This window comes from Malaya genurostris, chromosome 1 (assembly GCF_030247185.1).
Source record: "Malaya genurostris strain Urasoe2022 chromosome 1, Malgen_1.1, whole genome shotgun sequence".
Lineage (NCBI taxonomy): Eukaryota > Metazoa > Arthropoda > Insecta > Diptera > Culicidae > Malaya > Malaya genurostris.
Window position 1 is genome coordinate 71,555,269 of NC_080570.1, and position 282,186 is coordinate 71,837,454.

At 37.3% G+C, this 282,186-nt stretch overlaps 13 protein-coding genes and 1 long non-coding RNA gene across 23 annotated transcripts; 5 read left to right on the plus strand and 9 right to left on the minus strand.

Moving 5' to 3' along the window:
• The first annotated feature begins 2,137 nt into the window (after positions 1-2,137).
• Positions 2,138-3,460, plus strand: LOC131440421 (holocytochrome c-type synthase). 2 transcript variants are annotated; one of them, XM_058611690.1, is made up of 3 exons: positions 2,138-2,308; positions 2,400-2,655; positions 2,716-3,460. In XM_058611690.1, the coding sequence occupies exons 2-3, from the start codon at positions 2,419-2,421 to the stop codon at positions 3,307-3,309; spliced, it is 831 nt and encodes a 276-aa protein (XP_058467673.1). In that variant the 5' UTR covers positions 2,138-2,308; positions 2,400-2,418; the 3' UTR covers positions 3,310-3,460. The 2 variants fall into 2 exon arrangements, with proteins under 2 accessions (XP_058467673.1, XP_058467672.1); XM_058611689.1 differs by having other exon boundaries at positions 2,139-2,308; positions 2,417-2,655.
• Positions 3,461-3,589: 129 nt separating this feature from the next.
• Positions 3,590-16,867, minus strand: LOC131440414 (uncharacterized). Its single transcript, XM_058611682.1, has 4 exons — positions 16,102-16,867; positions 5,022-5,438; positions 4,306-4,951; positions 3,590-4,246 (listed from the first exon to the last, which is right to left on the minus strand). Exons 1-4 carry the CDS (start codon positions 16,246-16,248, stop codon positions 3,861-3,863), a joined length of 1,596 nt encoding a protein of 531 aa, XP_058467665.1. The 5' UTR covers positions 16,249-16,867; the 3' UTR covers positions 3,590-3,860.
• An 11,981-nt stretch (positions 16,868-28,848) lies between these two features.
• On the plus strand, positions 28,849-31,304 carry LOC131440417 (protein C12orf4). The gene is made up of 2 exons (XM_058611686.1): positions 28,849-30,345; positions 30,696-31,304. Exons 1-2 carry the CDS (start codon positions 28,987-28,989, stop codon positions 30,903-30,905), a joined length of 1,569 nt encoding a protein of 522 aa, XP_058467669.1. The 5' UTR covers positions 28,849-28,986; the 3' UTR covers positions 30,906-31,304.
• A 4,825-nt stretch (positions 31,305-36,129) lies between these two features.
• On the minus strand, positions 36,130-42,195 carry LOC131440416 (uncharacterized). The gene is made up of 2 exons (XM_058611685.1): positions 41,225-42,195; positions 36,130-37,930 (listed from the first exon to the last, which is right to left on the minus strand). The coding sequence occupies exon 2, from the start codon at positions 37,926-37,928 to the stop codon at positions 36,357-36,359; it is 1,572 nt and encodes a 523-aa protein (XP_058467668.1). The 5' UTR covers positions 37,929-37,930; positions 41,225-42,195; the 3' UTR covers positions 36,130-36,356.
• A 2,795-nt stretch (positions 42,196-44,990) lies between these two features.
• LOC131440411 (uncharacterized) lies at positions 44,991-61,976 on the minus strand. Its single transcript, XM_058611676.1, has 6 exons — positions 61,791-61,976; positions 61,630-61,738; positions 49,184-50,911; positions 48,840-49,109; positions 46,622-47,511; positions 44,991-46,513 (listed from the first exon to the last, which is right to left on the minus strand). The coding sequence occupies exons 1-6, from the start codon at positions 61,865-61,867 to the stop codon at positions 45,163-45,165; spliced, it is 4,425 nt and encodes a 1,474-aa protein (XP_058467659.1). The 5' UTR covers positions 61,868-61,976; the 3' UTR covers positions 44,991-45,162.
• Positions 61,977-73,893: 11,917 nt separating this feature from the next.
• LOC131440423 (uncharacterized) lies at positions 73,894-98,608 on the minus strand. Of its 2 annotated transcripts, none has more exons than XR_009231389.1 (4): positions 98,222-98,608; positions 75,235-75,538; positions 74,179-75,097; positions 73,894-74,121 (listed from the first exon to the last, which is right to left on the minus strand). It is a non-coding gene; the product is annotated as an uncharacterized LOC131440423 (long non-coding RNA). The 2 variants fall into 2 exon arrangements; XR_009231390.1 differs by having other exon boundaries at positions 75,196-75,538.
• On the plus strand, positions 84,711-86,842 carry LOC131440418 (histone RNA hairpin-binding protein). Its single transcript, XM_058611687.1, has 5 exons — positions 84,711-84,990; positions 85,288-85,699; positions 85,892-86,261; positions 86,326-86,448; positions 86,543-86,842. Exons 1-5 carry the CDS (start codon positions 84,982-84,984, stop codon positions 86,559-86,561), a joined length of 933 nt encoding a protein of 310 aa, XP_058467670.1. The 5' UTR covers positions 84,711-84,981; the 3' UTR covers positions 86,562-86,842.
• On the minus strand, positions 86,838-87,942 carry LOC131440419 (uncharacterized). The gene is made up of 2 exons (XM_058611688.1): positions 87,721-87,942; positions 86,838-87,660 (listed from the first exon to the last, which is right to left on the minus strand). The coding sequence occupies exons 1-2, from the start codon at positions 87,822-87,824 to the stop codon at positions 86,853-86,855; spliced, it is 912 nt and encodes a 303-aa protein (XP_058467671.1). The 5' UTR covers positions 87,825-87,942; the 3' UTR covers positions 86,838-86,852.
• Positions 98,609-99,043: 435 nt separating the features above from the next.
• LOC131440413 (protein dispatched) lies at positions 99,044-168,487 on the plus strand. 6 transcript variants are annotated; one of them, XR_009231388.1, is made up of 17 exons: positions 99,044-99,448; positions 99,663-99,994; positions 100,092-100,704; positions 100,765-101,177; positions 101,237-101,328; positions 110,732-111,009; positions 111,076-111,322; positions 111,386-111,618; positions 111,682-111,836; positions 121,214-121,820; positions 167,030-167,133; positions 167,193-167,296; positions 167,356-167,459; positions 167,519-167,622; positions 167,682-167,948; positions 168,008-168,111; positions 168,171-168,487. XR_009231388.1 is itself a non-coding variant. In XM_058611677.1 (10 exons), exons 3-10 carry the CDS (start codon positions 100,095-100,097, stop codon positions 122,678-122,680), a joined length of 3,495 nt encoding a protein of 1,164 aa, XP_058467660.1. In that variant the 5' UTR covers positions 99,044-99,448; positions 99,663-99,994; positions 100,092-100,094; the 3' UTR covers positions 122,681-132,149. The 6 variants fall into 6 exon arrangements, 4 of the variants coding, with proteins under 4 accessions (XP_058467660.1, XP_058467663.1, XP_058467662.1 ...); XR_009231387.1 differs by having other exon boundaries at positions 121,214-121,749; XM_058611677.1 differs by lacking the exons at positions 167,030-167,133; positions 167,193-167,296; positions 167,356-167,459; ... (2 more) ...; positions 168,008-168,111; positions 168,171-168,487 and having other exon boundaries at positions 121,214-132,149.
• Positions 101,296-110,735, minus strand: LOC131440422 (uncharacterized). The gene is made up of 2 exons (XM_058611691.1): positions 110,251-110,735; positions 101,296-101,416 (listed from the first exon to the last, which is right to left on the minus strand). The coding sequence occupies exons 1-2, from the start codon at positions 110,710-110,712 to the stop codon at positions 101,342-101,344; spliced, it is 537 nt and encodes a 178-aa protein (XP_058467674.1). The 5' UTR covers positions 110,713-110,735; the 3' UTR covers positions 101,296-101,341.
• Positions 168,488-170,084: 1,597 nt separating the features above from the next.
• On the minus strand, positions 170,085-170,663 carry LOC131426162 (uncharacterized). The gene has a single exon (XM_058588646.1). It carries the CDS (start codon positions 170,661-170,663, stop codon positions 170,085-170,087), a length of 579 nt encoding a protein of 192 aa, XP_058444629.1.
• Positions 170,664-203,197: 32,534 nt separating this feature from the next.
• Positions 203,198-257,109, minus strand: LOC131440424 (gamma-aminobutyric acid type B receptor subunit 2). 3 transcript variants are annotated; one of them, XM_058611694.1, is made up of 11 exons: positions 256,759-257,109; positions 219,780-221,058; positions 219,506-219,724; positions 219,146-219,441; positions 218,725-219,088; positions 213,836-214,171; positions 213,477-213,780; positions 213,343-213,415; positions 212,949-213,291; positions 212,748-212,892; positions 203,198-212,693 (listed from the first exon to the last, which is right to left on the minus strand). In XM_058611694.1, the coding sequence occupies exons 2-11, from the start codon at positions 220,710-220,712 to the stop codon at positions 211,942-211,944; spliced, it is 3,765 nt and encodes a 1,254-aa protein (XP_058467677.1). In that variant the 5' UTR covers positions 220,713-221,058; positions 256,759-257,109; the 3' UTR covers positions 203,198-211,941. The 3 variants fall into 3 exon arrangements, with proteins under 3 accessions (XP_058467677.1, XP_058467676.1, XP_058467678.1); XM_058611693.1 differs by having other exon boundaries at positions 256,709-257,109; XM_058611695.1 differs by lacking the exon at positions 256,759-257,109 and adding an exon at positions 221,115-224,154.
• Positions 235,549-240,168, plus strand: LOC131440425 (E3 ubiquitin-protein ligase CCNB1IP1-like). Its single transcript, XM_058611696.1, has 2 exons — positions 235,549-237,368; positions 237,423-240,168. The coding sequence occupies exons 1-2, from the start codon at positions 237,141-237,143 to the stop codon at positions 237,741-237,743; spliced, it is 549 nt and encodes a 182-aa protein (XP_058467679.1). The 5' UTR covers positions 235,549-237,140; the 3' UTR covers positions 237,744-240,168.
• A 6,595-nt stretch (positions 257,110-263,704) lies between the features above and the next one.
• Positions 263,705-267,213, minus strand: LOC131437906 (cyclin-dependent kinase 20). The gene is made up of 3 exons (XM_058607611.1): positions 266,885-267,213; positions 265,987-266,646; positions 263,705-264,351 (listed from the first exon to the last, which is right to left on the minus strand). The coding sequence occupies exons 1-3, from the start codon at positions 267,086-267,088 to the stop codon at positions 264,310-264,312; spliced, it is 906 nt and encodes a 301-aa protein (XP_058463594.1). The 5' UTR covers positions 267,089-267,213; the 3' UTR covers positions 263,705-264,309.
• Positions 267,214-282,186: the final 14,973 nt, after the last annotated feature.

The following is a 282,186-nucleotide window of genomic DNA, read 5'->3' on the forward strand; positions in this document are numbered from 1 at the left end:
TGATGATTTGATATGGATTGATACACCATAATAGAATCAATTTTAAATTCTAAACATTAATTGGAATTCCAAACTTATCTTCTGGGTAAACCTCGAAATTTGTAATCGTCATAGAAAATGTTTCATAAAAATTCATTTTGATCTTCAAGACACCAACAATTCCATAGCAATTTGAATACAATCACATACTGGTAAGAGTCAGGTATGATATTTTGTTTTTTACTGTAGCGGTGAAATTCCGGTTTAAATCAGATGTTTCAAGAAATGTTTCCTTTTCTGATCCACCCTACAGAATTTTATTTTTCTGCAGTTAGGAAAATCTTTATTTATGAGCCTTAGAAATTGAACGCAAGTAGCTAGTAAGAAAGTCCACTCAAATCGTTTGCTTGTTGTGCAGTCTTTCTCACCCGTTATCGGTATTTACTTTTTCTATTGTGCTGACTATCAAAAAATTGAAGAGGCAAGGCGAGGTAGCAAAGACCTGCGACTGAAACGTGTTATCGCAAAATAAAGTTGGGTGGATTTGAATTCCAGCCACCACGTTGTTATGCAGGAAACGTGCACAACGTTTTAAGTATGCGAGTACTGTAAACGTGCCAAACAGTCACCAGATACTTAAAACCCCTTCGTTTTGCTCAGCTGATAAGAAAACTAAAGCCTGATGAGAAGGAACAGTGATGGAAACTGATAGAATAGAGAATAACGTTGATCTGCAGGAGAGCGATCGGAAAAAAGAGTAGGAGTGAAAGCTTCGATGGGCAGCAAATATCGAAATCTATATAAAACAATTAGATTTCTATTTGATTCGATTTTTGCCAACTTATATCTTAAACCGATAGTTGTAAAATCTTTGTTTTGCAGCAAGATTACAATTTGAATGCTGTAATTTTCTAATAAGGGATTATCTAGTTTCCGGCTCGATAGAAGAAACCAATCCCGTTTGATTAATTTAGGAGATCTGAAAATGATTTTAAACCGAGTATTGTGGCGTAATATTGCTGATTATGTCTTATCTTGAATGTGATGACGAACAAATAAATGTAATGTGCGTGAGAATATTATTTTTGAAATTACTTTCTACACTTGACGCAGCACATTCACTTAGCTTGTTTTTTTTACAGATTTTCTAGGTGTTGAGATCTTCTTACTTTTTGTCCGCAATGGAACAGAAAAAAAATGTTTGCAGAGAATAATAAATTAAGCTGTCATCTTTTAAAATGACCCGAAGAAATTGTCGAACAATACTGTAATAATATATTCTCTGTAATTAGAACTTTGGTCGTAATGAAAATTCGATACAGAGTTTCACTTTTATTTAAAGTACTTTCAGTATAAGAAAATACCCAAAAAGTTTAAATATATTGTAGAACAAAGTTTTTCCTGAAGTTTTTACGTTTTCTAATTACAATTATAAAAACACGCAAAACAAACCCAAAAAACTTTTCATCTGTTAAACGAAATGGGCCATAGTTTTAGTTAAATTCAGCTAATCGATATTCGATAAAAAATCACTATCGAGCTGTCAAATTTCATCCAAAATTAAAATCATTCGCGAAATGGTTCACAGCCGGAGTAGATATAACCATAAATAAAATACGATTTCCCCGTGTAATAGTGATGTGGTTGTGGTTGTGTTAAATGCGCAGGCAACTTTATGCATGCATTTTAGGAGCATTTACGCACCCATTCTTCACCAGACGGTGCTTTTGCTGTCACGGGTTGCTCATCTACATTACTATTACACTGGGAAATCTATGTTTATTTGATTTATGCTATTACACTGGGAAATCTATGTTTATTTGATTTGTGACAGTAGCTAATGGAAAAAAGTGCACCTGTTTCTCACGCGTGAATCGCTATCAGTGTCGCCGTCCAGTGGAAAATCTAGATTTATTTGATTTATGATATAACTCACCTTTCAATACATTTTTGTCAATGTCTTTGGAAACTGCTTACTGAACGAAACCCCGAATTCAGGTGGAAAGTATTTAAATACCGCAATATTCAATATTCGGATGCGGTCTTCTGAAAAATTCACCGATATGTGTTACGTGGTTCTGTAGCGTTTATTTTTAATAGTGTATATTAGTTACAAATTTCATATCTAGGGGGCACATCGCAGATCTTTAGCATAACCTGGCAACCCTGCACGAATGTGTCAGGCACGATCACACGAGTAAAATGTAAAAGAAAACATCGATTCTATCGCGGAAAACTGGAATTTTTGGGCTAGCTCTTTGACAAAATTTTTCAGATTTTTGGAAACAAATCGTAAAAATTAGCCAGGTTTGCCTGAGCCTAATAGCAGGTACATGTTAATTAAAATAAAACATTGAATTTATTCTTAAACAAAAATTATGTAATATAACGTCTTGCATTTTGAACTTTAAATCTCCAAGTTGTTCTATATTTGCAGCAATGGGCAATACCGTGTCAGCCGCAGAGTTCATGGCATCCAATATAGTACATGCCGAAGCAGGAGTTCTCCCTAAAGGACATCCTCCCATTAGTAGCAATGATAGTAAATCGGTAGGAATTAGTCCCCCACCAGAATGTCCAATGCATCAGAAACAGCTACCACCTAAAGACAAACCGGTTCTAGTATCAGAGTGTCCTGTGAAACATGATGAATCCGATATTAATCCGCTTAATATGGTAGGACCCGTAAACTTCTCTCCAGTGACGTTCTAAACGAAAATCTATTGTTATTTTTAGATGCCACCAATGAATCAGAATCCAGCGCCGGATCAACCATTTCCACTTCCCAAAGAACGTCAAGTCTCAACTATCCCGAAAGTAACTGAAGATGGGCGCCAGGAATTCTGGGTTTACCCCAGCCAGCAGATGTTTTGGAATGCTATGCTTCGTAAGGGTTGGCGTTGGCAAAAAGATGACATTCAACCAAAGGACATGGACGATATCATTAAAATTCACAATGCCAACAATGAACAGGCATGGCAAGAAGTACTGAAATGGGAGGCGTTGCATGCACGTGAATGTGGCAATCCCAAATTGAAAAGTTTTGGTGGTAAAGCAACAGAATACAGTCCTCGAGCGCGCATTCGCAGCTGGATGGGCTATGAATTGCCATTTGATAGGCATGACTGGATAGTGGACCGCTGCGGCAAAGATGTACGCTACATTATCGATTACTACGATGGCGGCATGGTCGATGATAAGTACAAGTTTGCACTACTCGATGTAAGACCTGCGATGGATTCTGTAGATAATGTTTGGGACCGAATGACGGTCGCCTATATGCGGTGGAAATATCAATTCGAAGGTAAGATTAAGGAATTAACCAGTTAAAGAGACACCGGAAAAAACTGTGAAAACGTATCTCGATATCAAATGTTGATCAATTTAAAGCAATTTAGTGATGCCATAATTTGACGATTCGAATTAAAATAAAATTATTATCCTAACAGAACCATACAAAGTTAGCATCATTGAAGTAAAATATGAATAAAAATTTAATCATCCGTAGTTTATCACTGATCCAATCAGTTTGAGCTCAATAGTTCCCTAGAAATGTTGTGCTAGCATCCAACTGATATAAGGTTCTTTCGATTGATGACCAAAAACACTATTATTTATTACTGTTTATTAAGTTTGGCAATTTACACAAAGAGGCCTAAATATACTTACCAATTATGTTTAGCTCATAATGCGCTCCGTCGCCTTAAGTTTATTCATAATCGTAGATCTTACAAGCTAGTCTTCTTGCTTAAAACCCCTAGGATCCTGCGCTCACGTTGCTACACAATTTAAAAATATATATAATATATATTTTAGGGTTGAGAATATCCGCACTGATTTCTTAAACCTAATGTTTCCATTGTTTTGCTGTCATTTTGCTTCTATTCGTTAGTCGAATGGAGAACTACGTGGGGACGAATAATTTCTTCAATGTCCATTGGCATATCGTCCTTGCCTACGTCATCATCGACGACGACACCGCCAACCACGGCCGCATGGTGTACATCAGCATCCACGACGGTTGTTACCAGTTGATCGCTACCGCTACTGTTCTGCTGAACAAAGTCCACAATCTCTGCCGTAGACAAATGATCTAGTGACGAGCTATGACTGACCGCAGTGCTCGTGACGGAGTCGAGATTACCTATTGTGTTACTGGTTCCTACGGACGAGGAAGCGCCACCACCAGTAACGGTAGCCGTGGCTGCATTACCCAGTGTCGCACCGACTACCGAGTGTGTATTGATACTGTTGCTGCTGCTGCCACCTGCAAGATATGTTACTTTTTACAACCTTATCATATTTGAAACTGCACAGGAAACTTACCGACTGCAGCCGTGAGTGTAATTTGCTGCAGTTCAGTGCCAGCATGCAAACTTTCTTCACCATCGGAACCCATGAGAACGCCATCGCTGCCGTTAGTCGGCTTGCCAGATATCATTCGATCGCGCAACGATGGTTCGTGATTGTGCGGATTGCCGACTTCCTTTACTTTTTGATAGTCCTCGGTAATATGCAGAATTGCCTGGCATCCTTTACGCCCATTCCAAGCGCATTTCCATGATGCAATTCCGTTGCGAATCTTCTGCTGTGTACGGAAGCGATAGCCATTGAAAATCAGAAACGTCTGGTAGCCATCCTTCGTAACGAGCTGATAGTGATGACGCTTCTGGCTTTCAACATCGACCAGCCAACCGTCGCCTACAAGGATGTCGTTAGAAATTTTTCTTTTGCTAGGTTGATCCTTTGTTTTGCGCTTCTTGCTAGCACCACTTGATGTGGTGTTTGTGCCGGATGTTCCAGGAGTTTTCGTTGGTTGAGAAACAACTGTTTGTTGTTGCTGTACCTGAGGCTGCTGCTGCGGTTGTTGCTGTTGCGGTGGAGTGGGCATCGGCGGCTTAGTATCTTGCGGTGGATTATCCGTTACTGACACTGGAAGTCCATGGTTGTGTTGTCCGATTTCCGCTACAACCTAGAGAATGAGCATGAAAGAATTCACGTTAACTAACAGGATATCCAATATCGCATGATTCGTTACAAACCTGAACATTTTCGTCAACCTGAATCATTGCCGGGCATTGAATGTCACTGCCGGATGCCACGCAAATCCAAATACCAAGTTGGTCGGGAGAAGCAGTAAACAATTGTTTCTTAAATTCGATAATGTTCCCGTTGAGCGGTGCTCCGCCCTCTATACTGATACGATGTTCGAGTGTCATCTGTTGATCTTCGATTGTGGCTAAATCCTGGGAAGCTCCGTTACTACCATTACTGTTGGATACCTCCTCTTCCGGTTGCATGTTGACCACGTTGTAAATTGCGGTCTGGTCGACCGCTTTTCGCTTCTCGCGTAGTAGTGCGTCGTTTTCCTTGCATTTTTCCTTGTAATCGTAAAACTCCTCCACCGAAGTAACGCACTTGGCGCATATGTACGAGTTGTAGTCATCGTCGAATGTTATCTAGATAATTAAAACGTTACATCAGTCATATGTGAAGCTGAATACAGAACACTACCTTTGGTGTTTATGCAATGTCAAAAATGAACCAAACAAAATCTTCTCTCTGGTTGGCGTCACCTCACGTGAGATGACACAGGAACTAGACTTTATGCAAAGTAGTTTTTCGTTTATAGTAAAAAGGTCTTTCAGGGTTGTTACGAAAAATTTGGAAATCAAAACGCGCGAATAATCTGCATAAGTTTGTCATATAAACACAATTAATAATTCCGCATACAACACGTCACTTTGAGAAACCCCATGAAAACGATTTCATTTTAATTTTCCCATCTTTTTCGATGTCCTTAGTAAATATATATTCTCTGATATACGGAAAATGTAAAAGGGAAAATAAAATTGCCCACAATTTAGTGTTTTTGAAAGAAGTTCAACAGATTTCAGCGAAGACATTTTTTTTCGGTTCAAGATCGGTAAGAAGAATCATAAAGTAGACCACATTAGGATGATCTGATTTAATCTTTATAATTTCAGTTTCATTTATTTATCGCCTCCTGTTTGGCTTTTGTTTTCTAAGTCAGCGCCTTCTCTTGTTGTATGATTTTACTCTGAATGTCAAACTTGCTCTCCAGTAGGTATAAAACCACCTCATCTTTGGCATCAATTACAGTCATTAAAATGGGATATGGGTCAAATTATGAAATTTTCTGTACCGATCGTAGCTCCCATAACAGTTCGAAGAGCATAGGAGGCGGAATGCTCATCGCGGTTCACCGTCGTTTAAAAGCTCAACTGGTTGAGAGCACACCGGGACGTTGCGTCGAGCAGGTGTGGGTTCGTGTTCAGCTGGCTGATTTCTCGCTTTTCATTTGCGTGATTTACATTTCTCCGGATGGTTCTATAACATTTCCCCGAAAACCATTCTCCAGAACATAAAAAACCGAAGCTTTTTCCCCAGAAATTTATTGCCCAGAAAGTACTAATCTCCAGAAATACAAGAAAGTAAGATATCCAGAAAAAAAAATCCCAGAATATACCAAAGTCCAGAAAACCATACACTCGAATGCATTAGTCGCTAAAACAGTATTATTGGTATAATATCGTTTGGCATGATGGTTATGTGGCATAATAGTTATTTGGCATAACAGATCAACATGCCGCTTAATAGAATTTGTTCTAATTTACTGCGATTTTGAAAGGTCTAATGCGGCTACGCCTCATCGTTTTTAATAACCTGCTGTCCGACCTCGCTGCCGCTCGTTCGGACTTAACTGAGGGATAGCCCCTAGCTTTGGGTAATCCGGCAAACGCACGCAACTAGACAGAGGTGATTTCTGCGGGGGCGCTGCCCCCCCCCCGCAGTGGCCGACGCTTCCGTCGGCGGGTCGTCGGCGCACTCGCGGCCTTCGGGCGTCTCGAACTAATCATCTATGACGAACAGAATATTGTGTAAGCATTAAATAAAATAATTATATAAAATGGTAGTGTGCTATTTACTAGCCTTTATCACTAGACCGAATTAACGACGAAAGGTTAGCTTGCTACTATAAACTATATGCAGAAACAAATACCCAATTGAAAACCCTGTTTTAATCCACCTAGTGGTGTAATGATGCCTTTCTCATATCAATCATACTATCATATATAATACTGTGGTATTCTTCAAAATAATTTTCTTTGATTCTTAAAAGAATAACCGAAATCGGTTTGTTTGACCGCCTACTGATAAAAACTATCAGGTCGATTTAGAAAATTGTTTAAGGTTTTCCCCATTTTCAGTGATGGTATACAATTTTTAACCCACTTTACCCTATATTTCCGGATGCGGAAGTCGGATCCGCATGAAATACAGGAATTACGTATGGGACTACAGGATCTTTCATTTAAACCTAAGTTTGTGAAAATCGGTCGCGCCATTTATGAGAACATGAGTTAGAACACATATTTTCTTTTTTTTGCACATTTTACCCCATATCTCCCGAACCGGCAGTCAGATCGAAATAATATTCAGGAAATTTTTATGGGACCTCAAGACCTTTCATTTGAATCTAAGTTTGTGAAATTCGGTTCAGTCATCTCTGAGAAAAGTTAGTGCAACAAAGCATCGTATCGAACGCAGTTTACTCGACCCTCGCCGATGGCCCGCCAACCGAACGGTTCGAAACAGATTGCTTCGCCGAACACCGAGCACAGAACACCTTCGCATTAACCGAGGAAATAATTTTCGAACCTATCGCATGCTTACGCTCGGTGAACCTTTTTGAGTAAATTTGCAGAAGTATCGGCGTTCGATTCGCAATTTACCACCACTGCCTACTGCTAATGACTATCGATTTCTGTAGTTTTGAGTCTAGTTTAGAACATTTTTTATGGTTTTTGTTTCGCCGCTTTAAGGGACGGTGTACAATATTTAACACATTTTACCCTAAAACTCCGGAACCAGAAAACGGATCCGGATGGAATTCCCAAATTCCGTATGGGATCACGAGACCATTTTCATTTTTTCTAAGTTTGTGGAAATTGGTCAAACCACCTGAGAAAAGTGAGTGAGATCCATTTTGGAATATATGACCACTACTTCAGGTGCTTCCGGAACCGGAAACCGTGAACCAGGGTAGGTGAAATTGGTCTGTTTTCTGCTTACTGGTATTAGCTACCGATGGGTTTAAGTTTAGGCCCGTTTAGAATTTTTTTACGGATTTTGTTTCACCGCTATAAGTGACGATGTAAATTTGTTAACACACTTTACACACTAAGATTCAATTCCGTTGTTCGGTAATTTTTTTGACGAAAACTTTCGGTAATCGATAGAAATTACCGATATTTTGGTATATGAACGTCATTTTACAAAAATTACGCAAATTTTTACCGGACGATCAGATTCTGTAAATAGATATACAATTCATACGGTAAATCTGAATAGTCGCCGAGTACGGTAAAACCCATACCGTCCGTATGGTAAAATATTATTCCAATAACCGAACTTCTGTAAATACTGATTGTCGTGAAAACTAACTGTCAAACAGTTGATCAAATTTTCAGTAAATGTCTTTTTATTAATCAAATCAAAATCTTGTAGAGTTCATCGAATGGATTGAGGTACAGGTGCTGAAGTTTTTAAAACATTAGAACCACTAAAAACTTTTTGTTTCCTTATAGGCAAAACATAATTTTGTATCACTTATCCACTTGCTGCCTACACAAATCGTTCAAGGGTAATTTCTGGTGGACTCGACGGATTGTGCAGTGTTTTAGAAGGTGCTCATAATTCCGGTCAGCCGGAACATTTGACCCTTTTTTCGTGGAATAAAACCAAAGCAGGTTGGAATTTTCTCCATTCGTTTTGTGAATATGTGTAGTTTTCTAAAATCCGTTTTACATTGCATGATATGTGTTGAAAATTCGGCAAAAAGTTACCGATTTTAAGTTGATTTTTCAAGTGATTGTATACCCTTTTTAAATGAGAAAGGCAAAATTGCATACTTTGAAAATTCGCATAAAAAATCTCATAATATTCAAAGTTCGCATCAAAACTCCGCATAACTTTGAAAATTCAGATATAAAATCCACACAAAAAATCGCATAAAGAGACTTGAGTGTAGGACAAGCATTTCGGCTTGACGTTCTATTACTGAAGTATTTTTAAACGCCTTAATGTTATTTTAAATTGCCTTTAATTTATTCAGACGTCCGCTTGTGTTGATAAAAACTGTCTGTAACATTCCCTGCATTATTCATAGATTAGCATTTTGCATCTGATCCTTAATTAATTCGACGTATAAAGAAAGATACGTTTTATGTGTAAAAATAAACGGTTTGGGAATACATAATTGTTTAATTCTCATTATTAGTGTATTATGTTGCAACGTCTATAGGAAAAATATTCAAATGTATTCAATATCATGCTATGTCCCAAGAGTGTGATTGGCTGGTTACGAATACTGAATATTTGGATATGAATGATAAGAAATAGGGCATTGGCTGTAAACTATAGTATTGGTAAGATCGGAAAATGTTGAACTGAATACGCGTCGATTAATTAGACATTTACAAGAGACCGAAAGTTCTTATGTAATGTTTGAATCCATCTGATGCAAACATTACATCGAGGCGGGGTCGGTCGATGGAACGATGACTACGGAACACGATTTGCTCTGTATATGAAATGAGTAATCCGAATTCGATGGAGTTAGCACCTCCCTGAGCCCTGGTCTGAAGTTTTTTGCACACACATGGAAACACCTTTTTCTGTAAACCGTTGCCAGACTTGAATGGTGCATGAGATAGGTTAAACACATACACCCATGGATATCTTGTTTGGTAGCTGGAAGAAAAAGTTGCGACAGTATGTCAAAGCTAACTGATCTCCATATGATGACAGTTGAGTAACATTGAATTCTATTTAATTGAAACTGAATGTGGCAGTAAAATTCACACTCTAAAACACACAAAATTCTCTAACGTACCAAATGGACAGCATTCATTTCTTCATTCGCTTATGTTTCAATCGAAACTCAGTTTAACTAAAGATAAACTCAAGATTACAATGTCCCATACGATCCATTGAAAATGTTGGGTCAGTAATCGTGAACCAGTAGGCTCAGTAATAATGTAATTTTATTATCCCTTTGTTATTATGCGCCGACTAACTCCAGCAAAATGCCATGGAAACAATACAAGTTGGAGAGGAAGCAAACATATGCTTACATGCAGAGCATCATTTTTTTAAAAATAACTATTTATTGGAATATGAGTTAAAATTAAATTATTAAGATTTAAATTGAGTGTTCAGACACAAGTGGTGACTTTTCAGCCCTATTATATATATGATTTGGTTGTTATCATGAGGACATCATTTGCTTCCTCAATTCTGAGATTTTTGTGTAGGGAAAATTATAAACCTACCTGTATTGTGTAATGGGGAAAAGGAACTTATATACTAATACAGAGAGCGAATCGATTCAATTGAAGATTGCATCGATTATTGTCGAAATTTGCTTATAATATTATGTGACATTACATCTAATGGTTCTATATTTGTGAGTCTGTGTAACTCATTTGTACTAAACCAGGGAGGACGCTTCAAAATCATTTTCAGAATTTTATTCTGAATCCTTTGAAGCGTTTTCTTCCTGGTGGAACAACAACTTGACCAAATTGGTACTGCATAAAGCATGGCTGGTCTGAAAATTTGTTTATAAATTAACAATTTGTTTTTTTTAGACAGAGCTTAGAATTTCTGTTTATAAGAGGATATAAACATTTAATATATTTATTACACTTCGCCTGGATTCCTTCAATGTGATCCTTGAAAATGAGTTTTTTGTCATACGTTAAACCTAAGTATTTAGCTTGATCAGACCATGTCAATTCCAAGCCATTCAATTTGAGAATGTGATTATTGTTTGGTTTAAGAAAAGAAGCTCTTGGCTTATGAGAAAGATAATTAATTGCGTTTTTGCTGCATTTGGTTTAATTTTCCATTTTGACAGAAAATCACTGAAAATATTTAAACTTCTTTGTAGGCGACTGCAGATCACTCTTAGATTTCTACCTGTGGCTAACAGACTTGTGTCGTCACAGAATAGCGATTTCTGACAACCAACGGGTAGATTTGGAAGATCAGAAGTGAAAATATTATACAAGATTGGAGCTACGCTCGAATCCTACGGAACACCGGCTCGTACGGGTAGCAATTCAGATTTACAATTCTGATAGCTAACCTGAAGAGAACTATCAGTTAAATAAGTTTGAATCATTTTGATCAAATAAATAGGAAACTGGAAATCAGACATTTTTGCTATTAAACCTTTGTGCAAAATACTGTCGAATGCTTTTTCTATGTCTAGAAGAGCAACTCCAGTGGATAGCCCAGAAGATTTATTTGCTTTTATCATGTTCGTTACTCTTACAAGTTGATGAGTAGTTGAATGTTCATGACGAAATCTGAACTGCTCTGGTAAAAAAATTGAATTTTCATTTATATGAAACATCATTCTCAACAAGACAATTTTTTCAAAAAGTTTACTAATAGAAGAAAGTAAGCTAATTGGTCGATAACTTGATGTTTCTGCTGGGTTTTTATCAGGTTTGAGGGTAGGAATTACTTTAGCGTTTTTTCATCTCTTTGGATAGTAAGCTAATGAAAAACACTTGTTGAAAATTTTAACGAGGAGTCTCAAGGCAACATCGGGAAGATTTTTAATAAAAATAATCAAAATTCCATCATTACCAGGAGCATTCATGTTTTTGAGTTTCCTAATAATTGACTTATTTCATCAAAATTCGTCTCAATAATGTCATCTTGTGATAACACTTGGGTTGAAATATGATCATATTTCAGTGAGACTTCATTTTCCATAGGACTCACAACGTTCAAATTAAAATTTTGGACACTCTCGAGCTGCTGAGCAAGTTTTTGGGCTTTTTCGCCATTTGTAAGAAGTATTTGATTTCCTTTGAGAGCAGGAATTGGTTTCTGAGGTTTCTTAAGAACCTTAGAAAGTTTCCAGAAAGGTTTAGAATATGGTTTAATTTGTTGAACTACTTTAGCGAAATTTTCATTTAGCAAAAGAGTAAATCTATGTTTAATTTCTGTTTTGTAAATCCTTAACCATGTTTTTCATAGCAGGATCACGAGAACGTTGATATTGTCGTCGACGAACATTCTTCAACCGAATGAGCAGTTGAAGATTGTCATCGATGATAGGAGAATTTAATTTAGTTTGAGCTTTGGGAACTGAAAGATTTCTAGCTTCGATAATGTAATGATTCAAATTATCAATTGCTGTGTCGATGTCCGCAGAATTTTCTAAAATAGTTTTATGATCCACATGATTTTCAATGTGAGATCTGTAATCCAACCAATTAGCTCTATGATAGTTGAATGTAGAACTAATTGGATTAATTATAGCTTCGTTGGAAAGTCTGAATGTTACAGGAAGATGATCTGAGTCAAAGTCAGCATGTGTAATCGGTTCACTACAAATGTGACTTTGATCTGTTAGAACCAGATCAATTGTCTCACGGAAGAGAAACAAGTCGGATTACTGGGATGAAGAATTGTGAAGTAACAAGCTGAGAGTTGATTATGAAGTATTTTACCATTACTGTTATTTTGCCTACAATTCCACTGGACATGCTTAGCATTTAAGTCCCCTATTACGAAAAATTTCGATCGATATCTTGTGAGTTTTTGCAAATCGCCTTTAAAGAAATTCAATTTTCGCCGGTGCATTGAAATGACAAATATGCTCCAGCGATGAAATAAATTCCATGAATGGTTTCAACTACGATTCCCAAGCTTTCAATAACTTTAGTATTGAAAGAAGGTAAAATTCGATGTTTAATTTGCCGTTGGACAAAAATGGCAACTCCACCACCCATTCCAGTAAACCGGTCAAATCGACGAACCACATAATGTGGATTACTTTTCAATTTGACATTTGATTTAAGAAAAGTTTCTATCACAATAGCAATATGAATTTTGTGAACTTTGATAAAATTATACAAAGATCGAGCATTCCAATTTAAAATATTCAAATAATTATTTAACATCACTGTTAAATTTGAAATTCTCTCTCTCTCTCTCTCTCTCTCTCTCTCTCTCTCTCTATATATATATATATATATATATATATATATATATATATATATATATATATATATATATATATATATATATATATATATATATATATATATATATATATATATATATATATATATAATATTATTTGCAAATTGCCATCCGATTTGAAATGAGACTTTTACTTCCGGGAGAAAAGTAGAAAGCTCAGTACGGAATGCTTTGAAGTCGGAAATCATCACCGTCACTGGTGGCATAGATTGATGTTTCTTCTCAGAACGACAAGCGTCCATTTTGGGAATTTTTGAAGAATTTTCTTCTATGTCGCTACAATCGGATTCAGGAAGAATCTCGTAAATATTGTTAGACGGCATAGAATCAACGGAAGGGAAATCCGTCCGTTGTCTTTTCTTTTTACATTCAGATTCTATAAGAGCAAATTCAGCAGCTGCAAGATTCATATGGGTGGTCTATAATGTAAATGAAACTGAAACAAACGTATCCCCAGCAATCCGTTTTAGTTTTATTTATTCGACCAGTTCTACTGTCAAATTTAAAACTGGTATACATTGCCGTTCTATTTTTTCTATATTTGAAACACAGATAAAACGCTGCTGGGCTGCCAGTTTATTTTGTTATAATTTCTAGATTTAAATTTTAAAACTGACATAAATTATGCATCTAGAACTAGAACACTCCTGAATATGCCCTAAGATCGTGAATGTTATTAGAAAAATGTTGAATAACGGATTGTGATTTATTCTGTATTGAATTATTTTTAGCCTTAGGCTTGTTGCCTTTCCGGTTGGACGCAGGCATTTTTGAAATGAATGAAATTAAATTAACTAGGCTAAATTAGTGTTCGATTAGACTCCTAGTTTGGAAAAGTCTTCATAAAGACTGATTTTGTGGTAGTCTTAATAAAGACTGATTAGTTCGATTTGAATAGCTAGCCGTAAAAAGGCTGATTAATTTCTTAGTCACTCTAATATCACTCTTTGTATAGCCTTGAGAACTGGCTGACTAATTGTTAGTCTTTAAAAAGACTGTTAGTGATTCAGGTAGCCTTGAAAAAGACTGAAGCCTTGAATCAATGAAACTCTAGGTAGCCAGAAAAAATTTCCAGGAGCCAAGAGCTGGAAGCGTGTGGTGCGAACGACTGTTCAACACCGACTACAGAGCATTATGATTTCTTGCTTCAACTGACTAATGCTTTATGGGATGAGACAATAAAAAACTAAAGCAATTCTAAGTAATTTTTATTTTCTTACTTTAAGAATCACTGGATATGCAGCAAAATTGCGTTCTTTCTGTAACATGATACTTTTTCGAACATTGGCGAAGTTGCGACGCATGTAGCGTGTTCCTATTCAAATTATACATGAGAAATCGCAGACCACTCTATCTTGAGTTTATCTTTGGTTTAACCATTGCCAGTTGTTCACTTGAAATGACAATTATTTCTTTCAATTGAATGAGAGAGCGTCTCTCAAATGAGGTTCACGTAAACATTTGAATTGGTTCTAGCCAATAGATAATGAGGTAGACTACTTGGCACTTTAAACTGAGCAAGCAAAACTTCAAATGAGTAGGTACGGTTATGCAACTGACGATGAATTCTGGGAAACTCATTAAGGTATAGCAACAAATGAATGAGATGGAATATGCTGACAGTGAATGGCAATATATTTCATATATTTTCATTTCCGAAAAACTCTATCCGAAAACTGAGGTGTTTCATGAATATTGTTAACATAAGACATAAATTTTGGAACCTATTCCTCACATCCAGTTCGAACCATTGCTTTTGGCATTAACGAACGATGTACGTGTTTAAGAAATATCCATGAATATCATTATATCGAAGTGTTTTTTTGCGAACTACATCCATTTACGATCCTCCGATTCGAGTCCAATATAGACGACCACCGACTACGAAAATCATTAGTTAGAGTGAGGTCTGTGGTCTCTATTCGATCAATTGAATTCAAGAATAATATGAAATTAGGGCCATTCGCTTCGAGTTTTCGTTTCGCTATAACAGTAGTATTGAACAATTTTCGAACTACTTAGAGCCGAAGCTAAGATATTGTTTTCGATTTTATCACAACTCATTGATTGAAATAAAAAATGTCATGGTGACTCCACTAATGAGATGACTATTGGTACAATAGCCCCATTTGACATCTGCACATCCGCACACAGCGCAAAGTCGACTTGTGTAAGGAGGTTCATATTGTTCAGAACGGTGCGGTATTTCTTTCACGTTTGATGTGAAGCCTCCCCGTACCGACAGAAATAGAAGTGTTACTGAATCAATTTCACAGTGCGAACCGACGGTCAAAGCCGTCGTCTGTGTTGGAGAATGAAGTTAGGGATTAGCTAGTGAAATCATGTGCTCATTCAAACTGCTTTTTAATAGAATACTATGGAAACACTTGAACGCTGTTTCATTAGAATATATCACACCTTTTTTGAGAACGGCCAATAAACCATCCATCAACATTCACTTTGAAGAGTAATTTCGAATGACTCGGCACTCGCTGAGAGTAAGTTATAATAGTAAACGGCAGAGAAAAGTTTTCTCTTTCGTCTGGTGTTAAATTTAATACTCTGTCTTTCATAGCTCGCTTGCAATTTTTTTCGAATGTGGAAGTTGACAGGTGGCTTATTGGCCGTTCTAAAAAAAACGCGTGATATAAAACTATCAACAAATCACTGTGTTATAAACACACAAAACTATGATAGACGAATCTAACGCGGCAAGTTTTTTTTATTCGACACCCAGTTCCTTATAGTGACGAGTAAGGCATTTTAATGTTAAAATTTTTTATGTTAATTTTGATCTTCTGCAGAACGGTTATATCGAAATAGAGCTCATAGCTTGCTCGTATATGAAAAATCTCTAACCGAGAACACAGCTCAGCAATTTCGTGTAACTGTTAATGTTGCTAGTATTATACATACATGGAACAAGCCGAAAACTAATGCCTAATCTACTTAGTGCTGAAAGTTATAAATTATTTTCCAGGATGATTCCAACGACGGGTTTAAAGAAAAAATAACAATACATCTACTCACGGCCACGGTAAGACAGTCCATAATCTTGATTAGCAGAGATTCGTTGTCATTTCCAGCTCCCGGGAAGATTTCGTACAGCTCGACGCCTTGTGTGAAGCATAGCCGACAGAATGGTAGTTCTGTCGTTTGCAATTGCAGTTGTTCCATTGTGGTACTTGGTTAGTGTAATTCGCGCTACTGGACCGGGGGCTCTAGGGCGGTCTACTTAACCCATTCAATATCTCGTCGTCGGTCGATGCCCTTTTGCTGAATCCGCGAGTCTAAGCGAATACGCCACCTATATTTGCCAGCACATCGACAGCGTCTGCTATGACGAAGAAGGAATTTGAAGAAACACAAAACTTGCGAGGCTTTTTAGGTAAATCTCTTCTCCAGAAATTCTAGCACAAAATCACGAAACTGATGATGGTGGCCTCGAAAACGAAGCTCCTTCGAATAACAAAAAAAAAGTCACATCTAGTCACTGCACACTATTTTCGTGGCCCACTCACTCTTCCTCCTACAGCAAAACTAGCTGAATGAATAGTTCACGAATTTGCTGCTGGCCAGGCAGGACCCTTTTTTCTTTTTTGAAAATATTATCGATTTTTGGCGTGTTTACAAACACAAATATTCATGTCAAAAATAAACTGCTTCTGCACAGCGCTTCGCTTTCAATTTTTTATTGACTTGGCTGTACAGATCGGAATGGAACGTTCTTTCATTCACTCTTTTTGGCTTGTGTTGGCAGCAGCTTGGGTGCAGATCGTGAAGCCATTCGTGGTTTAGTAATTGACAGACGAACACTGACAGCAAATTTTTGAGCTAACTTTCGAGGGGTCGTGCAGTGTACGAATTTGGTAATTATGTAATAAAACGGATCTAATGATGCACTGCTAAAAATCAACAACTTTTCTCAAAAGTGTTTCTCTACATGAATTTCATATTTCTAGTCGCACTAAACAATCAAGCATGCTCCATTTGTGTTTCAAAAGTTTAACGCATAAATATAAAGTATGTCGTCATATGACATATGCGCATGTCATCTTATTTGAATCTTAAGAGCAAATTCAGCAGGTAGAAGCTTTATATGGAAGATCTATAATAGAACTGAAGCTAGAACAAAGTATCCCCAGCAAGCCGTTTCAGTTTTGTTTATTCGAACAGTTCTTCTGTCAAATTTAAAACAGGCATACGATGCCGTTCTATTTTTTTCTATATTTAAAACAGGAGTAAAACACTGCTGGGGTTGCCAGTTTTTCTTGTTATAAAATCCAGATTTAAATTTTAAAACTGGTATAAATTATGCATCTAGAACTAGAACACTACTGAATATGCCCTAAGTGTGGACATGTTGGTGTCGAATGCTTTGAACATAAGACTAAAGTGTGTAACTTTATGACTTAGATCAATGTCATAACATGTCAGTTTTAAGTGTCGCCGTACCGATGTTTATATGTTTTTTCAATAATCTTTATATTCTCTGACAATTGCGATAATACTAAGTGCAAAAATATGAATAAGAAGTCTAAAATGTCTGCAAAAGTATTCGTGCAACTGATTGCTACTGATGTTTCGATTTGCTTTTACTGGGAAAGTAATGAGAATGTTCGTGATTGCATCAAAACAGTAGGAAAATAAGGTAAATTTGCTTGCTGTTTTATTTTTGTTTCGATGACCCATACGATGTGTTTGTGTTTTCAAACAATGAAATTGTGGATCGTCAAACAACATCACACTGCACGACAAGGATTTTCGTCAGTATTCAAAAACATAAATAACCTATATAGAATATTTCTGTGGAATAAATCATATTTAACGTGTTATTTGCAGCCTAATTTTTAATTGATGACATTCCAACAACAAATCAGCATGTATTTAATAAGAAAATGTATTTTTCATGATACTTAAGCCTAAAATTGTTGAAATCTAAGAAATTTCATCAGTTTAAATGTATTTTTGCTGACAATTAAGTTTCAAGTGACAAGCCAATTGAATCATAAGAGTAAAACATTTGGAATATATCTGCTGTTTAATTTATGGAATTCAAATGTCATATCTATAGGTTTTAATATGATTCCATTTAAATAAGATTTAAAGAGATTTACACTTGCATTTTTAGTGTCGAGCCCAATGTGTCGATTTTTATCAGTGTGAGCGTTTTCACTAATGCATTCTCACTTACTGCATGCTCAGGAGAGTTTTTTAGGGCATATTCAGTAGTGTTCTAGTTCTAGATGCATAATTTATGTCAGTTACAAAATTTAAATCTGAATTTTATAACAAGAAAAACTGGCAGCCCCAGCAGTGTTTTACTAGTTTTTCAAATATACAAAAAAAAAAGAACGGCATCGTAGACCAGTTTTAAAATTGACAGAAGAACTGGTCGAATAAATAAAACTAGAACGGCTTGCTGGGGATACGTTTGTTCCAGTTTATGTTCTATTATAGATCTTCCATATAGAACTTCTAGCAGCTGAATTAGCTCTTGGCTCTACAAACAAAAAAATGTTTCTATTGCGAAAGCTATAAATTTAAAGGGCCACTTTACACGAGACAATATTATTGTCAATACAAGGAGTATTGACATCACTTTTGATCGTGTATGTAAGAAGTGTCGGAATAACAAAAATGAAACACGAGGTTTAACAACGACAAGATATATTTGTTCTTACTCCTTCTACTACTAGTGTGCTAATGAATAAAACTATAGAAAGAAATGGTTAGCTGGCTCAACACTAGTGTTGCCAGTTATTCATAATTGTTACAGTGTAATGGAAACTTCATTGGATTGACGAAAATATTGTCAAAAAATCAAAACTGCTTATCAATCCGACAATATTTTCTCTCCAGAGAGAAACGGTCAAATATGTGCAATAGCGGCCATTACACGAGAATTATTTTTGTCACTGTTAATGATCACTAAGTAATGATGTATTTCAAATTTGATATAAAACTCGTAATTACTGCACCATACACGTTCATTAAAATGATATTATTTTTTAGTAATGACATTTTTAATGACTCGTGTAAGGGCCGCTATGACCTCTTCTCTCAATAAACTCTGACTCAAGTTATCAAACCAATTGAATTTATGGTGTTGACAATACTTTGGATTGACAATAATATTGTCACGTGTAAGGGCCGCTTAAGGCTGCAGACAGAATGAACGTGAGAAGCTGGGCCAAGCAGGTGATTGACATTAGCGGGAAGCATACTAGCAGCAAATCAAAGGGAGCCTGTCAGAGTGAAAGCAAGAAATCTGCTCAGATTTCACTCTACACGCAGAGACAAATATTGTAAATGTAGCCACAGATAACAGATGAACAGGCTCGAACAAAAAATTTCAAATACCTGTGTAAATTTTAAATTTGCTGTACGTTGGGCTCACTACTGCCACCTACTCGACTGTTCGCCACGGTCACAGCCTCAATATTTCAAAACGTTCCTCTACCTTCCAGAACGATAACAAAGGTTATTTTTCTATAGCACAAATTTTCTTGCCACAGCAGTTGGAAAACCGAAAATTGTGAAAAAAGTGTTATGATATTAGTATCAATGCAAACCAGTTCATTTAAACAACTACACACTGATGGAACGTTTTGAAAGATCGCGGCGAACAGTGGAGTAGGTAGCAGTAGTGTTTCCAACGTATAGCAAATTTGAAATTTACACAGGATTTTGAAAAATTTAGTTCGAGCCTGTATATCTGTAATCAGTAGCTGAAGTAATAAAAGTGGTTATTACAACTGTTATTCAGTTATATAATCCCATGAAAACTAGAACAGCTTGATAGAAACTTTGAACGATTTTTTCATTAAGTTAGCTTGCATCAAAGACATCATATTAACAAGATATCCAGCTCTCACATTTTCCGAACAAATCATTGGCAACATCCTTTTTTGCGAGCATGTCGCCACCAGGCGAGTCCGCATCGAATCTCATACATAGAAGTAGGGGAGAGAAATGTCAAATTCGTGCGCGCCAAAATAGTAGGGCTGCGCACTCATACAATTGACATGATATGTTGAATGTGATGCCGTGCGATGGCGTTGCTGAACTGAAGATTAAGATCGCTCCAAGCTGACAGGGTCTGCTTGCATAGATCTTCTTAAATCTGGTCTAGATATGTTGGTGTGAAATAAACAATATATCTATTTACTTTGCCAATTGAATTCACGCAACGTTCTTTCAAATTGAATGTATCGAATAGTATCGTGGAGTGCGATGAAAGACGCAGATTGTAGTGCTGCTATTGGTAATGATTCTTTTTCCACATAATGTCGAATGGCAATAGCACATGATTCGCTTAACGTATGTGTTGCTATAGAAACATTCTTTTTCGAAAACGGTGGAAGTTGAACCACAGACTAACAGACATGACAGTATGAGTAAATTCTTTTAAAAATAATTTTTCGTGATGCACTAGTTCCACCTATATTGTACTGCGCGAACTATTTACTATCGGTACACCCCTTGTGTTATGTGAAAGTTTTTTTACTAGTTGGTTTCCCCTCGTTTGTCAACACCGATCAGCTGCTTGCAGGGATGCCTGACTTCATCAACATATTTGAGAATGAATCGACACAATAAATTATTGGATTACGATGATAATACATTTAACTTTTTCGCGAAGATAACCATTTATTTGACTCAACGTTGTTCATCAAGACTATTTTTTATTGTGTTGGTAGTTTTCACCCGAAATTAAATGGCGGCAGACCAGAAGCAAGTAAATATTGTAACAAAACGGGTTCGATTTTGTATTCCGTTGGAGGATGAGAAGTAGGCACAATTATGTATATAGTTTTGGCAATATGTATTAAACCTGTATCCTGCATGAAATTCGCATGGACGTAAACAAATCAATACATTACAGGTAATTCTGTATGAATGGCAACTCTGTTGGTAAATGAAAAAATAAACACAGTCTAGATGACAGACAGGATGTTTTTGATAGGGTAACGTGGCGCCATCATGACACATGTGAGTACTGTCCCAAATAAAGGAATATTCGAAATGACCGTTAAAATGATTGAAGAATCTAATTTGAGTGTCCTGTCTGTTAGTCTGTGGTTGAACCAAACACAAATAATAATACCCCTAAGTCCCATGCAAACGAACCGCCAATGTTTGGTTCACAGCCTGAACAAGTAAGCCTAGCAAATTACTCCCTTTCATTGCGATAGTTTGAAAATGTGGAAGGAGATCGTTTCTGGAAACGCTTTATGCTAGTTGCTACGGTGCAAAACAAACTTGTTTATCGTTGCTGTATTAAACCGCAACAATCAGTCTAAATATCACAGGCACTAGCACAAAAGATGAAAAATGAACACAAACACCCACGAATCTACAAATATCAATACAGCTAGTAGTATATTCATGGTGGCTTAACCATTCTAGATTATTGTTTAACTTACATTTTGCTTGTGATCTTGATTATCAGATAAAAACGGTTTGTTTATTTATTTTTCACTATAATAAACAGTAACTATGGTGAACTTGTTCTTACCCTTCAGTGTTGCTAGTTTTATAGGAAACTCGTTAAAGTACATTGTCACTCTGACAGTGTATCATGACAGTGTACCGCACGATGCAAAATGTGTCCTTGAAAATTTGTCGAAGTATTCCGTATTATAATTTGTATTTGGTTGAATGGCCTTATAAACACAGACTAACAGACAGGACACTCAAATTAGATTCTTCAATCATTTTAACGGTCATTTCGAATATTCCTTTATTTGGGACAGTACTCACATGTGTCATGATGGCGCCACGTTACCCTGTCAAAAACATACTGTCTGTCATCTAGACTGTTTTTTTTTTCATTTACCAACAGAGTTGCCATTCATACAAAATTACCTGTAATGTATTGATTTGTATACGTCCATGCGAATTTCATGCAAGATACATATTTAATACATATTGCCAAAACTATATACATAATTGTGCCTACTTCTCATCCTCCAACGCAATACAAAATCGAACCCGTTTTGTTACAATATTTACTTGCTTCTGGTCTGCCGCCACTTAATTTCGGGTGCAAACTACAAACACAATAAAAAAATAGTCTAGATGAACAACGTTGAGTCAAACAAATGGTAACCTTTCAACATCGCGAAAAAGTTAAATATATTATCAACGTAATCCAATAGTTTATTGTGACGATTCATTTTCAAATATTATGATGAAATCAGGCATCCCTGCAATCAGCTGATCGGTGTTGACAAACGAGGGGAAACCAACTAGTAAAAAAACTTGTACATAACACAAGGGGTGTACAGATAGTAAATAGTTCGCGCAGTACAATATAGGTGGAACTAGTGCATCACGAAAAATTATTTTTATAAGAAATTAATCATACTGTCATGTCTGTTAGTCTGTGTTATAAACGCAATGTGGATGCCACATCAAATTCAAAAAGAAACCTGATGTGGTGAAATGAGGCTATCTGGTCTTCGAATACAGCGTTGTACTTATCAAGTGCATTTCGTGCATTTTTTAACAAATGGGGTGGATCAAACATAACGACTGTCAACTTGTATTATTGGGTGTTCAGTAGTTACGCCAGCTTCACAAATTATTTTCTGATTTGCTGTAGACTTCTCCATCACCAAAGCTATCGGTATGAGTCCCGTATCACGAATAGCAATAATACTTTTTCTTGTGAGCTTCATTTGAATTTCACTTCCAAGGGTATTGTGAGCAAGAAAATATCCAACAGGCTGAAGATAAAATTCATGGAATTAAAATTAAAACAAAACAATTTGTATAAATGATTATTTTACATACTGTGAACTTTACAACTATTAATCGAAAACGATCTTCTCAATAACACACGTCATAAATCTCCAAACATGCGTATTTTGTAATCTTTTTATCTTTTAATTGACTCTGCCCAACGTCTTCTCTTTGGTCTAAAAAGATAACTATTGATAGTAATTGATAGAGTTAGAAATGAAGTGTTTTTTTGAAATGTGGTGTGTGACTAAAGAGTACCTAACGTATTTAGTCGTATCAATGAAAACGCAAGGAATTAATAGCGTTTGTAGGAGTATTTGGTATCATTGGATGATCTTTTAACGACTCGGATAAAGATAAGAGAACCATAGATTTAATCTTGATTTGCAAAATTAGTAGTATTGTTCTTCAAGATTCAGTAGAATACCTTATTTCACGTTCATTGTTCATTGAAATGTGTTGAACTACTTCTAATCCTTATATTGATGAAAAGAGAAAAATTATATTTATACTAAACCATAGTAACTAATCCCCATAATTGTTTTAGAAATGTCAAGAAAGGCTAGCTGTGAATTTCATCTTAGATGAATGGGATTAACCTCAGCCAATTCCCCGGTGAAGTTATTATACAAACGTTACAAGTGAAATACGTTTGCTTCGATTGATTATTTTTAATCGACGATTATTAGTTTGTATAGATACAAAAAGCTAATGACGAACGGACTTAAGCTTAAACTTAAGGATTTTAATAGTTTTCTTTTAATTTTGTATACGTTTCCATGTTTTAGTTTTATTTCACGATTCGCTGTCATCGTTGAACGTGTTTTTATGGTTCACATTCATCGATATATTTTTCAGCGTGTTGTCATTGGAAACTTGTTGAACCTGGTCATATATATAGAGTAACTTGTAGCCTCAAAACCGTCTGTTTTACTGGTTAATACTTCGGGAAGCTCGTTCTTGATGGTGGTTTTCTGTAATGAAGGTAACTCTGTGGCAATTTGTTCATCATCCTGAATTTCTTCTTTAACAATAATGTCATGAAAACAATCAGATGATAAAAACTGTATTGAGTTTTCAGCTTTGAGATTGATTTTTAATAATATATGATAATTATCGCTATGGCACACTATTGGCAATAAAGAGTCTGTGAGAATCTGATCATTATTGAGTTTCTCATTTTCAGTGTACTTCTGATCCCACAATTTTATTTCAGGGTTTTGTTCCATGTTTTCGAAAATCATTTTTGGTGTAGTATCTTTACTTCTGTTTACAAACCCCTTACAGGTTAGCGGTACCGCACCAAAAGTCAATCTATAATTTATATTATTCTATTAGAATATGTACCGGAACTAACATATTTTTCCTACCAATATTTTTGAATGCAGTTGGTGCAAAATGATTAGAGCAGATTTTTCTCATTCGAAAAGCTTCTACTCCGTTCGATTCAAAAATATGAGTTGCTTCGGGAGAGCAACATGCTTTTACCCACAAGGAACACCTAAGAAATTTTAATAAAATAATTAAATTCAATAGCAGAACAATCACGACGATTTGACATGTGATATTAAGCTACACAAAAACAAATTGACGTGATTGAAATCTGACCCCTGGAACACATAATGGCAAGCAAATTGACGTGATTGAAATCTGACCCCTGGAACACATAATGGCGATCGCGGCGACATCTGCAAGTGTTCGCCGCACTGAAGAGCAAATTTTACACACAGCCCATGTGAGCATGTATATCTGTTTTCTGTGTTTGATAGACGAATCGTTAACTTGCTTTAAACGAACTGGATTTCCTGCGAATGAAAAACTGTCGTTTGCAGATATGACCATTTGAAATGCTCATCAACTGACAGAATCACACTGTTTACTTTCTTTTTCGACTATATCTGCGTTATTATACAAACGTTCGTTACACATCACGCGTTTTTTTTTATAACGGCCAATAAGCCACTTGTCAACTTCCACTTTCGAAAGAAATTTCAGGCGAGCTTTGAAAAATAGAGTATTAAATTTAACACCAGATGAAAGAGAAAACTTTTCTCTGCCGTTCAATATTATAACTTACTCTCAGCGAGTGCCGATTCATTCGAAATTACTTTTCAAAGTGAATGTTGATGGATGGTTTATTGGCCGTTATAAAAAATGCGATATTTGGTACTGCTAGAATCATGGGAATATTGTCTTTCATTCTACACTAATATTTTGCACTCAAAATAATAATCATGTTATAGTTACGTGAAAAGTTATGTGAATATTTTCTACCCTACTTTTCACGTAGGTTTTAATAGACTGGCATTTAAAAGCTGTTTAATGCATAATCCAGTAAAAGTTACGTGTTTCATAGGTAAAATGTAATGTACTGCTCATATCACATTTATCTATCAGTTCATATCAAATTTCAGATTTGATTTGATTTCAGATTTTTATATAAATCTACAAAATGAAAAATAAAACATTTATTCTAGAAAATAAGCATAGAATTTTAAATAAAAATAAAAAGCAAAATGAAAATAAAAAGCAACTAATAACGCCGTGAGATCTCTAATCGACAAGCCTCCAGAAATCGTTATGTTGTCACTTCCATCCAACCGAAGCCGAAGTCGAGATCCGAGAACTCCCACAACACTACCGATGCAGGTTGAGGTCCCATTACATGGGTCCAGTGTCTCTAGTTTCATACCTATTATGTCCGAAACAATTATTATCTGTAAAGAACTTTTCGGGTGTTTCGGTAGTTGTTAAATAAAACATGTTGTTTGCTTGAAGTCCAATCGAAGAAGAGACCGGGTCTTTCTCAGACCATACTTTTATCTTTTATTTTCAGGTAGTCATTGTCGTAAACACACTAATTGAATGTTACATAATATCTAGATAAATAGTTCATAGTAAAGCGCAGTTACACTGAAAGAATTTAATATTCTGAACGCTGATACAACAGCTCTTCCCCCTTAAGGAGATATTACAAAATTCACAATCTGAATACATTTAACCATTATAATCATTGAACTAAGAATTCACAATTACAATTATATATCTGTACCATCTAATGAATTGTTTCCATTTTGATTCTTGCTTCGGTGAGTACACCTTCCTATTTGTTTCCGTCATGGCTGTCCCAATGAACTCCGAAACATCGTTAGCGTTTTGTACAGTCACAGACAGTTGCTGTGTCAAAGGTGAAAGCATCCACCCTCCCTTCAGTCGGCCCCACATACTAGTTAATCTATTAGTTGTTCGAAGAACCATTACCACACTCCTTTCCTCATGAGTTGGGTAATATCTCTTCACTTTTATGTCACCAATATTTGTGACAATCGTTGAACGAAGCCTTGAAAACCTATAAAAGATCCAACCAAGCAAACAAATATTCAATTGAATTAAATTGGAATTGTCCTTAGCCAGTTAGCTGCAATGCTTTGTCATATTCCGAAAAAGCTCGGCAATACTCATCAAAAGAAATCCACTGTCTACACTAAGAAAAAGACGCCACTGAACAAAATGGCGTTCTACATACAAAAAAATCGTCACTTCGGCTTTGTCACTGAATGTTGAGTACTTCCTTTCCTCTGTCGAACAACTATTGAACACTCACCAATTTCCTGATCGGAACTTTTTCCGCTACCAATGGAAAGAAAAATTAAACTAGTGTTTCTGACGTCGCAATAAAAGTGATCGAAGCAATGAAACACTTCCAATTCGAACAATAATTCGTACACTTATTAACTTTCTGGCTGGAACCTTTTCCGTTACCAATAAAAAAAAATTCACAGCCACTGCCGTTGAAAACGAAAACTCATGCCACTATATCCTCTTCTGACACACAGAGTATGGCCGTTTCATAAATATTCCTCACACGTCGAAAATCTTTACTCGCAGCTTACAACCATACACGCGCAATAAAAAACACTTTTTCTCGTCGCCACTTATTATGTCCGAAACAATTATTATCTGTAAAGAACTTTTCGGGTGTTTCGGTAGTTGTTAAATAAAACATGTTGTTTGCTTGAAGTCCAATCGAAGAAGAGACCGGCTCTTTCTCAGACCATACTTTTATCTTTTATTTTCAGGTAGTCATTGTCGTAAACACACTAATTGAATGTTACATAATATCTAGATAAATAGTTCATAGTAAAGCGCAGTTACACTGAAAGAATTTAATATTCTGAACGCTGATACAACAATACCGATTTTGAATTCGTTGTTCGGTGGACCAACGGTCTGTTTGAAGCATTCGGCAGGAGCGGGCACACTTCCGGACCCACGCAGGCACTCGGTCCAGTCGAACACATGGAAACTTTCATACTGGAATGAACCGATCGATGTAGTAAAAAATTGCTATTAAATAACATTTCTCGCAAATATTTACACTACTCACACTTTGAGGGCCACTGTTCGCCATTTTCAAAATCGAGTTTTTCACACTGGAAATTCACGTAGATTGTTTGACGTTTGGTCAATTCACGTAAACCTTATGTGATGACTCTATTCATTTTAGAGGCTGTTCGTATAACATTCATTTTCGTCACTTAAAATATTCAATTTGACATTTGAAACCAGTTTACGTGATTTTTCAAGTGAATCAAACGTGAATTTTTATTTGAGTGTGTAAGTACGCGAAGATTAAATGGCAATCCGTAGTATGCCGACCCGATCGATCCGAACCCTCTGGCATCGACTAGTTTTCTGTGTAGTTCAGCTATAGCCGCAGCAGAAAAAAAGTCAATGCCGGAGAGCTCGGATCTGTCGGGTCGGCGTAATGCGGATAGCCCTCAAGGAGATATTAACAAAAGAGAAAGTAAACAAAGAGAAACTCTCATTGGTTCACGACGTAAAATACACTGGTGGCGTTGTAAGACAGGTTTGGTTGTGTTGGTAATTTTCTCACGAAATTAAGTATGGCGCGCCGGGATTCAAGCATGTAAACATAAACAAATGACCATTTCAGATCGGGATTTCACTTCTAAGTTACTCCAGTTGTCGCGCAGCCTGGCGAATCTTTGGCACTAATTGAAAATCTGGACATTTTTTCTTCAAGGGCTTGCAAGGTAACGTCGAAATATATAAAATTTTACACACATCCGATTCTGTTCATTTCGTTGGAGGAAGGATTTGGCGGATCGCACTGTGGTATCTATTACAGTTGTTATGGATAATGGAGTGATTGTGCTGAGGGTGGCATTTCAAATGCAGGTGATGAAAACGATTGAAACATCCCGGAACAAAACACCGCATTTCACTGTCAATATTTTCGCAAACAGAATCAACTCTAAATATTTTCATAAAAGCAACTCCCGAAACGTCATTTGTTTATGTTTTTCTTATTCACGTCTCTCTGTTATTCCAAAATAAAATGACAACCGCACTAACACATAGAAAAACGTGATCACCAGGTATTTTACATCGTGTCATTGGTTTATGTGAACAGTGTTGCCAGGTCATTTTTCCAAAAATCTGGGTCTGACTCAAAAATTAGTCTGGATTTGTCTGAATGTTACTATATACCAGGGGTTCCTAAACTATTTTGGGTCATGGACCCCTTTACTAAAATTAATTTGGGCCTCAGACCCTCATCAACAAATTCCTTTAAAAATTCAATTTTTTGCTTTTTTAATATTGATGTAAAATTCTTACAAATTTTTGCGAATGGTCAAATAAACACAACTCTTTTAGTGTAAATATTTCAAATAACAACTTATATCAAACAATAGGGGGTCGATTTCTAGACCTCGTCGACCCCAATAGTCAGTTTTCGTTTACGTCGACCCCCGCAAAAAGGATATCGGCCCCAAGGGGTCTATATCGACCACTTTGGGAAACCATGCTATATACAAGGAAATTTTGACCGGGCTTCATTTTCAGTGAGCAAAGAAAAAGATATAGAGGCCATCACCATAAAGATCTGTGGTGAAATCTGACAAAATCTGGGAAAAATTGTAAAATTTGTAAAATCTGGCAAAAGATCTGGTTAGTTAGAGTGTCTGGCTCAGCGAGATAAATCTGGCAACCTGGCAACGCTGTATGTGACTATGAAATGTTGACGTCGAATGATTAGGCCTAGGCGTATATCGGAAGATTCACTGTGTGTTTTAGTTTTAGGCTTGAATTGATTTCTATTGTGGAAATAGTTTATAATATAGTAGATTTGATAAAGCTATGGATCTCGAGCCGACTAAAATGATTGATTTTTGTTATGAGTTTAAAAACTTCGATGACTCTATGGCTAAGCTCGTATACCCTGTGCAAATTCCTTATAAAGGTAGCACCGAAGAGCTAGCTCACCAAATCGTTAACGAACGGATGGATTCAATCATGAAATTTCTACGAGCTGATATAGAACTTAAAATAGCTCTTAAGTGGTTTGTAGAAAACGAAAATCGAATGTTCCATGATGAGCAAGACGAATTATTACTCGGAAAGTTGAAAAGTGGTCACGTTGACGTCGACGCTATGGCAGTCAATTTTGAAAAAGTTTACAAAGACGAAATATTAGAGTATGCAGATCGAGTTGGACCCTCTGATAATGAAATATTTGCTCAAAGCTTTCACCAGCTGGTGCATTCTTCAGTTCTTTCTGAAATTTTATCCAAAGAGCGAGAATGTGCCAAAACTATTACTAATCTAACTGCAGAAATGACACAACAAATCACTACAATGAACACACTGCATCAAGAAGAGATTGATGCAAAAATGAAGCTATTGGATATTTCTGTCACTTCAGAAAATATAAATCACATTTTGGCCAAACAATACAGCATGCAGAACCTGATTCGAAGACGATGCGAATCGGAGCTGGAGTCAACGCGAGGTCACCAGAAATATGAATATCGCTATTGGATTACCACACACATCGATGAAAACTTCCTGGCAGAGTCCGACAGCCCAACGCAAATCGGAAATAGATGGTCAATGATTTCCACGCAAGGTCCATCAATGGAGGAAAGTTTCACTATTCATTTAGGATCTCAGTTAAAGCATATGCATAATATTCGAATTTTAAGCACCAAGACTTCTGATTTGTGCAGTCCACTATACAGAGAAAATAGTTTTGGAGGGCCAAATGTTGCTTTAGGTCTATATTCCAGCTCTCTGTGTGGAATTGTAGTATTAACACCTTCAGGAAATGTCTCCCCAGATTCGGAAATACGACGTAACGCCAACATGTCTACGGAATTTCATTTTGATCAAGTTGATCAGCAGATTGAAAAAATACAAGAAGATCTCAGAAAACTTAGAAATACATCAGATGAGCAAGATTCTGCCAATTCGCATGTTAAACCTAATAAAAATGGGGTTCATCTAAAACCAGGAGATGTGTTCATCACACGCCATTCAAATCTTTCCCACTCACATGTGATTTTTCATCTTATCTCTGATGAAACGTTTCAAAGCCCTAGTGAAATAAATTCACGACATCCTGTTATTTTGGGACTGCGCAACATCCTTAAAATATCTAGCAGACATGATGTAACGACTTTGACCATTCCAGCTTTGTTGAGGCATAAGATGTCAGAGGTAAATAAAGAAACATTTTTGAATGAACCCCCTTTTATGAGTTTAGTGATCAATCTTATTTGTGTTTAGCATATAACCATTCAACTCTTAAAGTTTTATCTATGACTCATCCGTTAATGAATTGACACTTTATAATCTGGGCAAAATTAACTTATACACTAAACAAGTTTTCGCTCGACACGCCCGTAAAGACATTGGGATTCTGCTACCTAATCGTCTGAAGTTTGAACTTTCTGACTGCTTAACGGTTCATGTTGAGCTGCTAAGTGACGTAGCAGTTTAGTATGAAATGTGATGCACTGACCACTCGAAGACAAACCCCTTGGATAATACTATTGTTTTCATTTTAGGATATGACCGTCAGCTGGTGTATACGTCGAGCGGAACTAGTGTTCAAATGCGCTAAAGGCTTCATGATTGAATCGGCTAGTTGGGGAGGAGCCGAGCTGAACACGCTGCAGCTCCTATTACCACACGACATATCCGAGGAATTATTCCGTACGTTAGCTGATATGGTGCCGCATGTGTTTCGGGTGGCAAATCCTAAGATTCTACAGTAAATCAATACACAGTTTCTAAATTTTGTTTAATAATTATAAATTCCTGAAATCTGTGTATTGAATAACGAAATCATAAAAAATAAAAGAAATGTTATATAGTTTTATTCGGTTATTTTATATTTCTGTTCAATAATTGAAGTGTGATCATGATCCATCCGGGTCTTGTGATCTTTATTTAAGGAATTATAATTGTGTATTCAGAAATCGAATCGAATGATTTGATTAATTATGATCTGTTATGTTGTATTGCATTTCGAATGCATACTTATCTGTGTTATGTATGTGCTGAAGAGATCGGGACTCAGAAGAGAGTTTCAATCACAAGAGAGAAAGAATAAGTTTGCTTGCTGTACCGAGAGTTCTGAAATATAAGCTATTCGATTATCTTACTTCAGTTAATCCAGAAGTGTTTCAGTGACGCCGAACTCCATATATTTTATCAGCATATTCTTTTATTCGGTACCGCCTAGCATTGTCAGCCTTTGGGGTTATCACAATCTGGAAATCGCCTGAATGTATGTTATTGTTTTACAGTTCTTGCGAAATATTTCTTCGAGCACTTTTTGCCCTTTGATCGGAGCTCTGATCACCCCCGTGTATTATATAACATTCAATTCAGTTCGACGAGATTGGAAAATGTCTGTTTGCGTATGTTTGTGTGTGCCTGTGTGCACCTTCTTAAAGATTTTTCTCCCCCACCAATTTTCTCGAAGATTGCTGAACCGATCGCAACAAGTTTTGGGACGTTTGGAAGCTACTATTGGGTTGTGAATAAAGTAAAGGAAATATAATGATATAAGTGGCCTAACCGACAAAATGCATTAATCAACAGATTTGTCACTAACAGTTTATGTAATGTATAGATTTGTATGGGTACATACAGATTTCATACGTAATATAATGCTTCTTTGTTTTGTTTTGATTAGAATAAGTGAAAACAATTGTCAGCTTTACTCCTGATAATCACTATGTAGTGATAAATAATGATGATCACATTTTCTTCTGTGCCATTTTCTGCGGATGAGCAGTAGGGGAGACCGGGGCTTGTTGGCCGAATTTCGCTGCCGAAATTTCTATACTCTTTCTGGTTAGACTTTTTAATAAACTGTTTATTCCGTCATAAAAATACACCTTTTGAGTACATATGTAAAATTGTTCATTCCTGATTAAAAATCAAGGAAATAGTTCAGTTAACAATCAAATGCGGAGAAACTTTAGTGAACGTTTTTCAGCTCTCGTTTCTATCCAGTATACGTTTATGTTTGGTTTCATTTTCTCCTCCTTCAATGTTCCTTTTATTGGGGAATCTTTCAAAATTTGTATCAATTTGCGATTAACGACCTTGACGCTCCATTGAATTAATTCGCACACTCAACTTGGGAGAGGTCTGACGTCTTCAGAATAGCAAATCCTAACCATTTGAATATTTGCCCTCATTCTTGTTTACGGCCGTATCGATCATACGACGAACGACTACATTCGAACGAATACGAATTAACCATTCTTGTTTTCACTCGAATGAATTCGAACGCTACTCGTTTGCCACAAAATATATAAATATCAGTAAATTTCTTCAAATAAATGCAGAGCCATGATGAAATCATTCCAATTCATGTGATTACTTCGAACATCCCAGTGAAATTTGTCGACCCGTATAAGTCCGATCATCGGCCCGATTATCGGATCGATTGAGCACGAAATGGGGCCGATCGTAGCGCTTCGATCGGTCCGTCATCGGACAATTCTGCACCATTTGCATCAACAGCGTCGACCTAAAAAAGCTTTATGTTTACATTATGTATCGCTAGAGAAACAGAGCGAAGGAATATCAAACAAGGCATTTTCGAGCCGACGTTTCCCCGATAGGGTGTGAAAGAGTGTTAAACATTCTTTTGATTCGGTCATAGAGGCTTTAACCTTAAGGTCATTCGCCTCTTAGGGCTAGAAAGACTCAGGCCCTATGTTCGGAGTGGGAAATCCAACCCTGACATATCCCATCCCCTGAGCAGAGATGCCAGATATTTTCATAGAAAATCTGTATTGCTTTGTATAAAAAATCTGTATTTATCTGTATTCACTAAAGGAAGGAAATTTCGGAAATAAAATTATGTTTGAAGATGTTATTCCATTAGATTATTGTTATAGAATGGCAGATGCAAGGAGCATTCCTTTATATCGTAAGTCCTTGCCGCACTGACAAGAACATTCAACGACGAAATTTAATTGTTTTTGGTATTAACCACAATTGAATTGTAAATCCATATACTTTTTTCGTTTGAAAATGATGACTTGGAATTCAAACGCCCAATACGCAACGTCAAGTCAGGTCATACAACTTTTCAGTCTGACAATAAAGTTTCATGACGCTGCACGAAAAAATTTTCATTTTAAAATGGTCAATCAAACACGCTCAGACGGAAAAGTTTCATTATTTCTTTCTTACTTTTTGTGGTATCTGTATAAATCTGTATTTAATTTGAGAAATCTGTATAAAATCTGTACTCTGTATTAAATCTGTATACGCATGTAAAAATCTGTATAATACAGATAAATCTGTATAAATGGCATCTCTGCCCCTGAGTATCAGCAAAGACATCATATTAACAAGATATCCAGCTCTCACATTTCTCGAACAAATCATTGGCAACATCCTTTTTTGCGAGCATGTCGCCCTCAGGTGAGTTCGCATCGAATCTCATACATAGAAGTAGGGGAGAGAAATGTCAAATTCGTGCGCGCCAAAATAGCAGGGCTGCACACCCATACAATTGACATGATATGTTGAATGTGATGCCGTGCGATGGCGTTGCTGAACTGAAGATTGATGTCGCTCCAAGCTGACAGGGTCTGGTATCAGACATCCGCTCTCTGCTTTGGTATATCTTCACTCTTTTGTTCTACCGATACACTATGTAAGCTCGTAACGCAATCAAAAGCTTTCGTGCACGATGCGTCCGATGTTCGGATTTACTGGGATCATTCCCAGTGAAATTTGTCGACCCGCATAAGTCCGATCATCGGATCGATTGAGCTCGATATGGGGCCGATCGTAGCGCTTCGATCGGCCCGTCATCGGACAATTCTGCACCATTTGCATCAACCGCGTCGACCTGAAAAAGCTTTATATTTACATTATGTATCGCTATAGAAACAGAGCGAGGGAACATCAAACAAGGCCTTTCGAGCCGACGCCTCCCCGATAGTGTGTGAAATACATTCTTTTGTTTCGATCATAGAGGTTTTAACCTTAAGGTCATTCGCCAGAAAAACTCTGACGCTATGTTCGGGGTTGGAAATCCAACCCCGATATATCCCATCCCCTGAGTATCAGACATCCGCTCTCTGCTTTGGTATTTCTTCACTCTTTTGTTCTACCGATACACTATGTAAGCTCGAAACGCAATCAAAAGCTTTCTTGCACGATGCGTCCGATGTTCGGATTTACTGGGTATTCATCCATTTGCGTTTTATTTTAAGCGAAACGACATGCTCAATCATTCAAGTTTTGCTGTTATTTCCAAAGATTTGCGTCACGATTCTGTATCCGTAAACTTATCTATTTAAAAAATTATTGATTTTATACGACAAGAAAAACAGTTACATGTGTACAAAATTTGTTTCATGGCCGATGGAGCTACATTACAACATAAAAACAAAAAGAACTTTTCCAGTTTTGGCTAATATAAGAATAACTATGATATAGATGCTGAATAGCATTTGATAAGGGACCATGTGATGCCGTAAGAGGAACAATAAAACACATGGCTAAAAGGGTAAGTCTCGCTAAGGAACGTAAACATTCCCTTGAAAATGCAAAGGAATTATTCGATTGTGCTCAAAAGCGAGAGGAGGAGCAACTAACACGAATTTTTTTCCTATGCAGCTACATTAGAGTATAAAAATATCAAGCAACAATATTCAAAAGCAAATACTATTCAAGATTACAAAAATACCATTGATTCATTCCAGTTTCTGTAGATAAAATATAAATTTGCGAAGCCTTGGTCTTACATTCCTGTAGTGGAATTTGACCTTCTGTTTCAAAACAGACTTCGCAGCCAATTCAGAAGTGTACATTGCATGGCTGGTGCTACGATTCTACTGACACTATGAATTTTTCCAGATCGGGGCTTGTCAGCCGTCAGAGCGACTGACTGTTCCCTGTCGCAAATTCTTTTTAATTTGCCTTAAGACTTTACGATTAAAGTTTTCGGATATCCGGGGAGAAGCAAGTAGGGCATAAGAGCGGAAGTACGCTTTTATGCTGGCTACGGTTCTCCAGCGGACTGTACCTGCGAAGGGAAAGGAAGAAATATTTGTTGAAGTAAATTATACTTATACAATTCTCTTCTTAGAGAGAATTACTTCCTGGGCGATGATGCTTCCTTCTAGGGGAGGATGACTTCTTCTGGTGGGGGCTCGTCCGGGAATTTTCTTTCTAGTGATGAATGCGAACGACCGTTTTCTCTGGTAACTGATGACTGATTTATTTTTAATTTCCTTAAACTATATATACATGAATCTTATGGTAAAATATTAAAGATGTTGCACGACATGCAGTGCAACATTTATTACTATCTCCCTTTCTCCTTAGATGCTGACGTTACCATTCGTCAGCACGGTAAACAAATTCCTGGTGCCTCACTACTACATAAAGATTTGATTAGATGGTTGCACTTGCATTTCGTGCTATCCCACTCTATTCCCTAACGGCTGCAAGGGCCCTCCTAGAAGGTTCAAGTTCAAGTTCAAATCTTGCTTAGCCGTCCTATCTAAACATATGCGGCACCTTATCTGTATGCTTGAAGAGCATGTTAATTATTTCACCAGATGTTTCCATGACGGTTACTAGATCGTCGATTTATTGCATCCTTCGTTAGAGATGCATTTATGACTTTATTACCACAACCCTCCGAGAGCAAGTTCTAACCGATATTTGTTATCGTTCCCTTTTGGAGTTTGTTTATGTTTTGTTCCTTCGCATTTCGTCATGGTCCTTGCTAGTTAATTTACATTGCCATCAGCACCAGCTTATCTGGTGTCTCGACCCGAACTTAGGCTTCCGCCGCTATATGAATCAGTGCAATATTAATGCATACGGGATGCGAGATTTGATGGGTAAATAACAGCTCTCATGACTGCGCTGGGAACGAACTATCGGGACAATTACTTCCCATGATAAGTGCTCCTTTAAGCACGTATTTTTTTTTATATTTTCGTTTCTTTTGGTTGATAAATAAAGTCTATTAATGCCATCATCTGATTAATGCGATTGTAGCAAACACTACGCTCGACATTTCTGGCCCCGTAAATCTTCCTGAAGAATTACCTTTATTGATAATCGAGCGACTGTCGTGGAATATTGGTGTTTACTCTTAAATTTTCAAATTGTGTTCGTCCTCTCTGTTAAGTTTATTATTCCTATAAATAATTGCAAAGACTTTATTTTTTTTATAACGAGCTTTCAGCTGTATTTCGCGGAAGTGGAAACAAACACTCCGCCGGTCTTCTGGAATTTCGTGTTGTATTACATTTTTTAACTCGTAGATAAATATATACTACCACATACATAATACCTAACAATCCTACACCCACTAATACATATTCAATAATGGGTTCACCTATATCTTGTTCCTTATAATCATCCGTTGTTATAGTGAAAATTTTGTTGTCAAATGGATTCGCAGGCTTATTTAATTCTGCTAATGCCGTTTCATTCTTCTCTAAATTGAAATTAATCTGAATTCTTTCTTTAAAGAATAAGTTTGTCCGCCTTTCTTCCCTATTCACGAATCCATATATAACACTCTTATTATTTTGGATTTTACAATCGAAATCTAATTTAACTACAGCCACCTTGTATGGTGGCGCTATAATAGAATTCTTGCAGTGAATTATAATACTAGTTGTGTCGCTGGCGAAGTAAAGCACCTGGTTCTCATCCGTGAGTGAAATCATCTCGGCGTATGGTGGCGATAGGTGCGTAATATTGCAGCGGCTTTTCGAAAGTTTGTGTGCCACTAGTCCAGATACGCAGTCAAGCTCCTTATGAACCGGGCTAGGTTCCACGATAAAATGAGTTTGGTTCATCCGTACTGGTTCCGTAGTTGGGTAGAAATATTCCCCGTTATGGTCAATCAGTATGCGTGGTTTTCCTATATCAATGATGGCATGATTTTCCATATGAGGTACAGGAATAATTCGAAACATTTCGTACACTGTTTTGCTGACAACTACAGTGTACATTGCGATTACGATAGTCCCATTGATCTGCTGCGTTTCATATTTTACCAATGAGGATTGTCGAAGAACTGTTAGTCCTGCTGGCAATGTTGACGAGATGTTGTCGAACGTTGCGGTAAGTTCTTCCGTCGAAAGTGGATATGATCTCATCCTTTTGTACTTGTGAAGCACTGCGTCAATAGTCTCTCGAGAAAGCATGATTATCTCGATCAAACGACTTTCCAAGTACTCCGTTTCACCTAGGGCGTACTTTTGCTTCAGGTGGTTTGTTTCCTTCATCAGACCGTAGAATTGATCGTTTAAGGTATTTCCCATCTCAGTGGTCTTTCCATTTAATTGAACTAACGACTCAGATAACTGATGTATTTTTTCATTGTCGTGCATTCTCATTGCTTTTAGTTCAGTTTCGATGTCATTTTCACCGAATAGGAAGCTCCACAAGAATCCAAATATCCCTTTTGAGCGTCGAGATCTTGTTCGCTCATAATCAATTTCGGTAATTGCATCCGAGCATAATTTGTCGAAGACGCTCAAAATTCTATTCATATTTTCATTTTTTATGTCCTTGGTCATGCGCTTCCTTGTTGCTGACATATTACATCTTATGCCTTCGATCAATTCCCGGTCTTCATTCGGCGATATCGACGTATTTATATTCGTCCGCCATATGCCCCGTTTCATAAAAGTAGTTCCTATGTGGTCGAGAAATACCCCATCTTGCTCGACCGGTGTTACTAATAAGGAATTCGCCGTGCTGAGAACTGCTGCTGTAGTTAACATAGCTGCAAGTACAGAACGAGGAGAAAAACGAATAACTGGTCTTTTCTTTTTGCCCGATTGAGAAATATTGTTAATTTCTCGTTTCATTTCAATCCGGTGATCTTCAAACTTAGGATCAGCGGATTCAGTTTCAGATACGTGCATTATTACATGCTCTGATTCTTGTTTACTTTGCGTCGGCTCAGGAGTTAAATCCTTCCTCTCGACGTCCAATATCGCGAGTTTAGCAACTGCGCGCCTAAAAGTACCTTTTCCGGCGATAACTTCAGCTTGTCTAGCTACGCCATCATCAGAAATGATTAATTTGACAACACGTCCTTTCAACCACCGTCCAGGTGGTTCTTCATTATCTACCATTAAGACTATATCATCAGTCTTAATTGGTTTGACATCTCCAGTCCATTTCTCTCTGGTGATAAGTGTTGGAAGATACTCTTTCTTCCATTTATCCCAAAATACCTTCATGGCGTGTTGAATCCTTGCCTGCGAGTTCTTATCGTAAGGTTTTGGATCAATCTCGAAGGGTGGTGCATATTGTCCCGGCCTTCCTAAAATCGCATGGAAGGGGGTTAATAGCTCATCATTCACATCCTTTAAAGCTCTATGTATCAAAGGACGTGAATTAACGAACCACTCCGCTTGAATAAAGGCTGATCGCAGCACTTCACTCGTAGGTGTCCTTTTAGACATATCGTCTATCATGACACCAAGCGCCTTCTTTACTATTCCTATTAACCTCTCCCATACGCCTCCAAAATGTGGAGCCGCTGGAGGGTTAAACACCCATGAAATTTCTAACTTTGCTGCTTCTCCTTGTCTCATTCTTGTGTCGAGTTCTTGTAGGAGGCGTTTCAACTCTCTTTCGGCTCCAACGAAATTAGTTCCGTTGTCGCTGTAAAGCTGAGTTACTTTACCTCTGCGACACTGAAAATTCCTAAAGCATACGAAAAAGGCATCGGTACTCAAATTTTCTGCCATTTCGAAGTGTATTCCACGTGTAACTGAACAAGTGAAAATAACTCCCCTTTTTGACATTTATATCTTTTAAACATAGAAAGGTCCAAAATAATTCATTCCATTATACTAAAATGGAAACGCGTTTACAACAGTCCCTACACGTGAGAGAAGAGCTATCATGACTCTAATCTTGGTGTCAACAAAGGGATATAATTTATCCTTCTTTCTTCTAAATAATGAATGTCTTACCTTAACATGATTTTTATTTCCTTTTAAAATTATTCTATTTCAGCAATTTTGAACATTAACCTTTTTTTTTTGTCTTTCATCGTCCAAGCAGGATCCAAGTTATGTTTGGAAGTAATAAAATTGATATTTTCCATTCAAAATATTAGTCTCTGCATACTTTTCTCCAAACAGAGAATGCCCTGACATCTATAAATTTGATGTTTGAATACTTTGTGCCGTTTTTTTTTTTTTGAAAATATCTTCCAATTCAGTCCAATCATTAACGAGCGAATTCTTCAATCGAACATTTTTCCACAGTCGGAGGTGGTTCGCTACCTGGTTCCTCATTCGACACACAAAGGTAGCTTGGGAACCAGTCCTTATTTCTCTTGATTCAGGAGGGGTTTGCGAATTCGAGCGCAATGAAGGAGTTGTACCTGATCGACTTACGGATGCACATACCAACGACACACATGGCGGTGAACTTGTTTCTTTGAGCAGTTTACCCAAATTGTTGCCTGGTAGTGGTTCTGGTATAGGTAAGGAGTTCAGAGAACGTCGAGGCGTTAATCCATATGATTTGGCACTTCGTATAATTTTTTCATCTGATGATCCACCCACGGAATCTTTCTTAAACGTAAAATTATCCGACGTTAACCCCCCGTGTAGTGGCATGATGATATAATTATTTGTATCTTTACTATTGCCATCCAACTTGGCATAATAAACCAATTCCCTTTTCCATTCATATTCAAAGGGTACACTGAAGGCTTCATCGAGAGCATTGACAGGAGCGGTGACTTTTCTCTTAGTCACCATCGTAGACATAGCTAATACTTTAGCGTTGTTGTCAAATGCATTCCCAGGTGCTGGTGCCATACCAACAACAGATTTCATTTTGTTCTGTTCGTCGGAAGATCCTAATGTGACACTTCTCACCGAGGCAACCACATTTTCCCCATATGCTTCCGTAGACGACCAAAGATTTGCTTCCAGTTCTTGGACTTTTTCAGAATTTGTGAAATCGGAAATCGAACTTGAGGATCTTGGAGAACTTAACATTCCGTTCTCTCTACCAGCGACGTCCTCATCGAATCCGACAAAATCATTTTCATTACTATCACACTCTAACTCTTCAGAATCGCTTGTGTTCTTTTCTGAGCCAGTGGTTATTGTAATTCCAGTTGTTCCACCAGTCGTACTTGGCTGCAGCATATCATATCGGTGCAGCTTTGGTTGCTGCTCCATTCCTCTGGCATTACCGATAATCTTAGGCAAGGTTTCATAATAACTTTTCCATTCAATCGAGTTTCCTGAATTTACTGACATTGCGTCTTCTTTCATGCTCGTATTCTGAATGGAAGTCACGAGGGATAACATGGTCCTCTCGTGTATTCTCATCAGCTCAATAATTGCCCTGCTGCTGCCATTTTTTGCTTGGAGTGCCATATTTGTCACTTCCAAGTCCTTCGTCATTGCAGCGTATTCTTTTTTACGCTGCTGGCATTTCATACAGTACCAGTCCTCTGGTCTTGGTGGCCGTTTATCAAGATTCACACAAGATAAATGGAACCACCTATCGCACTCATCGCAAGTTATCATTTCGACCATTGCACGATCTTTCTTCGTGCAAAGGCGACAATGTCCATTTGGATTAGCCACAAACTCCATTTTAGTACAGAGAATTGCTATGTTAATCTATTTAGAAGTTCCCGCAACTCAAATTATCTACTGCTAATGGCAATGATAATAATATTTTTTTTTTTTTTTCAACAAATATTCTCCAAAATAGTTTAAAGCAACTATTCCAGAGTCTTTTGATAAAGCTTAAGCAAGTTAAAAGAATTTGCGATACGCTCCTCTCTGGAGCCACCAAAATGTCAGCCGTCAGAGCGACTGACTGTTCCCTGTCGCAAATTCTTTTTAATTTGCCTTAAGACTTTACGATTAAAGTTTTCGGATATCCGGGGAGAAGCAAGTAGGGCATAAGAGCGGAAGTACGCTTTTATGCTGGCTACGGTTCTCCAGCGGACTGTACCTGCGAAGGGAAAGGAAGAAATATTTGTTGAAGTAAATTATACTTATACAATTCTCTTCTTAGAGAGAATTACTTCCTGGGCGATGATGCTTCCTTCTAGGGGAGGATGACTTCTTCTGGTGGGGGCTCGTCCGGGAATTTTCTTTCTAGTGATGAATGCGAACGACCGTTTTCTCTGGTAACTGATGACTGATTTATTTTTAATTTCCTTAAACTATATATACATGAATCTTATGGTAAAATATTAAAGATGTTGCACGACATGCAGTGCAACATTTATTACTATCTCCCTTTCTCCTTAGATGCTGACGTTACCATTCGTCAGCACGGTACACAAATTCCTGGTGCCTCACTACTACATAAAGATTTGATTAGATGGTTGCACTTGCATTTCGTGCTATCCCACTCTATTCCCTAACGGCTGCAAGGGCCCTCCTAGAAGGTTCAAGTTCAAGTTCAAATCTTGCTTAGCCGTCCTATCTAAACATATGCGGCACCTTATCTGTATGCTTGAAGAGCATGTTAATTATTTCACCAGATGTTTCCATGACGGTTACTAGATCGTCGATTTATTGCATCCTTCGTTAGAGATGCATTTATGACTTTATTACCACAACCCTCCGAGAGCAAGTTCTAACCGATATTTGTTATCGTTCCCTTTTGGAGTTTGTTTATGTTTTGTTCCTTCGCATTTCGTCATGGTCCTTGCTAGTTAATTTACATTGCCATCAGCACCAGCTTATCTGGTGTCTCGACCCGAACTTAGGCTTCCGCCGCTATATGAATCAGTGCAATATTAATGCATACGGGATGCGAGATTTGATGGGTAAATAACAGCTCTCATGACTGCGCTGGGAACGAACTATCGGGACAATTACTTCCCATGATAAGTGCTCCTTTAAGCACGTATTTTTTTTTATATTTTCGTTTCTTTTGGTTGATAAATAAAGTCTATTAATGCCATCATCTGATTAATGCGATTGTAGCAAACACTACGCTCGACAGGGCTCGAACATACGACAACTGATTTGTAAGACCAGTGCCCCATGCATTGAACCGTCAACCCGGGACGAATATAAATAATAACAAAATATAAATTAGACGATTTTTAAATCGTAATGCTGCTATAAACATTGAAAATATTAATAAACAATAAGAAATCTTTAATAAATTCGACTCTCGAGCATTGTATAAGAACTTCAAATTGACACCACTGTAGAAAAAAAAAAGACCTTTGAAAATAACCACTGTAGAAAAAAAGAGAACCTTTGAAAAAAAAACCGCATTTTTTCATCACAAAATTTTTCATAAAAAAATATTCACAATTTTCAAAAACCCCTACGTACCTTTGTGAAGATAACTATCGAGAATATTCTGTAAAATTTTTGAATCGATTGGTCAAGATTTACTTGACTTATGTTTCCGGCCGTCAAAAATGCAGCACTTTCGCGGAAATGACGCCAAGCCGATATTTTGTTTTTCAATTTTTAAAACCGATCATTTTTTGTACTTAAATATACATATTAAAAAATTCTTGATACAAAATTTATAAAAATTTCCCGATTTTTGTTCAAAACGCTGTATCTTGAGAACGGTAGCATACACTGAAGTCTTTTTTCATGCGAGTTTACGTACCGCATAAATAAATCGCATAAAAAACCGCATAACTCTGAAAATTAGCATAAAAACGCATTACTCTGAAACTTCGCATGAAAATAAACCGCATAACTCTGAAACTTCGCATGAAAAAAAAACCCATAATAGAAAACCGCATAACTCTGAAAATTCGCATAAAAAACCGCATAACTCTGAAACTTTGCATGAAAATAACCGCATAACTCTGAAAATTCGCATCAAAAAATCGCATAAAAAAAGACCTTAGTGTATAGCAAAATTTTGATTAACATCGTTTTTATTGGAAATATAGCTTTCTTTCATGAAAGTTTTGTTGATAAATAAATAATTTTCATTAAATTGTTGTTTTCATGATGTTCAAAAATTTACATTATTTTGATAATATGTAACTATTTCAAATATTTTTCTCCTTCCTAGAAATTTGACAGTATTTTACTTTGGACATCAGTTATAACAAATCAAAAATACACTTTTTTGGAGATATTTCAATTTTTAGTATTCTTTTTAAAATAAAAATCGAACAAAAAAATTTTGTCAACTGTGCTTATTTTTTTAAACAGTCCTTATAATTACCTAAAACATTGCAGAAGACACCAAATCGATCGAGCCCACCGTTTTCGAAACATACATTATTGCAAATTGTCTCTTTTGATCCTAATGCCCCGTTTACACTTCTGCTGGCTGCCAGCATGCCGGTGTCAGTGTGCTGCCCTCTTAGGAAAAAACGTTCAACTGTGGTCCAATGATCCAAAGTATTAGACCAACGAAGGACCACCGTTGAACGTTTTTTTCCTAAGAGGGCAGTACTCTGACACCAGCAATCAGCATGCTGGCAGCCAGCAGAAGTGTAAACGGGGCATAAAGAATGCATATGAAAAATTTGAACCAAATAAAAAAATACAAGAAAACATCGACCTTTGATTTCGTATTTAATTGCTCATGCTACTTGAAATAATTCACTTTAACGGTTCAGGAAGATCATTGCGAAGAACGGATTTTCTTAGACGCTCATTTCATTGCACACAGTATGGTCAGAACAATCCAATGGATGTTTGTTTCAACAGCTTATATCATCTATTTGATTTTAATATTAGCAGACACATTTAAATAAAAAAGAAAACAATGTACGCTGTGAACCATCTACGTACCGGTTTTATTTCGTCTCTTTATATAACAGTTAGGAATTGTTGACACTTATCAACCTGTAATCTCGATGCCGGAAATCGGATCGGGATAAAATAGCACAGCATCCCATAGGTAAATGCGTATGCACGGAATGCATATGAACGCAGGTTCGAATCCTGCCTCTGGGTATATCTTAAAAAATATCTTTTTTGTGAGTTCTTTTTTCATTTGACTTCTCAATTTTTAACTGTCATGCCACCTAGCAGTTCAGCATACACCGCTAAGCGAACGTGAAGTTTCTGTTATTTACAGAACATTTTTGTTATGCACCGCTATTTGCATTTTTTCTACTAACGTGCTGATCGAAAACGGTTTTTTTTTCTTTTACTGTACGATTCTGAATTGGTCATAAGAGGCTAGCCTCAATCTGTTTTCCCGCTTAGTCGTTGCAAAAACGAATGTAAACGTTCTGTACACTGCCTCCTGTTTAACGTTGCGTTAGAAGGTGTGATAAGAAGAACTTACCTTCAACGTTTTTAAGACAACATACACGAGACAAAGAGGTTCAGGGGACGGGTGGTCCTTGATGATATCAGCAAGTAGTAGCATTAAGCAGCTGGAAGAATCAGGCATCGTGCATACCGCGAAATTCGGACGTTCGGTCGAGATGTTTCTTAAGGGTTACCCTATAGGAACAAGAAGACGGTGCACATAGCGAGCACGGAGGAATCAGCAACAAGCAGCAATGAAACAAGTGGAATTGAGACTGCTTCTACAGACAGAAAGAGAGAATAGGGCTCTATAGCCTGACAGGTATGTATGGTAAGTACGTTTCATACTCAATCGGAATTTGATTTAGCGAACACCTAACCGAGTCTGATATCAAATTGTGAATTAAAACACAGAAAAATGATTCTTTTTTTTAATATAGAGGTTTTTAACCATAAAGTCATTCGCCGGGGTTGGGAATCGAACCCAGGTGGGCTTTGTGAAAGGCATCGACTAACCCATCGCGCTATACCCGTCCCCTAAATGATTCTTTTTTTATGTGTACTGTAGCGGTTAATAACAGGTTCAGATTTTTTTCTTTTGTATCCCAGTGATGTTTATTTGTTTGATTAAAGAAAAAATTGAGTAAATTTGAGGCTCTCTATCTCACATTGTTAAGGAAACGCGATCTAGCATAACTGATCAACTAGCCTATTTATTTGATAATATAATTATTTGAAAAATTATATTATGACGATCATTCTAAACCGTCTGTCGCTTTTGTTTTTTCCTATCTCCTTGAATCTTTTTCAACTCGGCACTTTTCGTACTAACAAGTTCCTGACTAATGTCAAAAGGTACATTTTTTCCATCATTTGTTGAATCGCCAACAGGTTTTTCGTGACTGTGAGCGAATCGATTCCTGGCCAAAGAAAGGAAGTCTCCCTCCATTGTCGCTATTGCTTTACAGTTTAAACTTTGTCGTTGTGCACATCGCCAACAGCTGACACCACTATTCGAAATCGTTTGACAGCTGTAAAAGTAACCGTCATCTAAGCGCAGAAGGAACACACTTTTCGGTAGTTTATAAAACGTGTACTGCCAACTAGCTTCCCGGTCCTTATCTGATATCTTTCCTTCTTCTTGATCTGTATGCGCAATGAACATGTCTCGAACGGAAGCCACATGACAATGATTAACTCCACCAACAGATACTTCCATCAAACTGTTGTTGAGATGTATTTTTCCACGACAAGCGTATTGTGGTGAAAGATGACATTTCCAAACGGAAAACGTTTCTTGTATATTATCCAACTGGTAGGTGAAAGCGTTGAAGCGAATTAAGCATGAGTTATCATCCTGTATCAAGATTTCGAAATTTCGATTAGTGTCAACATCCCTCAATTTCTTGTGTAAAGAAATTTCTTGTTTTAAAGCGGCTAATGAGTTAGATTTAAATTTTTTGAAATTCTTCTGTCTGCTGGTTTCACCATTAGACGTTCCTTTCAATAACTCTTCGAAATCTTCATTAGGCAAATCATCCTCTGGCTTAGATTGTTGACTATTGTCATCTATCTCGACATCCTCAGCAACATTTTCTTCTTGGTCAATGTCACCCTTTCGTCTAAACTTGCCTGTTAGGGGATCAAGTATTTCTTCGTCGTCGTCTTCATCTTCGTTACCCAGGAGAATGGCTCTGTTTTGTTTCCGTTTCATATCCATCTTTGACATAAATTGTCCACTCAATGAATCTAACACAACTTCATCATCGTCTGATTGCTCCTCTGCTTTGTCGGGCTGTACTGAATAATTCCCTGGAGCGTTTGCGAATAAATCTTCGACTCCGTCATCTTCAGAATGTCCATCTTTAGATTGTTGGGCATTTGGTGTTGTTAAACCAACTTTTTTAGGTTGTTCGGTTACTTCAATTGACTTTGTTAGTGGTGACGTATGAATTGTATCCTTAGGTGATACCTTCGACCCATCTACATCATTCTTGATCAAATCAACGACAGTTTGCACTGGTTCGTGATTGTGGTTTTCTGCCACTTCTTTAGCGATACTGAACTTCTCATCAGTATCCAATATGCTACTGCATGTGACACATTGCCACCTGGAAGAAAGTAAAACAATTTATTAATATATAAACATAATCGAAGAAATAGAACTACCAGTAAACATTAGGTTATTGATGAAATACTCAAAATTCAGCGGTACTGACCTGAATCCAGGGCTGCCTGGTTCTTTTATATCATAGACGTAATCGATGAAATACAACTTTGGTTTCGAATTTTCCAACCCGATTTTGTATTTAAACAGTTTTCGTTTCCTTAGGTACATCATTTGTCCTTCCTGCTCTTTGATATCTTCTATTTTAACCGTCTGTAGAACAGGTAGTTTCACGTTCATGATTCCTTTGGTCGCACTGAGCATCTGATATCTACCAGCATTTTCCTCATTGGCGACTGGTTTGGGTACCTTGTGATTGTGTAACCCATACTTGGTCCACGATTGCGAATCATTTCCTTTGGTTTCCAAGATAGCTGGACACTGAACCTGTTCTCTCAGCATGCAGTCCCAAAAGTTACTACGTTGGTGACACCACTTAATTTTATACAAATGTCCTTCGAAATTGAGCATCTGTTCGGATTTTTGGAGCTTAACCAGTTGCACAGTTCTGATTGTCTTTTTCACATCGCTAAGTTTCTTCTCTGTGTTAGTGGTTTCTTTTGTCATAAGCGGTTTCAACTGTTCCGTTGGAACAGCAACACCTGGTTGAGACGTGCTTCGATGTGCGTCCTCCAAAATCGGACAAGAACTATTATCGTCGAGATTATTATCATCTTCGCCAGGGTTAGTTGCTGGTTGAATATTTCCTGATTGAACGTCATTTTCAGACATAGAATCTTGTTCTTGATTATTACTATCGCGTCTTACTCCAATCAATTCATGTGGTTCGGTGGGAACAGCAATCGGATCTTCCATAACGGAATCGTCGTTACCATTGTGCTCACCTAATTCAATAGTCTCGTATATATCAATCACTGTGCGCTCTTTCGCACCGGAAGATTTAGTTGAGGTTTTCAATTTCTTGATCGTTGTTCCATGGAACTGAAACAATGTTATATTTTAGATTGTGCATATGGGTTATTGCACCAATTTCCGACCATGTTTTGTACCTGTGCATCTCTGACTTTAATAAAATGTCATAATTTGAATTTTTTGTGTACTTTGGAATGGGCGGGATTAGAACAACACTTTTAATACGGCAATAAAATTAAATGCAAATTGCACAATATACATATTCTTATGTTGAGAAGTCTCAGGTTATTGATAAAAGTTTATCGAAAATTTCAAAAAATAGAATTTATTGTGAATAATTATCATTGCTTTGTTTTACTTCTAAATTCTTTTCTCTAGTTAGATTTCACGTTGCTTCTAAATTTTTGGCAATATCTTTTACTACAAAAATTTTGCCTAGAATTAAATTTTTTCTCATTTGTTTTAGGTTCGAAAAAGTTTTGGAAGACGACGGTCAAATGTTTTACCAAAAAAAACTTGGTGTGGTAGGCGATCTGTGGGTGCGACAAATTCAGCAAGCCGTAGATATCGACCTAGGAGAGGAGATTGAATAAATAAATTTTGCGAAAACGTAGCTGCTATCCTTTTTTCCTAGTGCAGGATGGGGTTAGACTGTCCGATTTTTGAGAAATTGCAGTAATGCCTCCGTAATAATCAAAAGAGAGGTTCTCATTTGCAGATGTGTTAGTATGTGATGCAACCAGCAAAACGCAACTTTTCTAACCATTCAATTTTCTCGGATGATTTTTTTTAAATCAACTACAAAGTCAATTTGATCAAATTCGGAAGGGTTATAGCGATCGTTTCCATTGTGAGTAATATTCTAGGTGGCGTATCCGACAAATTGCAGTGTTTTTCAATACGCTGTTTTCTTCGAGATGCTTAAATTTATTTCAAAAACCTTAGACGCTTTTAAAAGTTATTTTCAGGATATTTAATAAGTTTACAATGCTCATGACGAACACTTTTTGTACTAAAAATATAATCGTGTAAATGTTTTAATGAGACCACTCGAATGGTAATAGAAAGGCAAAGCACTAAGTGAAGAAGTTTTTTAAGTTTTTCTACTGTTCAAAATATTTTAGTAAAATGATGACATATTTTGCATAAGAATACTATTATTTGTATATGAAATTCTTTGCACTCGATTTTACGATTGAAAAAATCAAACTCAAAGTGTTTTTGTTTCAATCGATTGTTAACAAACAGTCGAGTAACACCGTCTGTTTTGAAGTACACACAAATTTTCATATTCTAAAGTTTTGTCGAAATCGGAAATTCACGAGTACAAAACTGTTGGTAGAATGGCCCAAATACAAAGTTATTAGAATGGTGTTATCAATCACGAATTGAAATACCTGTATTTCACTGCCAAATCTTTTTTGTGGTAGCGTTGAAAAGGACCTATTTTTCAAAGGAGACACGATTCTTTTGAAACGATCTACGTTGTAAGTATGCACCGGAGACGGTTCACTCTTAAAAGTACTCTTAGATACCTCCGAAACAACTGATTGCGGCGTAACTGTTCGAGGAGTGGCGACTTGTTTGCCTGTTGAACCAGGACGATTCACATCAATGGGAATAATCGGAGGAACTTCATCATCATCTTGAAGATCCCGAAGACTATCCTGTAGGAAAAAAAATGCATTAGGCAGATGTTATTTTTGTAACTGTTTTTGTTATACAGCTAATTGAAACCAACCTCTTCTTGTTCAGTTGAAAGAGTATTCTCTGTTGTACCAGAATTATTTTCCTGATTGTTCGGTACATTCAAGGATGGGACACGCGAAATGTTTCCATCGAATGTGGAATCAAGCGCAGTTACTTTCAATGTGTTATCCTTGGTAATAGAACCAGAAGCGACCAGCATCATGGGCCTTGGTACGTCCAATGATTGCTCCTCAGACTTATCATTGACAACCGTCTGGCAAAATGTTGGTAAGATCTCATCCGTAATAGTTTCTGGTTCTTCCTCTTCGTCTGCTGTGTCGTATTCATTCTCTGTCTTTATTGTCGATTGAACCAATGGCTGTGGAACGGTCACAGGTGGCAGCGGTCTTCGTATGCGGTTTGAAGCATCTTTGTTGAGAGACATGACATGTAATATTTTGGGTATTCCGACTGGTGTTGGAGTTGGTTGAAGTTGACGGTGAGATTTAAAAGGAATAGGTTTTATGAAATGATTCTGCCGGACATTGAGTTTTCCCCTAGATAACGGTTTTTGTTGTATAGTTTCTACCTTGACTTTTGATTGACTTTCAACGGTACTGTCTGATGAAGGTATTATTTTAGGAATGGATAAATCACTTGTCGTCGTCGATGCACTGTCTGAAATTCTTTTATGTGTGCCAAATGCACTGTTCGAAAATGTGACCGGTTGCTCACTAATGCATACTGAATCTACCAACTTACTGGAATTCGGACTAACACGTCTAGTTTTTTCAATTTTGAACTCTTGGTCAGTTGGCATCGATGATGATGCTCGTTGTATGGAACTATTAGTTTGTGTTGCATGTTGTTTCGAAAAAGCGGAATCATTTTTCAATGTATGTTGTTGTATTGTAGGACCAACTGGAATTGTGACTAGTTTATGATGCGTTTTCGGGACAGATGGAGGATTTATTATTTTCATCAGCACAGGGCTTCTAGGTTCGGTATTCTTTTGCACTTGGAAACCCCATTTCAGCCATACCGGTTGATGAAAATGGCTACCATGAAATTCGACCACTCCATTTGTCATGGTCATCGCACCCAAACAACTAGGACGGATACAGTTCCAGTATGACTCACTGCTTTGTCTAGATACAGTTTCATACCAAAATCCTTGACAGAGAACTAACTCACGCAATGGACCGCGAATCAAGGTAACCGCTTGTTTGTACCCCGTGTCGCAATCTTTGACCGCAGATTCTATTATAGTTTCTCTGGCGTGACTATGCTCTCCCATTGATAATACTTCGCTTCTATCATTTGTTATCAAAATAGCTTTGCATTTCTTCTTTGGGTCATTTAGACTTTTACATTCAAACATAAGTGATCTATTATGAGTGATTAGATCGAAACTAAATCTATATCCATCGTAGACAAATTCCCCATTAGAGTAAACCGATTTCACCTCTTCCATTCTCTGCTTGTGTAAATGATTGGCATTTTTTGTACACACCTTTCCAGAGGGATATGAAACGATGTATGCTGGACAGCAAACTACACTGCAACCCCAGATGACGGAGTGCAAATTCTTGCCCATACACGAATACCAGTACCAGTTATCACCGTATCGTAACAATTGTTTTCGATCTGGATGTAATGATTTTCGCATACTCAGATACGTTGCATATCGCGTGCAACGCAAACGAAACTGATTGTACTGTTCTAAAGATTCGTAGCATTTTTTGCATATCAAAGAATGAGAGAGATCCTCAACGCTTATCTGGAAAAAATATAAGATCAATTGCATTAGTAAACAAGCATAATTTGATATACAAGGTAAATACACAAACGAGTCGTCTGAAATCTAACGAATATTTTAAATTTTTACCTTTGTAGCTTGAAAGATAATAATTAATGAAAAATAACTGGAACTCTTTTACCTACACGCAGAAACATAGAACACATTAGATTCTTATATATTGAATCTTTAAGTTAGCTTCAAATATTCGTTTGAATCAAATAAAACTATTTTTGAATTGAATTTAGTGTGGCAATGCATATATATGCAATATATTTACATTTATTAAATATATTGAGACATGGATTCAAATTCGAAAGTTTTATTAAATTAAATTTAAAATTGATTTGATTCAAGTGCTTGTTACAGTACGTTAAATGTATTTGAATAAAATATGTCGTGGTATAGATTCAAAATAAAAAATATGTTTCAACAAATATTTTTTTCTTTCAATACATATACGAAGTAATACGATATATTGGAATTAAATATGTTGGCTTTTGAATTCAACTGAATCAAATATACTAAGTATTATCTTAAAATTAATGAACGTTTAATAGAATTTTCCGTCCTTGAATCAAGTACTAGAGAATATTGTTTCTAGAATATTGCCAATAATTCCAACGGTGTACGGTCACTTCGCCGACGGTCATTAGGCATACAGTCAATTGTGTTCCAAATTCTCCAATTGGTTCTGTCCAAAATGGATTGTTTCATCTTCTTTATAATCAAATTGGAAATCACAATGAATTCCTAGTCAAATTTCGTACGAGTTTACCGAGTGTACACGGGGAGAGCTATCTCAGTTCTGTCTTGATGCATTTTCTCCTTTTCCTACTCTCTCGCAATGCGAGAATGAAAGTCACATCTTTATACTAGTATAAGGGGCTGTTATACTAGTACGTCACGCTTTTTTGATGATTTTTGACTCCCCATCCCCCCTTTTTCACAAATTGTCACAGAAGCAAAGACACCCCCGCCCCCACTATGTCACATGTCACGAATTCAAAATAAATAAAATTCATATCAATACATTCTCAATATGTATGACAAACCATACAAATATGAAGGAAAATCGATTTATTACATTCATTAGTTAAAAAAATATCCCTAAAGCTACAAAATCATCGGAATTATTTTATTAATATCAATTATATAAATTAACAAAAGTATTTGGTTGGAATTGATGAACCATTCAAATTATCTGTTTTATTCCTCCAAGGGGTACACAGACATATTATTGTTTTAGGTAAAGAATAATATTTCCGTAGTGTTGCATACAGGGCTGAGAAAATAAAGACCAAAACCTCATCAAAACGAGATCACTGCCGGAGAATCTTTCCATGATCAGCTGATCAGTGAATTTTAAATCACATCGATCAATATCGGTACTGATATTCCGTCACACAAAATCGGTAGTGATTTTGAGCTAAAATGATTCTTGATTTATGTAAGTTCAATCATTGGATGATTCGATAAGCTTTGATGTTGGTGGAGGAAAATCACATATGATCAAGATAAGACATGACATGATCTACGTCTGAAATCGTTGATCTCCCACCCTTTTTCAAATGGAGTACAATTGGATAAACTGCATCAGAATCATATAAGAGAAATTCTTATGATATACTATTATCAATGCTAGAAAATCAAATTACTGAAAAAATTGTCAGTGCATAACTTAAGTTAAACCGTTTGAAGGCATCTTTTTCTTCATTACTCATATTAGGCAAAATTTATTAATTTCGCAAATTTACTCGCTCCTCCGTGCACTTTTGCTGATCACAACAGAAATGATTTCCTGCATCATTCATTTCCGAATTTACAAGAAGAAGCTTTCACATCAACAAATACACATTTCCCTATAGAATGTAAACGTTTATTGTGGAGATTTTTTCAGGAAATATGGCAAAGATTCCAAAAACCTCCTCCCCCCCTTCCCCCTGTCACAAAAGGTCACGTTTTATGAAACACTCCCTTCCCCCTTGCGGCGTGACGTCTTTTATGTACAGTCCCTAAGTGTCGTTTCGAAATATGCCGTGCGAAACGGGCTTGCCACATATACAGATTAATATGTATTTTATTTCTCCTGAAAAATACAGATTCAAATGTTGCGAAAGGAAAGAATTTCTTAATACCGCTAAAAATGCACATTTGTTTAACTCGTTCCATCCCTCAAAAATTGTAACACACATTTTCATTTTCCACACCCCTGTGAAGAGAACACCCAAACCAGATTTGCAGGAATTATATGTGTTCGTAAGGTGCTCGTTTCATAGAAAAGCAGATCAATAAGACCTTTGACCCCTCACCCCCCCCCCCCTGTGTGATACACTGCTACATCTTTCCCCTGGAAATACTTCTTGAATCTCCTCTGAGACAAAAGTATTATCTGTACTGGTCAAGAATTTTCGATTCTCGTAAAATTCGATCAGTTCCACCTAAAGTTCCACCCATGCTAGGGACACTTGCTACTCCTTCCACCCACATGAAAATACCCTTATGACTACTTCCCAAGTGCAATAAGTATCTGTACACTGAGGGTAAATTCATCATAGTTGATATGTGCTAATCATATACAATTTTGCAATGAGTGTTTATACTTGCTACATATGAGTTCTGCACATACCAGACTATTTTGGGTTTGATATTGTTCTTATGTTTAACACACATTCATTATATATGCAAATAATAATACACACTATAAAAAATATTAGGATGCGTTATGTTATGTTACTACTCCTTATGTGTAGATAACATAAATTTTAATTGAATGAATATTGATACTCATTATACTATGCATGCAAGGCTCATGTACTTTGAAATTTAGGTCGGGATTCAAATACTTTGTATAATAATTTCTAAAATGTTTAAAAACAGAATACAGAAAAAAATCTTTATTATTCATATTCAATTAGAATTATGCTATATTTAATCTAACGAAAAAAATGCTCGTTTTCTACAAATAACATTTGTGATCAATTTTGTGTAATTCTGTTGGGAAACCATCTATGCCTTGTATTCCTATTATATGTATTTCTTCTAGCTTCGCTACTGCTTCATATGAAAGGTAATGACGGTTATAACCACCTACGTTCCGTAAATCAGAAAAATATTGTTATGAAAACTGGATTAAAATAAAAAAAAAAATTCCAGCTGGTACCCGAACGTTTCTGCGTAGTGACGAAATTGTTTCAAGGCGAACTCAGTATCAAACGGTTTTGGGTTGGACTGACGACAATTGAAACTAACAGACCACTTCTCAAGAGTTGTTGCCCACGGTTTAGTGTTAAGTTTGAGCCAATTCAATGCTTCCTCTCCTGAGGGTCGTGAATGAACCACATCGATTTTGCCTTGCGTTAACGATACTGTTGTATAATATTCCACCGTTATTTCGTGAAACACATTTCCTAAATGAAACAAAATTGTTTAAAGTAACATATCTTGCCACGCAAAAAATCACAAAATTAAGAATATAATTACCGGTTTTTCGTTTTTGAATAGCATTGTAATAGCCTTAGTGTTGGTTTTAAGAATTTCTTCCGTGATTTTTCCATTTGAATTCATATGATATTCCGAGATTATGGAGACTAATTCCGCTTGACTCTTATCGGATAACAGTCCTTGTTGAGCACGACTTATTAGTTGTTGACCGGTAACTGCTGCCTTCAACAATTCACATAACTTGTTAAGTCCAAATATTTCAATCAAATCGGATCTTTCTATACACTACCAAGAAGATGTAATAACAGTGTCACTTGCTACCTCTGATTCCGAAACATGGTCAAGTCCTCGACAATTTTCCTGATAAAAATTTTGAGTATTATGGTTGTGTTCCACAAATCTTTATGCCCTGCCGCTTTCTTTTTGATGGTAGATGAGTGCTGTTTGGAGATGTTTCGAAATTTGCTCGTTCAAATTTTTCGGATTCGATTCAGCAACAGAATTAATGGCTGCAGAGTCAAAAATATTTGTTTTGGCTTGTGTATGAATGTTCTGCAGAAACACGGTATGACTTTGTGTGTCATCGACCACTTGTGGAGAATTGCCTGAGTGAAGTAGATTACAGTACTCTGTAGAATTGAAGTCGTTCGGTATCTTCTGCACTGTCTTGACTACACTTGAACCGTCTGTGTCTTGATGGTGAATGCTGGTCACGATACCGATCTGTTGTACACTGTTCAATGTTGACTCCTCTTCTTGTTGCGACTAAATATTTACTGTAGACACTGGATTTGGAAGCTTGTTTTGGAGCTTGGAAACAGTTTTTAATGCTTCCTGTACTCAACAAACTAGAATCAGAATGCATCAAAGAATTTCATTCAGCGACAATAAAATTTAGTGTAACGTTTAGTAAATAAATCAAATTGTACAGTATATAACAGTTAGCTTGTACTTTATCAAACATTTTATTACTTACTTGTAAATATTTCAACAAATTCAACCGGTAAATTGAGCTCGGCACAAATTTCGTTAGTGGACGCCATCATTTTTTTTTGCAGATATGCCAGGTGCACAGATTCAATGTGGTGCATCTATTTTTAAAAATACACCGATTCCTCCGACAATGCTGATATGATATTTTCTGACTTCTCGTTCGTACTTGGCGGGATTTAAGTTAAATTGCTCACAAAAATAAATTCTTATGGGACTTTATCACCTATTTTGCATATAATGATTTTTTCGGCGAAGATATTTTTGAAAAAATTACCTGGCATCAGTTCGGTTCGTAGGCAAGAGTGGTAAGAGTAATAGACCTGCACATGTTTTTCATGTTTTGTTAGTATTGGTAAAAAGGTATAACGTTATAATATGAACTTTATGTGTGCAACAGATTCGAAACATTAGATACAACATAATGATTGATTTTTTTTGAGTCACATATTAAACAAATGTGTATCGCAAATAAAATAGTTATAATTGAACATTGATATTTTATGTGTATTTTGTGTTACAGAATTCAATCTCGGTTAAGTGCAGTTGGCAAATAAATGTCATCAGCGCATTGCGATCAGTGTACCAAGTTTGGTTGAAATCTGTTCGATTGAACCGGTTTGTAGTGCTGGATCGTATGATCGTTTATTTTTTAAATTTTATTTTGAAGTTGAGATTTGTATCAATTTGATAAGGAGTGTATCGAAAATAAGCTATTCACAAATTTTTCTTTCAAATTATGATAAAAAACGATATTTTATTCAAATTGATCCGTTATTGTACGAAGTTAAACTTGAGTATAATGAAAACCGAATGAAATTTAAGTTATTCCTTCAAGAATTTTCGAACTTTTGATCGAACGCTCTTCATCAAGTTCCGGACAAGTGTTGCATCGCATTTTTTGGACGCGTGAGACCAAATTTTTTTGAACTCCTGCATGTTCCCAGCTGCCTTACCAGTCTTCTTGAAGACCCTCTTCAGTTTATACCCTTTTCCGCAAGCCAATTGAGAGTGGTTTTGGCATAGTGAGCCGACGCTAAATCCTACCAAAACAGTGGAGGTGTACTATGCTTCTTATATAAAGGCAGAAATCTCTCCTGGAGACACTCAGATCGATAGATTTCTGCATTTATAGCTCCGGTAGTGTAAAAAATGTTTGAATTCAAACCACAGGAACATAATGCTTGCCATACTAGTATCTTTCAACCGAGTTTCTCTACTTGAATCGACCTGTCCGCATCGCTCACATCCTCCCCAACAACGACAGTTAAGCATTGTGGACCTGAAAGGATTTTTGAGTCCTCCTTTACATAAGTCCCATCGTCCATCAAAACGCATGCATCCGGACACTGCAAAAGACGCGAATACAATTTCCGGGCCCTTGTTGCTGCTCGCTTCTTCTATTCTACACTTTGTTTCGAGATTTTCTGCTTTTTGTAGGTCTTCAGGTGATTTTGCCTCTTGATATGCTGGATCATTCCGACACTCGTTCCTGCTTTTTTGACCAAATCACGTATTGACATTGATTTTTTCTTCAAGACTAGAGATACCACTTTCTGGACTAGTTTCGGGTTGAAAAACCCGGGTTTTCTGCCTCTTCCTGGTAGCTTATCCAACGAATAGTGTTCTCCAAATATATTAATGATGGTTTTACCACTGGCATGATGAATTCCAAACCGCTTTGTCAATTTTCGCATAGTAATACCCTTCTCACTTAGCCATGTGTCCAGAACCTTAATTTTCACTTCCTTTTCAATATGCGACATTTTGAAAACGCGGAATTTCAACCGCACAAACAAGTAAACATACGAAAACTAACAGCCAAACACACAGCATGCTGTGATCTGAACATAAAAAAAACATCACAAATACATGCGTACAACACGAATGTATGTGGATAGCTTATTTTCGATACATTCCTTACAAATATCCGATTCGGGTTAAAAAGTGTTTTCTAAATATATTTCATGTTTCGAAAGAAATCAAGTACATACGCTCCATTTTTATGTTCTCGTATAAATACGCCAACGATAGTTCTAGAGGATTTCAATGTACATGCTTTAAAACAAAATAATATGAAAGTCATTGATTTCATGAGCAAGTTTATGAAATTGGATATGAAATCTGCTACTTCACAAGCTACTACGCTTGAAGGTTCATATATTGATCTCGTATTTGCTAGGAACGTCAAACAGAAAGCCGTAGATAAATTTAATACTTTTTATATCATAGGACTATTGTAATATTGATCAACCCATCGAATTGATGTTTTCTTCATTGAAAGATTATAATCGGTTATAAACGCTATACCTACGCCAACTATATCAGTATCTTATCCACGAACAACAGTTTAGCTTGTAAATAGACGACGGAAGTCTGCGGCATCCATCGAAATTCGAATTCAACTCGTCACTCTCCATAACGAATGCCTTTATAAAAGGTTTTTTACAAAACCAGCATTAATTATTAAATAATTAAATAATTAATAAGTTATAGAACTATAAAAATTATTTCGTAATATTTAAATTCTGTGTCAGAATGTTTGATGTAACCTATCCGTACTTTAGTGTATAGGTGCATCGTTTCAAATTTTAGTTGTGAAGAAGAGGAATGCTTGCACAATTCACACAATCGATCAACTAACTGATATTTGGAAGTGTGAAGAAAGCGTGCCAATTTTATTCGTATTCGCGACATCCAGTAATGTCTCTGACATTACCCACCCACCTTTTTGTATTTGAGCTTGGATATAAATATATTTTTCCGTGTTTTGCATCGTCGTTGTGTATAATGTGTGTGTATTTTCATTTTTTTGCACATAAAGCAAAGCAAGAAGAAATTCAAGAATTTGTGTGTGGTCCTTAGACCTTAAATTGGAATCCAAGTTTTTGAAAATTGGTTTAAAGATTTCCGCCAAGTCAGTGCCCATATTTTCATTTTTCTTTGCACATATCACTCTGTAATTTGGAAACCGGAAGTACACTGAGATATTTTTTCTTTTTACCTTTTTATATATATATATATATATATATATATATATATATATATATATATATATATATATATATATATATATATATATATATATATATATATATATAAAAAATAGGTATAGAATTCGCTCAAACTTTCGAAAATTTTTCCGAGGCCCGGAGGGCCGAATGACATATACCAATTGATTCAGCTCGACGAACTGAGCAAATGTCTGTGTGTGTATGTGTGTGTGTCTGTATGTGTGTTGTCAACTAAGAGGTCGAGATCTCAGAGATGGCTGGACCGATTTTGATCAAACTAGTCGCAAATGAAAGGTCTCCCCGTCACCCAGAACGCTATTGAATGGTTTTGAGATATGACGTTTACTTTTTAAGTTATTCAAAGTTTTATGTCAAAATTTTCAGTTTTTTTGACAATATCTGTCACAACTGACCTTGAAAACAGTATATGTTTCTAGACTAAGATTCCGCACGGTAATATCTATCCAACAAGCCATAGATCGTCAAAATCGGTCCATTTTTAACGGAGGTATCGAAATTTTTGTGTAAACGACTTTTCTCCCTATTTCAGCAGTAGGAGTTTTGAGCGCTGTATGACAAAGCAATGCTTGGGAGCAACGGAAAACACGATTTTTTATTCTGTTACATACAATTGTTTCTAAGTACCAAAAAGACTGTGTACAGCATCCTTTTTCATGACAATTTGCCTCGGACCTATTTTAGCACGGCTCGTTTTTGGCAACATAATCGTTCGAATATGACATATATAAACCAGATGATTTTTTTTAATTATAATGTTTTAAACTACTTACAGCAATAAATGCTAGAAGCACATAACATTCGTATACCATTCGAATCAGTTCGTCGAGATCAGCAAATGCGAGTGTGACAAATAATTTCACTCAATTTTCTTTGAAAATTTCTTTTCTACAAATACAGATTCATACGAAAATTCGTATGCTCCCAAACAAAGTTCCTGAATTATGTTTGGTTCCGACCTCTGGTTCCGGAACTACAGGATGATATATGAAACGAAATCAAAATTGTGTAACTCATTCTTCTCGTAGATGGCTGAACCGATCTAAGATTCAAATGAAATCTAAGAATCATCTAAGTTGCAATTAAAAAATTTCAAGATTCTTTAAAACATCTTGCTCTTCAGTCAGATCCAACTTCCGGTTTCGGGGATACAGGGTGATTAGTATAAAAATATCTATTCCACATAAATTAATCAGGTTTATCGGGTTAGCAGATTTGGATAGTTGATAAAAAAAATTAACTTTTTTCAGTTTTAGTGGTATTCAGTTGTCGATTCAGAAGGCACCTAAAAATTTAATTCGTGCTATGATTTCTCAAAGATGTCTTCACTGATTTTCAAATATTTTGAAACAAATGTAAACTATACAGCTATTCAGGTGAATTTATCTGACTTCGGCCATACCGATTTTAGAATTCCGGTTCCAGTATAAAATCGTTTCTCAAAGCTCAATCGTTTTCTCAAAAAAGCCTAATCAAATTTCAGAAACAAAAATTCAAATTGAATTAAACTTATATACAAAATTAATTAGTTTTATACATACATACAAAAATTAATGAATTTTATCCAATTAAGCTTCAAAGTTGTACTCAAAACTGTAATTTATTCGTCATATGGCCATACGAATCGGTTTGGGTTATGCTGGTTCCGGCTCTGGAAGTACCTTAAATTACCGTAAACTCTAAAGTGGAACTGACATATCATGGCATGTTTAATCGATTATCACACTTCTAGATTTAAATTCGATTGTATTTGCAGTTTCGACATTACAGAGTAATGAGTGATTACAATCTCAAATTGTCGCTTAAAACGACGGTCATTAAAATAATGTAATGAAAACTTAAACACCGAAGAATATTCATGCAAAAAACACATGCGGATTGATAAAAAAAGGTATCATCTCACTGCTAGGTGGATTAATCACGTTTTACACTGTGATTTTGCTCAGATTTCCGAAGTTACGCGGTTTTTTAAACCCGGATATCTGAAGCTAAGCGAATTTCCGAGTTTATGCGTTTTGTGCGATTTTCGAAGTTACGCGTTTTTTAGTAAGTAAATAATATTCATGAATTTCGTATGAGACTACAAGACGTGCAGCCAAAAGTAAGTGCGCAAACATTCTACTCTCTCTCTCTCCCCCCCTACACACACAGGCCTCGTTTGAAGTCTGTTTTCATAGTGATTGTACCAAACAAAAATTTTACAAACCGTCTATAAGCGAAATGTAAAAATTTATCATTTCACTGCTAGGTGGATTAAGCACGTTTGTTTAACTGTTTACCTGAGCATATGGCACGTTTTATTTCACACGAAAGAAAAACGCCAAAGCATCTACCAATGCAGCTTTATTCATCGAATCTCGTCTTGTAACAATTAAACGAAAACTAGTTTATTTCATTTTTATCATGTTGAAACTTGAAAACTCGAAAATACCACATAGTACCTTAGCAATAAAATGTGTTGTTACGAGGTTTACAATTTTACTACATTTCTGAAGAAAACTACCCATGCAATAAAAATTGGCTAATGTGGCTACCAGTTCATTTTACAACATGCATACAATTTACATAGTGCATCAACAATTTGTTTGAATACATGTTGGTATATCGACGAAATTATTACTTTTTTGTAATAAAGCACGGCTTTAGTCAACGAAGCAACACTTTAGTTAAATGTAACAAAGCTTTATTCAATGGAGAAACAAAAAATATCTGTCCAAATAGTGTACATACAAAGAAAAGAACTACATCATTTGCCGGAAAAATCAGCCTCCAATCAAATGATCATGATTTGAATAACCGTTTGTTGAAAACAAATTCAATCTGAATGTGATAGTTGGTATTATAACAAATTGTTATGATACAAGCTATCTGAATCAGACTTAAATTTTGTATCAATTCTCAGTCAAAATCAACGATTGAAAAAATAGAACCGGATTCTGGATTTTAATAAAATTTGTATTTTGTGTTTCGACCGGGCTTGAATTTTCCATACAAAAAAAGACTCCACCGAAGTAGACAACATAATTTTCACATTCGATTTAATTATGTAGACTCAACTAAAATACTGAAGCAACTAGTTGAGCGTAAATCGCAGTTATATGCGAAGGAGAAACAAAACTAACATTCAATCCTTTAGTCGTTTCAGTCATTTAGCTTGATATAATGCCACTAGGCGGCTCTGTTTGAACAAATCCATTTAATGCATTATGAGAAAAATAAATGAGAAACACTTACGGCCAGCTGTAAACAATCTTTGATTTTTCCAGTAAGGTGAGTAAACGCCTTATTATCCTTTGGTGTAACCATCTGTACATTTTCTGCCAAGCATAATCGGCAATAGTCCCTTTGAAAAGAGAAATAATAAGATATGTTCGTCCACTAAATGAGAAACTTACGGTAGTTGACTCTCTTCATCCAATTTATGTACTGATTGTAATTCAGTATATGAACCAACTGAAGTCCGGCGAGCCATGTTAATTTTTGTAAATTAATGCTTCACTTTACACAAAAAACTATTTTCAGTATAAAAGTATCATTCTAAACCAAAAACAACACATTGATTTTTTCATTTACTGTGAAAGTTTCCCATTCACCCACCAGATGTCACGTATCTTTGACAGTGTTGTCAAATGTTTATTTGACATTTAGATGTCAAAAAAGTAGTAGCGAGGTTGATAGATCAATGATGGGATTTCAGGCGATTACGATGAAAGTGTTAATAGTATGTTCACATTAGCGCTGATATCAAGTGACGAAACCTAATGTGAATGATATCAAGGACCCTCTTCAGTGATGATATCAAGGACGAAACCAGAACGTACATACGAAACCTCTGGATTCGAACTAAAAAAGTAAGGAGCGATCATCGCGCAAAAGGAACGTTTTATGAATTTTTGACTGAATTTCCAGTGGTTGCAGCGTTCAATGGCATGTTGGTAGGTGCAACACATTTCATTGCTCAATATTATGTAACTTGTTCATTTTTAAAGATATTGATAGAATACGAAATGCTTCAACCAAATGCGCCAATCTTCGAAGAAGCGTGGAACCACTTGCAAGTAAAAATATTGAATAAATATAGTGACATGTTTCGCTTTATAAAAAGCGACTTTATCAGAGCACTCGCGATCATAAGGGAAAAACACCCAACTCGGGGCTCAAAGCGTCCTAGAGACAAAACTTTGGGGGATATGCGAAAAAATAACCCAATGCATGGAATAATTCAATGGATCAAAGTAAGTATATTTGAACAATACCGAATTTTTGTAAGCCCAAAATCTATATATATATATATATATATATATATATATATATATATATATATATATATATATATATATATATATATATATATATATATATATTTATTTATTTATTTATTTATTTTTATTTTCATAATTCCAGCTCGACTCAAGGTGGCCGCATCCGGAAACGCCGCTGTTGGTAGTGTTGTCAGAGGAATTTGGCGAAGGAGACTGCTCATTAGTTTGGAGAGATGTAATAATTCCCATAGGATCCGAAATACTGTCAGCTTTTAAAACTCTGCATGGTTTTTACAGTATTCGGTATCAAATGCGAGCCTTCCGACAAACTTTTTTTTATTTTTTTTTATGCTGCATGTTTTCAGGTAGAGGCTTTAAGCACTACTGGCAACAAATTTGTAAGCCTCCTTTAAATATTAATGAAATAAATTATTGATCCTGAATGGCGTGTTTATAATGTTGAGAAATCACAAACAAAATAAATCGACTAGATTTTTGATTACTGATGATTCGGTAATTTATTTTTTCATTTTTTCGTTTCATTGGATTGCCGAATATTCAGTGAACGTTTCACTGAGCAAACAGTAAATCTTATGCTGGCGATTTCGGCAATATTTGACGTTTGTCAAATTTTAGTGTGCCGAGACGCTCAGTAATTTTATTTTTGCCGAGATGATTGCTGATTACTCGGCTGTGCGAATCTCGGCATTTTTTTGCCGAGACTCAGCTAAAAAATTTAAGTGTGTACGGATATACTTGATATCCGATGATATCATATGCGATATCACTTGATATCCCATACAATTTGATGTCAATGCGTATTATCATTTTGACATGATATCCGGGATATCATGTACGATATCATGTCGAGTTGTCAAAAATCGCAACTAGCAACACGGACAATGGCATTGAACGCACTCATTTATGAACGTCACTTCGAGAGTGACAATAAACAATCATTATAATTTCGAATTTTTCAACGAATACTGGCGTTCCGAGACCATAAAATGCAAGACTTTAATTATTGATTTAATTTCAATAGAGAAAGGTAATATTATTGATATTATTTCTAATGAGAACATTCAATATAACAACTTGATTGTCAAACGATATCATTTCGATCATATGTGAACACTTCGACATGATATGCATATCATCTCGGTGTATCAAGTGATATCAGCGCTAATGTGAACATGGTATAAGGCTGTCAACCATTTCGCGGTTAATTTTAACTTTTGGTTAAAATCTGACACTCGAGCGGTTAATTTGATGTAATCAAAAATAACTCTGCTAGAGAGCATGGTTATTTTTGACAGATCGATGATTATTTTCCGACACTGAAAAAAATCTTGCAATGAAAATTCTACTATTGATTCTTTAGTTGAAAATATTTCCAGTGGAAAATAAACCCAAATAACTTTCCGTTCGTTAAATTTTGAAATGGGCCGCAGTTTTGGTTAAATTTAACTACTCGACACAAAATAACCACTCAAGTGTCAGATTTAAACCAAAAGTTAAAATTAACCGCGAAATTTTCCACAGCCTTAGAAGTTTTTCTTAGACTTCACCTAGTTATGCTCGTTTTGTATTTATTTTTTCTCTCACATGTATTTGAGTCTAACTAGAGATTTCCGGAGAAAAATTAGTTGGCAATACGGCCTATGTTGCTGTGCCATCAATCGGTGTCATCTCAAGTGAGGTGACGCCAACCAGAAGAAGAGTCTAAATCATTGCATATTCTAATGATATACAACTTTCTCGTTTATATCAGGTATTAAATATTAACTAATTGAAAAAGGAAATAAACTTTGTGCTGATCATTAATGAAAAAAATGTGATAAGTTTAGTCTAATTGATTTTGCATGATTCCTTATTAATAACATTGCACAATGGTTCGGATCTACAATTCAAGGGTTCAAAAATAAACATCATACTTTAAAGCTATTATGTCTTCAAGATGCAAGAGCAGTATAATAAATGAGCGGTTTTCGGATATAGGTGATATTAGGGTCAAGCACGTAGCACGTAGTGGCAACGGGTCCTTGGCCCCTCCCGAAATAAATGGAAACAAAATAAGTAATGGTATAGCATTCATTACTGTTGATCCTGCAGATTACACCGAAATGTATTGGTTTTAAGAGTTTCATGATGATCAAAACTCCACTACCACTGGGCAAAAATATGACAATAATACATAAAATTGAACCGGATGAAAGATTCTGCAAATGAAAAAGATATCCCGTACCTATTTAAAACTAGAAAAACGAACGCAAACCCACTTCGAATACATCTCTGGCTGGATTCATTCATAAATCAAATAAACATAGATTTCCCAGTGTAATAGTAATGTGGTTGAGAAACCCGTGACACCAAAAGCATCGTCTGGTGGAGAATTGGTGCGTAAATGCTCCTAAAATGCATGCAAAAAGTTGCCTGCGCATTTAACACAACCACAGTAGCTAATGGAAAAAAGTACACCCGTTTGTCACTAGAGGTGCGGTTAGTGTCACCGTACAGTGAGAAATCTATGTGTTTATTTGATTTATGATTCATTGTTATACACCAGAGTAGGGATGTCAGGTTTACAGATTAATCTGTATTTCAAAAATTTTTAACTCTACGCAGATTTTGAAAATGACACAGATGTTCACAGATTTCTGAAATCGATCACTCATTTACTGATGAAAGTTTTTCGTTCGCCGACCAGATGTCAGGTATCCTTGACAGTGTTGTCAACTGTTAACTTGGCATTTACATGTCAAAAAAAAGTAGCGAGGTTGATAGATTGATGATGGGATTTTAAGCGATTAAGCTGAAAGTGCTTAGAAGATTTTCTTAGACTTCACCTAGCTATGCTCGTTTTGTATATTTTTTCTCTTACATGGATTTGAGTCTAAATCAATGCAATTCAATGCATATTGAATTCTAATGATATACATCTTTCTCGCTTATAGCGAGCACAAAACATGAACTAATTGAATAAGTAAATAATCTTTGTGCTGATCATTTCTGGAGAAAATGTGATAAATCTTGTGGAATTGATTTTGCATGATTCTTTATTAATAACATTGCACAATGGTTCGGATCTAACATTCAGGGCCTCAGAAATGAACATTATACATTATCATAGCTCTCAATATGATGTCTTCAATAGAGATGGGCAAAGCAGTTCACTTCAACGAATCGTTCAGAACTAGTTCTTTTGAACCGTTCATTCGTTCTTCAGAAATTTTGCATGTTTCTTCGTACGAGAACACATGATTATATTCCGATGGTAACAAACTCTTTAAAAGTGAATGGAGTGACTTTTTTGCAAGTATTGACAATAGCAATCGCTCGCTTTTGTACACGTTTTTTGAAGTCGCTAAAATATAGTACTTTGTTCGATATGAGATAAAACTGATGGTTTCGTTGAAGAGGGTGCTTCATTGTTGTTGATGATATACTAAGGTTATTTGGGATGAACAGCTTTTTGGCAATATTGATTTACATCCACATCACATACATGTGACTTATTTGATTTTCAGCAATATCCTGGCCGAAAATCAAATAAGTTTAGCCTTCCTCAAGTGTATGCGTAACAAATGTACGTCATTTTGAATATCGGGGAAAAAGTTCTTCTACACTTCCTTTTCTAGTTTTGCGAATATAATGATCAGCTACGCATTAGGGTAGATCATGCACACGCACTTCTATAGCATTATCTTCCATATACACTGGTACACGAAGAGAAAAATATTGTTAAGGAAATTAAAGCTTGATTTCACGCAACGATTTATTTTATTGAAATAGTGACAAAAGAAAGTTTGTTTTGAAACAGTCAATATTGTTGCTTTAAACTAAAAAACTAGATATTTGATTTTTCTCGGTGGATTAGTTTGCTTAAATATATATTTTGATAAAAATAACAAATGTTTTACTTTTGCGTTCCTGTCAATTTCTTAACAAACAATTTCATAGTAAATTTTACGCGAAAAATCATTTTAAAATAAACTAACTTTAGGTAAAAATAATATTTATAGTGCTTTGGATTTATAAATTTGCCAGTTGAAATAAATGAGAGGAATTTTACCTAAAATAATTATTATTGCTACTTACGCTTCTGTTTATTAAAATCTCATATTTTGGTATATTTTCAAGAGTATAATGGTTTCTTTCGAAATAATTTGGTGGATTCGTTTTAATACATGTTTGGTTCGATTTATATAATTAGCAATTTCAATTATTCACATTCGCAATAATTCGTCCTTTGCTGTATCAAGCATACGTCTCTACATAACTCGGTCCATGGCTGCTCGTCGCCAGCCACTCAAGGCACGGATGCTTTTGAGATCACCCTCCACTTGATCGATCCACCTTGCTCGCTGCGCTCCTCTTCTGTTTGTACCAGTCGGATTAGATCCAAGAACTATTTTCACTGGGCTGTCATCCGACATCCTTATGACATGCCTAGCCCATCGTAGACGTCCGATTTAAGCTGTCCGTACGATGGGTGGTTCTCCTACCAGCTGTTGCAATTCGTGATTCATACGCCGTCTCCACGTTCCGTCTTCCATCTGCACTCCGCCATAGATGGTCCTCAGTACCTTTCTTTTGAAAACACTGAGGGCGCGTTGGTCCTCTGCCAGCATAGTCCATGTCTCGTGGCTATAGAGAACAACCGGTCTAATGAGTGCTTTGTAGATGGTCAATTTCGTCTCTGTATTTCTCTGCTGGTGTCATTGTCGGCGGTCACCAGTGAGCCCAAATACACAAACTCGTAAACCACCTCGATATCGTCACCGTCTATCAATATTCGTGATGGGAGGTGTAGTGTTTCTTCTCTAGAGCCTCTTCCTAACATGTATTTTGTTTTCGACGCATTTATGGCCAGTCCGATACGCCTGGCTTCAGCTTTCAGTCCGATGTAGGTTTCCATCATCTTCTCAAGGTTACGTGTCACAATATCAATATCGTCAGCGAAGCCAAAAAGTTGTACGGACTTTCGGAAGATCGTGCCACTCGTGTCGATCCTCGCTCTTCGAATCGCACCTTCCAGGGCAATATTGAACAAGATACAAGAAAGTCCATCATCTTGACGTAGCCCTCTCCGAGATTCGAAGGGACTCGAGAGCGTCTCAGATACTCGGACGTAGCACATCACTCTATCCATCGTTGCTTTGACCAATCGCGTCAGTTTATCCGGGAAACCGTATTCGTGCATTATCTGCCATAGCTGTTCTCGATCGATTGTGTCGTATGCCACTTTGAAGTCAATGAATAGGTGATGCGTGGGTGCGTTGTATTCACGACACTTCTGGAGTACTTGTCTTATCACAAAAATATATGATCCGTAGTGGCGCGGGCTCCAGTAAATCCCGCTTGGTACTGCCCTACGAATTCCTTAGCTATTGGTGATAGACGACGGCAAAGGATACGGGAGAGTATCTTGTAGGCGGCGTTCAGCAATGTGATTGCGCGGTAATTGCAACAGTCTAGCTTATCGCCCTTTTTGTAGACGGAACATACCACCCCATCCATCCATTCCTGCGGTAGAATCTCCTCCTCCCAAATCCTAGTAATCATTCAGTGCAGCGCTCTAACCAGTGCCTCTCCTCCATGTTTGAGCAGCTCGCCTGGCAACTGGTCATTGCCCGCGGCTTTGTTGTTCCTCAGCTTGCCGATCTCCTCACTTATCTCCGACAGATCAGGGGCTGGGAATCTGTCGTCGGCTGAACGTGCACCCAGATTGATTCCTGTATCTTGTGCTTCGCCATTCAGATGCTCGTCATAGCACTGCTTCCACCTGTCGATCACCTCACGTTCGTTCGTGAGAAGATTACCATTGGTATCTCTGCACATTTCAAATCTTGGTATATTACTTTTATAGTGTCCAATGATTCGGTGCCATTGCAGTCTAGTAATGATAAAGATATCCTGCATCAAAAATTTATTACATTAAATATGATTCATTATCAATATTTACGCTTGAATTGATGAAAAGCCTTATGACAAAGCAATAAGCAGATGAAATTTCACTCTTTGAAACGCGCATAAACTTTTCTGTTTATTCGCGGATAAATAATTTTCTCTGGTTTATAAGAAATAAAACTGATACGGTTCATTTCAACAATAACTTTTGTTGTATCATTATATAGCATTATAATAATGTCATAGATAAAATGAACAAAACTTTTTCTTATCATATTACTTAAAAACTACAAGGATCAGCCTCATGGGGTTGTTCGAGCCATTGATGTGGAAATAGGCAACAAAACTTCTAATCATCTACAATAAAAAAAGTTCAATCAATCGAACCACTTTTGAATCCGCAATTGCATGAGAGTTTGCTTAGATTGATTGTGATTAGGAACCAACACCGAACATCGTTTGTCTTGATTTGTATTTATTCTATAGCCGACAAAATTACACCAATATCCCAAATGTATGCAATTATATCTTTGTACATACTTGCGATTTTGATATTTAAGCTTCTCTTCCCCTAGCTTGCGTTCAAGTTTTGTATGCACGCAGTTATTTTTATAGGGTTAAGTTTCTCGACCATTCTGCGATTTCAGTTGAAACGATAAAATTTTTCTCCTTATCTATCGAGTTCATTTTATATAAATTAGAAAGTAATCTTAAGCACTCAAAATTTAACCTACTTAACCTAACCTTAACCTGAAACGTTAGCTATAATTTCGCTTCTATTTATAGATTCGCGTGCTCCCAACAGCTTCTGCATCGATTGACCAATCAGAGCGATGCTTTTCCTTTGATATATCGCTTACTCCTTCTAAACCGTCATCTATGGTAGGGAAATCTGGTATGACGGAGATATTTAGCAGACAAATAGGACACTGCTCGCCACTAATCGAAATTTCAATAATATATAATTGATAATACGTGGCTTGATACATTCAAATCGAAACTTAGAAATATTTCCAATCAAATGATGAAATAATATTAATAATTGATACAAAATAGACTGAGCTGTTAGTATTTAAAACCTGACCACATTCTACAGTAATTTTTTATAGTATTTTCAACAGCTAAACAATCAACAGCAATCAATTTGGTGGTTGAATTGATTGCTGATTATTCGGTAATTGCTGAATTGTCAAACAACTACCATAAACTGTAAACCAAATGGATCTAACGAATGGTTCGGTTAATTTTCAGATTAAAAAAAAACAACTCCATCATCGGTTATTTCTACACACAAAAAAATAACGTTGGTTAATTTAAGAAGATCGTTGATAAATTTGAAAGCTTTCGTTGGTTCTTTTTTGCAGAGTAAAAACTATCAACTTAAAAACTGGAACCGTAAACCTGGTGGGTAAAAAACCAGTCGTGATGGCAGGAGAATTCAACGGATGGGCAACGGTGTGGGGTAGTCGCCACACTAACCCATGGGGTGATGCCTACAGGATGGTTATGGCCAAAACGAGAAGGGCATTAGCACCCCCTGAACGTAGTCCGGCGAAGCTGAAGAAGATCATAAGATCATCTTTCCTCACTACGACACGTCTCCGTGGCCGCAAGCACCGCTATCAACAAACGATGCTGGCAGAGTAACGAATGATGACTTATTGTCAGCGGCGAGATTGTTCGACACTAAGAAAGCCAGATAGTATCCCGAACGCGGCTCTAAAGGTTGCTATAATCTCAAAACTGAACATGTTCAGGGTCATGCAGAGATATCTGAACGAGCGCACGTTCCCGGATATTTGGAAAAGGCAGAGATTGGTACTGTTACCGAAACCTGGGAAACATCCTGGGAACCGTCGGCATATAGACCAATCTGCCTGATCGATACCATAGGATATCTCCTGGAGATAATCATCCTGAACAGGCTATCCCCGTTCATAGAGGAGACTGTCTAACGAACAGTACGGGTCCCGTGAAAGCAGGTCTACGGCGGATGCCTTAACTCGGCGGTAGCCACCGCGGAGGTCGCTATTCAATCCAATCGGCGTGGAATTCGTTACTGCGTGGTAGAAACACTTCACGTCAAAAACGCGTTCAATAGTGTTTGTTGGGTCTGCCGACTGACTCCCTCCTTCGACTGGGAGTACCAGAAGGGCTGTACAAGATTCGGGAAGGCTTCTTTCCGAACCGGGTATTGCTCTACGAGACCGAGGAAGGCTTACGTAGCACTCCTATCACGGCCGCAGGGATCCATCTTGGGCCCACTCCTGTGGAATATAATGTTCGCGGTTCGCGAACGATGTCACGCTAATCCATCTTAGGGGTCGAACTGAGCGCATCATACTCGATCAGCATGGTGGAAGACTGATTGCGTAGCAGGAAACTGCAACTAGCGCATCATGAAAAAGATATGATTGTGATAAACAACATAAAATCAGAGCAAGAGGCGTCGGCACATGCTGGTGATTGCATGATCCCCTCCAAGAGATTACTGAAGCAATTGGGAGTGATGCTTGACGTCAAGCTCAGTTTCGGCAAGCATGTTGAATATGCCTGTAAAAGTGCTTCAATGGCGAATGATGGACAACAGCTTGCCGGTGTGTTCCAGCAAACGCAGGTTACTGGCAGGTGTGGCAGTTTCGATCCTCAGATACGCAGCCCGGTATGGGCGTCGGCACTCCGGGTGGAACACAACGCAAAATTGCGTACGATATCTGGAGACATAGCCTGCGTGGTGGCGTGCATGATGCCTATTGGACTGCATATCAAGGAGAACGTGGAGTGCTACGATATGCGGAGGGATAGGAACGCCCAAAGGATTGCCAACACAACCTCCCTACGCGAGTGACAAAAAAATGGGGCAGCTCAACCAAGGACAGGTGGACACATCGGCTCATTCAAAAAATCTCCGGATGGATCGACACGGCGAAGTAAATTTTGGCCTGACGCAGTTCCTCACAGGTCACGGTTGTTCTAGGTGGTATCTACACAGGTCGGCCACGAGACATCTCCTGCTTGCCCTGGCTGTCCAAATGAGCTTGAGATGGTGACACAAAGGAATGGCCTATTGGAAGTATGTGGCAGAGGAACTACACCAGCGAACCTAGTCAAGAAGATGTGTCACAGTGAGGAGAACTGGAACGCAGTGTCGACCGCGCCCTCCCAGATCGCGGGCATCGTGCAGCGGAATTGGAGCGCAAAACAACAGGCAGCCGCGACCGCCGGCCGCTAAAGAGCGATCAGCGAACAAGCGTCGGCTCGGGAGTTTTTCCGTTGTCGGGAAACTCTTCGTCGGTGTAGTCTAAATCCTTCGCCGGGGATTAGACGAGTATATGGCAACGTATCCCCAGTACGGATCGTCGGGGCGCCAGTGAACCGGAAGCCATCCTCCAACCAGCATCATTGCAGCGTCCCAGGCATCCTGCCGATCGATTCGTTCACAGGTATCGGAATCGAGTGTCCCGGTGGCATAACATGAATCGTCTGTGTCGGGAGAACTTCCTTCACCGGAGAACTTTCTTCGGTGTAGGCTAGATCCTTCGCCGGGGACTAGCCGAGTAGAAGCCACAGCATCGAAGTTGAGTCCTTGTGGCGCCAGTGAACTGGAAGCCACGCTCCAACCGGAATCACAGGATCAACCTTGGTACTCACTTCAGTGTCTCGTGTGGCGAAACATGCGATTCGTTGTCCGGAGAAACTCTTTCGTCGGGGAGCGTCGGCGTAGTCTGGATCCTTCAACGGGGATTAGATGAGTAGATTGCAACGTAGCTCCGGTATGGATCGTCAGGGTGCCAGTAAACCGGAAGTCATCCTCCAACCCGAATCACTGGACCGACCCAGGCATCCTGCCGTTCGAACCGTTCACGGATTTCGGGAGCGTCGGTCTCGGGTAAACTACCATCGTCGGGGAACTTTTCCGTCAGTGTAGGCTAGATCCATCGTCGGGAGTAACTCGTAATGTCAAAACGAAATCGCTTGGAAAAATATCCAAACTGGCAACACAAGTTGAATATTATTGATTTTGAGTAACAGTTACCATAACTTTGGTTACTGTATATTGAAGACTTGAGAAATGTAAACAAAACAAACTGCAAAACGGGTATATTATTACAAAAAAATAGAATGGATTTAACGGTTGCCTCGAGTGAAAGATCTATTATATGCAGTTACGAGTTATCCAGCATCATTACCTGTTAGAGCAGTGGATCAATTAGTCGCTCTTGGTGTAATAATTGTAGATGGTGTGTGCATGAAGTGATGCACCATTTTGTGTGTTGCCTCAATCTAGTCACAGACTAACAGACATGACAGTATGAGTAAATTCTTATAAAAATAATTTTTCGTGATGCACTAGTTCCACCTATATTGTACTGCGCGAACTATTTACTATCTGTACACCCCTTGTGTTATGTACAAGTTTTTTTACTAGTTGGTTTCCCCTCGTTTGTCAACACCGATCAGCTGCTTGCAGGGATGCCTGATTTCATCAACATATACGAGAATGAATCGACACAATAAATTATTGGATTATTATCTACATTTAACTTTTTCGCGAAGATAACCATTTATTTGACTCAACGTTGTTCATCAAGACAATTTTTTATTGTGTTGGTAGTTTTCACCCGAAATTAAGTGGCGGCACACCAGAAGCAAGTAAATATTGTAACAAAACGGGTTCGATTTTGTATTCCGTTGGAGGATGAGAAGTAGGCACAATTATGTATATAGTTTTGGCAATATGTATTAAATCTGTATCCTGCATGAAATTCGCATGGACGTAAACAAATCAATACATTACAGGTAATTCTGTATGAATGGCAACTCTGTTGGTAAATGAAAAAATAAACACAGTCTAGATGACAGACAGGATGTTTTTGATAGGGTAACGTGGCGCCATCATGACACATGTGAGTACTGTCCCAAATAAAGGAATATTCGAAATGACCGTTAAAATGATTGAAGAATCTAATTTGAGTGTCCTGTCTGTTAGTCTGTGATCTAGTTACATTTGTGGCTTGAAATTAGCCTATGGGTACGACTACAAAGTACTTCTGTGTTTGAAAAGAAAACACGGATTTGGCACTCAAAATTATTATGCCATGCTACTAACGATAAATAATAATACCTGAAATCTATTTGTAGGTAACGGATATACAAAAAACTAAACTGATCTTAAAATACTCGAATGTACTGCAGAAGCTTGGACTCACTAGGGAAAATCCTTTTGTTTTTATTCGTCACTGTATTTGTCGTTCTCCTCAGATAGTTTAGGGTATGTCATCGTATGAAATAAAATTAGTGAATAATTTCTAATCGTTTCCTTCAATTCTCGTTTATTCATTGTATTGAAATAAGTTAGTTTTTGAAATTTAATAAAATGTACAATGTAACAAAACACCAGTTAACGTTCGAAAACGAATCAAACGGATAAAAAAACATAAAACCGTGTCCATTGAACAATGGATACAGAGTCGTAAAGGAACGTTAACGACTTCACCGGATACTTCAGTGAGGTGTTTTCTATTTGGGTTTGTGCTGCAGCAAGATAACGAACCTAAAAATACGTCACAATGTTGAAGAAAAATAAACATTCAAAATCAGCTGAAGTTACCTTGCCCACGTGCGCCGAGTATCCACGTGACGCAGATGGCTTACGTTACCTGTCGATTCCCGGAGTACTAACGATACTACCTAGGTCTAGGGAAGACTTCAGGCGTGATTGGATTTAGACTTGTTGCTGTTGTTACAGCATAAACGAGCAGGAGCAACATTTGGTACCACACGCTTCATAATGATATGGCTTTTTTGGTTCAGTGTATATGAAGTGCTTAGAAGTATTATTTTTTCGCTCGGCTATATTTCAGTTTTTACCGGTATAATTAACCATAATCTATCTACTTTGCGGTGTATCTAGTGATTTGAAGTGAATTCTACAACGTAGTCTATTTACGGTTACTCTTCATTACAATTCAGTGGTAAAACTTGCATTGATTCGCTTTGGTTTGTGCTACGTTTATCAAGCCATTAGCACTCACGTCGCTCTCGCACTCACGTTCCTGTCTAAATCGTTCTATGAACATGACGAGTAGTAAATGCAATGCTGAACCTTGTTTTGGTTCATCTGGATCGAGAAGTGGCAAAATAACCTGCGAATCTTGCTCCGGTAGTTATCATATTAAATGCGCAAATGTGAACAGCACTCTTTCTAAAACCATTCGGGACTGTCCTGAAGTGTGCTTGTTTTGCCCTAAATGCCGTGGGTCTGCAAATAAAAACGCATCATCCACTGATACGATGAGCTTGATTCTCCAACGCACCACTTCTTCATTAAAACTGGTTGATGCCTTGACTGATTCAATGCAAACTTTCTGCCGTATGTATACCCAGCCCTGTGCCAAGGTTTGCTGTAACAACCAATTTCGAGATAGATTGGAACGCTCCGTAAATAACGGTACTACTTTTTTCGAACGCCTTGATAATTTACCGTTGCAGGCATGTTCAACTCTAAGATCATTTCCAAATACGGTGAACTGCAAAGAGTAAAATCTGTGTTAGTTGAATGAAAATGTTGTAATCTTAAGATACTATTTGGAACGTAATCATGGTATATTTATATACCACAACATACCTATATTCAAAGCTCATAAATAAAATTCCATGCACTCACTTTTATTACAGCTTGCACTGATGATGCCTGTAACATTTGCATGTTCTACTTTCTTAAGTTACTCTTAGAAAGTGGTAATGAGGGCACACAAGTTAAATAATTTTAACTGTTCCACAACTTTATCAACTAGTTTTGTTTATTTATTCGGGGTTCCTAGGTAACTAGCTAGTAGCAACTTTATCATTATCAAGGGATCGCTATATTTGTGGTAGTAAATCGCTAGCAGACACGTTTTATTTCGATTTTTCTTAGGAGTGCCTGGTCGTGTCGTCGGTCCTACACTCTGAACGTAAATGCATTTCACCTTGAAAGAAAAAAAAAGAAAGTAGAGGTGACATAACTAGTAATTCATGTGTACGTGAAATAGCTTAGAATTCACTGCGGCAATACCCATTTACTGACAAAACGTTTGTGCAAAAGAAGCCACAGTTGAAATTGTTCTAAAAGCGGAAACAACGCTCGCCCGCATTGGCTTCCAGACGGCTGACTAACGGCAGCCAGCGGGCACAATATGGCTGGCAGCCATTCTGGTGTCCGGCTGCCTCGCCGTTACCAGACATACACCTTAAAAGATACAACCGTATACACCAGGATTTCTGAGGTAGATGTGGCTGCCAGCCGTTTGTCATACCGAGGGAAATCTTTGACATTTTTAGCGAAGATGAAAAGATGAAAACCCTCGGTTAACTAATGTCGTTTTCGTTTTTAAACTGCACTACACCGGTGGAGTGCTACACCATGGCATGAATAAACGAACAAAAATGATGAAAACATAAACAGTAACCATTGACTACAATAAACGATTCCATTGCACAGAGCTACACCAAACTTTTGATGAGTGCTACACCAGTGGTATCGGTGCAGAAAAAGTGTAGCACTGGTGTAGTGCAATTGGTAAAAACGAACGGTTTCAGTGCAGCTTTCGCTACACCTGTGTAGTGCAATTTAAAAACGAAAACGACATAAGGTACAGACGACTATGTTTTGCCAAATTGGATTTGACAGCCGTCGCTGAAACAATTTTGATAGCCGTCTAGTGCCCATGGCTGCCCAGGTAGCCAAAAGGCCGTGCGGGCCGTTATATCGACTCAAAAAAAATATATAGTCCTTTAAGTCCTTTGCGCTTGAAATATGTTAGCTAAAAAAGCAGTTTATTTTTGGGATACCGGAAAAACAAAAATACAACATAGTGAATTTGTCCCCGATGAAATGGCGACGCAATTAGTCTCTAAACGCTAAATTTGGTACGGCTCACAATATAAGCATTATGACATTATGCTTGGATCGAGGAGCCATCTGTTCTAAAGAAAAACATTACTTCAACAATGAGAGGTAACATCGAGTCGTCCATGTTCATGTCGATGTCATTCGCTTCACTACAGGTCCCGGAATTTACTCCAGCGGACAGCGAGGATGATCTAGATAGAAGATCCTTCGAGCAGTGGCGCGATATCCTCGAGGCATCCATGGCATTCTCTGGAATCATAGATGAATCCATACAGATTACTGGATTTCGTCTGAAATCGGGAAGAAAACTGATAGAAGTTCTGGAAAGTACTGTATCAAGCAAGAATGCACCGGATGAAAAAAACGCATCCGCACTCAAATGTGATGTATAGGCTGAAAGAATTTTGCGGTTCTCGTGATTACGTGCTATTACAACGCCAAAAGTTGTGATCGATTACTCAAACCCGGGTGAGGGTGATGTTAAATTTGTAAAACAAGTCGTCTCTATGGCCTAGCTTTGTGATTATCCCCATGAACGGACGATGGAGGCAGTAGCCGATGTAGTACAATTACATTCCTCGAACATCAAGTTGCGTAAAGGCAGTTCAATAAGTAAATTATTAGAGAAGGTTAGATCGGCAGAAATCGAACGTTAAAGCGAGGAATTATATGCTAAAAATCATCAGCACTCCGATATAGAAGTTGCAGGCGTTTCATACGGAACTGAGCATCAATTCGAATCAGTGGCCACCGAAGAAAATAACGCATCAATAGGAGAAGAGTCATCCGACAAACCAATGCCTGCAAGACCCAGAAGATAAATTCGTAAACCTTCGAAATTAAGCAACATGTATTGGTATAACATTTTTGAATAAGAGTGAAAAAAGAAAACGATGTAGGGATTGTGGGTTGCTAGAGAGAGAGAGAGAGAGAGAGAGAGAGAGAGAGTAAGAAACGAGAAAGAGAAAAGTAGAAACTTATGGAACTAAATAAAATCTGGCAGTATGGTAATTGACTTAGAATAACAATGTTGTGTTTGATAATCTGTGTTCCGAAGAAGGGCTCCTTGAGATACGACAGATGAGACTACCATTCTTCGGGAGGCTTCAAAGTTCACGCATTGTTAGCCGTTGTCGTTTGTTGCCGCGTACAGGCTCTCCAGTCCGATTACATGCATGTAGATTGCTCACAACCTACCTGAGCGTTCATGTCGCCGAAGACGAGTTTTACATCGCGCCGAGGGTTCTTTCCAGCTGCGCGTAAAATGCTTCCTTCTCGTCATCGGGTCCCGTCTCATGTGGACAGTGCACGATGATGATACTGTAATTGAAGAAGCGGCTCACGATCTTCAATACGCACATCCTTTTTCACATCTTCTGCCTCGTCCAACAAAGTTTTTTGCAGTGCTACGACATCGAAATCGCGAATTTGAAGCTGGGAAGCCAACCGATTCGCAGTTCCATGTGCCAATCGTAGTACTTTGTCTATCGCTTAGGTCTTTGCCGATTATTCCGAGTCGTATTTCTATCTTGATCGTACGTAACATGTTTTTTCCGGGCGGCTTGTTAGGCCTGCACCAACCTCCTGCTTCGCCGGAGGGCCATCGTGTCAGCCTTGTTTAGAGTCCCACGCTGACACAAGAACGGTAATCAGCCGCTCCTAACATGCAGAACAGACGCTGTTTCGACACTCCTAACATGGAGAACAGACATGAGGAACAGACGCTCGGATAGGCTCCCTTCCCTGTCAGCGTACGACCAAGGTCCCACCGGGATTGGCTACCCAATCTTTTCTATGGTTAATCGGGATAGGAGTTACTAGACAAGAGGCTAAGATCCATTTTAGGGCCTGAATTGCTAATAAAAATAAACTAACTATTTATAAACTGAAAATACTAACTAACATGTCAACCAAAGTATTTTTGATGTTATCGGCAATGTTAATATTGATTCAATTCCGCTCTACATTTCCATCTTGAAAGATTTGGTTCAATTTATCTTTGGTCTTATTTGTTCAACGATCAGAGCCTTTTTTCCCGCGGATAAAGTTTGTGCGCATTGAATAAGTCAAATTATATCTGTTTTTTCATTTATAAGAGAGTTTTCAACAATTCAAGTGTATGTATTGATAATTAATAATATTTTTGAAAATTGCATGCATTACAGATATTCTTTACAAAAATATTTTATGCAGAGATCTTGACCGGACTGATGTAGTGCCATACTTGGCGCCAAATCATTGGATAGTAATTAAAATACCAGAGCTTGATTGTGGTATGTGCATATTTCGATCACCTCGCGACAAAAGGGCAAAATGTCTTGGGAATTAAAAAATTCAATCAAAACCTTGGTTTTTAAGGATTAACAAACATAAATCAAAATAAAAGTAGCTTCAAAAATTACCTTGCAAATTAGTTTGAAAAAAATCATTTCATATTTAAAAATCAGCAAAAAAAATTATAACAAACAAAAGTGTTAGTTGTGAAAACTAAATTTTAGTTCATTTATTTCAACTAAAAAAAATTAAATTTAAAGGGCTACAATTATCCACTTTAACTAGAGTTCATTCATTTAAAAAAAATTTTTTGTCAAAATGAATTTACTGTGAAATTATTTGTCAAAAAATTGACAGAAACGCACAACTAAAATATTTGTTATTTTTGTTGAAATATTGATTGAAACAAACTAATCCACTGAGAAAAATAATTATTTATTTGATAAATCACAATTAATTTGCGTACGTTATATCAAGTTGCATTTGTTCCTTAAGGTGAAATGTAGCGTCATAAAATGCGCGCAAAATTTTATCCGCTCAGTTGAACGAATCGTCGCACAAAGCATAACAAGAAAAACCGACACTTTGAAACCAGAGCTTTTTTCAGTGATTGAGCACAGTGGGCTTCCCTTTCGTTTTGTAGGCTTGTAAAAAAGGCTGGACGTAATGGATTTTTGAATCCTTCACACTTTAAATATATGCTAATTCAATCGTTATTGTTAGTGATTACTCTTACGATAGAGCTATGAATCATGAGTAATTATGAATGACTAATATGAGGTTATATGTATTGACTAATATGCTAACCATGTATATGCCTGAGTTTAGTAGCAAGCATGGATTCTTCTTCAAAAGAACGATTGAAGACAAGAGAACATTCAAGTATTTTCGATATCTTTGCCAGTAGTTCACCAGGCCACATTGTTTGTATAACAGGTTATATAAAAGTTATATTTTCAAATATTCCACATAAACGATAATACTTGGCTTGTATTCATTTCATTCAGTAGTCTGTCAAGGTTGAAATTTTAGTTTTGCTATAAAAATTGCTACAATCTAAAATTATACCTATTATATGATGACACAGCCAAGCATTATTGCTTTAAAAACATCAATGCATTGAGCTCAACAGAGTTGGACATTTTTAGCATTATAAATGACAGTTACTTAGAAAATAAACGATTTCTTACAATACCCATTTTATTGTATTCAACTCGTTTTCATTTCATCACAAAACCCAATACTGCATTAATTCGCGTCATTATTTGATATGTAACTTTTACTCACGATATAATGGGCCGTATGAATGAAATGTAGTAAAGTCTGTTGTTTGTAGTATCTTCTCAAAAACATAGTCCACAGAGTAAAACAAGTTTGGTTTGATTTTAATTTCTCTACTTCACTTCATCAGCAAACACACGAGTAGCAACCTCTGGAGCTACCTACCGAAAAATTGTAGTAAATACTACATGTTCGAACGTTGTTGTGTAGTAAAGTCTCTGCTTTTGACAGGAACGTGATCCACATGTAGCATTTACTACCGAAATTCAAGCATGCTACGTTTTATTCATACGGCCCCGAAACAGCAGCGCGCAAGCAATAAACAAAATGCGGAAAAGTTTATGTAAACTTGTTCAAATTTCGGTTGTTTGGGCCAAAATTTTATCATTTTGAGTTGAGTTTTCAGATTTTTTATGAAATTCTGCTACAAACACTATTTTTCAGTTCCAAAACCTTACGGCTCGGCAAAGCAAAATTCAAAGTTCTAAGAATACTTAGTTGTGATAAATTTGATTTCGAAAACTTAAGTGTTTTTGATTTTTCGAAAATCGGTCTTGTTTTTGAATAATTGATCAAAGACGCGATTCGCGCATTCCGCTACATTTCACCTTAGGCAAACCTCCAAATTCTCGTATCAAAGGTCGAATTTCCTTAAAGTCAACAATAATTGAACTCTTTCGTATTGACGAAAGTAGCGTTTGTTCACTCTTTTCAAAATCGTTCTATTGTTTACTACACAATACTATGTTTGGTTTCTGGTGTCCCGAACGTAAGCGGCTTTGTTTTATCGACTGACTTGGATGGGATGTGAAACAAATACAAATAATAATACCCCTAAGTCCCATATAAACGAATCGCCAATGTTTGGTTCACAGCATGAACAAGTAAGCCTAGCAAATATCTCCCTTTCGTTGCGATAGTGTGAAAATGTGAAAGGAGATCGTTTCTGGCAACGCTTTATGCTAGTTGCTACGGTGCAAAACAAACTTGTTTGTTTATCGTTGCTGTATTAAACTGCAACAATCAGTCTAAATATCGCCGTCTAATAAACCGAGAAGCTTTCGAAATGGTGAGAAGTTGCTTAGTAGAGGGATGTGACTTACGAACAGGGTCGTCCGAAATTTCGCTCCATAGTTTTCCTAAGGATCAAAATATGTAAGTAATATGTTTACATATTTTTCACTATAATAAACAGTAACTATAGTGAACTTGTTCTTACCCTTCAGTGTTGCTAGTTTTATAGGAAATTCGTTAAAGTACATTGTCACTCTGACAGTGTATCGTGACAATGTACCGCACGATGCAAAATGTGTCCTTGAAAATTTGTCGGAGTACTCCGTATTATAATTTATATTTGTGTGAAAGCTAACTGATTAAGCACCTCCTAAGTTATGTCAAGTTATCCCCCCGTTTTTTTAATGATTCGGACAACCGGTAGTAGACTGGGTGGATTTCGGCTGCTGTCAAAATTGCGCAGGCAGAGCTGCGGCATTCTCTCACCACCCGTGTCTAAGGGTGAAGCCAGAGAAAAAGCGACACGCGACGCGGAGCGAAGCGATGCGAAACTTGACAGATCGCACGGAGTCGCGACGCAGAGCTTCAGACAAGCTGAATCAGATGCAAATTTGAGTATTTAGATTTATAGAAATGAATACAGAGTGCAATCCGAAAGTATTCGAACTTCCTCCGTATCACGCCTCACAGGCATCTGAAAAGTATTTGAGGAGAGGGAGAAGATTCGCGAAACCTTACTCCATCCAGTTCAGCGTTACAATGTTAAAAGAAGCCTTCGAGCAAGATGTTACTACCTACTGCATCCAATGCCGCTTCATGCAATTAGGTTTTGCGTGTAACTGAAAAAAGTCGTTTACCATGTTAAAGGAAGTGTGCGAGGAAGTTGTTATGTCACGTACGCAAATTTTCGAGTGGCACAAGGTTTTCAGGGAAGGCGTGGAAAAGTTCGACCGAGTTCGAAAGTTTTTAAACCTGGACCTTCGAGAGATCAGCGAAGAACTGAACTGTGCCGGGAGAATTTTACTTTCGCAAGGTATGCGCCAAACTAGTGTCCAAAGTGTTGATTGAAGAGAGTAAATTTGCGTACGTGACATAACATCACATACTAACAGACATGACTCTGCGAACTGCGCGAACTATTTACTATGGGCACATCTCTTGTGTTATGTAAATCTTTTCCTAGTTTGTCAACACATTGACTTTTCTGACAGCTCACTTATAACTACAAATCTCGGTTGATTTTTCATTAGGGCGTATAAGCAAGTGACAGTTTCTCTTTAATCACTCTCTCTTTCGATTATTGTGATGTGATTGAAACGATTTTCTTCGATATCACTATTCTGTTTGAAAGTCGAAAGTTTCGGGTATCATTTCATGCAAAGAGTTGAATGATAAACGTGGAAGCCGCTTGGTTATTAATAGAGAAGAAAGTAAACAAAGAGAAACTGTCACTTGCTTATACACCCTTTTGAAAAATTAACCGAGAAAAGCAAATGAGATTGGTTTGTTTTCATCTTAAGACTTTCAACTAAAGAATCGATGGTTTGTTTTCATCTTAAGACTTTCAACTAAAGAATCGATCTGTCAAAAATAACCATGCTCTCGAGCAGGATTATTTTTGACAACATTAAACTAACCGCTCGAGTGTCAGATTTTAACCAAAAAATAAAATTAACCGCGAAATGGTTCACAGTCTCAGTATAAAATATCTGAGTTTATCTGTATTTACTAATCATATGAAATTTTTACAATGAAATGATGATTCATCCAATGAGTTATGGTTCAAACGGGCAAAAGGAAAATGCAATTGCATAATGATTTCGAATGGTTTTGGCCACAAGAATATTGTATGCGAATCATACGTAATCATCATCGCCTCACGAAAATTGGAACTGTGGAATTCATAAGTTGTTCGAATGAAAACTATATTATAATTTCAGTGTCATAAACATTATAATATAGGTATATTTTTCATATTAATCTTTAGAAATTGTGATTTTGATGACTTTTGATGCATCATAAGATTCGCCCTATGATTTCCACTACATACTCATTTTGTCTGAGTGTTATAGAATGGTAGATTCAATGAGTTGACCTCATTATGGTAGAATAATACAGCCACAGGAGAGAGCAATTAATAAAAAATATATATGTCGTGAAATAAATATTATAATAAATGAATTGTTTAGTAATCCTGATACAACTCAAATTATTCAAATAAAAAAATAAAATTCAAAGTAGTCTTAGCATATTCATAGATTGTAGTCTAAATTCTATGAAACAACGGTAATTATTGTTATACAAACTTCAATCTTAGTAATCTGAAAGCAGAAAGAAAAAAATGACAGGATTGATTCAACGAATTCCATGAGGAACAGGTACATTTTCCTCCTGCTAATTGAAATGATAAACAGAGATAGCAGAAATCCAAGAAAAAATCACGGCAATGGCGCAGCACCGTAAACTCCCGAAATGTAAGTATAACGATGACAAATTGATTACTAAACAGGTAGACTGCCCATACTCGCATATCAGTCCCATATCGATTTTTGCCAATTTTGAGTTAGCTTGAGGAATGAAATCTATGCTCAATATACTCTCAGAAATTGCAATAAGAGTTTTGGATTTGTTCAATGAAATGTGGAAAATATCAACTCATGTCTGTCCCATATGCAAAGTACCCGCATATCAGTCCCATTCAGTGCAAATTTTAATAATTTCATTTGTTGCAATATTGGAATAGCAAAGGTGTATTACCGATATTCCATGTAATAATACCATGATTTAGCATTAGGTAGCACAATAATTCAAAACATTTGGAAATAAAATTTTGATCGTCTTCTTCTCGACATGCCGATTTTCCATATGGGACTTATATGCAAGTATGGGCAGTAGAGTATGCTGTAAAAAAAAGTCCAAAGTAAGATTTCAAGAAATTAAGCCGATGACAGGTTTTTGGACCGGTAAAAGAGAAAAGTTTTCGACAGGTTAAACTATTTCAAGTATCAGCCATACCAATAAGTAGAGATAAAGTCTCGTGCGACAGGTGACGGTGACGGAAGTAGACGGATCGTCTGAATCGTACATAATTCGATTTTTCGAAATAGATATTGTACAATGATTCGATAGTCCAACGACAAAAGGGCCTAACAGCAAATAAGAGCCTCTCTTTGTTTACTTTCTCCAATATAAACAATATAAATCCAAAACTTATAGTTTTGACTTGAAAGTTTTACGAAGAGTAAGTCATCAAATATAAAATCAATCCGGTAAATAGCGAAAGAAAAAGTAAACAAATAGAAACTGTCATTTGCAGTTAGGCCCTTTTGTCGTGGGACTGTCGGATTTTGCCGCCAAATACAGAATATAAAAAAGTTGGCAGCTCTGAACTGGGATGAAAATTCTCGGTTAATTTTTCAAAAGGGCGTATAAGCAAGTGACAGTCTCTCTTTGTTTACTTTCTTTTCTATTAATTACCAATCGGTTTCCACGTTTATCACTCAACTCTTTGCATGAAATGATACCCGACACTTTCGACTTTCAAACAGATAGTGATATCAAAGAAAATCACAATAATCGAAAAAGGGAGTGATTAAAGACAAACTGTCACTTGCTTATACGCCCTTTTGAAAAAGTAACCGACAATTATGTTTACATTTTTTACTTTCCCGCCAATTTAGTAAGTAACTCGAAGTCTTCATTGTTTCCATTCGTAATATCAGCATGCCAGCTGGTGGCGTAGAGAACTGACGAGCGGGAAGTTGATCCTGTGTATTTGCAATTTTAGTTAAAAAAAAGACTATTTCACACCAGTTCTGAAAGCAAAGTTATACGTAATTTTTTAAAAACGTATTTGAAGTTTGTAGTTGTTATTCTATTCATGCACAATTTATCAGAGTGAACTTGACAAGTTTTTAAATATATTTTATAAATATATTAGAACGATCAACAATGATGTCGGTAGGTATATAAAAATTTCCGTACAAGCTTTTGTTTACAGCACATAAATTTTATTTTCATTCCCTGATGTGATTTTTTCAACTACAATCTGAGCAGCTTTTAAAATTAGTGATTGATGTTTTTATACTCCAAAAATAGATTTATTAGATTTCCAGATTTTTTATCGTTTTTTTTTACTTTGGCTAAGTCCATGGTTTGGTTCATCTCGCCTAAAAGTTATTTAAAAATAAATTAGTTTTATTAACAGTTCAGTTTATTTACAAACAAGTTTTCTTGTTCTCGTTTGGCGCCATCCAGCTTGCGTTCGAAGATACTCGCATGTCATTGGACAATGAGCTGTCAAATCTGTCGCCTTGCAAATCTGTTGCGAATACAACAATAAACCTGCTTTCGTCTTTGGAGCCTGTTTCTATATCAGCCAGTGTCAAGGAAGAAGATACTATACATATAATTAACATAAGCGGAAAATGTCCTGATGAAAAGCAGCGTTCCGATCAACAGAAAGCTGGAAGAAAAGAGACTATTCCCCGTCAAAGTTGGGCTGATATGATCGAAGAGGAAGAGAACGCCAAACTGAAATCGGAAGCTCTAATAGCTCATTCCAATATGGAGTTAGCGGCCTCTGATAGTAAGATGTCCATCGAAGAAATCAGTAGCAGTAGCAGCATCAGTGGTCGATCCACTAGACATATTGAAATTGATATAATAGGTGAGACATGGAAGTCGGTTTGAGGTTATGAGCTACCGTATCATTTCTTGTATCATATACGTGATTAGAAAGACATAATTTATTTTGCCTTTTGTTAGTTTACATGATGTGTTTCTTATTGAATCTTATTCAAAATCTAAGACAAGGCATTATCATGTATATCCTGCATTCAATTGATTTATTATTTTTCAGATTCAGCCAATGTGGAAAAATATGAAAAATTAGTTCGAAATGAGATGATAAAGTCACCATTTAAACGTCGTCTATCGGGCGGTTGTGAGGAAGGTGACGGGCACGCAAATTTCAGCGAGGAGGGAATTGATGGTGACGAACTAACAAACAACCAGCACAAGAAAACTAAAATGCACGAGGATGACCACGGTCGGGAACGCTTTCGGCGGGACAGTACCAGTTCAGGCGAAGCCAGTAGTAATGGTAGTCAGAGTAGTCGTAAGCCATTGGAGTATGAAAAAGATACGTCAATTTTGGTTCGTCGTCAAAAACAGATCGACTATGGCAAGAATACGCTTGGATATGAAAATTATATGAAACAGGTTCCAAGGTAAGAGAGTTTTTCACAAGCTTTAACTTGGTTTAAATTCGGATTTTTTTTTGTTTTATTGTAGAGATCAACGAACCAAAGATCATCCGAAAACTCCTCCGAAACACTTCAAGTACAGCCGTCGTGCTTGGGATGGTCTAATCAAAGTGTGGCGCAAGAAGTTGCATTGTTTTGATCCAAATGCTATGTAAGTTTTCTATTGTAGTAAAATCTTAAGTGTAACTGTTTTGTTGGGTTTAAAGGCGTGTTGTACTAATTCTTAAAAATTTTCCACTTTTCAGAAACGGAACTGAGAACTAAGACTTCGGTATTTATTGTTGAAAAAGCGTTGAATATTAGCTTAAGCAAAGACGCGATAAACCTATGAAAGATTTTCAAATTCCTGAGAAATATTCATTCGAAATCAATTCACTAGCAAGATGGTGTATTATGGAAATTCAGGAAGCTCGAGAAATCTTAAAATTACTACTCGATATGAGAAAAAATGGAACCTTTATTATTATGTGTTAGTTGGATACGATAACAGTAATGTTACGAACTTGTAAAATTTTGTAATAAAACAAAATCAATATGTTCTTCAATTTAAAGTAACTATTCTTTATTGCTTATACATTCGAGTAAAGATAAAATATTGTCTAATTTTTTATTCTGTCGGAACTCCATGGCTTGTAGTTTAGCATCGAGTGCAGCTTCTAACTCTAACATTTTGGTATCTATGTACTCTTTGATCAAAGCTTCACTAAAAGGTGGGAATTGTGGAAATTGAAAAATATGGTTTGTTGTCCCCGGATCGCCAGGGTTTTGAGGTTGAATTTGTAATGTTTCTTTACTAGAGCTTGGTGCGTCCGATACTGAACTACTTTTCAAAGTAGCAACATTATTATTGAATATGTTTTCAAATTCAATATTTTTCTGTCGGGTGCTTTTTTCCATGGAAGCCAACACGTACTCTTTACATTTGATCGCCTTCTCAGACATTTTTGAATCATTCAATCTACATTCCAGCATAGCTTGATCAATTGTTGTTGCTTTTTTCGCTAACATGTTCACTACGTTAGCGTTTCTCGTCAAATTTATATGTAAGCCATATATGCACAAAGAATGTTCTGCAGATAAGACATAACGAAGTGTTAATTCAGATGCATTGCATGGTTTGAGACTGATGTCAAAACGGTAGAGTTTTGTATCATTGTCAAAAATAAGATCGCCGTGATGAGTCTGGTTGTATTCACGTATTCTACCAACGTAGGATTCGATAGTAGCACATTCTACTATGAGAGCTAGTCTACTTATCAGGTGGGCGGGATGAATTGTTATCGTCTGCTCACAAAATTTTTCATTCATGTCAGCACCTAGCACTAAACAGGCATCCGGATTCAGCAGATCATCTTGTGAAATTCTATCATTTGTATGGAGGATTGGGTTACATAAAATACAATTAGAGAATATGTCAACTTACGGTATTGTACATTCACTAGACTGAATACTATAAGATATCAATCGCTTGGGATCACCTTCCAACGTTTGCCAGCTGAATTGTGACCGGTAGGGTAGGTCGTTCATATCAGTATATTGATAGAAACAAATGCATTAATAAACCAGTAATTATTCATGACCAAATCGTCCACCAAAGCAAATACTGTTATTTTCTTCTTCATTTTGGAGCGAACTTTCAAAGCGACGTAAATGACACCGAAACGGTATTCTTTGTTAAAACTCAATTTCGTTAAATTATATATCTTTATTTAATCCCGGGTTCAACTCTGAAATGGTCGTTCGCCGGGGGTGAATATCGATTGGTATGAGCAAAATATAGACAGTTTCATAACGCAAATATTGTCAGAAAAGGTAAATGTAAACATATATCATCAATTATTTTTGTTTACGTCTTATTACAAATTTATTCCAGAGTTTATGTACCCGCTTGATGGAAATTATGCTGTCAGCCAGTCATACCCACACCCACTCGCACACGGTGGGCAGATTTTCCCCCGGATAACTTTGTCTGCCAGAATTTTTCGCCGGCATTCTGCCAGAACTCCAGCAACAACCGTTTTCTGTAGAGAATTTCTATGTAAACTATGTTTTTGTATGATTTCCTATGTAAACTATGTTTTTGTTTGCATCTTCGGTAAAGTTATTGGATTTGAGTTTTTGTAAAATATTGTAAAAGATTCCAAAAGCCTATTTCTTCAAATTAAAAGGCTACACATTATTGTGTCTTTACAGTGAGTTTTGGAACATGGCTTGTCTTTTAAAAAATCTTAATACTAAGCTGAGTTTTTTTGTGAAGAAATAAAACAACTTAGATCAACCGTTATAGCATAATAAAACAAAACAAAATCATATTACCACCACTAACAGCAGTGTTGCTAGATATATTAAGGAATGCACCACTGCTCAAACCTAATATCGGTTTTCCTTTAACTACTTTTTCTACAAATGTCGGCTTTTTTTGCGGAATTCGAATGTTTCCTCCCTCGATAAATTTCCCAAAAAAAAAAAAAAAAATAACACACGTGCACTGATTTTTGGAGTTCATAGGTTGACCTCCAGTCGAGTTTTTTTGTGTAAAAAGTGATTTTCTCCATATTATATCCCATAGAAACTTTAAATCTCGGACACGAAAATACAGTTTCTCCGATCGAGCTAAAATTTTGCATGGTGCTTATGGGGCCCAAAAGGAACACGAAAAGTTTGGTGGAGCTGAAATCAATATTTGCTCTCACTCTAATGTACGTGTAGGATTGACGTCTATCAAATGAAGTCGAACAAAAAAAAGAAGGAAAGGCGAATAAGCAAGACACGTCGTGACGCAATTTCGTTTGGGCAATTTTGATGTAACCGGAATGCAGCCAGGTTTCTGCCGGTTGCCAGAATTCCTCACATGCGTAGAATTTCCTGTTCGAGAACAATTCCTCACATGCGTAGAATTTCCTGTTCGGGAAAAAATTCCTGTTCGAGAACAATTCCGAATAAAATTCGAATATTTCATGTGAAATTCACGATTGCAATAAAAATATCTTTTTAATTATACCATTGATCAAATAGTCAATATTTTTCAAATGTAAAGTGACACAGATAACATTGCATAACATAACGTTGATGTTTCAGCAAAGATAAATAATAAAGACATGTACGTGCATATAAATCTCGGTTGATTTTTCATTAGGGCGTATAAGCAAGTGACAGTTTCTCTTTAATCACCCTCTCTTTCGATTATTGTGATGTGATTAAAAAGATTTTCTTTGATATCACTATTCTGTTTGAAAGTCGAAAGTTTCGGGTATCATTTCATACAAAGAGTTGAGTGATAAACGTGGAAACCGCTTGGTAATTAATAAAAGAGAAAGTAAACAAAGAGAAACTGTCACTTGCTTATACGCCCTCTTGAAAAATTAACCGAGAAATATTTTTAAAAAATCGACGTGAACATTTCAAAAGGGCCTTAAACAATTGACTGATTCTCTGTTTACTTTCTCTTTCGATTATATCTGCGTTATTACGCAATTGTTGGTTACATGTATGATACTATTACAAAGCTGGAGATTTTTTCTTTCATTCTATATGCAAATTTGGTAAGTGAACTTGAAAATTTAGGTTTTATTGACAGAAGAGAAAGTAAACAAAGAGAATCTCTCATTGGTTTATGTGCCCTTATGAAATGTTCGCGTCGAAATGTGGTTCATTCCCAGTACCTTCTGAAATGACCGCACTCACCGCTCGGTGGAGCGCGAGATTAATTGCATTGTTATCATTTCAACCAAAGTGTGCCATAAAATCTCAATGTATACAAATGAGCTACCGAATCGAAAGGGCTCTCACGGTTTGACATTTGCATCAGAAATGTATGATGGGAACTCAGCAGTGCAACCAATTTATCACCATTGGTGCCAGTTTCACGGAGGACCGTAGATGTGCGCCAAAAAAATATCGTGACTGTCATGTCTGGAAATTCGTTTGTGGTTTCAGTATGAGGTAAGCCGATAAAATTTACTTATTAACATTTTATAACAAATTTCAATGTTCAAATTTTAAAGCGTTTCCTACATAATTCACGATCGGTACCCCTTCTAGCTTCATAACCACTCAACCCATTCTTTTTGAAATTTTGAATAGCATTTTTATACATAGTTTACGAGATAACGCTGGAGAGTCTTTTCAAATTTGTTATAATATTTATTCTACAATAACAAATTGACCAATTTTTAACGTAAGGAATTCAAAGGCCACGACAAATCCAGATCCAGAGACTGTTAGTGACAGTGTAGCCGACGACACGACCAGACACTTCGAAGAAAAATCGGAATAAAAAGTGTTCGTGAGCGATTTACCATCAGTTACCACAAATATAGTGACCCCTTGATGCAGATAAAAATAATCTTTTCGAGCAACACTGTTTAAGTTGCTACGAACTCGTTACCAAGGAACACTAAGAGCTTAAATAAACAAACAAACTGAAAAAAATCATCTGCGTTCGGAAATTGCCCCGCTTGGAGTAAGTTGAAAGTATGTTTTATTTTTTTCCGAATAGGGCTTATTACTTTTTAAACCTAGCATATCTCTGCATAAGTGAAAATAAATTACAATTGCAGATAACATTACAAACAGATCCCGGTGAACGACCAAAAGGTTAAAGCCGGGGTAAAATAAATGATATTAATAATAATAATAATAATTACAAACAGTTCTTGGAAGCTTCCAACTCCTTCAACTTTGGTAAGATACCTTGCAGCTATTATTCTTTTCAATGATTTTTGATACGAGTATACATTTTGCAGAACTGCTGGTACTCGAATTATTATGACCACAGCTACAATTCGATTACTATCCGAAGAAATGGAATTTGAACAAAAACTCTCGTATTCTGAAAATTTGTAATCAATGATCGAGGCCAAAAATGCAATTAGAACAGTAGAAGTGACGCAACTAAAAAACGCATTTTTTTATCTGCTCTGTTCTTCGATTTCTTAAAATCCGTCGGCAGAGTAAATTTCGAAATAAAGGTTAAAGATTTCAATAGAAAACTAGCTTAATAAATGCTTCGGAAGGAATATATGTAATTTATTTCTTATGTATTAGTTTATTGAATGATGGTAGTGAAAATTTAGCGAAGAGTTACCCTGAAAGGACTTCCGCAAATGCACTAATGTGGATCTTTTGAAAGCGTGCAAAGTACAGAAAGTATAAAACAAGTAGAGCTTTCAGTTGTTTCTCGAACTACGATTAGTTGAGTTTCATACTTCTCCAGAGTCACCTAACATCTTTCGGAGATACATACAATTAAAACACAACTTTGAGACAAATTTAGGTTTCTCTAAGTATGATATCTTCTTGTTTTTATGTATTTGACTGCATGCACTTGAATCAAATGTTTTTATTTCTCCATATAAACAAATTCCAAAAAAAATTCAGATCACATGTTTCTTGTTTCCATTGTTAAATGGAACCAAATGCGTAACCAAGGTTATGATAACTGTTTCTTGACAAACAACATTTTAACGACTTGTGTTGCCAGTTTCGAACATTTTTCAAATGATATCATTTTGACATTTCGAGTTACTGAGGGGTAGTTAAATTTGTGATACAGTTTTCAAACACGAGTGGCAGGTCGTGTCGTCGGTGTAGCTTCATGAAATAGTAATGAAACTTGTACCACTGGAAATACCTGCTTAACCGTGGATACAGTTTATTTTGTTGTGGATAAAATTTATTTTGCTAGCAAAAGTTTGTCTATTGATTTCCACCGAAATTTGGAATAATATATGATTTATTTGAATGATACAAGAAAATAATTTATTCTAGATTAGCTGCTTAGCAAACGACTAAGTGGTTAACGTTTCTCTCCATTATTTGTCTGATTACTTAACCTACAATCAACGGAATTTGACACATATTTGCTTTAGCCCGAAAAGAAATACCACAAAAAATTAATGTGAATAAGTGAAATACTTCCGTTATCAAAAATCGAGCAAATGCACAGATTTTCATCTCTAATTAATGAGCTTCTCTTCTAGAGTTGTTCATTCGGTAGAGTAGGATATATTTTCAATACAAGCAGCATACAAAGCATTCTGAACAGTCCGTTTTTAAGGAATTGCTTATACTTGAATGTTCACCCGATGCAAAAGAACAAACTTTAAAGCAGTTCCTAGTACAGTTTTAAGCAGCGAGAAAGTATCCTCAGAACTTTTGCTGTGCGTTCAAGTTGCTAAAAAGTGCTGTGCGTATTTTAGGGCTCTAACAAAGTGGATATTTTTCAGGTACTGTGGAACTTTTGATTGCTTGGAGAGACGATGCTTAAATTTTAATTTGATATTGATCTTACCAATTCGAAAAAAACTTCACAGAACATAAAACATGAAATGGCAGTCTAAATATATTATTGTAATTATCTTGAACATTGATCTAATTGCCACTTATGTGCGCTTAGTGTAATATAATACATTCGAAAGCAAAATGCAAGGAAAATCTTGTAGTTTAACCTTAGCGCTGCTACAGCATAATCTTTTCATTGATTCATTCAAAAAATTTCAGCTATCGACCGTCCCGCAACAAAAGGGCCTAACTGCAAATGACAGTTTCTCTTTGTTTACTTTTTCTTCCACGATTTACCGAGTTAATTTTATATTTGACGCTTTACTCTTCGCAAATCTTTCAAGGTAAAACTAAAAGCTTTCGATTTATATTGAAAACTTTAGAGAATTTGCAATAATGGCTCCGTAATAATCAAAAGAGAAAGTAAACAAAGAGAGGCTCTCATTTGCGATTAGGTCCCTTTTTTGTGGGACTATCGATATGTTAAAGTCACGCTAACAATGGCCAAAATTATTCATCTGACTCCATCACACACAATCCATTAATTGGTAAACAATATCAGAATTTTTTCTTTTGCCTACAGTGGTCATACAGTCATATGCATATTCGCCATTAACACATTTATGTCGTTTTCGCTTGATTCTAAACTTAACTCAGAGTTTCCACCCCAACTACTGTCAAACCGTTTGTTTAAAATCAGTTTCGGACCTAGTTTCAACGCTATTGAACTGAAAATCAAGTCAGTTTCGAACCTGATTTTTATATCAGATTTGCTCAAACCCGCGTTGCTAAGTGCGGACCCAACACAGTTTCGTGAAAAGTGTCTGTTTGATAAAACAACCCTGGGTCAGTTAGAACAGCCATGTGCGTGCCGCCATCCAGTAATTTTTCAAGCAATCATTTTGATACCCGCTTAAGCACGTGGCTCGAAACGACGAATCACATGGATCAAGCATGCATGTGAAATCTCCACGCAAAACAACTCGTTGAGCGCCAAAACGATTTGTTCGACGATCTAGTATTCTTTTCTTCGACGACCAAATACTTGCAAATATTTATGCGCCAAACACCGTCGATGATCTATAGTAAGCATGGGCGACTTTTTCAACGGAAGATTCCTTTTTAATACAAAACAACTTTATGAATTTTTTCCACTTTTACGGTGAATTTTTATGTATGATCCCAGTGGGGATGGAAACTGATCAAACAAAAAAGAATTATGTAAATCCGTCCGACGACACGACCAGACACTCTGAAGAAAATTCGGAATAAAAAGTGTTCGTGAAAGATTTACCGCCAGTTACCACGAATATAGCGGCCCCTTGAAAATGATAAAAATAATCTTCTTGTGCAACACTGTTTAAGTTGCTATGAACTAGTTACCAAGGAGGCCCCATAATAAATAAACAAACCATAATGTCGAATAAAACCACAACGGTTATATATATTAGTGAATGACTTTTAGCGGTTTCTTAAAATGAACATTTATTCATTGTATTGAAATATATTATTTGTGAAATTATCCTGAGTGTAAACTAGATCTTGCTGGATTACTCTTCGGGGGACGCTTCAACATGGCAGAATTTGTATTGGAAGGTTAAAAAGTCTTATGTCGTTTTCGTTTTTAAATTACACTACACTGGTGTAGCGAAAGCTGCACTGAAATCGTTCGTTTTTACCAATTGCACTACACCAGTGCTACACTTTTTCTGCACCGATACCACTGGTGTAGCACTCATCAAAAGTTTGGTGTAGCTCTGTGCAATGGAATCGTTTATTGTAGTCAATGGTTACTGTTTATGTTTTCGTCATTTTTGTTCGTTTATTCATGCCTCAGTGTAGCACTGCACCGGTGTAGTGCAAATTAAAAACGAAAACGCCATTAATGTTACTTCGGGGTTTTATTATGATGGATCGTTTCAGGACATCAAATATGACACCTAGACTACTCGTCATGATAATAAGTATCAGGACATAATGAAAATTATCGGTGAAATAAGCTCAATGCATCTTCAAGCTCTCGTGAGGGTATTCGCAAAAACCATATCTTCGAAAATCTTGTACCCGGTAAAACATGTTGGGAAGAAATAAGGCTCTTTGAGGATGTGATCAAAATTTGGCGGTTCGATCAATAGCTGTAATTTCGAATGACACGCATTTTATGATTTTTGAAGGTGTTTGGCAATATTGGCCGTCTGAAGATTTTGATTTAGAAATGATGGTTTGATCTAACGTTTCCAGAAGCTTAGAGTTTTTTGACTCTGTAAGTAGTGAAAATAACCCTCTCGATCGTATTGAACATTTTTATTTATTCGCAATTACAGGGTTCAACAATCGATCATGCAGGGTAGAGATGGGCAAAACATTTCATTTCAAAGAGGCGTTAAGTGATGCAGAGTTATTAGAAGAACTAGTTCTGTTTGCTTGTTGGATAACTAACCTGTTTTCTACCGTTCTCGAAAAAGATTGAGCGAGCAAAAAAAAAATAATGTCCACGACTATAAACTGAAGAACTACCGTTCTAAAAAAAAGAACTATTGGTAATTAATACTTTCAAAAGAACTAGTTCCTTTGAACCGATCGCGAACGAATCGCCCATCTCTAATGCAGGGTAACGGAGATATTTTAGCCACTAATATTTTTTGGTCCAGCGTACATATTTCTGAAAATAAACAAAATGAAGTACATCGTGACCCAAAATTTTAAAGATATTTCCATTCGTAAACATGTTAGCTATGAATATGTACTTCATTTTGATTACAACCAAAAATATGAGCGCCAGTCCATATTATATTAGAGTAACCAAAATATTTCCATTAGCCTATTTCCTAGTTTAGGGAGTCTTTTACCGCTACCGCGAAAGATCAAGATTATATATTGGCCCCATGATTTTTTTCGTAACCATGAACCATTCAAAATTTGTTCCGTATGATTGTTTTCTTTGATTAGAATCTACGTATTAGATCGGAGTTTTCACTTGAAGATACCGCAAAGTACAATTCAGTATCTGTTAAAAACACCCAGAAACAGGTCAGGGTAGGTTCGATTGTGAAATTTGGTATGGTATCAATAGATCTAATAAGCTATGCACAATTCCGCTAACGAAGATCAATCCTATGAATATTTCCTAACACGTTCCGTTGTCAACTCTGATTTCTTCCTTATACGAATAACTCATGTCAGACTTCTTTAAAAAATATAACAGTGTGGCTTCGAATACCGGTGCAAGGAAACCGTAGAAACCCCAAATGAATGGTTTCTCTGTAAAAATGGTAGAGCTGCTCCGTAGCGGAACAACCTTCGCAGTTAAAAATATCTGTATTTAAATCCCCTCTTTCGACTGTTGTGAAAATATTTTGGTAAATAAATGTAACTAAGGCAACAATAGCTGTTATTCCAAAAACCACATTTTTACAGGCTTAGTTGCCAGTTTCAAACGATTTTCAAGCGTTTCCATTTTGACATTACGAGTTACTGAGGGGTAGTTAAATTTGTGATACAGTTTTGAATAGCGAGTGGCAGGTCGTGTCGTCGATCCGTCCATCCGTTCGTATGTGATGCGATTACAAAGAATGACCTCTGCATTCTTATATAGATAGATAGGTAGATTGATAGATAGATAGATAGATAAATAGATAGATATGATACAGCTGAATAAAACAGCTGCTACTTGTTTGCGACCAATCAGTCGAATTTTCAGACAAAATTCAAGTGGTATAAGTTAACCGAGGAGCTACGATGTATTCGTTGTTTCGCAGTCGCTATGCATCGATTGTAGAGTTTATGGTATTGAGCTTCAATAATCACATCGGGCCATTCTGACGAAATGGATCTATCAATAAATTTGATTAGACGTAAATTGAACCTTCGGATGAGATGCCGAGAAGATATTGAAAGGAAAATTGTGACTGGAGACTCATTAAATAGTTATCTGAAAAGGTACGCAAATTTATCCGCATTCCTTCTATATCAACTGAATAAATCAACATAAAAAAAATTTTGCCCTTTCTCGAATTGATTATTTCCATTATTTCAATGCCTCCCACTTGTACGTGGCTGGCAGATTGTCCATTAGACGACAGGCTATGTCTGCCAGTGTAATTTTTGCCGGCATTCTCAGAACTCCAAGAGTCTGACCACAATGCAACAACCTTTTCCGAAAGGGAACTGCGGTTATTAACAATTCTGTTTCTGTCGAGTTTTTGGCATAAAGGACTGGCAGAATCGTTTTGAATCGGTTCTACATTTCTAGCGCCTTTGATTTTATTTTCTTTAAGAATATATTTATATATATATATATATATATATATATATATATATATATATATATATATATATATATATATATATATATATATATATATATATATATATATATATATATATATATATATATATATATATATATATATATATATTTATATATATATATATATATATATATATATATATATATATATATATATATATATATATATATATATATATATATATATATATATATATATATATATATATATATATATATATATATATATATATATATATATATATATATATATAAGAAGGCAATATGTTATTTGCCTTCCTATGAAATATATTTTATCAATATTGCTTTCTCAATACCAAATGTTTCAATCTCTTTTACATGCAGTACATGCAGGATTAACGAATTTCAAATGAATACAAACAAAAGAAAGAAGGAATGGCGAAATAAGCAAGATACGTACGGCGAGAGAACCTCTTAGAAAAAAAAACCGTTCAACGGTGGTCCTTCGTTGGTCCAATACGTTGGATCATTGGTCCAATGAAAGTCCAATCAATCGTTCAACGGTAAGCCAACACGAGACCTTCGTTTGCCGATTTTGAAACAGACCGTTGAACCGAATGCCATTTTTTTCGTTCAACAAACCCGGCAGACAGAGGTTCATTGCTGAGCCATTTTTAATATGAGGAATTGGAGCCCCGTTGGACTAGTTTTACTGGAGAATTTCTGAAGTTTTTCTAATTATTTGTTTAAACTAACACTACATACCTGCACAATACATCTACTTCGCGTAGAATAACAACAATTTTTTTTTCTATATGAAGGTAACACCTAATTTTCACGTCCCGGGTTGGCGGTTCAACCCACTTAGAAAAAAACGTTCAACGGTGATCCTTCATTGGTCCAATACGTTGGATCATTGGTCCAATGAAAGTCCAATCAATCGTTCAACGGGAGGCCAACACGGGACCTTCGTTTGCCGATTTTGAAACAGACCGTTGAACCGAATGCCATTTTTTCGTTCAACAAACCCGGCAGACAAAGGTCCATTGTTGATCCATTTTTAACATGAGAAGTTGGAGCCCCGTTGGACTAGTTTTTTCTGCAGAATTTCTGAAGTTTTTTCCACTTATTTGTTTAAACTAACAATACATACCTGCACAATACTTCTACTTCACGTATAATAACAACAAATTTTCTTTCTATGTAAAGGTAACACTTAATTTCCACACTATTTTTGCAAGAGAAAAAACAACAACAAACCGTTCCAGCAAATTAAACGAATATTTCGTGCAATATGTCGTTCAACAAGCGCTCAAAGACCAACAAAATTGAACGGCCTGCTGAGAGGGAATGCATAGGACGCTGGTCTTACCTGGAAGGCTTCTTAGTGTCAGTAGGATCCATAGTACTAGCCATGCAATGATTCTGTACACTAAGAATCGGCTGCGAAGTCTGTTGAAACACTTTGCTTTTACATAATTTTCACACTATTTTTGCAAGAGAAAAAACAACAACAAACCATTCCATCAAACTTAACGAATATTTCGTGCAGTATATCGTTCAACAAGCGCTCAGCGATCAACAAAACAGAACCGCTTGCTGAGATGGGAATGACTCGATTTGACCTTTTGACAGCAGCCGGAATATAGCCAGGCTTCTACCGTTTACCAGAACTCATCACAAGCGGATTTCTGTGCAAAATTGAAAAATTTTAAAGCATTTGTTCGTAGAAAAAAGAAACTCGACGTGTTTACTTATGTAAGAAAGGCTCTTATTTGAAAACAGCTGACATGATAAACAGAGACTAATTGTCAACTGCTCATAGGACCTTTTTTAATGTTCATCGCGATTTATTTTATCGTTTTATAATTCGGTACTAACATATGATTAGGGCATATCATGCGATATGCCCTTTTGAAAGTTACGAAAAATAATGCTCATTACTCAAGTTTTAAACATGAAATTCAAGCATATTGCTCACAATTTCGTAGATTGGGCTTCTATCTACGAGATTATATTGATTCTGTAAATGAAGGTCGTAGAACCGAGCAATGAGCATTATATTTTGTAACATTCGCAAGGGCCTATCGTGCGATATGCCCTAATCACATGTTACTACCGAATTTAGGTTATATCGAAAACATGTGTTTGCATTTGGCAACTCTGATCCTAATTATCCGCTGTCAGCTGTCAACATTCTTGTTAATCATCAATAAGGTCTTTTTTTTCCGAATGTTTGCACAAAATACTATCTGAATCCTATGGAAAACTGTAGTTTTTAATGCATAGTGGATTTGCGTTTTTGCTGTCTTCCAGGGAATAGTGCTATTCAGTTGAATAGATTGAGTATATTGTCCAAAAATTTTATTACTATGCAACTGTTTAATGATCCGGATGTGAAGTGAACTGGCGAATTGCTATGCAGTGTTTGCATTAAAGGAAGAGATTTCTGTGATCAGGTGCAGATTCTTCAACGAAGAATCACGAAATATGTGCAAATAGTGTGGAGTGTTGCAATGTACACGTTTTTGTAATAGAATATGGCAATGTAAAATGTAAACAAGAAATCTGCACCCCAAGATAAGTCTTAATATTGAAGGTATGCATAATAGTTATGTTCGCTTGTATTTGTGACAAATGAAAAATAAAAATATTATTTTTATTTGATGTGTCACTAACGTGACAGACTAAGGCCAGTTATGGTCCACCTTTCCCGTTTATTGTTAGTTTATATTTTTGATAATAACAATACTATTTTCCATTATTTTGTTATTTTCGATTGAAATTGCTTTTACAATGACTCCCGATGATAGTTTCGCGGCGTCGCCGGTGTTAGGTTGACACAGCAAAGAAAAAAAAATATAATTATCATACATTGGTCTCATAAGGCAGATATCGCACTTCCGATGGAGCTCTCAACGTGTGAACACGTTGGTTTGTGGACAGTGCTTTAGAAGTTCGAGTAATTCGCGAGAAGGAAAGAAAACTTGTTTGCACTGTAGTGACTCGGTAGTGCGACGCGGTATTTAAAAAAATAGTTATGTGTTTACCCAAAATATAGATAGCTATAGTTTCTATGATTTTGATAGAAGATGAAGCAATTTGGCATTAGCACAGCATCTACTGCGGTGGCTTTAACACAAAGGTACCGACATATCTAATATAAGTTATATTCAGTTTTTGAAGTTGAAGTCTCTCACCCACACACACATTTTTTTAATTGATATCGAATATACTCATAGGTCATGAATTGGTACTACAACTTGTTAGCGCGACGGCCTCTTTTCGTTGTCGTATCGGTTGGTGTTTTCTCCGTCGCCTGTATCATGGTATCTCTAATCACTCGAAATCTCCCTGATTTCGATGATCCAACGCTAGGCTTTGAAGCTCGTGGCACTTCGATCAGTAAACGATGGACAGCGTGGCGTAATCTGTTAGAAGAAACTAGTGCTTCCGGTAGGTTAATTGCCAACCCTAAAGAGTTAGTGGAACAAACGAGAACCGACTTCAGTTACGGTTTCAAAAATCCTAAACGTAAAAAGAACAAAAAGAAAGCAAAGGCTAACGTAGAAAAGCATAAATTAAACAAGAGTATTCGAATTCTCAAAGATTTAACCATCAACAAATCTTCGAATGGAGAACTAGTCAATTTTGAGGAATATGATAACGAAACTTTTAGTAGTAGACACAATAATTGGGAGTATGGCAAAAATATGTCATTTTACACGGAGGAAAGTGGCAACAAAACGATGGAGAAAAAGCGTGCAAAATGGGACTCGTTGAGAAACCTAAAACCTCCTCCTGACCAGACCGATGTACATATACCATCTGACGGATTCTTCTGTGAATCCCCTAGTGAGTACTATACCTAACAACAAAAATAGAACAAATAAAAAAATAAAAGTTTCTTTGCAGATAAAGAATTTGCTCATTTTGTTATACAGCGAGTAAAGCATAATTTGAATGACACCTTGTTCGAGCTCAATGCCTTTCTGGCTATGTGCGATTTGGAGCAGCAAATCGTCAATATTGAAAATTACGCCAATCTGTGCCAAAAGGAACTCACCACTGACAACTGTTGTCGTCCATGGTCGATCGTGAACTACGTCACGTATTTATCAAACAAAACATCCTGCTTCGATCTCAACGAGGAGGATATTGCTATGGTGAAAACTTTACTGTTTGATTGCTATCAGTATTACCACTATATGAAGCTCAGCAACGACTGCGTTCGATCGAACTGCGTGGTTCCGAATGAGTGCAAACAACACAACGCTGTATATAACATTTTGCACTATTTAGCAGATGCAGATTTTATTAGGATAAATGTATGTAGTAATTTCAAATATGATGTATAACAAACAGCAAAACATTTCTAATTTTTCAGGATTCTTCAGAGTTCCTAAACGCCACAATGATATTTTTTCCGATTGCCAGGAGTACTAAGTCTCTTCCGTTTTATCACAGTTTACGGCATAAGTAAGTATTCATGTCAAACTTGAATATGTTTCATTGCATTCGCTGCTTTTGCCAATGCCGCCAGCTCTTCCCAGCTTCGATGTGCATTCTGAAGTAACAGAGATAACGTTAGGAGCAATTTTAAATATATTCATTCTGTATAAACATTGACTTTTGTTTAATGTAATGCTGAAAGTGTTTATTATTTCGTTGAGTTAATCAACCGTTTTTTTCCTTTATAACCTACTCTAGCCGAGGGTGGCGGTTACAAGGCTCCACACTAGGCTATTGTGCCCAAATGAACACTAATGAAGAAGGATGAAGCATGTAATCCAAGCGACCGATTCCTTTACGGTAACCAATTTGCAAAGAAAGATACGAGTATTTTCTATTGCAAATTCGCCAGAGAATTTGTAACCTAAGCAGAAAATGTGCTTCACCCGGTAACCAGCCAATCATTCGGTGATGCGTCTGTATTGTATCGTTATTTTGTCATCCTACCAACTGCTTCGGTGTTCTTAATGCCTTCGTTGATGAAACTCCGGAGAATTTCGTATTGTATCCGCTTCGGTATTGGCCCTGCTTTCCTACATAGTATTTTATGTCTGAAGTGGTACATACGATTATTACTTTGATTATCTAGAAAAGATATCGAAATGATTGGTCTTCTAACACGAACTTTTCTAATCTGCTTTGATTGTTTCTATCTTTATACGTATATCAGAACAATCCTAACAAAATGCAATAAAAATTCGGTTTCACTTTTGTTATTAAGGGCGTAATGAACATTTCATACAGAAATTTTTATACAGATAGAAGCAAAACTTTTAATTATATATATTTCAATTACATACAATCCTAAACTTAAGCTATCGATGTTACGAAAATAATTTCATTATATCTATCATAGATCAGCATACATGAGTTAAACACAACCTACCTTAACATTCGAATGGATAAACATTATAAATACATTCAAAAAACTATCATAATGAATATATCAATAATTTATGTCTAGATACACAATCTTTTGTAAAAAATTATATGACGCGTGGTGGATGCATTATACCCGCGTTACGGCAACAATGTAGTGGCACCCATTCCTACCGACAACAGTTGTTTATGCTGACTAGCAATGCGATGACAAACAGTTGTTTATGCTGAGCTAATGCGCAAGAAGAATTGCGCCAACCAAATTCATGACAAATGAAAATTATGCCAAACAAATGCCCTAATGCGCTTATGAATATCATAACTCAAGTCGTATGATTGTAACGATTTTCATTGCTGTCGTATGCGTTCATAACAATGAAATCAATTTCATTTAATAGCTTTATGACCAGTATACGACACACGTGTACATTTCATATGTTAGCACAATGAAATTCAAAGCTGCATCTTGTGTGCAAAAAATCATAGCTGACGCGTATGAAACTCGAGCAAATAGTGAAAACAAGGCTTCCGCTGATGGTTTGCTTCAAGATATTTCGATTCTGGCTAGTGCATTGCAAGCGTTTAGCGGTTCGTTGAACCAGTCTATTTATTGCTTTGTTAACTTAATGCATATGAAATATCAGAATGCGGAGTGGATAAAGCCGCTCCAATTTACTGGACGGAAACCAAAATAATCGATGTTATTTCTGCTGCCAAAGTAAACTGAATTTTATTTGGAAATGGATTTAAAACAGGTAGAGCTCAATGTTATTTTCGCTTGATGTTGAACTGAGTTCGAGTAAGTTTCGAACCTGATTTTTATATTGGGTTTGCTCGCACCCCCGTTACCAAGTGCGAACTCAACTAAGTTTCGTGAAAACTGTTTGTTTGATGAAACTATCCAGGGTCAGTTTTAGTTTCCTCAAGCGAAAACGACTTAAGTAATTGAAATGTAAAAAAGAAATCATTGTTATGTGGGAATGGAACTCTTTTGACAATAAATTCCATTTTTTACTATTATATTAGCTGATTTACCCCACGTTGCTCGGAAATGTATCGTGAAGGCAAGGCCGAAAAAAATTCTAGAAATTGTCCTCCCTATTGATACTCTGATTGCAATGAAACACAACTTAGACGACCACTCGATTGAACAATACTTCGTTCATGTTCAGATTGCATATGATCAATGTCCCATCTCAGATCTCACAATAATCATAATTTCCATGATATTCTCGACAAATTGGGTCCGTTTTATATTTGAACCCTTTTGGTAGAAACATTTAAAACGCCTTTCTGTCTATATTGCTCAAAGTTTTCCATCTGATAATGATTTTTTTTATAGCTATTTATTGGAATATGAGTTAAAATTAAATTATTAAGATTTAAATTGGGTGTTCAGCCACAAGTGGTGACTTTTCAGCCCTATTATGTATATGATTTGGTTATTACCATGAGGACAACATTTGCTTCCGCAATTCTGAGATTTTTGTGTAGAGAAAATTCTAAACCTACTTGTATTGTGTAATGGGGAAAAGGAACTTATATACTAACTTACTAACTAATACAGAGAGCGAATCGATTCAATTGAAGATTGCATCGATTTTTGTCGGAATTTGCTTATAATATTATGTGACATTACATCTAATGGTTCTATATTTGTGAGTTATTAGTATATTAGTTTGTACTAAACCAGGGAGGACGCTTCAAAATCATTTTCAGAATTTTATTCTGAATCCTTTGAAGCGTTTTCTTCCTGGTGGAACAACAACTTGACCAAATTGGTACTGCATAAAGCATGGTTGGTCTGAAAATTTGTTTATAAATTAACAATTTGTTTTTTAGACAGAGCTTAGAATTTCTGTTTATAAGAGGATATAAACATTTAATATATTTATTACATTTTACCTGGATTCCTTCAATGTGATCCTTGAAAGTGAGTTTTTTGTCATACGTTAAACCTAAGTATTTAGCTTGATCAGACCATGTCAATTCCAAACCATTCAATTTGAGAGTGTGATTATTGTTTGGTTTAAGAAAAGAAGCTCTTGGCTTATGAGGAAAGATAATTAATTGCATTTGGTTTAATTTTCCGTTTTGACAGATAATCACTGAAAATATTTAAACTTCTTTGTAGGCGACTGCAAATCACTCTTAGATTCCTACCTGTGGCTAACAGACTTGTGTCGTCACAGAATAGCGATTTCTGACAACCAACGGGTAGATTTGGAAGATCAGAAGTGAAAATATTATACAAGATTGGAGCTACGCTCGAACCCTGCAGAACACCGGCTCGTACGGGTCGCAATTCAGATTTACAATTCTGATAGCTAACCTGAAGAGTACGATCAATTAAATAATTTTGAATTATTTTGATCAAATAAATAGGAAAGTGGAAATCAGACATTTTTGCTATTAAATCTTTGTGCCAAACACTGTCGAATGCTTTTTCTATGTCTAGAAGAGCAACTCCAGTGGATAACCCAGAAGATTTATTTGCTTTTATCATGTTCGTTACTCTGACAAGTTGATGACTAGTTGAATGTTCATGACGAAATCCAAACTGTTCTGGTAAAAAAGTTGAATTCTCATTTATATGAGACATCATTCTCAACAAGATAATTTTTTCAAAAAGTTTACTGATAGAAGAAAGTAAGCTAATTGGTCGATAACTTGATGTTTCTGCTGGGTTTTTATCAGGTTTCAGGAAAGGAATTACTTTAGCGTTTTTCCATCTTTTTGGGAAGTAAGCTAATGAAAAACACTTGTTGAAAATTTTAACCAGGAGTCTCAAGGCAACATCGGGAAGATTTTTAATAAGAATATTAAAAATTCCATCATTACCAGGAGCCTTCATGTTTTTGAGTTTCCTAATAATTGATTTAATTTCATCAAAATTCGTCTCAATAATGTCAACTTGTGATAACACTTGGGTTGAAATATGATCATATTTCAGTAAGACTTCATTTTAAATAGGACTCACTGCTGAGCAAGTTTTTGAGCTTTTCGCCATTTGTTAGAAGTATTTGATTTCCTTCCTTGAGAGCAGAAATTGGTTTATGAGGTTTCTTAAGAACCTTAGAAAGTTTCCAGAAAGGTTTGGAATATGGTTTAATTTGTTCAACTTCTTTAGCGAAATTTTCATTTAGCAAAAGAGTAAATCTATGTTTAATTTCTTTTTGTAAATCCTTAACTATGTTTTTCATAGCAGGATCACGAGAACGTTGATATTGTCGTCGACGAACATTCTTCAACCGAATGAGCAGTTGAAGATTGTCATCGATGATAGGAGAATTTAATTTAGTTTGAGCTTTGGGAACTGAAAGATTTCTAGCTTCGATAATATAATGATTCAAATTATCAATTGCTGTGTCGATGTCCGCAGAATTTTCTAAAATAGTTTCATGATCCACATGATTTTCAATGTGAGATCTGTAATCCAACCAATTAGCTCTATGATAGTTGAATATAGAACTAATTGGATTAATTATAGCTTCGTTGGAAAGTCTGAATGTTACTGGAAGATGATCTGAGTCAAAGTCAGCATGTGTAATCGGTTCACTACAAATGTGACTTTGATCTGTTAGAACCAGATCAATTGTAGACGGGTTTTTCACGGAAGAGAAACAAGTCGGATTACTAGGATGAAGAATTGTGAAGTAACCAGCTGAGAGTTGATTATGAAGTATTTTACCATTAGTGTTGTTTTGCCTACAATTCCACTGGACATGCTAGCATTTAAGTCCCCTATTACGAAAAATTTCGGTCGATATCTTGTGATTTTTTGCAAATCGCCTTCAATGAAATTTAATTGTTCGCCGGTGCGTTGGAATGGCAAATATGCTCCAGCGATGAAATAAATTCCATGAATGGTTTCAACTTCGATTCCCAAGCTTTCAATAACTTCAGTATTGAAAGAAGGTAAAATTCGATGTTTAATTTGCCGTTGGACAAAAATGGCAACTCCACCACCCATTCCAGTATATCTGTCAAATCGATGAACCACATAATGTGGATTACTTTTCTATTTGACATTTGGTCTGAGAAAAGTTTCTGTCACAATGGCGATATGAATTCAAAAAGTGATGAAGTCGAATTCATTCGGATGATCATTTGAAAAAGTTGATCTTGTAGGCAGATCATTTTATTTTCAGTTATATCGCCTAAATCAACTTCATTTAAAGAAGCGAATGGCATTGAAGGAAAATTTGTAGGTAGACTGCCATTAGAACTGCCATTAGAAGAAGACGATTTGGCCAATCTACCTATTAATAAATTGTTTTCGTTAGAAGATGAACTGCAAGGCGGTCCTGTGTTTTGATTATTTACATTAGAAGAATTAAGTGGTAGATTTCTACCTGTTATACTAGCATAAGTGACATTAGAAGAAGATGATGACGAGGTAGATCTATCTGTCAATAAATTGTTTTCGTTAGAAGACGAATTGGCAGGCGTACCTGTTTTTTGTTTTAAATTCGAAGAAATAAGTGCCTTAGAAGAATTAGGCGTGGCATTTGTAACATTTGATTTTCAGGTATGTTCTGTAAATTTAAGGTCGTTGATTTGACTTGTTGTCTAAGCGAACGAGCGTTTAAAAATTTTTCCCTGACAGGACATTTGAAATAATTGGATTTATGATTTCCATCGCAATTTGAACATGAAAATTTATCAGTGGTTTCATTCATTGGACAAACGTCTTTCGAATGCGATTTACCACAATTCAAACACCGTATATCCATATGACAATTTTTGGTTCCATGGCCGAAGCCTTGGCAACGACGACATTGCGTTAAGTTTGCAATACCATTATGCCGTTTATAATGTTCCCAATGAATTTTAATGTGGGAAATGAAACGTACTTTTTCTAAAGTTTTCAAATTGTTTACATCACTTCGATTGAAGTGTATTAGGTGAAGTTCATGGGAAATTCTAGAGCGTGGTTTAGAAGTATATTTTCCTTTTTTTTTTCATAAGTATTACTTGGGAAGGGGCAAAACCAAGCAATTCTTTTAGTTCATTTTCAATTTCATCAGTACTTTGATCATTTGATAAGCCTTTCAAGACAGCCTTGAAGGGTCTGTCTGATTTTATATCATATGAATAAAATTTATGAAGTTTTTCGGACAAATATCGAATAAGACGTTCGTAATCTTCCAATCCATCAACCAAGACTCGACATTCTCCTCTTCGTCCGATTTGAAATGAGACTTTTACTTCCGGGAAAAAAGTAGAAAGTTCAGTACGGAATGCTTTGAAGTCGGAAATCATCACCGTCACTGGTGGCATAGATTGATGTTTCTTCCCAGAACGACAAACGTCCATTTTGGGAATTTTTGAAGAATTTTCTTCTATGTCGCTACAATCGGACTCAGGAAGAATCTCGTAAATATTGTAAGACGGCATAGGATCAACGGAAGGGAAATCCGTCCGTTGTCTTTTATGTTTACATTCAGATTCTATAAGATCGGGATTGTTATTAGAAAAATGTTGAATAACGGATTGTGATTTATTCCGTATTGAATTATTTTTAGCCGTAGGCTTGTTGCCTTTCCGGTTGGACGCAGGCATTTTTTAAATGAATGAAATTTTAAATTAAATTAACTAGGCTAAATTAGTCTTCGACTCCTAGTTTGGAAGCGCTGCACTGGATGATTTCTAAGATTTGGGAGGAGGATATTCTACCGCAGGAATGGATGGATGGAGTGGTATGCCCCGTCTACAAAAAGGGCGATAAGCTGGATTGTTGCAATTACCGCGCAATCATATTGCTGAACGCCTCCTACAAGACACTCTTCTAAATCCTTTACCGTCGTCTATCACCAATAGCTAATGAATTCGTAGGGCCGTACCAAGCGAAATTTATTGGAGCCCGCGCCACTACGGATCACTTATTCGCGATAAGACAAGTACTCCAGAAGTGTGAATACAACGTACCCACGCATCACCTATTCATTGACTTCAAAGCGGCATACGACACAATCGATCGAGAACAGTTATGGCAGATCATGCACGAATACGGTTTCCCGGATAAACTGACGCGATTGGTCAAAGCAACGATGGATAGAGTGATGTGCTGCGTCCGAGTACCTGGGACGCTCTCGAGTCCCTTCGAATCTCGGAGAGGGCTACGACAAGGTGATGGACTCTCTTGTACCTTGTTCAATATTGCCTTGGAAGGTGTGATTCGAAGAGCGAGGATCGACACGAGTGACACGATCTTCCGAAAGTCCGTATAACTTTTTGGCTTCGCTGACGATATTGATATTGTGACACGTAACCTTGAGAAAATGACTGAATCCTACATCGGACTGAAAGCTGAAGCTAGTCGTATCGGACTGGCCAGAAACGCGTCAAAAACAAAATACATGAGAGGAAGAGGTTCTAGAGAAGAAACACTACGCCTCCCACCACGAATATTGATAGACGGTGACGACATCGAGGTGGTTGACGAGTTCGTGTGTTTGGGCTCACTGGTGACCGCCGATAATGACACCAGCAGAGAAATACAGAGACGTATTTTGGCAGGGAATCGTGCGTACTTTGGACTCAGAAAAAACCTTCGATCGAGAAAAGTACGCCACCGCACGAAATTGACCATCTACAATCGCTTATTAGACCGGTTGTTCTCTACGGCCACGAGACCTGGACTATGTTGGCAGAGGACCATCGCGCCCTCAGTGTTTTTGAAAGAAAGATACTGAGAACCATCTATGGCGGAGTGCAGATGGAAGACGGCGTGTGAATCAAGAATTACAACAGCTGCTAGGAGAACCACCCATCGTACGGACTGCTAAAATCGGACGTCTACAATGGGCTGGGCATGTGATAAGGATGTCGGACGACAGCCCAGTTGAATGGTTCTTGAATCTAATCCGACTGGTACAAGAAGAAGAGGAGCGCAGCGAGCAAGGTGGATCGATCAAGTGGAGGGTGATCTCAGAAGCGTCCGTGCCTTGAGTGGCTGGCGACGAGCTGCCATGGACCGAGTTATGTGGAGACGTATGCTTGATACAGCAAAGGACACCCCAGGCCTATAGCTGATAGGTAAGGTAAGTATGAAATGTTGTTGAAAATATTAAAAAAATATTTGTCATGATTTCCGAAAATTACACTGTTTTGAAAATATGTAATTTTTTCAAATATTTTTTCTCAATTCTAAAAATTTGACAGTATTTTTTTGGACTTCAGCTACAACATATAAAAAAATAACGAAAATCGGAAACACACTTTTATGAGATATTTGAATTTTAAGCGTCCTTTTAAAATAAAAATCAAACAAAAAAATTTATTCAACAGTATTAAATTTTTTTTGCATAGTTCTTTACCTAAAACATTACAGAAGTCACCAAATCGATTGGACCCACCGTTTCTGAAATATATGTTATTGAAAATTTTCAAAGGATTTTTTCTTATGATGCAAATTGTTTCGTTTGGCCATGAATAACGCTTATGCAAAATTCGAGCCAAATCATAAAAATACAAAAAATTTCCAAAAAAATGTCATTTGCGGTGGAATTGCTCATATATATATATATATATATATATATATATATATATATATATATATATATATATATATATATATATATATATATATATATATATATATGTATATATATATATATATATATATATATATATATATATATATATATATATATATATATATATATATATATATATATATATATATATATATATATATATATATATATATATATATATATATATATATATATATATATATATATATATATATATATACTTATTTTTATGCGCTGAGCTATTAGTACTTGAAAGTTCTAACTTCCTAAAATCCAAAAATGACAGTCCCTGGCTTGTTATTTTCTTCCAAATCACGTGATTTCTAGTATTTTCTGCTTTAGTTTTAGAATTCTAAATAATGTCCTTCTATCTATTACCTATAGATGAGAGTGTTTGAAAAATGCATTTTTAATGCCATCGTGATCGGCGTAACTCGCACAGAATTTTTTTTATTGCAAAAGAACTTACCGCTGATGACGTAGGTTTGAATAACCATCCATCCGGCAAGGGTACGCCCATCTTACAGGCTCGTATGTTCATCCTTTTTACCTTCATCGAATTAAGCTCTCTCATTGATTGACAGTAGTGTCTACGATATGTTGAATTTCTCAAATCATATTGATCCTTCAACAATGTAGGTATTTTTAGATCTTTTCCTTCGAAGTATTGTCGATAAATACTATTGTGTAGATTGTTGAGACGTGAAACGAATTGTTCATAACCTTCTGCATTCGTTCGATTCCAAACGGGCAACTCAGCTGGTGCTTGAAGGAAAATATTGGTAAAGTTGTAGCCATCGAGCAGATGAGGATCGCTTGAATCCATGGACGATCGGATTGGTGTTGCTCTGTAGAGGTGTGGTTTCCAAACACCAGGATGTTCCGGAACTTTAGAATAGAGCTTTTTTTCAAAACTGGTAAGAGGATTCATTTTCTGTTTTTCTTTCCAGAAATCTTGGTAACGAATTGGTTGCTGTGATGGCAATCGATATGGGCCTCAAGAATGCTCTCTTTGATGAGTGCTTACTCAAGGATGGCTGGCTTGTGGGACTTGGTGGAATTTTTGTCATAATCTCCATGTGGATCTACACGAAATCGTTATTTGTCACGTTAATGACCGTGGTTGCTGTGATCTTTTCGCTAGGAATTGCCTACTTCATTTACACGTTGATTTTCGAGCTAACCTTTTTCCCATTCATGAACATGTTGACGGTGGTGGTGATCGTAGGTAAAGTTTTCTCCTTTATCTTATAACTAGTCGAATTGTAATATGCTACTCTTGACTGATTTTCAGGAATTGGGGCCGATGATGCATTCATTTTCTTGAAAATATGGCAATGTGTCATAGCAGATCGAATGAAAATCGGTGCTGCTGTGATAGGATCGTTAGATGCTGCCGCGACTCGATCGGATACTCTGGTGGGGATCATGGGTAGTACCCTCAAACATGCAGCACTGTCGATGTTAGTAACTTCACTGACAACAGCAGCGGCATTCTATGCTTCATATGTTAGCTCGATAACAGCTGTCCGGTGCTTTGGGTATGTTTGTAAAATTCCCAAAATAAACATATTATTATTAAGCCTTTTTTTCGTACATTGCAGTATATTTTCCGGTACGGCTGTAATGGCCAATTATTTGTTAATGGTAACGTGGCTGCCAGCAACAGTATCAATTGCAGAACGCATCACCTGTTTCTCGCTGGTCAAGCCGGTGGATAAGTTTATCGATAAACTTACGTTTCCCTTAAAGACAATTAGTCGAATAGGTAGGAAAATAGAGGACATCATAATATCATTAGTAATTAGTGTTCCATTGTTGTGGATAGTGGTACTAGGTGAGTTAAAAACTATTTTAATATTATTTTTTCAAACAGCAAATTGTTTACCTTGTCTAACAGGTGTAATAGGTGTTTTAAGTGGTGTTATGGTGTTGCATTGGCCAAAATTGACACTGCCGGACTCGCCGAATTTTAAATTGTTCATCAGTAGCCATCCGTTTGAGCGTTATGATAGCGACTATAAGGATCTTTTTTGGTTTGAGAAAGTATACATAGTAAGTATGATCAACAAGAATTGATTCTTTCTATCTACTGAACTAGACGTAGGGTAGGGTGATCTGAAACCGACCCCCTAATGGACGTTGACGTAGAAATCATTTCAAATTATTTTCATGTGAATACTCTAAAAATAACAGTTATCTTCATTTGAAGACGCTAAACGTTCGGATTGTAATTGTTGATGGTAACGTGACTGTTAAAGTGTTTTAAGTAAAACACAGAAGTTGTAGAATAATTTCACATACATAGTTTTGACTGCATTTGTTTGTTTTTCTTTTCCTTTCTGAGTGGTACTTTGAAACTCTGCGTCGGAAGGCATTTTTACCTTTCTCATGTAGAAAGAATATGAAACCGACTTTTGAACTGAGCGCTAAATGGTCGAGTGTTAAATGTGATTCGAATCGGTTCGTAGAGATCGAAAATGCCGGTACCAGCTTCCAGTGCCCGGTTCTGGAAGTACCGGAAATAGTTGCCAAAGGGGTTAAGGGGTTTGTAGTCCCATAAGTTGCAACTAATTTTTAACCGAATACAACTTCCGGTTCTGGAAAAGAGAGTGAAGTGTGGATAAAATGAAGTTTATTAAAATTAACTAGCTGACCCGTCGAACTTCGTCTCGCCTGAAATTATTTTTTTAAATTTGTGTTTTCGAACAGCAGAGTTGCCAAACGTTAATGTTTCTTTCCATTATTTTACTGATTACTTGGCTTACAATAAACGAATTACGACAAATTCATATCCAACACAATAACTTCGTCTCGAAGAAGAAATATCATCAAGAATTATTGTGGATATGTTCAATGCTTTTGTTACGCAAAAACTAAACAAATGCACCGATTGCCATCTCATCCTTCGAGTCATTGTATTGAACAGAAATTGTAGATCTCTCTCAAACTAAAGATTTGACATGTGGGATGATGGATTGGGTTGAATCATATCTGACTGGTCGTAGTATGATTGTGAAAATTGGCGACTGCGTTACTCCATCATTCATCGTGAGCTCTGGCGTTCCTCAGGGAAGCCATCTAGGACCATTCATATTTCTGCTATATCTAAATGATCTGAATTTCGCATTGCAATGCATGAAGCTATCATTCGCCGACGATTTCAAACTGTTTCAACTCATCAAATATCTGAAAGACTCAAACTTCTTGCAGTCACAGTTGGATATATTTTCTAACTGGAGCAACGTCAACAGAATGGTTATTAACGCCTTCAAATGCTTCGTTATCTCCTTCTCTCGTAAACGAACCACGATCATGTATGATTACACTATTTCGCAAGCTGTACTAAAACGGGAGACATCAATTAAGGATCTAGGAGTGTTATTGGATTCAAAACTTAGTTTCAAAGATCACATAGAATATACCCTCTCTAAAGCATTAAAGATGCTAGGATTCATCTTTCGCATCTCAAAAAATTTCAATAACATATACTGCCTGAAATCGTTATATTGCGCTCTAGTTCGCGAGTATGCTGTTGTTGTTTGGGCACCATATTATCAAACAGATAAGCTGCGCATTGAAGCTGTCCAGCGCAAGTTCATTCGTTTTGCTTTGCGTCGCCTGCCCTGGAGAGATCCATTTAATCTTCCAAGCTACGAAAATCGTTGTAGGCTCATACACTTCGATTTGCTATCTGTCCGCCGTGATACACAAAAAGCTGTTTTCGTCGCGGACCACATCCAATGTCGAATTGATAGTGCAGATCTCCTACAACAGCTAAGTTTTGACATTCTTCGGCGTAATTTGCGGTTTAATCCCTTTCTCAGAATTCCTCGTGCTAGAACTAACTATGGCTTCAATGAACCGTTTTCGAGTATGTGCCGCGTATACGCAATACTTGCTCTGATGAATTTGATTTCAATTTATCTCGTAACACCATTAAAACCCGTTATCTCCGAATCTTTTCCCACTAGTTTTATTTACATAAGTTAGACGATATGAATAGTTGTTAGTTAGCTTTGTAGTTTAAATAAGGGTAATTTAAGATTTCGTTATGTATCATTTGGTCAAATGTTATCTGTTGATACAAAAGATGAGAAGGTTTTATGCCGGCTGGAGAAGGAGAACCAAAATCTCAGCTCCTGCAGGCTTTTCCCTTGCTCCTAAATAAACAAATAAACAAATTAACAGATGGATGAAAAAGAGATGACCAAGATAAATACTTTAAATTGACCCCACAATACTTTCCAAAAGCAGCCCTCGGGGATGGTTGTTTGTCATTGAATGTTTAGACTTATTTGTACTGAAGACGTTTAAAAATTTAATAGCAAATCCTTAGGGATTATCGAAAGTAATAAACTAATTTTGAACGGTTGTCCATAACTTGCTTCACCGCTAGTGATAGTGATTTAGTCGTGTTTGATGAATGTTCGTAGCAGGATAATGACAGGATCAATTTTCGATTAACGAATTAGCGATAAAATGAAAAATACTTGGACATTCGAAAGTTCAAATTAGCCTTTTATTAAATATTGTGTCCATTAACTTTGACATGAACGCTGGATTCGTTCAAGAATTGTATCAAAAGGTCTCTCATTCGTCGAGCCACAACATCGTTTTTCTTAGTATTCAGTCCTGAGAATCAATATTCTGTTCTAACGGAGTGAACATGAGGAGTGATTATACCAGTATTCTTCTTATCGTTAAAGCCAATGTATAAAACAGCAGATCTCACAAATAATGGTTCTTACATGCCACGATTTCTCCTTCAGATATGATATTCACGATTCCCATATGGTAATTCGTCAAATAATCCGGAAGTTCGGAAAATGAAATGATTTGACTTAAGCAGCTTACAAATGTCATGAATACCATCCGTTTTGAAGTAAACCACTCTTGAAAACTCACCCGAATCGGCTGAACAAACTTCAGCATGCTAAATGCAAGGAACATATATTTTCATCTGAACTCATTATTTCAACAGCAGAATCCTATCATTGATACGTAAAAAAATCGTTACATAATTTTATTTGTTCAACTCACGCCCACGATGGCCAACATAATCGTCATCTAACTACATCTACTGGTAAATGACATTAGAACTTGTGCCTCTGTTTACGGTATAGCTAAAACAGTAATTTGGCAAGTAATGATTTTGATACCCACGATAAGCACGTGTTTCCAAATGACGAATCAATCATGCATGTAAAATCTCCACCCAAATCTACTCGTTGCGCGCCAAAAGATTCTTTCAACGATCTAGTATTCCTTTCTTCGACGGCCAAACACTTATGCAAATCGTTATGCGCCAAACACCTATCGATGATCTAGCAATCATTGGCGACTTTTTTAGTGGAAAATTCCATTGTCCATACAAAATAACTTTATTGGTTTTTCCCACTTTTCCGGTAAGTTTTTCTAATTTTTTTGATGTACGAACCCGGTGGGGTTAAAAACTGATCAAACAAAAAAAAAAGCATCTCAATACGTCCAGCCGTTCTCACGTGATGCGATTACAAAGAATGATCTCTGCATTTTTATATATATAGATAGATTAAACTTTATTATCTATCTATCTATCTATCTATCTATATATATATATATATATATATATATATATATATATATATATATATATATATATATATATATATATATATATATATATATATATATATATATATATATATATATATATATATATATATATATATATATATATATATATATATATATATATATATATATATATATATATATAAATGCAGAGATCATTCTTTGTAATCGCATCACGTAAGAACGGATGGACGAATTTACATGATTCTTTTTTTGTTTGTTTGTTTTTATCGCCACCGGGTTCGAACTTCAAAAAAATTAGGAAAACTTGCCGGAAAAGTGGGAAAATCCATAAAGTTGTTTTGTATGGATAATGGAATTTTCCGTTGAAAAAGTTGTCTATGCTTGCTAGATCATCGATAGGTGTTTGGCGCATAACGAGTTGCATAAGTGCTGGGCCGCTGAAGAAAGGAATACTAGATCGTTGAAAGAATCTTGGCGCGCAACGAGTTGTTTTGTGTGAAGTTTTCACATGCATATTTGATCGATGTGATTCGTCATTTCGAACCACGTGCTTGAATGGGTATCAAAATTATTGCTTACTAATGTCGTTTTCGCTTGAGAAAACTGAAACTGACCCAGGAGAGTTTCATCAAACAAACACTTTTCACAAAACTGTGTCGATTTTGCACTCAGCAACTGGGGTTTGAGCAAACCTGATGTAACAACCAGGTTCAAAACTGACACGATTTTCAGTTCAACATCGTTAAAACTAGGTTCGAAACTAGCTTCAAACAAACGGTTTGACAGCAGTTAGGGTGAAACTGGGTTAGATTTGGTATCAAGCGAAAACGACATAAATGACCATAATGAATTAAGACTGTCATTTCATATTGCATATTTTGCGAAGAATGTTCAAACTGGTAAGATCAATATCAAATTAAAATTCAAGCGTCGTCTCCAAGCAATCAAAAGTTCCGCAGTGCCTGAAAATATCCACTTTTTTTTAACTCCAAAGTACGCATGTTACGCTTTTTGATAACTTGAACGTACAGAACTGGTTCTGAGAAAACCTGTTTTAATCCACCTAGTGGTGTAATGATGCCTTTCTCATGTACATATAATATTGTGGTATTCTATTCAAACATTTTCTCTTCGATTTTTGAAAAAAACCAAGTGATTGTTTATGCATAACATACAGAATAAAACAGTGCTTTGATTACGTAAGCCATCCTTAAAAGAACGAAATGGGTTCACTATTATATGCACTTCCGGCACCGGAACCCGAGAACCGGTATAATCGAAGTCGGTTCGTACGGCCACCAACTAACATGACACACAAACTCTTCTAGTACGCACCCTATAACTCCGGATTCGGAAGTAGGATCCGGACGAAATTCAGGAATTTCGTATAAGATCGGAAGACCCTTCATTTGAATCTAAGTTTGTGGAAATCGGTCAAACCATCGCTGAGAAAAGTGAGTGAGATCCATTTTGGTATATATGACCACTATTTCCGGTACTTCCGGAACCGGATACCGGGAACCAAAATAGCCGGAATCGGTTTGTTTAGTTGCCTACTGATAATGACTATCGATTTGTGTAGTTTTTGGACCAGTTTAGAAAAATTTTCACGTTTTTTGCTTCGCCGGTTTAAGTGACGGTGTACAATATTGAACACACTTTACCCTATAATTCCGGAACCGGAAGTCGTATCCCGATGAAATTCAGGAATTCCGTATGGGACCACGAGACCTTTCATTTGAATCTAAGTTTGTAAAAATCGGTCAAACCATTGCTGAGAAAAGTGAGTGAGATCCATTTTGGTATATATGACCACTATTTCCGGTACTTCCGGAACCGGATACCGGGAACCAGGATAGCCGGAATCGGTTTGTTTAGTTGCCTACTGATAATGACTATCGATTTGTGTAGTTTTAGGACCAGTTTAGAAAAATTTTCACGTTTTTTGCTTCGCCGGTTTAAGTGACGGTGTACAATATTGAACACACTTTACCCTATAATTCCGGAACCGGAAGTCGGATCCGGGTGAAATTCAGGAATTCCGGATGGGACCGGAAGACCTTTCATTTGAATCTAAGTTTGTGGAAATCGGTCAAACCATTGCTGAGAAAAGTGAGTGAGATCCATTTTGGTATATATGACCACTATTTTCGGTACTTCCGGAACCGGATACCGGGAACCAGGATAGCCGGAATCGGTTTGTTTAGTTGCCTACTGATAATGACTATCGATTTGTGTAGTTTTGAGACCAGTTTAGAAAAATTTCACGTTTTTTGTTTCGCCGGTTTATGTGACGGTGTACAATATTGAACACACTTTACCCTATAATTCCGGAACCGGAAGTCGGATCCGGGTGAAATTCAGGAATTCCGGATGGGACCGGAAGACCTTTCATTTGAATCTAAGTTTGTGGAAATCGGTCAAACCATTGCTGAGAAAAGTGAGTGAGATCCATTTTGGTATATATGACCACTATTTTCCGGTACTTCCGGAACCGGATACCGGGAACCAGGATAGCCGGAATCGGTTTGTTTAGTTGCCTACTGATAATGACTATCGATTTGTGTAGTTTTAGGACCAGTTTAGAAAAAATTTCACTTTTTTTGTTTCGCCGGTTTAAGTGACGGTGTTAAATATTGAACACACTTTACCCTATAATTCCGGAACCGGAAGTCGAATCCGGATGAAATTCAGGAATTCCGTATGGGACCACGAGACCTTTCATTTGAATCTAAGTTTGTGGAAATCGGTCAAACCATTGCTGAGAAAAGTGAGTGAGATCCATTTTGGTATATATGACCACTATTTTCGGTACTTCCGGAACCGGATACCGGGAACCAGGATAGCCGGAATTGGTTTGTTTAGTTGCCTACTGATAATGACTATCGATTTGTGTAGTTTTAGGACCAGTTTAGAAAAAATTTCACGTTTTTTGTTTCGCCGGTTCAAGTGACGGTGTACATTATTGAGCACACTTTACCCTATAATTCCGGAACCGGAAGTCAAATCCGGATGAAATTCAGGAATTCCGTATGGGACCACGAGACCTTTCATTTGAATCCTAGTTTGTCAAAATCGGTTCAGCCATCTCCGAGAAAACCTAGTGAGATTATTTAACACATACACACACACATACATACACACACACACACACACACACACACACACACACACACACACACACACACACACACACACACACACACACACACACACAGACATTGCTCAGCTCGATGAACTGAGTCGAATGGTATATGACACGGAAAGGCCAATTTTCACTAGTCGGTTTTTCAAGTGATTGCATAACCTTTCTATATGAGAAAGGCAAAAACTTAAAAACTGTACACATCGAATTATTTTTACGGATGTGGGTACAGTTTTACTGACTTTCAAGCAGCTGAACATTCGGTAATCCGTTCAGTAAAAGTTTTATTTGCTGAATGATTGGTAGAGTTCCACTGAACTTCGATCTGTCATAATTCTAATGACTTCTTCATCATTCAATACCGACGTTCGGCGAAATTTACAAAGCAATTCTAATAATATGTAAACGTCTTGACCCGTAAAGTATTACTGTTTTATTGTAAATTTAGTTTTGTAGATCTGTGAAAGGAAGGAGCAATTTTGTTTTCAAAACACATTTCCATCCGATTAATTAATTTATATGCGTGTGATGAATGAATTGAATTACATTTGCTCTCCTGAAATAATTTATACAAATAAAATGATCAAATATCTTTCGGATGCAATTCAGTAGAATATGGGATCACCCAGGACCGTAAGTTGGATAAATTTTACGTATCTTTCAGTAAAAATAATATTTCGACCGTCCCACGACAAAAGAGCATAACTGCAAATGACCGTTTCTCTTTGTTTACTTTTTATTCACGATTTACCAAACTGATTTTATATTCGACGAGTTTGTTGTTCTGTCGGGTGAACAATCACGTATGAGTACCTTTTCCTTAAAACGGACTGTTCAGAATAGAAATCTGTGAATTTGTTCAATTTTTGCTTTAGAGAAGAATTTCACACTTTTTTTTTAGATATGTGTGCCGAATTTCGTTGATAGTAGGTTAAGTAATTAGAAAAATAATGTAGAAAAACGTTAACCACATAGTCAATGGGTTGACAATTCTGCTATCCAAAACCATAAATTCGAACAATTAGTCTTTGGACGAGACGAAGTTCGACGGGTCAGCTAGTTTAGTTTAAAATTGTAAACCGTGCAAAGCTGACAAACGAGAATTTTTTCCTAATTCGGTGTAATATTTTTTTCTGGTTTTTATTCAAGTTTCAAATAATTTTTTTGCAACAATCTTCTGATAATATTTATGAAAATATAAGTAACATGAGAAAGACATCATCATTACACCATCATCAGGTGAATTGAGATAGGTTTTGATATTGACTTCATTCCAAGAAGCGGTGGAGCTCGGAGCACTGTTTCAATCACACATAACCCACATGTCGGTACTGTTCAGGCTCCAATTAGACACTTGTTACTCATAAATGGCACACTTCAGCACACTCGATCCCATTCAGAAACACAATATGTAGCTCTGTGCCGCATTTGTTTTCACTGAAAATCATTTTTACCTATTTTTCCATAAATACATGGTCAATATCGCCATAGCCTTCACCACAAGCACAATGATTGGTTTCGGAAAGTCCGAAGAAGGTGTGCATCTAACGTGTAGTGATTGGACATGAGTTTGGACATCACACGAATGAAATCCCTACTCACATCCAGTCCCTTGAACCATACCTTTGTCGATATTTTAGGATTAATTGAGTGCATCCACCTACCCAGATTATCTCTATCCTAAGAAGCTTGCCAGCTGACAAGTGTTCTTTGGCGAGTCGCGCTATAGAATTCGTTGAAAGCAATCGGTTTCTCATAAATTTCACCCTCAATAGCACCACGTTCGGCAAAACTATCGGCTCTTTTATTGTCTGGAATGGAGCAATGAGCCGGGACCCAAACTATTGTGATTTGATAATTATTATTCAATATGTCGTTCAGACAATGTTTTATTTTGCCCAAGAAAAGCAATTCATTTTTGCCAGCAGCGTTTGAGCGAATGGTTTCAATTGCACTCAGACTATCTGTGAAGAGAAAATAATGGTTTGGAGATAATGTGACGATTACACTCAAACTATAATGAACTGCTGCTAACTTTGCTATATAAACAGATGCAGGTTCTTGAAGCCTAAATGAAACCGAAACATTATTGTTGAATATACCAACTGGGTTTGGTATATTGGCCTCTTCAATTCGTGATCCGTCCGCATTTTTACCTATTGTTTGAGGAGAAATCACTCATTGTCGAGCTCTTCTATAAGCTATTCAAAATTAGGTCAAACTTTGACTTGATCGTAAAAAAAATGGTAGCGTGCTTTGTTATGGCATAACACTTTGACTGAACTTACATTTATCTAAATTTTGAGGTCATCACTCGTTACCTAAAGCTGGAGAGATGCACTTTAGTTAATTTTGGGTAGGTTTTGACGGCTGGTAAGAGTGTTCATACTGATGCAAAATAACTGCGACAAGAGCACAGTTTATCATTTCGATTTTGACAACATGTGTAGAAACGACTAAACTTACTCCATTCGCACTCAGCTCTAAGGGCCCGTGATGTCATTGAATTTAGTGATGCTTTCAATATTTTTTTTAGTAGTTGAGCTTCTACTTTCTGTTCCGTTTTTGACGTAGGACTACAACTTTGTTCTCTATATAGGGGTACGAATTCAAAATACGGAAACTAAAATCATTGGAATGGAACCACCCTACCTTACTTTACAGTTTGCCATAATAAATGCGTCAGATAACAAAATTTTTTTTTCAGGCTACTGATACCTTCAAGCTGCCACTCCGGTTTGTATGGGGAGTCCAACCGGTCGATAGTGGAAACTTCTTGGATCCGGAAAGTAGAGGATCGCTATATTTTGATGATAGTTTTAATATGAGTGCACCAGAGTCGCAACAGTGGTTGCTCAGTTTTTGTAAGAATCTGAAAAAGCAGACTTTCTACCAGATGAGTTACGGACTTCTTCTGCCAAATTGTTTCATCGAGAACTTCATTAACTGGATGTCTAGGCGGTGCAACGATTTTATGGATGAAATAGATCGAACTCCTTGCTGTGAAGTGTCATCTTTTCCGTTTGCTCCGGATGTTTTCGAGCAGTGTTTACCGGAGTCTATTTCCAGTTTGTATGAGACTCCTAGGCAGTTTTTCATTCCCGGAGTGGCGGGGCCCAAGTTTGCAAGACGACCATTCAACAATGACAGCAGCTCTCCGGTGCCCGTTAAAGCTGTTGTAATCGAGTACGAGAGCAACCAGATCTTCACGATGTCATATACGGAAATTGACAGCTTCGTCAGGTCGGTAGAAGATTGGTTGGTGCGAATGTTGGAAGATGCTCCTCAAGGAATGAAGAATGCTTGGTTCATAAGTGAGTTGGAATTTTTCGATCTACAAGACACTTTGTCCACCGGGACCATGGTGGCTATCTGTATGGCAATGGGGGTAGCTTTGTTAGTTTTGCTGTTAGTGACATTAAATGTGTTAATTAGTTTGTATGCTATAGTGACCGTCACATTCACGATTTTGACGACAGTGGCCGTTCTAGTGCTACTGGGATGGAAATTAAATGTACTTGAAAGTGTAGCGGTTAGTACAGCGATAGGTTTAGCGGTTGATTTTAGCTTACATTATGGAGTACACTATAGATTATCGACCGATTCTGACCGTAAATCATCGACATATTTCTCTTTGTCTAGAATGATTGGGCCTACGGCGATGGCAGCGATAACCACCGCTGTCGCTGGAGCATTGATGTTACCCTCGAGTGTACTCGCTTATATTCAAATTGGTGTGTTTTTAGTGATTGTTATGTCTACCAGTTGGGTCTATGCAACTTTTTTTTTGATGAGTCTTCTTAGAATGATCGGACCGCAGTATGGATTTGGTCAGTTCCGCTACCCGAAACTGCGCACTGGGTTCCGTGAAAACAACAAAAGCCAAATGGATGCCAATAACCGGCAGGATATTGATCATCAAAACACTGTTTCAGAGCAACTATTGTCTAATTCGAGCTCAGCGGCCGGTGAGCTGGTTGGATCCGAATCTCATGAATTGGACTCTTTGACGTCTAATTCAATTGTCAAGCCTATCAATCTGGACATTTTGAGACCCATCAATTTCGATAGGGCCTTCAAGAAAAAATACTCATTTCCTCGAGAACAAAGTCCGTCAACGGCCAGTGCAATCACTGTGGTTTTGCCTGACGATGTAGACTATCGTAATGGGTAAATGTGATTGGTGATACAAAGAAATATTTTGCTTTTAAGATTTATGGTGTAGTTTAATGTTACGATGTTGGTATCGTAAAGATCTGTACTGAATTTATCATGTTGATAACTGTATTTAAGCTGAAGTATCAGTCATATATCAAAAATAACGTCTGCGATCTTTAATATTTACAATTTTAAAATATTTTTTATATTCTTTCGATTCTACTCTGGAAAAGAGCAAAATATCTGTGTTTTTCGTACGAAAATAAATAGGTAGAATTTATTTAGGATTATTATTCTCTAAAATGGACCCTGAATAATCGTTGTCTAAGGTTTTGGAATCTGACTTCCTAGGGAGTTGGATAAGGAATTTATTTATTTATTTATTTGTCAAACAAATGTAGACTACTTACAAAAAAAAGTTACAATGGTTTCTTATATGCTATACATTATTTCTAAAATTTGGTTTCAATTTTTCTTTTATTTGTTTCCTGGACATAGTTAGATCGATTTTTTGGCAGTTTTCGTTATAAAAGCACATCATTTGATTAACAGGATTATTTTTGGCATAATTTGTTTTATTTTTTTTTCCGAGAATATTTGACGACTTCTGAGATGGCGACTAGGAGCATAAAATTTTAGTTGTGAAAGCAATGATTCAGATTGTACTCGTGGAGAAAGAATGTCGTTGATAAAATAAACCATTGCAGTTTTGCGGCGTTCTTCGAGTGTTTGTAAGTTTATGAGCATACAACGCGTTCTACTTAGGTACACGGGTTCCATACTATGCTGCAGTAATCCAAAATTGGCCTGACGTAAGTTGTATATAATAATTTTATTGTGTAAGGGTCCTGACAATTATTACTGAAACGTTTAATGAAGCCTAACATACTATTTGCTTTATTGACAATTGTATTATAATGCTCCACGAAAGTAAGTCTTGAGTCTAAAATTACGCCTAGGTCTCTAATAATTTTACATTTTTCTACAGATTTGCTGTTGTAGTTAAAGTTGTTATTTTTACTGCGTGTACTGTAATATTTGTTTCTGTTATTGTTGTTGTTGAAAGTTGTATTATTTTGTTGTTTCCGAGTCAGGGGATTTTTCTTTCTAAAAGACTTTTTCAAAATCACTTGCTTCACTACTCACAATGTATTGCCGTTTTAACGCTACAAACTGCAATCCAAGAGAGAGGTAGAGCCTCGTGTGCTCTACCGTTTTATGAAACAAATATGCCTGTAAAAGTGTCCTCAGCTTTCGTGTTTTCTTTTGTTTTGGGATAAATTTTGGATCTGATGGAGAGATCCGTGTAGTTGACCGATGCTTGTCCTGAAGTGTGTGTTCCTGTAGGTTCCTCAATGTTGATGGTTTCTTGTCGAATTTGTTCGGATTGCCTGTGGTGTTTGGTGATGGTGAGTGATATAGTTTTTGTTTAAACGCGAGCTTTCGCACCTCCGCATTTTTGTTAATAATGACGGCTTGGAAAGCGTCTCCTAAAATCTTTGGTTTAGAATTTCTTATGATGGACGCGAGCGGCTCGCTGATTCCATCTAAGAATTTTGTAATTGTTATATAGAAATTATATCATCTGGGATGGCAACATTGGGTGTAGCTGAAGGTTAGCTCTCAGTTTAGTATTCAGTTCTTTAATGTGCATAGCCTATTTACCCGCGCAGTCCGACCGGCGTGCGTCGAGGATTGGAGGGATGTTTTCTTTTTCACGGTCAGAAAATAATAGATTTTTTTTCTTCTGTTATTTTTTAAACTTTTATTTACTTCTGTTTCTTTACAATTAACAGCACGGTTCTATTCTCATGCCCATGGGCAGCAAACTCTTAAAAAAACCGTTATTATTCGTTATCTTTTTTCGGTAACACTAAAGTGGATCTACGCTTCTAGTGCCGTATGTTTTGTTCATGGAAAATAGCTAGAATCCCTCAGTGCATAGTTCTTCTTCCACTTGCAACCATCAGGCTATGTGCTGACAAATCTGTTTTTTCGTGCCTTTTTATCGGCCACATTTACCGGATTATTTTCTTATTACTATTCAACACTGTTTCAGGCTTCTCTGTCAGCCATATTTAGCGAATTCTCTTCTTCCTACCACGACTATTAACACGAGAACGATATTTTTCCTTTTATTGTTCACCGCACAATGACTAAGATTTTCATCTCGTCCTCAAAAATTTCACTTTCAGTCATGTATTGCTACGGCAACTGCGACTTGCGACTTTTCTGAAAAACTGATTGCACTTGAACTCACGTGAACTGACTGTCCGACTAACGGTTATCTACCGCTCACTCTTTGGAACCGACTAACTTGTGTTTTGTTGTTACTCGTCGCGTTTACGCTGACGTGAAGGCTTGCCTGAAAGGTGATGAGTTTTTCCTTCACGGCTTCCTACCTTTTCTACGATACTAGCAAATTCAAAGGAAAATTTGCTAAGGGCGCTGCATGTCCCCTTACTTACTGAGCTTGATGTTACCTGAAGGGTTAACATCAAGTCGAATGCGTTGGCTTATAACATTGAGGTTTGTAGCTGGATCACAAATTTCTGTGTTTCTAATTACTGTTGCCCAACTTATTTACACATGGGATTTTTTTTCTTCTTGTTTTCGTTTTTTGCTATACGTGAACTAAATTTCCTAACCTTACGGTGGTCCTTGTGTGTGTGTTCTCCTTTGACGTCATCCTGTTCCATGGTATGCTTCTATCGTTGCTTTATCTGTGGAGTGATCGAACGGTTGCTAGTCTCGGACTCTGGGTACCAAGTCGGTTTTCATTCCTAATAGCTCGTTGGCTTCTCGTTGATTAGTCATGTATTGGTATTTTGTATTGTTGCTTCTCATCAAGGCTTCTCGTTGGTTAGTCACTCGCTTCATTGAGTATAGTTACGAATTAATCGTTGTCTCATTTGAGTTTTGGGCATCATCGTTCCGAAAGAGGAGATGAAACTTCTTCGTTGGGTACAATATGTTGAGGCTCCTAGCAGCTTTTATGTATTTCATTTGATTTCGTGGTTATTTTCTTCGTAGTGTTTTTAGTTTTCCACGTATTGATAAACTTTGATTTTCATATGTTTGTTTATGGTATTCAGTTGAGCTTTGGCGATGCTCACTGACTAAATGTGGGGTAGCAATTTGTAACGTTGTGGCATACCCACGCAAGTCATCTTCAACTGTGTTGACTGCGTTTACTTCCTTCTTGTTTTGTTATTAGTTGTACTTGTTGATGTAGCAATTTGTAGCATTGCCATTACTTCGATTTGTTATCACGTCTTCCATATTAAGCTTTTTTCGTGAATTTGCTGCCTCGATTTTTTTTTCAACTCGTAATTGCATCGATTTTTCAGCTCTGCTGTTCTTTCTTCTGACATCTTGGTGATTCCCCGGTTCCCTTTGTCTCCAACTTGCCACCGCCTCCGATCACGTCCTCTCGTTCTCTTAGGTAGCTTGGCTAAGCTACCGACATCCTTCCTTCTGCGACGACTATTTTTCGAGCACACACACATTTTGGGACTCCAAAAAAAATTTTGTATGATTCTGTGCCTTTAATGTAATTAAAAATGATGTTATTATTTGTATATACTTTTTTTATAATCGCATTGTGCATCATATTCTCTTATTTTTTTTCATTATCATATCTTTGTGCACCGTAAAATTTTTTTTTGTGTTTTCGTTATCATATTTGTTCTATCTTATTAGTGAGAACTATGTTGATGCAGGTCGAAAACCCGTCTGTTGCCAATACGTCTGTCTGTGGAAATAAAATTGTTATTGAAGTTGCGGCATGCGAATGCTTGTTGCAGGTTATAATGAATCTTTTCTAAACTGTCCCGCAACTAGCTTCTATGCCATGTTCATTTTAATGGTGTCTTACCATCCTTGCCTCCATAGCTTCAAAAGTCGTCCTTCCGTTCAATTATCGGAATCGCTTCTAAACTGGTCGGTTGTGTAGTGTCCATGCCGCAGCTTCTCTCTCCCACTATCTGAGCTGGTTCTTTCAGTGCGTGTTCCTTTTTTTTTCTTTCTAAAAATAAACTCCAATCTTAATACCTACCTGGTCAAAAGGAAACATGTTAATACCCCATACAAGGTGGAACAAGCGGCTGATGCGAAGCGGAGAAAAAGATGTCATCAACGCTAAAAGAACATAACTAAAAACGACGCAGTAAATTGTTTTTAGAATAAATTAGAATATTCGAAAAAAAGAAATCCAGATACAACAAAAGAAGCCTTCACTCCCACACCGCATCGGGTAAAGTATATATCTTGCCCGGTCCAAGAATATCCACTAGCAGCCTCATCTCGTCTGGGGTGGCGGGCCCAGGCATCCGCGAATACGCCCAACGACGGCGAACCCAGGCCATGATTTCCAATTGTAGTTCCCCCACCGCCATTCTATCGACCGAAGTCGGTACGGAATACCACGCATGTGTCATTTTGCCGGGCACACTACACTCAGAACGCGAAGAAAAAAAAAAAAACTGACGATAACCCATGCGAAACGGCAGGCTTAAATATCAAAAGCCGCGCAAAGTTACGCGAACGCGCGGCGGTCAGTTTTTGCAAAATCGGCAGAAGCGCGAACCAAACCAGCAGCCTCGCTATCCAGCCGCGAAGCTGGATTACAAACGCATGAAATTAATGTCTCTAATACGAAATATTACATATTTCGCTGATATTTTTCCATTCTTGGTATATTTTCCATGATTTTATCTTATCCATTGTTTTCTTTACACTTTGGTTTTAAGTTTTTCGTTGAATTCTTATGTCCACGTATCATTGCATTTCAGTTTATTACTGTATATTACTTTTCTAATGTCTCTTTGATACTTTTTTTTAATTATCTTGGTATTCAGTGCTAACGCTCGGTTCCTCAATCCGTATACTTTTTAAATCGGTTATTGTGAACAATTTCTGGTCTATTCCCATTTTTTATAGTTGTTGTTTGCTTGTGAGGTATGAATCGTCCATAGAAATTTACTGTTTCTAAGAAGGACCGAACACCTTTGACTGTTTTTGGTGCCGCCATCTCTTTTATTGTTTTCATATTGTCTTCCATAGGACGAATTCCTTCTCTGTCAATTACATGTCCCAAATACTTCATTTCAATTTCATTTTTCAAAATTTGGCATTTACCTGGCTCGACTTTTAGATTATGTCGGCGGAGAGCCTCTAAAACTTTGCGTAAGTTTTCATTGTGTTCTTCGATGGTAACACCGAAAACAATTATATCATCCAGATATACGATTGCTTTAACTCCTTCTATCTCATAAAGGCCCATAGGCATTCTTGTGTATTCAAAGTGGCCTTTTGGAGTCGAAAACGCTGTCTTGGCTGCATCTTCTGAGTTAATTGGTACTTGGGATATTCACTTTTTGTTATATCAGTATAGCTTATAGCTTTTTCCAGTCATCACTGTGACTTTTACTGACCCAATCGCCTGTGATTGAGTTCCATCAAAGCCTGCAATGTTTAAATTATCCTTATAGTTTATGTTCTCTGATCCTATTTTCGCGACAGTATCCCATCTCATTACGTTATAAAATGCTCCAGTATCGAGCAAATATTTAATTTTTTCGTTAGGTCTATTTGTTGCAGCAACTTTTACAAATAACTTATTGTTTTTAGCACACTCTATTTTTTACATTTCGTGAGGCGGCATACCTTCTTGCCATTGCCCCGTGTAATTTTTTTGTCGTTTCTGTACACAGCCTACCCTGTGGACTAAGCTTGTTTTGATCATCTGCTTGGTATTTTTCCTGAATTTTGACATTGTTATCTGCCTCGTATTTTGAGACTCTGTTCTCCTGTTTCTGATGAGCTTCATATGATTCTGTTTTTGGTTCATAGGTGATGAGTATTTTTCGTAAGCATATCCAACCTTGGTCATTGTGTATGCTAGTCACATACTTATTCATAAATGTCATTCCCAAAATACCCCCTGGAGTCAAATTCTCCTCTACGTCAAACTTCGTTTGAAAAATTCTTCCTGCGATGATGAAGTTTAGTTCTACGGTACCTAATGTTTTTCTAACAGTACCTGTTACCCCGGAATATTCTATGACTTCGTTTTCATTAATTATTCAAAGCTCCAGAAACTCCTTCAGCGGTCGCTATGCCGTAAAGTAACTTGCCTATCGAGGTTTCTCGAGAATCCGGAAACCCTGCCCAGGCCCTCAGGGCATATTCCTTGATTTCAAATGGTACAATGTTATTTAATCCGTTAATATAAGCCAACCAAGCTCTTGGTTTTTTCTCTCTGGGAGCTGCATCTACATCAACTTCATCAGACACTCCGATGGTCTTTAAAGGTGTACAAGTAGGATTAAATTGTTCCTCTAATGATGCAATGTTGCCAAATACATAATGGACGACATAAGCATTAGCCAGGACGTTGTTTTGCTCGGGTGTCCCTACTAAGACAGCATTGGCGGATCGTTTAAGCCCACTGGCCATCCCTATAGCATGTAAGAATAGATTCAGATCAGGGTTTTCGACAGCTGAGTAAGGAGACCGTGGTGACAGACTTAGATCTCTAAAGTACATAGCGTACGAATCAATTTGGTCCATCTCTTCTCCTATTTTGACCACTCTCATAAATTGATCACCCAAATTGCGGGTCCAGATCCACGGTGCAAATGCTGTAAATGTCAACCCAAGTAGCTTAGTTAACATATAAGTACTTATCAGAGCAGAACAATCCCGGAATCGGCAAACTACAGTCCCGATGCGGGCTGGGGAATATTGATGCATCGGGAATTTAGATAAGTACATATCTAACCCTGCCATTAATTTCACATAATTCGGATCTCCCTTCCATGAGTCAAAATATAGGTTAACCTCATTCAAATTAACTATTTCACCTTCCTCGCCCCCTATCAGTGAACGAATCGCTGTTTTCAGCTTATCTCTATACTCTTCCACGACTGCCCCCTCCAATCGGTTATAAGCAGTGATGGCGACTATGTATTTTTTAATGTCTTGATCCGGTATTGTCTTTGTTCCATTAATCAACTCTGCTGTCGCTCCCTCCGTAATGTCAAATAGATCATCTAGCTTACACTGGTTGCCCTTCTTACAAATATTAAGTCCAAAGCTCGACCAATCTTTTTCACACAAGAATGGTTTTCTCGCCATTTCAATCCTAATAAACAGTAGGGCCACTGTAGAGGTTAAAGTTCCCATCGACAACCCTTGTATAACAGTCTCGTGGAGATTACTTCGATTGACATTAGACAGGGGAGCGAGGTTTATAGGAGGTTTCTTGCCGGGGTTGGCCGCCAACCAGGCGGAAGGGTAAGCAATTGGTGGAGTAGAAGCAACAACAAAGTTGTTAACAGGGGTCCGAAGATCAGGATTTTCAGAAACACGGAGCATAGACGCATCATCATTTACAGGAGTATCAGTCATTTTAAGAAAGCAAGGAACTACAGTTATCTCTTCCTATATTTTGCGATTTGTGTTGATTGTATATACTCCCATGTACTCTGCGTTTCGTCTACTTATCAAGTTGCCAGGTGCTCCAGTGTCTACCAGCAACTGCATCTCGTTATTTGGTTCATTTGCCGTTCTCAAAAACATTCTAAATTCGTTGTCTTTCGTCTTATGTAATTTGATCCATATCCCATCTTTACGTTTTTTGCTATCTTTTTCTTCACTGTGATTGTTCGCATCACTCTTCATTGGTTTTCTATTATCGTCATTTTCAAATGTCACTGTAGAACTTTTGATTACATTTCGTTTCATATGAAACAATTGATTTAGGTTAGTGGAAAAATCGTGCTGGTCTCCGAAATTTTCTCTGAGTGTTTGTATTAGCAGGGAAATCGTGTTTGAGTATCCGCTAGTGCATACTGCAGTACGCTCTTCCGCTTTCAGTTTATTTTTTGTCGCTCTGAAATAGTGCGAATTGAAAGTGTTGGGAGCGCCCCGCTCACCCTTTATTTTGAACTCTTCATAAAGTTCATATACACCGATCGTTCCCTGAATTAAGTTTCAAAATTGAGCGATTTGCTCTTTCAATTGCTCGATCTCAAAATTACGCGTCTCTGATATTTTTATACACGTGAAAAATGGGATTCAACTACTTACAGTAAGGTTTGTAACATTGATCCCTATTGGAGTGAGCGGATTGGTCGTTGTCGTCTTGTAGGCTCGCTGTCGCTGCGGTGCTCGAAGGATCCAGTTGGTCTCGTGCTGATGCTGAACGTGAACGGCTTCCAAGGAATCGTTGTCGTTGCGGTGCTCGAAGGTTTCGGTCGGTCTCGGGCTAATGCTGAACGTGAACGGCTTACTAGAGCTGTCACGCCAATCACTTCTATTTTCATACTCACTACTATCCCATCTCTGACACCAGTCAGGGGATTTTTCTTTCTAAATGACTTTGTAAAAATCACTTACTTCACTACTCACAATGTATTGCCGTTTTAACGCTACTAACTGTAATCCAAGAAAGAGGTAGAGCCTCGTGTGCTCTACCGTTTTATAAAACAAATATGCTGATGCGACAAATAGAGCTACCTGTCTTGCTATTGGTGTACCTACGTTTCGCGCCTTACCTACAATGAAATGAAAATCTTTTTTATAATCATTAGATTTGTCATATGAATCAAATGCAGAATATAATTTATAGAAGTTTCATGGAAACTTATAATCTTTATTCAAAGTGTACGTTAAATCTAAATAGACGATACCATAATGAAAGTTATGAGAATATTCCATATAATGTATATGGAAATCCGATGAAACCTAACTCGTTACATAATTTATATTCATTGGATATGTCTTATGAATCGTACACAGATGGTATTTCACAAAAGACATATGACAACTTATGACCTTTAATGGAACTCTACATAAAATCTTAATGATGTTTAATAAATTTTATATCTTCATAATCTTTATGATATTGATAAAAATACCATATACAAGTTGAAGCTGAAGAAGGAGTTGTGTCCTCGATATTCATCAACTGCTTCAGACAGTTTTTTTTAGGAAGTTCCGTTATTTTAGATCGCTGACAAGACAGCTCATACAATTTCGTTCAAGAATATGCCCTAACGGATTATGAAATAATTACCCGGTACATCTCATCATTCTTTCTGTCTAATAAGAGGATTTAAATTATTTATTTATAGTTTCGGGATCCTACTTCTCCTTCGCAAATATAACGACTAGTATAGCTCAAATCCTCAATAAAAGAAGTAGTTTCCGATTCGTCTGGTAACTGTAAATATCCGATGAAATCAGCCAGTTCCAAAGAAGTAAGTGTAGCTGAAATATTAAAATAAACTTTCATTATGAAACTCTTAACATACGAAAAATATAACAAGTTTTTAATAAGACAATTATATTTATTGTTTTAGATTCCCTTATGCACCATTATCCCAGTATTTTAATTAATTTGTATCTTATATGTATCACTTATTCAATCAAATAGCAATAATTTGATCTATATATAACTGGTATATAGAACTGGGATGACCTCCATCAAAAGTTATATATAAATTTTATGAAACTAGTCATATGGTATAGATAAACCTATCTATATCAATTCGAAATGAATATAATATGCGCTTCATAAATTGTTTCCTTGTATGTTGTGTGGATATCTAGTAATGTTTATAGGGGCGCGCCAATAAATTTGACTCGGACTGGAAATTTCATTCGTTATATGAAAATCTTATAAAAATAACGTTACGAAGAGTTTTATGTTTCATAAGATTATCTTATATATTTGACATGATGTTGAATACACTTTGTAGCTATCAATGGAAATGCTAATAGTCAAAAATCATTAGAATATCATATAATGTGAAAATAAGAATTTAGCTCAGTGTATTCTAATTGGCTAATTCACTCATCAGTGTTTTCCTAACGCCGCTTCCGATGTTTCCGTCTGAGGTTTGCTTTTTCTGCTTGTTTTTCTTGCAGCCGTCGAGTGCGCTGTTTCTTGTCATACTCACTCCAGTCTCGTAACCAGATTTTTTTACTTCCAATGAAGCGCCAGCCACTGTCGCATGCTTGAATTTCCTTCTCTGTTTCTAAAGTTTTGCTGTCTAGTTCAGGAGTACAGTCCAATATTTCTTCTTGTAGGCTTGGATGGGCGAATTTCTTTTCTGGCCTTGGGTTAGAAAATTCTGACGTTTCTATGTTGAGACTACTAGCGTCAGCATCGATTCCTGTTTCGAATTCGTCAAATTTGTGAAGTAGAACTACAGTGCATTTTGCGATTGCCGACTGCGCATTAATTGCCAGTGTATTACTTGATTTACCCAAATCTTCAGCAAGAGATTCAGGCATACTTATGGTTTCTGAAAGCTTAGAAAATTCCAGTGATATTTTTTTTTCGGTTGCAGTATTAATGTTGTTTATTTTGAATCCGTTTGAATATCGGTCAATAATGACTCGATATGATTGAATGATTCATTCGAGTCTGACTGGACCTTAATACTGTCCGTTAATTTTTTCTGCTGGCGTATGAGTTCCTTCAAATTGAATTGTTCGTAATAGTCCTCCTGACATTCGATGAATAGAGGAAGCATGAATGTACGCAGCAGTTCTTCATTATTTCGCTGAACGCCAATACAGGCGGAATAAAATTTCCTGCAATTCCAAAGAGAATGATTATCGTTCAGTGCACAATTGACGACACCACACTTTGCCATACTGCACTACGCAAAACGATTAAAAAAATATACACGCTGTCGGAAGAAAATAAAAGTATATGTGCAATTTAAGCACTACGCGACGCGGGTCGAGAAATGTAAAAGAAATAATAAATAATTTAAGCGCGCGGGCTTGTGGCACAATGCCCTAAAAGCACCCGTTCTCTCGGGCGGTTGAAATGACAATGTACTTTACTGATATATAATAAAAAGATCACACGCGGTGGTCTTTAAAAAAAACTTTTTATTCCTTTAATTAAATTTACATTTAACACTATGCTATGCTAACTGAACTCGTCGCGCGATTGAAACTGAATGAATGCCCTACCTATCGAGGTTCTACTTAATGGTTCTAATTGCTGATCATGCTATATTGGCCTGGGGGTGAAGTCCACCGGGCTGGAATGCTTGCAGCGGCGTGTTCGAACGAGTTGGCAAAGTCCACCGGACTGTACTGCTGATGTCTGCACTTCTGCAGTGGCGTGGTCGAACGAGTTGGGCCGTTGGTGATTGATCAGTATGTAACTCCTCCGGGGGGTAAAAAAGCGTGACCTCACGCGTCCTGATTTGGTTGATCTCCAGGTGATGGGGTCTTGGGTTTACTTTTCCTAGTAAGTTTTGATAATATTGTGCATAATGACTTTCTGTAGAGTAAAAAAGCAAAAACAGATACTGTTATGGTTAATGCCGTAGAGATGGAGATTCCTCCTAGTAGGCTCCAATCCCAAAGTTTGTTATTGTACTGCATTAGGTAGACATGGTCGATCTTCTTCCTGTTGGTTATTGTAAAGTTGTTGATTAATTTCAGTACGTCGTCCTCTGGTTGCAGTTCCATTACAAGGTTGTGCATTGCTCCATGTAAAATATTTGTTGTTATTTCCTTCGTACTCGATGTAAACGATTCGTTTCTGTAGGAAATGCTACAGTTTGAAAATGATATTAGGAAATTTCCGGTCAAATTGCGGTCATCTGGTCCACAATTGGTTTGTATTAAATCGTTCCGGGCATTATTAATAAGTATCATGCCGTCTGTAAGGAGAGAACTTTTTGTCTCCAACGATTCTTTTGTTGAGCATTTGCTCGTCTTTCCTTCTATCAAAGGTTGTATACAACTATCAGAATACTCACGAATGAAGGCGCTGCGTTGAATATACGCGGTCGGTTGGTTCGTGGAGTACAATGTTTTTCCAATTTTTAACAGATAATCTGGAAACTGTGTGGTTATCTGTCCATCTTTCGTCGTTGGAATTATTCGAATGATGGATCCTTCTTCTTTTTCCAGCTGTGGGACCTTTATGATGTACAAAAGGGTTTGATCGTTCACAGCTACGCTGGGTTGCACGAGGTTTAGTGCTTCGTCCGGGAGGTCCGTCTGAATTCCCTGATCTTCTAAGATTTTCCTGATGATGAATATCTCATTCAATGAGAGTATTTTGTTGCTGGTTATTGCCAATTTGGAAAGAATAACGGCGTCTGCTATGTCCTCTAGCAGCTTGTTGATAACGTCTATTTTTATCATGGTGACGATGGTCTCCATTTCGTCCAGTATTATTCTGTTTTTTGCTTTGTTCTCGATGATTGCGTTGATACTCCTGGTAATTGAATTCAGTCGGTTATTGAGCTGTTCGTTTACCTGGTATTGTTGGTTGTTGTTGGCGATCAACTCGTTCATTGTCTTGTTGATGATCCTCAGGTCTTCTGCATCTGGGCTGCCTCCTATCCATTTCCATGCCGTTCCGAAAGATTCCAGACTTCTGCGTCCCCTGTGGTTCCTAGGCTTGATCTCTACAAAATTTGAATATAATTCTTTTATTTTGAATTTTGCTATTTCTGTTAAATGATTGTTAGTTTTTTCGTGAACAACGTTGGTTAAAAGATTAACTGTGGCTTCTATATTTGTCAAATTGATAGGATGTATAATTTTTATATTCCCTGTTTGAATTCTACATTTGCCTGTAATCAATGTTAAGAGAGGTTGCTCATTTATGTTAGCTATTTCTAATTTCTGGGCCCTAACGTCAATTATTGCGACGAGCATGAATATTTTAAACCCTATCATTATTGGAATTTGATTAATTATTGATTATTCAACTAAACTTATACTATTAAGTGCGTAATAACGCGCTGGAAAGAGAGGAAAAGATTGGTGTTGTCTTGTCGTTCTGTCTGTCGATAGCGTCTTCTCACGTATCCATGTAACATCAATCGCAACTGTGGCCTAAAAAGAAAAAGAAGATTATGATAACTTTGGTTCTAATTTTTTTTTTGTGTGCTGCAAAGAAAAATTTTTTTATTTGTTTTTTTTTTGTCGTGATTCCTGGAGGAGGGTACCGGAACCTGTAACGAGAAAGAAATGAATTAGTAAAGTTGAAATTTTCATCTTCTTAAACGTTTAATTTTGCTCTTGTTACGTTTTACATTCCTCGGTATTTTAACTGTTTTGATACCATTTTCGATACATTGAGCGATTGTAAAGCGGGGGTCTAACTTTTTTCGAGTACCCTTTTTCACAAAAACGTCTTTGCCAACATCGACTACGGGTGGATCTTCCTTGTTAGCGTTGTACTTTTGCATGTTCTTTTTGGCTTTGTTTAAGTGAATTATGGCGTTATCGAAAATTTTTTGTGAAGCTTCTGCAATTTCGAGAGGGTTTACCAAATTTCTCTGGTTAAATATGATCTCGTTTGGAGTAAACGAGGTGGCAGAATGGACCGTCTCATTGTAGAGTGAAGATATTACGTTCAACATTTCTGGTGAATGTAACTCTGGGTATTTATGTTTGTTTGTGTTGAAAAGTTCTATTATTGTGCTGTGGGTTTTTTCTATTTGACCGTTGGATTCGGATGAAGATGCGAATTCTATTTGAACTCCTAAATCTGCTAGGAATCCTTTAAGTTGAATACTAGTAAAGGAGGCTTCGTGGTCACAGACTATAGTACGTGGTGTTCTGAAGTTAGCAAAATAAGTTGTAAGAGCATTTTGAATGTCTAGAGTATTTCTCGTTGCAATTGGAATTAACTGAAGGTGTTTGGAGAACGCGCAGATGAGGGATAGGTAGTTGTGGTTGTCTATCCCGAAAATATCCATATGTACTCTCTGGAATGGAGTTTTTTCTATTGGTCTGGGGGTAATTTTTATATTGTATGGTTTTCGCTCATACTTGTGTTGGAAACAGATGCGACAAGAATTGTTATACCTTTTGATTTTTTTTCAACATTTTTGGAAAATAGTAAGAGCGTTTGAGTTGTTTCTCAACTTCTTGAATGCCACGGTGTGCTCTTTCATGTTCTTTTTTTACTATCGAATCTTGCCTGTGCTCGGAAGTAACATCATTTACCATATTTTGCGTTATGACGAAGTGTGAAGGGGAGTCCGAAAAATGTTCACGGTACGCTTCTTGGATTAATTGAAGTGTATCTTCTGGAGCATGAATTGCAGTTTGTTTGCCGTTGTGGTAATTTTTGAGTGTTTCAATGATTAGGTTCTTATCCAAATTGTTACTGCAAACTGTTGTGCGAGTGTGGTGAGGGAAAATGGTTTCCTGTGTTGTGGTGTTTATTCTGGCATGTTTGAAAATAATTTGATTCTTATATGAATTGATGGGACGTTCAGTGAAATGAAGAAAGAAATCGTCTGATGTGTCAGCAGAATGGACGGTGTCTACGTCAGATTCAGCGGCATTGTTTTGTACTATTTCTTTGGTTCGTCTAAAATATTTGTGGATGTTCATATCCTCATTTTGTTTGTTGGACCAAAGTTGAGCTTTGTATGTTGCCAGCTCTTGCCGATCGCCGAATGAATCTAATAAGATGATTTTTACATCATCGAAATTAAGCGGATTACCCGCGAGGCAAACCGCGTCTTTTGCGATGCCTGTGATTTTATTGAGCACCGCTTGCTCATAAATTTGAAATGTTTGGTCGTTCACGAGGTTTTTGAAAACGTTTAGGGTATTTTCCGTAGAGGTAATCCAAGATTGGAGTTGTTTGCGGTTGCCATCGAAAGTGGGAATTCCTTTAATCGGATCAGGAATTCTAAAAATGTCACCTGCCAACTGGGTTTGTGGTGCGGTGTTGCTTCTTGAGGAGCCAGGGGGGCTTGCCATATTCTGTAGCACTGTATCGTGCGCTTGCTGTTTCGATGTTATTTGTTGAATCGTCACATTTAAACTTGTAACTTGATCTACTAACTGCGCGAGCACTTGTTCTGCTGTTGGCGTTTGCTGCTGCTGTTGTTCGTTGAGGGACATTTCTTCTAAATTGATGTCGAGATTTGCAATTGGTATGTGCGCTAAATCTCCTGAATCGTTTGAACACTCACTATTGCTATCACTGTGTTCGTCGTCGCTTTTGGGTGTGCGTATCGCGAACAGGATTTCTTGCAATTGGCTCATAGGGTTTTGAAAAAAAAATTCAAAAGAAAAGGGTTTCCAACTTGTCGTCTATCTGGTAGTGCGTCAAGTCGGGACAGAGAAATCGTCTATCTGGTAGTGCGATTTTCTGTAGAGGTATTGCGTCTATCTGGTAGTGCGCGAAACCTCCTCGTAAATAACACTGCTCTTAGTTAAAAGGTCGGATAAGCCGAAAAGACACCACAAATTGTCGCCTATCTGGTAGTACGTCAACGGGACAGAAAACTCGTCTATCTGGTAGTGCGAATTTTCTGTAGGAGTTTGCAAAATCTCCTTGCTAAAGACTCACTGATCACTTAAAAAAAAGGTTTGTGTTACTCACGGTTTTGCTGTCGTGTCCTGTGTAGGCCGGGCTGACGATGCTGGTTACTCCAGGTGTTGCTTGCGGGGGGATCCTCAACTCTGTGGCGATGAAATCATCTACGTGCCACCGATGCTTTGTTCTCTTCGTATGAACGCGGCGGAATCACTGTAACTACGTTTTCGTGTTCGTAATTTTTCCACTTAATCACAAGCAATCACTTGCGCCAATAAAAAGATCACACGCGGTGGTCTTTAAAAAAAACTTTTTATTCCTTTAATTAAATTTACATTTAACACTATGCTATGCTAACTGAACTCGTCGCGCGATTGAAACTGAATGAATGCCCTACCTATCGAGGTTCTACTTAATGGTTCTAATTGCTGATCATGCTATATTGGCCTGGGGGTGAAGTCCACCGGGCTGGAATGCTTGCAGCGGCGTGTTCGAACGAGTTGGCAAAGTCCACCGGACTGTACTGCTGATGTCTGCACTTCTGCAGTGGCGTGGTCGAACGAGTTGGGCCGTTGGTGATTGATCAGTATGTAACTATATATGCTAGGTCTCCTGGGCCAGAAGAGGCAGAGCTTTCTTCTGAATCGGACGATACACACGCACTATCTCTAATATGATTCCTCAAATGGTAGATTCGATTATAATTTTGTTTCTCTTTTGGCAAGTGTTGCAAAAAGAGTGTTTCGAGCGCACACGTTTGCTTAGAGCTCGTGTGGATACTGAAATTGTGATTCTCTTAGAACTCCACAATTTCAATGAACGTGAATTTCACTGAGAACACTTCTTACTTTCAGCAGTGGGTCTGGTAGTGTAGTACTTTCGGTATAAGAACCAGAGTGTTTGACTGGTTTTCCAATAATGAATGTTTATTTTCATTTCTACTTATCTCTAGCCATACAATTATTCTTACCGTAACTTATTGTTTCCTACCGGACGTACCTGGAGCGGGAGAAATCGGAAAAACCATAGAGAGGGAGAGAATGTCATGCTAATGGAGAAGGACTGATAAAAACGTTCACAGCTGTGGCCCAGCTGTGATGTCATAGATTTGGTTATCGACAATGGGTGGGCAAGCAATCACGAAATATATTGCTAGCTGCATGCGCGGTGGACTTAGGTCGAGGTAAATGCGATACGCGAATTTCTGTAAGGTTTATGATCGGGATATCCAAATACGTGGAAATGTCGTATTTGGTTTGGGATTGAATGTAAACTGTACTTAGAATTGATCATGCTAGGATGGGATAATTTGTTATATTACAGTAGTACACTTATACGCAAGAGAAAAACAAACTCACCTTAGCAAACGTGTTGTGCGAGGTTCTAGGTTCTTCTAGTTATAGCGTAGGGTGCACGGTAGAGCTTCAATTCTTTCAAGATGCTAGCACTCACTAAAGTTCGTTATTTTGTGTTTCGCAGACTCACTCTAGTTGGATTTGCAAATTCTATCTTTTACACTGTTTATTACATCCACTACTTTTTTCATCATTTCACTGAAACCGCACGGCTTCGCTAATTTTGAATTGGACCCCGTGGTTGATGTTTAAAAAAATATTTACAAGAACTTTACTTAATCTAACACTCCACGAGGCCACACTGTCGTTGTTAAGCTGATGCTGAACACCTGTCCCTGGGTCCAGGGTGGTTTTGATGAAATTTTTGCTGGCATAGCTATAAAATTCCGATATGGATTGAGTAGTTGTCACGTAATTATGTATTGGAGGGTTCCATTCTCTCCCACCACTATTTATTGGAATGCTTTCATTCTCAGAGTCTGGGAAGAAGTCAATGTCACGTTGATTGAAGTCATCTGGTTTTCATTTCATTTCATAAATTTTCGACGCACTTTTCATTCTATAAAAATTTCGGCCAAAAATTATGACCTCTAATGATGACTTATTTGATTGTGCAGCATTTGGAAGATAAGCATCGGGTTGCTTCCTAGCGATAGTCATCGGGTTGCTTCGTAGCGTCGATCGTCGTGAGTCGTTTGCTGAATATGGATTCTAAATCTCACCTCTTTGGAACTGAATGGTTGGTCTATAATTTGCTAATGGTCTCTATCTGGTGGCAGGGTGCTGTTGGATTTCCTTTTTATAAGATTATAATAATCATAATGATAGTAGTAGTAGTAGTTGTTGTTAATATTTTGGTTGATTTTTTTTTTGCTTTTTACGACTTTTAGTTTTTGCCGTTTGTTTATGCTAATGTAATCTTTTCGATTCCTGCGTGTAGTACTCGCTCCAGTCCGATTTACATACTTTTTAGTACCAAGAAAGCACCATTCAGACTTATCTTTTTTGCATGATTCTGCCGCCAAATTGAGGTCTGAGTCATTGGACACTCAAACTTACACAGTTTCCTCCGCGGTTACTAAAATGTACTGACAAAGACTTTATCAAGAATGTCAATTGCCAATGTCGAACTTACAATGCCGCAATATCAAGAGATAGCTGGTTGGTCTAGTTTAGCTCGTTATTTATGTCACGTAAGTCAGATTCTTTAAGTCTTTATAAAAATTTTCTTTCGTTGCTGACATGGGTGTATCGAACAATGAGGCGATATGGTATTTTATGGCAACAACACTGCCGGTCAAGTTGCTGTTTTTTTATTCATGAAACTAATTCATTTTTTATGGTCGAAAGCAATATTTCTTGGGCATCAATAGTCTCATGAAATAAGCTAGACTTTTCTTGCTAAATTGTAAGTTTATGCACAACTTTCGTGTTTGAATCTGTTTGAATCGAGTTTATGTTCAAAAAGTTTTTGGTGTTCAACTAGTTTGTTGAAGTCCATTTCTGCGTGCAAAAGCTCTTGACAGGACTTACAGCACGGTAGTATATAAAAGTTTACGTCTATAACTCTATTATCTATTCCCTGCAGTGAACCCCGCTGAATAGATACTCCAACACAGATGGCGTGAAAAATTCGTGGGTATCCAACACATGTCAACATAACCGAGTCGGCGGTGGTATCCAAAGCATTTATTTCGCATTTAATTTTGTTTGTGAATGCCAGTTTATCTGATTCCGAGTGCGGTATTTCTTTATTAAGTTTAATGACGTGTTTTAGTGATTATCTTTCCTCGTCGCTTAAATGATGTTCCCAAAAATTGTACTTTTGGCTTATTTCGTGTTTGTTTGGTTCTTGAATCACTTGAAATTTGTCTGTCTTATTTTTGATTTCTATTAAATTTATTTCCAACGAAATGTCGGATAGATTTTGTATTGCTGTATTGTAATGTTTGGTATTAAGTTCGTCATCCGAATCCAAGACTGTTTCTTCTAACTGATTGGTTTCGTTTTCTGTCTCTACTTCACCCTTGTGCGTATTAACATGTTTTGACCTTACCGTATGCATGGATACGTCGTCTGTAGCTTGTTTTGGTGGTCTTAATTTTCATTATTATAGTCGTGCTGAACATAACTATATTATGGAAAGAAATCTGAATAGGTATAGTTGTAATAAGGGTAATAGGGATCATGATTTTTGTACGTATTGCTTGAAGCCATACTTCATGAAATGGTGAATCCTTCATAGTATTTAAAAAGGGAACAGGATTGTCTACCGATCGAAGGAAGGAATGCAATTTCACGGGATATTCGTCAAACGACGGGAGGTCCCGAATTGCTTGGGGAGTTTGAAGTGATTTAATTATTTAATCGACTGCATTCTTAAGCCGTTCGGTAGCATTAGCTTCTATGCTGGAAATTCGCACTTTTACTGCTTCTAAAACATCATCCTACCGACTTCGCCAGTTAGCTCATGGGTTTCAGATATGAGCTTTTTAAAAAAAACTAACTCATAACTTACTCCGCTGACAACTCAAATCAGATTACTTCAGTTGATCAGTACTGATAAGTTTTGATGATATCCAAATGATGTCTGTTTTCTATATGTAAATGAAGCTGCGAAATGTTGTAATGTTTTTCCAGGTGGGTTTCTTCAATTTGTGATAATTCGAGAGGTAGAATGTTGCGATGATCGAATCGTGTTGCAATGACTTTTGAAGTAATTTACATCCATACAAAGCCGAGTGAGGTTCAGATATGACCTTACTTTGCTTCTCCATAAACTGTTACTATTAAAACAGCAGAACTCCGAACGCAAACGAATTCTTCTTCATAAGAGATTCGACATTTTACGTTCCAAAAATCTTTCAGACCTTCCCCCAAAACTTCCAGTACATTTTTTGGAGGATTTTCTTGTAAATCGTTCATCTCAAAATTTTACCAATGAACAATCTTCTAAATCTTGGTTTAAATTATGCAATTTCTTCAAAAGTTAATCTCGAAAAAGTTTTTATAGACATAGAAACAGGTTTAAATAACTGTGATCTTTCCTTTCCTCAAATTAATGACGCCAGAACTATTGTATCTGACGTCATTAAAAGTACTTCTTTGAATAATCAGCAAACCATAGATGAAAAAGAACTAGTGAAACAATTGCGAGAAAAGCCTGTTTTTTATGTAATTGCTGACAAGGGAAATAAAGTAATTATTATGGACAAACAAGATTATGACAATTTGATAACCCAAAAAAATAATGATGGTCCTTATAGGAAACAAAGAACCGACCCCCTTCCTGAAATTATCAAAAAAGTGGATAAAACTCTTCTTGAATGTAATCCAAACTTCGATATCAACCTCAATTACCTCAAAGTTCCTAACCTTTCTTTACCCAAAATCAAAGGACTACCAAAGGTTCACAAACCTGGTAACGAACTAAGGGAAATTATTTCTTCAGTGGGAGCCCCTACCCAAAAAATCGCCAAATAGCTAGTAAAAAAATTCCATTTTATGCCAAAAATTTTTTTCAATAGATCAGTCCCCAACACACAAGAATTTACGACTCAACTTCAAAACTCTGGTGAAATCGAAGAAGACGAAATAATGGTGTCATTCGATGTAACCGCCTTATTCCCAAGTGTCCCGGTGAAGGACTCAATCAATCTATTGGAAGATTGGTTACTTTAACAACATAGTAACATATTATGGAAAAGCAAAGTAAGCTCATATCTGAACCTAACTCGGCTTTGTATGGATGTAAATTACTTCAAATTCAGAGGCGGATTTTATAAACAGTTACAAGGGGCACCAATGGGTAATCCGCTCTCCCCGTTGTTATGCGAATTGTTTATGGAAAATCTTGAAGAACATTTGAAAATCCAGGGATTATTACCTAATCTGGTGGAGATACGTTGATGATATATTCTGTATCATCAAACGCAATGATTTATCAACTTTCTTACAATTGATTAATAACTTACATAAAAACATTAAATTCACCTATGAGGAGGAGAAAGACAACAGTTTACCTTTCTTAGATATCCTTATTGTCAGAGAGGCAAAAATCTTAACTTTCGAGATATACAGGAAGCCAACCAACACAGATCGGGTCATACCAAATACTTCTAATCATTCCCACCAACACAAAATGGCAGCTTTCCACCATATGATTCACAGAATGCTGACCTTACGCCTTAAGAGAGATGCTGAATAAAAGAGAAAAACTTTATTTTCGAAATTGGAAAGCTCAATGGATATCCGGAGCGTTCAATCCAAACAATCCTCGACAAAAAATTAAGATTGTTGAAAAAACAATCACTTACAACTCTGCCTCCCCTATCGGAAAATTTAAAAAGAATATCGGTGGACTTTAATCCAAACATTGCACATCCTTTGAAATCAAAACTAAATAAATTTGGTTTAGATTTAGTATTCAGCAGCATGAACTGTCAATTGAAAAATTTACTAGGTTCTACAAAAGATCCTACGGATAATTTGAAAAAATCTGGGATATACAAAATCTCGTGTTCTCATTGTGATAAAATATATATTGGACAAACGAAGAGAACTCTAGACATCCGTTTCAAAGAGCTCGTCACTGAAATAGCGAAAGCCTCTAAAGAATTAGAGAAAGGACTACCACATCATTTCAAGTCAAAAGTAGCTGAACATGCCTTTTCTGAAGATCATGAACTCACTACCAACGACATAAAAATCAAAAGACAAATTTCCAACCCATGGAAATTAGACACAGCCGAAAGTTTAGAAATCCTCAAAAATAACTCCACTTCTCTATTGAATCGTGACCAAGGAAATAAGCCCTCCTGGCTATTCAAGTTATTACCGACACATAAGATACAAATAGATTTAGGAAATACTTAATCTCCCACTTCTTCAGTTTGTTACCCTCCGCTGACAATCAAACTACCGTCCTACCCGTTTGTTACTATCTGTTTCTTCCCGTTTTTACCCGTTGCCAATAACACATTTCGTAAAAAAGGAGCAGCATTACAGCATTCTTTCAAACAAACTTATAAAACCGATACACTGAAGAAGGATGTAAATAACATTCCGAAATACGCGTATCTGTATTGTAACGTTTGTTATGCTTCATTAAAGTATAGTGACTTTGTGAAAGTGTAATAACGTGACAGTGAAATAGTGGAATTAAATGGTATATAAATAGTGCAACTATTGAATATATTCCGCCAGGTATAAATAGGATTTATTCTAGTTTGTTGATTGTTCTGCGATACTAGGTCAACCAGTGTAGTATTGATGATTCTCAGGTCCCCGGCGTCCGGTGATCCGGCCATCTACTTCCATGCGGCTCCTATCTGGTCCCATCGTTTGGCTATCCTGGATTTCAACGGTTTCAGTTGTTGCAAGTTGCTGGCCAGTTCCCTACTTTTCTGTAGAATGAAATTTGAAATTGGGAGATTCCTATCTATCTGTCTAGCAAATTTTTAAAATATATAAACGTTGTTTTCTAAATTTGTTAGATTGATTGGGTGGATAATTTTAGTGAATCCTGTTGGAATTTTACATTCTTTTAGTTTTAATAAAAGTATTGGATCATTTTGCAAGTGTTTAATTTCTAAAAACTTTCGTGAGTGTAAAAGATATCAATATTAACCATATTAATGAATGTGAGTGCATCTGGAATGGAAGATATAGAGAACGGCAAATCATTATTAGTAACAATACATTTTCCTTAACCTCTTAATTTTAGCTTTATGTCGCTTAACTTTTTTATTGTTTTTAAATATCCTATTCGTTTCTCGTTTGTTTTAGTTGGCCTGGTTCTAGGATCGAGTTTCTTCCTGATGATCGGTTTCACGTATACTTCTTTTTCGTTTTCTAGTTCGGGTGGGTCTTTTTTGTTATTATTGCGGTTCTCTTGGTTTGCCTGGTAATTTAGAGTGTTTCAGCGGTAATTTTTTTGAAAAGTCAGTACTAACCAATATCCGTCATTGTCAGTGATAATCTGAATATTGTGAGCATATAGCTTCTTTGCTGGGAAGTATTTTTCATAGGGTATTTTAATGCCCGCTATTTCAACCATTTCACTCTCATAGTCAACATTTCTTTTATGTTTCGCCAGGTATTCTGATTCTAAAATACCATCAAAGAAATCATGGAAATGAAGTTCGTAGAATGTCTGGGCAGAAAGGCTGTGGCCGATTAGGTTCGCCTTTCCTTTCCTGTTAATGGTATGATTGCCAGAAATGTTTACTGATGTGTTTTTGCTAGTACTAGGGTTTGTTAAAACTCCGGATCTAGTAATGTTTTTGTTGGCACCTGTGTCTATTAAGTTTCGTATGGTTTGTTTTGTTATGCTGTTAGTGCTGCAAATAAATGGAAGGTAGTTTAAATTCCTTGTTTGACCCCAGCAAAACTTTAGATCGATGTGTGCTCTTTCTCTGCTGCCAGTGCATCCTCGTCTATAAACGCATTAATCGCGTCCGAATTCTGCTTGTATGTATTGTTTTGCCTGGCAAGCCTTTTTATACTTTGAACTTTTTTTATTGCATCGGTTGTAGTGTTTGTGCATCGATGTGATTTTACTCATTTCCTGTCTGTCGCCTAGAGCATTTGTCAGGATATCGCTTACTTCCTTGAAACTTTGAGGATTCCCAGCGAGACAAATGATGTTTTTCGCTTCGCTCTCGATTTTGTTGATGACTGCTGTTACAAATATTTCATATTGATCTTGTCTAACTAGGTTTTGAAATCTACCTTGCGTGTTCTCAGCTGTGGTTATAACCATGCTGAAAGATGTTTTCTGTTCCCATCGAATTTGGAGATCGACTTTATCGGATCCGGTATCTTGAAAAGAGATTCGATGTTAAATACTGAGTTCGCATCACGTTGCACCTGCACGTGTGTATGCCATTGCGGTAAAGCGTCAATGAGCAGTTGCTGTTGTTGTTGTTGGCCCCGCATGGCTTCCAGCATTTGCGAGAGGTTATTGATCTGAGTAATCAGTTGATCCGCGTCCATATTGGGTTTTTCACTATCACTCAAGAATAAATTATGTAAATTTGGGACGTTGTCCACAGGTACGTGCGTGAGAAAATTTTGCACTATTTTCACTTGACGCTTCCGATTCGGAGTTGCTATCAATAATATTAATTTACACAGAGTTTAGCAGGCGTCTTGTTCTTTTTATAGCGTTAAGGGACCTTGTAACTTTTGGCATCTAAAATTGCCTAAATATCCGTCATGAATATTTTGAAAAGGGTGAGAGGGAAAATCGTCTATCTGGTAGTGCGATTTTATGTTTTAAGCACACTAAGAGTGTTGATTCGCTTCTGGAAGCACACGAAAACTGTGTTTATTCGCTTCCCTACCTTAAATTTCACTTATTAAATTCTAGTAGTACGCAGACGATTCACGTTGATTCGCAAATGGACAAAGAGGAAATAACTAACGTTCTTTTTATTATGCTGTCGTGGTGTCACGTAGGTCGGCTGACGTTGCTGGTGCTCCAGGTGGTATTCACGGGGGGATTGTCAACTCTTTGACGACTGGGATGTCTGCTTGCATCAGATGCGTTGATCACTAATTTCACTCGTAATCTCGGCAGGATCACTTTAATCCCGTTGGTATATCGTGTCTCTTCCACTGTTTTCGCGAATGTCCACTCAATTGACTCCGGACGGCTGCCGCATTTATGGGTCTTACGACCAAGTTCTCGAAAAAAAACAATTAACCTAAAAGTAATTACATTCGATTTGATGCACTCGTTATTAAAATAAAACTGAACACTTTGAACTCACTACTTCATTGATTGGTGATTAAACTCTAATTAAAACATAATCTTGTCTACGCTACAACCTCTGTGCAGCGTGGTTAGGCTCCTCCAGAAGTGCTGACGACACTTGGTGACAACGGTGGCTCGGCGGCGTTATGGCCTCGTGTACTTTGGACACTTTGGAGCACAAACAGGATGACTCAGCATAAACAGTTACGTCTTACGCTAAATAAAAAGTGTTTTTAAAAAATATGAAAGAGTCATATCACGATCCAAACTGTACTAACGTCCGATGTAGACTGCTTTTATTGCTACCTTTTTGGTTGTACAGAGGCCTGGCTACTCTATCAAAAGTACCTACTAAGCAAATACCATGATCCAGACGGTTCCCACGTCGATCCATGTGACGAGGTGCAATACGGGTCCTGTTACTGCTCACGTTTCCAGACGGGTGAGCGCTTGTTCTAGTTCTACCTGTTGGTTGGCTAACTGTTGCGTCTGCAATCGGATTTGTGCAGGACGGTAAATAACTACTCCCTCATATATGTCCGAATCGTCCCTTTTCAGTTTGGTATGATAATCGAATTTTGTAAAACTGCATTTTTTGTTCCTGATTAGCAGGAAAATGATGGCTATTACAAGAGTCTAGCAAAGGCCTGAAATGCCTGTGCTAGTATATGTTTGCGTTTTCAGATCACGAAGATTCTCCAAATGGAATCTGTTGGTTCGGTGAAGCTCCTCTAGCGTCGAATGATTATCGATACTCTGTTGAGTTTTCTTAGCACTTAACGGTATGATCATTGGTGACTATGCTCTGATGATCTCTGTATTGGCAAACTCAGTGCCTTTGATATAAAGGGTGCAGTTATGATATAAAATCAAAATGTTACCTGTGAGGTTTCTCGTTGGTAGCTCACAAGACTATTCAACGGTGATATTTCTTGCGACCTTAATGACTCTCGACACTCGAAGTGACAGTTTCCTGTAAACCTCTCAGCAATTTGAAGAAGCAAGCGTTTAATAGTTTATTTGACACGGTGTCGAGATGAAGAAGGTCTTCTTGTTGTCGATCATTGCTTGTGTAGCGGGTATTTTTATAGAAGTGTTCCCTACTGGTGAATAGTCTATATACCCGAATAGCCTATATTGCCGCGCAGTCCGAGCGGTGTGCGTCGAGGATTATGGGGGTGTTTTCTTTTTCATAATTAGAAAATAATAGGTTTTTTTCTTCTGTTCTTCTCTAAACTTTTATTTATTTCTTAATTAGCAATTAAGACTTTTGCGTTGAAATTCCGAGCGGCGGCGGGAGGAAATAACGAAAGGGGATGTTTCTTTCTGTTCTGTACGGAAAATCGTAACTTTCTTTGTCAATAAACCGATTTATTTCTTCACTTCTATGTGAGTACACTCTTGCATGATTCTTTAGATCAATTTAGCACCTGAACTTTTAACCTTTTCGTTCAGTTTTTTCCTTATAAGTGTGAGATTTGTTTTCCTGGTGAAATGAGAACACAGGTAGCAAAACAACACTGCAAGCCTGAACTTCAGAACACTCGCGCGCGATTACTATGAGATTGACTAACTTCTAACTCTTCCCAACTATGGGTTTTTAAGCTCCTAACATTTACTTTCGGGTAAAGCCCGAAGATTTTAGTACAAGCCGAGCTTGTGATTCTAAGTAGAAAGTTCATCCGACTTTCTCCCGAAGTTCTACCGAAAGACGAGACTACTGTCACTATGCCAGAGGCGGTGACCAGTGTCCGTGAAAAAAATTCTTAAACTTCGTTGCGATGACTAATACTCAAAAATGTGCACGCTTCTATAACAAAGTTTATACATGAAGGTTGCGGTTACGCTGATATGAGAGTTTCCTTCACAATTTCCTATAATACTAGAAACTTCAAAGGAAAATTTGCTAAGGGCGCTGCATGCCCCCTTACTTACTGAGCTTACCTGAAGTTTACCTGAAGGGTAAACATCAAGTCGAATGCGTTGGCTTATAACATAGAGGTTTGTAGCTGGATCACAAAATTTCCGTATTTATAATTACTATTGCCGGGTTTGTTTTTGTTGTTTTGTTTTCGTTTTGGCTATACGCAAATTAAATTTCCTAACCTTACGGTGGTCCTCATATGTGTGTTATCCTCTGACGCCATCCTGTTCCATGGTATGCTTCTATTGTTACTTTATCTGTGGGGGTGATCGAACGGTTGCTAGTCTCGGACTTGTTTTCTTCATAGTGTTTTCAGTTTCTACGTATTAATAAACATCGATTTTCATATGTTTGGTTATAGTAATCAGTTGAGCTTGGCGATGCTCACTGACTTACATGTGGGGTAGCAATTTGTAGCGTTGTGGCATACCCACGCAAGTCATCTTCAACTGTGTTGACTGCGTTTACTTCCTTCTTGTTTTGTTATTAGTTGTACTTGTTGATGTAGCAATTTGTAGCATTGCCATTACTTCGATTTGTTATCACGTCTTCCATATTAAGCTTTTTTCGTGAATTTTCTGTCTCGATATTTTTTCAACTCGTAATTGCCACGATTTTTCAGCTCTGCTGTTCTTCCTTCTGACATCTTGGTGATTCCCCGGTTCCTTTTGTCTTCAACTTGCCACCGCATCCGATCACGCCCTCTCGTTCTCTTAGGTAGCTTGGCTAAGCTACCGACATCCTTCCTTCTGCGACGACTATTTTTCGAGCACACACACAGTTTGGGACTCAAAAAAAATTTTTTTTGTATGATTCTGTGCCTTTAATGTAATTAAAAATAATGTTATTATTTGTATATACATTTTTGTTTTATAATCGCATTGTGCATCATATTCTCTTATTTTTTTCTTCATTATCATATCTTTGAGCGCCGTATTTTTTTTTGTCTTTTCGTTATCATATTTGTTCTATCTTATTAGTTAGAACTATGTTGATGCAGGTCGACAACCCGTCTGTATGTGGAAATAAAATTGTTATTAAAGTTGCGGCATGCGAATGCTTGTTGCAGGTTATAATGAATCTGTTTTCTAAACTGTCCCGCAACTAGCTTCTATGCCGTGTTCATTTTAATGGTGTCTTACCATCCTTGCTTCCATAGCTTCAAAAGTCGTCCTTCCGTTCAATTATCGGAATCGCTTCTAAACTGGTCGGTTGTGTAGTGTCCATGCCGCAGCTTCTCTCTCCCACTATCTGAGCTGGTTCTTTCAGTGTTTCAGTTTCCTTTTTTTTCTTTCTAAAAATAAACTCCAATCTTAATACCTACCTGATCAAAAGGAAACATGTTAATACCCCATAGGTGGAACAAGCGGCTGAGGCGAAGCGGAGAAAAGGATGTCATCAACGCTGAAAGAACATAACTAAAAACGACGCAGTAAATTGTTTTTAGAAAAATATATTCGAAAATAAAAGAAATCAAGATACAACAATAGAAGCCTTCACTCCCACACCTCATCGCGAAGACGGGAGCGTAGGTCGCCTAGCGATATACCCGGGACCCGTAGGTCCCGAGTCCATGATTTCCCTCGTCGCAGGAAGCGACGAGAGGCCTGGAGAACGGAGATCGAGTCGGGTAAAGTATATGTCTTGCCCGGTCCAAGAATATCCACTAGCAGCCTCATCTCGTCTGGGGTGGCGGGCCCAGGCGTCCGCGAATACGCCCAACGACGGCGAACCCAGGCCATGATTTCCAATTGTAGTTCCCCCACCGCCATTCTATCGACCGAAGTCGGTACGGAATACCACGCATGTGTCTTTTTGCCGGGCACACTACACTCAGAACGCGAAGAAAAAAAAGAACTGACGATAACCCATGCGAAACGGCAGGCTTAAATATCAAAAGCCGCGCAAAGGTACGCGAACGCGCGGCGGTCAGTTTTTGCAAAATCGGCAAAAGCGCGAACCAAACCAGCAGCCTCGCTATCCAGCCGCGGAACTGGATTACAAACGCATGAAATTAATGTCTCTAATACGAAATATTACATATTTCGCTGATATTTTTCCATTCTTGGTATATTTTCCATGATTTTATCTTATCCATTGTTTTCTTTACACTTTGGTTTTAAGCTTTTCGTTGAATTCTTATGTCATTGTATCATTGGATTTCAGTTTATTACTTTATATTACTTTTCTAATGTCTCTTTGATACTTTTTTTTAAATTATCTTGGTATTCGGTGCTAACGCTCGGTTCCTCAATCCGTATACTTTTTAAATTGGTTATTGTGAACAATTTCTGGTCTATTCCCATTTTTTATAGTTGTTGTTTGCTTGTGAGGTATGAATCTTCCATAGAAATTTACTGTTCCTAAGAAGGACCGAACACCTTTGACTGTTTTTGGTGCCGCCATCTCTTTTATTGCTTTCATATTGTCCTCCATAGGACGAATTCCTTCTCTGTTAATTACATGTCCCAAATACTTCATTTCAAGTTCATTTTTCAAAATTTGGCGTTTACCTGGCCCGACTTTTAGATTATGTCGGCGGAGAGCCTCTAAAACTTTGCGTAAGTTTTCATTGTGTTCTTCGATGGTAACACCGAAAACAATTATATCATCCAGATAGACGATTGCTTTAACCCCTTCTATCTCATAAAGTACCGTATTCATTAATCTTTGGAACGTCGACGGGCTGTTACGCAGGCCCATAGGCATTCTTGTGAATTCAAAGTGACCTTTTGGAGTTGAAAACGCTGTCTTGGCTGCATCTTTTGAGTTAATTGGTACTTGGGATATTCCCTTTTTGTTATATCAATATAGCTCGCCCTTTTTGTTATATCAATATAGCTTATAGCTTTTTCCAATCATCAATGTGACTTTTACTGACCCAATAGTCTGTGATTGAGTTCCATCAAAGCCTGTAATGTATAAATATTTATCGTTATAAAATGCTCCAGTATCGAGCAAATATTTAATTTTTTCGTTAGACCTATTAGCTGCAGCAACTTTTACAAATAACTGATTGTTTTTAGCACAATCTATTTTTAACATTTCGTGAGGCGGCATACCTTCTTGCCATTGCCCCGTATAATTTTTTGTCGTTTCTGTACACTGCGTACCCTGTGGACTAAGCTTGGTATTTTTCCTGTATTTTGACATTGTTATCTGCCTCGTATTTTGCGACTCTCTTCTCCTGTTTCTGATGAGCTTCATATGATTCTGGTTTTGGTTCATAGGTGAGAGGTATTTTTCGTAAGCATATCCACCCTTGGTCATTGTGTATGCTAGTCACATACTTATTCATAAATGTCATTCCCAAAATACCCCCTGGAGTCAAATTCTCCTCTACGTCAAACTTCGTTTGGAAAATTCTTTCTGCGATGATGAAGTTTAGTTCTACGGTACCAAATGTTTTTTAACAGTACCTGTTACCCCGGAATATTCTATGACTTCGTTTTCATTAATTGTATATGCTCCCATGTACTCTGCGTTTCGTCTACTTATCAAGTTGCCAGGTGCTCCAGTGTCTACCAGCAACTGCATCTCGTTATTTGGCTCGTTTGCCGATCTCAACAACATCATAAGTTCGTTGTCTTTCGTCTTATCTAATTTGACCCATATCCCATCTTTACGTTTTTTGCTATCTTTTTCTTCACTGTGATTGTTCACATCACTCTTCATTATATTTTTATTCTCCCCGAATCGATCCCAATTTTGCTTTTGACGTGTTTGCTTGACTAAATTTGCATTCGGATTTCTTGACGCTCCATACCTCATTTGATCAGGCATATTTCTGGTCCTGATATTATGATCATATCTTCGAAATATTTTACTGTTACTGTATGCCATGCAGTTTACCCATAGTTGTTTCGTATTGTTGTTGAAATGTTTATTATCAAGATTGTTATCTTCGATTAAGCACCCGTTGTTGCGATAATAATCGTTGCGTAAGCTTCGGTTGTATTTATGAGAATTTTCGATTTGCTCCCCTGGATAACATATATATTTATTGCTTGTCCAGAGTTTTGGTTTATCAATTGCATGGTAGGATAGCAGCCGATTTTCAATATTTGGTAATAAATAGCTGAACTCCGCCTCCTCTTTTAGGAATCCTATTAATTCTTGAAACTTAAGCTGCCTATGATTTTTGGCTAAATGTTTTAAGCTTTCATTCGACAATCCTGCTATAAAATTAATCGTTAATCCTCTTTCTGCGAAGGATTTCTGTACTCTTTCTTGGCCTTGATTCCCTTGCTGAGTGTCAATATATTCTATTATTCGTAGCGCTCTTTCAGCGTACTTTTCAAAAAGTTCTCCATAATGTTGTTCGAGTGTTTCGGTCCTCATGAAAATCTCTTCTACTGTGATTTTCAAACCGAATACGTCTCTTAAATTCCTGAACATATCCTTTACTGTGTCGGCTCTTATTCTTATTAATAAAGGTTGCCGCTTTACTTTTTAATTTCATTAGTACTACATTTAGTAGTGGTTTCTGGTTTTCCCCTACCGGGATGTCTTCTGCAAAATACTCTATTTGCACAATAAATGGCTCTAATTCGTCCACTGACCCGGGACATTGTATTGCCTTTACCATTGGAAATTTATATTCTCTGTTTACGCCCTGCATTTTGTCTTCTTTATCTTTGTTATTTCCGCTTTCGCTACTACTGTTTCCTTGCTCGGTTTGCAATTTCTCACTCCCACCACATGACTGAGTTCTCCGCCGTTCTATTAGCGTCTCTCTCTTGCTAATTTCCCCAGATATGCTTCCTCTGCGTGTTGCTGGGCGGTCTGGATTTGGGTCTATTACTATATCTTTATCGAGGAGTTATACTTCTCCTTTATAATACTATATCGATCTGAAAATTGTTAAGCGAAATTCGCAACGCTCCACTAGATTGGTATATTCCTCGAAGGCTTCTTTCAGCGCTTGAGGTTTTCCTAACACGCCTTGTAAATATCTCGGTCGTGTTTTGTTTTTATACACATTATCGTGTTCTCTTTTTATGTACTCTTCGATTTCACTCAGTCTGTACATTTGCGAGGACACCTTAAAATTTCTCACGAGTCCTTGCTATACGCCCACATTTTCTTCATCAAAATTCCCAAACAGAAAAAAAGAAAAAAAGAAAACAAAACACACATACACACCTGGCGAAAAGTGTAGTGGTTCTCTATACTTGTTTACTTGACCTGAATGAAATAGCTTTCTTAATAACTTTAATAATAATTAAATCCAGTTGCGCAATCAGTATACTGTCATATATACGTCCGAGAGAAAAGAATAGCACGTTGGTTTATTGATTGCCGACTTGGCGTCTATGAAGTCAAACAATGCCGATACTTGTTGTCTTTTCAGATACCCTTCACATAGGTTAGATAAGGCAGATACAGGCTCGATGGAGCCGTTTGATTTCTGTAGTGGTATGCTTGCAACTTGTATTAGTGACGATACCTCACGTGTACTTTTCCTTACAAAATTGCGAACTATTCTCCGAAACCCCAATATATGAGTGCGATCCACTTTTATTAGTACCACTGTACCAATGCTCTTGATTTCACTGCAATATCATATCTAGGCAAGAATAATTCTGCTATAATGGTTGACGGCATATGCTGCAACGAAACATCATACCATACTCGTGGTTGACCGTTATTGTTTACCTTACGCGACTCAAAGTCAATGTCGGCTTATTATTATTATTGTCTTGTACCGCTTCTTTTCCCCGTGCTCTGTTCTTATTTCGGTTGCCCGACTTTTAGCCGCAAATATAGCCGCATTTTTCCGTAGGCTCCGCCCATACGGGTTGGTTTACCACCTTTTTTAAATATCTACTTCGTGGCATGCACTCCTGGTGCCTAACTCGTTGACTTGCTTTGTTATGTCAGACGGCTACCTTTGCTTATTCGCAAAATGATGCGTCAGATTACCGATTCCTTCGCTCATACGCGTGAGGTTCGGTGGGTCACCTTGACCTTATAATCATTACACCAGTGCTAACTGTTCAGCTGGTCGTGGTTTTCTTGTCTCTTCAACGAAGGCGACAACAAAAAAAACTTCTTAGGCCTTCATGCTAGTATGGCCACTTTTGTAAATATTATCGCGATTTTTTTTCTCTCTTTAACACATGTGCCTCTAGTACATGTGCTCCGTACTGACCGTAGTCAAAACGTAAACAAATCAAATGTGAACGTAATCTATACGTCCGCAGTTTTCAAGGAAACTTGAACCTCGATCGGGCTCATACCAACTCCGATCTGCTACCGTATTGACCAACAACAGTGCCCTGGCGGAATCAATTTCGTTCCGTTAGCGAGCCACTTTGTCTCATACTTGAATGTAAAACAAGGAAAAGGAAAATGTACGTAGACTCACCATACTAATACTGCTCCGCCAAACATCCTCAATTTCGAATTCCTCTCCCGTACTCCTGGCGTATCCTTGCCACTTCCGGCCAGCACCGCTGTCACCACTGCGTTGAAATTCCGAGCGGCGGCGGGAGGAAATAACGAAAGGGGATGTTTCTTTCTGTTCTGTACGGAAAATCGTAACTTTCTTTGTCAATAAACCGATTTATTTCTTCACTTCTATGTGAGTACACTCTTGCATGATTCTTCAGATCAATTTAGCATCTGAACTTTTAACCTTTTCGTTCAATTTTTTCCTTAATATGTCTGACTTGTTTTCTTGGTGAAATGAGAACACAGGTAAGTTTCGACCGTTCGAACCGACTAACGACTAACTTGTCTACGGGCCGACGCTCGAGACTAACGGATATTTCCCGCGCACACTCTGAGATTGACTAACTTCTAACTCTTCCCAACTATGGGTTTTTAAGCTCCTAACATTTACTTTCGGGTAAAGCCCGAAGATTTTAGTACAAGCCGAGCTTGTGATTCTAAGTAGAAAGTTCATCCGACTTTCTCCCGAAGTTCTACCGAAGCCGAGACTACTGTCACTATGCCAGAGGCGGTGACCAGTGTCCGTGAAAAAATAGCTTTGGTTTTACAACATTGCTGCGCTGACTAATGCCCGGAACTGTCTATAAGAAAGTTTATACATGAAGGTTGCGGCTACGCTGATATGAGAGTTTCCTTCACAATTTCCTACTTTTTCCTATAATACTAGCAAATTCAAAGGAAAATTTACTAAGGGCGCTGCACTTTCACACCGTGGTAGCAGAATGCATAGTATTCGCCTCGATATATAGCAAAAAAATTATTTGTTAGGTGGTTTCCCAAGTAGCAATCCGCAACTAGTTGTGATACGACTAAGTCCAAACTATGTTGCAACAAGAGCACGAATATGTTTTTTTATGTTATACTGGTTAAATTAAGGTGGCAGGCACGAGAAAATTTAATTAAGTCAAAAGAAAAACGTAAGGAGTTGTATGACAAAAACTCGAACGAATGGCAACCAATGTGGGGAGACTTAGTGCTAGTAAAAGCTAATCCCACAGGGGCAGGACAAAAGTTACAATCACTTTGGAGAGGACCGTATGAAGTAGTCGCTTTTCCTAGTGAGCAAACAACAACTATAAAAAATAGGAATAGACTAGAAAAGGTTCACAATAATCGATTGAAAAAGTATACGGATTGAGAAGCTGAATCTTACCACAGAATATTGAGATAATTAAGAAATTATCCAAGAAACATTAGAAAAGTAATAAAAGGATTCAAAATGTATACAAAGTGTCATCAACGCCAACTGAAAACGACGTGGTATATGGTCTGAGATAATTATATTTGAGAAAAAAAATCAAGAAATAACAATGAAACCCTCAATCCCACACTTCGTCGCGAAGACGAGAGCGTAGGTCAGCTAATTCTATACCCGGGACCCGTAGGTCCCGAGTCCAGGATTTCCCTCGTCGCAGGAAGCGACGAGAGGCTTCAAGAACGGAGATTGAACCGGGTGCAGAAACCGCACCGGGCGGAGCGGGTGGCAGAATGTGATATATTCAATTAAAACACGCGATCTCTTTGTATGTCACTTTATTCCGCCAATCTCGATCTTCTTCGTATGTCACTTTACCTGGCTAAAATCGATCTTCTTCGTATGTCACTAATTCGCGACCGACTTCGACCTACTACTAACTACTGTCAACAGGATGGCACCCGTGACTTTTGGCTTACTAATTAAAACTCGACTGCCTCCTAATTCCTTGTAAGAAGGCTTTTTATAAATCCTCTATTACTTATTCTTCGGGTGAAGCCCGAAAGTTTTAGTACATTGCGGATGCAGAAGTTCATCCGACTTTCTTCCGAAGTCTTCTCTTGCGAGCTTTCGTTCGGTTGTTTTCACTAACTGTTCGGCCTAAACCCGAGACCATCGTTACCGTGGTTGTCCGTGAAATTTCTTTGCTTCGGTGGTCCCTGAAATTTCTTTGCTTACGCAGGGCACCTCAGTGTCGCGCAAACAAAAACATCTCAGCAACCCCGAGCGCATTCCAAGAGCGTGTAAACAAAAACTGCTGCGCCAATGCAAACTAGCAATGCAGCAAATTCGTTAAGGGCGCTGCATGCCCCCTTACTTACTGAGCTTGATGATACCTTAAGGGTTAGCATCAAGTCGATTGTGATGGTATCGGACTTAGGTACGAGGATATGGGTACAAAAAAAAATTTGTATAGTTTTCATTACCTTTTTTTTTTTCATTCTCTTCTGCGGCTTTATACAATGAAATTTTCATAACTTAATGATAATCTTTTTATGTCCCTAATTTTACGTTGGTCCTAGCGTGCGCATTCCTTCTGCCGTTGCCTGCTGCTTCATCTCGTCGTCATCTTTTGCCCCGGGTCTGTTTCCCATCCTTCGTGGTTACTGATCTGCCTGGGTGTGCTCTCGTGGTTTCAGACCGTGGATGTCAGGTTCCGCCTCCTTCTTTACTGTACTCTCTGGATCTCGGAATACGGAGTATTATCGCCTATCGTAGGACGTCTCTGGCGAGTACTGATATTTCGCCTTTTATGGTTAAGCTTTGTGATTTCAATTCCTTTTCTATTGTTGCGGTCCAGCTGTGACTGAATTGTACGGTTTTCCGTTGCAGAAATTGTATTAGTTCGATTGCTGGTTTCGGAGACACGACTCCTGTTACTCTAACTTTCCATATGTTAATCCATGTCAATTCGGATTATCGATGCCCTTCTAGTACCTCCATGGCTGCTTTACTTGTAACTTCCATTCCCTTGTTTTCGGAAGTTCGAATGTACATTTCTCTGGATTTCGTCAATTGAAGATACTCTCTCGTTGCCCTTTGACATGTTCAGCACATATTTATATGTCGCAGGTTAGGAGCATCCTTACTCTCTGATCAGCGTAAAATGTGGCAAACTTCATTGTGTGTACTGTCGCCCGGTCGCTGAATTATCAATAGGGTTCGAATTACCCGGACCAAGGTAGCTTAAGTCTCCCTTATACGCATAACGTGTAAATTTGAGTCCTCTGTCTTCCTTCATTTGATCGATTGTTCTCGATGTACGTTTCGTCTTCGTCTCCGCTCCAAGATATCTGCTAGTGGTAAAGGTGGTCCCCTCCATCCTTGGCCTGCTGCCACGATTGCACACCTTTCGTATCGCCTTTACATAGGTAGCATTGGGTTTACTACCGACATCCTGTCTTCAGCCCGTTCTCAAACATTACTGTGATCACACGCTATTGGAACTTTTCCAGAAAAACTCCTATAACTTTGCCTATGATTTAGCTTTCCGATGGCCTGAATATCTGTGTTCGATGCATTTTTATCCTATTTATAGTGTTCTAGTATTTACTGGTATATTGCTTCTATTTATATTTAATTTCATCATTTGAATGCGTTCTTTATATTTACACCCTTTTGATCATTATCCTTAGTTCCTTCCTCAGAATCTATCAATTGATACATTTTTTTCATTTTCTTCGGCCTGTGATGATTTCTAAAATATCTCGGTAGTCATCAAAACTTCCCATTGTATCGCATCATTGTATTTTATTCAATATTTATTGTAGATTTCCTTTTGGCAATATTGATATATTTTATTCGTTTTTTTTCGTAATGACAATTGTAATAATATATTTTATTCACCTTTTCTTTCTTTTCTCTTTTTTGTAATGACAATTGTAATAATATATTTTATTCACCTTTTCTTTCTTTTCTCTTTTTTGTAATGACAATTGTAATAATATATGTTATTCACCTTTTCTTTCTTTTCTCTTTTTGTAAAAATGGGGTGAAAGAGAACAATGTTAGAGTTGCGGCATGCGAAGGTCGTTGCTGGCTATTATTAATAAAATTAGTCCCTTTCTGTCTTTTGTGTCCATGCTACAACTCGCTTTCATGCCGCTGTAAACTATTTTCGTCTTACCCTTACGCCTGTCTATTGCTTTACTCCTCCCCAAAATTGTTTGGTTTGGTTCCTGCATCCAGGCCGCAACTCCTCCCATCGGCTTATTGAGGTTGACAACGGGGTGCTTTATTAATCTAAAAAAAATACTTAGATTTTTATCTTTTAGTAAAAATGGGACAAATCAATTGTGAATTGTCATTTGAGTCCATCATTTCTCGTTTTTTTTTCTCAAGTCGCATTCATTCTGGTCATGATCCCCTTGTCCGGTCATACTATCGTATAATCATACGTACAATCGTAGTGAAGTGCAAAATTTCCATTTCTTTTCGTAATTTCGCAATTCCTCGTTTTTTTTTTTCGTTTTGTTCGTCGTATCGTTGGTTTGTGTTGTTTTTTTCATTTTCCCCAAGTGTTATATTTATTTATATATTATTATTATTTTTTTTTGTGCTTTAGCTGCCATTCTTTAAATAACGGATATGTTGCGGGTACTATTTTTAAATTTCGTTGCTATGACTTTGGGCTTCTTATTTTCCTGTCCATTTTCTGTCGTCAATGTCTCTAGGTATATGGGCTCTTCATATGTACTTATATTTACTTTCTCAACGGCGATCGTCGGTGGTGTCATTGGTGTGTCTCTTATATTTTCGTTTGTTTCCGCGGCCTCCATCGGTTGCTTCTGTATTTGAGCGTCTTCGTTGTTTGCTATTGATCCCGATATCATGGCTTTGGTTAATAATTTTCTTCTCCCTCTCTCTATGTTACTGACATTTGATATATCGCCCAATTCGATTCCTGTGCCCATTTGATTTTTTCGCAGTCCACTTCCCGTCACTACGCTTTTTCTACTGCAACATGATATCTTTCCTTTACGACAGAATGCACATACCGACATCATTGTTGTACATATTATGATCATAGTTCCCGTGCTTAACCATGGATGTTCCAAAGGTGCGTAAATTATGTTTTGTAGCTCTACTCCCTCTCCTTTTAGCTTTTTCACGTCTACTCCTAAGTTAAAGAGTCTCTTATTATCAATGAATGTGTATATCTTGTTTTTCTTATTTAATATACCTCTTTGTGTTTTAACAATCTCATGTTTTCTATCGGACCTTCTGTTACTTTGGTCAGGTACAATGTCTCGTTTGCTTTTTCGTTATACTGATGTTCGATAGTCACCTCGTATGTTGACAGCGTCATTCCTGGCTGTAATTCTATGGTTCCTATTCCGTGAATATCTGTCCTCGCATCTCTACTGCCGTCCTTCCTTGTTATATTTATTCTTGTATGATGTGGAGCCACATAAATCCACTTGTTTTTCCGTTCCCCTTCAAGCCAAATTGTGTGGTTTACTTTAAAGACGCGTGCCTCGCAGGTTACGGCTGATCCCTTATACATCAAATTCGCGAGACACTCGCTGATTGCTTCCAGATTTCTGTCCACGCTTTTGAAATCGCATATTCTGGAATACTTATACTCGGCACATCTGCTGTACGTAATGGGGTCTACTACATATCCCCATCTTCTATTTTGTTCGACTACTATAATGTTCCTTTTTATGTAGACCAAGGTTACCAGGTTGTCCTGTAAACGTGGCATGACTAGTCCTTGAAAGGTTGCGAACTTATTTTTCTTTACTAGTGGTAACGTGAGCTTCAGGTGTAGTACGCCTTTCTCGTCTATTTCATACGAGTTCTTGGTAGCGGCAAATATCTCTAAACTTATATACCCATCTTTGGTACGAGGGAAATCCATGGTATCCGTTCCTTGTACCTGTTGTTCCATTTGAAATAGAAGTTTCTTGGGCTCTGCGAGTTCCATTATTATGTCCAATGCCCGAGCTTCACCTGCTAAAATTTTTATTATTACTGCTTGTCGCCGCTGTATTCTTCTTATGATACTCTGTATTTCTAGTCCCTTGTTTAACAATCTTGTTTCTGTTATTAGCATTTCCTTAGTAAAAGTGGTGCCATTTATATCTTTGATAATTGCTTCTTGCATCTTTTCGTTTTCCCTGTATGATTCTGCCAGTTTCTGGTCTATCTGAAGCAGTGATTGATTTACTAGGTCATAAATCGAGTCGATGACCGTCGTCTGCTGGTATGTCGCTCCTTTTAATCTCTCTTCGTTCCCGCGAACCCTATTCATATCTTCGTCTAGTCTGCTTCTATCTTCAGAGTCCATTAATCCTATGACACTCCACAGACTTCTGCGCTTTCGTCTTCCCGCATGTGCCTATTACTCCCCCTAGTTCCTGCATAATTTCATAGTCCCGTTGTAACAATTCCTTCAGAGAGTTGCATGGGCTCATGTTCAGTACTTCTGTTATAGTCGAGCATGAGTCCGAAAAGGTTCCTATGTCCCTTGTGATTCTAATCCTATCAGTTACTAATTCTTCTAAACTTACACTCACCCCCAAGTTATATGAGCCGCTTACTATCCATGTTATTCCAAGGTCTTTTAATATTAGATTGCCCGAATTCCCATGGGTCTCCCCTCGTGTAACGGCTGCGATTGCCAGGACACTGGAATGTAAGAGAAAAAAAAACACATTCCAGATACTTTTGGTTGGCTTCGTAATATCTGTTAATAAGCGGAGGGGGTGGCAGAATGTGATATATTCAATTAAAACACGCGATCTCTTCGTATGTCACTTTATTCCGCCAATCTCGATCTTCTTCGTATGTCACTTTACCTGGCTAAAATCGATCTTCTTCGTATGTCACTAATTCGCGACCGACTTCGACCTACTACTAACTACTGTCAACAGAATGGCACCCGTGACTTTTGGCTTACTAATTAAAACTCGACTGCCTCCTAATTCCTTGTAAGAAGGCTTTTTATAAATCCTCTATTACTTATTCTTCGGGTGAAGCCCGAAAGTTTTAGTACATTGCGGATGCAGAAGTTCATCCGACTTTCTTCCGAAGTCTTCTCTTGCGAGCTTTCGTTCGGTTGTTTTCACTAACTGTTCGGCCTAAACCCGAGACCATCGTTACCGTGGTTGTCCGTGAAATTTCTTTGCTTCGGTGGTCCCTGAAATTTCTTTGCTTACGCAGGGCACCTCAGTGTCGCGCAAACAAAAACATCTCAGCAACCCCGAGCGCATTCCAAGAGCGTGTAAACAAAAACTGCTGCGTCAATGCAAACTAGCAATGCAGCAAATTCGCTAAGGGCGCTGCACGGGCAAAGAATACAACTTGCCCGGTACAAGAATATCAATTAGAAAGTCCAGCTCGTCCGGAGTGGCGGGCCCAGGTGTCCGGGAATATGTCCAACGACGTCGAACCCAAGCCAGAACCTCCAGTAGCAACTCCTTACCGGACACAGAGCGATACTCGCCGAGAGCGATCCTCCCGGCCAGTACCCACCAATAGCTGATGGTGTACATGAGCGATGGTGTCACCCATCGATTCAACAGGAGCGCCTGAAAAAAAATAATGGAGACTCACCATACTAATACAACTTCGCCCAACATCCTCAATTCCGAAATCCTCGCTCGTAGTCCTGGCGTGTCCTTGCTGCTATAGATCCCACCGCTGTCACCACTTGCAATCTCAGAAGGAATTTTTTTTTCGAGATCCTTATAACTATTTCTAAGAATGACCTATGGGTCCGGGCGGCGGCGCAAGGAGATTTGGAACGGGGTTTCCTTCGGCGAAATAATAATTTCCTTTTTCTTCTTCAAACTTTTTGGTTTTATTACTGTACACTTAGCAGCGCGGTTCTAGTTTCAAACTTTTTCCAATACAGAAGTAAACGCGAATACACCGTTCTAGATCAAGCTCTTCTTCCCTTTTACACTAGTAGCAAACCTGATCGCACATTCAAATCCACTTCTTTTTCTTATCATATTATTTTATTTTTGACTACACGGCTCTATGATAAGATTTAGACGTCTCTGTTATTTCACTAACTATTCTTCAGTATTACCTTCTCGTTATAGTATACTGCACTACTTGATTACCTTTTTCGTCATAGTATATTGCACTACTGCAGGAAAATATTTCATTAGAACGATTCTTAAACTCCGCCTTCACGGCATCCGCGGCTTGCGTTTAACTTTCGCGAACTCTCTGAAACTGACTGACTGACTCTTCCCAACTATGGGTTTTTAAGCTCCTAACATTTTCTTTCGGGTGAAGCCCGAAGATTTTAGTACAAGCCGAGCTTGTGATTTTAAGTAGAAAGTTCATCCGACTTTCTCCCGAAGTTCTACCGAAAGCCGAAACCACTGTCACTATGCCAGAGGCAGTGACCAGTGTCCGTGAAAATAACTTTGTTTTTACAACATTGCTGCGCTGATTAATGCTGCACGCTTCTGTAACAAAGTTTATAAATGAAGGTTGCGGCTACGCTGATATGAGAGTTTCCTTCACATTTTCTTATTTTTTCTACAATACTAGCAAATTCGAAGGAAAATTAACTAAGGGCGCTGCAAATGTTTCATCATAACATAACTAGTTACGAAATAATTATTTAGGTTTTTAATCACCACATCTTTTTGTCATATTGAAATAATCATAAATTATAAGCTATGGTTACTTAATCCAAACATATCTTAAAAACGGGAGCGGGTCATATCGCCGAAAGCCATTTCGCCGAAAGTCGTTTCGCCGAATATGTCATTTCGCCGAAAGGGTCATTTCACCGAAAGGGTCATCTCGCCGAAAGGGTCATTTTGCCGAAAGGGTAATTTTGCCGTAAGGGTCATATCTCCTGCATGTTATGTCTCCTGTATAACTGATGTGGCGCAGCCACATAACCGAAGCCAAGATGGCTCGGCGGCACAAAGCCGCCGAGCCGACGCCAGCTGAGTCGGAAGCGGCGGCCTCTTGCATACAAACCTGTAACCGCCTCGTTTGCCCGGTCTACTCAAAGCTAGGTTTCTTTGCTTTAGTTAGGTCCGAACGAGCGGTAGCGAGGTCGGACAGCACATGAACTAAAATGATGTGGCGTACACTCTCCATTTGATACCGATTTTTGTTGGTACCGGATATTTTGAAACAAACACTTCGACTTTGGTTGTCCTCATGTATTGAGTCATTGATCCATTTAATACTCAAGGGGGATGTTGGTCCTTCTAGACCTAATTCATTAGCAATCTTATCCAGAATGAGACTGTTCGAAGATCCATGATCCAGAAAAGCGAATGTATCTAACTGTTTGCCTTGTGCGTGAATAGTTATAGGAAGGATTTGGTAATAGACCTTGTTTCTCCTGACGGTATGTATATTCGTGCATGTGGTTTCTTTATCTTGGTTATTTGAAGTATCTGGTGAGGTGGATGCTGCACTTGTTTCCTCAACGTCCTTCTTTTCAATGGTTTTCTTGGGATCTTTGGGGTTATTAAACGATTCATTCTTAGTTTTTATTTTGGTGTCATTTTTCTGGGAGGTTGCGCTCTCGTTGCTATTTCTTGTACGTAAATAGAGAAATGTATGATGGCGTGCCATGCATCCTTGTGTTCTACAGTTTGGCTGAGTCTCACAATTTTTGGATAAGTGTCTTAGTCGTAGACAATTAAAACATATGCGTTTCTCAAGAGCTAATGCGCGTCTCTTATCTGTATTCAAGTTTCTGAATTCCTGACATGATGTTAGCCAATGATGTTGATTACAACAGAGGCATTTTACTGGGGGTTTGCATTTACCTTCAGTATGTAGATTTATCCTTGATTTTTCGTTTTTTGGATATACCTTTTGTGATAGACAATCCCTTTGTGCGACAAGGAGTGTCGCTCTCTTTTGTTGTGGTTTATGGAATTCGTGGACATCCTTCAGCGTTAGTTTTTGTCTTGGCTGTTCGTTCGCAGGAGTCATGGCTTCAACTTCCTTGTCCGCCCATTGCTCTCTTAGGTTGAGCGGCAGACGACATATGATTTCTGCTATTTGTAATGGATTAGCAAGATAATCTTCACACTGTATTATCGACATATTTGAAACTAAGTTGCCGAGTGTTACTACAAAGTCTACCATTGCACAGTGGGGAAAAAACGATCAAAAACGCGACTTTGCTTAATAATTTCATAAAAACATAAGCAAATATTTTCAAAATGAGTATTTCTGATGCAAATTTTTCTGTAGAATCGATTTATGATAGTTAGAAGATCCGCAAAATTCACTATCATGCCCGTTTTGCTCCAATTCCTCTTTTTTCTGACTTTACTTTGAAAACTAACTGTGAAACTCAGGAAAAAATTCAATTCAACCAATCTGAAGGTATTCCTGACATGCTCATAAGTTAGATAAATGGATTGTTTTTAATAAGATTGACCGCAAACAACTGTATTCTGTTTTACCCCCAGTCATCTTTTTCCATGAATTTACAGAAAAAAATGTTTTACTGATCGGTGTTTGGACCAATTTTGGTTCAACAAGACAGTTCTATGTTTCGCATATAACCTCAAATAATAATTCACAGATGATGTTCATGATCGCATGCTACGTGCTAACTCGTTTTACCCCAATTTTCCCACTAATATAATTTTATGTTGAATTCAGATTTAAAATCCCGAAGCCGATCCAATATGACCTACCAATATTGGTTCATATTACGTGCAAAACATCTGTTATCCAATTCAACACAAAGGAAAGACAGTACTAGCCTGTTTAACCCGTTTTACCCCAATTTATTTCATAAGTCGTATTTCTGGTTAAACTTTCTTTCGCATACCGAAAGCAGGTTGATTGCGGTTGATGAAAATCAATTGATATTACGAAAAAAGCCCTAAAAATAGGATTACAAATTAATTAAATGACAGCACGAATCTTGCTATACCGTTTTACCCCAATTTATTTCATAAGTCGTATTTCTGGTTAAACTTTCTTTCGCATACCGAAAGCAGGATGATTGCGGTTGATGTAAATCGATTGATATTACGAAGAAAGACCTGAAAATAGGATTACAAATGAATTCAATGGCCGCACGAATCTTGCTATACCGTTTTACCCCAATTTATTTCATAAGTCGTATTTCTGGTTAAACTTTCTTTCGCATACCGAAAGCAGGCTGATTGCGGTTGATGAAAATCAATTGATATTACGAAAAAAGCCCTAAAAATAGGATTACAAATTAATTAAATGACAGCACGAATCTTGCTATACCGTTTTACCCCAATTTATTTCATAAGTCGTATTTCTGGTTAAACTTTCTTTCGCATACCGAAAGCAGGATGATTGCGGTTGATGTAAATCGATTGATATTACGAAGAAAGACCTGAAAATAGGATTACAAATGAATTCAATGGCCGCACGAATCTTGCTATACCGTTTTACCCCAATTTATTTCATAAGTCGTATTTCTGGTTAAACTTTCTTTCGCATACCGAAAGCAGGATGATTGCGGTTGATGTAAATCGATTGATATTACGAAGAAAGACCTGAAAATAGGATTACAAATGAATTCAATGGCCGCACGAATCTTGCTATACCGTTTTACCCCAATTTATTTCATAAGTCGTATTTCTGATTAAACTTTTTTCGCATACCGAAAGCAGGCTGATTGCGGTTGATGAAAATCGATTGATATTACGAACAAAGACCTTTCGAAAGAAGCTTTCGGTATGCGAAAGAAAGTTTAACCAGAAATACGACTTATGAAATAAATTGGGGTAAAACGGTATAGCAAGATTCGTGCGGTCATTGAATTCATTTGTAATCCTATTTTCAGGTCTTTCTTCGTAATACCAATTGATTTTCATCAACCGCAATCAGCCTGCTTTCGGTATGCGAAAGAAAGTTTAACCAGAAATACGACTTATGAAATAAATTGGGGTAAAACGGTATAGCAAGATTCGTGCGGTCATTGAATTCATTTGTAATCCTATTTTCAGGTCTTTCTTCGTAATATCAATTGATTTTCATCAACCGCAATCAGCCTGCTTTCGGTATGCGAAAGAAAGTTTAACCAGAAATACGACTTATGAAATAAATTGGGGTAAAACGGTATAGCAAGATTCGTGCGGTCATTGAATTCATTTGTAATCCTATTTTCAGGTCTTTCTTCGTAATATCAATTGATTTTCATCAACCGCAATCAGCCTGCTTTCGGTATGCGAAAGAAAGTTTAACCAGAAATACGACTTATGAAATAAATTGGGGTAAAACGGTATAGCAAGACTCGTGCGGTCATTGAATTCATTTGTAATCCTATTTTCAGGTCTTTCTTCGTAATATCAATTGATTTTCATCAACCGCAATCAGCCTGCTTTCGGTATGCGAAAGAAAGTTTAACAAGAAATACGACTTATGAAATAAATTGGGGTAAAACGGTATAGCAAGATTCGTGCGGTCATTGAATTCATTTGTAATCCTATTTTCAGGTCTTTCTTCGTAATATCAATTGATTTTCATCAACCGCAATCAGCCTGCTTTCGGTATGCGAAAGAAAGTTTAACCAGAAATACGACTTATGAAATAAATTGGGGTAAAACGGTATAGCAAGATTCGTGCGGTCATTGAATTCATTTGTAATCCTATTTTCAGGTCTTTCTTCGTAATATCAATCGATTTTCATCAACCGCAATCAGCCTGCTTTCGGTATGCGAAAGAAAGTTTAACCAGAAATACGACTTATAAAATAAATTGGGGTAAAGCGGTATAGCAAGATTCGTGCGGTCATTGAATTCATTTGTAATCCTATTTTCAGGTCTTTCTTCGTAATATCAATCGATTTTCATCAACCGCAATCAGCCTGCTTTCGGTATGCGAAAGAAAGTTTAACCAGAAATACGACTTATGAAATAAATTGGGGTAAAACGGTATAGCAAGATTCGTGCGGTCATTGAATTCATTTGTAATCCTATTTTCAGGTCTTTCTTCGTAATATCAATCGATTTACATCAACCGCAATCATACTGCTTTCGGTATGCGAAAGAAAGTTTAACCAGAAATACGACTTATGAAATAAATTGGGGTAAAACGGGTTAAACGGACTAGTACTGTCATTCCCATTGTGTTTTATTGGATCACAGATGTTTTGCACGTATTATGAACCAATATTGATAGATCGCATTGGATCTGCTTTTGGATTGTAGATCATAATTCAACTGAATATTATAACTAGAAAAGAAATGGGGTAAAACGGTGCAACGAGTTTTCTGCTGTCAATAAAACTATATGCAATCGATTTGTTAGACTTTTTTACATCGGAAACTCTCTATTCGCTCTTCTGCAAGTTCTTCGGTTTCATGTTATATAGTTAAGCTTGAATACAATGCAGTATCAAAAGGGAACTTGGAGTAAAATGAACATGATAGCGTTTCGTGCGGTCCTTCTAAATACATGGAATCGATTTTACTGACCATTTTACACCAAAAAAGTGCTTTGTGGTCAGCTGTATCATGCCTCCAAAAAAATCGTCGCGTTTTTGGTCCATTTTTCCCCACTGTGCATTGTTTGAGGGTTTTCCATACGTGGGTTCCGTAATTTTGTCAGATCCTTCCACAGTTCGTTGAATATCGCTAGTGGCTGTCCAATGTTTCTTTTTTTTATATAACACAAAGACCAGCCCTATATTATAAATAAAAAATTTGAATTTTGAAAAATAAATATAACTAGGCTAGTCTTTGACTTGATCCGAATTATCTCTTAATCAATGTATTTCTGAATTGCAAATGACATAACATCAGAATTACATGAATGAAACTGTCTCATTGGGTAATTTGGAATTGAACGATGCCACTGCCGGTGTGATAGTGCCTGATACACCCTTCTCATCCAATAGACCCAGATCTTTGCAGAATCCAAGGAATAGAGCTGCAGCAATCACTGTCTGCATTGCTTTTGAAAATTCTGTTCCAAACTTCTCTGCAGGCAGTGACACTGCTCTTGGTATTACAGCACCAGAATGAGAGAGCAGCTTCAAAGTAAGCACCGGCATAACGGAGGCAACTCTGGATAGCGTCACTACGTTGCTACCTCCTGACCCGACATTATTTGCAATCTCGTAGATTTGTTTTAGACTTGTAATCCAATTTTTTCCGGAATCACTGGTGCGTAAGATCATTTTGTCAATGTTGTTACCTCTACTGATGAAAAGAATGATTAATGAATTATATCCTTTTGAATCACCTCTTTTGATTTCCCAACTGCACGGCCTCTTGAGTAGAGTTTATTCATAATACCTAGAACATTCAGACCCTGGTATTCAAAGTTTTGAAGTGTGTTCCGCAGCTCTTCAGTAAATTCAGCTTCATCAATCTTGCTCGCCATCAAGTTAGCTTCTTCTCTAATTTCAGCTAGCGAAGAGAATTGAGTCATTTCAACCATCATTAGAATTTGTGTTGTAAAGAATCTATTCCAAGAATAAGTTGTCTTAAAATAATAACTGTTGCTTTCTAATTCTCAAGCTTGATTTAACTTAAATTTATTCTATTAAAACGCTGGAAGTTCTATTCTTTAAATGCTAATATTCTCTAAAGATCTAATGATAGGGTTAAGGTTAATGTTAAGTGGTTAAAAACAAATACAAAACTATTCGCTGTTATAATCTTTATGCTAACTAAACTGCACAGGGGACTAAAATCAGGTTCCAAAAACAATTAAACAATTACTCTCGCAATAACTCTAATCTGAATAGTAAATGATTGTTAATTAAATAAAAGGGCTGACTCTGTGTCGAACAAGAACTTGGGATTGTTTCGATAACTTGTGTCCCGTTTCCCGGGTCCATTAACAATGCATTAATGTGTACTTTAACCGATTTGCCGATACTCGCCATAAGTCTATTCCATATAACTGAATTGTCCTTCTTGTTTACTTTGTTCATAAAGTCGTTTAAAATTTGACCAATACTTATAATTACCGTTGAATTGTGGAAGCTGCGTTGATGTTTGTCTTCTTAGTAGGTTTGTAATTTCATCTGGTAGTTTTATTGTGGAAGCCGTAGAAGTGCTAACAATTTCGGGATCGTTTTTAATTTGATGAATTTTGTTTGCCATTTCAAGCATGGTTTTTTGGAAAGCCTCGTCACGTATCTTTTGGCTTTCCAGCTGCGCCTCAAATTGACGCCGTAGCAGTTCAACCGTATCAACTTGGCTGCGTTCTTTGGACTTACTTCTCGTGGTTGTCCGTTTATATTCTTCCAGCTCCTTCTTCAGAAGCTGGATTTCCTTTATTTCTTCCGTACACTTTGGACAGTGCCAAGATTCCTTTACCGTTGATCTTTTTTCAAGTTTGGCGCATGCCATGTGGAACCAATTCCAACATTTCGTGCATTCGACCATCCATTCGTCCGCACTGTCTTTGTCCTGGCACAGGCGGCAGTTCCCGTTGGGATTGTTCACGTACGATGTGGAGGCCATATTTACGATGCTTCCTTCTGGTACGAATTGCGTGATATATCACCTGGTTGTGATATTGTACTGACAGACGTCAAACACTCACTCACTTGTGTATAATCCGTTATTAGCTATGGATACACTCTTTTTCGTTACAACACGTTTATTTGTCCGCTATGAGCTACGGACATGCTTGAACTTTTATTTCGTTCCTTTTAACGTCGCGAAACTTTGAGGATAAATCCTCTCTGGAGCCACCATATATCGCCCGCCGGTTGGGCGATCTTACGACGTTCGAGCAAGGTTCTAGTTAGAAATGTCCTGCGGTACAAGCCACGTATAAGTCTAGATTGATTCTATAGTTTGTAGCGCCTGCGTAACAAACGCTACACGCTATAGACTTTGGAATGGAGTCCTTCGTCCAGTTAGTACCGTCCTGCGTAACAAACCGATACTAAGTCTGGTCGTGTGGTTAATATGATTCCCAGCCTGCGTTACAAACAAGGAAGTAGATCGACCAAGGGATGCAAAGTGGAAAAGCAACGAAGAGCTCCGGTGTTTCGGAAACGAATGTTTGCTGAATGAGGTTTGGATTTTGACTGTGTGTTTATTGATAATTGTTGGGTTATTATATCTAAATTTCTTAATGCCAATTATTTACAAATATATATATATATATATATATATATATATATATATATATATATATATATATATATATATATATATATATATATATATATATATATATATATATATATATATATATACATACATATATATATATATATATATATATATATATATATATATATATATATATATATATATATATATATATATATATATATATATATATATATATATATATATATATATATATATATAAGTACATTGAATATTTGAATGATTCTTTATGTTCCTACATCGCGGTGCGACAATAGCATCGAGAATGTTGACTTTGCATAATTTGTTTGTTTTATGCTGTGACCGACCAGACTCAACGCCGAGTTCAAGCTTAAGGCTAAATCAAGACTGACTTTATTCCGAAAAATCAAACTAACAATACCCTAGCTAACGTGCGTTCTGCACACGTTGTCACAATTAGCAACGTGCCGAAATGTATAGCGTGTTCTGCGTCAGCACATAATGTGCTCTGCTGCCTGGTTACTGCTGAGGTGTCGTCGGGTGCAAGTCCGGGTAGCAAGGTCGTTAACTGGCCCCCCTTTAGACATGAGGCTCCGTACGAATCAGCTTCATCAATGTCCGATTCTTGAACTTCGATTGTGTGTTGGTTGACAGGCTCGATTCTTCTTTTTGATGGCTTATCAAAAAAAAAAAATATGCCAAGACCAATAATTATAGGTATAGCAAATGTGCTTCCAAAGATGGACCAATGTGGCCATTGAATGCTATTGCTCTCCAGTCTGATGAACTCCAGATCCTTCCTAGTTTGCATCTGCAAGCTGTGGAGGTGTTCTAAGCTCAGATTTAGAACTTCTTGCTGTTTTGTAATGGGTACTCCATCCAGGGGTAGTTTAATCGGTGCTCCTGTGAGATATTGCACTCTGTTGGAAAAACTATAACTGGTTACATTTATGGAGCAGCTGGTGTAGGTTATCAAATATGACCCGGTGAGATTCCTTTCGAATTCTCCGCAGGTTGTCTTGATAGTTAGGTTATCCATCTGGTTTATTAATATGTGTTGGCTGTCGATGGAGGTTATTTCGCTGATTCTTGGATTTGTGGTGTAATTGCACCTGGCTGGTTTTCCTCTTAGAAGCATTGGGATACAGTCTAGGTTTACTGGCATTATTTCATGTTTGTTGAAAATGGTAGGATCCAATGATTTTATGGCGAAGCATTCGTTCTTAGAGATGAGATAATTTCGTTGGGGCAAATGAATTTGGCTATGATTTGTAATGATAGGGTGAATGTGGACTTTATGGAAGATTCCGTTGTCTAATTTGGGTACTTTTACCAATAATACGACCTCCTGATGATTCGTGGCGATTGATGCGGTGACGTAGGAGATGATTTCGGCAGTTGTGTGTGTGATCAAGTGTTCCCTAGCCAGATCTTCTGACAGGATTTTTAGTTCTCTTTCGGTTAATATTTGAATGTTCAAAACTCGTAGCTTAGCTAAAACTATTGTTTCTATAATTTGTTGTAGTTTTGATTGCAAGTATTCAAGATTCATTAGAATATTTATGGTATGAGATTCAGAGGATTTTGCATTAAACAGCTTAAGTGCGTCTCTAATTTTAAAGATAGTCTCTTTTATCTGAAGTGTTAATTCTCTATTGATTTTTATCTGAAGGTTATTATTGGTGACAAGATTGTTTATGGAAGAATTTATTAATTTTAGATCGTCAGCGTCTGGGCTGCCAGCGATGAATTTCCTAATCTATCCCATCGTTTCTGCCTATTTGTTATGGATATTTTCCTAAGAGTTTGAACTATCTCCTCAAATTGTTGTATAATGAGTGGTGTAAATTGATTAGCAGTTAGTTCCTTGTATGCATATTTCAAATCATTTATATGCGTTTTGATAGCCGTTTCATTAAAGTGGTGAATATATTAGTAATTACTAGTCTGTATTCGTCCATGTCGTGGTCAAGTATTATGATTGGTTGGTTGTCCAGTTTTGTTAGGTGTATCGTCTGTCCCCATGACGGTTGAATTATTAGTAATCTGTAAATGAAGGTCAGTTTGAGTCTGAGAAAGATAGAATCTATCCGTCTGGTTGTTGGTTATATTTTGCGAATTTTTATATCGTCTTTGTGAACACGTCTGCCGTCAGCTGTCTTCACTGTACTGTTGTTTACTTGTTGTATTTTAATTTTTTTTTGTAGCGAGGAGTCGTTTTAACTCTACGTCTAGTTTTTTCGTATGCGTCAGTACCGTTTTCAATGGTTTTGTGTCTCTTTTTCCGGTTGTGGTATTTCATGTCTTTTTTCTGTTTTGTGAGTAAATTTTTGTGGACAGTCTCAATAATATGGGAAATTTGGGAGTTTGGTATGACTATTTCATATGGAGTGTATTTGGTGAAAGAGTGGACTGTATGATTATATTTGATTATGGAAATGTTCATTATTTCTGCGGGACTTTTTCCTGGATTTTCGGATTTCGTGATTCGATAAATTTCCAACAATGTTGAATGGAAGCGTTCTTCTGTACCATTCATTTCGCTTCGACCTGTAGCCACAATATATGGTGTGATTTTGTTGGTATTGTAAAAATTCACCAGTTCTCCGGTCATAAATGACTTTTCTTGGTCCATGACCAATGTTTCGGGAAACCTGAACTTTGACAAAACCTCCTTCACCGCTGGGATAAGGTCGACTGCGGCTCTGGACTCAATTAAGTGAGCCTCTGCGTACTTTGAAAATTTATCGATGTATGTTAAGTATTGGAGATTAACTATAAAAAGGATATCTATGTGTGCTGTTTGGAAAGGTTAGGAGTTTTTTGTATTGGGAAGTTAATTGGGCTCTGATCGTTTTTATTTTCGTGACAGGTTTGACAATTTTTCACGAAATCATGCAGTTTTTGAGAAAGTTTTGGAAAGTAAAACTTCCTCAAAAATGGCCATTTGTTTTCCTCGGCGCCTCGATGCGCACGATAGTGCTCCTTGTAGATGACGTCCCACTGTTCATTTTCGTCTCTGATATCCTGTAATTGTTTTGTGTAAAGCGGATTTTTACAACCTTTTACTTCCGAAATGTTCTTTGTATACTTCTTGCAGCTTTCCCATTATTTCTTCGGTTGTTAAAAGTCCGTTTAATTCACTTACGTCGAAATTATCCCGGGTAGGTGTGAATAGCAAACAAAGGTCAAAATAATAACAAATTTTACCATCATATCTTGGCTTGATGTTTCTGTGTTGTCAGAGCGATACTTGATATTTTCGTGATATTTCATCAAGGGATCAAGGCATTGTACAATATCTGTTCAACATCAAAATTAGTTATAATATCTTATTTCTTTATTGATGAGCTATTTCAATTTCATTAAGTATATTGACCCAGTAGTTTTATCTTCAAATAAAATACCATTGAATGAACTGCATCAGAATCAGATAAGAGAAATACTTAAGATATTACTCTGTTCTAAATGCTAGAATATAAAATAATTATTAAATTCATCTTCTGTAAATATTTTGTTCTTGGTTTGATATTACAATGACCTAATTTTTTATTTTGTTGCTATTTTCTAATGCAAGCTTTGTTATGATTTTTGATATTTTAACTCTTATTTCAAACTAAATAATGTCAATTTCTACCATTAAGATGTTTGATTTTAATGACAGAATTTGGCATTGGTTTGCAAATCACTTCTACCCGGGATTCTTGAGGACCTGTAATAGTGATTGATCATTAATTTCTTGGATACAAACGTGTACTCCAGTATATTTGTCGAAGGGGTGCTCGGTGGTAACGTTGTTCGGGCCTTGTTTCAAAATAAACTGGTGTCTAAATACATTTAATGGGGCTTCCGTTGATTTTATATAAAAATCGTCACTGGTCTCCGCTGAATGTTGAGTACCGGTCAGAGAGCATGCTATTCGACTCAGGGCATCTGCAACTACATTGCTTTTACCTGGCTTATACTCTATGGAATAGTCATGTTCTTCCAGGTATGCTTTCCAGCTTTTTAATTTAGCGTTGGTGTTTTTTGCTGATAGTAAGAAAGTTAAGGGCTGATGGTCTGTTAAAATTTTGAATTTCGCGCAGTATAAGTAATTTCGAAACGTCTGTAAAGCCCAGAATATTGCTAACATTTCTTTTTCCGGGACAGAGAACCCTTCTTCTGATTTGGAAAGAGTTCTAGAAGCAAAATGGATAGGTTTATCCTTGCCTGTCTCGCCTTGTGACAGAACGGCTCCGATGGCATAGTCCGATGCGTCTGTCGTGAGTAAGAATGGTTTACTATAATCAGGGTAAATCAGTATATCGGAAGAAGACAAGATACTCTTCATTTTTCTGAAACAAGTTTTTTCGCTTTCATTTAATTTTATTTTCTTATTTGATGTACATCCTTCCCCTCGTAGAAGGTTTGTAAGAGGTTTTGCGATTTTCGCAAAATCCTTTACGAACCGTCTGTAGTAGCCCATCATTCCTAGGAATGATCTAAGCTTTTTGATTGTGGAAGGTTCTGGGTAATTCTCGATCACTTCTATTTTTTTGCATTCGGTTTTATACCGTCTGATGCAATTATATATTCAAGGAATTCAATTTCCTTGTGCAAAAATTCTGATTTATCCAGTTGAACCTTCAAATTGGCGTCGTTCAAGGCTTTCAGAATTGTCTCGAGATTTGATAGTACTTCTTGAAGGGTGCTGCCAAATATAATAACGTCATCAATGTAGACGTAACAAATTTTTCCAATGTGCTCCCTCAATACGTCGTCGATCGCTCGCTGAAATATGGCGGGTGCATTTTTTGAGCCAAATGGCATACGAGTGAATTCGTATTTGCCGTTATTGATCGAGAAAGCAGTTTTCTCGATTTTCGATAGTCCACTAACATTCTAAATTTTTTCACTCTGGAGGCGTCGGATTTTTTTGGCACAATCCAAACTGGAGATGTCCAGGCTGAACGTGATGGCCTTATTATTCCGTCGCGAAGGAATTTATCTACTTGTTTGTTTACCTCTTCGGCATATGCTGCAGGATATGGATAAACTTTCTGGTGGATAGGCATTTCATCCACTGTGTCTATAGCACATTCGACGACTGAGCTGCAGGTCAAATTGTCATTAGGTTTATGAAATAACTGATGGTGTCGCTCGAGCACCTCGAGTAGTTTAACTTTTTCATCATACGCTAGATGAGAGGTCCTAAACATTTTTTCGTTAGGAATTGAGTGTAAAATGGGTTGGTGTAGTACTGCGTTTGAAGAATTTGTTTTATTTTCTGTTGAGTATTTCAAGAGAGGGATGGTTAAGTCTTCGTTTCCTTTAGATAATTGCAAAGTGTTGTTACCAAGGTCAATTTTTGCATTTAATGCAGTTAAAATGCCGATTCCGATAATACCACGGAAAAACGGATGAAAATCGTGAAGTAAAAACTGTTCGTAATGATTGATTTTAAGGTTGAAAAAGTTGATATCTATTGCTGTATTAGCGTTAAATCTTCCGTTTGCACTCCTATGTTTCTTGCTGAAAAAAGATACGATCTTGATAGTGAATAGTTTTTTGCCAAGAGTGGGTGGATCAAATTGATGTTGGCTCCCGTATCTACTAGAAAGGGAAACTCTCCGATGGTAGTTTTTAAGTTTATGTATGGCATAGTTGGTCTCACCAACTAAAAATTAGCTTGCAGTTCGGGTTTTGTTTCTGTCTCTAGGTTAGACGATTCGAGTTCGACGTTCGTCTGATCATCCTGGTTACTTGGCTCATACTCCTGTTGGTAATATGGTTGGTAGTCTGTGTAGGAATCGGAGTATTCGTAAGGACTACATTCATATTGTTGGTCGTATGGGAAATATGTGTCAGATAAATTATCGTTGTTGAACGAATATGAGCTCTCCAGTGGGTGAGCTTGTCGTTTAGGGTTGAACGTCTGAGAGGATGGCGGAAACGTTCTCTTTTGTGGAAATATCGGTCTGCTTGGAAATAATGGTCTGTTTACTGGCCGATCACCATAATTGATATTGCGGCTTCGGATACTATGATCTACTTCCATTGGTTCGGGTTTTGGAAGTGACGGACCTGGCTCAGGAGGAAACATATGATTTCCTTGAAAATTAGTTGGGATTGTCCGTAAGGGTGAGTGAACAGGTGGAAATATTCTATTGGGTTGTTGAGTAAATGGTCCATAAGGTGAGTGAACAGGTGATCGTCGCGGTGGAACTGGGGGCGGTAGCTTTTGTGAATTAAAATCCCTCGGTTTTGGTAATGGATGATTAGAATATTGGTTTTTGAATTTTGCATTTCTCGCATCCATATTGTAATAGTCTATACAGAAGTGATACGCTTTGCTTAGTGTTTGCACGTCCGCTGTCTTCAGTAGTATACTTAAAGGTTTATCTAGACCTCTTGTAAATGAGTCAAGAGATTTCTCTCTGAAATACGCTATGTGCGTTTCAGCATTGGTGCTAAGTACTGGATCTGTTTGGACCTGAACTACCATAGCTGCCAATAAATCAATAACTCGGCTGAAATAACTACTTAGACTCTCATTGCTACCTTTGCAAATTGTCGTTAGTTCGTAGTCAAGAGTTTAGAGATCACGCTTATCTCTGTAGAAGAGTAATAAGGTGTCTTTCATATTTTGCCAACTGTATAGAACATTATTGGAGTTGAGAACGTCAGAGGCCTCACCAACGACCTTTCTTCTGATTGTTCATTGTAATAGTTCGAATTCGGTCGAGTCGGATGGAAGATCTCGATAGAGATCAAATATGCCCTCGACATCACTAATCCAACTTATTAATTCCGTTGGTTTGCTATCAAATTTTACTAAATCTCGGACAAAGTCCGATAATTTTCCCACATTAGAAAAATTGGCGATAGCGAGCTGCTGTCGGCGAGCGAGCTCGGCTTCTGGTGAAGATTCCGGTTGCGGTTGCATTATTTTTCCGAAATAGTAAACTAATCGACTCTTTTTACCTTTTTTATATATATAAAAAATAGGTATAGAATTCGCTCAAACTTTCGAAAATTTTTCCGAGGCCCGGAGGGCCGAATGACATATACCAATCGATTCAGCTCGACGAAGTGAGCAAATGTCTGTGTGTGTGTGTGTATGTGTGTGTCTGTATGTGTGTTGTCAACTAAGAGGTCGAGATCTCAGAGATGGCTGGGCCGATTTTGATCAAACTAGTCTCAAATGAAAGGTCTCCCCGTCACCCAAAACGCTATTGAATGGTTTTGAAATCGGATGTTTACTTTTTGAGTTATACGAAGTTTTATGTCAAAATTTTCAGTTTTTTGACAGTATCTGTCACAATTGACCTTGAAAACAGAATATGTTTTCAGATTTAGATTTCGCACGATAATACCTATCCAACAAGCCATAGATTGTTAAAATCCGTCCATTTTTAACGGAGATATCGAAATTTTTGTGTAAACGACTTTTCCCCCTATTCCAGCAGTAGGAGTTTTGAGCGCTGCATGACAAAGCAATGCTTGGGAGCAACGGAAAACACGATTTTTTATTCTGTTACATACAATTGTTTCTAAGTACCAAAAAGACTGTGTACAGCATCCTTTTCCATGACATTTAGCCTCGGACCGATTTTAGCACGGCTCGTTTTTGGCAACATAATCGTTCGAATATGACATATATAAACCAGATGATGGCAGATTTTTTTTTAATTATATTGTTTTAAACTACTTACAGCAATAAATGCTGGAAGAACATAACATCCATATACCATTCGAATCAGTTCGTCGAGATCGGCAAATGCGTGTGTGACAAATAATTTCACTCAATTTTCTCGGAAAATTTCTTTTCTACAAATTCAGATTCATACGAAAAGTCGTATGCTCCCAAACAAAGTTCCTGAATTATGTTTGGTTCCGACCTCTGGTTCCGGAACTACAGGATGATATATGAAACGAAATCAAAATTGTGTAACTCATTCTACTCGTAGATGGCTGAACCGATCTAAGATTCAAATGAATTCTAAGAAGCATCTAAGATTCAAATGAAAAGTTTCAAGATTTATAAAACATTTTGCTCTTCAGCCAGATCCAACATCCGGTTTCGGGGATACAGGGTGATTGGTATAAAAATGTCTATTCCACATAAATTAATCAGGTTTATCGGGTTAGCAAATTTGGATAGCCGATAAAAAAAATTAACTTTTTGTCGATTCAGAAGGCACCTAGAAATTTAATTCGTGCTATGATTTCTCAAAGATGTCTTCACTGATTTTCAAATATTTTGAAACAAATGTAAACAGCTATTCAGGTGAATTTATCTGACTTCGGCTATACCGATTTTAGAATTCCGGTTCCAGTATAAAATCGTTTCTCAAAGCTCAATCGTTTTCTCAAAAAAGCCTAATCAAATATCAGAAACAAAAATTCAAATTAAAATAAACTTATATACAAAATTAATTAATTTTATCCAATTATGACTTCCGGTTCTCGAATTACGTGATGATGAATTTTTAAAATTCAAACCGATATAGAAGATGGGATTGAGCTTCAAAGTTGGACTCAAAACTGTTGTAATTTATTCGTCATATGGCCATACGAATCGGTTTGGGTTATGCTGGTTCCTGAATACCGGCTCTGGAAGTACCTTAAATTACCGTAAACTCTAAAGTGGAACTTACATATCATGGCATCTTTAATCGATTATCACACTTCTAGATTTAAATTCGATCCGATTTGCAGTTTCGACATTACAGAGTAATGAGTGATTAAAATCTCAAACTGTCGCTTAAAACGACGGTCATTAAAATAATGTCATGAAAACTTAAACACCGAAGAATATTCATGCAAAAAAAACACATGCAGATTGGTAAAAAAAGGTATCATCTCACTGCTAGGTGGATTAAACACGTTTTTCTCTCTATTTTGACAAAACAATTTTTTTTCACTGATGTCACTAATGAGTAATCTAATCTAATTTTATATCTACTTACATTAATGCCACCATTTCCAAAACTGGACTTTTTTATGTGCCACCTCTTCTTATGGGGGAAACGTGGGCAGGCACGTCGGGGTGTCCTTTTTGCTGAGCAGCTACTAAGGGTCCTAATGCCGATCGGGTTGATTCCTCGGTGTCTCACGTCTCGCTTCGTTTATTATCAGTGATGGCTCTTTGAACCAGATTCTACAGTTACGAAATCGAGTTCTAGGATTTATTTAAAAAAAAATTAGTTCAAGCTTAAGGCTAAACCAAGACTGGCTTTATTCCGAAAAATCAAACTAATGTACATTGGTTTTCGTATCTCTGCGTTCTGGTTTATAACGACAGCTTGATACGCGTCTTCTAAGGTTTTAGGTTTAGAATTCCAAATAATTGATGCAAGTGGTTCGTTTATTCCGTCTAAGAATTTGGTGATAGTTATCATATCCAAAATTTGAGATGACGTATAGTGGTGTAAATGAAGGTCTGCTTTAAGTCTCGTGTTCATCTCCTTTATATCATTATAAAATCTCTGGTTGTTTCGGTCGCCTCTTCGGAGGTGAAACAAAGTGTGTAAGTTGGTAGTTGGCCTATCCGAGCTTTACTGTTTCCCTGACGCAAAAACAATGGAAACTGAGATGAAACGAAAACTAAACACAGCCGAGAAGAAGCAAGCTAACGATGAAAGCAACCGAAGTAAACTGAAAAACTATTTTGTTTTGATGTAATCGTCAGGTTGGTATTTACCTAACGGAAAATTTAGGTTATTTCTACTCAACATATATGTTGATTCATAGTGATATTTTAGATTGAACTGAATTGATCATCTAACAAGCTGAATTTTGATTGGTACAACTTTGAATATGATTTAAAATTACCAATTTTTTTGTGTAATCAAACACTTTTAATCTTACAACAATGATATTAAATGATTGGTAACTTATCGAATTAATAATTTGGATTAATATAAATCATTGGTTTGAAACAGACAATTTTCAATTTTGATTCAATAAATATTTGACTTTGAATTTCAACAATACAATTAGTTGTTTCAAACTAGGCCAATTCCTCTCTGTGTAGCTACATCGTCAAGAGCCTCCCAAGAGTACAATCTGGCGATTAAGGATGATGCTATGGAGATGTCAATTGCTGATGTTGAGTTCCCGCGGACGAACGTGGTTCTCCCGTCGTTTATTGTTACTGCGTTATGGTCTTCGATAATTTCCAGGGGAATTTGGTCTATTAGCTTGCGTAGTTGGTGGTTTAAGTTGGGGATGTTTTGTGGCAGGTATATCGAGACCACAGTTATTTTAATAGGGTACGTGATCTGTCGGCGATCAGATCAGTCTGTATGTGCGTGGTGGTGGAAGGGATGTCCTTTCGGACTCCGAGTCCAACTGTTTGGTAGATGTTCTCTCCGGTCTTGGCTTCCCAGGTGTAACTATGTCCAAGCCATGCAGTGGGGTCAGAAGAGTTAGGTAGGTGTGTTTCTTGTAAGGCCAAGCATAAAGGGTTATTATTGTTGATTATTATTTGTAGGTCGCCTAACGAGTTTCGCAGCCCATTAATGTTCCTTTGCTATGCAAGTGTTGTTCGGTTTTTGTCATTTCTCCGTATTGGATTGTTGTTGATGGTGCTTTGTTGGTTGGGAGTATTTGATTGACTGGCCATTTGCGTGTGTTTTTGGTGTCGCTACTTAGTCGGAGAATTCGGCGTCTCCGATGACGACTTCTTCGACGATTTCCGTTGTCGTTTGTTCATGTTCCGTTGTCATTGGTTCTTCTTCGGGTTCTGACAGGAGGGATAGATCTAGGTAGTTGGTGGTCTGTCTTTTTGATACCGGTGAGGATGTAGGAGATTTATTAATTGGTGCTTGATTTCTTTTTGGGGGTTTGTCGGATTCTCTTTTGGTGGGGGTGATTCCGGATAGATTAAGCTTTTCGGTATTGTTCTTGGCTTTGTCAGACTTGGAGCTGGAGGGCCCGTTGGGTCCGGGTGGTTTGTTGGTGTGGGAATGAGCATTGGCGGGTCCGACATGTGTCCGAAGCCCATGCACTTGAAGCATCGCAAACCCCGTTTGCTGTCACTCTACTACTCGGGCGGCGACTCTCAGCGGGCACACCGAACAGCCAACTCGTACCTTGCCTATCTTTAGCAATTTGCTGGCCGCAGGCAACGATAGTCGAATCATCGCTGTTTGTGTGCCGGATCGTTAGAACCTCTTCTCCCAATTCGCATTGCGTCTTCAGTACACTACCAAGCTCCTCTACTGTTGTGATCTCGTCCAGGTATCGGCATTCGATCGTTGCTTCTTGGCACAAAGCCTTCACGTTCCCGCCATCCCCGACGAGGCCGCCCAAAGACTTGGCGAACTGCTCTCGGTAGGCAGAACTTTTAATCGCTGGATCCTTCTTCAGTTCAAACAGCATATCTCCTTGCTGAGTGCGCCTGGTTCTCACCACGTTCTCACCCAGTTCCTTCAACTCCGGATCTTCTCGGACTTTCTTGAGGATTGCTGCGTACGACTGTTTGTCGTTTGCCTTGACCAGCAGGGCGTCTCCCATGTGTCTCTCTGGATGGGGTAGACGGCGTTCTATCCAGCTCTCTTTGGATCTCCTTTTATCACGAACCGGCATTCTTTCCTTTTCGATCCGATTATTCCCTTTCGTTTTTTCCTTTTTGGACTGAAGGTAATGTCGAACTCCTTCTCCTTGCGATTTTTGGCGACGTTCCAATCGCCCTTGGCTCTCTCGTCGCGCGACTCCTCACTACCTTGAACATTCTTTGTCTTCTTCGGGTCTTCTTCCTCGCCTGGTGTTTCTCGACTCCGCTTGTTCGAGCTCTTATTTCTGCGTCCTTTCGGGGTCTCCTGGATTGCGGTTGACGCTTCCACCGCCGCCACCTGCTCCAAGGCCAGCTTCAAAGCCTTTTCAGCAGACTCTGCTCTCTTCTGCAGCGCTGTGTGCTCGCGGTCAGCTTCCATCACGGCATATCTGAGGCTCGACACCCTTTGCTTAATCTCGGTGTGCACGTTGTTACAGCCCTTTACGTATTCGTGCAGCTCGATGACCTTCCTGTTCAACTTCATCATTGACACCTTGGGCCTCGCAAGTTGTAGGCCTTCTTGAGTGGTGCTGCTGCTCGGTGTAGGCACCGAAGGCTCTCCTTTAGTGCTGCCGCTAGGTGTGGACATTTGGTTCGTTACCCCTTTTGCTCCAAAGAGTCCATGTTGCCCACCTCGTGGCGTGCCGCTGCTATCCGTTGCCGTAATACTGAAAGTTTCTACCGGCGAACGTGTCAACCTACTGCTCCTTAAGAATGCGCTCGCATCCATATCATCTGCTACCTCCGTTGTGTTGTTATTTTGCTTCTTCTCCATCTGGTTGGGTCCCCCCTCCAAGCCGCTATCTTCGCCCGTCATAAGTAGTTGCCGTTGTGATCCCATGGTGACCTTTGCAAGCAGTGAGGCCATGCTATGGTTGACACGGTCCTTTATGGGGAGCCGTGTTTAGAGCCGGATAGGCACTAGTCAGAAATGTTCAACTGAGCCTACTTCCACCGGCTAGGGTGGCGGGTTCGAAACGTACTTGGAGGCCTGCCAAGGTTCTAACGGGACGGGGGAAACCGTACCATTAGCCCACTCGCCGTTTCAGAGAGATGTCACCCATTCTTACTAGGGTAGTGGAATAGCACGGCTGTCAGCTCTGTAGCGTCATGTAGTATATACGTATTCCTTGCTCGTGTCCACGTCCATGAGCTGCCAGTTTGCCATAATTAGGGTCTTACTGGCGTCGATCCTAATGTGCTGGTTGGCACTCCGGTTGTTTGGGCTAAGGTACTTTGGAAGCGGTACCAGATCGCTTGTACGGAGTTGCTTGCAGATGCAAGGATTTTTTTTTGGAAATCCAACAGAGCCCACTGTTGAACCCCCGCCATATCCTAGGCTTCCTCCTCTTGAGCTGTCTGGAGACCAGAAGCCCGGTCACCTCCAGAAGGAAGTGCCAATGGTGGTAATCCACACGGGTGTGTGAACAGTTTTCGCTTAGGAAAGACTCCCAAGCTACCACCCGACTCGCACAAGGGGGGGTTCGTCAAGCCCCTTGACTCCCGTCCCTTCTGCCCTGGTTAGAGTCGCTGGTAGCGCGCATTAACAGGGTTTGGGTATCGATTTCGTCCCCGCTCTGCATAAAGCGGGGGAGTGAGCTGCTTGGGAGTGGGGGGTCATTGGGAGGACCCTCTTTCATTTTACTTATTACTCTCCACCCTACTTCGCCTTGCTGGGTGAGTTTACGCTCGTCGATTTCGGTGCAGTCACGCGCTTCCCTGGTTAGCGCTTGGTCTTTGTTTCGGTAATTTGACACTTAAGTTGTTTTGCTTCCTGCGCAAGTCTCGATTAGCACAAATAGTTCTGTTCGCACTAATAAATCACTAGGCCGCGCTGGGTCAATTACCACAGCACAGCAGAAAGCACTTAGGGTGAAATACACGTTCGGGACCGACAGAAAAACACGACCGGTCAGAACGAGTGTTCGACACGATATGATTGGGTAGTTGTTTATCTATATATTTTTATACTTCCGTTTGCCCTTTTTTTTATTTAGTCCTCTATTGGAAAGCTTGAATTGTAAGTACGCCAAAGCAGACTTTCATGATTGTGCCGGTGTTCTCCTCGAAGAACAGTTTGGTTTAAGAAAATGTTTAATGGCATCCTTGTGCATTCTATATACTATTCTGATTCATCGACAACGCCTGAATGAATAGAGCTTCTATTTCAATTCAACAACTTTACGTATTCCCGATTCTGTTGGCCTATTATGTTGACCAAAACTAACGCAAAGTTTGCAAAATGTATTCTTCACGAAACGCTCTAATCTAAATCTAATAATTGAAATGCGTTCCTTTGTTGTTCAAAAAATGCATAGTTTGATTTGCTAAACCTTTGACAATGCAATGTGTAAACGAACTGACAGCTCTCATATGTGGTGAATATAATATAGTCAGCTTAAATAAATAAAAGATAGACCACCCAGTACATTTCTGATTTTGTTTATGACACATAATTGATGGTTAAAACGAATCGAATGGTACAAACAGCATCTTAGAACAAAATGAATAAATGAATTCGGAATATTTAGCAGAGAAATGAGACATTCAACAAGTCAGAATCGGTTTTTGCACCTGGTTTGGTATCCATAATCTAGAGGAATTCAAAATCAAATTTCAGATGCTTCAATTACGCTAAAAAAATAGATCGTTAAATATTTTCCTGTACTTGATATTAAAATTGCTACTAATTAACAGTCTGATTGGACGCACAGTGTACATTACAATAAACCCGAGACGCTGAAATAGTAGACAATTACTGTTAGTTGGTCAAATAATTATTCTACATTTGCTGTCGTATCAAATTTTTCGTATTATCATACTCCGTTGGGGTCAATTAAGCATCAATGACAATATTTATTAGATTATACTATATACTTCTAGGAAAGAAAAAGTAATAGAATCTAAATATGAGAACTGTCGTTAGAAATAAAATAAAAATGGATTTTATTAGGTATACGCGTATTATTTGAAAAATATTTGAAAGCATTTATTCAATGCCAATAGTACTGTATATACATGTCTGTTAGTATATTTGTAGAGTTAGTAAGTCGATCGGTAACCTCATCAACTGTCCGATTTTACCCAGATGTAAGCATTGTAAGTTCTGCATTGTAGCGACATGAGCTGTTGATTGGCTATGGTGGAAATGTTGACTCTTATATCAATTCTTCTTCGACATGTACGATCAAACCATGACAATTGAACTGTAACGCTCAAATGTATTGTGAAACAATCTAATTGAACGTTTTGTGATATATACCTAATATTAAAATAAGGCAGACTAAGGATTTATTGTGCCAACAATAGTCATAAGATATATTGATAAATATAGAAAATATATAAACAATTTGAACTAGTTTCATTTATTTATTTTTTCATTAGGAAAGAAATTATTCTCTAGCCCTTATTTATTATGTTTTCGAAATGCTTCCGTTTGTCGATTTATGGAAAATATAACATCTGTTGTTTTCAAACTACAGAGACTCCAGAAATCAAAATGTTACATCAACCGGTGACGCAGTCCAAAGTACAGCTCGAATTTGTCGGTCTCAGAAAACATAAATTTATACAATTTTTTCTAGCTGTGTAGGTCGAGAATCGATCTGACTTTTTTTTAAATAACTATTTATTGGAATATGAGTTAAAATTAAATTATTAAGATTTAAATTGGGTGTTCAGCCACACGGGGTGACTTTTCAGCCCTATTACATATATGATTTGGGTGTTACCATGAGGACATCATATGCCTCCGCAATTCTGAGATTTTTGTGTAGGGAAAATTCTAAACCTACTTGTATTGTGTAATGGGGAAAAGGAACTTATTACTAACTTACTAACTAATACAGAGAGCGAATCGATTCAATTGAAGATTGCATCGATTTTTGTCGGAATTTGCTTATAGTATTATGTGACATTACATCTAATGGTTCTATATTTGTGAGTTATTAGTATATTAGTTTGTACTAAACCAGGGAGGACGCTTCAAAATCATTTTCAGAATTTTATTCTGAATCCTTTGAAGCGTTTTCTTCCTGGTGGAACAACAACTTGACCAAATTGGTACCGCATAAAGCATGGCTGGTCTGAAAATTTGTTTATAAATTAACAATTTGAATTTCTGTTTATAAGAGGATATAAACATTTAATATATTTATTACACTTTGCCTGGATTCCTTCAATGTGATCCTTGAAAGTGAGTTTTTTGTCATACGGTAAACCTAAGTATTTAGCTTGATCAGACCATGTCAATTCCAATCCATTCAATGTGAGAATGTGATTATTGTTTGGTTTATGAAAAGACGCTCTTGGCTTATGAGGAAAGATAATTAATTGCGTTTTTGCTGCATTTGGTTTAATTTTCCATTATGACAGATAATCACTGAAAATATTTAAACTTCTTTGTAGGCGACTGCAGATCACTCTTAGATTTCTACCTGTGGCTAACAGACTTGTGTCGTCACAGAATATCTATTTCTGACAACCAACGGGTAGATTTGGAAGATCAGAAGTGAAAATTATACAAGATTGGACCCTGTGAAGTGAAAATATTATACAAGATTGACCCTGCGGAACACCGGCTCGTACGGGTAGCAATTCAGATTTATAATTCTGATAGTTAACCAGAAGAGTACGATCAGTTAAATAATTTTGAATCATTTTGATCAAATAAATAGGAAACTGGAAATCAGACATTTTTGCTATTAAACCTTTGTGCCAAACACTGTCGAAACCTTTTTCTATGTCTAGAAGAGCAACTCCAGTGGATAACCCAGATGATTTATTTGATTTCATCATGTTCGTTACTCTGACAAGTTCATGAGTAGTTGAATGTTCATGACGAAATCCAAACCGCTCTAGTAAAAAATTGAATTTTCATTTATATGAGACATCATTCTCAACAAGATAATTTTTTCAAAAAGTTTTTTACTGATAGAAGAAAGTAAGCTAATTGGTCGATAACTTGATGTTTCTGTTGGGTTTTTATCAGGCTTGAGGATAGGAATTACTTTACCGTTTTTCCATCTTTTTGGGAAGTAAGCTAATGAAAAACACTTGTTGAAAATTTTAACCAGGAGTCTCAAGGTAGCATCGGGAAGATTTTTAATAAGAATATTAAAAATTCCATCATTACCAGGAGCCTTCATGTTTTTAAGTTTCCTAATAATTGATTTAATTTCATCAAAATTCGTCTTAATAATGTCATCTTGTGAAATATGATCATATTTCAGTGAGACTTCATTTTCAATAGGACTCACAACGTTCAAATTAAAATTGTGGACACTCTCGAACTGCTGAGCAAGTTTTTGAGCTTTTTCGCCTGAGCAAGTTTTTTTTTTTTTTGAGTATTTGATTTCCTTCCTTGAGAGCAGGAATTGGTTTCTGAGGTTTCTTAAGAACCTTAGAAAGTTTCCAGAAAGGTTTAGAATATGGTTTAATTTGTTCAACTTCTTTATCGAAATTTTCATTTCGCAAACGAGTAAATCTATGTTTAATATCTTTTTGTAAATCCTTAACTATGTTTTTCATAGCAGGATCACGAGAACGTTGATATTGACGTCGACGAATATTCTTCAACCGAATGAGCATTTTGAAGATTGTCATCGATGATAGGAGAATTTAATTTAGTTGGAGCTTTGGGAACTGAAAGATTTCTAGCTTCGATAATGTAATGATTCAAATTATCAATTGCTGTGTCGATGCCCGCACAATTTTCTAAAATAGTTTCATGATCCACATGATTTTCAATGTGAGATCTGTAATCCAACCAATTAGCTCTATGATAGTTGAATGTAGAACTAATTGGATTAATTATAGCTTCGTTGGAAAGTCTGAATGTTACTGGAAGATGATCTGAGTCAAAATCAGCATGTGTAATTGGTTCACAACAAATGTGACTTTGATCTGTTAGAACCAGATCAATTGTAAACGGGAAGAGAAACAAGTCGGATTACTGGGATGAAGAACTGTGAAGTAACAGGCTGAGAGTTGATTATGAAGTATTTTACCATTACTGTAGGCAAAATTACAATTCCACTGGACATGCTTAGCATTTAAGTCCCCTATTACGAAAAATTTCGATCGATATCTTGTAAGTTTTTGCAAATCGCCTTTAAAGAAATTTAATTGTTCGCCGGTGCATTGGAATGGCAAATATGCTCCAGCGAAGAAATAAATTCCATGAATGGTTTCAATTTCGATTCCCAAGCTTTCAATAACTTTAGTATTGAAAGAAGGTAAAATTCGATGTTTAATTTGCCGTTGGACAAAAATGGCAACTCCACCACCCATTCCAGTAAACCTGTCAAATCGATGAACCACATAATGTGGATTACTTTTCAATTTGACATTTGGTTTAAGAAAAGTTTCTGTCACAATGGCAATATGGATTTTGTGAACTTCGAGAAAATTATAAAATTCATCTTCACTCGATTTCAAAGATCGAGCATTCCAATTTAAAATATTCAAATAATTATTTAACATCACTGTTAAATTTTAAATTCATTATAATATTATTTGCAAATTTCCATCCGATTTGAAATGCTTCAAAAAGTGATGAAGTCGAATTCATTCGGATGATCATTTAAAAAAGTTGATCCTGTAGGTAGATCATTTTATTTTCAGTTATATCACCTAAATCAACTTCATTTAAAGAAGCGAATGGCATTGAGGAGTATTTGTAGGTAGACTGCCATTAGAAAAAGATGATATGACCGATCTACCTGTCAATAAATTGTTTTCGTTAGAAGACGAATTGCCAGGCGTACCTGTTTTTTGTTTTAAATTCGAAGAAATCAGTGCCTTAGAAGAATTAGGCGTTGCATTTGTAACGGTTTTTTGATTTTCAGGTATGTTCTGTAAATTTAAGGTCGTTGATTTGACTTGTTGTCTAAGCGAACGAGCGTTTAAAATTTTTTCCCTGAAAGGACATTTCAAATAATTGGATTTATGATTTCCATCGCAATTTGAACATGAAAATTTATCAGTGGTTTCATTCATTGGACAAATGTCTTTCGAATGCGATTTACCACAATTCAAACACCGTATATCCATATGACAATTTTTGATTCCATGGCCGAAGCCTTGGCAACGACGACATTGCGTTAAGTTTGCCATACGATTATGCCGTTTATAATGTTCTCAATGAATTTTAATGTGGGAAATGAAATGTACTTTTTCTAAAGTTTACAAATTGTTTACATCACTTCGATTGAAGTGTATTAGGTAAAGTTCATGGGAAATTCCAGAGCGTGGTTTAGAAGTACCATTCGCCCTTTTTTTCGTAAGTATTACTTGGGAAGGGGCAAAACCAAGCAATTCTTTTAGTTCATTTTTAATTTCATCAGTACTTTAATCATTTGGTAAACCTTTCAAGACAGCCTTGTAGGGTCTGTCTGATTTTATATAATATGAATAAAATTTATGAAGTTTCTCGGACAAATATCGAATAAGACGTTCGAAATCTTCCATTCCATCAACCAAGACTCGACATTCTCCTCTTCGTCCGATTTGAAATGAGACTTTTACTTCCGGGAGAAAAGATAGTGGTGGCATAGATTGTTGTTTCTTCTCAGAACGACAAGCGTCCATTTTGGGAATTTTTGAAGAATTTCCTTCTATGTCGCTACAATCGGATTCAGGAAGAATCTCATAAATATTGTTAGACGGCATAGAATCAACGGAAGGGAAATCCGTCCGTTGTCTTTTATTTTTACATTCAGATTCTATAAGATCGTGAATGTTGTTAGAAAAATGTTGAATAACGGATTGTGATTTATTCCGTATTGAATTATTTTTAGCCTTAGGCTTGTTGCCTTTCCGGTTGGACGCAGGCATTTTTGAAATGAATGAAATTTTAAATTAAATTAACTAGGCTAAATTAGTCTTCGATTAGACTTCTAGTTTGGAAAAGTCTTGATAAAGACTGATTTTGTGGTAGTCTTAATAAAGACTGATTAGTTCGAAGAATAGTTTTTTGAATAGATACCCTTAAGAAAGGCTGATTAATTTCTTAGTCACTCAAATATCACTCTTTGTATAGCCTTGAGAAAGGCTGACTAATTATTAGTCTTTAAAAAGACTGTTATTGATTCAGGTAGCCTTGAAAAAGACTGAAGCCTTGAATCAATGAAACTCTAACGTTACAACGAGAATACCATTTAGTTTCCTAGCGCTCTCAACGCTACCACTTTACTATCTGGAATCTGATACTTCACATCTTCTGAGCTTGCATCTCATTCGCACTAAACCAGAAGCATGTCTTCAAGATCATTTTCAGTTTATTCGTGGGTTTTATTGCGTTTGGTTAAAGATATGTATTTCTTGTGCATTTTTCTATTTATAAACGTTTCAATGCAGCGTCGGATGAATTTTAAAAAGAATATTAAAAATTCCATCCTTGTCACGATGTTTCATATTTTCGATTTTCCTCGTCATTGGCGTCATGATCACACAGGTAAGCTGGGAGGTAATATTCAGGCCTGTAAGGGGCTGTCCATAAAAGACGTCACGCTTTTTTTGACGATTTTTGACTCCCCATCCCCCCTTTGTCACAAATTGTCACAGAAGCAAAGACCCCCCACCCCTCCTATGTCACATGTCACGAATTCAAAATAAATAAAATTCATCTCAATACATTCTCAATATGTATGACAAACCATACAAATATGAGGAAAAATCGATTTATTACATGCTGTCATTAGATTAAAAAATATCCCTAAAACTACGAAATCATCGGAATTATTTTATTAATATCAATTATATAAATTAACAAAAGTATTTGGTTGGAATTGATGAAACATTTAAATCATCTGTTTTATTCCTCCTAGGGGTACACAGATATATTATTGTTTTAGGTAAAGAATAATAACAGTTCGGCTGAAAAGTTCGTATCGTTTAATAGAAACACACATTTTTTAGCCAAAATTCGTTTTTATTATTCAACATAATTGCCATCAGAGGCGATACAGCGATTATAGCGATCTTCCAACTTTTCGATACCATTTTTGTAGTACGATTTGTCCTTTGCCTTAAAATAGGCCTCAGTTTCAGCGATCACCTCTTCATTGCTTCTAAATTTTTTACCAGCGAGCATTCTCTTGAGGTCTGAGAACAGGAAAAGTCACTGGGGACAAATCTGGAGAATACGGTGGATGAGGGAGCAATTCGAAGCCCAATTCGTTCAATTTCAGCATGGTTTTCATCGACTTGTGACACGGTGCATTGTCTTGATGAAACAAAACTTTATTCTTCTTCAAATGAGGCCGTTTTTTTTTAAAATTTCGTCCTTCAAACTCTCTAATAACGCTATATAATAGTCACTGTTTTTCCCTTTTCAAGGTAGTCGATGAAAATTATACCATGCGAATCCCAAAATACAGACGCCATAACCTTACCGGCCGATTGTTGAGTCTTTCCACGCTTTGGGTTCGGTTCATCGCGTGCAGTCCACTCAGCTGACTGTCGATTGGACTCCGGAGTGAAGTGATGGAGCCATGTTTCGTCCATTGTTATATATCAACGAAAAAAATCGGTTTTATTTCGATATAACAGCTCCAAACACTGCTCAGAATCATCAATTCGTTGTTATTTTTGATCGATTGTGAGCTCACGCGGCACCCATTTTGCACAAAGCTTTCTCATATCCAAATATTCGTGAATAATATGTCCAACACGTTCCTTTGATATCTTTAGGGTGTCAGCTATCTCTGAGACCAACACCTCATCAAAACGAGATCACTGCCGATGAATCTTTTCAAGATCAGTTGATCAGTGAATTTTAAATCAGTTCAATCATTGGATGATTCGATAAGCTTTGATGTTGGTGGAGGAAAATCACGTATGATCAAGATAAGACATGACATGATCTACGTCTGAAATCGTTGATCTCCCGCCCTTTTTCAAATGGAGTACAATTAAACAAACTGCATCAGAATAAGATAAGAGAAATTCTTATGATATACTATTATCAATGCTAGAAAATCAAATTACTGAAAAAATTGTCAGTGCATAACTTAAGTTAAATCGTTTGAAGGCATCATTTTCTTTTTTACTCATATCAGGTAAAATTTATTAATTTTGCTAATTTACTCGCTCCTCCGTGTACTTTTGCTGATCACAACAGAAATGATTTCCTGCATCATTCATTTCCTAATTTACAAGAAGAAGCTTTTACATCAACAAATACACATTTCCCTATGTTATGAGAACGTTTATTGTGGAAATTTTTTCAGGAAATAGGGCAAAGCAGTAATATAATTAGGTATTTCAAAAATGCGCTCATTGAAAATATTGGACGTCACATTCCGAAAACCTCCCCCCTTTCCCCCTGTCACAAAAGGTCACGTTTTCTGAAACACCCCCCTACCCCTTGCGGCGTGACGTCTTTTATGGACAGCCCCTAATCGGGTTGGGTAACCTGCGCACGGTCTCAAACGACAAATGCAAGCAATGCGTGAACTTTTCTGGTTCCCGTAGAATGGTAGTCCAAAGCACCTCTCTTCCCCGAAAGATAGCCACAACCCAATCTGGACATGACAATTACACCGAAAACTAAATTGACCACGTTCTTATCAACCTTACCTTACTACGTACAAGTACTTCAAATCGACGAAATTACTGGTTTGACGGCGAATGTCCGCAGATTAGCAACGAGGAGAATGCAGCAAGGGTGAACGAAGAACTTTACAGAATAGACAAGACACAGTTTTTCGGAAGTAAAAACGCCTCCAGGAAGATCAGGACCGCGCAGCGATGGAATAGCTACACTACGTAATTGACAAGGAAGTTTTATGAAAATAAGAATAGTTAACGAAGAGGCATCATTCCACAGACATGCATATGCAGAGATGCCAGTGGTAACATTCTAGCGAACGAATGATAGGTGATCGACAAATGGAAACAATAAAGACTGCCCTAGAAAGTATGGACGCAACCAAAACCCGCTGCCATTTCGCAATGGTTCAGAATCTGTCAATTTTTATGGCTGCGTCCTGTTGTTTACAGTCTTCTCTAACCACTTGTTCAGTTGTTTATTCGTTTTCATTAGTTTGTTTCGAAATGTGTGGATTTTCAGCAGAACAACGTCGAAAAATTGTGTACAAATGGTGCACAGAATGCGGATTGTCACTGAGAAAGATAGAAGAAATGGAAGGAGTAAGTGAAAAAGCCGTGGGAAATGCAATCAGGAAGTTCGGTGATTATAACACCTTTGAGGATAAACCGAAAACGGGTCGACAAAAAGGTCCTGCTAACCCTCAGTTGGATAAACGTATACTGAAGGCGTTCGAGCAAAAGAAGGATGTTTCAGTTCGGGATGTGGCCAAAAAAGTGGGCACTTGGAAGTCAAATGTTCTTCGTGCTAAAGAACGTTTGAATCTTCGAACCTATAAGAAGCAGAAACAACCAAAACGTAGTCCGAAACAAGAAGCATCGATCAGGCCGAGGGTTCGACAGCTGTACAATACGATTCTTGCTGGAAATTTGAACTGCATAATCATGGACGACGAAACCTACGTGAAACTCGATTACAAACCCTTGCCGGGACCACAATATTATGCGGTGCGAGAAGGGCAAGTGTTAAACCAGTCCGAGACATCGATTGAAGTCGAAAAATTTGGCAAGAAAGCTATGGTCTGGCAAGTAATTTGTAGCTGCGGTAAGATTTCGAAACCCTTCATCACCACTGCTTCAATGAACAGCGAAATATACATCAAGGAATGTTTACAAAAACGACTTCTACCCATGATTCGAAGCCACAAGGATCCTGTTGTTTTCTGGCCAGATCTTGCTTCTTGCCACTACTCGAAATCAACGGTAGAATGGTATGCTACCAAAAATGTCACTTTCGTCCCAAAAGACATGAATCCACCAAATTGCCCACAATTTCGACCAATTGAGGAATTTTGAGCATCAACGAAGGCACATCTTAGGAAACATGTCTCGGCAGCCGAAACCATTCAACAGTTCGAAAAACATTGGAAAAAAGGGTCAAAACTTGTCGCCAAGAAGTCGGTACGGAATTTAATGAGGAACGTTCGCAAGAAGGTGCGCCAGCTAGTCTACAATGGCTAAGTAGCAAATGTTGAGAATAATATTCTGTTGTTGTAGTCTAATATTATCAGTATATCGAATAATATTTGAATATCTAACACTTGTGAATTATTTACAGCGAAATCAAAGTGCGTCCATACTTTCTGGGACAGTCTTTAGGTACTACGACGAGCATCTGAATGGCGACACACATATTGTAGTAGAATGGCTCAGGAATCAATATGGGTGCACGCTGAGCCGACGGTAAATTCTCAGCAGTGATGGTAAGTGAGGAGATCGGCAAGCTGAGGAACAACAAAGCCACTGGCAATGAGCAATTGCCAGAAAAGCTGCTCAAATATGAAGAAGAGGTATTGGCTAGAGCGCTACACATATGAAAAGGGTGATAAGTTTGACCGCGCTAAAAAATGTATGAGAGACAAAATGGCGAAGGAAGCCAAACAGAAGTTATGATATGATATCATGAGTCTAGTGATCCATTATATTACACCGTGAAAGTCTGGTTTCGAGAGTTTCATGGTGATTGAGATGAAGCCCCCAGCGACAGGTCCTTCTTTGCGCTTACAAAGGACAATGTCAAAACTACACGAGGTGGTGCTGGATTACTAGAAATAGAAGGTTCGCGAGCTAACAGGAATAGTACTGAACGCATTTACTATAGTTTGAGTATGATTCTGCAGATGAAAAAGATATCCGTTAGACGTCGCGGATGCCTATTCATGACTAAAAACGTGCTTAATCCACCTAGCAGTGAGATGATACCTTTTTTTTATCAATCCGCATGTGTTTTTTGCATTAATATTCTTCGGTGTTTCAGTTTTCTTGACATTATTCTAATGTCCGTCGTTTTAAGTGGCAATTTGAGATTTTAATCACTCATTACTCTGTAATGTCGAAACTGCAAATCGGATCGAATTTGAATATAAAAGTTTAACAATCGATTAAAAATTCCATGACATGTCGAAGTAATTTCCACTTTAGAGTTTAGAGTAATTTAAGTTACTTCCAGAGCCGGTATTCAGGAACCAGCATAACACAAACCGATTCGTATGGCCATGTGACGAATAAATTGCAATATTTTTGAGTCCAAGCTTTTCGGGATTGTCATCTTCTATATCGCATTGAATTTTAAAAATTCATCATCCTACAATTTCAGAATCGAAAGTCAGAATTGGATAAAATTGGATTTATTTTAATTTGAACTTTTGTTTCTGAAATTCGATTTGGCTTTTTTTGAGAAAACGATTGAGCTTTGAGAAACGATTCGATACTGGAACCGGAATTCGAAATTCGGTGTAGCCGAAGTCAGACAAATTCACCTGAGTAGCTGTAATGTTTACATTTGTTTCAAAATATTTGAAAATCAATGTTGACATTTTTGAGAAATCGTAGTGCGAATTAAATTTTTGGGTACCTTCCGAATCGAAAACTGAATACCACTAAAACTAAAATAAGTTTATTTGGTTATCGACTATCCAAATCTGCTAACCCGATAAACCTGATTAATGTATGTGAAATAGACATTTTTATACTATCACCCTGTATCCCCGAAACCGGAAGTTGGATCTGACTGAAAAACAAGATGTTTTATAGAATCTTAAAACTTTTCATTTGAATCTTAGATGGTTCTTAGATTTCATTCGAATCTTAGATCGGTTCAGCCATCTACGAGAAAAATGAGTTACGCAGTTTTAATTTCGTTTCACATGTCATCCTGTAGCTCTGGAACCAAACATAATTCAGGAACCTTGTTTAGGAGTATACGACTTTTCATATGAATCTGAGTTTGTAGAAAACGGTTGAGTCATATCCGAAAAAAATGAGTGAAATTATTTGTCACACACGTATTAGCTGATCTCGACGAACTGATTCGAATGGTATGTGAGTGTTATGTTCTCCCAGCATTTATTGCTGTAAGTAGTTTAAAACAATATAATTATGGAATTGCTTTCAACTCGAAAATTTTCCATCATCTGGTTCAAATTTGTCATATTCGAACGATTATGTGGCCAAAAACGAACCGTGCTAAAATCGGTCCTATGCAAAATATTATGCTGTACACAGTCTTTTGGGTACTTGGAAACAAATGTATGTAACAGTATAAAAAATCGTGTTTCATGTTGCTCCCAAGCAGTTCTTTGCCAGACAGCGCTTAAAACTTCTACTGCTGGAATAGGCGAAAAAGTCGCTTACACAAAAATTTCGATATCTCCGTTAAAAACGGACGGATTTTAACAATCTACGGCTTGTTGGATAGGTATTACCGTGCGGAATCTAAGTCTGAAAATATATTCTGTTTTCAAGGTCAATTGTGACAGGTACTGTCTAAAACCTGAAAATTTTGACATAAAACTTCGTATAACTTAAAAAGTAAAGATCCGATCGTTGAGGGTGACGGGAGACCTTTCATTTGCGACTAGTTTGATCAAAATCGGTCCAGCCATCTCTGAGATCTCGACCTCTTAGTTGACAACACACATAAAACTTCGTATAACAGACACACACACGGACATTTGCTCAATTCGTCGAGCTGAATCGATTGGTATATGACATTCGGCCCTCCGGGCCTCGGAAAATTTTTCTAAAATTTAAGCGAATTCTATACCTATTTTTTATATTTATAAAAAAGGTAAAAAAAAGAACGCGAGGGCACTTTGGAAACATGTAAGGCTATGCTGATACAGATTCTGTTAGAGTTTTTGTGTACGTTGATAACTGTTGACAAAACCTGGATCCATTATTACACACCGTTGACATGACGTCGATTATCTAGCATGGTTATAGTATACTAACATATTCATGAACTGCCTAGAAAAAGGAAAATGAACCATCGACAGTGTACATTATCAGAGCGATTAAATACAATGTGCCTGTACATAAGAGCAACTCTAGCATCAACGATTTAGGGTTCCAATTGCTTCCTCATCCACATTATTCAGCCAACTTGGTTTGCACTTATTCGTTTCAAACTATAAAGAAATCGATGTGAGTTTCATTTTTGGAGTTTTCGTCCGCTACTTTCTGAACATTGTAAAAGTTCGTTAAGTTTGAGTTTGTTTACCATTGTTGAGCGCAAAAAGTAATTCAAAATTATCATTGTTAAACTCTCGTTTCGGAACCGAGAGCCCGTGAATCATTATTGGAAGACTCTTCGGAACGGAATCCTAGCGTGAAATGCCACCTGGTTGTGTTGTATCTTTAAGATTTATACTCACTTTTAAATAGGAAACTTTCTTTTAGTTCAATTTACTTAAAAAACGTCCACTTGGATAGCTAGTCAGGATCGAAGTGCCTGATCAAATATATTTCCGAATTCAGCCTAACTCATATCTATTATGTACACAACTGACATATTTACATAGAGGGGAAATAGGGTTCGAGGTTTTACGCCGATATAACATCGATTCCGCCAATTACACACAAATTTCATTCAATTCATAAATTTAGTTCATTACAGTATCTAGCCAGGAATTCCAGTGTCATTTTTGATAAACTGCCTGGTTATTTGTTTTCGTTTATGCGCCAAGCAAACTTCATTGTTATCATCTGTATCTGGCTTCGTTAAGTTCTTACTGTCTCGCTATCTATCATCCGTGAATCACGAAGCAGTGGAGACAACAAGATGGATAAAAAACAATGCGGCGAGTGTAAACTCGATGTGAACGACATTGAACCAATGCGCTGCGGCTTCTGTGATGCCTACTTGCACATCAGCCAAAACTGTTGTGGCATAAACACTAGAGGTTTCCGAGATGCCTTTACCCAAGGTAATCTTATTCTCTTGTGCACCGCATGCGGAGAAGAGTTAAATGGTCGAAGCATTCGCACCTATATTACTGAGACTCTACAAGCGCCAACCGTGTCGCCGGACTCGCATAGCGATTTAGGTCAATTGCCTGCGCATTTTCAGCAGCTTTCAGAAGCCGTAATTGCATTAAATAAAAAAATTGACGGTATGTCGTCTGCTCAGCCTAGATGGCCAACGCTAAACTCAACAACACCAAAGGGTGCAAAGCGTCGCCGAACAGAAGAAAATAATGCCGTTCAAGCTCCTACCGATTGTGGTACCAATCAGATCGATTTAAGCGATCTGTCGGTACGTAGAGTTGCAAAAAATGCCGATAGGTTTTGGCTTTACCTTTCTGGCCTCAATCCATTGATCACGGACGACGACGTACGGAAAAATATTTCTTGCTGCTTGGATGTAACAGAACCAGTGGATCTAGTTCGGCTTGTGCCAAAAGGGCAGGATGTTACCAGCTTTTCGTTTATTTCATTTAAAATTAGATTGGAGCCTGGCTTAGGGCATATTCAGGAGTGTTCTAGTTCTAGATGTGTAATTTATGTCAGTTACAAAATTTAAATCTGGATTTTATAACAAGAAAAACTGGCAGCCCCAGAAGTGTTTTACTCGTGCTTCAAATATACAAAAAATAGAACGGCATCGTAGACCTGTTTTAAATTTGACAGGAGAACTGGTCGAATAAATAAAACTAGAACGGCTTGCTGGGGATACGTTTGTTCCAGTTTCTGCTCTATTATAGATCTTCCATATAGAACTTCTAGCTGCTGAATTTGCTCTTAAAAACTAAAGCATTGGGCCCATCATCTTGGCCCGTCGGAATCTTGTTCCGGGAATTTGTGCATCTGCCAAAAAACTCAGATCGCCGTGTGCTTCCCACCAGTTCAGAGAGTTCCTAAATAAATCTATTTCCGTGCGCTGTACTGTGGATGGTGGAAACCTCCGGGTTTCCACCAGAGGCGAGTATTTTCCAACTGATTTTTCTTTCACTACACTAAATGACCCCGCGTTGCAGCATGAGGAACAAGACGAGGCACAAATATGGGTGTACTACCAAAATGTTCGTGGCTTGAGGACTAAAATCGACGAAATTTTCTTGACAACAGCTGATTGTAATTTTGACATAATCATTTTAACCTGAGAACTTAGTACACATCGACACTTTCGATATTACTTCTGAAATGGTTGTTGCAGCGGCAAAGAAATTGAAACGTTCATTCTCTATCGGGCCTGATGGTATACCAGCAGCAGTCTACAGCCATTGTGCAACTGTTTTAGCCGTTCCTCTCTGCTTGATATTCAACAGATGATTTGAGGAAGGAATCTTCCCGATAATTTGGAAGCAGTCTTATATGTTTCATGTGTACAAAACCGGTGATCTAACAATGTAAGGAACTACCGCTATGAGTTGTTCTCTCGTACAAAACATTACATCTCAGTTGATCACCACGGCTTTATGCCCGGGCGTTCGGTCAGCACTGATCTCCTGGATTTTACCTCGACCTGTATTTCGCGTTTGGACGAAAAAATACAAATTTATGCCGTATATACTGATCTAAAAGCGGCGTTCGACCGATTTGATCACCGAATTCTTTTGTGCAAGTTATCGCGTCTGGGCACAACACAAAAGTTCATTGACTGGCTTTGCTTTTACTTAAGTGGTAGAGTCTTATGAGTCAAGCTTGATTCCTGTATGTCATCCTCGTTCTCGAACATATCAGGTGTACCTCAAGGCAGCAACATGGGTCCACTTATGTTCTCGCTGTTTTTTAATGACGCTATTTTGCTGCTCGATAGTGGCTGCAAATTAGTTTACGCCGACGATTTGAAACTTTACCTTGAGGTACGCTCTATTGACGACTGCGTGCGTCTTCAAAAGCAGCTTCTGGATGAATTCGTTACCTGGTGTCGAAGGAACTGGCTTATCGTCAGCATAGCAAAATGTCAGGTCATAACGTTCCACCGAATTTTGAATCCATTACTTTTTTACTATAAAATTGACGGACAAACGCTTCAAAGAGTTGATCGTGTTAATGACCTTGGTGATATGTTGGATTCCAAACTAACTTTTGATTTACATCGTTCCACATTAATTACAAAAGCGACTCGACAATTAGGATTTATTGCTAAGATCGGACGTGATTTTAAGGATCCACATTGTTTGAAGGCATTATACTGCTCGCTAGTTCGGCCTATACTTGAAAATGCTAGCATAGTTTGAAGTACGTATCAACTAGCTTGGAGTTTACGAATTGAACGTGTGCAGAAAAGATTTGTTCGATTCGCTCTAAGGAATCTTCCCTGGCAAAATTCGCTAGATCTTCCACCGAATCCCGATCGCTGCCGTCTGATTGGTTTGGACACACTGGAACGGCGCAGAAAAATTCAGCAATATAGGCGATATTGACTATTCGAAGCTTTTAACGAGTCTTGATTTCCGTGCATCACAACGGTCGCTACGTTCTACTAGTTTACTTCAACCGAGATTCCACCGAACAACGTTTGGATTCTATGAACCGATAACAGCATGCATCCGAACATTTGGGACTGTTGAACATCTCTTCGATTTCGGCGAACCTACACATAAATTTGCGCAGAAAGTGTTTTGTTCCACTATTTTACAACTTGACTACATTATATTCATTAAGATCTTTTATTGTCGGATGAATTAGAGAAAAAATAAATAAATAAATAAATAAACATGAAATTGGGAACCGTCGAAGTAAGTTTGTATGGCTATCAAGTAATATGACTCAAATTGGACTCATACTCATATCAAGTAATATGACACAAATTGGAGCAACCTCGGACCAATCATTTTCATGCTATTCATGGATGATCTTTGCAATGAATTCTAAGAATATATCGCATCATCGCAAGCATTGTGGATTGAGATGGTTTACAAACAGACATGTGCAAAATTATATATTATACATGTGTAATCGAAACAGTTTTTGTTGCTGCAATTTTGGTACTCATCAAACTCCACACACAAAATTTCAATTATGTGTATTTTATCTATAATGTTTACATCGGACTAGTAAGTAGTATTCTGGATACGCCTTGTATCACAATGTTCACATCGAACGGATCGAAAGCGTACGAAAATCAAAAGTATTTCGGCCTGTTTGCTCTTTGAAGACTACCTTGGCTGAATTGACTTCAATGGCTACGCGTTACGAGAATCGTTGAGCTCTCATGAACCTACACATTATGTCAAATAGATGAATACTTCTTCAGCGACTCTTCGTTTTCGATATAAAAACGGTTATGTGCCCTATACACAAAAATTGGTTAACACCTGAATAACCATTCACCATCATGTTTTTTTAAATATCATTTATTTTACCTCGGCTTTAACTACTTTGGTAGTTCACCCCGGCGATTATCCTGGTTTTTCCGGCACCAGAAGTCAGATTTGGCTGAATTTCTATAGAAATCATAGAAACCATTATTTCGCAAATCGTCCAAGTTCTCTTTAAGAAATTCTCGTGGCGTTTGTTCGTTTTGCATGTGGTTTAAGAAGACTATACCTTCTTAGGTGACTTTTAGCCAGGATTCAAGAATTCCATGAAAATCGTTTGTCACCTACGATCATTATCTAGCTACTTGTCAATGTTGTCAGTAAGCTGCTCCCTATGGTAATTCCTGCAAGAAATATGACAAGAAGGCATCTACTCTCAAGAACAATCAAGCTACTTTTACAGCACCAAAAGCAACCCTAGTTCCTCGGAGACAACAATTCACTACAACACAACACTTTCATCAACTGAAACATAATCTGCATCAAATGTACAAGGTACATCTGTTTCAGCTAGCAACGAATTCAATACCTGAAAAAAACAAAGACGGCAATAACACAGGAAAACTTCATTACGATCAATGACTCGGTTCTGCTGTAGAACTGTGGCGTTGATGGTAAGACGCATATGCACGGAATGCATAAGAACGCACTTTAACACTTTAATTTACCTTTTCTGTGAGTTGTTCATTCATTTGACTATTCTATCTATCTCTCTATATTTCTATGTTTCTACTCAGCCATTGCAAAACTGAAGTTAGTTATGGCGGCTATTTAAGAAAGCTGTGCATTAATTCTTTTAGAAGAACACTTTTGAACCGTTCACGAATGGATTGTTAATCTCTAATCGTAGCACTAGCCATGTAGCTTACCGGTACACTTACGGATCGACTGCGTAGTCTGTTGAAAAACGAAGTTCACATCACTTCGACATATGCTTCAGTCTCGACGAACTGAATCGAATGGTATATGGTAATCACCTCCAGTAATGCATATAATGCTTTATTTATGCGAAAGCAAATAAATAAAAAAAATCTACAAAATTCTTTATTTTGGGATTTGAACTTGGGCAAGGTTTGGTTTCTTTGCCAAAACGAAAAGAAAATGCCGAAACTGTTTTATTCGGTGCTCTTGAATCGCGCTCGCCGGCGCTTCCGGGATTTCTTCTCAGGCAACATGTGGAGGGTCATCATTTGTGATAGTACAAATAATAAAATTTACATACGTTTTATTTTGAAACTAAATTTTCATTTCGAACCTTTCCAACAATTTGACTATATAACATTTTACAGACAAACAGATACAATCCTTAGATACAACTTGAGCGCTATTCTGAGAAGTTATTGTTCGTTTTCGTGAACTCATCTGATTATATACACAAACTTTTATCTGAATTGATAATTGTTTTCAATACAAATTGCATCAACCGTTACTATTTTATCTTCCTAGCGACTGCGTAGCTTTTGGTGGGGTTTCTTTATACTAGTGAAATTCACTTCCTATAAGTGATAGAAATGAATCAAGTTTTATTTCTGCTGATCTGTAATGCGTCACATATTCAGTCCTGGGGCGGGACTCGCAAAAGAAAAAGATTGTAATATCTAGAAATCGCATCCAGTGCATTCAATGCAGGTATTTTACCAAAACAATAGAAGCACAATCCATTTTTCAATGATTATAAGTAATTCAATTGGCCTTTCGAAAAATTATTACAAAGTTGCAATTAGCGTATGAAGACACTTTGAGCGAACCATAAATCGTAATTTCAATTTTAACATTGTAATCGAACCTGCATAGTATTTCATTCTCGCAAAATCTTAGGCAAGGGTGATATGTATTCTATGTAGAAAACATCGTGCATGTTGAAAAACTCACAAGCGTCATAAATACACAGTCTTAATAAGGTCCTGAGGCTCAATAATGTGATGAAAGAAATAGAAAACTAAGAAAGAGCGATCACTCACACAGATATAAATAAAAGCGAATTGGAATGACTGCTGTTGTGTCAAATGTGATTTTGCCCACTTGTTACAAGTACGTGGTTTTGTCCTGTTTATAAAATTGTATCACCCAGATTTTTGTACCCAAAAAACTCGTGAATAATTATTTTAGATCACATTAATCTGATCAAATTGACCAAGAATCTCAAAATTCACCTCGATGATTGTAAGATCGATGGCAAAACTAGCGGTTTCAAATAATTAAAATAAGTTTTAATGTATCAATTTCGAATTATTCGTCACAAAGAAAAAAAAAATGTAATTCCTGAATAAATCCAAACCTTATATATTTTCAAAACTAAAATCGATTGAAGTTCGCATTGACCCTTAATGTATTTATTCGAGATCCTTATTTCAGAGTCTTCTGCAAATCCACGTATTTTACTTGTTTCTGATTAGATAATATACCGTAGGTAATCTACGTAGGAAACGTGTGGAAAATTCGGCAGGGTTTTCTACATGGCATCAGTGTCCTTCCTTTTTTGTTTATTATTATTTTGGGTAAGTTTCAAATCACAGAGAAAGGGAGACTTTACATTTTTAATTAGACTGATTGAGTTGAATCATCACAAGTTTTAAAAACTGTGGGAAGTACCAACATTCCCATCTTAATTTTTTTTCTGATTTCAAAACTCTGTTATTTAACTTGGTACATGTATTTGAATTTAGAGCATTTCTAACATGCCATGAAACAAAACAGAAGAATGTCTCAGTATAAGGCAAAGGCAAAACATGACCGTTTAGAGAATGACAAAATGCTGCCAAAATTATTTTGACAGTGGTCGAAGTTTGGCTTCCACTGAATCCAAATTTAAATGTTACCTTCACATTTATGAGTTTTTTATCAATGAATGTAAAATGGATTACCAGAATTTGGCTGACAGGTCGTTTTGAGTAGCTATTTAGTGAGAAATGGACTTGTAGGTTAGATTTTTAGATTTTATAATCACTCCGAATTAATCGTAACTAGACCAAAAAGATATTTTTTGCGATTCGCTTACAGTTTGCGACTTCTAGAGTCTATAATCTCTCTTGCCCTTGTGGCTTAAACGAAACTAATGTCACTTAAGTCAAAACATTTTTATTGTAAACAATACAAACAGTTATTTTGAATGTTTTTTTCTTTCAATTTTCAACAAATAATTTCAACAATAACGATTTGTTAATTTAATTTAATGGTAATAATAATTCTTGTGGAATGAATAAATAATTATAAGTATAGCCTTTGTGAATTGAATTACTATAATGAACTTCTTTTTTCATATAAAACTGATGTTGTGCATGTCACTTAAAACATGAAAGCAGATACTAAAAATAAAAATTAAAAGAACGTAGCGAATCCCAACCGAGACAGACTTTTATTTGTCCTAGTTTTAGTTTGTTATACTTCTACGGATTTCAGCTTCATGTGCGTTAGCCCTTTTGAGACGAACATGCTTTTTTGTGGTTCAATGATTCCTTCCGCGGAGCGCTTTGTCTTAAATATTGACATAATTTTAATCGATGAAAACGAGGATTAACTAATAGCTATTCACGTATAGTTAGATTTGCAAGTTTTACCACTCGTGGCTTGGCGATCAGTTTTCACGCATTCATCCTGTCTATCGCATTAAAAAAGTCAAGTTATCAATGTATGGTTGTTAATTTTTATCGTCTACTTCGATGAACAATGGCTATTCATTTTTATTGCGACTGGTTTTGATAAAAATGTGCAGATATTTACAGTTTTACGTTTCTTATATTCGAATATAAAATATCCAACTAACGTTGAAATACATGCCTTACAATGTGCATACGGGCTAATTTGCTGTTTCAGCATTATTGTTGAGCTTCCTTCAACAGAAAGTAACTGAGTTTGACAAACGTGCTTGTCGAACAAGGTCGTGTATTTACTATTATTATGACATGAGCTTTGTGCATTTATGTTCAGCTTATGCTGTGCTGTGTGCTTGAAATGTTTCATGCTTGTCGGTAGGAAGACGGTTTTAAATTGTTTTTTTATTTCCTTCTAGACTATATATTAGAACTATTCTGTTGGTTGTTGTAGTGCGAACGCAAAATATGTCGGGAACGTTTCAAATTTAGGTAATCATAAATTATTCCCACATTCGCTTTATTGCTTCAGTGGATTGCCAATGAGGTTAGGAATTGATTGCCATTGACATTAGACGGTGAGTTTACAGTGCAATTGCTACTGAAATTGTAAAGCTCTTGAACACTATTCAGTAATTTAGTCGAAAAAATAGTCAAAAACAGAAAAACGAGACTATATAATAGTTATACAAGGTATATTTGAAAAGTAAGGGCCGTTTTCTCATAAACGAAATTATATGTAAAAGGTTTGATTAGCACATTTGGTTTCCTACAAATCTATTCCACTTTTTCCACACAATCGCCAATTCCACACTTTTAAGCAATTTTCATACCGTTAAACCAGCTTTTTTGAACTTCTCTGCATAGAACCTCACCACCTGCAAGTTGAACCAGTTTTCAACGGCGTGTAAACTGCAGTTTGTCCAACGTGAGAAAAATCATCAACCAGGACACTGATTGTCCCCTGATCTAATATCGCTGGTTTGTTCCATCAGAGAAACAATGCCGTAGTGACCAGGTACAGCGCAGCATGCCTGGTTTCTGCCTAGTCAATTGGACTTTCTCTTCACGTGTGTTCATATGCAGGGTAGTGTAATTGGTAAAACAATTTCCCCGATTAGGAGTTTGGTAACCGGTTCGAGTCCCGTCTCTGCGGTCACATTTTAGCGGTGTTCATTACATAATTGAATTCGACTGTCAGTTTTCCAATTTGCTTCCCCGTTAGATGCTGATCATATTGACCTAATCGTGTTTTCACATGTGCCAGAGTAGCTTAGTTGGTGTAGCTCCTCCAAGGTGATAGTGATGAAAACTAAAATCTTTTAGAATGTTTACCTTAAAAATAGATTGTATTCATAATTTCAGCCAAGCAGAACAACAACCGTGAGTGTGTGAGCGTTCTCTAGTTGAGCGTACGTGTCGGGCATGGTTTGTTGCACGGTTTAGAAGTGTCAATTTTGATTTCGATTACGAAGAACGAGCCAACGATTTGTCAATGTTTAAAAGCAAGAGGAATAACGGGTGGCAACTAAAATTTTGGAATTTTTTCGAGGCCTGTATGCTCAACAACAAACGAGCTCAGAAAGAACTAAGAGTGTGTATGTGTTAGCTCTCTTTCTCCTTTTTCTGCTAGTATTTTCTGTTTTGTTCATGCTTGCTCAGTTTGGCTCAAAATGCCGTCGAAACAAGAAGTATTTCACGAGTGCATTGTACAGTTCTACGAACTGCACAGAAATCTCGGCAAATATCAGGTGTACAACTTTGCTTCCGCCGTTTTTTTCCAAAGTTAGAAGCTTCATTGCGAAAAAGTGCTTACAGATGTTTTATTCAAAGTATTGTCCGTCACTAGCGACAACTTTCTCCCATCTTTCCGGCAATTTTCGGATCCCGGATCGAAAAAAGGAGTCCTCTTTTGACGCTATCCATGAATCAATCCATTTTTCCAACTCTTCGAAGGATTGAAAATGTTGATCTGCCAGGCCGTGTGCCATCGAACGGAATGGGTGGAAGTCAGAAGAGGCGACATCTGAGGAATACGGCGGGTGGGCAAGACTTCCCATTTCAGCGTTTCCAGGTACTTTTTGACCACTTTTGCGACGTGAGGCCGATCATTGTCGTGTTGAAGGATGACTTCGTCATGTCGCTCTTGATATTGTGGCCGCTTTTCTTTTAGCGCACGACTAAAGCGCATCAGTTGCGTTCGGTAGCGATCTCCTGTGATGGTTTCACCCGGTTTTAAGAGCTCGTAGTAAATTACACCGAGCTGATCCCACCAAAATACAAATCAACATCTTGCGTGAATATTTGGTTTTGCCTTCGACGAAGTAGCATGCCCGGGCTTTCCCCATGATTTTCTGCGTTTAGGATTATCGTATCGAACCACCGGTTACGATACGATGTAAAAACCCCTTACGACTTTGTCTTTGAAGCAGTTAAAGCAAAGTAAAGTCTTGGCATTACATTCCTTCCGTGGAATTTGGCCTTTCTGTTTCAACAGACTTCGCAGCCAATTCTTAGCGTACAGAATCATTGCATGGCTAGTACTATGGATCCTACTGACACAAAGAATCCTTCCAGGTCGGGGCTCGAACATACGACAGCTGGCTTGTAAGACCAGCGTCCTATGCATTGAACCGTCAACCCGGTTGCTTACATACAAATGGACGGCGCTCGATGTCCCTCGGTTTCAACTCGTACTGCACCCTGTTTCCTTCTTTCTGAATCATACCCAGGGCCTTGAGACGTTTTGAAATGGCTTGCTGACTCACTCCCAATGATTCGGCAAGCTCTTCTTGAATTTGGCACGAGTCTTCATCAAGCAATGCTTCTAGTTGTTCATCTTTGAAAAGAAAAAAACTCTTCCACCACCATGTTTGTCTTCGACATCGAAATCACCATTTTTAAAACGTTGAAACCACTCCCGACACGTTCTTTCAATAAGAGCAGCATCACCGAAAGTTTCTGAGAGCATTCGATGCGCTTCAGCTGCATTTTTTTCGAATTGTAACATAAAAGTAAAACTTCCCGCAAATGGCGAGAATTGGGCACATGAACAGACATTTTCGAGCGTGAATAATACGAAAACAAAAACAACTATCACTGAAACGGCGATGACAATTCGTTAGGCACTGTACACACTCACTTTAAAGGCATTATCATCTATGTATTTTGACCGAACTCAGCCGGTATAGCCACCTATCGGAAAACGGCGGAAGCAAAATACACCTGATAGTATACGATACAACATTTTAAAAGCAAAAATGTTGCGGCTTCGACAGTTTACAATATTCTAAGATGCTCAACAACTGCTCGTAACGAAGGTAGTGGAAGACCAGCCAAAATTATGGACGCAAAAGGACTTCGTTCTCTTTTTCGTGCCTTCAACAACAAGGATTCACTGAGTCAAAGGGATGCCGCAAAAAAGTTCAACTGTTCTCACCAGTACATCTGTAAAACATTGAAAAGACTCGGAATAAAGTACCGAAAGAAGACACGTGCCCCGGAATTTACTGACGCACAGATTTCAACGTTGAATTCCCAATGCCGCTGGTTGATTAAAAATTTTTCCGGAAAAAGTTTTGTTTTGGACGACGAAAGTTACTTCCCTCTTTCGAAGACGCAGATTCCCGCAAACGATCGATACTATTCAACGGAAAGTTCTACTGTACATCCGAACATAAAGTATTAGTTTAAGTTTGAACATAAGTTTGAACAGAAAATGATGCTGTACATTGTCGCATTGCGCCAAAAAACACAATCGTTCCTGAATCAGTGTCGCCTAATCAGTGTCGCCTAATCGAAGATTTCTTCGGGGTTTTGAACTCCTTGGTTCTTAGGAAATATAACTGGAGAGCCACGAATTGCTAACAGTTGATTGGTACAATCAAGAGATGCATTCGCAAAGTTGACATGAAGGCCGTACAACGCTCCTGTTCCGACATCAAACGGAAGCTTCGCCGAACATCCGATTACGGACTGTTTTCAAATGTTCACTATTTTTTTCAACAATGAACAATGTATCTTTAATTTCAATAAATCAGATCTTCTCCAATTATGTTTGTCTTTTTTTGACAGCTTGAGAAAGAAATTCCAAAATTTTAGTTGCCACCCGTTAATCCGAATCGGGTGCCGTATTAATTGAAACCAAGAGACGTCGAAAATTGGTCGAAATTCAATCATTTCTTGTTGTGCATAAGACGGGAAAAGAGCAGCGATTTAACACAATTAGTCGCTAGCAGGTGTAGCAGGATTGTTACCCGCTAGTGGTAGTCATACTGGAGATGAAATATTGGTTGCTATAAGATCATAGCGCAACTGAAGCCGGCCATGCACAATAAGTGACTGAAAACTACAATATTCCAAACCTCGGCAAAAGATGATTAAAATCAAGGTTAAATATAAGTTTATTATTTATTATTTCACTGGTTCTTCTCTGTGGCTTATTGACCAATCTGCTTTCACACCAGTGGCAATATTTAGTCGCAGAAGCTTTATTTTAGAGGTGAATGCGAGAAAACTTGTTTAACACGAAAGAAATTTTATCGTTTAGTTTTTCTAAGAACCAAAAAACCGTTTCCAAAAACTTTTTGATATCTTTTCCATTGAAATGGAAATATTACTAGTTTAATTCGTACCGTGTGCAGCTCTGCGGCTGGGATTTGTTTTCGTGACTCGTGAGTCCCGTCTTATTAACTGTAAGTGTGTAATAACGCAGTATTTAAATAAGGCTTTTTCATTTAGTCTGTGATCGAGATATCAATGAAACAATCAGTAGGAAGGTTTCCTTCGTACTCCATTCGCATTGGAAATATGATAATTATTTGCAACGACATTAAGTAGCAGAGGCCTTGCATTTTGTTTAGATCATCTGAGAACCTAAAATAGATCCCAAATAACGATTTTATATGTTTTTTTCCATTGAAGAAAATTCACTCCATTTACAGTTCCTCGGTTAAGCAATTTGAACTCTCTTGTCCCAATTGTGTGTTAGAATATGTTGGACGTGAATAACTCCTTAGAATGAATCGCTACATTTCTAGAAACGAAGTGAAAATTTGCCTAAATCATACAATCAATCAGCTAATGGGAACGACTATCGATATTCGAAGGTGTGAAGGAAGCATGTCAGTTTTGTTAGTATTCTTGTCAGCCAGTTATGTCTCTGGCATTAACCACGCGCCTTTTCCAAAATATCGTTTAAAACAAAAGTTCACTTGAGAAAGTTTCACATTTGATATTCTGTTTGAAATCCTGCCATTTTATTTACACAGACTATAAATGCATGGTTCTATTGCCACTATGAATCGTTCCTTCTCGGGGCACGAACATACGACAACTGGCTTGTAAGCGTCCTATGCATTGAACCGCCAACCCGGGCCTCAACAATAGTTATACACGTTTTTGGTTTTGTAGTTTTCTATGCTTATTATCAGTCATTTTTTTTAATAACTAATCTTGTGAAGATTAGCAGATAACTATGAATCCCCAAAATGTAGTTGAAACAGTCCGGGCAAGAAACAAACACATTCTGTCACGTCAGATACGAATTTTCACTGGCCCTTACTACCGGTGTCACTACACGGTGAAAACCAAGTGAAGTGACTGTGACCCTTATTATCGGTATCACTTCACGGTGAAAATCGAGTGAAGTGAGTTTAGGTCCTCAGTACGGAAGTCGCTTCAAAGGCAAAAGTAATTATTTGGATGAACTTGATGTCATTATGAACATCACGCCACCAACATTTCGTTGAAAAAATGAGTTTTTTCCACTACAGTGATCACTTCACTATGCGTGATACTGGTAATAGGGAAAATCAAGTTAAGTGACATGTAAGTGAAGTGAATGTGAAAGTGGAAGTGAGAACGGTAATAAAGGCCTTGATGTCATTATGAACATCACGCCACCAACATTTTGTTGAAAAAAAAATAGTTTTTCCACCAAAGTGATCACTTCACTATGCGTGATACCGGCAATAGGTAAAATCAAGTGAAGTAACATGTAAGTGAAGTGAATGTGAAAGTGGAGAGAGAACGGTAATAAGGGCCACTATCAGTAGAATTGTAGTACTAGTTATGAAATCATACTGTAAGGTAATAGTCGACGGCGAAACCTGGTGAAACGGAAGACCAAATGTATCAACGAATTAGAAACAATGATCAACATTTTTAGTCGTGTTTGATTCTAATCAAAAGAAAGTTAAAATAGTTACTAGTAATATTTCGAGCCATACTTTAGGTTGGCAATCGTCAAATTTCAATGGCAATCGAACTTTTAAATAGAGTATATTACAAACTCTGATTTTACTTACTAGAACAAATTTACCCTCATGTAGAAATGTAGCAGACTAACGAGAAACTATTCTTTACAGATACTCAACAATATCACATTTAATCGATATATTAGGGCAGCTAGCTCCTACCATATTTCTAGTCCTATACTTAGAGTCCTTTTCGTTAAGCAATTTCCTAAAGATTGGCAAAATAGCCGTATCGCCATCGAGCAGCTCCGATTCGGAGCAAGCGCCGTACAAGTTTGGCTTAGAACTGGATTCTTTTTTGCGATGTCTGATGTGAGTGCTTCCACCGGATCCGAAACCAGCTTTTTTCTCCGGTGCCACATTTGGAGTGGAGTGATGATGCGAGTGTTGAGATTTCGATAGCTTCCGAGAAGATATCTTAGTCGGTGTAACGTAGCCTCCAGGAGTGGAAGCTGCTGCGGTTGTACTGCCAGTCGAGCACACAGATGACGAGAAGTTTTGATAGTCACGTTGTTCACGCTCGCTATCGGTTTCGCTTTGACATGCAGTGGATTTCTGTTTATGACGGTGTTTGGTTCGATTCTTCTCCGATACACTCCGCTGAATAGGACCGGGTGATGATGCCGTACTATTTTCACGTTCGTGGTCGTATTGTGCAGGTTGCTGCGGTGGTTGTTGCTGCTGTGGCGGTGGGTGACCGTGATCTGGACAGCGTGATTGTCCTCTTGGGGATTGGCGTTGTTTGGCGTGCGACAATGTATGTGTGTCCCAGAGATCACTCTGAGATACGACAAAGTTACCTTTCAAGGAGGATGACGTCTGTACGCTGACTCTCCGCGCTGGCTCGTGACCTTGTTCTTATAAAATACAAAACTGAATGCATGATTCCGTTGAAATTGTAAAAATATTACCTCTAGTTTTACTACTCGGCTTACTATGATGACACACCTGATTAAGCTCGTTGTTCGAATGGTTTAATGATGTAGCAGACGTTCCGTTTACTTGAGTATTCACTTTTACTGTATTCTGATAGCTACGTTCATCTTCATTTCGATCCTAGAATTTTAAACAAATAGTCATTAGTTCGATGGATGCGATATTTAGTAACTTACTTTTATGTGCCCTGGTGACCACTTCGAACTGGATACTGAATCCCTGCGAACATCGTTAAACATTGGTTTGTTCGGATCTTGTGGAACGCTAGTCGAGCTTCCGATGCTATTTGCAGCGGACGGAATTGGTTTAGCCATTGCTGATTGAGCAGTTACTACAGTTTGCGCCGCAGCAGAAATCGCTGTCATCAATGATGATGCGGTAGTCATCGTTGCATTTGCTATTGGAACATTGGATGCTGTGCTAACCAAACTACTTTTAGATACAGAGCCGGTAACGATCGAAACTGTTGGTTTGGGAGGAATTTCTTCACCTGGTAATAGAACTGTAGTTTTCTTTTTCCTACGAACGAATTTATGTTAATGAGAAATCGCATACTTTATTATCTTATACCTTTCTGGAGCAACAGAATCCAACGTATCATTGCTCGAGACTAGACTACCAATCGATGTGAATTCAGTTCCTTCTATAAAAATAATTTTCAACTATTAGTACAGCACTAAACGTCGATAGTAACTACAGCTTACCGCTAGCATAATCTTTTTTCACTTGAATTTTGACGGATTCCTTGTTAACATCTGGTTCGGAAGAACTTGTTTCTAGACCTATCCAAGCACGTGCATCAGGGCCTAGACGTTTGATGAGTGTTTGAAGTTCTGCTTCTTTCTCCATCAGTACTTTTCGGAAACGACAATTAGTTTGTTTCACGTCTCGCATTCGTTGTTCAAGTTCGCAAACTGATGAATCCCGTCGATTCTTAGACATTGGTCGCAATGTTGCACGTACTTTTTTGTCCACCACTCCGCTTGGATTGCGTTTCAGTTCTACCAACTGCACAGAGTATTATTAGTTTTTTTTAATGACTGCTGTCCACATTTAACCTTACCTTCGGGACAAATACTAAACATAATGTGGCTGTTGTACAAAAAATTATAAAGAGAGATATCAGTATGAACACTGCATCCTTGCGGTCAGACAGAACTAAAGCTATAGCGGCTCCCATCACACACATGATCACACAGTTGTAAACTGATAATCCGACATGTTTTGAATCATTTAGCGCTGGAATTGACACGTGTCGAGTTTCCCAAGCCAAAAAAGCGCCAAAGATTAGTAATAGTCCTTTGTATGCGTAAATAACACCAATAAAGATTGTCATTCTGTTGGACTGGCAGTATTCATTCTCTTGAACTATGATAACATCCTCCAATGTGGGATGTTCCTGAAAGGATAAAACGAAATATTTTAAATCTGTTGGTAACTTTGTAGGGAAGTTTTCATATGAAAATGAATTTATTGCAAATATGGCAAAGATGAAGAGTTGCATAAAAAGCAGACCAAAAACTCCAAAAACGAACTTACTTACTTTTCTCAAGGATGTCTTCACCGATTTACCAAAACTAAGATTCAAATGAAAGTTAATTTTGTCCGGATTCGAAACTACGGAGTGATGAATATTTGAAATTTCACTCCGTTTAGAACGACGATGCGAAAACGAGAAAAGATCGTATAGATTGGGCTCGAAATTATTTAATTTGTAGGACAAATTCCTCGATGATCCTTTGAATCGATTTCGGCTATGATCCTATGAATCGATTTCGGCTATATCGGGCTATATCTCTATAGTTGTCATAAACTTCAAAAAGCAAATCACAGATTTTTATCCGGGATGGCTTAACCGATTTGCATGGACTTAGATTCAAAGGAAAAGCCTTACATTCCCATACGGACTCTCTGAATTTGCCGGATCTGACTTCCGGCCCGTGAATCACAGAGTAATGCGTGTTTAAAATTTTAAACCGATATTTTTATAAGCTTAGATTAGATGAAAGGTCTCATCCGACCTCCGGTTCCGGAATCAACGGGTGATGAGTAATTGAAATTTCCAATTCGTCGTTAAAAGAAGAAATGCAAAATAGGGGAAAAAATCTTCTAAACTGGTATCAAAGCTGTTCCAATTCGTAGGTCAAACGTGTCGACTTTAGCTATTCATTTTTCTTCTAGATGGCTCAACCGATTTTCCTAAATTCAAGTTTTAATACGAAACTCCTAAATTTTATTCTTATCCGACTTCCAGGTTCAGAATCACAGAGTTATGAGTACTCGCAATTTCAAAAACTCATTTAAAGCGACAATGCAAAAAAGAGAAAAAATATTCTGAATTGAGCTCAGAACCTTTTCAACCGTCATTAGTTGCTGGTCACACAAGTAGACTTGAGCTCTGATATAGTAACCGAAAACTTTTTCTTTTTTTTTAACGACTAAGTCCGTGTTGTTTTTTTTTTTTTTTTTACAAGGTGAAATATACTTATGTACTTTCCCAGTTCACGCGCTCAGTAGTTGTCAAGCTACCGCTATTGTGAACCAGCGAGTGGGACTGGCTGAACCTTACCCACTAAAACACCTTGGACATCTTGCCTTGATCCCCCCGGAACTAAGCTAAGCTCAATACTTCGGGGGAGGCTGTGCTCATGCACTTCTTCGTTTGGGAGAAAATGAGCTCCTGCTCTCTATATACATCTCGGCTGTGCTCATGCACTTCTTCGTTTGGGAGAAAATGAGCTCCTGAGTTTCTATCTTTATCCCTCTCGATCCACCTTTGGCGCCTCGACAACCCAATGCCTCTACGTCGCGCCGCACTACTCGCCTGATCCCCGACGATGGATCTAGCCTACACCGACTGAGAGTTTCCCCTTTTACGCCACGCGGGACACCCGAAGGAGTGCCGAGGTCTGCTCTGCGATTCCGGTTGGAGCATGGCGTCCGGTTCGCTGATGCCCCGACGACTCGAATCGGTGTTGTGGCGTCTGACTAAGTCCGTGTGTGTATGTGTGTGGGTCTGTATGTGTATTGTCAACTAAGAGGTCGAGATCTCAGAGATGGCTGGACCGATTTTGATCAAACTAGTCGCAAATGAAAGGTCTCCCCGTCACCCAGAACGCTATTGAATGGTTTTGAGATCGGATGTTTACTTTTTTAAGTTATACAAAGTTTTATGTCAAAATTTTCAGTTTTTTGAAAGTTTCTGTCACAATTGACCTTGAAAACAGAATATATTTTCAGACTTAGATTCTGCACGGTAATACCTATCCAACAAGCCATAGATTGTTAAAATCCATCCATTTTTAACGGAGATATCGAAATTTTTGTGTAAATGACTTTTTCCCCTATTCCAGCAGTAGAAGTTTTGAGCGCTGTTTGGCAAAGAAATGCTTGGGAGCAACATAAAACACGATTTTTTATACTGTTACATACATTTGTTTCTAAGTACCCAATATTTTGCCTTGTTTTAAACAACTTACAGTAATAAATGCTGGAAGAACATAACAGTCATATACCATTCGAATCAGTTCGTCGAGATCAGCAAATGCGTGTGTGACAAATAATTTCACTCAATTTTCTCGGAAATTTTTTTTTTACAAATTCAGATTCATACGAAAAGTCGTATGCTCCCAAACAAAGTTCCTGAATTATGTTTGGTTCCGACCTCTGGTTCCGGAACTACAGGATGATATGTGAAACGAAATCAAAATTGTGTAACTCATTCTTCTCGTAGATGGCTGATCCGATCTAAGATTCAAATGAAATCTAAGAATCATCTAAGATTCAAATGAAAAGTTTCAAGATTCTATAAAACATCTTGCTCTTCAGTCAGATCCAACTTCCGGTTTCGGGGATACAGGCTGATTGGTATAAAAATGTCTATTCCACATAAATTAATCAGGTTTATCGGGTTAGCAGATTTGGATAGTCGATAAAAAAATTAAGTTTTTTTCAGTTTTAGTGGTATTCAGTTTTCGAGGCACCTAAAAATTTAATTCGTGCTATGATTTCTCAAAGATGTCTTCCCTGATTTAGTGAAATTAATATTTTGAATCAAATGTAAACTATACAGCTACTCAGGTGAATTTATCTAACTTCGGCCATACCGATTTTAGAATTCCGGTTCCAGTATAAAATCGTTTCTCAAAGCTCAATCGTTTTCTCAAATTAAAATAAACTTATATACAAAATAATTAATTTTATACATACATACAAAAATTAATTAATTTTATCCAATTATGACTTACGGTTCTCGAATTACATGATGATGAATTTTTAAAATTCAAACCGATATAAAAGATGACAATCCCGAAAAGCTTCAAAGTTGAACTCAAAACTGTTGTAATTTATTCGTCATATGGCCATACGAATCGGTTTGGGTTATGCTGGTTCCTGAATACAGGCTCTGGAAGTGCCTTAAATTACCGTAAACTCTAAAGTGGGGGGACTCTACTTTGGGGGAGCATCAAGAATGTACCAAAACTCAAAATTTAATCAATTTTATTTTGATTGAGACGAAAATTTACCTACTAATATATTACAAAATGATTGTCATAAAACGTAACCAAATAAATTCATTCAAACGTTTTTGTGAATTTCATAAGACTGTATTATGAATATCTGAAGTAAAATATTAAATAATTCCCACACTATAAGACAAACGTATGGAATACATTCATCATCTTTATATCTCAATCAAGTCTTAATTTGTTTTTATAAATTTCGAAGATCCTTTTGTCTGAGCGAATAGTTACCTAAAACATTGCTGTAGACACCGATTCAATTGGTCCAATCGATATGTTTATACACACTAAGAATCAATTCCGTTGTTCGGTAATTTTTTTGACGAAAACTTTCTGTAATCAATAGAAATTACCGATATTTTGGTACATGAACTTCATTTTACAAAAACTATGCAAATTTTTACCGGACGATCAGTTTTACGCAAATTTTTGAATTACAGAATTCTGTAAATAGATATACAATACACACGGTAAATCTGAATAGTCGAATACGGTAAAAATCATACTGTCCGTATAGTAAACTAATCTTCCAATAACCGAACTTCTGTAAATACAGATTGTCGTGAAAAATTACTGTCAAACAGTTAATAAAATTTTCGGTAAGTGTCTTTTTATTAACCAAACGAAAAATATCTTGATATCTCAAAGCTTTTTTTTTACTTATAGGCAGAAAATAATTTCTTATCACTATGTCCACTTGCTGCCAATACATTTCGTTCGAGAGTTATTTCTGGTGAACTTGACGGGTTGTGTAATGCTCCGAAAGGTGCTCATAATTCCGGTCAATCGGGAAGTGAAGTTACATCTTTCTAGACATTTTTAATATTTTTTCGTGGATATATAGTGCACCGTAATCATGACTTGTTCGAACTTTCTTCACTCGTTTCTAAGAAAAACATCCAAATCCGAAAAACCTCATCGTACCTTCAGAATTCAACCAAAAGTAAACGAACAGGAAAAATTACCGAAACATTCGTTAGATCCATTTGGTTTACAGTTTACGCTAGTTGTTTGACAATTCAGCAATAACCGAACGATCGGTATTCAATTCAATTACCGAACGTTCAGCTGTTGAAAATTCGGTAAAAAATTACCGAGTTCTGCGAAATTTTCTAAGTATGTATGCTTTTGAAGGTTTCCAAGGATTTTTTCCCATAGTGAAAAATAAAGATAGATAAAATTGCGAGAACAACCCGTAATATTCGGTGGATCCGCTCAGTGTTATTAGTCAGTTTGAAGTCACGGAATGGGAATTGAATGTGAATTACCACTCAGCTGCATTCAGAACCATTTCAGTTTTCCATTGTGCATGCTGCATAGTAAGAATTTGTTGCTGATGCAATACTATTGAAAACTCAAATATAGTAATATAACAAACTTAACTAAAATCAATGAAAGTCAAATCCAAGGGTAAACTACAGAAACTTACTGAAGGCTCAATATATTTCGTCTCCCTGTAAAAGGGGTCCGCAATCTGCCACGTAGTCATAATCGCCAGATCTATCGCCAGCAGCACCCCGACAACGATGAACAGTTGATAGTCTTTAATCACCTTTTTGTTGAGTTTCAGATCGGTAAAAATGGAATGCACACGCCACGTTTTGGAGAACATGGCACCGAATGCCAAACTGAAACCGGCCATTAACAACCAGGCACGGGCCGTACAGATATACGGAAATGCAGCCACACTACTCAATCCACTATCCAATCCAAGAAAGATCACACTTAAGTACGTAAGAATACATCCGATGATGATCAGATTATTCAGATGGGGGCTGGACATTTTTATATATCTGTTTTGGAAGATAGGAAATCATTACTGTGATCTTGAGACTTAGAACATGACATACCTTTGGTTCCGATATTTGATGTTAACGATCAGAAACACAGTTGCCATAACGATACCAACGCATGAAAAACTTGCCAACACGACATATATCGTTATGTTAACCTGACTATGTTCGATGATTCGCAGGGTTCGGTCCTTCGGAGGGGATCGACCAACCCATTTCATCGGATGACCGAGTGACAAATCCAATCGATTGGTCAGCGAACTATACTCCCCAATCTTAACCTCCTCTCCGTTTTGAAATTGCTTTAGTAGGAAGCTAGCTTTTCTTTCGTTGTTGTAAAATCGCACTGGGCCCTGAATTAGAAAAAAAAAAACCTCTTACACTTAGACATCGTTTACGTGAATGAAATGATTTTACCGTAACTCCTTCAAAACTGGTATTTTTAAGTGCCTCGAGGAAAATATTTTCCCATTCCTTAACACGATACTCGAAATGAGTCAATGAGTGTTCTTTACGCTGCGATACGTACTGTATGGCACATGCTACAGCCCAGATGCCATCATAAGTGTAACCGTGAAACCGCGAGTACTCGCTCCCTCGCCGACTATTGTACTCACTCAGGTACTCATCCGCGGTCTGTAAGAATAAGCGAACTGAAGTATGCAAACAAAAGTTCGAATTTCAAACTTACAATGCCGGAAATGGTTATGTCCCCACTGGTAGATAGAGGCAGTAGGTCAACCAGCATCGACGATTCCAGTGCCAGCCGTACCTGGTCAACCATGCAGTCGGTATCATTTTCCGCCCACCATTCGTTGGTGTAGGTTCCCATGATTAACCATTGGTAAGAACGACCGAACATGTCCAATTTGTACGCCTCACAGAAAACCTTTCTAGCCCAGTATTCATTGAAGTTACCCAGAATGATGCGAACGTCCTTTTCTCGTAGCTTTCGTAGTGATTCTTCGACATCGTAGACGAAACTTTGTGTTTCTACGACGTCCAACCCCATAGCATCTAAATCTGCCACCATGTGATTGTGGGGCAGCGAATACCTTGGTTCGTTCTGATAAATTGTTCCGATTCTGGTCCAATTGAACTCTTTCAACAGAGCAAGTCGAGGAGCATTAAATGCGTTTTCAGATGGCACCACGCGGAAAAAGTTCGGAAACGAGTCCTTGGTAAACATTGGATGTGTGTCCGCATATGATAACTGCGTCAGATGCCAATGTTTACTCGCTTTCGCTATTGGATCGGTCACATGAGTGCATGCAGCACCGAACAGCATCAGTTTATGGGGACCAGAGTGCATCATATCAAAAAACGACTTGACCCCGACAGCCGCATTACACTCCGTATCATTCCACCACATGTGCAAGCGATAATTTCGCAGAATGGTCGAGTGCTCGTTTACGTGATCCAACGCGAGCTTCACACTTGGCATCACTCCACGGCCTGTATCACTATTCTCCACTCCTTCTCCGTACGGGAAAAAACCGGCAATGTAAACATCCAACCGGTGGCCTGATCCTGGTCTAGACCCGTCGACCCAATTTTGAAAGAGATACAGCACTACTACCTGCATGACGATAGTGCTCATCATGTTTCCGCTGTTAGCTTTCATTTCTTTCAATTTTTTCTGCCTATTTGCGACTGGCAGGCGATAAATGTGACTCCACGAATGTCTGCCTTAGCGCCTATGCTTCCTAGGTTTGATTTAATTATGCGATAGCAGGTCCAGGGAGCAATTTTCGGTGATGAAGGCTGCTTCCGTTGTTTTATGTGGGTTGTTAGATTATCCTGCTGGCTGTCACAGACCTGGCAACGTGTGTGAAATTTACTTGAATTTGTGGCTGCGGCTCAACGTTTGCCTCCATTATTAGCAGCGGTTGTAATGTCGGTTACTGTGGGACGCTCGGATCGTCATAATGTGCCCAAATTTGCATTCATTACTGTGTACACTCCTTACCCTGGAACGATAGTTTTAGCCATAGAAAGAAAGCAACAAGAAGACATGTTTTAGTACCTGCGTAGAAATTAGCATATTAGGGATATCATTTCAAATTGACTATCTGATGTACGTGACGGAAATGGCGCGAAGAAAGAGACTCGGAAGTAGAAATTTGATTCGGGACACCCGCCGGAGGGTGCTTTTTCACCGTAAATGTCATCAAACGGGGTTAGATTTAGCGATAAACGGATTTACAGCTTGTAATACAGACGTGCTGTGCAAAATTTAAATATATCAATATAATTCTACAATGTTGCAGGTAAGTTGGATGAGAGTTTGAATGTTTTTTTTTAATTTCCTATATTAACACAAACAGCAGTAATAACAACATGTTTCCTTTCATATATTGTTGAATCAAACATATTGACGAAACGTCAAGTATCAAACAAAATAATGCGTTTCAATGATGAGACAAGTGGTGCAATTTTCGCATATAACATATTATCCATTAACCATGCGTTTCCATACAGTGATTAACTAATGGAAACTTGCTGTGCTTATTGGACAGATGTATAGAACGTAATACGTCAGCAGCATTTACTCAGAACATGTTTCAAACCAATTTTTGGAGATAATCTCATGATGTTTTAAATAAAGTATACGAACAAGATAATCTGGATAAAGAAGAGCTTACATTAAAACATTACTTCATAGGTTATTCCTATGAACCGGCCATTCATTTTCATCAAAATATTATTATTCAGACTTTAGTATTAGTTAGTTAGTGTTTGGCCTTCTATGAATTACATCGCCCAGACACTTGAGTGCTAATTCTCTAAATACATTTTTAAATGGCAACATACATTCAGTGGCAGGGCCGGTGAAACATGTTAAACCCAGGTGGGTAATTTTTCATACTGCGGAGAACGACCCACGATTTTGAAGTATTTCTCTATTCTAATGGAAATTATATTCATCCCTATATTTATCACTCTGCACTTTAGTCGTTTTTTTTAAAATAAAATATTGATTATATAAAACATTTCATGAAACGCGTAAATTAGATATTTGAAGAGTTTTCGTTACTAAGTTTTAAAACAAAATTTCGCATCTAAGCTTTAACATGGTTTCAAACTCACTGCCAATATTTGTTTTCAATTCAAAGTACCAACCTTCAAAGAACATTTAACATCAATAGCTACGAACACTGAATCTATCGACATATAAGTGACTTTACTATTTCATTTATAAAAAATGGAAATAACGGATTCCGTGTGTTGCTAAAACATTGCTTTTTAAAGGGAAAAACGCGCAAACCCAGCTATAGCTTGAGAAGTGCTTTCCCCACTAGGATCCATGAAAAATGATGGTTTATGGTATTCTGATTTTGAACGTGGCTAAATGAAGCAGTCAACCGGAAAAAATAAGCAACTTTTGATGAACGTGAACGCAAATCAACGTATGAACGCAAAATCAAATTTATTTGATGCGGATGCGACCAGTTAATGTTGTTTCAAATAAAATAATTCGAATTGAAATTTCTAAACAAATTGCATTCGTATGTCTCGTTTTTGTGTTTTAGAGTAGAGTAGCCGTTTTTCAACCAACTATTATAAATGTTACACCATACTTGACGAAAAATATTTGTAGTCGTTGTGAGTACATTTTGTAAAATTATTGTATTTTGTGAAGAAATTTTTGTGACTAAATAATACATAAAATTACAGTTGCCCTGAAGATGAAGGTATGTATGCATTTGTTAGAAGAAACCATGACAAAGATTTTCGTTACTAACTGAAGTTTCGATCACCAATTATCTGAAATATGATTTTATAGATATAGATTCATCAACTCCAATCGAAGTGTAGAAATTTTTTTCATGCAGTTTATGTAATCATATGGAAAACTAATTAAAAAATGATTTAGTTATAGATGTTCAAAACCTGAGCACTGTTTGTACGGTTCTCAGTATTTTGAATTCGCACACCGGCATAGAAAACAAAAACGTTGTCATCCGCCCGATTCTCTCGATCTTCGTCCCTGTCCACCATCTTTATTGGAACTAACAAGATCTTTTTTTGTCACTAACTTTTTCATTCTCCTTTCCCCCGTCTCTTCACCATCTCGATGGCAACTAATTAGATCTCTGTCGTATTTAGACATGTTGTTCCCACACCCCCTTTTTACCTCGTTTTCCACAATATTTACTTCCCTTTCATTCTCTTCCGTAACATCACCATCACCGACAACGGAAGACCGCTCCAGTCGATAACCAGGCCGCCGGGTCTTCGTAGGGGGTATTTCCCGCGGACCACAGGTCTTCTACTATTGACTATTCCGGCAAAACTACCAAAAGTTGTTACTTTCTACTTGCTACTGCATTCTTCTTTTACCGGTTCGGAATGTAAATTGTAAAAGACCTTTGTAGGTATTTTCCGGTATCTCAGAGACCCGAGTGATTCGCATTGATGAGATGCTTAAGCTCGGCTTCTTTGCCGGAAGGGAAAATTTAGGTTACTAAAAGATTTCTGCCTGCTCAAATGACCCTTGTCACGTCTCACCACGCAATCTTCACATCCTTACTCTACCTTGAGAACTAGCATTCTATAATTTTGATTTTATTTATTATTCCGAATTACAATAAAAATATTCCTATTATTATGGATAATGATAATATTTTCATTGTTTTTTGTTTGAAATTTCAGGTGGGATATTGGATTCGATGAGTTGGTAATCGGAGAGTTCCTCCCGCCGAGTTTGTCTCAATCGAGCATATAACTGTGGTTTGCCCAGAAGATTATGAAGATTCTTAACAGTCTATGATATTGCATGATATGTCGAATATTACAAAACACTGCAAGGTTGTTCTTCTGTTTTCCAGTCTCTGAGAAAATCGAGTGCACCTTTTTAATTTTTTTGCCCATTTTATCCCGTTACTGCCGAACCGAAAGATGGGACTAATAGACCTTTCAGTTGAATCTAAGTTTGTGACAATCGGTCCAGGCATCTCCGAGAAAATCGAGTACACATGAATTAAATGAATTAAAATTAAAAATAGTTTTATTTCATAAAATCTTCTAAATTTCTCTTCTAAATAGAGAATTTTAATCAAAGCAAAAATATTACCGAGCTGTTAGACGATACTACAGAATTTACTAAACGTCATTACCAAACTCGTAGTAATCAATTCTTCTATCAAACAGATTAACAAACATTCAGCTATTGAAATTTCGGTAAAAAATGAGCGAATTCGGCTAAATTTTCTATGTATGTAGGCTGAAGAACGCTGCATATAAATTCATACAGTTTAATTTGCTAGTCGAAAGCAAATTACAATCGGATCCAGCAAAATTCTTTATAATAAGGTCATTACAAATTAAATTTCCCGTCAATAGACCTTCACGACTTGCATCGTATGTGGGATAAGGTTACCAGTGAAATTTGTTTGATAATCCTAGTAAGTTAGTAGAACAACCATTATGCCAGACGGTATTCTACCTATAATATTCTAGCGACTAATATCTTCGGATGTATGGTTTTCTGGACTTTGGTACATTCAGGTAATTTTTTCTGGATTTTCTTATGTTCTATAGTTTGTGTTTCTGGAGATCACTACTTTCTGGGCAATGAATTTCTGGGAAAAAAGCTTCGTTTTTTATGTTCACTTTGCTCGGAAATGGCATAACCGATTTTGACAAACTTAGATTCAAATGAAAGGTCCTAAGATACCATAAGAACATCCCCATTTTCATTTGGTTTAAACCCTGCTTCTGGAGGTTGCGGGCTTAGTGTAAAAATGTCAGTTTCAAATTTTTTTTTCATAAGATACCTCTTTATATTGGCTAGTTGATTTCTCTAGCTTACAAACCACGAGAGTCTGTAACCAAACAAACTATTGATTGTCCCATGATTGATCTACTGAATTTTATCCAAGTCCTACTACCGGTACATTTTTTCCAAGATTCAAATCTTCATAGAGAATCGTAAATAAATTTGTAGGTCATATTAGTGTATGGTTAAATGAACCGAATATCACTATGCTGTTATCAATGTATTATGCAACAGAAATCTTCAAACCTATTTTCTAAACGTTTTAAATTGTAGTGTTTCGAAGAATTTCTGCTGTAATATACAGGCGAATGAAAATGAGAAAGGCATCATTACACCACTAGGTGGATTATAACATTTTACATGGTTTCTGCCGTCCCGAATGTAAGTGGTTTTGTTTTATCGACTGACTTGTATAAGATGTGAAAGTGAACTCGTCCGCATACCTTATTCTAAGACAATGCTAAGTTCGATAGTTTTCAGTATATTCAATGCACGGTATGGCATTTGCTGGCGAGGTAATATAAAAAGTTTAGAACACCTAATATTATTTTCCATGTTTCATGTCTTGTCTGTTATTCCTTCTAAGAACAATAAACTATGTTTACCGCTCATTCCCACAATCTGACATGATTCATCCGCATTAAACTATTTAAAAGCCAATTTTATATTCTCGCCTGTTTGCACATCAGTTGGTCCGCATTGTCATGTGTATGCAGGCAAACAATTAAAAAAAATAATTCGCTTTGAATCATGCCTTTCCCCTAACAAAATGAGCAAAAGTTTTCCGCACGGGTGAAAATGATACTGTGGTAACTTAAATTTTGTGCTGTGGTTTCGCAACGCTGTCTTCACCGTAGTCATGGAATTATGGTTAGAAAATCGATGTTTTCGTTTTATTTTGATTTTCCAAAAATAAATTCGTTTTGTAAATTGAACACTTTTAAAATCAGGTCTAAATATTCTATGAAAAAAATTATATCCAATGATATTTATATTCGGTGTCTAAAAGCGCTGATTATAAGTATTGTTGTTTACATGATTTTTTTGCTTATTTTTATAGAAAATTTCATTTTTGACTGTCTCTATAGAAAGGTAAAAGAATTGCTGAAAACCGACTTCCGAACGGAGCCTCAGAGACCCATAGTGTTATATACCATTCGACTCAGCTCGACGAGATCGAAAAATGTCTGTGTGTGCACCTTTGAAAGAATTTTTTTCGCGCTCAATTTTCTCACTACATTTGACTTCTGGATCCGAAGATACAATGATATAAGTGACGTGACGGACAAAACGCGTTGTTTTCTTAACGCCCAATTTTATCGAGGATTCTAAAGATATAACGGTATAAGTTACGTAACCGACAAAACGCGTTGTATTTTTTTCGCACTCAGATACGACTAAGCCGATTTCAAAAAACTTTGTTCGAAAGCTACTTTTGGGTCATTGATCAAGTTCGTTTGAAAGTATTATTGCTGATACGCTTGGTGAGAAATGTTTCAGGATATGTGACGCAAGCGCTGAAGCATGCGAATCAATCTTAATAAATTGGTGTCAAAAAAGAATCAGAACTTATCTCAATAAAAAAACAAAAAATACTCAAATGAGACTGTATCGATGAAAGACAAAACATTATTCTTCGGCAAAGTTTTTTCTCGTTGGAAGTTCTAAAACTTTGTAGAAGACATCTCTTAAGGGAAAAAATTTGTTGAAATTAACTTTTATCATTTGCGCACTTTTTTATTGAGATCAAATCATGAGGTATATTTATATGGGTGAGTTCTAAATTACGTTGTACCAAACAAATTTAATTGCGTTTAACATAAAACTACGTTATTAAAAATGACTTTTTTTTCTAAAGTTATTGATAGGTTATATTTAACAAGTTTTCATTATTGTTGAATTTGATTAATTGTAATTTTTGAATAGTGACTATCCAACTCTAGGCTACAATTATGAAATCTTGTATCATTATATACTTCTGCATTTCATATTTATGCAACTTTTCTCGGAGATGGCTGAATCGATTTTCGTTCCAGGTTCGCGGTTCTATGCATTGGACGCTGGTCTTATAAGCCAATTATCGTATGTTCGAGCCCCGACCTGGAAGGATTCTTAGTGTCAGTAGGATCCATAGTAGGGGAAAGTCTTATAAAGCGCCCCTGCTAGCCAAAATGCCCCCTTTCTTTTCTTAAGCATTGAATGCTTTTCTGAACCAAAGTTTTATCACTAACACTATCTTTTCGTAGGATCTTTCTGCTATGCAAATTTGGTGGTTGTCGTTTGCAGGAAAGTATGAAAAAACTAAAAATTTCATTTGGCAGCTTTTCGATGTAAGATTTTGCATCGACTAAATAGATGTTTTATCCGCCATTGATTTGACATACTGATTATCTCAAAACAGTAACTTTATGGATATTTCAAGAAGCATAATGCATCATTGTTGTGGGATAAAATGTCTTTTGTTGTGTGTCATGCCACTGATTTGTTGTGAGACATATTTTACGGTTGCTGGGGCATTATGTCTGAGGCGAGCGAAAAAAACTAAGAATGTGGCCATTTTGGAAAATGTGTGTATATCAATCAATTCTCTTCTTTTCTATTAGAGTTATTGAAAATTATGTTCCTCATCCGTATTGCAATGGAATACTTACATTCTCGAGGAAAATATATCAATACACTTGGAAATATCTCAATGTTTTCTTAAGGGGGCATATTATAACACCTTACCCTACTAGCCCTGTAATGATTCTGTACACTAAGAATCGGCTGCGAAGTCTGTTGAAACAGAAAGGCCAAATTCCACAAAAGGAATGTAATACCAAGACTTTGCTTTGATTCGATTGTCACAAACTTATATTCAAATTAAATGTCTTGTTGTTCCATACAAAATACCTGAATTTTGTTTAAATCCGGCTTCCGGTTCCGGGTTTATGGAGCAAAATGAGTGAAAAAGAATAGAATTATATGTAGGGGAGAGTATTCGGTTACCGGCACCTTTTTCCTTCTGAGCTTATAACTTCTGACTAAGTGCATATTAGGCGAACATATATGCATCAATGGAAAGCTAAATTCCCTAGCCAACAACTGAATAAGAAACTAAGTTGATTCAATCTATTGAAAAAACTTTATTATCAATTAAATAAGGTGATCAATTTTGGCCATGTCAAAAAAGGTGTTCGGTTACAGGCACCCCAAGAAATTTCGTTAAAAATGGAAAAATATAAGTAAAGACTACAATTATTCAAATAAAAAACGGAATTTATTCTTTTCGGAGGTGTTTTGGACAAAAGTCTTCATTGTCTGATGGTGACATCGCCTTGGCTCTCTTGGCCAATGATTTGGATGGTGGCGCTTCGCGGGATTGAATACGTTGCTACAGTCGAAATTATTGGCTACTTATCCACTAAGCAACGTTTAATGGCATCAGTCAGTGCATTAAAGCTCATTTTCCTTGACTTGGACGGCTTGTTTGAACTCGCCATGGCTAACAGAACCAGAGAACCAAAGTTTTTACTTATAGGACGGATGTATTGAAGCCGTCAAGTTGTCCACGTGTTGCATATCAACCGAGATGCCAGGTAATGCACTAATTTTAGCTTGCAAACACGAAAAGATCGCGCTAATTTTTAAAAGTCAAAGTTTTAAAAGTCTGTAAAAAGTATTTAGACGAAAAAAGGTTTATATATTAACTAAGAAATTTGATAATTTTCAGACAAATTTGCAGACTTCGCATATCTGCATATCATTGACAATTTTTAGCGATTTGTCTAAAAACATAGGGTACCGGTAACCGAAAACCTTGGGGTGCAACTTTTCTCGGAAATGGCTGAATCGATTTTCGTTCCGGATTGGCGGTTCAATGTATAGGACGCTGGTCTTATAAGCCAATTATCGTATGTTCGAGCCCTGACCTTTAAGGATTCTTAGTGTCAGTAGGATCCATAGTACTAGCCATGCAGTGATTCTGTACACTAAGAATCGGCTGCGAAGTCTGTTGAAACAGAAAGGCCAAATTCCACAAAAGGAATGTAATGCCAAGAATTAGCTTTGATTCGATTTTCACAAACTTATATTCAAATTAAATGTCTTGTTGTTGCATACAAAAAACCTGAGTTTTGTTTAAATTCTGCTCCCGGTTCCGGAGTTATGGAGTAAAATGAGTAAAAAAGAATAGAATTATATGTAGGGAAGAGTATTCGGTTACCGGCAGCGTTTTTCTTTTAAGCTTATAACTTCTGACTAAGTGCATATTAGGCGAACATACATACATCAATGGAAAGCTAAATTCCCTAGCCAACAACTGAATTAGAAACTAAGTTGATTCAATCTAAGGTTTACATATTAACTAAGAAATTTGATAATTTTGAGACAAATTTGCAGACTTTGCATATCTGCATATCATTGACAATTTTTAGCGATTTGTCGAAAAAAATGGGGTACCGGTAACCGAAAACCTAGGGGTGCCGGTAACCGAAATCGGTACACATTCTGAAAATGACAAAAAAAACTTTGGTTGCGAAAATTTTAATAGCATTCGGTATTAAATCACGAAATAGATCGATTTCACCTCATAAATATTCAATCCACTCACTTTTTCGATTGATGCTTTTCAATTTATGATACTATAAAAAATTCATAAAAAACTTTTGTGTTGATTTTCACGCAATTAAAATTTGTTTTGAGCGCAACAAAAAGTACAAACGTCTGTTTGCTTAGGTATTCGGCACAAAAAGAACGTGCTGCTATTACACACACATGACATTTGTCGAAACGACGCTATTTGCTTTCTGTCGAAAGTTACGACAACCGAACACTGCCGGCAACCGAATATCTCTCCCTACTACTTGTACTCTCAGAGATGGCGTGAACAAATTTGTACAAACTTAGATTCAAATGAATGTTCTTATAGTCTTTTACAAAACTTGGGTCTGACTTCCTGTTTCGGAATTATAGAGTGATTAATGTAAAAAATCCAATTTCAAATTATTTACTCACTTTTCTCATAGATGGAGTAAAAAGTCTAAACTGACCTCAAAACTACTCCATTCGATAGTTATTATCAGTAGGCGGCAAAAAAAACGATTCCGGCTATCCTGGTTCCCGGTTTCCGATTCCGAATGCACTGGAAATAGTGGTCATATTTCAAAAACTTAAGTTCAAATGAAAGGTTCTGTGATGAAATCAGCAATTCCTGAATTTCATCTTATTTCGTTTTATAATATTCAAATATTACATCTCAAGAAACAAAGTTTCCATCCATCAATCAAGTTTGAGTTTTGTGTAATATAAATTCATTTATACTCTTAACTTTGCCCTCGGTATCTTAAAGCTAAAACATTGTGCCTTAATAAAACAAATATTGTAAAACTAAAAATAAAGAAATAAATATTAACGTAATCTACGCGTGTCATTTTTGGGGTGTTGCTGAAAGCTCTGTCCAATTTGTCCGGTAAACTCGTGTCTGAGATTTCATTACCCGAAAAATCATTCATTTATTCCTGGTTAAGTTCCAGTTGGCACCGTGTACCACTTTTCTTTCTGTTCTTCGTCTAGTCATTCACACTAGACAACTGATGCTGAGCATTCCTTTTCCACACAAGCATCCGCTAAAACTGGGCATTGAATATAAATGATACGGAAAATTGATTTGATGATTCGTGGGGTTGAAGTTACGCTTCTCTGCCGTATCTCTATGAGGTGTAAAGTGAATGAGCAAATGAAATGGCCTGTGTCAGAAAACGAACTGCGTTTCTGTGAACGATGGAAAATATTTTATGGGAAGAAGGACATAGGGTCAAGGCTTCAGTATTTATCTCAGCACCAGTAGCCATCTCATATACGGAAACCATTAGTTTGAGTGAGATCTGCTGCTGTATCTGTTCGATAGATTGTCTTTCAGGGTAAGATGGAAATAGGTGCATTCACTTCGAGTTTTCACGTCGCTATAGCAGTAGTATTGACCAACTTTCGAACTTTTTTTCTGCGGTATTGCTTCTTAAAGCTGAAGCAAAGATATTGTAACCGATTTTATCACAATTCGTTGATTGAAAGTCGAGTGTTTAGCAAATTAATATGGCAAGTCTACTAATGAGATAATATAATAGTACGATAGCCCAATATTAAACTGAAATGAAAATATGAAATTATACTTCATGATGAAATTATACTTAATTAAATGTTGGTACTGTAGCACGCGATATTTCCGGAATTGTAAGCCCAAGTATTTTGATGATACTTCAACGTAATTTGCACTGAATGAAACTAGTATACAGGTACATACTTCTCTCGCAGAATAGTGCACGATTGATTGGTGAATCGTGGAAATCATTTTAACAACCAATTTGGGAGTATTAATTTGAAATACCATTGAATTCCATTAATATTACACAGGTCACTATACAGTATAACAGGCGTAATAATACATATACGTATTTCGGATCTATGTATCTGTATTATTGCGTCTGTAATACTTCGTATAGTGACGTGTAAAGTATTAATGAAATTTAACGATATTTCAAATTAGTACTCTCATTTAACATTCCATTAACAGTTCCAGTTACAATTAGTAAACCTATTTGGGTAAAAATCAATCGTCAGTGTTGTAAGAATTAAAGCATTGAATTGAATTTAGCTAGAACCTAAGGGGTAGGTGAACATGAGCACGAATTTTCTACTATTTAAAAAAAACCATTTCGCCTACATATAGCATTTTGCTGTTTTCGAAGGGATCAATATTCTTGTTGATGGAAATGAGAAAATATGTGGTAAGACGGATGTAAAAAGGTAATGGATACCTGTGTTGGGGATAAAGAAATCGGATTTATAATTCAAAATATCTCTATACAATATGGGATGGGTTTCATAGATTCAAATGTTCTTTGAGCCTTACTTGCGTTGTCAATAAGGGTACTTGCTCTCGTACCGCCTATCTACATTGACTATGATAATCGTGTATTATCAGAAAAATAAATATAAGATTCACAAATTCCGAATAATTCCAATATATATTGTAATTATCTAATGGCGTTTTCGTTTTTAAATTGCACTACACCGGTGTAGCTAAGGTTGAACTGAAACCAACCGTTCATTTTTGCCAATTGCACTATACAAGCGCTACACTTTTTCTGCACTCATCAAAAGTCAAGTGTAGCTCGATGCAATGGAATCGTTTATTGTAGTCAATGGTTACTGTTTATGTTTTCGTAATTTTTGTTCGTTTATTCATGCCTCCGGGTAGCACTGCACCGGTATAGTGCAAATTAAAAACGAAAACGACATAACTAAATACATATATCGTAAGTTTCAGTTTTCTCAAGTGAAAACGACATAAGCAAGCATAAGCTAAAATAGATATGCTGCAAATTGGGCCGGAATATAGAACATACACTGCGATTGCATTAGATTGTGACAGGCAGCTGTGAGTAATTGGATATTACATATTCTCTGGAGAAAGTTGTCTGTTTCGACTAACATGTTACTCCCGCGTTTACTCCCCATGGTTCGAAAATATAGCAATCCCGTTATGTATTAGTAGATTTGGCATTAGTGCATTACACGAAGTACATGGTAGGCTAGTACAAAGCCAGTGGTGATGAAGTCGTACCCAAGAAGAGAAATCATCTTGTCCCCAAGGCAGACCAAGTGCAAGTTTTGGGCCCTATTTGGTATATTTGCAGAAACATGTCATGATTGGAAAAAGTATCCAACATTGCTATCAAACCAAATGGCAAACAGTTTGTGCTGAAGCTAATGATAAGCGTAAGATCCAAAGTCCGATCCTTGATGTACAATTGAATCTATCTCAGAAATGTCGCGTCAAACTGTAGTAGAGTATAATAGAGGACAAAACAATAAAGTAAAAATTTGATTTGCTCAAAAGTACCATATATTGCTACCTTTCATCTTTAGCACCATACAACCATATGGGTGATACCATAAATCAAATAAACATAGATTTCCCAGTGTAATAGTAATGTAGTTGAGCAACCCGTGACACCAAAAGCACCGTCTGGTGGAGAATGGGTGCGTAAATGCTCCTAAAATGCATGCAAAAAGTTGCCTGCGCGTTTAACACAACCACAGTAGCTAATGGAAAAAAGTACACCCGTTTGTCACTACAGGTGCTGTTAGTGTCACCGTACAGTGAGAAATCTATGTTTACTTGATTTATGGTGATACGTAATGCTTGTATATTTTTTTACGAAAAACAATACATTTTTCGTGAAAATCACAAAAATACAGTACATTTTGCAGTACGCATTTCATCTAACAATAGTGAATAAAAGACAAAAGAGAATAATTATCAGATGATTAATTCTCATAATCTCAATAATTGTTTTTATTTCTCTTTATAAGGCATTTCAATTCAATAAAAACTAAAAAAAACGTGTTTAATCTACCTAGCAGTGAGATGATACCTATTTTTATCAATCCGCATGTGTTTTTTGCATGAATATTCTTCGGTGTTTAAGTTTTCATGACATTATTTTAATGACCGTCGTTTTAAGCGACAATTTGAGATTTTAATCACTCATTACTCTGTAATGTCGAAACTGCAAATCGGATCGAATTTGAATCTAGAAGTGTGATCGATTAAACATGCCATGATATGTAAGTTCCACTCTAGAGTTTACGGTAATTTAAGGTACTTCCAGAGCCGGTATTCAGGAACCAGCATAACCCAAACCGATTCGTATGGCCATATGACGAATAAATTACAACAGTTTTGAGTCCAACTTTGAAGCTTTTCGGGATTGTCATCTTCTATATCGGTTTGAATTTCAAAAATTCATCATCATGTAATTCGAGAACCGGAAGTCATAATTGGATAAAATTAATTAATTTTTGTAATTAAGTTTGTTTTAATTTGAATTTTTGTTTCTGAAATTTGATTAAGCTTTTTATACTGGAACCGGAATTCTAAAAGCGGTATGGCCGAAGTCAGATAAATTCACCTGAGTAGCTGTACAGTTTACATTTGTTTCAAAATATTTGCAAATCAGTTAAGACATCTTTGAGAGATCACGAATTAAATTTTTAAGTGCATTCTGATCGACAACTGAATACCACTAAAACTGAAAAAAGTTAATTTTTTATCGACTATCCAAATCTGCTAACCCGATAAACCTGATTAATTTATGTGGAGTAGACATTTTTATACTATCCCCGAAACCGGAAGTTGGATCTGACTGAAAAGCAAGATGTTTTATAGAACCTTGAACCATTTGAATCTTAGATGATTCTTAGATTTCATTTGAATCTTAGATCGGTTTAGCCATCTACGAGAAAAATGAGTTACACAATTTTGATTTCGTTTCACATATCATCCTGTAGTTCCAGAACCAGAGGTCGGAACCAAACATAATTCAGGAACTTTGTTTGGGAGCATACGATTTTTCGTATGAATCTGAATTTGTAGAAAAAAATTTTCCGAGAAAATTTAGTGAAATTATTTGTCACACACGCATTTGCTGATCTCGACGAACTGATTCGAATGGTATATGGATGTTATGTTGTTCCAGCATTTTTTGCTGTAAGTAGTTTAAAACAAAATAATTAAAAAAAATTCTGCCATCATCTGGTTTATATATGTCATATTCGAACGACTATGTTGCCAAAAACGAGCCGTGCCAAAATCGGTCCGAGGCTAAATGTCATGAAAAAGGAAGCTGTACACAATCCTTTTGGTACTTAGAAACAATTGTATGTAACAGTATAAAAATCGTGTTTTCCGTTGCTCCCAAGCATTTCTTTGTCATACAGCGCTGGAATAGGGGGAAAAGTCGTTTACACAAAAATTTCGATATCTCCGTTAAAAATGGACGGATTTTAACAATCTATGGCTTGTTGGATAGGTATTACCGTGCGGAATCTAAGTCTGAAAACATATTCTGTTTTCAAGGTCAATTGTGACAGATACTGTCAAAAAACTGAAAATTTTGACATAAAACTTTGTATAACTCAAAAAGTAAACATCCGATCTCAAAACCATTCAATAGCGTTTTGGGTGACGGGGAGACCTTTCATTTGCGACTAGTTTGATCAAAATCGGTTCAGCCATCTCTGAGATCTCGACCTCTTAGTTGACAACACACATACAGACACACACACAGACATTTGCTCAGTTCGTCGAGCTGAATCGATTGGTATATGTCATTCGGCCCTCCGGGCCTCGGCAAAATTTTCTAAAGTTTGAGCGAATTCTATACCTATTTTTATATATATAAAAATAGGTAAAAAGCTCGAGTTTATCATCATACATTTTTTGCACTGAACTTCTTTTTTTAAAAAGAAAATAATGAATAAAGAAAAAACCGGATAGGTAATATCACAGACATATCTGGAGGATGTGAATACGAATAAAACTGACATGCTTCTTTCACACCTCCGAATATCAATAAGCGTTTGCATTAGTTGATTGATTGTGAAAATTTTACAACTTTTACTGCTTCGGTTCCGGTATTGTAACGACTTATTGACGAAAAACATATTCTATCACACAAATAAACCTGAACAAATGAGAGTAATGTCATGCAATAAACAACACTCCAGTTGTTTTTATAGATTTACATACTAAGTGGAAAAAAACTTTTCATATTTGAATGGTTCTAAAAACAATGATTTGCGGAATTTATCCGAACTGTTAAGCATTTTTCATCAAAATTCTAGACCAGGACTCAAGAACTAGAACTGAATTCAAAAACCAAATTCGAATTCTGGGATAGGCTCAGTATGCAATTATTAAATTTAGTTCTAGAATTATGGAACTGAACTCATTTGCAAAATCCAGGCTCCGAATTTCGAAAGTAAATTCTGAAGCCAATTTCAGGAGTTATTCTGATTCAGAAGTCAGTTCTAAAATTGAAGTTCGAAATTCAGATCTAATATTCCGTTCCAGAATCCAGATCTAAAATTGCATCTGATATGTTTTGGAAACGTCAATTCAATACAATTTTTGCCATGAATCGCTTCACACCCAAACAATGCGTTGAAATAGTGACACTTTACATCCCAAACAGTCGTTCCATTGTGTTAACTCAACGTACATATCGGAAAAAATATCGCGGCAAAAAGGCACCATTATCTAAAAAGTAAAGTTTACGCCAACCAGCCTCAAACTATTGACGAGAAATTGGTTGTTTTTTCTCAAAGTTTTTAAATGTTTATATACCGACCAAAAAGATGGAGCACCCTGTACATCTACAGGAGATTCGCCGTGAAGTATATACATTCATAGACCCGGCTGTAACAGTTTCTTAAAGAGCTATTAGGGTTCTACTTACTAGTTTAGGAAAACAACTATTGTTGAAAATAGTAAAAGCAGTTTTCTCCGCTTTTGCTACACTGATAATAATTTGCACACTAGCATCATGTGTAAAGCATTTGAACTATCACTACTTGTAGAACACATGAAATTCATGAAAACATACACTTAACTAATCAAATGAGTGTAACACCTATTGATATTTAGTGGAAATCATGTTACATTTATCTGAAATGCACATAAAAATGATAAAATATATCGTTACCTCTAGATTCCATATGAATGTCACATTGTTTTTCATATAGATTTCAATTGAAGCACAGTTGACCGAATCAAGTGTTTTGCACATACATTTGTGCTGGACTCATTTCCACTTGAAAATGAACTGTTTAACATATGTAGTTCGATTCAATAGCAAAACACATCACATTCAAAAGAAAAACACATCACAGCTAAGTGAAAAATAATCTCATCTTGCATCTTAGTGAATTTGTACATGACATCTTAAAACAAAGCGCTTGGGTTATGTATTGAAATGAAAAAGCACATTAAATTGAAGTACTGTTTACATATGAATCAATCCTACACATTTTTATCAGTGTAGGTATTGGCATAAATCAAGGTTTTGAATGTTCCCGTTGTTGCGGCCAAAACAATTCTTAGCTCACTTTGATTTCTCGAATAAAATATCCGAGCCCAAATATCCGAAATGGAACTCACATCGATTTCTCTGAGAAGATTTTGATTCGAATGAAATAATCTGAACCGAAATTGATTTTTGAACTAACAGAGTTTTTTGTAATAATTGAATACAAATGTAATAGCGTTTTATTTACGTATGAAATATATTAACTGCTAATCTGCAAAGCTCGAAATATTGCCGACAATTGATACCTAATAATTCCTTACGTTGTTCTGTCTGATCGTGTATGAGATCATAGTATGCGATCGATTCACTGTACCCATCACTCCTACAGTTTACCTAGAATCGAAAGGCAATAATCGGAATGTCATCACAGCGCGATCAACTGGTTTGTAATGCACGCGATTGCTTCAAAAAGATTGAAGATGTAGCGTGGATTACGTTCTGCTCACATGTGTTTTGTGCTCAACATGGCAAAGAAATCAAATTGCAACAAATTGGGTCTAGATCCTGTCCGGCATGTGGTTCCCATTTCCGAGATGATTTGAGCATAGTGGAACGTAAACTTAACCGGTCGATGCAATATCGCGCGGTAAACAACATAACCTCACATTTATATCAATTTTAATTAGCAATTCAATTTCAGCTTTTATTGTGCGGTTACTGTCCAGAGACAATAATGGAGATTGCGAACAATGGAATCACATTCTGGAATTTCCAAAAGCAACAAGTTTGTTTGAATTTGGAACGTAAAGTAGAATACTACAGGGAAACTGTGACTCGATTGAAAAAAGATTTAGCACAAGATAAAAGTGAAGCCGCGTCCAAGATACACCGCTTAGAGCAACAGTTGGAACTTGTGCAATCTAAATTAAACGAAGCAAACGAAGAAAAAGCTGCCTTGAGAGCCACTAGCGGTGAACATGCCAGGAACCATCATCAAGTGAAAAAAAGAAGAAATATATAATCTTTCTAGTACAATAAACATCCGGAAAAAACATATTTCATTCTATCAACGAAGCTTTGAAAATAAATGGATGAAGAGCATGCATCTATTTTGTATTCCAGACAATTCACGCAATCCTAGTTTTATAGCTTTTCAATAGCGACTTTCCGATTGCATCAACAGGGTAATAAAATTCCCCCAAGTTCCAAGGCAGTAAACAACATAAATAGGGTACACGGGATACGCTTTTTATTCGTGAAAACATAGCCGCCGAAACAATATGACAGCACACAAACCGAATGTAGGTATCCAGCTCGTAAGCTCGTTTGAATTTGTCTTTGGGATATCCTTCATTGCTTGTTATTGTTATTTTCCCTACTTTACTCTGATTGAGTTCGAGTTTCAGCAGCGTATGCTGTCTAACCGAACTGCTTTGGTCTGCTTCTCGACTAACACTTTTCGCAGTGTCAAATAAACGAATTATGTAATAAGTACCTTTTAAAAAATTGTGTGCATTGTGTATCATACAAATTTATTTAAACAATGTTCTACGGGCAACCTCCAAGTCTGTCATACCGACTAGTTAACCGGATTCATTGGATTAGTGAATTGTAAGTGAAAAATTCTTGATACACCAATTTTGCTAGAGAAGCTGTAATAGGTAGGAAGTTACTGAGTTGGATGGTTGATTCTGGTAAACAGTTTGGTTCTCTTTTATCTCGTAATCGATGAAAATTAAAACTAATTTTGTCGATCTCATCAATTTAATGTTAAACTATGGCAATTATACTACTGTATGTGTAATGGTGCGATAGAAGTACGTGAGCATTTTATTTGAAGAACCAAATCGAAATACGAAGAGATCTTTTCTTCGAAAAGAAAGTGTGGAATTTTTTGCCTTTCTTATATAGAAAGGTTATGCAATCATTGTGAAAACCGACTTTTGAACCGAGGCCCGGAGGACCGAGTGTCATATAGCATTCGACGCAGTTCGTGTGTCTGTGTGTGTATGTGCGTATGTGTGTATGTAAATTTTTTTGGCACTAACTTTTCTCGGAAATGGCTGAATCGATTTTTACAAACTTGGATTCAAATGAAAGGTCCTGTGGTCCCATACGTAATTCCTGAATTTCATCTGGATCCGACTTCCGGATCCGGAAATATAATGTAAAGTGTGTTAAAAATTGTATACCATCACTGAAAAGGGCGAAAAACCGTGAAAAGTTTTCTAAATCGACCTCAAATCTTCTCCAATTAATAGTTTTCATCAGTAGACGGTCAAACAAACCGATTTCGGTTATTCTTTTTAGGAATCGAAGAAAATTATTCTAAAAAAAACCACAGTATTATATATGATGGTATGAATGATATGAGAAAGGCATCATTACACCACTAGGTGGATTTAAACAGGTTTTTCATGGTAACATCACTCAATTACTCGTGTGACTGACACGCAGATGGCACTATAATTGTCAAATTTCTATGACGTTTATTAATCACCAGCTTACAAAAGACTATATGTGTAATTTCATGGCATTGCGATTAGTCAGAAAAAAAGTGACATCCATTTGAGTGAGGCTACTTTTGTCGTTTTCAAAATAATTTTAAACAATTTCGTGTGTCATTGCTTCTCGATGAAAAATATACTGAGCAAGCTAAGTAATGGCTTCAAAAGCTATCCGGACTCTGCTCCATCGAAAAGAACCATTGGTTTAGTTTGTGGAAATTAAACGTGATCATACAGACACCAATGATGATAAACATTCTGGTCGTCGAATTGAGGTGATTACTCAAGAAAATATCCTAAAAGTCCCCAAATCGGTTATATCTAATCGTAAATTGAAATTGCACCAGATAGCTGAGGCCGTAAAGATATCAGAAGGAAGTGTGCTTACAGTTATTACGTATTTTTATGTAAGTAAAATTAATGGAATACAAAGGTATTTTGAATTATTTCTCTCAGTCGATGGCAACGATGGTTAAATTGAACGAATTGCTTTCTCATCCACCGTATAGTACAGATTTAGCCCCCAGTGACTACAGTCTAGTCTATTATTCAGAAGCTAAATTCAAATGAAGAAGCAAATGCTGAATGTGAAGCCTGTTCTGAGGCAAAAGACAAATCCATCACACAATTTATTGAGTGATGTGTTGCATTTACTATTGCATTTAAAGAAGTTTTTTACTTCTTATGAGAATGTCGGACTAATAGAGGTAACTAATTCATTAGATGAATTGGGCTTCTGAGACAGCAACCAAAATAAATCATACACTCTCGTCAAAGACACCTTCAACTGCTAACACTACTCAACAAGACGAAAATATGACAAGAAGAACCACGCATCGGGGGGGAACGGGTATAGCGTGATGGATAAGTCGATGCCTTTCACGCAGCCCACCTGGGTTCGATTCCCAACCCCGCACATAGGATCAGAAACATTTTCTGGTCCGAAGAGGTGAATGACAACAATGTTAAAACCTCTATAATGGAAACAAAAAAAAAAAAAAAAACCACGCATCGATGCTTACAACAGAAATATTCTACTGTCAATCAGATATAGAATGGCTAAAAGATCATTACTCATCTTGAAGTTGTAGAGCTACCCAGAGGGACTGGTGTTTAATACAATTCAATTCAATTCGTTGTTCTTTGTTATTCCCCATAATTCGAGTTTCGGCTGTAGATAAGCAACATTCGTAAACCAATTACTACATTACTTTATTTCTAGCATGTTTCCAATGCAAATCGATTGCTCAAATGTCAGACATTTGAAATACCAGTTTGAGTGCACGACATGTTTTTATAAATAATCGAGATCCACCGATATTTTGTCTTACTTCACCTGCAACCCGTTTAGGATACTATCTGCAGCGAGAATAGCATAAGCCCACTGAAATATCCATTGCTTGAGTCTCTGAACGCTTCAAACATCTTGAAATTTTGGAGAGTAAGTCGTTTTTGTCTTTTACTCTCAATTCACCAGTCCAGATATTCAAGCGTTTGTTATTATAATACCGGTGTAGTAATATGGTTAAGTTTAATCATCCGTGTTATGCACAACCGGTACGAACATGAATGTTTAAGTAAAATAATAACGCAATGTGTAATCACAATAGACACGCATTTCGATACCCACCGGTAGGCGTGGTCTAAATAAAAGATTTCCACATATTACAATAGATTACACAGTTCGAAAAAATCCTGTGGTTTTTCATCTTATAAGATGCACATACATGTAGCGTCATATTTCACCCAAACTTATATTCAAGAACATGTAAAATTGTGTGATGATCGGTAGCTACAGCGCGGCTTGAACCGAGAAACGTTAGATCACAAAGCACGCCGCTTATCAACTAAACCACAAAAGCACATATCTGCTATATGAATAGTTGATACACATAAATCTATACATCGGCACTTGGTAGAAAATATATATAAATTCAGTAAATCGGAATCAGTAAAATTCTGTACGAAGGGAATATTGCGTAACTTGACAAGTTAAGTAGTTATGAATTGTATCGTTTGTAGAATTATGTTACCTGAAAAATTCATAATTTTTTTCTGTGTATCACCTAAATTCAGATCAAAGAATATAATTTTTTGTTTAGATCACAAGTCATGGTTGTTCATTTAAGTTATAAGTGAATAATTAATTATTAGTGAACAAATACATTGCCAAGGTTTTCTAACTGGCTCATCATGAATTTCAAAATTTGTATTATTTTTTTATCGATAAATTTATACAGAAAAAAATTTTGCATTTTACTGGTGACATAATTCTACAAATGATACAATTTATAACTAGTTAACGTATCAAATGACGCAATATTCCATTCGTACAGAATTTTATAGGCTTCGAGTGTGATTTGCACTCGGCTACCAAGTGCCACTGTATGAATTTATATGTATCAATTATTCATCATGCAGACCTGTGCTTCTGTGGGTCAGCTGGACGTGCTTTGTGATCTAATGTTTCTCGGTTCAAGTCGCGCTGTTGCTAACGATCTTTTTCAAATCACACAATTTCACTTGTTCCTGTATATAAATTTGTGTGAAATACGACGCTCCATTTATGTGCATCTTATAAGATTTAAAATCACAATGAGGAATACGGCGGGTGGGGTAAGACTTCCCATTTCAGCGTTTCTAGGTACTTTTTGACCACTTTTGCGACGTGAGGCCGAGCATTGTCGTGTTGGAGGATGACTTTGTCATGTCGCTCTTGATATTGTGGCCGCTTTTCTTTTAGCGCGCGACTAAGGCGCATCAGTTGCGTTCGGTAGCGATCTCCTGTGATGGTTTCACCCGGTTTTAAGAGCTCATAGTAAATCACACCGAGCTGATCCCACCAAATACAAACCATAACCTTGGGGCCGTGAATATTCGGTTTTGCCTCCGACGAAGTAGTATGCCCGGGCTTTCCCCATGATTTTCTGCGTTTAGGATTATCGTATTGAACCCACTTTTCATCACCGGTTACAATTCGATGTATAAACCCCTTAGGATTTTGTCTTTGAAGCAGTTGCTCACATGCACTCGATGTCCCTCGGTTTCAACTCGTACGGCACCCAGTATCCTTCTCTCTGAATTATGCCAAGGGCCTTGAGACGTTTTGAAATAACTTGCTGACTCACTACCAACGATTTGGCAAGCTCTTTTGGGTTTGGCACGAATCTTCATCAAGCAATGCTTCTAGTTGTTCATCTTTGACGGTTTTTTCTCTTCCGCCACCATGTTTGTCTTCGAAATCACCATTTTTAAAACGTTGAAACCACTCCCGACGCGTTCTTTTACTCAGAGCAGCATCACCGTAAGTTTCTGAGAGCATTCGATGCGCTTCAGCTGCATTTTTTCGAATTATAACAGAAAAGTAAAACTTCCCGCAAATGGCGAGAATTGGACACATAAACAGACATTTTCGAGCGTGAATAATACGAAAACAAGAACAACTGTCACTGAAACGGCGATGACAATTCGTTAGGTACTGTACTTCAAAGGCTTTATCATCTATGTATTGTGACCAGCCTCAGCCGGTGTTGGCTTTTTTGCTTTTAATTTTTTTGTGAAATATATGTTGTGTAAAATCTGTATAAATAACATTTCTACTATACACTCAGGACAGAATAGTAATAATATACAAATCCCGAGCACATGAAAAATGTTTTAGTTTGAAGTTATCGCTTTCGCGTTTAACTCTGTTTATAACTACAACTATGGTACTGTTGATTTAATTCTGATTGATTTAAACTTCTTTAAATTTCTTCCAGTCTAATATTTTCTCGCTAGCTAATCGTTTACTTTCCTGATGGATAATCCGGTTGCACTTTGCTAATCGATTTCCTACATCTAAAGCTTTTCGTTTATTAATTCGTTTTATCTCCCCCTTCACGGCTATAATCACCGTTGCTTGGTGAGGCTTGTTGAGCAGCGTTCCATTAAATGGGATTATTTTTTTTTGTTCATTCCACAACTAACATTAGTGGTCCAACCGCTTTACTCGTTGCTTGTACACGTTGTCGCTAACACATCCCGCTCATTGTTTCCGGTCGTTGTGACTGCAAAGAGCATATCCGTATCCTTACCAGTTGTCTCGTAAAGCGCACAACGCTCTAAGATTACACGTCGTGCTTTTTGATGAGTTTGTATTTTCCGCCCTCTAGCAAAGGGACGGCACAGTAGGGATTTGTCGCAATGGAAAATATGAACGGAACGAGAATTTTCTGGTCGACTGTCCACTGGGATCGTTTTGTAAGTGATGGATTCTTGTCACAGACAAATCGAGTTTGGTTAAAAGAACAAAAAAGTTAATGGATTCACTTTTTGGATTCAATATTATTTCTCGTTGGAATATGACGGTCATCGGCGACAAACTCCAAGTAAACAAGTAGCAATCGGATAGAACAGAATGATTTGGCTCAGTTTGTGCGTTTTCAATTACTTTGAAAACGTATTCACCTCTCAACAACTTCACTTTTACACTTTATGTGCACTTGAAAGTGAATTTTTTAGATGCAATTGTGCTGATCATTATCATTCATCACTTATTGATCGAATTCATATTGCGTTTTCTTTGAATACGAAGAAACAGCTTCTTTCGATGAAAATGTTTCTCGTGGAAGATTAGACTGCGAACAAAACGAATCTACGACGGTTCACCCGAAAATATGCATAGCAGCCATCTCAGCGGTATTAAAGATCCACACAGAATGCAAATCGTTTCGATACTGATTCTTGTTGTGTACAGAGACTGCATAAACACACTCATTGAAGAGCGGAATTCTAATGAAAACCGTGAACTTATGACAAGTTAAACTATACAAATAATAGATATAAATAAGACTAGTCGATTGAGTATGAATCAGTCTCGTTTAAAATTCGTGAACGTATTAAATTTTGATGTGATCGTAGGAATGTATTCGATAGAAATAAAACTACAGTTGAAAACAATATATTACTCATTTCGATCGAAAACGAAAGTCGAAATAGCTTTACATCAATATTTTATCTTTTGTTTCACCACATTTACCATATCCAAAGTTTGTTTATTTCAAACTGATTCGATAAATTTTCATCTGTATTCGGCATTAAAAATATAATGAAAAGATTGACAAATGCAATTGCGAAATGATACTTCCGGCAGGGACATCTTAACCGTATATGAAACACACGAAGGAACAACCTGATTGAATGAATAGAAGAAACCGAACATGTTCAGCTGTGCTCGGGAGCCGCTCAGTTCAATTAATAGCCATGTGACTACGGTGATAGCTATTTCGAAAATTTGCATTTGTTTATTTCATTCGCTCTACTATTTCCAATCTGTTTCTTTTGTTAAAAACTGACAAAAACTCAAAACAGTTTCAAGGTGGAACTAAGTCTTAACAAGACTGAATTCAAATCGTTGATTAGAAAAATTGATTTTACCACAAAATTGTTTGACCGAAAATTATAGTTTTAAGCGCAAAACACATTAAAGAATGAAAATCGCATGAAAAAAAACTACAAGGATCAGCCCCATGGGATTGTTCGAGCCATTGATGTCAAACAAGGCAATCAAAATTTCAAATGATCGATATTTTCAATTAATTGTCACACTTTTGAATCCGCAAATGCACGAGAGTCTTCTTAGATTGATCTTTATTAGGAACCAACACCGAACACGCGAACCAGCGATGCCAGATAGCAGAAGTGTCATTTCCGTAGATTGGCATTTTTCTCGGAAGTTTTTTTTTGCTCGCCAGAAAAAAACTAGTTTCCGTAGTTCTCCGTTGATAAATTTAAATTTCTGTAGATTTCCGTAGAAAAAATCCAATTTCCGTAGATTTTGTCTACGGATTCGTAGATTTTGTCTACGGATCCGTAGATCCGTTGAAAATGTTCGAATCCGTAGATCTACGGAAATTTCCGTAGATCTGACATTGCTGACGCGAACCCAGAATACAGACTCTAATTGTCGTGATTTGTATTTGTTTTGTAACCGACGAAATTACATCAATAGCCCAAATGTATGCAATTATATGTTTGTACATGCTTGTGATGCGGATATCGATATTTAAGCTTCTCTTCGCCAAGCTTGTGTTCAAGTTTTGTATGCAAGCAGTTATTTTTATAGCGTTTCTCTACTATTTATTACTATCCTTCTGCGATTTCGGTTGAAGCGATAAACTTTATCTCATCATCAATCGAGTTCATCTTATATAAATTAGAAATTAATCTTATGCACTCAAAATTTACCCTTGGGTTTGTTTGTTTTCCTTTGGTGAAAATTCTGGATTTTCGGATTTCAAAAAACTACACAAATTCACAAAAACGAATGAAGGTAATTACAACCTGTTGTGGCTATGGTTTTATTCCACAAAAAAGGGTCAAATGTTCCAGCTAACCGGAATTATGAGCGCCTTCCAAAACACTGCACAATCCGTCGACTCCACTAGAAATAACCCTCGAACGATTTGTGTAGGCAGCAAGTGGACAAGTGATACAAAATTATTTTCTGCCTATAACTAAACAAAAAGCTTTTAGTGGTTCAAATGTTTTAAAAACCTTTTGCACCTGTACCTCAATCCATTCGATGAACTCTTCAAGACACAAGACTAAAACTGTTTGACAGTTAGTTTCATGACAATCAGTTTTCACAGAAGTTCGGTTATTGGAAGATAATTTTACCATACGGGCAGTATGGTTTTTACCGCACTCGGCGACTATTCAGATTTACCGTATGAATTGTATATCTATTTACAAAATTCTGTAATGAAAATTCACGTAAAACTGATCGTCCGGTAAAAATTTGCATAATTATTGTAAAAGAAAACTCATGTACCGAAATACCGGTCATTTCTATAGATTACCGAAATTTCTCGTCAAAAATATTACCGAACAAAGGAATTAAATCTTAGTGTGTAGTTGCGGAACCGGAAGTCCTAATAACATTCAATAGCAACTAAATTTAGAAGAGTTCTTCCCATTTTTGCATCGTTGCTCCAAATACCGGGTTTTACGACGGATAAGTTTAAAATTTTTTTTAGAGAGTATGTATGTTAGATTTACATCATCTGAGACCGACATATTCGAGCGTCCAAATTGACACATTTTTACAGTTAATTTGTTTATGAGAAATACTGGTCCTTATTACCGTTCTCACTTCCACTTCCACTTTCATATCACTCACATATCACTTCACTTGATTTTACCTATTATCAGTATCACGCATAGTGAAATGATCACTGTAGTGAAAAAACTCATTTTCAACCAAATTTTGGTGACGTGATGTTCATAATGACCTTAAGTTCTTCCAAGTAATTACTTTTGTGTCTGAAGCGACTTCCGTAGTAAGGACCAAAATTCACTTCACTCGATTTTCACCGTGAAGTGACACCGATAATAAGAGTCACAATCACTTCACTTGGCTTTGATCGTGTAGTGACACCGGTAATAAGGGCCACTGTTGTGTAGCAATCAAAATTTTCTACACAACAGTATCTGTTACTCATTCTTTCAGTTGTTTGCTGCTCAAAAGTGCAGCTTAGATGTTACATACCTTCCGGCTCGAAAAAAGAAGACAAATCGTTTGATTCAGGAATCAGGAATCAGAACAAATTGGTTCAAATGGCACGTTCCCCTTGATATTTGGAGATTTGTGCCTTGCCATCAATTTGTTTTTAGCATCATTTTCCCGATATATAAGAGGGAAGGATTGAAAGGAAATGGTAAGGGTTGGACTAGGAGGATGGGAAAAATTGACGACACAAAAACACATAAAAGCAAAAGTAAATTCTGCACCCCTAAGGGATGCTGAACAATCTGCTGAGGATCACATTTAGTGGAAGCAGAAGGAAATTCTGAACCTCTACGAGGTCCCGAACAGTCTGCTGTTAATAAAACCTCCAACCCCCGAGAGGATTTAGAGATCTTACAAAAGCGACACCATTCTGCACTCCCGGAAGAATGCAGAACGACTCGCAGTATGTACGAGCAGAAGTAAATTCGGTACCCCCCAGAGGATGCCAAACAATCTGCCAAACCCTATTTAAGGTTAATACAGAAGGGACTCACTCACTCCAGGAAGAACGATGAACCCCTCTGACTATAGCCCCCCACCACATTGGGTGAGAAACGAGAGAACATCCCTCAATCTTAGCTCCGCATACACAGACTCAACCATGTATTGGGAACCAAAAACCCGGATACGTAGCTGCCTCAATGCGGGACAGTTACATATCAGATGATACGAAGTACCATAATCGCATTCACACAAATCACACGAATAACACTCAGCACGCCGAACAGTAGCCATGCGATAATTGAGCTTGCAATGTCCAGTCAGAGCTCTGACCAGAACACCTCAATGATACTTGGAGAAATGCAGTAGACACTTTGACACTTTCAGATCCAAATCTGGCAGAAATGCCTTATCTGAGCGCAAGTTTGCAAGCCGCGCCAGTAGCTGGCATGTTTGGATGCAGCCCAAGAACGTATCCTGTGCTTTATCCAACCAGTTGAAAGTGGTAAAGCTGGTTCAGGACCAACGAAATCATTCGTTGCACCAGCTCTAGCCAACTCATCAGCCCATTCATTTCCAGTAATACCAGAATGGCCGGGTACCCATAAGAAGTAAACAGCATTTGAAATGCTGAGGTCTTCAATTTGAGTTCGACATGCGATCACTAGATTCGACCGTGAGTCATTCGAACTGAGTGCTTTTAAGGCTGCCTGACTGTCGGAACAAAAATAAATACGTTTACCACAGATCCTCTGCTGAAGTGCCGATTGTACTCCACACAGAATTGCGTAGATCTCTGCTTGGAACACAGTACAGTATCTACCAAGTGAATGAGACTGCTCCAGCCTATCTCACGACAGTAGACACCAGCACCAGCACGACCATTCAACAGAGAACCGTCCGTAAAACAAACCATGCGTTCATCAAGTTGTCGTTCCAGACAACCAGACAATCACTCCTAACGAAGAGGATAGCTCACATTGAATGTTTTAAAAGGAAAACTGCATGTGAGAGTTAGGTCACTAGGAGCGAGTAAACACTCATCCCACGGAACCATTTGAGACCACAAGCGAGTGTGACTGGTAGCATATTCTAATGGGTTACTGTTCCAAAGCCCTGTAACCCTAAGACGGTATGCACAAGACAATGCTTCTTGTTTCAGGAACACATGTAGCGGTTCAATGCACAGCAGCGCCTCTAGAGCAGCAGCAGGAGTTGTCGTGAATGCTCCCGTCATCGCCACCAGGACCATCCCCTGGAGATGACTTAGCTTTGACCGAACTGTCGCGACTTCTCCCTTCTGCCACCATACAAGACATCCACATGCCAAAATTGGTCCAACGATAGTTGTGTAGATCCAATGAATATATCTGGGTTTGAGTCCCCATGATTTTCCAAAAGCTCGTCTGCATTGGCCGAAAGCCATGCAAGCTCTTTCAATCCTGAAATCAATGTGAGCAGACCAACTCAGTTTCGAGTCAAGAACAACCCCGACGTATCTAACTTGATCGACCACAGTGACTCCTGAACCAAAGAACTGCAACGGACGAGCCCCTGTAATTATCCTACGATGAGTGAAAAGCACCATTGATGTTTTGCCCGGATTTACAGATAATCCAAACCTGACAACACCATTGTTCAACAGATCGCAGGGCTTGCTGCATTAAATCAAAGAGAGTGTTAATGCTTATACCACCTTGAGGACACCCACAGACACTCAGCTTTCCAATCTCTGGCCTGCCAAATCGATGATCAAAGAAGTTGATTGCTAAGCATTGCGTGTATCCAGTAAGGGAAAAACCCAAGATATTCCGTTCACGACTGCAATGTTTAACCTCCTGCAGCCATTCAGCCATCGGCACGGAAATACACCTTGACTTAGGAGTTCCTATTTTTGTGGCCTTTTACGACATGGAATAGGAAACCAGTGGATCAATTCTTGGTAAAAAATAATTCCGCCGGATGCCACACGGCTTACCTGTTTGGTGGACTTATACCACCGGTACAGGTGGACCGTAGCGTTATTCTTAGCAGTTGGGAAACCGCTACCGACACTACACGGCTATCTAGGCTGCTCAGAGAGGGAAGTTAACATTGATGGTCAACTTCCATGGATGGCCGAACAGCCGCGACTTCCGTAGTAAGGACCAAAATTCACTTCACTCGATTTTCACCGTGAAGTGACACCGATAATAAGAGTCACAATCACTTCACTTGGCTTTGATCGTGTAGTGACACCGGTAATAAGGGCCACTGTTGTGTAGCAATCAAAAGTTTCTACACAACAGTATCTGTTACTCATTCTTTCAGTTGTTTGCTGCTCAAAAGTGCAGCTTAGATGTTACATACCTTCCGGCTCGAAAAAAGAAGACAAATCGTTTGATTACTTTAGGAAGTGTGAAAGTGTTTTTATTTCAATGCATTACAAAGCATTGAATAGTACATGTTTTCTTATGTTTTGTTTAAGAAAACGCTTTTATTTGGAGATGCGCACGATATCTTAAAAACTAATGAATCGATTAATTACAAACTTTCAGGTGTTGTTTCTATAGCTAGTTCGTGAACGAAGGGTTTTGCGAAAAAAAACTGTGTAATCCGGAAGGAAAAAAAATACCAATCTTTAAAAAATCATTCATGCACTCTTCATCATAAGATTCATTAGTTGGATTATTCAGATTATACAGCCAAAGTAAGAAGCAACAATTTCAATAAGGCAGTTTGTGTTTTCTTGTATTCATGCAATAATAAAAAGCGAGTTATGAAGCAAGACATTCAAATTGAACAGTAGGGAAAGGGCTCAGCAAGTTTTTCTTATAACTTCCATATATGAACTCCTCCCGTCAATCATGCCGGCGATGAAACACATCATAAGCTAGAAATCTATATTTTCGACTCAGATGTCATAATTTGTTACAGCATCAGCAGATCCGATAGAGTTTTCGAAGCATCTTTATTTTCTTCAGAGAGTGAAGAATATTACCCTTTGGCCATTTTCAGCTTTTTTATCGAAAAAAATTTGTGATAAGGATAATTCCACTTTTTACCAGATTATGTATCATACCTTACAAGGTGAGATGAAAAAACTGCAACCAACTTCAGACTGCTGTCATTTCTAAACCGCTCGTCCCACAGCTGTCAGATTTATTCTAGTGACAGCTCATTATATTATTTACAAGCGCACAAAAGCATTTTGGTGGGAATTTTTCAGAAAAAAAGTTATTTGTGATGGAATTCAAGTGTGATAGTGTGATTGCTTTGCATTTGGCTGGAAAACCACAAGTGGCTATCGTTAGAGCCCTCCAGCATTTAAAAGTGAATAAATCTTTTGTGTCTCGTACCATCGCTCGTTACCGTGATACTGGTAGCGTAGCCCGACGTCAAGGAAGTGGACGAAAAAAAACAGCAACATCGGCAGAAATGGTTCGAAAAGTGAAGAAGCGAATTGAACGAAATCCGCGTCGCAGTGGCCGAAAAATGGCTCGTGAGCTGAACATATCGCAATATGCCATTCGGCAAATATTGAAAAATGAGCTTGGACTAAAGCCATTGAAGTTCCAAAAAGTGCAAGATCTTACTGATGCGCAAAAAAAAGTTAGACTCGAAAAAGCTAAAGAGTTGCTTCGCTTGGCCGAAAGTGGTGAACTGCCGAATTTGGTTTTCTCCGATGAGAAACCATTCGTTATCCAGCAGTTTGTAAACAAACAAAATGATCGTGTTTACTTGCCAGAGAGGTCAGCTGAAAATTTGCAACTTCGGTTGGCCACCAGAACTCAAAAGCCGGCCATGGTGATGGTGTGGGCCGCCATAACAGCCGATGGTCGCTCGCCGCTCGTATTCATCGACCGTGGGGTCAAAATAAATGCGCAAATCTATCGCGAAAATATTTTGGAGGGAGTTCTGAAGCCCTGGGCACGCAAACATTTCGGCCGCAGACCTTGGACATTCCAACAGGACTCAGCACCATCGCACTCAGCACACGCCACCCAAGAATGGTTAAGAAATGAGGTTCCTCGCTTCATTTCCACCGCACAATGGCCACCAAAATCTCCGGATGCCAATCCGTTGGACTATTGTGCCTGGGGTATTTTGGAAAGCAAGGTTGGCACTAAAAAATACCAAAGTGTCGATCATCTCAAGCAAGCGCTTCGCCGAGAATGGGACAAAATACCGCAGAGCCACTTTCGGGCAGCGTGTGATGGTTTCATTGGCCGTTTGAAGGCCATAGTTCGTGCCAAAGGTGGCCAATTCGAACAAATCTAAACCGATTCTCAAATTTGATGTTATTTCCGACATTTTTTGCTTTCAAAAAAAATGAAAAAAAAAAAAAAAAAAAAAAAAAAATTTAAAAAAAAATGAAAAAATTATGGCGTTTTACTTTGTTGCAGTTTTTTCATCTCACCTTGTATGATCAAAAAAGAACCGGAATTTTCATTTTAAAATTCCCGCGCTTGTCCAATCGGTAAACTTTTATTATCTCAACGTTGGCAACACTTTTATATACATACTGTCAAATTTTGACGCATATCGTACGATTAGTTTTTGTTTGACGTCTACACAAAGAAGTTAAAAATTTTCGTGTGGCGATTTTTATAATGGATGAAAATTTAGAACAACGTGCGTGCATCAAATTTTGTGTTGCAAATGGATTGAAGTGTTCCGAAACGTTGAAAATGTTAGTGTCTAGGAAAAACACAGGCATACGAATGGTATAAACGCTTCAAAGGTTGTCGTACAAGCTTGGATCATTATGAGATCCCTGGCCGCCCAACAACATCTGTTACTGAAGAAAACATTGAATCGACGAAGCAAATCGTGTTCCAAAATCGTTCTGTACCGATTAAAGAGATTGCTGTGTTGTTTGGCATCTCTTATGGATCAGCCGAATACATTTTAACTGATGTTTTGGGTTTGAAACGCGTCGCTTCTCGGCTGGTGCCAAAAAAAGCTGAATTTCATTCGAAACAGCGTCGTGTGTGCGTTGGTTGTGTCGCAGTTTTTGGCCAAAAACTCAACCAATATCATCAACCAAACACCGTACTCTCCAGATATGGCCCCGTGTGACTTTTTCCTCTTCCCCAGACTCAAATAGCCATTGCGGGGAACGCGTTTTGAGACCATAGAGATCATAAAAGAGAATTCGCTGCGTGAACTAAAGGTCATACCTTCGGCGGCCTATAAAACTTGTATGGAAAATTGAATCAAGCGTTGGCATGTATTGCCGCAGGAGGAGAGTACTTTGAAGGCGATAATAAATAAATTTATTAAAAATTGAAATTTTGCGTTTTTTAATAAAATTCCGGTTCTTTTTTGATCATAAGGTATGGTGTAAGAAGAAACTAGTGAGGTATCACAAATAAAAAAATGGTCTACTTGTGTCAGACAAAGATTATTTTAAACATTGTTATGTTTATGTCGTTCTCATCGAAATGATTTTTCTCGTGATATGACCAACAGCTTAATAAATTATTTAAAAATATATACATACTGTTATATGAATAGTTTTTTAAATAAATGGATGTTTAACGAATGGATGGTTTAGTACAAAAGAACAACTAAATTTTAAACATTGAAAAAGATATGTGGTATCATAAATAAGGAAAAAAGAAACTCCTTCAAGTGTTTTGCCTTTCTCATATAGAAAGGTTATGCAATCACTGTGAAAACCGTGGACAACTTGACAGCTCCCATACATCGAAAATATAAGTAAAAGTTTTGGTTCTCTGGTACCACAATGACGTCGTAAACAGAATAACATTTTGAAATAACGTATCTGTTTTTCGACAATCTGCGGTTAAAATTTTCATATTTAAATAAGTAAAATAAATTTTGCTAACCTTTCTTGACATTCATAAAATAATTATGATGATTAGTTTCTATGGTTTAGTATAAGTATAATTTTTCTCTTTTTATCATTAGAAGGTTAAAAGTAGTTCATCACATTTCAATGAACAATGAACGAGAAGTAAGGTTTTCTACTGAATCTTGAAGAATAATATTACTAATTTGCAAATCAAGATTAAATCTATGGTTCTCTTATCTCCATCCGAGTCGTTAGAAGATCATCCAATGATACCAAATACTCCTACAAATGCTACTAATTCCTTGCGTTTTCATTGATACGACTAAATACGTTAGGTACTCTTTAGTCACACATCACATTTCAAAAAACACTTCATGTCTAACTCTATCAATTACACTGAAGTCTTTTTTATGCGAATTTACGTACCGCATAACTCTGAAAATTCACATAAAAAAACCGCATAACTCTGAAAATTCGCATAAAAAAGTCGCGTAAAAAAACCGCATAAAAAAGACCTCAGTGTACTATCAATAGTTATCTTTTTAGACCAAAGAGAAGACGTTGGGCAGAGTCAATTAAAAGATAGAAAGAATACAAAATACGCATGTTTGGTGATTTATGATGTGTGTTATTGATAAGTTTGTTTGCTATGCAGCGCTGTTAGAAAAATTTGCAATATTTTGATTTCATTTAGGAGTTCTTGCGTGAGTCACAATATGAAAATTACGCTCCTTTTAAATATATTGCTGGACGCATACACAGTGACCGTGAATAACGTAATGAAGTACACTGAGGTCTCTTTTTACACGGTTTTTTTTACACGGATTCCGGAATTAACACGGTTTTTATTTACACTGTTTTCTCAATTAACACGGTTTCTCATGAGAGTTTAAAAAGAATTGTCATTTGTTTTTTTGAGAAAAATAGTAAAAAAGGGAACAGGTTGTCTGTAAGAAAACGATTATGAGAGTTAATTTAAAGTTTGAAATTTAACTAAAATCATTCATTCAAAATTCACGGGAATATTGACTGTCGTTCCATAAAATGATTAATCAGTCTTCAGATCTTGAACATCTGTCGTAAATTACACGACAACGTCTCTTCCGTTCAGTTCTCTGTGTTGGCTTTTTCGCGGTTTTCATTACATAGTTGTATTCGTATGTCATATTTTAATCTGTTTTCCTCGTAAGATGCTGATCAAATTTATTTGCTTTTGTTTTTTATTCACTATTTTTAGAAAAAAGCGTACTGTAAAATGTACTGTATTTTCAAAGTCGATGTTCTGTATTTCCTTGATTTTTACGCCAAATGTAATGTAATTTTACGCCTTCTTCTCCTTTAATTCTGTCTCTGCTTGCATAGATCTTCATCCAATACCCATGTCTTCCCACTCAGTTTAGTTGAAAATGACTGTTAAGATCGTTAGTGTTTACTACACATCGCACCTTCGGAATTGAAAAGAACTGATTCTCAAGCTTGATTTATAGTGAAATTGTTTATTGATGGTATTACTAGCACTTCTTTAGTCGAACGTTCTAATTTGAAAGTATTATCGGTTTTTTGAAAACTGAATGCATTATACAGAACGCACTAGCCATTTAGATTAATTTGCTTGTCGTACAACGCGTTTTCTAAGTGTTCTAATTTTAATTTATCATCCAATGTGTTTTATCAAGTATGACTGGACCCTTCTCGTAACCTCTGGCTGTTTTTTAGATTTCCGTTTTTATTATGAAACAACAGTTACATTTTCACAGTTATGTGAACCTTGTATAAATTTGGGAGTTAAAAAATAAGCTTTTTCCCCTTTAAATTATCAAAAGTTACATTTTATCCAAAACAAAACGAACAAATAATCAAATCTACGGTTTTTGGAATTATTACGTCAAATTTTCCGCGCGGTTTTTTTTGCACGGTTTCCGCATTAACACGGTCTTCTTTTACACGGATTTTTTTAACACGGTACGTAGCCCCCGTGTAAAAAGAGACCTTAGTGTATTTTTATAAATAATAATGAGAAAGGTAAAATTGCACCACTGGGTGGATAAAAGTAGCTTAATTTTTTCGATTATTGAGTGTTTAACCATTTTCCTCTCGGATCAGAGAATTTTTCAGATCTTATGGGAATATCAAACCAAACCGGGTTGCGTAAAGCGATCGTTTTGTTGATCATGTTATATACGTTCTCTATAATTTTCTCAGTTGTGTTTTTGGTGGTGTAGTGATAAATAAGTCTGGTGATTATTTTTTGCTTGTGCTCTTTAATTTTTAAAAAATCATCAGTAAAATCTGTCATTTTTTTAAATTATCAAAGTATTAAAAGACAGACAGGATAATATATTCGTCTGCATCAAAGCAAAGTCAATCTACTACATTCCGATGCAGAACTTGACTTCCTGTTTCAACAGACTCGTAAAGTTTACAGGACTTTTGAATGGCCAGTGCCAGATCATATAGATACTAAAAATCCTTCTGAGTCAGGACTCGAACATACGGCATCTCCCTTGTTAAAGCAGTCTCTTATTATCTGAACCGTTAACCCGGGGCTTCTGCATTACGGTTGATGTATTTGTAATTGAAATTTTAAACATAATAATACGAGATAAATCTGTTTTACCCGTTGTGTAAGACATTGGAATCAAGTCATAGTGAATCTTGATTATTTCTTTTTTTGGAATAAATACAACTTACAGCTTGTTCTTTCAGGGAAATAATGATTCCTGGCATGGTGTAAGTTCCATTGATGAATAAATTTTCTTTCTAAACATTTTCAAATTATAAACTATCATAATGAAGAATGATATCGGTACATTAATTCGTCTTTTTCCCAATCGATTTAATATAATGTTTTTCATTCTACCATATTTTTGGTCGTTTCAATTAAATTTTGAGAAGGAAGCAACATGGTTTGAAACAGTTTTAGTTGGAGAATATAAAACTAAAATAAAACCATTGGTTATTCTCGTTAAGTATGCAAAATGCTATCCTTATGAATTTGTCCTGATCAAACTTTCCCAGCAGACTTGAACGGATTGGATTTAACACAGATCTTCAAACACATTGAAGTACACTTCCCATGCCCATCTCGAAAATATCTTTCTGCTACAATTTGCACAGATTACAAATTACGCTCCAGTTGAAGAATGTACATTCTGCATTTGTCTTCATACCGCGTATGGTGAATGAATACTATGATTTTGTATATGCAATCTATTATGCACACGTCAACAGGATTCCGTTATTGATAAAGGGGCGCGAATGAAACGGAAACCAGAATTATCCTCGCAGCACATAAATTCTAGCATGAGAGCATAGCCGTTGATTTTGTGATATAAATATACTCTATATAAACTCTCGCACGTTTTTCCTGTACACAACACACAACCGCACCGCAGCATTCTCCGGAAAAACGTTCGCACTCTCGAATCCTCTTCAGCGACAAGTTTACTCTCTTCTCCCATTTTCAGTGGTGACTGTCCTCACTGATGTTTTCCGCGGAGTTTTCCTGTTTTCTGGCTGCTGGGGAAGCGAATTCTTTTCATCAATAATTGAATAGAGGAATCGAAATTGAACTTCCTGTAATTCACTACACAGGCACTTTCCTTCGTTATGCCACGTTTTCCAAGGATACTAATCTACAATGAAATAAGCTTCACGAAAGGCTTTCACAGACACCATGTACCCACCCATTAATTCCACTTTGCAGTTCTTTTCTCGGCATTTGTATAGTACTAACCATGAACTATTCCACACAAAACATTACGTGAACCTTTTCACCTTGCACAATGCTATCTGTAATACCAGCTATGAACGTTTACAGTACAACCAAGAAATGGTTTTTCGCATACGGTTACGCGTGCTAAAGCTTTTTCACATGAAATTCTCACACCTTGACCTTTAGTCAACTCCTAATATTTCCATGTAGAATCCTTTTAGAAATGATTGAATGCTTCTGCATTGACTTTCGAAATAACGAAAAAACGATTTTCACTGTCCTAGAAAATCTCTGGAAATTTGTGGTGTGGCTGAATGAACAAATTCAAAAGGCTTCGACGCGAGATTGAAAATTTCGTGTTATCTCCACCACTGGCTAGGACCAAGTGAATCGGGTACTATGAATTTTCTCGTGTCAAACCGATTCGAGAGTTATAAACTGAGATAGGGGAAAATATAACACATACACAACTAGCGAAAGCTCTCTATATGTTTCTCAGGCTGTTCCACACGGACGGCACGGAGAGAAATTCGTTTGTTTTCAAACATTTACGGAAGTAACTATAAATGAGATATTAAGTTAAAAGTTCTTAAATTATTCGCTGCCTACCTTCTGTTAAATACAGTATGGCCGCAAAACGTAATGTGTGAATTTAAGTCTTGATACTGTATGATTCGAAGAATTCTATACTACATGGTAACCTGGATGCGCCTAAAAATAAACAAGGGAACCTGGGGCGAAAACTGCCACTTTTGGTTTGTTGCAAAAAATAGTACAAAAAAAATATTTTCACTCAGAATATTAGATACTATTGAGCAATTCCAGGAATGAGTAGACGAAAAAGTGACTGACTTTGCTTGCTATATCTACAATTATTACATGTACATGAATAATTCTTAATTATATTTAAGGTTTTAGGTTTTTGAAAATTGTATGAATACTACGTGCATCGTCATTCGAATACAGTCTTGTGACGATTGTGGTTTCTGAAATCGGAACGAAGGAATGGTATTTCTGTGTGCCTGGAATCATTTTGGTATCCTCATAAACACTACTCCACTCGGTCACACCCCGTTCATATTCTTCTTGTGACACTTAACAAAAAGACATGGTCGTGAATGCATCTCGACGTCTCTGCTCTGCCCATTCAAATAATTGTTTTGCAGGTGTGGTTGGGTGTTCATGTAGTTCAGCCAAGCTTTCACGTCGTGCCATTCGCTTTTAATTACCCCCGAGTGCATCACATGGTCCTTTACCATGAGAAGTTCCAAAAAATGCCACTCAGAATCAATGTTTTACATTGATTTAAATTTACAGAGACTTGCAAATTTTTTTCTGTTTTTGTACTGCGAGGCAGCTCCGTCAGACATAAATAAATCCTTAAATATAATTAAGAATTATTCATGTACATGTAATAATTGTAGATATAGCAAGCAAATAAACAATTCACGGAAATATAAAAAATGGTGTTATAATTAAATATCCAAGTATCTCAAGAGCAGCTACTTTTAAAAGAAAGGATATCATGAACAAATTTATTGCCTTTAACCTGTAGAACAATATTCTACTGTTTAAATGATTATCTTTCAACGAGAACTTGAAATTTCGAATATATCTGTAAATTGTTTTAGCTGTAACTTCTTCATTATTCAAAAGGCACGGATGGGATAGCCATCAATCTGTAGGTTTTAGTAAGAGCCTTAAAATAAAAATTATCAAAAAAAATCGAAACCCTTGATTTTTTTTTATTTAATTTTTTCGGTTCATTTTGAAATTGTTGAGAAAAAAATCCATTTTTTTAGTGTATATTTTTTCTAGAGTGCCCTATTGATTCCCTACAACTTCTTCCTGGACACCATTTTTGTACGATGAACGGTTTCCAAATTACAACGAGACCCGTAAACTGTTTTAGCTGTAACTTCTTAATTTATCAAAAGGCACGGGTGGGATAGCCATCAATCTGTAGGTTTTAATAACAGCTTTAAAACAAAAATTATCAAAAAAATTAAAACCATGCTTTGTTTTTATTTAACTTTTTCGGATTATTTTGTAATTATTGAGAAACAAAATCAAAAAAATTTTTCAGTTTATATTTTTTTAGAGTGCTCAATCGATTCCCTATACACTGAAATGAAAATCTTATTTATAATCATCAGATTTGTCATATGAATCATATGCAGAATATAATTTATAGAAGTTATATGGAAACTTATAATCTTTATTTAAAGTGTACGTTAAATCTAAATAGACGTTACAACAATGAAAGTTATGAGAATATTCCATATAATGTATATGGAAATCCGATGAAACCTAATTCGTTACATAATTTATATTCATTGGATATGTCTTATGAATCGTACACAGATGGTATTTCACAAAAGACATACGACAACTTATGACCTTTAATGGAACTCTACATAAAATCTAAATGTTGTTCAATAAATTTTATATCTTCATAATCTTTATGATATTGATAAAAATACCATATACAAGTTGAAGCTGAAGAAGGAGTTGTGTCCTCGATATTCATCAACTGCTCCAGACAGTTTTTTTAGGAAGTTCAGTTATTTTAAATCGCTGACAAGACAGCTCATTCAATTTCATTCAAGGATATGCCCTAACGGATTATGAAATAATTACCCGGTACGATGAGACGTTCTTTCTGTCTAATGAGAGGATTTGAATTATTTATTTATAGTTTCGGGATCGTACTTCTCCTTCGCAAATATCATAACGACTAGTATAGCTCAAATCCTCAATAAAAGAAGTAGTTTCCGATTCGTTGCGCATCTGATTCGTCTGGTAACTGTAAATATCCGATGAAATCAGCCAGTTCTAAAGAAGTAAATGTAGTTGAAATATTAAAATAAATTTTCATTATGAAACTTTTTATATACGTAAAATTTAACAAGTTTTTGATAAGACAATTATTTTTATTGTTTTTGATTCCCTTAATCACCATTATCCCAGTATATAAATTAATTGGAATCTTATATGTATCACTTATTCAATCAAATAGCAATAATTTGATCTATATATAACTGCTATATAGAACTGGGATGACCTCCATCAAAAGTTATATATAAATTTTATGAAACTAGTCATATGGTATAGATAAACCTATCTATATTAATTCGAAATTAATATAATATGCGCTTCATAAATTGTTTCCATGTATGTTGTGTGGATATCTAGTAATTGTTATAGGGCGCGCCAATAAATTTGACTCAGAATGGAAATTTCATTAGTTATATGAAAATCTTGTAAAAATAACGTTACAAAGAGTTTTATGTTCCATAAGATTATCTTATATATTTGACATGATGTTATCTTATATATTTGACATGATGTTGAATACACTTTGGAAATGCTAATAGTGTAATCATTAGAATATCATATAATGTGAAAATGAGAATTTAGCTCAGTATACACTGAAATAAAAATCTTTTTTAAATTCATTAGATTCGTCATATGAATCGTATGCATCGTATAACTCATTGAAGCCATATGGAAATTTATATTTTTTATTAAGAATGTACATGAAGTCTAAATTAGTGTAACAATAATCAATTGATAAGAATATCACATACAATTTATATGAAAACTCGATAGAACTTATCCCATTTCATAATGTATGTGGTGAATCCTCGATATTCATCAGCTGCTTCAGGCAGTTCACCTGGGATTTCTGCATCAGCTCTTTCAACTCCCATTAAAGATATATTTACGAATCATCCAATAATAAGGTTTAATAAGGTTTATTTTTTGTTTAATAGCTTTGTGGTCACACTTCTTTACGGTTAATATCAGAAAGTGCTTCCAGGGATTCACCAGTAGTAAAGCTCGAATCCTGAAAGAACAGCGCGATAGCAGAAAATCACCGATAGACGTAAGTGTAAAAACGAAATTTATAATAATGCAACTATCTTTTATTGCAGCTTTTGATTCCTCTTAATAAAATAAGTCCATTGTTTTTAACAATATTGCATATTCGCATCACTTGTTTAATTCAATAGTAATCATTTGATCTATATATTACTGGTATATAATGGCCTGCAATAAAGGTGATTATCTAATAGTTGTTATAGGGGGTTCTAATAAATTTTATTGAGTCTGGAAATTCCAATCGCTTTATGAAATTCTTATGAAAATTACTTTAAGAAAAGTTTTAAGTTTTATATGATTATCGTATATGTTTGATATCATATTGATACACCATGTAATTTTCATTGGAATTTCCAATAGTGCAAATATATTAGAATATCATATAATGTGAAAATGAGAATTTAGCTTAGTGTTCAACTTCTTCCTGAACGCCATTTTTGTACAATTAACGGTTTCCGAGTTACAAAGATTTGAAAAAGGCAAGTTTGGTGAAAGGCAAAAATACATACGCCCTTTTTAAAAATCAGTCGTGAGTCGGATCGACCTCTCCATCGGTTCAAAACTTATGGTTTGCCATACTGAAGCCATGTGCAAAGTTTCGTCCAAATCGGAGAAGGTCGAGTCTGATGATCTGCTGAGCATTTCTGGAATTGCTTTCAAAAGTTAAAAAACGCATATGGTTTGAGGAACATATCTCCTTCCATACAGGCTCAATCTAGCTTTGAGTGCACCAAGCTCGAATTCTAAAACCTTGAAAATGCTGGCACGAAAAGGGCCTGTCACATTTCGACGCAGAAAACAATCAAACATGACTCAATACTGTGTGTAAATTTAATTTTAATGCTTTATTCATATCTCAAAATTGTTTCGTACAAGAAACAAAACTGAAACAAAATTAACTTGTTTTTGAGTGAAGAACAAATTAACATGAAGAAAAACCGTTATAATCTAAATTGGGAAATGTTATCACTTGTGCGAACACAATTTGCGTGAGCTCAGCAGGAGCATTCAATGCCGCACTGAATATTGAGTAATTTGTCCTAACAGCTTCAAATTTTCCTTCTCAAGTTGGTTTTTTTTGCAAACGGTTTTGCTGAAAATTACTCAAATCACGTCTAGAATTGTATACACGTCGTCGGTAATATCAAATTTGTTATTATCGATTATACCCGATATTTGGGGATTGTTGAACTATTTTGTTGGAACGTGTCCGAAAACAGTATAGAGTTTCAAAAAATCAACAATTTGTTGTAAAAAAATCAACGATAAATATACGCCTCAGAACGAATGTAGTGGTCTTTTTGGCCTACTCCATTGGTGATTATTTTTGCTTCTTAACGTCATTTCGAGTTTACGAAGTCTTAACACAAAAATTTCATTGTAAAACGCAATAATACCATTCGATTCAGCGCATCATAATTTACCGAAAACATTTACCAAAGAGCCGTAGTGAACATTTCTTGCGCTCGATGCGAATTATCCGTTGAAAAAGTCGCCTATGTTTGTTAGATCATCGACAGGTATTTGGCGCGTAACTAGTTACATAAGTTTTTGACCGTCGAAGGAAAGAATACTAGATCGTTGAATTAGTTTAGCGCGCTAAGAGTTGTTTTGTGTAGATATAGCACATGCATACTTGAGCCATGTGATTCTTCATTTCAAGCCACATGCTTAATTGGGTATCAAGATTATTGCTGATATCGCATGATTTAGATTACACTAAGCGCACATACTAAGTGGTAATTAGATCAATGTTCAAGATGGTTACCATAATGGATTGGGACTGTCATTTTGTATTTCAGATTATGTAAAGAATGTTCAAATTGGTAAGATCAAATTAAAATTTAAGTGTCGTCTCTCCAAGCAACCAAAAAATCCACAGCACCTGAAAAATATCCACTAAACAAGAGCTTGCAACTTTTTTGCAACTTGAACGTACAGAAAAAGTTTTAAACTGTACAAGGAACTGCTTCAAAGGTTGTTCTGTTGTGTCGGGTGAACATTCAAGTTTAAGTAATTCCTTAAAAACAGACTGTTCAGAATACTTTGTATGCTGCTTAAAGCCAAACTCTTTTTTACGAACTGTTGGTTACTTGGGCTACTATGGGTACTATGGATCCTACTGACACTAAGAATCCTTCCAGGAGCCCCGACCTGGAAGGATTCTTAGTGTCAGTAGGATCCATAGTACTAGCCATGCAATGATTCTGTACACTAAGAATCGGCTGCGAAGTCTGTTGAAACAGAAAGGCCAAATTCCACAAAAGGAATGTAATGCCAGGACTTTGCTTTGGTTACTTGGGCTAAATACAAATTGTAAATATATCCTACTCTACCGAATCAACAACTCTAAAAGAGAAGCTTTTCAACATTGTGCTGAGTTTATCAATATACAGTACAGGTTAGTGATCTTTTTAATCGATTATCGGAAGCAAGAATCACACATGGGAGAGAAAACGTCTATTACTTTGAAGCCATTAGAGAGAGATATCTCTGTTCAGTGCATTGACTCAAAATATGGGATGATCAGCTGTTTACTCAATTCTTGCTTAACAGAAGAATTTCACATCTTCACATTAATTTTTGGTAATATTTCAATTTGGGCTAAAACGAATGTTTGTCGAATTCCGTAAATTGTAGGTTAAGTATTAAAAAAAAATGCAGAACAACGTTAACCGCTTAGTCGTTTGACAATTCTGCTGTCCGATAACATAAGTTCGAACAAATAATTTTTAGGCGAGACGAAGTTCAACAGGTCAGCTAATTTTATTAAACATTTGTAGTAGTCGTGAGTGTTACATCATAAATCTCGCAATGAAACTGTAAACTCAACAAAAGCCTACTGAAAACCATTTTATGATCATATTCCAGTCAAGTGGACATTTTTTCATAATTTTCATTAAGCAAAACGAAGAATCAGTATCAGCTTGCGTGTAATCTATTTTGAAATGATTCAAAATTCAAGAATGTTCTAAAACCTGCTTTATGAACATTAAATTTATTCGATTTCCATAGTAAGAATTTCATTTACGACTTTGAGCATTTCTCTGAATTAAAAAAAAATACGATCTTATTTTTCTCTGTTTGCGCAACTCGCGGATACTATTTGACTTTAAATGAATTTATTAGGACGCCCACTACAAAAACTCGGACTGACTAACGCATAGTTTAATTTTGACGGAGATGACTGACTAACCATTAATTTTCAGTAATACCTGAATGGCTGAGTACCCATAAGAAGTAAACAGTATTCGAAATGCAGAGGTATTTTATTTGAGTTCGACTTGCGATCACTAAATTCCACGTAAATCATTCGAGTGCCTTTGAAGCTTACCACAGATTCTCTGCTGAAATGTCGATTGTACCTCACATTGAATCGCGTAGATTTCTGCATGGAACACAGTACAGTATCCACCAAGTGAATGAGATTGCTCTAGTCTCATTTCACGACAGTAGACACCAGAAGAAGCAAGATTAGTTGTGTCAAAATTTAAACAGAAGCAAGAAGTTATGTCAATACAATTGAGGATTTGTTTTAATTGAATAAATCAGTCTTTTAACTAAATAAGTCATTATATTAAAAGAAACGTGTTTTCCCACTTAGTTGAGACATGTGCTCTTACTGCAGAAAATACGTCCAGTATCACATTCGGCAAGAGTATTTTTTCTTGTTATTCTGTTCAAATCCTAGTTCTCTTCTCCTTCAGTAAAATACGCATGGTTCATTGCCTACAAATGAAAAAAAGATGTTAATTTGGTAATAAAATTCAAGTTTTACTATTTAACAAAAAATGGGTGACGTTAAAAATGGTGGATTGTACAACAATGAACAGCATCTATTGTATCTACATACACCATAAATCGTGGAATCGAGGATACACAGAAGTTCTATGAGAAGATGAACCGCTAACGTAGAGGCCACACGCCATAGGCCGAAATGTGCAGGTTACCAGGGGTAACCTTCTCACGAACGAACATGAGGTGATCGACAGGTGGAACCAATACTACGACAAACATCTGAACGGCGAAACACAAGATACAGCGAACGACACAGATTCCCAACACTACGTCCGAGAGGACTACGGCAAGGTGATGAATTCTGCACTAATATTACTTTGGAAGGTGTAATTTGAAGAGCGAGGATCAACACCAGTGGCACGATCTTCAGAAAGTCCATACAGCTCTTTGGCTTCACTGACAACGTGGATATTGTGACACGTAACCTTGGGACGATGACGGAAACATGCATCGGACTGAAAGCTGAATCTAGGCGTATAGTACTGGCTATAAATGCACCGAAAACAAAATACTTAAGAGGAAGAAGCTCTAGAGAAGAAACATTACGCCTCCCACCACGAATATTGAATGACGGTGCTGTCATCGAGGTGGTTGACGATGTGTATTTGGGCTCACTGATGACCGCTGATAATGATACCAACAGAGAAATTCAGAGGCGTATTTTGGCAGAAGATCGTGCTTATTTAGGACTCAGAGAAACCAACGCGTTTTAGTGTTTTCGAAGGAGTTGCAGACCATCTTTGGCGGAGTGCAGATAGATGGAACGTGGAAACGGCGTATGAACCACAAATTGTAACAGCTGCTTGGAGAACCACCTATCGTACGGACAGTTAAAATCGAATGGCTACAATGGGCTTGGCATGTCTTGGGATACCGAAGAACATGAGCTCAGCGAGCAAGGTGGATCGACCAAGTGGAGGGCGATCTACAAAGCATCCGTGCCTTGAGTGGCTGGCACCGAGCAGCCTCAACGAGATATCGCGCAAAAAAATATGAAAAATAAAATGGAAATATTCAAAATTTAATGTTATGCTGCAATTATGATCATGAAATATGAGCTCGAAAAACACAAAATAGTGTTTTCTATTCTGTGTCATGATCCCAAAAGCACCAATGAAATTTTACGGGTAATATTTCTTTACCCGGCCCCATCTTAAGTGAGGTGCTGCCACAGAGAAGAGGATGACGAAGAAAAACAAAAATGCGGTTGATATCGATTTTTAAGTAAAAGCCAGTTCTGAAACTAATTTCAATACTGAGCTGGAATTTGTGCTGGTTTCAAACACAATTTAATAGTGCGATCCTAATTTCTCGGTTCCAGTTTTCTCAAGCAGAAACTACATTCTTGTACAATCCCGCCTCATATAGTGGAACCAGACATGTTCATTGGCAAAATGATAAAATCTTTAAAAAAAATTTGATAATGAAACAACACGGTATAAGCTAATTAAAATTTTTATGGTAAAGCTAAATTAAAGGTTTCAGATCTACCAACCAAACAATTTTAAGATAACATAATAGTAAGACAGTGAATTGCTAACATAGATTTCAATAATACCAACTCACCTCCTCCGCAGTTAGTCTACTGTTTGGATTGTATGTCACTAGACTGTCCATCAACCCGATCTCATTCTTAGTGGTAAAACTGGGAAATATGTCCTCCCACCGTTCACCTTTCGCATTGGGAAATCGAATTTTGTTGTAATCAGGCAGATTTCTCACTTCGGGCCAGTCCTTTAAGTTTGGCGTGCCAAGCGTACAGACGACTAATGCAAGCTGCTCGATGTCGGTTGCACCGGCAAACAGTGGCACACCGCGAAGCATTTCAGCAAAAACGCACCCGACAGCCCACATATCTATCGACGGTCCGTACGTTTGGCATCCCCATAGAATTTCTGGTGCTCGGTACCACCGGGTCGCTACCTGTGGCGAATACACCTTCGTGGTATCCTGGTCGTTATATAATCGTGCCAGCCCGAAATCAGCTATTTTCAGGACATCCAGTTTGTCAATCAACAGATTTGCTGGTTTTATGTCCCGGTGCATGAATTTCAAACTGTGCAAATATTTCAGTCCGTTCAGCAGCATAGCCGTGTACCGCCGTATTTGGCTCCGAGAAAGAGGGTGCTCTTCGTCCTTCATTTTACTGTATAATGTGTGTGGCATATATTCAAATACGAGTGACATCCCGGACAGATCTGGATACATATCTAACAGTGAAAGAATCTGAAATGAATGAACAATGTGGGATGCATGAGTGATGTATACTTTCTATAGATCTAGAAAGTTTTTTTGTTTGAAAAGTACATATTTCATAAACTTTTCTAGTAATATAATAATTTTAAAAATTAGTTCTTACATGATGCTGAACGATATGTATAAGAAAAATCATCTGAATTTTATGATTCGAATTGTGTTGACAAACCAAGTGTCAGCTACATAAAATTGCGTTAGATATACTTACGTTTTCACAAAGGGTGTTCTGCAACACCTTGATCTCCCTTATCGCACTGAGAGCAATCCATCCGTGCTTTGTTCTCAATGTCAGCTTCTTGACTGCAACAATCTTGTCATCGTTACTGAGATCACGAGCCTTCACCACAACGCCATGTACTCCCTCGCCAATCCTTCCCAACAACTGGTAACGTGGTGGCATGTAGTCGTCCATTTGTAAGTGGAGCTGTTCTAATAGTTTCCCAGAAACGTTTTCTGGGAATAATTAGGAAGAACGTAGAGTTTCTACCAAACACCAAAAGATTTAGGTTTGTAAACAAGCATACAACTTTCGGAGAGTTAACTTGTTCACTCTCATTGTTTGTTCCGTTCGTTGCCAAGGCAATGAAAATCCCTCATGTAACAAAATATGTATGTGGTTCGCGTAGGATGTTGTTTCGTAGGACTGGGTAGACTTTTTGTATTATGTTCCATTTCATTCCACTGAATTGAATTATTTCAATTGAAAGTAAACCATATCATCGTCAATGTCATCATGTAAAAAGTATTTTCTCACGTTCAATTTTAATTTGTCAATTATTTTTTATCTCTGGTAGCTGTTATGATCGAGTTTTTCCGTTATTTATATTTACTAGGTGTAAAAAGTATTCATTATTGCTAAAAGGCATTTAACTTATTCTCCGCTCGCCTTAATAGCGAATCATCCGAATAATCATCTAATAATCTATTCATTTTTTTCAAACCAGCTGGCGTAAGGGATCAATGCATAGTATTGTTCAGTAATAATCTGTCTTACACTTCAACGTTCAACCGTCGGGTGTGCCACTCTGTTATGGTGATTTATGGTATCCGATAGGCTTACCACCCCCTCACATACAACTTACTGGCTGGTTATCTAGAAAGAGCGCACCGACAGTCGCTTCATTAAGAATGATGGTGTGTTGGGCCTAATTTCGCTACTATCGAAACAAACTTGGGTGTTACAGCTTAATTTGTTATCTTTGTTCGACACAGTACCTTGAAAGATGATAGGAAACTAGAAAGATGGCTATTTTACATGGTTCGTAAATTAAAGTCACAAATGAAACAGACGTCGTTCGTATCAATCTACATATTTTTTAAATAACTATTTATTGGAATATGAGTTGAAATTAAATTATTAAGATTTAAATTGGGTGTTCAGCCACAAGTGGTGACTTTTCAGCCCTATTATATATATGATTTGGTTATTACCATGAGGACATCATTTGCTTCCGCAATTCTGAGATTTTTGTGTAGGGAAAATTTTAAACCTACTTGTATTGTGTAATGGGGAAAGGGAACTTATATACTAACTTACTAACTAATACAGAGAGCGAATCGATTCAATTGAAGATTGCATCGATTTTTGTCGGAATTTGCTTATAATATTATGTGACATTACATCTAATGGTTCTATTTTTGTGACTCTGTGTAACTCATTTGTACTAAACCAAGGAGGACGCTGTGCATTTTATAACTATTAATCGGAAACGGAATCACCCAGAGCGGTACACTTCTTACCTGTAAGGTTGTTCGTGGTGAAATGTGCAAAGCAATTCTGTTACAGCTCGCTTGACCTGGTGCAATGATGTCTACCGCAATTTGTCATGGCATACTATACATTAGTTATTATAAACTCGTTTGCACCCACACATCCACCCTCTTCTCAAAAAAAAAATGAAATACTAGTTCTCTTAGCTTTACTTCTAATAAATCAAAATAAAAACAAATAAAATAATCTTATAGGTCGATATACGAGAACTTATGTCAGAGAAGGAATAACGTTTCAGTGTAATCATACAGTTTCACTCAAGTTTTCAGATTTTTCGCAATGCACAGATTTTTTTTTAACCTTTGGCATCCCTGGGTGTATCGAGTGGTATATCGCTCGGATCCACGATGTAGAATTAACACTGCACACTTCGGAAAAATCCTGTGATTTTATATCTTATCAAATGCACATAAATGGAGCAATTTTACGTGCAAGAACATTCAATATTATACCTAAAATTCCATGACATGAAATTCATTGGAATAAAAAGAAGGTTATGATTGCGACCGCTGTGACTTGAACTGAGAATAATCGGATTACAAAGTACGTCCATTGATCGACTGAGCAACAGAAGAACACATCTGTATTCATACAGTCTAACCCGCTAGCCGAATGCACACTACAATCAAACTAGTAAAATTCATGCACTACAATCAAACTAGTAAAATATTAAGCCATTATTTGGAGGCCGCAGAACAAGCCCAAACCAAACGATTTCTTGGTCCATCGTCTAACAGAAGGCCTCCAAGCCCTTGGTGGGACAAAGAGTGCTCAGGTGCTAAACACGCGAAAAAAAAATGCTTTCAAAACGTTTTTAAAACGAGGATGAGGAACTCTTCAGAACTTTGAAAAATTCTTGTTTTAGAAACCAAGTACAAGAACATACTTCGAGCCAAGAAATGCAGCTATTGGAGACATTTTGTCGAAGGTTTGTCAATACGACCAGTCGAATGAGGAATCGTTACGTAGGACATGAGAGTGAGGAATACTCGAACAGATGGATATTTGATTTTGCTTCTGTCCGCTCCTCTATAATTGTTACGTAAATGACATTGACAGCTAACCCCATGTACACTAAGACAACTGCAAAAACCATTGCAAGATACCTTAGATCACTTGTCCGTTTGGGCTGTTCATCTGGGTATCGAATTCTCTGCGGAAAAAAAAGGAGCTGGTCGTATTTTCAAGAAAGCATGATCCCGCGCAGCTTCAGCTTCATATGATGGGAAGAATTATCCAACAGGTTTTGACTTTCAAATACCTCGGAGTGTGGTTTGATTCCAAATGCACGTGGGGAGGACACATTAAGTATCTGATAACAAAATGCCAACAAAAAGTAAATTTTCTTCGAAAAAAAAACAGGATTTTGGTGGGGTGCTCATCCGCAAGATCTAATAAAATTGTATGAAACATCGATACTTTCAGTGATGGAATATGGATGCGTTTGTTTTCGTTCCCCTGCAAACTCTCATATTATCAAACTTGAGCGAATTCAGTACCGTTGTTTGCGAATTGCCTTAGGCTGGATGCATTCGACACATACAATGAGTCTTGAAGTTCTGGCGGGAGTTCGTCCATTGAAAGATCGTTTTTAGGAGCTTTCATCGCGACTGCTAATAGCATGTGAGGTACTGAATCCCTTAGTTATTAATAACTTCGAAAGGCTAGTTGAGTTTCAATCTCAAACAAGATTCATGACAGTATATTTTATCCATATGTTACAGGAAATCGACACTTCAAGATATATTCCTATCCGTCACAGCCTCCTAAATGTCCCTGACTCAACTTAATTTTTCGACACATCCATGCAGCGTGGAATTCCGGAACACATACGCTCGATGGAAATCCCAAAAATATTTTCAAGTAAGTTCAGTCCTATTGACTCTGAGAAAATGTTTTACACGGACGGATCGCGAATTGAAAAAGCGACAGGGTTTGGTATGTTCAACAATAATGTTTCGGCCTCATTTAGGCTTCAAGAACCTGCATCTGTTTATATAGCAGAGTTAGCAGCAGTTCATTATAGTTTGAGTGTAATCGTCACATTATCTCCAAACCATTATTTTCTTTTCACAGATAGTCTGAGTGCAATTGAAGCCATTCGCTCAAACGCTGCTGGCAAAAATGAATCATTTTTCTTGGGCAAAATAAAACAGTGTCTGAACGACATATTGAATAATAATTATCAAATCACTTTAGTTTTGGCTCCCGGTTCATTGTTCCATTCTAGGCAATGAAAGAGTTTGTCCAAACGTGGTGCTTTTGAGGGTGAAACTCATGAGAGACCAATTGCTTTCAACGAATTATATAGCGCGTCCCGCCAAAGAACACTTGCCAGCAAGCTTCTTGGGATATAGATTATCTGGGTCGGTGGATGCACTCAATTATTCCTAAAATATCGACATGGTTCAGGGGACTGAACTTGAGTAGGGACTTCATTCGTGTGATATCCAGACTCATGTCCAATCACTACACATCTCCTTCGAATTGGACTTTCCTAGACTAATCATTGTGCTTATGGCGAAGGTTATCGCGATATTGATCATGTCGTTTGGACGTGCGTGGAGTATCGTGATGTCAGATCTCAACTAATAAATTTCTTGCGTACCCAAGGTAGACTATCCAATGTCCCAGTAATAGTAAATCGCTTGATAAAAACATACTAATATGATATTCGAAATGTATTACGTTTAAAGTACTATGTATTGTGGATGCCACGGCGAAGAAAAACTTAAGCATATTGCCTATTAAATAAACGTACTTATGGAAAAAAAATTAAGCCATTACAAATGAAATTTCCCAGGTCTTTATGAGTACACCTGTAAAATACAATTTTTTTTTTTTGTGTGTGGTGTATCATGATGGCGAAGCGAAACTCCTACATTATTTGTTTGTACATTTTCTAAATCATTGTCAACATGTTTTCGAGTTCGATTTCACTACCTGAAGCATAACATGCTCAAATTGCACGGCGTTACTGAAATCGTTGACTCCTCGTCAGTCTGATCAACAGATGCGTCAAATGTCGTCTGATTCTCTGCATTGCTCGTACCGCTGACCCATCGGACATATTTTCCGTTATTCTCCATATATCTTGCTTTTAACACTTTTTTTTGTGGTCTGGAATTGCACGCAAAAATATGCGCGTAAGATTACTTACGAAGCAAATGTGCGCGATCTCAAAATCCGCTTTGCAATGCACGATTATTCAAATCCGCTTTTTTTTTTATTTGCACGGCCACGTTGCCTGCTTCCTTTTGTGCGCGACGTTTCCGGTCCGCTTATTTAAATTTAAATATTTGCGCGACCTTCCTGGTCCGCTCTGTGATGCGCGATTTCGAGAATCCGCCATTTTTATTAAAATTGCGCGACCTTCCTGGTCCGCTTATAATGCGCGACCATAGTGATCCGCTTTTTCATTCATTTCATTTTCTCTTCGGCCATTTTCGTTTCACAATTGAACGAGAAAATCTGCGTACCAGATAGTACGATTGTAGCCGAATATTGGTATATATTTTGAGTTGCCCAATCGGACATATTTTCCGTCGTTTGCCATATTACTTTAGTTTAACGCCTTTTTGTGGTCTGGAATTATACACAAAAATATATGCGTGAGATAACTTATAACTGAAATGTACGCGATCTAACGATCCGCTTTACGATGCGCGATTATTGAAAATCCGCTCATTAATTTTCTTATTTTTTTTCATTTGCACGGCCACGTTGCCTGCTCCCTTTATGCGCGACGTTTTCGGTTCGCTCTTTATATTTAAATATTTGCGCGACCTTCCAGATCCGCTATTTGATGCGCGATTTTATGAATCCGCCTTTTTCAATTAAAAAAAATCGTCAACATTTTTTTTAATGTATTTTAATGCGCGACCTTCTTGGTCCGCTTTGATGCGCGACCTTCCTGGTCCGCTTTGATGCGCGACCTTCCTGGTCCGCTTATAATGCGCGACCTTCTTGGTCCGCTTATGATGCGCGACCTTCCTGGTCCGCTTATGATGCGCGACCATAATGATCCGCTTGTTCCAGTTATTTTCAACGTTACGTAATCTCCACCGACGCTTCTTTTTTTTTCATTTGAAAATGAAAATCTTTGTGCCAAATATTTGAATAATTTTCTGTTGCTTTAGGTGATTCCGTTTCCGTTTTGAATAACTATGCTATTTGAATTGCAACTCCTGGCAGGATCGCCATTGTGCATTTTATAACTATTAATCGGAAACGGAATCACCCAGAGCGGTACACTTCTTACCTGTAAGGTTGTTCGTGGTGAAATGTGCAAAGCAATTCTGTTACAGCTCGCTTGACCTGGTGCAATGATGTCTACCGCAATTTGTCATGGCATACTATACATTAGTTATTATAAACTCGTTTGCACCCACACAGACGCTTCAAAATCATTTTCAGAATTTTATTCTGAATCCTTTGAAGCGTTTTCTTCCTGGTGGAACAACAACTTGACCAAATTGGTACTGCATAAAGCATGGCTGGTCTGAAAATTTGTTTATAAATTAACAATTTGTTTTTTAGACAGAGCTTAGAATTTCTGTTTATAAGAGGATATAAACATTTAATATATTTATTACACTTTGCCTGGATTCCTTCAGTGTGATCCTTGAAAGTGAGTTTTTTGTCATACGTTAAACCTAAGTATTTAGCTTGATCAGACCATGTTAATTCCAAGCCATTCAATTTGAGAATGTGATTATTGTTTGGTTTAAGAAAAGATGTTCTTGGCTTATGAGGAAAGATAGTTAATTGCGTTTTTGCTGCATTTGGTTTAATTTCCCATTTTGACAGATAATCACTGAAAATATTTAAACTTCTTTGTAGGCGACTGCAGATTACTCTTAGATTTCTACCTGTGGCTAACAGACGTGTGTCGTCACAGAATAGCGATTTCTGACAACCAACGGGTAGATTTGGAAGATCAGAAGTGAAAATATTAAACAAGATTGGAGCTACGCTTAAACCCTGCGGAACACCAGATTCACAGATTTACAATTCTGATAGCTAACCTGAAGAGTACGATCAATTAAATAATTTTGAATCATTTTGATCAAATAAATAGGAAACTGGAAATCAGACATTTTTGCTATTAAACCTTTGTGCCGAACACTGTCGAATGCCTTTTCTATGTCTTCTTGTTGAAAATTTTAACCAGGAGTCTCAATGCAACATTGGGAAGATTTTTAATAAGAATATTAAAAATTCCATCATTACCAGGAGCCCTCATATTTTCAAGTTTCCTAATAATTGATTTAATTTCATCAAAATTCGTCTCAATAATGTCAACTTGTGATAACACTTGGGTTGAAATATGATCATATTTCAGTAAGACTTCATTTTAAATAGGACTCACAACGTTCAAATTAAAATTGTGACACTATCGAGCTGCTGAGCAAGTTTTGAGCTTTTTCGCCATTTGTAAGAAGTATTTGATTTTCTTCCTTGAGACCAGGAATTGGTTTCTGAGGTTCCTTAAGAACCTTAGAAAGTTTCCAGAAAGGTTAAGAATATGGTTTAATTTGTTCAACTTCTTTAGCGAAATTTTCATTTCGCAAAAGAATAAATCTATGTTTAATTTCTTTTTGTAAATCCTTAACTATGTTTTTCATAGCAGGATCACGAGAACTTTGATATTGTCGTCGACGAACATTTTTCAACCGAATGAGCAGTTGAAGATTGTCATCGATGATAGGAGAATTTAATTTAGTTTGAGCTTTGGGAATTGAAAGATTTCTAGCTTCGATAATGTAATGATTCAAATTATCAATTGCTGTGTCGATGTCCGCAGAATTTTCTAAAAAAGTTTCATGATCCACATGATTTTCAATGTGAGTTCTGTAATCCAATCAATTTGCTCTATGATAGTTGAATATAGAACTAATTGGATTAATTATAGCTTCATTGGAAAGTCTGAATGTTACAGGAAGATGATCTGAGTCAAAGTCAGCATGTGTAATCGGTTCACTACATATGTGACTTTGATCTGTTAGAACCAGATCAATTGTAGAGTGGTTTTTCACGGAAGAGAAACAAGTCGAATTACTGGGATGAAGAACTGTGAAGTAACCAGCTGAGAGTTTATTATAAAGTATTTTACCATTACTGTTATTTTGCCTACAATTCCACTGGACATGCTTAGCATTTAAGTCCCCTATTACGAAAAATTTCGGTCGATATCTTGTGAGTTTTTGCAAATCGCCTTTAAAGAAGTTTAATTGTTCGCCGGTGCATTGGAATGGCAAATATGCTCCAGCGATGAAATAAATTCCATGAATGGTTTCAACTTCGATTCCCAAGCTTTCAATAACTTTAGTATTGAAAGAAGGTAAAATTCGATGTTTAATTTGCTGTTGGACAAAAATGGCAACTCCACCACCCATTCCAGTAAACCTGTCAAATCGATGAACCACAAAATGTGGATTACTTTTCAATTTGACATTTGGTTTAAGAAATGTTTCTGTCACAATGGCAATATGAATATTGTGAACTTTGAGAACATTATAAAATTCATCTTCACTCGATTTCAAAGATCGAGCATTCCAATTTAAAATATTGAAACAATTATTTAACATCACTGTTAAATTTTAAATTCATTATAATATTATTTGCAAATTGCCATCCGATTTGAAATGTTTCAAAAAGTGATAATTCATTCGGATGATCATTTGAAAAGTTGATCTTGTAGGTAGATCATTTTATTTTCAGTTATATCGCCTAAATGAACTTCATTAAAAGAAGCGAATGACATTGAAGGAAAATTTGTAGGTAAACTGCCATTAGAAGAAGGTGATATGGTCGATCTACCTATTAATTAATTGTTTTCGTTAGAAGATGAACTGCAAGGCGGTCCTGTGTTTTGATTATTTACATTAGAAGAATTAAGTGGTAGATTTCTACCTGTTATACTAGCATAACTGACATTAGAAGAAGATGATGACGAGGTCGATCTACCTGTCAATAAATTGTTTTCGTTAGAAGACGAATTAGAAGGCGTCGAAGAAATAAATGCCTTAGAAGAATTAGGCGTTTCATTTTTCATTCATTGGACAAACGTCTTTCGAATGCGATTTACCACAATTCAAACACCGTATATCCATATGACCATTTTTGGTTCCATGGTCGAACCCTTGGCAACGACGACATTGCGTTAAGTTTGCAATACGATTATGCCGTTTATAATGTTTCCACTGGATTTTAATGTGGGAAATGAAACGTACTTTTTCCAAAGTTTTCAAATTGTTTACATCACCTCGATTGAAGTGTATTAGGTAAAGTTCATGGGAAATTCCAGAGCATGATTTAGAAGTACCATTCGCTCTTTTTTTCATAAGTATTACTTGGGAAGGGGCAAAACCAAGCAATTCTTTTAGTTCATTTTTAATTTCATCAGTACTTGTACCATTTGATAAGCCTTTCAAGACAGCCTTGAAGGGTCTGTCATATGAATAAAATTTATGAAGTTTCTCGGACAAATATCGAATAAGACGTTCGTAATCTTCCAATCCATCAACCAAGACTCGACATTCTTCTCTTCGTCCGATTTGAAATGAGACTAAAAGTAGAAAGCTCAATCCGGAATGCTTTGAAGTCGGAAATCATCATCGTCACTGGTGGCATAGATTGTTGTTTCTTCCCAGAACGACAAGCGTCCATTTTGGGAATTTTTAAAGAATTTTCTTCTATGTCGCTACAATCGGATTCAGGAAGAATCTCGTAAATATTGTTAGACGGCATAGGATGAACGGAAGGGAAATCCGTCCGTTGTCTTTTATTTTTACATTCAGATTCTATAAGATCGTGAATGTTTATAGAAAAATGTTGAACAACGGATTGTGATTTATTCCGTATTGAATTATTTTTAGCCTTAGGCTTATTGCCTTTCCGGTTGGACGCAGGCATTTTTGAAATGAATGAAATTTTAAATTGAATTAACTGGGCTAAATTAGTCTTCAATTAGACTCCTAGTTTGAAAAAGTCTTGATAAAGACTGATTTTGTGGTAGTCTTAATAAAGACTGATTAGTTCGAAGAATAGTTCTTTGAATAGCTAGCCTTAACCCTCAGGGTACGGACTGGGTTACCGTAACCCGAGCGAAATTTGAAAGAACCGCCATACGAAGAGAAGTCGGCGAGGGGGGTCCGGACCAGGGGGGGTAAAAACTTATAGGTACACACTATTAGAGGCCTAAGCGGCAGAGTCAGTCTCCGCTTTGTGTCCGAGCTAGACACATATAAACATTGTGCTCGGGTGTGGTACACCCAGTCCGTATCGAACGTTACAAAATCCAAAATTTTCAAAAAAATTAAGTTTTAATTTTCGTCTGTTTGCCGCTGAGGAATAAAAAGGTAAGTAAGAATACGTACTCTTTACTTAATTTTGTAGATTCTAACCTCAAAATAACGCGTTGTACATGGTGTAAGCGAAGTATTGTAGTAGATCTCAATCACTTGAACGTACGTCTTATATCGAAATCTTTGCTGCTCGTAGTGAATTATAACTCATTAAATTTTGTTTCTTGTAATTTTTTGTTAAAGAACACGCATTAAAAACATGGCAACGCGTCGCTTTTTTACGCTCAAAGTAATTAATTTTAACCTTTATCATCATAAATTGTGACCTTTGACTCGGTTGGTCACAATATTACCTATGGTCACTGGGTCAACTTGAATACATTACCCTATCAATATTGTTGTACACCTGAAAGAATTGTAAGTAAATGTCTAAGTATAAATTAAATGTCTATCCTCCGTATTTCATGTTTGAGTGATGTTTAATTTATGCTTAATAGCCGTGGTTGGTATCTAAATTAAAAGTAATATTCATTTAGTCATTCATATATATATTTACTTATTTATTATTTATTTATTTATTTATTTATTCATATATTTATTCATTTATTTACATATTTATCTATTTATTTATTTATTCATATATTTATTCATTTATTTACATATTTATTTATTTATTTATTTATTTATACTCATGTTTACTATATATTATTCGTTTACTCACATTTATTCACATATTCATTTATTATGCAATAAACAAAAAAAAACTATTTATAATAAAAAATATCAAAATAAGGAAACAAGCCCTAGTATCAAGAGTCTATATGTCATTTGCTATAAAAATTCAAATTCAAAATCGATACCAACCATAAGAACAAAATGTAATCGTCGATGGTCTTTATATCGTTCTCTGTCATCATCATCGTCATTGTATCATTGTCATCGAGTTGGAGGATTCTAGGCGGGGCTCGATGGGGGTGGTAGCGGGGATGAGCTGGGAGAAGATAAAAGGGTCCGAGCAGGCGGTATCAAGCCTCTTTTAGTTGACCTGCCCGGAGGAGTGAAGACCAGCAGCAGCGTGTCACAAGTCTAATGTGACCCCGCGTTTCGGAAATAAAAGTTTAAAAAGTGAGTAGTGATTGTTCTCGCGAAAAGTTGATCGATGGATCAAGTTACCCGACCGTTCGGAAGATCCACACGTCCGTTAGTTTTCGTTCGGTCAGTCGAGTGGGATAAGTGTGGTTACCGGTTTATTTGAACAGTTTATGAGTAGTGCGTACGACGCGAGTGCACAAAAACGGTCAAAGATTGGCCAAGCCAAAAAGACGCCAACGAACGCCATTACCCAAGTGCCGGTAGGGTATGGCAGTTCAGACCGAAAACGTTATAAATCCCACTCGACTAATAGTTAGACACTCGTAAGTGAATCAAATGCGCGCAGTACCGCTCCCCGGGCTTCTAAAAAGTGCGAAACGCAGGCCTCCGTCAACAAAGGCCGAGTTGCTGCAGCATCCGGAGTTCATAGTTCGTCATAGTCCGCTGCCGAGGAAGAGTCCTGTACTACCCCCACCGGCGTCCCGTCTTCAGCCAGCTGCAACAAGTCGACCAACGTTCCACACGGCCGCAACGATGCTCCAGAAGCAGTTATCATCTGAATAAAATAATCGCAAGTAATATTCACGCTTTATTAAATTCAACCCCCCCCCCCCTTGTTGAGTAGCTTGAAATTAAAAGTGAAAAAATAATTTTAGAAAATATAAAAGATGAAGTGTCTAATAAAATGTCTGGTCTTTAATGTATTCAAGTTGTGTTGTGTTAGTTTACAGATAATGAGTCCATTTGCTTGTTTCCGCTCGAAAACGACTTCCGCCCAGTGACCGTAGTGTAAAAGGGTTGAAAGTCTTCCCCGCGTAGAATTTCCTCTGGAGACAAAAGAGTAAAACGACCCAAAGCCGGTGAGTAAAACGTGGCGCGAACACACCACGTGTACGCAATAGCCAGCCAACCAAGTGTTGAATAAAAAAAAAAAAAGAAAATTGATCAGGTAACAATTGGCGCCCAACGCAAAATAAAAAGAAAAATGTGCTTTGCTTCCGAGACCAGAAGCAAAACCCTTTTTTCATAGTGTCTCCCGGGGAAATTCAATTTACTTCCGTAATTTTCATTAAACGTTTAGTCATCGGGACAACGTTCAGTTCATACAGCGGTCCGAGAGAAGATTGTGATTTGTTCTGTGACGGACTGGTGCGAGTGATGAAAAAAAAATACGAAATAAAAATCCGTAGATTGCGAACGGCAGGCAGAAATATCGATCACATTTGCTTTGTTTCACAATAATAGCGCAGGCATGTGCAAACCAACCAAGACTTAACTTTGTCTCTCTACTGTGTGTTCAATCTCATTGCAATATTCTTTCCAGCGTGTGTTATTAGGTAGTGTAATAATTGTCTAAGTACAGATGGCTTCGTCACGTTTTACATTTGATCAAGCCAGTGAATTGCTTATGGGATGGTATTACAACTTAAAGGTGGAATTTCTTGCTGATGACGAGCTTGATCACGAGCTGACGGTTCGATCGGTCATCATAGGGGAAAGTTTGGATAGAACACGAAAGCGATTGTGGTTAAGGGATCAGTTAAGATCAGAGCGAGGAAAGTCTGCAGATAAAATACTACCCCACGTACCTGTTGATCCGACTAAGGAAATTAGTGTTTGTTCTCAAAAATATTCTGAACTTAAAGCAGCTATAGAACAGGAGGAAAATGATGATGCGAAAAAATGTTACTACACGAGATTGTTGCATGTTGGTGTACGTATCGTGACGATTTTGTCAGATGCGCGTGGCTCACCAAATTTACATAGTTTTTTACAAAATACCGTCGTTGAATTAACAGAAATTATTTTTTCAAATTTTGATGATCCGTTAAATTTGGGTAAGGATAATGAACCGTTAGATGGTGAGAATGCGGATGTAGGTAACACCGTCGGTGACGCACTTGATACAAATGATGAATTAGAAAACAATGATCGTGGATGTGTAAATCATCCAAGGCAATCCGTTTTGTCTCAAGGGGATATAGATTGGATTCATTCATTGCAAGCTAGAATTGTGGATTTAGAACAGGAACTAAATCAACGAAAGAACGTTAAACATGCCGGTACCCAAACTTTTAATCATTTTGTTAAGCCATCTAATAACCAACCGAACAAAAATCAAAATTTTTCTCTTTCTAGTTTCTCGTATCCTTCCTTCCAAAACCCTTCCTTACCCCTTTCCAATTGTCCCAGATTGCAAGAAGCGCCTCAAAACACTGCTACAAATCAACCAACTACACCCTTAGATAATCCGATTGAAGATGCTTTACCCACCCCTTCCTTCCCTCACTATAATACTCCTACGATTCCGAACCATAGATTTGCCAACGCTTACACAGCTTCCTTTCAGAATCGTCATACGCTACCAGTATCCAAATGGAACATCACTAAGTATAGTGGTGATGATCAAGGTTTGAAATTAAACGAGTTTTTGGAACTTGTTCAGGCACTGTCACAGGCTGAACACGTGTCAGAAACAGAACTGTTTGAATCAGCAGTACATTTGTTTACTGGATCAGCCCTTAAGTGGTATATGACCCAGCGAACCACAGGTAGACTGCTAAATTGGCAGCACCTAATATTTGAATTAAAACGTACTTACATGCACCCTGATCTTGACGCCTTGATCAAAATGAAAATATACCAGCGGAGACAACAGAAGCATGAATCATTTCATGAGTATTATTTCGAATTAGAAAAACTCTTTCGCACCATGAGTATTCAGATTCCAGAGTATGAAAAGGTACAAATTATCCAACAGAACATGCGCATTGATTACAAGCGCCAAATGACATTCATTCCTATTGTTAATTTGGAAACACTGGTTGCCGCCGGTCAGAAACTGGATGCGCTAAACTTTTCGGCCTACAATAAGGTGTTTGGCACTGAGAAGTCCATTCAGGCAATTGATGGGAACGAAGCAAACACAAAAAAGAAATCGAAAACTCAGCCTCAAGCACAACAAAAGGGTCAGACGGCAGCCGTTGTCCAGCAACCAAACCAGCTTAGGAATCAGTCTAATACATCCTCCAACACCCAAAACAATCAATCGCGCTCTAATTATCAATCCATTCAAAGTAAACAACCAACTCAGAATCATCAATCGAACCAAAACTCGTCTCATGATTCGGTGACACAAATACCAGTAGCAGGACCTTCGCAAAGTCAACCGCGTCCTCAAATTACTTTAGAAGATGTTATAAACGCGCACTCGCCCCCGCCAATCAACACTTGTTTCAACTGTGGAAGAATCGGGCATCATTTTGCTATGTGCAGATCACCGCGTGGAATTTTCTGCAGCTCGTGTGGTCTTCGAGGTTTTCCGACAAACCATTGTCCGTATTGTCTAAAAAACGCAGCACCTGCGAACCAAAATCGCCGTTCGCATGGTCAAGACGCGTAACATTTAAGATTTACCAACGGTTCCCCCGCCCTTCTGGATAGACGCAAATGATAGTAAATACCCCGAATCATCTGAAACGTTTCAGATAATTTATCCGTTCCCAAACGACAACCGACCGTATGCCTCCGTGAAAGTGTATGGCTTTCCTATTCGTGCCCTCCTGGATAGTGGGAGTAATCATACGCTTATCAGCGATAAGCTTTTTGCACAGCTAAAATACAAAAAGCTGGAAGGTCCACCCAAAAAGGTTTTACTTCGCTCGGCTAGTGGAGACGAATTAAGAATTATCGGTCAGGCTCATCTTCCGTTTTCATTTGGAGGGAGTGTTAGAGTGATCCCGACGCTGGTAGTGGAGAACATTTCCATAAACTGTATCTGTGGCATGGACTTTTGGAAGAAATTTCAGATCCATCCGGCAATGCAGGAATTGGGAAATAACGAGCACCAAGCAACTGTTTCGGATTATGATCTACCCGCTTCTGAGTCGTATTTGTCTGATGAGCAAAAAGAGGAGATCAAAAAAATTAAAAGATTGTTTCTTCCCGCACGAGAGGGTGAATTAACTCTAACGAATGGTGCACAACATCGTATTGTGCTGGCTGATGAATGGGCAAATAAGCCTCCCGTTCGTCAGTTCCCCTATGTAATGTCACCTAAGACTCAAGAATTGGTGGCTGTTGAGCTTCAGAGACTTTTAAATTTGGGTGTTATAGAAAGAAGTTGTTCGGATTGGTCACTCAACTGCGTGCCAGTCATCAAACCGAATAAAGTAAGGTTGTGTCTCGACGCCCGAAAGATAAACGAGAGGACAGTTCGTGATGCGAACCCTTTGCCTCACCCTGGTAGAATTTTGGGCCAACTTCCGAAGGCAAGATATTTGTCTACCATTGACTTGTCCGAAGCATTCCTTCAAGTGCCTTTGGAAGTGGAATCTC

What these genes read in the sequence shown, in the direction of transcription:
- LOC131440413 (XM_058611679.1), top strand. Translation starts at nt 100,095, where the DNA reads ATGAATTGGTACTACAACTTGTTAGCGCGACGGCCTCTTTTCGTTGTC. An exon ending in ATTCTTCTGTGAATCCCCTA is followed by an intron (nt 100,705 to 100,764) that starts GTGAGTACTATA and finishes GTTTCTTTGCAG; the next exon opens with ATAAAGAATTTGCTCATTTT. An exon ending in CAGATTTTATTAGGATAAAT is followed by an intron (nt 101,178 to 101,236) that starts GTATGTAGTAAT and finishes CTAATTTTTCAG; the next exon opens with GATTCTTCAGAGTTCCTAAA.
- LOC131440411 (XM_058611676.1), bottom strand. Translation starts at nt 61,867, where the DNA reads ATGGCTCGCCGGACTTCAGTTGGTTCATATACTGAATTACAATCAGTA. An exon ending in GATGAAGAGAGTCAACTACC is followed by an intron (nt 61,739 to 61,790) that starts GTAAGTTTCTCA and finishes CTCTTTTCAAAG; the next exon opens with GGACTATTGCCGATTATGCT. An exon ending in CCAGGCAGCCCTGGATTCAG is followed by an intron (nt 46,514 to 46,621) that starts GTCAGTACCGCT and finishes ACTTTCTTCCAG; the next exon opens with GTGGCAATGTGTCACATGCA.
- LOC131440419 (XM_058611688.1), bottom strand. Translation starts at nt 87,824, where the DNA reads ATGAACGACCTACCCTACCGGTCACAATTCAGCTGGCAAACGTTGGAA. An exon ending in TCTAGTGAATGTACAATACC is followed by an intron (nt 87,661 to 87,720) that starts GTAAGTTGACAT and finishes TACAAATGATAG; the next exon opens with AATTTCACAAGATGATCTGC.
- LOC131426162 (XM_058588646.1), bottom strand. Translation starts at nt 170,663, where the DNA reads ATGGCCTCCACATCGTACGTGAACAATCCCAACGGGAACTGCCGCCTG.
- LOC131440418 (XM_058611687.1), top strand. An exon ending in TATTGAAATTGATATAATAG is followed by an intron (nt 85,700 to 85,891) that starts GTGAGACATGGA and finishes ATTATTTTTCAG; the next exon opens with ATTCAGCCAATGTGGAAAAA. An exon ending in TATATGAAACAGGTTCCAAG is followed by an intron (nt 86,262 to 86,325) that starts GTAAGAGAGTTT and finishes GTTTTATTGTAG; the next exon opens with AGATCAACGAACCAAAGATC.
- LOC131440422 (XM_058611691.1), bottom strand. Translation starts at nt 110,712, where the DNA reads ATGAATCCTCTTACCAGTTTTGAAAAAAAGCTCTATTCTAAAGTTCCG. An exon ending in TCAAACCTACGTCATCAGCG is followed by an intron (nt 101,417 to 110,250) that starts GTAAGTTCTTTT and finishes CTGTTACTTCAG; the next exon opens with AATGCACATCGAAGCTGGGA.
- LOC131440421 (XM_058611690.1), top strand. Translation starts at nt 2,419, where the DNA reads ATGGGCAATACCGTGTCAGCCGCAGAGTTCATGGCATCCAATATAGTA. An exon ending in ATATTAATCCGCTTAATATG is followed by an intron (nt 2,656 to 2,715) that starts GTAGGACCCGTA and finishes TGTTATTTTTAG; the next exon opens with ATGCCACCAATGAATCAGAA.
- LOC131440424 (XM_058611694.1), bottom strand. Translation starts at nt 220,712, where the DNA reads ATGAAAGCTAACAGCGGAAACATGATGAGCACTATCGTCATGCAGGTA. An exon ending in CGAAATATATTGAGCCTTCA is followed by an intron (nt 214,172 to 218,724) that starts GTAAGTTTCTGT and finishes TTATCCTTTCAG; the next exon opens with GAACATCCCACATTGGAGGA. An exon ending in GAAAAAAGATTATGCTAGCG is followed by an intron (nt 213,416 to 213,476) that starts GTAAGCTGTAGT and finishes TTATTTTTATAG; the next exon opens with AAGGAACTGAATTCACATCG.
- LOC131440417 (XM_058611686.1), top strand. Translation starts at nt 28,987, where the DNA reads ATGGATCTCGAGCCGACTAAAATGATTGATTTTTGTTATGAGTTTAAA. An exon ending in TGAGGCATAAGATGTCAGAG is followed by an intron (nt 30,346 to 30,695) that starts GTAAATAAAGAA and finishes TTTTCATTTTAG; the next exon opens with GATATGACCGTCAGCTGGTG.
- LOC131440416 (XM_058611685.1), bottom strand. Translation starts at nt 37,928, where the DNA reads ATGTTAACTACAGCAGCAGTTCTCAGCACGGCGAATTCCTTATTAGTA.
- LOC131440425 (XM_058611696.1), top strand. Translation starts at nt 237,141, where the DNA reads ATGTCATCACAGCGCGATCAACTGGTTTGTAATGCACGCGATTGCTTC. An exon ending in GGTCGATGCAATATCGCGCG is followed by an intron (nt 237,369 to 237,422) that starts GTAAACAACATA and finishes ATTCAATTTCAG; the next exon opens with CTTTTATTGTGCGGTTACTG.
- LOC131437906 (XM_058607611.1), bottom strand. Translation starts at nt 267,088, where the DNA reads ATGGACGACTACATGCCACCACGTTACCAGTTGTTGGGAAGGATTGGC. An exon ending in AGAACACCCTTTGTGAAAAC is followed by an intron (nt 266,647 to 266,884) that starts GTAAGTATATCT and finishes CATTCATTTCAG; the next exon opens with ATTCTTTCACTGTTAGATAT. An exon ending in GTAGACTAACTGCGGAGGAG is followed by an intron (nt 264,352 to 265,986) that starts GTGAGTTGGTAT and finishes TTTCATTTGTAG; the next exon opens with GCAATGAACCATGCGTATTT.
- LOC131440414 (XM_058611682.1), bottom strand. Translation starts at nt 16,248, where the DNA reads ATGGAACAACTGCAATTGCAAACGACAGAACTACCATTCTGTCGGCTA. An exon ending in TGGACTGTCTTACCGTGGCC is followed by an intron (nt 5,439 to 16,101) that starts GTGAGTAGATGT and finishes TTAATTATCTAG; the next exon opens with ATAACATTCGACGATGACTA. An exon ending in AGGTTGACGAAAATGTTCAG is followed by an intron (nt 4,952 to 5,021) that starts GTTTGTAACGAA and finishes CTCATTCTCTAG; the next exon opens with GTTGTAGCGGAAATCGGACA.